Source organism: Urocitellus parryii, chromosome 9 (assembly GCF_045843805.1).
Source record: "Urocitellus parryii isolate mUroPar1 chromosome 9, mUroPar1.hap1, whole genome shotgun sequence".
NCBI classification, from domain to species: domain Eukaryota; kingdom Metazoa; phylum Chordata; class Mammalia; order Rodentia; family Sciuridae; genus Urocitellus; species Urocitellus parryii.
In genome coordinates, this window is record NC_135539.1 from 105,766,667 (window position 1) to 106,049,451 (window position 282,785).

Consider the following 282,785-nt stretch of genomic DNA (forward strand, 5'->3'; position numbering starts at 1 on the left):
CGTTTCCTATCTGTGTCTTCTCAATGGTCATATTCCTAGTCCAATCTTCCCTAGTTATTCAGCATAAGCAACCCACAAACCCCTCCTGAGACACACACCACACTTGCTGCATGCCCTATCTGCCTTATTTTATTTTTCTCCATAGCCATTCACAGTACCAGACTGACTACTTGCTTATTGATTTATCTGCCTCTCCCTAAAACCTAAGCTTCCCAAGGGCCAGAATTTCTTTCTTCTATCTTATATCCCCAACAATTTCAGTAGTGCCTGGGACATAACAGACACTCAATAAGTATTTCTTCAGTGAATGAAAAATGTGAGTGATTATAAGGTAACAATAATAGCAACATTTGTTCAGTAATAGACTAAGCATCTTACATGCATTATTTATGTGTATGCTGGGCATTAATCTAAGCCCCTCACACACTAGGAATATAACTTTAAATATATTATCTCACAATAACCACTTGAAGTAGGATCTATTACTCCCATTTCACAGGTAAGAAGATAGAGGCTCTTTGAGAAAGTCATCTGCACAAGCCCAAAGGAATAGCAAGTGAAGTTGGTCAGGATCTGAACGCAGGTTGACCTGATTTCAAAGCCCATGTTCAGGCTATAGAAATAGCTCAGTGGTAGAGCATGTGCCTAGCATGCTCAAAGCCCTGGGTTACATCTCCAGCACCACAAAATACAAAATGAAATCCATTAAGAGCCCATGTTCTTAACCATTCTGTATGTATGCTGATACAGATTTCAAAATTGGTATGGAAACTATATGTAAATTAAACTTTAACTGAAATATACCAAGAGTATTTACTATTCAAAGGGAACTTGCAATGAATTCTGGTTGTATATATTTGTTAAGAAACAAATAATAATGCATTTTATTGAAACAGCCCTCTAATGTATCTATTTGTAAACAATACATTAGCTTTATTTAAAACCATAAACCACCATGATTCAAAAACTATTTTTATGTAGCTTGATTATAAAATGTATGACATTTTTAAAGGAAATTGACCCTAAATTAGGTCTTGCTCAAGCTAATATATAAATGGATTTGTCCCCCCAAATCATTACTGCACAGAGAAGGAAGGGAAGCAGACATTACAAGTTTGTGCAAAAACCCATCTGGGATTACATTTCTGCAAAAAAGACACATAAAGACCTCACATGATGTTGGAAAGGTCAAAATGAAGATTTTTGTTATTGTCAAAAAATCATCATCATTATGTTCCTTTAAATATAAGCAGAAAAATCACATTTTCCCCAGGCAGCTCACCATTTTATCACATCATTTAAAATCATTGTGATTGAAAGCACAGAATAGTACAGGGCTTACTGACTTCACTGATGCTCCTGGTTGAATCACTGGACTCAAAGAGTAATCATGCACTATATATTTTTAAGATATATGCTTTTCTTATTTTCAAATGAGGAAACACACCATAAAGGGGTCGAGAGTTGGCTGAACATGGGGACTTGAAGCCATTCTATACGACTCTTGGAATTTGAGTAACACTCAGAATTGATTCTTTTAAAAATCCCTCCTATTCTTCAGCACCCATTTCATGCTATACAAAAAAGAAAAAAATAAAGAATGAAAAATTACTCAACTGAATCCTGTATTATTTTACTTACCTCATTTGGGGTAATTCATACAGCAGAAACAGCATTCAATTGACTTATGCCCCAAAAGTATTTTCATTTTCATTAATAAAGGAAAACTACCATAAAATAAATAAATAAAAGTTCCTATGGTCAATAAAAAAAAAAAAACTATAAACCAAGAAGTTTCAATTTACTAAGTGTCTTTGTAGGAAGATTTCTCAGGGCCTTTAATATGCCAACAGTGGGTTGAAATGGATGGGGAAAAGATGATCAAGAAGTTATAACTGAATAGAAACAATAAGTTCTGGTGTGCTATTACACAGTAGGGTGACTATCAATAATTGTTAGTCAGCTGTCAATCACTGTAACAAAATACCTTAGATAAACAACTTTAAAAGAGGAAATATTTATTTTTAGCTCACAGTTTTGGAGATTTCAATCCATGACTGGTTGGCTCTGTTGTTTGGGGGCAAAGTAGAACATCATTGCAGGAAATGTGTTATGAAACAACGCTGTTCATTTCAGAGCAGTTAGGAAACAGAAAAAGAGGAGAAAGGGCTGGAGTCCCCATAGCCCTTCAAGGACCCTCTCCTAATGACCTAACTTCCTCTCGCTAAGCCCCACCTCCTAAAGGTTCCACCACCTCCCAATAGTGCCACAGGCTGGGGACAAGCCTTTAACCTCTGGGCCTTTAGGGGACATTTCAGATTCAAATTACAGTAATAATGAGAATGTACCTTACATTTCAAAAACCTAGAAGAAATTATTTTGAAAGTTTCCATCATAAAGAAATGCTGAACATTTGAGGAGATAGATACGTTTAACCTGATTTAAACTTTACACCATGTATACCTATATGGAAGCATCATATGCTAACTCCTTATTGTGCATGATTTTTGTTGTTCTTATGTACCTTAAACGGAAATTTAAATTTTAAACAAACAAAGAGAAGATACAAAAAAAAAATGCAAGTAGGCAACTCAAGTCCCCAGGTCAAGGGCACTGACACTTTTTCTCAAATGCATTTGACCACAGGGCGTTTGTTTCAGTCAACTTTTTCAGTGCTATGACCCAGTCAGAATAACTGTAGAGGAGGAAAAGTGTATTTGAGGGCTCACTGTTTCATAAGGCCCAATCCATAGAAGGCCGGCTCCATTCCTCGGGCCTCAAGGTGAGACTGAACATCATGGTGGGAGAGTGTAGCAGAGGGAAGCAGCTCACAGAATGATCAGAAAGCAGAGGGAGACTCCACTCTCCGGATGCAAAATATATACCCATAGCCACGCACCCAGTGAACCACTTCCTCCAGCCACACCCTACCTGCCTCGAGTTAATCCAATAAAGGATTAATTTACTGATTGTGTTAAAACTATAACCCAATTATCTCTTCTCCAAACCTCTTGCCTTGTCTCATACGTGAGCTTTTGGGGAACACCACATCTAAACCAGAGCAATGCTTTCTCTTGGAGCCTAAAGGTTTTCCCATTCTGAGCTGATTCAAGAAAATTTCAATTTGTTCTGAGGGAAAGGGGTTAATTTGTGACCTCAAAAAGATATGTTGAATCTTAACCTCTGGTGCCCATAAATGTGAACCTGATTTGGAAACAGGGTCTTTGCAAATGTGATCAAGTGAAGATGAGCCATTAGGGTAGACCCTTAATCCAACATGTCTCGTGTCCCTTATAAGAGGAAGAGCTGCATGAAGACAAAGACTCCAAGAAAGTGCCATGGGACAACAGAGGCACAGATCACAGTGATAGCACAGCAAGCCAAGGATCAACAGCCACCACCAGAACCCTCCCCAGAGTCTCAGAGGGAGCATGACCCTGCCAACACCTTGATTTTGAACTTCTGGCCTCTGGAAGTTCAGAATAAATTTCTGCTATTCTGAGTCACCTACTTTGCAGAGCTTTCTTATGACAGCACTTGCAAATCAACACAAATGAATGACTAATTCAGGAATAGACACAGCACGACACAGTTGTGCACCAGGCAACACCAGCAACAAGTGAGGAGGGAAGGAGGTGGGACATAAGGAAGTGTCAAAAAAGGCTGCAGGGCTTAAGAGAGGAGCTCTGGCCCTTGGGGTGGTCAGAGATGGCTTCAAAGAGGAAGTGAAAGAGGAGGAGGGGCTCGGGGGGGGGCAGTAATTATGCAACTCTTCTGGATTATTTGGAGCAGTTAAAAACACACATGTAACTCAACAGAGCAGAATAGACTGACACTCCCTTCTGAGAGTTTTCTTTTCCAGGCAGCTCAGTGATTATCCATCTGCCTTAAAGGCATCAGTAAAACTCAGCAATCTCTCATAGACACCCAGAATGAGCTTTGGGGAATACGTGTATTTTCTCATTTTTGTGAGCTTTGGTTTTCTGGGTCAGCTTGCATGTCATTAAAGGGACATCTCAATAAGAACAGCTAAGCAATTAATCATTCTACATAAACTCCATTTTGCAATCCTCCTGTTTCAATAGGAAGACTCAGAATAAGAAAAATATCTCTGAAACTTTGAAGTGAAAAAAAAAAAAAAACCTCCATTGAATAAAATAGCAGTTAAGGGTTTATGTGGGGGAAGGGAAAGGAATCCGGAGCACCTTAACTTTTAGCATGAAATGCATCTGTTAAATAGACCTACTAATGGTGTTATTGCAGCTAAAAACACCGACTTGAAAATGTTGTGTACATTATTACTGTCATTATCCACCAACTGTAAGAATGCTATGTTAAAACTAACTCAAAACACCTCGGGAAAGGTAATTGCTACTAATGGATCTGAAGTGTGCAAAATTGGACATCATTACCCTGTCCTCACATTGCGGGGCTGGGGAAGCAGCTCGAGATGCAGCTAGTAGGCTCATTCGTCTTTCAATCAGGGCTGAGGTTTGAGGAAAGGGCCAGACTCACTTTCATTCTACAGCTCAGGGAAATTCCACTCTGCAGAATATTACAGGCAAGTGTTTACAGGCAAAGCCAAGGGCAGGAGATAGAGTTTCAGTACCACTCCATCAACTTTCCCAAGTCCATTGTGCTGTGGAGGAGGGGACTGGAGCTGGGATAGAATCTCCCAACCCTGCACATCTCCTTCCAGGAGCCAATTTCTCAGATCAATTGCCACCAAATGAGTTACGTCTTGCTGACCCTGAAAATAAAAAAAAAGTAACCCAGAATCAAAGGGTTATAAAAAGGCAAACAGGTCATCTTGAGGCATTCTCCTGCACACAGAAGAGAGCAGCTGAGCCCATTACCTGGGCTGCAGTAGCTTCCCTACAAGGGGCCATACCTCCCATCCTCTGGGGATACAAAATCAGCTCTCCTGAGGCTTGACCTAACTGCCCTGTTATGGTTTAGATATGAGTTATCTCCCAAAAGCTCATGTATAAGACAACGCGAAAAAGTTCTGAGGCAAAATGATTGAGTTAGGAGAACTTTGACCTAATCAGTGCCTTAATGCTCTGATAGGGATTAGACTGGGTGGTAACTGTAAGCAGGTGGGTGTGACTGGAGGAGGTGGGTCACTGGGGACACACCTTTGAGTTTATATTTTGAGCTGGTGAGCAGAGCTGTCCCTCTTCCTGACTGCCACGTGCTGAGCTGCTTTTCTCCTCCATGCCCCTCCACCATGATGTCCTGCCGCACCTGGGGCACAGAGCAATGGAGTCTGCCATCTATGGACTGAGTCCTCTGAAATCATGAGGGCCAAATAAACTTTTCCTCTTCTAAAATTGTTCTTGTCAGGTCATTTGGTCACAGTGGTGAAAAAACTGAGTAAAAGATTCTCTCAGCTGTGCTATGGTTTGATCTGGGATACCTGCGAGAGGCTCATGCGTTGAGGGCTTGGTCTCCAATGCAATAACGTCTAGTGGTGGGGCTTTTAGGAAATGATTGAACTATGAGGGCTCTAATGATTGAATGGACTACTGGGAGGTGGTAAGGATGTAGGAGATAGGACCTTGTTGAAGGAGGTATGCCCTCATCCTTGGGGGCCTAGCCTTGGGGACTACAACATATCCCTAGCCATTATCTATCTATCTATCTATCTATCTATCTATCTATCTATCTATCTATCTATGTATCTATCTCTATTTCTCTATTTCTGGCCACCATGAGGTGAGCAGCTCTGCTCTGCCATGCACTTCTGCCATGAAGTTCTGCCTCAGCACAGGCCCAGAAAAATGGAAGCAGCCAACCACAGACTGAAACCTCTAAAATCATGAGCCAAAACAAATCTTTTTTCCTTTAAGTTATTTTCCTCAGATATTTTGTTGCCATGATGGAAAGGTGACTAACCCAAGCTGTAATCCATGTTCCTGCTCAGGGAGACTCCCCCATCTCCTTACCTCACACATCCCCCAAACTTCCCTTCTCCAAAGCTTACTGAAAAGCATTTTAAAAAACTTCTGTCCTTAGATGTCTTCCAAACTTTCAAAACAAATGTCCCCAAACCACACACACACCTTAACATCAAAGTGTCTCTCCCCTGCCCAATTCTCCATTGTAGCTCCAAATACACACTCTCCCATTGCACAACCACTCACACATGCATATATACTTGCACACACACACAAAAAAAATCCAAGAAAACTCATTCTGACCACTATAAGTATGACAACTTGGGCAGAATTTTCCTTCTCCCTTCTGGCCACAGTACAGTCATAAAAAAAAAGAAGGGCCAATAGCCCAGCAATTGCATGAATACACTCTGACCAAAAGAGTGCTGCTTAAATTCTAAACTTAGAATTAAACAAACAAACAAAAATCCTCCACCCATGAAAGATATTTCTTCCCCACTGATGGTTCCAGGAGAGTGAAACACCCAGCACCCTTGGAAACCTGGGATCCTGTGGTTCTAGATGAGTGACTTTACATCATCAAGTCCCTCTTACGTCACCAAGGGACTGAGAAGTAGGGTCCTGAGTGGTACCCTGGTTCTCAGGTGAGGTTTCACCCTGGCAAAGGGCAGCAGGGGAAGGAGGCAGGCCCCTGCCCAGCTGGGAGAAATGCTACTGGGAAGCACCAGAGACCCAGCCATTGGGCCACCTGTGAAATACTCTGGTTTTTAAAACAAATTCTCACAGGAAATTTCAATATAGATTCTTTCATTTATTCCTTTCTTTATTAATGATATTTATTTCTTTGTTTATTGAAAAATTACTTATTTAGGCCAGGAACAGTGGTACATACTTGTAATCCCAGCATCTTGGAGGCTGAGGCAGGAGAATTCCAAGTTCAAGACCAACCTGGACAATTTAGCTAAACCCTCAACAATTTAGCAAGATGCTATCTCAAGACAAACAAACAAAAAAAAAATTAAAAACAAAAAAGAAAAGAAAGAAAGAACTGGGGATGTAGTTCTATGGTAAAAGCACCTGTTAGTTCAATTCCCCAGTACAAAGAGAGAGAGAGAGAGAGAGAGAGAGAGAGAGAGAGAGAGAGAGAATGATTTATTTAGCTTCCATTCACATTTAGCATTTGAACAGAAACTGCAACAAAAGGTACAGACCCTGATGAACACACTAAAATGTGCAATGAAGGAATAATTTACAATCTGACATAGGAAAGCAGATAAACTCTAAATGTATACAAGGTCAGGTCTTGATCATTTTTCTTATGAAGAAAAATCAAGTATGCAAGGCTAATAGGATAATAGCTAATAGGGTGCTCTTTTAACTGGTGCTTGGGAATGTATGGAAAGGCCCAGATGCATGTGCGGAACCTGGGGAAGAGCCTTCCAGGCAGAGGGAAGAGAAGTTCCAAGGCCATAATCAGGTAACACACTCAGGGCCTGAGGAACAGAAGAGGCCAATGCCTGGAGCACAGTGAGGGAGGCGAAGGGTGACTGGACAACACCAAAGAGCTAACAGGAGCAAGCTTGGTTGGACCTTGTAACCTCAGTAAGGACTTAGGATGTTACCCTGAGGGATATGAGAAGCCACTGGAAATTCTGAGCAGATCTCCTTTAAAGGGACCTCAATGACTGCCACATGGAGCATAGACAATAGAGGGACATGGAAGGAAGTGGAGAGGCCAGTCAGAAAGCACTGCCACAGTCCAGGGCTGAGCACAGGAGGATGGGCTGGGGAGAAGCTGGGGGTGAGAAGCATCAGATGCCCAGGGTGCTGTGAAAGAGGGGGTCACCAGGATTTGCTGGTAGGATGTGGGATGCGAGAAGAGAGGAGTCAAGCGTGACTTTGGCTGGAATGACTACAAGAATTGGCAAAGACACATCTGAGGTCTGGTCCTGCCCATCACCAGCCCCACGACCTTGGGCATCATTGTCATCCTCTCTGGGTCTTCCTCATCTCAAAAGTGAAATCGTTTGGACTGGAAGATTTCTAAAGTTCCTATGAACTCTAACATCTTTCCCTTCATTTTTGACATAAAGTAAGATTCTAAAGCAGATTGCTTTTTAAATTCCCAGCAATTAACCTCAGCATTTTTAGAATTCAAATAGTACCCAGGGGATCATTATCCACTTCCATTTTATCTTCTTTGATTTTTGATTAACCCTGTTCTGCCAGATCTCCAGTTGTCAAAGTCTTTGCCAATGATGGGAGCAGTTATCCAACCACTATGAACAGATTTATGAAAACCTGGGTCTTCTGTAGGATTTGAGGTTTTATTTGGCAATCCATTTATATTTTATTTGATTTAATGTTGTCAAATGTTTCACAGGCCCTAAAATTAGCTAAGAGGTGGACTGAGAGTTAAAGATGTTAAAGATATTGACCCAGTGGGCAGGGTTATAACTCTAGTGTGAAGCAGGTTGGTATGTTTGTGTAGAGGCTGATTTTATAAATGGTCATGTTATTATTGAGAATTTTGTTAGAATGACTTTTCCTTCAAAATGCAACTAGAGACTTGGATAATGAATACTTAGAGAACAAAAGGATCCTTAAACCAATGAAACAGCTTCAAAAGTTTCTCATAATGGATCTGAAATGTCTTTTAGCAGACAGGCATAATGCTTTAACGTCCACTGCTGAATCTGAACATATTTATTATGGTAATTATGAATACTAGATGTTCAGTGGATCGCCATAGAGAAGATATTTTGTAAAACATGCTCCTTGACTTGTTGTATATATTCTTCAGATAACAGAGAAAATAAGAAAGAAAAAAATGTTTAAAAATATATTTTTTATTTTCCTTTAGAAATAAATCCAATTTTTTCTTCCTTTTTAATTTCGACAATAGCCCAATATCATTATACATCCCTGCTAATGGATTGGGCTGGCACAACCTATTGCAGACTATGAGAAGCTTCCAAGCAAGTCCTGTACTCTCTGGAATTAAGATTGGGAAAGCCAAGAGAAACACAAGAACAGGAGAAGACAAGAGAGCAGGGAGTTGAATATGTTGGTCTTGCAGAAGCTCTATTTGTGCTATTTATCATTACAGTGGAGTTGCCCAGTACCGATTCTTCTATGAGACGCCAACCTAGGGCCCAGACTGAGAATGACCCCCTCTGGTGATCCTACTGGTCTTTAAATCACTTCTTCCACAAGAAAGGGAAGGAAATATGGTAGAATAAGGGGTAGGAAAGATGATGGAATGAGACAGACATCATTACCCTAGGTACATGTATGACTACAAGAATGGTGTGACCCTATTTCATGCACAACCTGAGAAGTAAAAAAATTCTGCTCCATTTGTATACAATTAATTGAAGAGCTTTCAACTGTTGTGTATAACTGAGTAGAATTAATAAGGGAAAGAAGGAAGGAAGAAAAGGATTAAAGAAGAAAGGTAGTATTCTTCCTATTCCTGTCCTGATGAGTTTATTTTTTTTTTTAATTTTAACCATACTTTGAGGAATGAAGGAGTGGGACTGATATCATTCCTATTTGTTATCTTAAGACTTTCAAGAAAACAAAATTCTCTGTGAGAAAATGCAACCTGGGGCCTAATGAGTAAGAACATGCAAAGTTTGACATAGAAAGCAGAGGAATTATCCATCTGAGGTAGGGAAGGAGAAACATAAAAGGAGATAGTACTCATTATGCCTTCCATTTCCTTTAAAACACATGTCTCAGGAAAGAAGCATATGGCTAGTTCTGCAGGATCCCTCATGACAAGAGGAAAATATTTCAAAACCCACGTCTTCCTTGGGGGAGTACATGTGAGAGACAGCAGATTAGCAATTGCCTCTGAGGCTTAGATCTGGCACTAACTGGTCACCACACAGTCACATTAGCTCAGGGATAGAAATATGAAGTAAATAATGCTCTTTACTCCCCTCACTCACACACACACATGCACACATCCCATAGCGAACACAGCTAACAACACTGATATTGTCAGTTCCGTGTGAACTGGTGGTATGGTGTCTACTATATAGTCTCTGTTTGCAAATATTTGTTGAATGAATGAATTAATCACTGCACTCTTTCCCCACTGAACCCAAGTGCTGCTTAGAGTCCTGAGTACCACAGTGGAGTTCCAAGCAGACCACCATCAGTTAAGTAGAGGGGACACACAGATTGAAGACTACTTGCCATCCCTAGACAATTAGCTAAATCATAACATTCTCCCTTTAAGTGATGCAATTTGTATCTGAAAACATATGTGGATCCCTTCATCCCCTTGAGCTCCATGAGGGCATCCATATTCACTTGATGCACCCCCAGTGTTCTCACCACGAGGTGCACAGCTTCATATATTTGTGAACAACAAATTCTGTCTGAAACATGAAGTCTAAGCCTACATAATGGATATTCTCATAATTCACTATTTATCAATGCTGCTTGCATATATTTAATAATGATGTTTTTCTCTCTAATTACTGTGTTTGAAATATATTTTGTGCTTTTGTTTTGTAATTCAGGTAGGCAAAATGCTCACCAACACATCCATCTAATTTGCCTTCCTAGACACATAGAGGATCACATTTTCCTGACTGCTGGCAATTAGGTGGGGCCACAGACCTCGTCTTGACAAAAAGGCTGTGAATGTATGTTATTTCCAAGTTGAATTGCTTAAAAGAAAATCCTCGATTTTCTGTATGCCACCACCTACCATGGTGCTATGTAGTTTGGATCTGACATATCCCCAAAAGGACCACGTGTTCAAGGCTTGGTTCCAGCCCATGGCACTATTAAAAAGTGGAGGACACTTTAGTAGATGAATCCTAGTGGTAGGAAGTTAAATCATTGGGGGTTGACCTTGAAGGGGATATTGGGGCCCCAGCTCCTTCCTTTCCCTCTCTTTCTCTTCCCAGCAGCCATGAGGTAAACAAACCTCCTAGCCCTGTACTCCCACCATGATTTACTATTACTGCCATAGGCTCAAAGCAGGGCCAAGCAACCATGGACCAAAGTTTCTGAAACCATCAGCCAAAAGAAACTTTTCTGCCTTAAAAGTTGATTTATCTCAGATCACAATGTCACAGTGATACAAAACTAACACAAATGATAATGCTGAATACCTAAGGCAATCACCAACATCCGGTCAATCAACAAGTACTTACTGGAGCAACCAGCATATGCCAAGAGCTACTGTCATGGCACCAACAAAGTTTTGGGGTAAACAAAGTGCTTCTCAAATCTTATAGTGTACATGCATGTCACCTTGGGATCTTGTTAAAAGTGTAAATCCTGTTTCAGGAGATTTGGGTAGAGTCTGAGATTCTAATAAGCTTCCAATTGATATTGATGCTTCTGGTACATAGACAAAAATTTAAGTGTCAAAGTTTCAATGGATGAAATATATGCAAAAGTAAACTACTATTATTGAGTATTTACAATGTGTCAAGCATATGACATGAGTTCTATCCCTGGATTACTCCCCACCTTGATCTTAGCAGCAGGTGTCTAGAAGGACTCTGAAGCCACTTGGATACATAGCTGATGCTTATGGTCAAACCTGAGCCTAAGTGTAGATGGATCACCGTTGGACCAGCAGGCACATTCATCTCCCACTACATGCCAAGTGCAGGGGCAGTGGTGCTTATCCCACAGGAACACAAGAAGCACAAGTGGGGCTTTGGACGACATAACTTCTTTGGTCCTTCTTGATTCTAAGATCTCACCCTGAAGCAGACAGTCTGGGAAGGCTCAGCTTAGAGCAGCAGGATAGTGCTCACAGGAGGTCATCAGAGGATAATGCAAAGCCAGAAAGAAAAGCAGCTTCTGAGCCAGGGGGTGAATGAGGAAGGATAGGCAGTTAACCACAAAAATCAAACCACATACAGTTATTCCAAGGTATGTATATTTATGTTTAAATCATCTGTTTATTAGATGAGATGCAATTCATACTATAATATGGGCTCAGGTATTCTTAGCTAATCCTTCATGTTGACTCTGAGTCCTGTGAAAGGTAAAGAGGTTTTTGTTTTTGTTTTTTTTTGTTGTTGTTGGTTTTTTCAGGTGTTGTAAGCAAAGGAATCCAGATTGGACAGGCATGGTGGACACAGGGGTTCAGATTCTTGTACTGAGGACAGGGGAGCAGGCAGTAAACTACCCTATCACACACAGGCTCCTGAACAAGGTCCATTGCTTTCTGGATGCTCCCCACATTACACAGGCAAATTCCAGCAGGGGCAACCAATGGGGACTCATTTTCAGTAATGATTTAAGTGAAGCAATATTATCCATCTGTGGGAGTTCAGTGAAGTGGCTGCAAAAGCCAGGGCTCTTTTTCTTCATTACTCTGACATTCTGGAAACTTAAGAAAGTGTGATCCTCTGAAACTTTGCATGATACCGCGGTCTGTTGCTGCTTTCTTATAATTCATTTCTCCCTGATATTTTAGAAGGTTCATGGAACAAGCAGGATAGAGATGGGCTATATCATGCAGTGTGGAGGAAGAATTAACACATCCCCTGCTTTTATAACCAAAACAACCTCTCAGACTAGAGGTACTTCTTTTGTCATTGTAGTAAATACCTGTGTATAAAAGACTCTATCAAACTGGAAAATGTTCACTCTCACCCCCACTTGAGCTTAGCCCATTACTGTTTCCCTCTTCCTTTGGACATCAGTTGCCCACCTGATAAAAGGTAAACCATAAGAATGATATCTCCCACTTCTAGGAACTATTTGTCACCAACTGTTCCTCAAACTAGCTGAGCTTCAGCTCATCCTACTCAAACTCTAGAAATACCATCCTTCTTCCCCAAGGCAGAACATCCTGCAGTGTTCTCAGACCACAGTGTTCCCAACAAAGGCTTATGCTAATGGGGCTCCGGTTGATTACCTTCCACAGTTTTGGATGCCAAGACTCTAATCAGTGCCTGGACCCTGTGTGGCTCATCAGAACATGTTGATGAGGACAGAGAACACAGGGGACTCCTGAGTCTCTTCTGAAAAAGTCCCAAGAACTGGACAGTCAATTCTGCTCCTGACTAGTGCTTGGCTCTCTTTGCATTGAAGTGCCACCTAAGCCTTTGCTCTTCCCTCTTAACTATCCTTGGTACAAACCTTTCATTCCATTCCTTTTACAGCTCCAACCTCTCGACAAGGTGTACATGTATGCTGAGATTCCAAGGGTGACTTCTAGCCATTCAAAGAAACTTCCAAGTCTTTGACTGGCTTCTTACATGTACAAACTTGGTGCCTGTAGTGCCAACTATTTTATGCTTTGATGGAATTTTACCAAGAACAATTTAGAACTTCAGTTGGCCATTCTGGCTAACTTGGGACATCAGTAAGATAATTAATTTGCATAGATTTAGAATCAAATGAGTCCAAGTTTCCAAATATCCAGTGTTAAGTATTTCTTACTGGTATAAAGAAACCTTAGAAAGAAAGAAAATTCTTAAGGTGTTTCCTTTAAAGACTCCTTAGGGGAGTCTAATAAAAACCTGGGTGATCTAAAATCCAAACTTAGCTCCTAACAGTTCATTGCACACTGGCCCCATTCTGATCCCCTGAGCCTGCACTTCCTACCTCCTCCTGCTCTTCTCCTCCTGCACATTTTCTGTGTCTTCCTTCCCTTTCTCCACAGCCTCTTCCTAAATTATTTCTTCTCACTGACAATATATCTTCACAATGTCTTTCAAATATATGTGGAGATAAAGACCAACCCCAAGGTCAATGGATTTATAACTTCAATTTTTTTTCAAAATCAGATCTGCATGATCTAGCTAAAGGCCTCCCAACCCCTAATAAGTAAAGACAAAAATTTTCTAAAGAATTAAGGATTATTCTTGGAATACATATTCTGGGATTCCTTAGTCTCTATCGATTGATTGGATTATCAAAATGATATCAAATATAATGGATAAAAATTTGACTATAGACAGACATGGAAAGAGTATAAACATAATAAAAGATGTCCTGCCAAGAGTGGTGGTGCCCACCTGTAATTCCAGCAGCTGAGGAGGCTGAGGCAGGAGGATTGCAAATTCAAAGCCAGTCTCAGCAGATGAGCGAAAATGGGGATGTGACTCCATGGTTAAGCACCCCCTGGGTTCAATCCCAGGTACCAAAAAATAAAAGATGTCTTAACTGCTTTCTCCAAAATCTTCCATGTCAGAATTAATTGGTCAAAAATCTAGTCTTATATAAGTGGGGAAAAAGGAAGCCATCCCAATCTCATAGACATTACCTATCTTATCATCTATTATTGCTGTGATCACCATATGACAATATTGCTATTGCTTTATCAACTTTCCATGGGTGGTGATCTTATACCTAAGGTTATGGAATTTTACCAAGAACAATTTAGAACCATTAATCTTGGAAGGACTTGGAAGGACATAATCAGGTCCCATTAAATACTAACACTGCGGTGAAATCCCAATGTATTTCATTGGATTCATGATTTCTGGGATATTATCCACTCACATCCAGAACTTCCACATTGACAGGAGATCTGTAACTGAGACTCCCTCAGGGCATCACAAAGGAGATGGCTTTCCCAAAGAGGTCAAATCAAGCAGCAGACAGTTAAGACTTGGAGAGCTTTTGCCCATGACCTTCAGATCAAGCCCCCCAAATCACAGGGAGCTACAATTGCCACACCCTCATGGTCTCTTTCTCATTTATCTCTTCACAACTGTCTTTTCTCTTCTGTGTTGGTTGGGTTGAAGCTTTGTCAGAATGAGATTCTTAAAATTCCTTCCTCTAATCATGTTATTCCGGATGCCATAGTTAAACCTTGGTAAATCAAGAGGATGAACAAAGTGTTTGGCAAATTTACAGATATCAAACTTTTCTTCGCCCTCGTTTGAACCATTCTGGCTGATCTAGGTGGGGTAGGATCTTGACTAAGAAGCATAAAGTCCTCTGATAATTCCTTTAACATGTGTTGTCTCCCCAGCCTCTCTCTGCCTCCACAGAGCTCTTTCCAGAGTCTTAAATGTTTCTGGACAGCCAGTTGCTCAAAAATGATTGAAATTTAGCTACAAAGGCAAAAATCCCAAGAAACTCTGCAAGCCGATGAGATTAAGACTGCAATTAACATGAGTTATGTAATTTGGAGGAGTGAACAAACCAAGATCTGATCATACAATGAGACTTGGTCTCCCTGTTGACTGAGAGGCAAGAGGCAATAAATGACAAAAAATGTTCCAGGATGGTCCTTGTGTGATTGGGCATCTGCTTGGGTTTCTCCCACACCTCTATAAAATCCAGAATTCCCGTCCAATGGATGGGAAGCCACAAGAACAATTCCTCCTCTTCACAGGACCATCTTTGGCCAATTATTAGATAAATTAGCTGAGCTTTGGCTGACTTTTCTTGTTAAAGTATATGAAAACTTTGCCCTTCCTGAAGGCAGAACACTGTATCAGAGTCTCCTGCTTTAACATTTTGAAGAAAGTGCTCTGGTGTTTAATGGTGTTCTGGTTGATTTCCTTCTACACCTGCTGTGGTTTCACTGTTCAGCAATTCTGTGCCCAAAATAGACAAAGAATGCAAGGAAATTATGAAAAATTAAAAACTATCATTGTGTTATGGTAATAAAATTATTATGAATTGCCTCATATTTTCCAAAGTTTTTCTAGGGTAATTATATTATCTGGGTTTGTTGTCATTGTTGTTTGTTTGTTTTGGTGCTGGGGACTGAACCCATGGGTGCTCTTACCACTGAGTTACATTGTTACATTCCCAGACTTTTTTTCTTTTTTTAATTTCAAGACAGGATCCTGCTAAATTGCTATGGTTAGGCTCTAACTTGCAATCCTTCTGCCTCAGCCTCCAGAGTTGCTGGGATTACTGGTGCATGCTACTATGCCTGGCTGATTTTCTTAATAGTAATTATATCTCCTAATAAAAAAGTAGGGGGATGCATTATTCAGTTTCTATACAATTATAACCAATTTAAAAAAAAAAGATTTCTAAGAGTATCTCTAAAATCTGAAATTTTCCAAGAAGATACTTAAAATAAATTTAGAGTCACCCTAGGTATTAGTTTCTTTTAACTTTTTCTTTACTTAAAAAAAGTATTTGCCCTGCAGATATGCTGGTATTTGGTTTAGAAATGACCAACAACTCAAAAAGCTTTGATTTCCTGCCACCTTCTCTTCTCCAAAATGCCAAATTAATGGCATCTGATCCTAACAAAGTGAAACACCATAGCTAAAAATGTCTTTATAATGGGGGTGGGGAGAGGGGGGGAAGCAGGGGTAATTTTTTTCCCAATATGTTTGTCATTATTATAGGTTATATATACAGAAGGAAAGTTAATTAAGCTTTAAAAAAATCCATCACACATCAATGGCTGCATTTTAATGAGTACAAAAAGTTGAGGTGTTTACTACCAATTAAAGTGGTTTTTAAATAAGCATTAATTAACACAGAAATTCAGAAGAAAGTTATACCTTGTCAAAGAAAGGCCAGTGCAGGCTATGCCCACTTCTGCTCCCATTCATATTCAGATAGTAATTACCACCAACCCTATATTTTCCATAATAATGAGGAGATGCTGTCATGTCTATCAAACAACAACACACACACAAAAGTGGTGGAATTAGAAATTCTCAACCTGAAGTAAACTTTTCAGATTTTTTTCCTTCTGGGTTTTTCCCTCATCCATGTTAGAGTTATTGAAAGAGGAGGTGAGCTTGATTCTAATGGTGAGTTTCTTTCTTTTTTCCCTTTGTAGGGAATGTTGTGGGGGAGCCCTCTATGGTCAGAGAGGTGTTATTCAAGTCTACATCAGCAAATCAGAACAATTACCCAGTCAGGATTTAAGAGGGCCTGCAGTTCTTCCTTTGTCTTTTAATAATTATGTTAATTTACATAATCCAATGCCCTATAGTCCACTTCCTTTTAGAAAATTCTTGTCTATCATAAGGTGGTAAGGAGGAGAGCATAAAATCCTAAAGCCCAGTAACTAGCACACAGTGATGGATGCGGTCTTCCTTGAGTGATAAGGGATGGGGAATGTGTTGGAATTTGGGGAGGTACCCATGAAGATGCCTTGGTGGCGGACACAGAAAAGGGTTTGTCAAGCATCTCAAAGCAACAAGTTCCAGAGACTGAGCCTCAACCCTACAAATAGGACACTGGATTTTCTTAATGATGACCTTTTTTCAGGCACTGTGGCACACACCTGCAATCCCAGCAACTGTGCAGGCTGAGACAGGGGGATTGCGGAGTTCAAAGCCAGCCTCAGCAAGTTATGAAGGCCCTAAGCAGCTCAGCAAGACCCTGTGTCTAAATAAAGTACAAAAAAAAAGGCTGGAATATGGCTCAGTGGTTAGGTGCTTCTGGGTTAAATCCCTGATAACAAACAAACAAACAAAAAAACTAACTTTACAAACCTAAAAATTTAGTTGTGGACATACAAGAGAAGGACAGGCTAGTGATCCTGTGCAAGTGTCAGAGACCCAGGCCTTACTGAGGACAAACAACCTGCCATTCCAGTTGCAGGCACTCTGTCCCATCCCCTCACTATACTCCCCACCCAGGGTGTGTGGGGGGGGCGGTGGTGCTAGGGATTAGAACCCATGGCCTTGTGCATGCAAAGCAAACACTCTACCAACTGAGCTCTATCCCCAGCCCTCCACCCCCTTTTAAAAAATATAGCTGTTCATTGTTAGCACTCAACTCAATCGTATCTGACTCATTTGTACAGAAATAAACAGTCTTCCAAGAACAGTATAGTATCAATCTGCATCTTTGGAGAGATCAGTAAGAGGATGGCAACCCTCAAATCCCAGAGGCCTAAAAATCTATTGCCTAACCTGGGCTGTCACCTAGGCCTCTGCTTTTCACTCCTTTCATTGCTGTTGTCTTTGCAGGAAAATGTTCATTTGGACACGATTTAAATATGCAGTTGATTATACTTCTTTCTGAAAAAGTGCATTTTCCCCATGGAGTAGCTACGAGTAAACATGCCTCCTTGGTCAAGTCTGGCAAAATGAAATGTCCCTTTTTCTGAAATCCCTCAGTTATGTTACACCCATTGTCTTGCTTTATTAAAATGGAAAGAACTCTCCCCTACGTGCATCCCATTCTGCCATTTATCAGAATTGGGATAGATTGTGCCTTTCCACTCAATTTGGACAATGAAATGCGTTTCATTTTTATTTATGGGCTTCATAAATCCGTCTCACTTGCTGCTTTTCATGCCCTAGTTCCATGCTGTTGTGTTGGGATTTCCCACCCTGCCAGGCGATTAAAACCAAAAACTCGTGGAAAAAAAATTTTTCTTGACAAAACTCTTTTAAATTCAAAATATACATAAATCATCCCCATTTCTGGTCCAATCTATTTAAGGGATGGGGATTTAAGCCTTCTTTTAGAGCATCCAGCTCTCCAGATGTATTCTTTTGCTGTCATCATCAAATTTCAGTTTGCATTCTAAAAGGTGAATTCAAAATTCCAGCATGGAAATAATTTTTTAATTTTAGACAATCTGTTTCCAGACCTGGTGCATGTGAGAAGATAATACAGTGGCCCGGGTGGCTGAAGGGCTTGGGGCACAGCAGGGTGTTCACAAACCATGTTCACCTGAGCTCAGAGCCTATCCTGGGAAACCTCGGAGCAGCAGCAGTACGGGTTCCATGTTCTTCACCAGATTAAAAAACAGAAACACACACCCAGACCAGCCAGACCCAATCACACAGACCTACACCACCAGGAAGGGTGGAGAGAAGTAGTCCTGTCTCTCAGTAGTTGACTACTTTCACAGGAAGTTTCTGTTGTTTCTCTAAATACAGAAGAGAACAGCAGGCTCCTACTTGATAAGGCTGTATTCACTCAGAGTCCAGAGACCCAATCCAATCTAATAATATTTATGAACTGGGTTCAGCTCTAGTTCAGTCATGTTATACAACAATCCAAGGAAATAAACTTAATAAAACTTTATTTAGACAGAAACCTACTAACGTGAAATTTGTGAAGGCCCAGACTATAGGCCAGGCAGAAATTTATTCTGATGCTTTCTCTGATTATTTCTGTCTGTCTATCTATCTATCAGTCATCTATCATCATAATAATAGAAATGGGCAAGGAATGCTTAAATCTATCCCACTAGGCTATCTGCTACTTAAGATCAGAAACCTAGTGGAAATGGGGAATAAATGTTTAAGTCCCTCCCTCCTAGGCTGTGAACTGCTGAAGATTAGGAACCACTGTTGGTTCCTCCTTGTGTCTTAATTCATAGAAGGTGCTCCATGCTTGTTAGACTCAGTTCCCTGTATGCAAGGTGGCCGGCTGCTTTGACTGTCATGTCGCTAATTACCAGAGTTGACCCAGATGCCCAGGCTGACTCAGGAGGTGTTCCTCTCCTCCTTCTATGTGGAGCCTGGGGAGGATGAGCAAGTAAGCACGAATTTGTAAGTGTGTGTATTGCACAATATTGACACGGTTGACACAAGTGTTTTGGTCCAGCTGGCAGGTATCTCCCTGGAGTAGAGATGGGAGGATCAGAGTGTGATGGGAACGTCACCAATTATTAGGATCATCTGCCTCCCTTCTGACTTCTAAGGTATTTGCCGAGTAGGGAGAGAATAAAGCTCACATGGGTACTACTCTGGTTCATTCAGCAGTTACTATTACTCTGAAAAATTAATAAGCTGACATCCTGATTTATATCGCAATCCTTTAAACTTTTGTTAATGCAGGTCTATCTTCCCGAATCTGATGAGATTATGGTGAGTCAAGTTCTGGACATGGCCAAGATGAAGTCCGGAGCTCATATTGTGCTAGCCTCATCAGGGGTACAATACCATGGAACTTCGTGCCTCAGCTTCCAGCCAGGCCTCTTAAACATTTCTAATCCTACATAACATCTCAGGAAGCACTTAATTCTACCTTGGGGAAATAGCATGCTAAGAGTGAGCAAGAGAAAAATTAGCAAGAAGAGTACTTTTACTTTCTCTATCCCACTGGATTGCAAAACTGCATTGAAATAAAAATCCTCAAAGAACAAAATGGTGTTTGAAAAAAAGAAAGAAATCCCTCTCCTGAATAATACCGAGTAGAATTGAACTTGAACCAACATGGAAACATAGAAACCCAAGACCATTTCATAAAGTTGTGCAGGCTGTACCCTGTATAAAGGCATATCAAAGAGGCACCTTTCATATCCCAGGCATTGTAGATTTTTCTGTTTACTGGCCAAGAGCAGTAAACACCTTGGGGAAAGTCTGCCTTTTTCTAAATTGCACACATATATCAATAAAAACAAGCAGTAGAGTTATAGGAAAAAGTTACTTGGTAAAAGGACAAGGTAGCCAGTATCTGCTTAAAAAAAAAAAAATGTGAGCTGTCCATGGTGGTGCACACTTGTATGTAATCGCAGCGACTTGGAAAGTGAGACAGGAGGATCATAAGTTCAAAGCCAGCCTCAGCAACTTAGCAAGGCCCTAAGCAACTTAATGAAACCTCTGTCTCTAAATTAAAAAATAAAAATAACAAAGGGCTGGGGGTGTGGCTCAGTGGTTAAGAGCCCTTGGGTTCAATCCCTAATACAAAAAGAGAAGTGTATGTACACATAAAAAAAATATTTACATGAACACATGCATATATACAGGAACCTCAGAAGTTCCTCTATATGCCCACCCAGTCATAAACTTCCTTTTCCAAAAGCAGCAATCATCCTGTTATAGGAAAGTTTGCATTTTAAAAATCAATTTTCACCTTAATGTAGAACTCTAGATATTACTCTTGCCTTTCTTAAAAATGTTATCTTTTAATTTTATGGGGTTAGCCTAAGTTTTCTTCTATACAATTTTTATTTCTTTACAAATTATATGCCGAAGAACCCAGGCTTTGTGTCCTGCAGCTGCCCACTGCAGTATCAGATGGAGTTCAGCACATTCCAATGTGCTCTGGATTCCTTGCAAATCGACAGCTCAGCCACTTCAGGTTCAGACCCAGATTGGAGCCCTTCAGCAAGACTATAGGTGGTGCCGGGAAACACTGTAGGAAGAGTGTGCCTGGTTGGCCTTCCTTTATGGCTTTTCTTTTCCCTAGCAGCCATTGATACTTAATGCCTGAGTCCTAATGCTGGTGGTTGCAAAAATGGCAATATTCTATTATTACTTTTTTTTTCATTCTGTAGCTGAAAGAGTTTATTATAAAGACACTCTTACTATTTGGAACCCCGTGGTACAGTTCACTTAAAAAAAAAAAAAAAGTAAATGCTTGATTTCTATTTTCCAGTTTTCAAGGAGATGAATTGGTCCCTTATAATTCTCCAAAAGTGATCAGTTTGCTTTAATATCATTATGAGTCCTGGATTTAAACACAGATGATAGGTTTTGATTTTTATCATGATCAAACCATCCCATCTTTGGCTAGTAGGAGGCTCTGAAGTCTTTGACAGGAACCCTAGAAGTCTTTAAAGACAGAAGACCGTGGAAATCTCCGTATTATCTGTTGTAAGACGTTCTAGCTTGTTTTGGTAAATTTTCAGCACCAGATTTATTTCTGAAAAAGCCCTATTCCTATTAGAGGGAAATTGTATTTATTTATTTATTTTTCTTTGTATACAGACTTTATTTCATAACATGGATATAATAATATTTTCTATTGCATGTTCATTTTTGAGGAGTAATTTACATATCAAGGGAAATGGAATTTAAAAAAAACCCAATCTGGGAGCTGAAGATGCACTCTGCTAAGCTGGACATTTTTTCTAAGGGTTTTCAGTGGAACAACCAGGAAATGTTATTGATTCAAAGACTGAATCAATTAATTGTTATGTCTCTGTGTATCAGTTAGAAATAAATTTAAATTAAAAAAGATAAAAATGCCTCACAAATTTATATCAAGACTTTCAATTAAAACTCAATACTACAGTTTTTACTTAACGGCTTCTCTACATTGGTGCAACCTCCTTTCTTCCGTTCTGAAAATCCTGATTCTTAAAAGCAGAGGGAATGATATAATTACAACTTTCCAGTATTACTTACTCATGTTGTCCCACTTCTTAGTCTGTCCTTCCTGCTATAACAAAATAACTTATACTGGTTAATTTATAATCCATAAAAGTTTATTGCTTACAGTTTCAGAGGCTGGGAAGACCCAGACCAAGACACCAGCAGATGTGGTGTCAAAAGGCTTGCTCTCCACTCTCAAAATGGCCCCTCTTTCAGCTTCTTCACACAGTGGGATGGGCTAGGCAACTCCCATCAACCTCTTATATGAGGACACTAATCCCATTCCTCATTTTTATCACTTCCCCAAGGCCCTACTTCTTAGTACTGTCACATCAGGTGTTAAGTTCCAACACTGGAATTTTGTGGGAATACCAACATTCATATCATAATACGGCATTACACAGCTATAGTCTCAAAATGACAATACTGACATCACCAAGAATGATCACTACTCAAAAACTTGCATGTGCTCTCCCTACTTTGTCCATTGGCTCTACATCTATACTCTCAGAGCAGGTAACCATTACACACTATCTACTCTCTTTTCTTAGTCCTCCTTTACTCATAGTTCTATAGGCAACTATTTAATTCTTTAATTTTTTATGCTGATTCCTTTCTCTTCATGTGAGTTGCCTACAATACATTCTCTACTAGATTCACTTCCCTTGCTTTGGTTATCTTTGTGATCTTCTACTAACTATATATTCCATGTTGTCTACCTCAATATTTAGCACTTTCTCTTGAATTCTGAATTCTTTTATTTAAAAATTTTGTCAGGCTAGACACGGTGGTACATGCCTGTTATAGGATTTTCCCAACAACTCAGGATGCTGAGGCAGGAGGATCACAAGTCCGATACCAGACTCAGAAACTTAGTGAGACACTGTCTCAAAATAAAAATAAATAAATAAATAAAGGGCTGGGAGTGTAGTTCAGTGGTAGTGCCCCTCTATTTAATCCCCAGAGCTGCAGTCAGTCAGTTAATCAATTTCCTTGTCAGTTTATCTATTAGGGCATTATCTGTTTCACCCTTTTGGCCCCTCTAATTTTAAAAAAAAAATCTTTTATTTCTAATTTTTGACCGAGTTGTCATCCCATTTCTGAGTATTCTAATTATGTTTTAAAGTCTTATGTAATTTTAAAAAAAGTCTTTCAGGTCATTTGGAAATAGTAAATTAGTTTCGATCTGTTCTGTGGGCACATTTTCCTGGAATGTTTTCATTGCATGGATATTATTCTGTTCCTAATTCTCTTTTGCCTTTTAATATTTTTCCACAGGACTTGATGTTGACTTTTTTCTGTTATGCGTTTTTATGTGAAGTTAGTTTTCCTAAACTATGAGAATGATGTGGGTTAAATTTCTAATTTCACAGAGCTCCCTCTTCTGTTGTTTTTGTGAAGTGTTTAAAAAAAAAAAAAAAAAAAAAAAGTCTGACCTCTTGCTCTCTGAGATTTCCTGACTACTCTTCCCTTCCTTTGATCTGGACCTTTCTCTTGTCCTCATCCTGTTCACTTTCAATTCCATTCTCAGCAGGTGCTCCTCCGTGTAGGGCCCGGTGCTAGAAGGCAGTTCTGGCAGGTCAATTTCAAGAGTTCAAAGGCCAGCCCCTTTAATCTCTCTTATCCCTAGCTCTTTGCACTCGCCAGGTGTTAACAGACCAGGCAACACACCTTTCACCTCCAGCTGCTGTTCTCAGATTCACCCACTGAACTTCCCAGTGAAGACCAATTGCTATTTGGGGTTCTCCTATTCTCAGGTCAAGTCTAAAGCTACACTGCTCCTTCCTTTTGTCCCTCACATACTGTGCAAGTATTTCATCCCCAGCTGCTTGTATTTTAGGATCCATGGTACCTTGTTACCTAGTGTTGTTGCAAATGTTGTCTATGAATTTTTGATTTTGTTATCTAGTTGCTCCGCGTTTTTACATAGGACAAAGTGGGCAATATATTGCTACCATCATCACCATCTTCCCAAGATCATGATCTTTTAATTCAGGCTAATTTTTGCTTCCTCTTGACTCCCTCTGTAGCCAATCACAGGTCTCATTTTTGCAAAGAGCCCTGGCATTACAGCGTGTTTGCAGGGGGAGATGTGTTAAGAGGGAACCATGGTAGCAGAGGTTGCTTATTGGGGCAAAGTTGCAAAAAGCCGAAGACACAGCCCCTGTGCCCTTAAGAGTTGATAACCAAGAATCCAATACAGCTCCACTCTGGGAGAACTGCAACCACCTAGTCCCCAACACCAGCTCCTTTCAGCTTGCAGCGCCAACTGGGATGAATCCACTTCTCAGGATCTTGGTCTCCCCATCTGCAAAATACAGATCATTTGTTCTGTCCAATTGTATAGACTGTGAGGAAGAAATCAAATAATGGAAACATATGTAATCTGATCACCAATGACCTGTATCCTTGAAGGCAGGAACCGTGTGTTCTTCATATCCTCCTCTCTGCCCCTTCCATGCCTTGGACAGTGAGTGTTAACACACTCTGAGCATTCAGTGTTTGCACCTTGAGAAAAATATTTAAAGCCCTGCTATGTGATAATTAATTTAAAAGGCTCCTCTGTCTCATCAATGATGACAAGAGTTAATGTGCCCGTGGTTGAGGGCTAGCCTCAAAAAAGACCCTTCACATCGAAGAAATGGCCTTCACTTCAAAAGTCAACCATCAGAAGACACGGAAGAGCTGAGTTTTTAAAATGCATTTTTTATTATTCAGCCTTCAGCAGAAATGTCACCTTTCTAAAGCAAGCTGTTATCATGCGCTCCCCGTGCCAAACAGGCGCCTCTGAGGAGCAGGATTTTATCTCAACATTTTTAGTGATTTGTGTTTCTCTTTCAAGGAGCTCCATGCCTTAAGGCACCTGAAACACTAACAGCACAAGAAGGTAAGGTTACACAAGGAGCCGGCTCCAAAACATGAAACAGGGATTTTTTGCAAAACAGGTCGAGGATCAGCATCAAAGCCACAGTCCGCAGTCACCCTGCCCAATAATTCATGTCCTCTCCGCACGGCCCATTGTTTTGTGGTGGGCTCCTTGGTTGAAACCATATTCTCAAAGAAACTCTGTTTTGTGACAGGGCCCCCATCAGCAGGCTGGGCCACATGACAGGCCTTGAAGCAGCCAGCACAACTGCCGGCAGCGCTTGCCAATAAGCCAGATGCTGCCACATATTGGCATCTGGGTCCTGGAATAGCAACCATGTTCTCAGTCTGGCTAGGGATTCTGACCCTAGCTACAGAAGGAGACAAAGGAGGGAAAGAAAGAGACGGAGCAAGGGGAGGGAGGGCAGACTGTGGAAGAGTCTCTTGGTAATTTCCCTACCATGGATTTAGAGCTTCCACAACAAAAGACTTATTGGAAAGCTGCTACCAAGGCTGCAATGGGCGGGAGAGGTAGAGATGGGGAGCATTCTAAACCCGGCGAGTTGTTCTGGCACCTGGGGAATGGGGGTGGTTGATTCAAAAGGAGACAGCTGCAGCAAGCAGCAACTGCTCTCCCTCCTCTCTCCCTCAAATCATGATAGCCCACAGTGGAGATAAGCTACGGGATACAGCTTAAATCTGCAGCAGAGGGACAGAGTGGCAACATCAGGATGGCTGTCGCTCCCTGCTTTTTGGGTGCCAAGATTTACCAGCGCCAACAAGGCCAACTGAACAGCCAACAGTGAGGCAAAGATTCCGACCACAGCCTCAATGGGACCCGACAACCAGGGAAGGTGTGATCAGAGGTGTTCACCTCACAGCAATGGGGTACACTCAAAAGGCAGCCTCATGCCTTGTGTGTCTTCTGATGCAAAGTGATACCAGCCTGGCAGGCTTCGGGTCCTGCTCTAGTCGTATCCAATGCGGCAAGGCCCAGAAGGAGGGACATGAATGTAAATTTGGGGTTTGAAGTAAGAGATGAGAGAATAAAAAGCAAATACCAGTCTTTCTTTCTCAAAATATCTATCTATTCAGTGTCCCCTTTGCTTCATATCACATGTGTGGCAAGAATTGCTCAGGGCCTTACACTTGCATGACAGGTCACGTGAGCTAGTAAGAATAAGAGGCCAACTTACAGGGTTGAAAGACTCTGTGATCACATTGGGGAAAGAGCCCCAAAGGTCATTCACTCTTGGAGTGTTGATTCCCTTTGGGTCAAACTTTGTTTACCGGAGACCATATCCTCTAACCGGACATAACTGGTGTTCCTCTGTTTATAAACAGGGTGTGGTTGGGGGAGCACTTACAGAGAAGCTCTGCCCATCACTGGATAAAAAAAAGCATATCCTATCTAAGGTGGATTAGGTTATACTGGCATTTTTTTTTTTAAAGAAAGGACACATTACCACTGAGGCTGAGTCCAGACCCAGCACAGAATCAAAGCAACTGCAGACAATAAAATCCTACCTATTGAAAACAGAATTATCCGAACATTATGCAGGTGCTTATTGAGAAGTCAAATATATACTTGATCAAAATACACTTTATTGACAATGTCAGCTAATTTTCTTGGCACTTATAAACAAAAGATTCTTAAAATGAAATAATGAATCAGCCATATTCCCCTCACCCTGCCCCCCACACTTAACCTTCAGGGAACATCTAATTTCACTTGACTACTGTGAAGCTTGATGTCATTTGCAAAAGGTAAAAACCAAGCTTCTCCAAAAAGCATCACCAGCTGGGTCCTCTAATTCTAAAGAAAACACAGTAGTCAATGCTACACTGTCAGAATCCAATGAGAACATTCTGGTATCTTTCCCAAACTTGGTTTTGAGTTTTTGCATTCTGATTTTGAACAATGCAGGAACTTAAACACTGAATTTTAACTGCAACTTTGCTTGAGAAAAACCAAAAACAGCACAATATACAAGTAAGCAAGAGAATTATCATTTTAATTTGATATTTATGCCACCTATCACCAAAGGGGGTAGGGTGGGGAGAAAGGACCAGAGACAATAGAATCTGTCTCTGAAGGTGACTATGATTGTCATGGCTGGGTCTCTTTAGGAAATGGATCCACCCCACTCCACCAATTTTCTCTTTATACAATTGCCTGCTCCTTTTGCCTTTTCCCTTCTTCCTTGTCTTTATTCCTAATCTTCTATCAATTGACCTTTCCCATTGAAACAAGGACTCCCAGGGCCAGTCTCCCAGGAACTACATTAAGTGTTGGGAATGTCTTCAAATTCAAAACACAAGCCACAGAGAGGGAAATTAATCCATGCAGAGGCAATATGCTCAAGTTAAACTAAACCAGTGGTTCTCAAATTTGAACATGTATCAGAATCACCTGGAGGGCTTATAAAATAGATTACCATGACAGCCCTCAGAGATCTAATTCAGTAGGATTGGTATGGAGACAGAAGCTTGCATTTCTAATTCATTTCCATATAATGGGGATGATGGTGGGACTCTAGGGATTTTTTTTCATTTTTGTAAAACTTAAAGTTCCCTGGGTTTGACCCCTGATTCCAAAAAAGATTAAAACACACACACACACACACACACACACACACACACACCAAAAAGTTCCAAGAGGGTTAAAAATCATTTCCTTGATCCAGATTGGAAATCTCTTTTTGAGAAACACTAATTATGTGCAAGGTCTGATACCAAAAGAGAAGTCAGACAGCAAGACTTAATGTCTTCTAAGAGCAAAGCTCAGAGCATTATCCAAATAGAAAGCAAACCAATGATTTAAAAGCAAAATGTGAGATCTGGGAATGTGACTCAATGGTAGAGCACTTGCCGAGCATACAGAAGGCCCTGGGTCAATGCCCAGCAATGCCCAAAACTTAAAAGTAAAATGTGAGAAGTACCATAATATGATGAAAGGGAGTGAGCTGGGCCCCAGGAGTCTGAATCCGTGCACAGTAAATATCATTAGCAATCAGGGGGGAAGGACATAAACTCTCCTGGATTTTGTCCCTGGTGATTCTTTGGGAGTGAGTCTACAAACAACAACCCATAATCTCCTGGTATAAACTGGTTTCAAGAAAAAAGGAAAGCAATTATTTGATAGGGAAACTCGACTCTGCACACTTGAGAGAAACAGACAAGAGGGTGATTATGGACCCCCTCTTTTATATTCCAACACCTCACTCAGGCTTTATCTCTTGCCTGAATTTCAGCAATAACTCCTAACCGCTCTGTCTCTAATCTCTTTCCTTCCAATTTATTCTTCATTCTAACCCTAAAATTATCTTTTCAACAGCAGGCTGTAATAATGCCAGCTAAAAACCTTCACTAGTTCCCCACAACCTAGAGAATGAGGTCCAAATGTCTCAGCATGGCATTTAACCTGGCCCCAACCTACCTTTCAAATTCATACACCTACAACCTAGCCAAAACAGAATCCCCACAGCTTTCCCTTTTCCTATCTCCCTGTCTTTGTATGCAATTGTTTTTGTTGTTGTGTTCCCCTGGAAACTTTCCTCTTCCCAAACAAAACACAGGGGGGAAAAAACACAAAAAAACACCTTATATTTAAAAATCCTATTTACACTTCAAGGTCCTGCTCCACTACAGGAATGCTTCCTGCAGCTCCTCAGATCTCTCTTTTCTAATGCTCCTTATAACCCTACTACATTCTGCCCTACTTGTTATTTATGCTTCTCTCTTCCCCCTGTGTTTTACAAGGTCCTTGAAGGCAGGTACCATGTCTTTTGTTCAGTGACCAGATAAGCTCATAATGGGGCGAGAGGGACAGATGAAGCGGAGATGAAGGGAGGAAGAAGAAATGAGAGCAGAAGGAGCTCATCATAAGGGGAAGAGTTCAGTTTTAAAGTTTTCTTAGTCATTCAGAATCTTTATACTAAAAACAGATCCTTCAAATATCTAAAGCATTTTCTTTCTAGAACGATCCTGAGAAACCAAAGTGTTGTATAACTTTTTTAATGTTTTGCCAACACCAAACCTCCTTTTTTTTATATACATCCCCTATGTGACCAGGACAATATCACATTTTGGTCATTACAGGTCTAAAAGGAGCTCAAATCCCTTCACTGTCCCTGTTGATACTCTTTGGGTGGGGTGATCAAACTTCTGCCTTCTGAATTCTTAATACTACTAAATACCTAAGCTTTAGAAGAATTTGATCAATATTCCTACAAGAGTTAACTTTTTTCCCCCCAGTACTAGAAATTAAACTCAGAGGTGCTCTACCTCTGACCCAATCCTTTTTATTTTTTATTTTGAGAAAGGGTTTCACTAACTTGTTGAGGCTGACCTTGAACTTGTGATGCTCTTGCCTCAGCCTCCTGAGTCTCTCAGATTATAGGCATGTGCCTCCAGGCCAGGCTGAGTTAACTTTGTGATATGCAAAAATTTTGAGATTTAGAAGAACAGGACACCAGCAATTCTAAGTGTTCCCCAAAGCTGGTTCATTTGTCGTTCTTATTTGCCACATTCAGTAACATTCCCGCCCCAAAGAAACTACAGTACCCTCCTTCAGACACTCTCTGGCCTCTCCTTTCACGACCAGTCTCGACAGCTGCCCTCAGCAAGGAGACAGAACTGACTATAGACCAGCATCCTTTCCAAAGGCAGGCCGTCCATCTCTTCCTGGGCTCCTGGAAATAGTTTCAGTCTCTGCCTACCTCTTCCTGAAAAAGGAGCAACTTTAAACCAGCTGAACAAAGAAGGCATTTTCTTGATCCAGACACTTAGGCCAAAGCATGGGACACATGTTCCGCTCCATTTCCCTGAACCGCCTCACTCAAGTGACTTTCTCTCTTATACCTCTGCAAATTTTCTCTGCCTCTACTTCTCCTTTAGATGAGATTCCTCCATTAAGGGAAGAAGTCATATGACAGGAACCCAAAGGTAAGGTCATACCATTTGACTACATATCACCCAATTGGAAATCTTACCAAAAAGGAAGCTTGTTCTCTGGTTTCCTATTTACTGTTTTTGAGAGAATAAGTGATGCCAAATCACAAAAACCTGAAGGACTCTGCTTCCCACTTCCTTCCTGCTGTTATGTTTACAACTTTATTTATAAAGAGCTGACTTGACGGCTTTTGCCATTCAGTAACCCTTTAATATGAGGGCTTAAGATGAAATCCTTCAAATGAGCTGAGTAGACATCAAATACTCAAAACTCCAAATTACCTAGACTGGTAGAGGTTAATGTCCTGCATTAAATAGCAACAGAAAGTATCAATTTTGTACTCTGAATATGCCTGCCAAAGGACTGAGTCAAATAAACACATAAAATATGATAGATGAGGGCAACGGGGGTAGAAATACCACCACAGTTATTGAGAAAGGTCCAAGAAGTGAGCAAATGTAGGTGTGCCCTGGCCTCCTTTCACCCTCATGTACTCCTATCTGGACCTTCAACTCTCCTTTCCCAGTGTAGAGCTGACGGAGAAATAACCTCCTAAAATGCCACCCTATTTATAATTTTTATAGCCACATAACCCCCAAGGGCTATGCTACTGAGCAGATTTATGGCAATAGCCCAAGCCTCTGATATTACTAGAAAAATAATTATAAGAAAACTGTTAAGTACCAATTTAAGATTTTCATTAACCTTGTCTTTCTACAATGTTGGTTTATAGTATTAGTTCACTCTGAAAAATAGAAATTCCATCAGATACTTGTAGAGCTCAGAACTCACCTACCCTTTTATTCTACAGGTGAGAGAACAGGTCCAGAATATAGTGTGATTTGAATAAGGTTATAAGGCTAATTAGTCACAGAGACATGACCAGGCCACCACTAGAGAACTCTCTATTTCCATAATCCTATAACTCTCTATATTCCATAATCCTCCAAGAAAGAGCTTGAAATACCAGGCTCCATTACCCATCACATTTAGATATACCAAAGGTTAAATCAACTCCTCTAAGGAAAAAACATGATCAGTCTTAGTCTTTGGCCTCACTATGAAGTAATTCCCAAGTAAGTCTAATGAAGATGCCATAAGGGCCCCTTGGGAGGCAAAAAGCCTTTCGGTCAGACTTCTCTCTGTATTCCTAACATCTGAGCAAGTGAACTGAACCAAGGCATACTACGTATGGGGACTAACACAGTGTTACTTTACTTGCCAGACGTGAGTGTTATCTATAAATTTTATATTCTTTATTACCTGCACTGCATGAAAGCAAAACTCAATCTTGGTTCCCACTGACTCTGAAACAGGATAGGAAAAGTCTGAGAGTAAAAACACAACAGGAATCATAGCTGTTTAAAACAAAGGTTTGAATATATTATCAAGGGTTCAATTAATTCATAGAAGTAGAAAGCAGAGTGTTGGTTACCAGAAGGAGAGGCTGGACAGGCCAAGGGGAGACACTGGACAAAGGCACAAAGTTTCAGCTAAACAGAAGGAATATGTTCATCTATAGCACAGCATGGTGAATATAGTTAATAACAATGAATATTTCAAAACCACTAAGAATATATTTAAAATGTGCTCACCACAAAGAAATAATTGTGAGGTGATGGATGTTCATTAATAATCTGATCATTCCACAATACATCACATCGTACCCCATCAGTATATATAATGATTAGATATCAAAAATAAAATGAAACTTTCAAAAAGAATTGTTACTGCAAAAAAATAAGTTAAAGAGACTGTTGTCTTCAATAATATTAACTCCTGTCACAGTTAAAGCAAACTGCTAACATAATGGTGTTTTTACTCTTAGGAAGCTTAACTTACCCACCTGTGAAATAGAAATGGTAGATTTTCACATCACATCTTAAAATAAGTGTCACTGTACCATAATGGTAATTGCCTACCTGTCTGGGAAAGCTCTTCTATGAAGAATATAGTGAAATAACAGTCAGTGACACTGGTAATTTCATGTAAAAATATAAAATCAAATGAGAGAGCAGAGACTCAAACAAACATTTGCAAATCCATGTTCATAGCAGCATTATTCACAAGAGCCCAAAGGTGAAAACAACCCAAAGATCCACTAACAGACAAATGGCTAAACAAAACATGGTATATACATACAACAGAGTATGATTCAAGCTTAAAAAGGAAGAAAATTCTGTTACAGGTTACAGAATGAATAAACTTTGAAAATTGTATACAAAGAATAAGTGTTATGATTCCACTTACAGGAAGGACCTAGAATAGTCAAATTCAAAGAAACAGAAGAAGGGTGGTTACTAGGAGCTGGAGAGAAGGAGAATGGGAAGTTATGGTGTAGTGGACACAGAGTTTCAGTTTGGGATGATTAAAAAAAGTTCTGTAAATATAGTTGTGATGTTTGCATAAAAATGTGAAAGTAGCCAGGTGCCCAGGTGTAGTGAGAAACCAGCCTTAGCAACTTAGCAAGGCTCTAAGAACTCAACACGACCCTGTCTCTAAACAAAATATAAAAAAGGACTGGGGATACTACTCAGTGGTTAAGTGGTTTGGGAACTGGGTTCAACCAGTAACAAAAGAAAAAAAATGTGAATGTGTTTAATGCTACTACTGAATCATACAATTAAAAACATAAATAGATGTTATTACATCCATTATTTTAATAAAAAATCAGATGAGAAATACTAAATAGTAATTTCTGTCATGATTTTGACCCATATTCCACTCCCCTGCACAAGCAAATAAAACACATAAACAACAACAACAAAAAAACAGAAGCCATTACAGCTTAAAATATGTATATATCATCAAATTTTTAAAAAAGCTTGGCTTTCATTCCATAGTCATTCATCCTGTGCTCACTACTAAAATGATTCGTGTCCAGTATGATGAAGCTCCAATCAAACATACAGAGAGAAAAGAGGGGGAGAAATTGTAGCAATGGATGTATCAGCAGATTGACACAGCAACCATCTGTGGACATAACTGTACTTTGAATTCAGGGTCCCAGATCCTATGGTAGGGCAGGGATCTTCACCTCAATGTGAAGTCCTACTTTCATGTCATAGGGCACTTCTGGAAGGAAGTTCTGTAATAGCCAGCTCTAAGTACATGCACATTTCCTACTAGTCTTACACAGGAAGTCACTCTTGGGTCTCACCTGCATGAGTTCCTGTTATGAGGCCAGGGGACTGGTGAGTTGAAATCCAGTTCCAGGGAGTGATGTCATCTTGAGTGAGCTATGATCCTGGTGACCTGCTCCCCAACCTGGTATTGTTGCAGCCCTTCAGCTGGGATTCAGGTTATAAGGGGACCAAAAAGGAAAAAGAGGAGTAGGATAATAGAAAAAGAAAAAGTGCTTGCTCATTTCCTTTGTTTCATTAAAGCATTTTCTGCTTCCATTTAATTTGATGGGAGGACCTGGTTGATGGCAGATGGATGCTGTGCAGATGCTCTTGGAGGAGTACTGGGCTCTCACACAGATCTCAAAATTATAAAGATTAAAACAAAACAGAATTTCAGGGGCTGGGGATATAGCTCAATGGTAAAATGCCTTCCTAGCATGTGTGAGATCCTGGTTTTGATTCCCAGCATTGCAAAAAAAGAAAAAGAAAAAAAGAAGAAGAAGAAGAAAATTTTAATTATTTCTGGTGGCTTCTATCTTAGAAATAGTGCCTTATTCTTTCTTCTTTTGATAAAGTTTAAAAAACACATTAATATGTATGAATTTTTGTAAACAGTGCATGACTACAGGAGCTATCTTAGCAACATAAAGAAATTACAAATACAAAAATAAAAATGATTGGAGATGTGTTAATGCTAATATTCTTTCTACATTATGTCAAGCAGATCAGGAATTCAAATATAAAAATCTTATCACTTTAAGTAATAAAACAGGATTGACGTTAATTCCATTTAGACAAGACCCTTTGGTTCATAGTATACCAACCTAAAAAGTAAAACGGAGTCAAGCAGCAGAAACTGATAACATTCCAAAAGGAAAGGAACAGGGAAAAAATTGTTGTTGTTTTTTCTTTAAATCTTAAGTTATTAAATAAAGGACACATCTACATTTTTATCACATTTATTTTATATCATGATTTCTTAGTTCTTATTATGTTGACACAATTTGAGGAATAAATACTCCCTTCCCTTTTTTGTTGCACATGTGTTAAAAAGAGTAGGAAGAACAGAATATGAGAGAATAAGCAAAAGGTGCAGGAATGGGAAGACAGGGGAAGATGAGGTTGAGAGAGAAGTGAGTGTTTATCTGAACCCTCTCTAATGAGCAGTATTAACCAACAAAGTTCAAAGCTCACAACATGAAGTGTCTTCTCCTCACAGAAATAATCTGGGACCACAGTCAAATGCATTAACTATATAGCATTATGGTACAGGCTCCCTTTCAGACATTCCACATATATAATTTTTTTCCTATTTTAAGCCCACAGATGACACTGTTCATGAAGCACTTTTAGTGTATTATTCAGTAAATATTAATTGGGTCTTAGAAACCAATCTGGTTAGCAGAAGGCATTCTTAGCTGCCATGTAAAGGTACTTCTTTCAAGTAAAATCCTACATGTAGAGCTTTGAATCAGAGGAACTTCTTGAAGGACATTCCTATTTCAGTTGGGTTTGCAATGCACTGCAATCCTAAATGTAGATTAAATTAATTCATACCTTGGTTAAAGGCATGTATATAATACCCACTGACAAAATTAGCTAATATCTTGTCCAGGTGGTAACTGTAAATGAATCACTTTTACCCCGGCTCTTCCCCTGATTTCCTAATAAAGGTCTTTATCCAATGCTCTGGTGCTCCATAAATGAGCGAGACTGCTTTTGTGCTGGAGATGCCTAGTACAGAGAAGATCACAATGTGTGAAAAACATCCTGCATGTGTTCATCTCATCACTTCTGCCCAATCCACAGGGGTAAAAAATGGATGCGATTTGATATCTTCAACACCAGCAACACCAGCACCCAGACGTTCCAGAGGGTTGAACTGCAAGAGCTAAAAGAGAAGGATTTAGTGAGTAATAGGAATCCAACTAGTAGAGCAGAGGAAAATAAAATATATGAAAGGAGAGAACTTCTAAATTCAACCTCAGTGACAAATAGACTTGATGTAGCTAACTGCCTATGTTTTCTTGAAAGGGAGCTATGTCCTACACCACCTCAGCTGAAGGGCTGTGGGATATCTGAACTGAGCTTATAGCTTTTCAACTGTTTTGAAACATGACCCTGAGTAATGTTCCCCTCATCTTCAAATAGTATGATGGGATCAATTTCCTACTCCCAAAGTAATGACACTAATTAAATATTGCACTCCACTCTCAGACAGTGACTTCCTTCATGATTCAGAAGTTTGGGAGACACAATAAGTCTTTTCAATTCCTAACTATAATGCACTGGGAATAAACTGTAACTAAAGTCTCAATAAGGTAATTTGTATCCCTAAATAACTTTTTTTTTTAAAAAAATTACCCTGGCTCAAATGAAATAATTCAATGCAATAAATGAATGGCTTTAATTTTCTCAGAAATAAGAATCAGATATAAAATAGGTTAATAATGTCATACACAACAGTACTGTTAATATTAGAGAATAAAAGTAATCATATACAATTATATAAGGACCCTGGGCATGCTGGAAGAATATGTCTTGAAACATTCATGTATCCTCAAATGTTTGTTTTAATAACTTCACTGAGGGACAATCTATATAATACAAAATTCATCTGTTGAGAGTATATAATTCAACTATTTTTAGTAAATTCAGAATTGATCAACCATGATTATGATCCAGTTTAGGACACTTTATAACCCAAAAAATTTCCTCATGCCATCTACAGTTAATTCCGACTCCCATCCCCAGCACTAGGCTACCAGTGGTATATTTTCAGCCTCTATCATGTCTTCTCTGAACATTTCACATAAATGGAATCATAGAATATGTACCTTTTGTAGTTAGATTCCTTCCCTTAGCAAATTTTTATTTCTGAAGAGTATTCCACTGTTTGGATATAAATAGTGTTAATCTATTCACCATTTAAAGGACCTCTGGACTTTCCAGTTTGGGGTTTTAATGGATAATTAAATTAGATTACTTTGTGTAGATACATGTTTTCATTTCTTTTGAGTACATTCCTGAGAATAGAATTGCTGGGTCACATAGAAAGTTTGTGCAAAATTTTAAAGAAAATTGTCAGATTTTTCCAAAGTGGCTATACCATTTACATTTCCATCAGTAATGTATAAGGGTTCCAGTTTCTCTACACCTCAGTAACACTTGATCTGTCTTTTTGATAACAGCCCTTTGAGTGGGTATTAGTGATCTCTTATTAGGGCTTTAATTTGCATTCCCTAATGACTAATAATATTGGGCATCTTTTCATGCCCTTATTGGGCATTCACATAGTTTCCCTGGTGAAATATCATATCTCTCTCTCTCTCTCTCTCTCTCTCTCTCTCTCTCTCTCTCTCTCTCTCTCTCTCCTAGTTAGTTATACATGACAGTATAATGCATTTGTACACAAATGGAGCACAACTTCTCATTCCTCTGGTTGTACATAATGATAAGTCACACCTGCAAATGCCATAGTCTTATTGGGTTTCAACAGTTCTTTATATTTTCTAAGAATGAAATTATGACATTTGCAGGGAAATGGATGGAGCTGGAGAATATCAGGCTAAGCAAAATATAAGCCAATCCCCAAAAACCAAAGACTGAGTGTTTTTCCTGATATATATGTGGGTGCTGATCCATAATGGCTGGGGGCGCTCATGAAGAATGAAGGAACTTTGAAATTTGGATTGGGCAGAAGGGAGTGAGGGGAGGGAAAGAGGGGTTGGAGGGGAAAGATTGTGAAATGAATCAGGCATTATTCTCTATGTACATGTATGATTGCGCAATTGGTGTGATTTTGCATCATATAACTAATTAGAACAAATTTTAAAAAAGAGTTCTTTATATATTCTGAATACAAGTACATGATTTGCAAATATTTTCTCCCTGTGACTTTTCACTTTCTTAATGGTCTTTTGAAGTGTGCAAGTTTTTAATTTTAATAAAGTCTATTTTATAAAATTTTCCTTTTATGGATCATGCTTTTGGTATCATATATAATTAACTTTTGTTTAACCCAAGGAAGGTCATAAGATTTTTTATTTTCTTCTATAATTTTTATAGTTTTAGCTCTTATAAATAGGTCTATGAACTACTTTGTGTCAATTTTTGCATATGGTATGAAGTAAAGGTGCGAATTCATTTTGGTTTTAGCATGTGAATATTTAATTTTCCAGCATCATTTCTTAAAAACATGTATTTGTCTTAATTACTGTTGGTGTGGAAATCAGCTAGTTTAAGTCCTCCAACTTTGTTCTTCTCTTTATTGTTCTGAGTGCTCTAGGTTCTTTGCTTTTCATGTATAGTCTAGTCAACTGAAGTTTCCCAATTTTGCTGATCTTTTCAAAGAACCAACTTGTGGGAACAGCAGAGGTACATGTCAACAGATCAACAGATAAAGAAAATGTGGTATGTATACACGATGGAGTTTTATTCAGCCATGAAGAAAAATTAAATTGTCATTTGCTGGATAGAAGTGAAGAACATAATGCTAAGCAAAATAAGCCAGACTCAAAAAAAAAAAAAAAAAAAAGTCAAAGGTCAAATGTGTTCTCTCCTATGTGGAAACCAGAGAGGGGGAGGTACGGGGAAGGAAACAATTTTTAAAAAGTGATCTAATGAAAACAGAAGGAAGACTCAATAGAGTAGAGGAAGGGGATTGAGAGGGGGGTACTGGGAAGTACTGGGGTCCATGTATGAACATATCATTATGAGTCCTGCCTGTTTAAATAATTATCAAGCACTAACTAAAAAATAAAAATAGAAGGAAGATCAGTATAGTACAGCAAGCAAATTGGGGAAGAGGAGGGAAATGAAAGGCAAGTACTGAGGTATGAGATTGTCCAATTATGCATGTATGAATATGGTGTAATGAATTCCAATGTATAGTGTATAATTACACTGCATCAATAAAAATATTATTTTAAAAATTTCTAATTTATAAATAGCTATCTATCTATATCATAGCTAGGAAGATTAAATGTCTAAATAGTTGTACTTAGACTCATAGTATTTAATAAATATTGGCTAGTGTATAATCATTAATTCATTAAAAAAAGAACCAACTTTTTTTTCTTTTTAAGAGAGAGAGAGAGAGAGAATATTTTTTTAATATTTATTTTTTAGTTTTTGGCGGACACAACATCTTTGTTGGTATGTGGTGCTGAGGATCAAACCCGGGCCGCACGCATGCCAGACTAGCGCGCTACCGCTTGAGCCACATCCCCAGCCCCAAGAACCAACTTTTAATTTCCTTGATTTTTTCTCTCATTTTTCAGTTTTACTGATTTCTGCTTCCTTTGTTCTCTTTAGATTTACTTTGCTTTTTTTTTTTTTTTGAAAGAGAAAGAGAGAGAGAGAGAGAGAGAGAGAAGAGAGAGATTTTTAAAAAATATTTATTTTTCAGTTTTTGGTGGACACAACATCTTTGTTTTATTTTTATGTGGTGCTGAGGATCGAACCCAGCGCCCCATGCATGCCAGGCAAGCGCGTTACCGCTTGAGCCACATCCCCATCCCAAGATTTACTTTGCTTTTTATAGTTGCTTTTTACTGTTTCTTAAGATTTAAGCTTAAATTTTGATTTCTTTTTTTCTGAGGTAGGTATTTAAAGCCATAAACTTTCCTCATTAACTGATTTAGCTGCACTCCAAAAATTCTGACATACTGTATTTTAAGTTTCATTCAGCTATTCCCATCTTATAGCTTTTCCTGGAATTTTTTCTTTGACTCATAAGATATTAAAAGTACACTATTTAATTTCCAATTATCTGTGAATTTAGCAGATCTCTTTCTGTTGTTGATTTCTAACTTAACTCTGCTGTGTTCAGAGTACAATGTATGATTTCAATCCATTTAAAAATATTGAAACTGCTGGGCCCAGTGGCTCATGCATGTAATCCCAGTGGCTCAGGAGGCTGAAGCAGGAAGATTACAAATTCAAGGCTAGCCTCTGCAATTTAGCAAGGACCTAAGCAACTTAGCAAGACCTTGTCTTAAAATAAAAATGGCTGAGGATGTGACTCAGTGGTAAATGTCCCTGGGTTCAATCCCTGGTGAGAAAGAAAATAAAGAAACAAAATGAAACAAAACAAAACAAAACGAAACCTGTTCTATAACCTATATGATCCATCTTGGAGACTATTTTATATGCACTTAATAAGAACATATATTCTGCAGGTGCTGGGGATAATGTTTTTATATATGGCAGTTATAACTGTTTAATAACATTATTTGAATCTTCTATATCCTTGATAATTTTTTATCAATTATCAAGAATGAGGTCTGAAGCCTTCATGTATTAATACTGAATTTTCTATCTTTCCTTCTAATTAATTCATATTTTGTTGTTATTTTGAGGCTATTAGTAGTGCATATGCATTTGTAATGGCTCCAGTTCCCTATGTGTTGACCCTGTTATTATTATGAAACATCTGTCAATCTCTAGTAATTCTCTTGCTTTAATGCCAGTTCTATTGATATTTAAGACAGTTACTCCAGTTCTTATGGTTACTGTTTGCATGGGTTATCTTTTCCTGTCCTTTTTCTTTAGCCCTACTTGTGTGTCTTTGGATTTAAAATGTATCTTGTACATAGAAGACAGCTGAATCTTACTTTATATCCCTGTTAATACTGCCTTTTGTGAGCATGTTCACACATTCACTTTGAGTGTAATTATTGATGTAGCAGATCATGTTTGACATTTTGTTACTCATTCTCTCTATATACACCATTTTTGTTCCTCCTTTAGTGCCTTCTTTTAAATATTTTTTACTGTATCAATTTATCTCCTCTCCTAATTTTCTTTGACTATTTTGTTTCTGAGGGTGGGGGGTTACCATCTACTCTGAAAAATACTAACTTAATTCCAGTGAAAGGCAGAAATTTTTTTCACACTCTAGCCCAATTCCCCCCCCCCTTATTTTGTCTATTATTATCATCTACAGGGGTTCCAGGACCCAAAGTGAATATCACAACCCAGAGATGTGCATTTCATTTTGAACAGCACAGTTTTTGCATATGACCTGTGTACATACTCCCACATACTTTCAATCACCTCTAGATTATTTATAATATAGGTAATTACTAGGACACAATGTAAATACTATGAAAATAGTTGTTACACCATATTGTTTAGAGAACATTCAAAAATTCTGAAAAATTTTTGATCTGTAGTTGGTTGAATCCATGGATGCAGAACTCACAGATACAGAGGGAAAACCGTATGTTCAACATTGCATCTATATGTTATAAATCCAACAGCATGGATTTATTGGTACATATAATTTATGTCTTCTAAAAGATGTGGAGAAATAAGAAAAAAGGTATAGGATTTTCTATTAACTCATATCCACCATTTCCAGTGTCTTCGTTTCCTTTTTAGATTTGCGTTCCTACCTGGTGTCACTCCCTTTCATGCTAAAAGAATCCTTGTAGTAGTTCTAATAAGGTAAATCTCCAGGACTTACCTGACTCTTTCTGAAACTGGGAATGTCTTTATTTCATCTTCATTTCTAAAAAATAAATTTGCTGAGTTCTTGTTGATTATTAATGCCTTCCAGCACTTTCAACATGTCATTCTGCTGTCTTCCGACCTCTACTGTTTTTGACAAAAAGTCTGACATGAATACTTCCTTCTATATGATAAGTTGCTTTTTTTTTTTTTTGGTACTTTAAAATTCTTCCCCTTTGTTTTTTCTTTCAACAGTTGACTAGTGTGGCTTTCTAGTTCTCTACGTAAGGTCTTCTGAGTTTTACTGATGCAAATTAATGTTTTCCATCAAACGTGGACATTTTGGACACATTTGTTGAAATATTTTTGCTGCTCCTTTCCCAATTTCCTCTCCTACTGGAATCCCATTTTATGTATATTGGTGAATTTTTCAGTTGAATAATAACTATAAAGTTATCTTCAAGTTCCTTGATTCTTCTCAAATTCTCAGTTCTTGATTCTCTATTGAGTTGCTCCAGTGAATTTTTCATTTCACTTACTATACTTTTCACTTTAAGACTTCTATTTAGTTCTCCTTTAAATACAATTTCTTACCTTCTTATTGAGAATCTCTGTTAATTCGTTGTTGTCATACTTTTAATTCTTGAACGTGATTTATTGTAATTTCATGAAAATATTAACAATAGCTGCTTTTATGTCTTTATCTGTTAAATCCAAAATCAGGGAACACTCAGAGACAATTTCTATTGGTTGCTTTTTTCCTGTGTTATATTACATTTTTCTGAAAACAGGATATTTTAGATAATATATTTCAGCAACTCTGGAATCTGATATTCTCCCATGAAAATTACTATTGCTGTTGGTCTGTTTCTTTGGTAGCTTTCTTCAGCTTGATCTGTAAATCTTTTAAGCCACCTACCCCTGTACTGGATTGTGTAGTTGCTGACATCTCTGCTGCTTTAATTTTTTCTTTTCTAGTTTTTATTTTTATGCTCACCTTCCTCAGGGTCCCCCCATGACTGCACAGCTAACTGGTCATTCAATGACTGAGTGGAGGTTATATTCAAATGCTTCAGCCATTCAAGCTTCTGTCCTCTGCCGGTGAGCAAGAAAATGCTTTCAAAGTTCAGGTCACTAAACCAAGTCTATCCTGGCTAACACTTTCCTCTGGGCCCTTTCCCTGTTTCTATGCACATTCAGGCAGCCCTGGGTTTGGTCCCCATGGCTTGCCCCCACCCTGGCAGAAATCTGCACCTGACCAAAGAAGGAGGGGAGACTGGAACAGATTGAGTCAAGAATGCCAGAGTTCCACTCCTCTTTCCTAAAATTCAACTATTTTTCAAACATAAATACTTTTCAGATTACTGTATCCTTTGATCAATTTCCAGATCACTGAGTGACTGTTTTTACCAATTCTTTTCAACTTTTATATTTATTTTAGGGGGGGAGAATTTGCCAACTTTCATGTAGCCATAGCCATAAAAAACTCACTGCCCTGACAAAAATTTATTTTTCCACAGAATGTAGTCAAAGTTTAACTGAAATATTTAAATTATTTCTTTACAATATTACTGGTGCTATACATACAGGAAATTCCTTCAAAACACAGTTAGACAAAGCTTTTATTTTTTTTCTTTTGTTTCTACTTTTTATTCATTCATTAATTCCATTATTTGTATAATAAATATAAATTGATTCCCTATTCTGTGCCAGTCTACTACATTTTAAAATCTTTTCACCTATATCATCAGCAATTGCTTCACTCTTACATTAGCGGCTCTGTAATTCAAATATGTGGTTCATCAATTACAAATTATGTCATGAATCTTCAACTCTCTCCTATCAACAATAAAAACATTCACATAACACTTGTCACATGCCAGATATTGTTCTAAGTGCTTAACAGGTGAATTCATTTAACACACTGTAACTCTACAAATAGCTACTATTATTATTTCTTTTATAGATGAGAAAACAGAGGCTCAGGGAAATTAAGTAACTTGCTTAAGATATGGGCAGCCAGTAGCAAACAAAGGATTTGAATTCAGGCACTCTGACTCCAAAATTTATGCCTTAATCACATTACACTGCCTCATGAATGTGTTATCAGCAAATGCCAATAATCTATTACTCACTTTGTATTACCAAATCCACCAGGGGAGAGAAGCATATACTTCAAAAGACTATACTGACAGTCTTTTCACTTGACATTATTATGTCTACCACCCCAAATGACCCTACTACTGTTTATTAAAGCTAACTGCTCAAAGAACTTTTGAATTCGAAGTTGCTGTGTTAGAAAGCTGATATTAAAAAAAAAAACTATAGGAATAACCTAAGTGTATTAAATTAAATTTTTACAGACAATTCTTGTCTACTGATTTAAATGTGAAAGGCATCATACTTTTTAACATAAAATTAACATATCAAATATTGGTAAGAATTAACAATAGCTATACTATTATATTTCAAGAATACATATAATATTTCGGGAAACAAATACACATAATATTTGCTTCAACTGGCCTTTCCACTTGACTCTTTCCAAAATGTAACTACAAATGTAAAATTCCAAAGCTTCACATTTGACTTTTGCTAGACTGAATTTACTCATATGGACTTCTCCACCTATTTGAAAGTATAAATCTACCGACAAAAGTATAATTGCTTACCCGATGACAATCTTGCTTATTTTGCCATTTAAAATGCTATAAAAGCCTCAAGAGAGATCACACAAATTTCTATTCCTTAATAGAACATATGTGCCTGTGGAGAATTCAAATAATGAAACCAGGATAGCCACTACCAACCTCCTTTCCCCCAAACATTAAGCAAGAAGGCTGAGCAGTAAGGGCATAGAAATTTGTTGTGAAGGTCTTTTTCTTACATAATCGTTCAACTGACAAAGCAACTGTGTCAGAAAGAACTAAATGTGCTCTGTAAAGCACAAACATACATGCTCTGAGGATTTTTTAAGCTTGCATCTAAAAAAGTAACTGTTTGCTTTAGCAGCATTCACTTGACCTGGACAGATGTGAACCATAAGTACAGGAGATTATGAAATCTAAGAACAAAGCAAGGAGCTGAAAGACCAAAGAGGAGAAAATTTCCCCCAAACAGAATAATTATTTCCATATAAATCATTTTTGTGTTTTTTTTAAATGACCTTTATGACCCATGAGGTAGTGGAAGAGGAAAGTCAAAATGACAAATTGCTAATCATGCCAAGAGACCCCTTTTCCTTTTCCTGATGATGTTTCCTCAACATGAGTGGTAGTTTCCTCAGGCAAGCCAATGACAGAATGATGATTTACTATATATGCATATCCGAGGACTTAACATACCTTAAGTCTAAACTCCTTTACAATGTAATTTCTAATAAAGAATACAATAGGACTTGATATATCGCTGTAAGGAACTTTATTTCCAATATTACATAATAATGACTACTACTTTAAGGAAAAGAAACATAAAGTAGTAGTTGCTAGTATTCCCTAAAATATTTACCCCCCAAATACTCTGTATTTATCTTGTGCCACAAAAAATAAGACAAAATCTAAAGAACAGCTATTTTTCCCCAAAAACAATGAAATGTTTTATATTATTTCTTCACTGCTTCTTAATCCTTAACCCAAAGTGCTCTGGGTATTCTCATCTCTGTATTTCTAACCTGATTGTTTCTTTTTAATTCTCATAGTCTGGGCAAATTAATTTTCCTAAGTCCAACTCCAATCCTTTCATTTTCTGTACAAGAGCTCAAAATTTTGATGCGGCTGGGGTTGTAGCTCAGTGGTATAGCTTTTGCCTTGCACGTGTGAGGCATGGATTCAATTCTCAGCACCACGTAAAAATAAACAAATAAAATAAAGGTCTTGTGCCCATGTATAACTGTAAATTTTTTTTTCTTAAATCTTGAACTTTCTTTTAAAAAAATTCATATTGGTACATTATCATTATTTAAAATAATGGGATTCACTGGGATATATTTATATATACACACGATGTGGTCAACTTCATTCCCTAGAACTTCTCTTTTCCCTCCTCTCCTCCCTACTTTTGATTCTCTTCTTCTACTATACTGGTTTCCCTTCTATTTTCATTAGATTCCCTCACTTTCTTCCCACTTCTTCTCTCCAGCTTCTACATATAAGAAAAAAGGAAGACCCTTGCTTTCTGAGTCTGTTTGCACTTAACAGAATGCTTCATAGTCCATTCATTTTCTGCAAGTGACATAATTTTGCTCTTCTGAATAACAATCCATGTTTTCCCTATCCATTCATCTGTTGACAGGCACCTAGGCTGGCTCCATAGCTTGGATACTGTGATGTGCTTGTATTGCTATGGTACGTTGACTTTCATTCTTTTGGATAAAAACCAAGGAGTGGTATACCATAAGATGGTTCCATTCCTCGTCTTTTCAGGAACTGTCATACTGATTTCCATAGTGGTTGTAGTTGTACTAATTTACAATTCCAACAGCAGTATATAAATGTTTCTTTTCCCCATGTCCTCGCCAGCATTTACTATTATTTGTATTCTTGATGACTGCCATTCTACCTGGGGTGAGACGACATCTCAGTGTAGTTTTGACTTGCATTTCCCTTATTGCTAAAGATGCTGAATACTTGTTCATATATTTGCTGGCCATCTAATCTCAAATTTTCAGTGAATAATATTATTCTATACTTGTATTGATGATAATAGAACCTCATAAGAAAACCCCAACTTATCTTCCTACATTCACCTACTATTATTCTACATTCATTTCTCCACTCCAGATAAACCAAACTTTTGATTTCCTGAACTGAGTCTTTTGTTCAAACTGTTCATTCCACCTACACTATTCCCCCCACACCTAACTTTGCCCTGCTAAATTTCTGTCTAGGGCCCAGCAAAAATAAAATCCATCCCACAAAAACTTTCATAATACTAGCACTACATTGACTATAACCCCTTCTCCTCCTGACTTGCCAAAGTATTTTCTAAACCTCTCTGAGATTATTAAATTCCATTGTGTGGTACTGTTATTCATGATTTTACCTTTGTAGCTTACAACACTGGGCCTGCATATAATATTTGTTCAATGACACCAAAATCCCTCTTTAAAAGAATACATGATAATTCTCTTAATATATCCTTCCCTTTTAAATTTTCTTTTTGTTTTCCCTGACTTTAAAAAAAGACCATCCTGATCTTTTTTTCAAGTAATCTTTTTCTTTATGTTTAAAAATATAGGACCCAGGCCTGACAATTCCTGCTGAATGCTGTGAGCCTATCAAACCACAATTACAGCAACTCTCAGTGTATTCAGCAAAATTCACTATTAAAGACTACAGAAATATACAGGTTGAGTATCCCTAATCCAAAAATTTGAAATGCTCCAAATCTGAAATTTGTTGAATATTGTGTTGTCATTCAACAAATTTCAGATTTGGAGCATTTCAAATTTTGGACATTTAAATTAGGGATGCTTAATCAGTAAAGCCTATGCAAACATTCCAAAATCAAAAAGTCTGAAATCTTAAAAACACTTTTGGTCAAGCATTTTGGACAAGGGATACTCAACTTGTATTTTAAATATAGGGAATTAATTTAAAAAACTTCCTAGAGTTCCAAGCCCACCTCTGGGATAATGAACTTTAATTATTAATAGGCTCTTTTTTCAAGCCACCAGAATTGTACTAATTGACATCAATGCCCAACTTCCCCTAATTGATGAAGTTAGTAGAGTGATTTAACTTGTTGAGATTTTTAAAACACTTCTAAGAAATTTCAATAGTCCATTACTGCTTATAAATAAGAATTAAAAAATGAAAATAGCCATTTATATGTCATTATAAAATATGATCGCAAAACCAGAATAGCCCTAGATAAACTAAAGTCAATATTCAAATCTCACACTTATATAAAACTGACTGAATATTAACCTTGATTTTTGAAAAAAATACCAACAAGTTTCAACTATCTTTTCTGACTCTATGAATACTTTGATAGTAGCAGAAGCCTAAATAAAAATCTACAGTGTTAATTCTAAATGTATATAATTCTAAATGAGTCTTTCTTGCCTAAAACTAATTTCTTTAAGGCTTTGTTTTGGTGGATTCTGCTAATCTGCATGCTTGATAGACTTAACCAAGAGGTCAATTAAATTACCTGTTGAATGAGTGAGCGAGCCTCTTCAGAGACACATTCTGGCATGTTTAAAGTAGTGTGGGTATTTATTCCTGCTGGATGGCACTCAACCAAAGTCTGAAACAATCAATCAGGTACATTTCTTATCCTAGATAACATCATACTCTGTTCTACCACAGTATTTACAGACAGCAAGGACACAGAGCTCAACAACCATCTTAACTGGAGGCACAGTAATCAACACAATGCCACCTAAGCAGTTCATGCTGAGGGCTGTGAGACTATACAACTTCTAACGGAAACAAAGGCAGAGTCATCATGACCACATTATAAGCTTATGCACCTGTCCCTTTTCCCTTAGTTATAAAATTAATGACTCATAATAGAAAAATTTATATTACATACAAAACATTAAAAAAGGGACCGGATATCTCCAAAATATTTTAATGTTCTTAAAAACTAAGTTTAGGGGTGGGATTGTGGCTCAGTGGTACAGTACTTGCCTAGAATGTGTGAGGCGCTGGGTTTGATCCCAGTACCAATTAAAAATAAATAAAATAAAGGTCCAACTACAACTAAAAAAAAATTTAAAAAAACATTTAAAGTTTAGAAATTGCTAGTAGTAATATTTTACATCTATATAGCACTTTGGAGCTTAAATATATGTAGAGGTGATTTGTAAACTTTATAACAAACTTAGTTTGATGTTCATATATTTAAGGCAGCTACTTACAAAAGCATAATTGTTCATCTATTTTCTTCCCAGGAGGCAATCTGCACAATATTCTAAAATCTATTAACCTCAAGCATCAGACTTAAAAGTTACTTATCAGAGAATATAAATTCTTTCTGTCCTAATATGAAAACATATAGGAAAAATTTATAATATTGAGAAAGATAATGTTACCTTTATATCTGCATTAATTTTCTAAAAATGAGAATTCCCTCCCAGGTCCAGATAAGATGTTTACCTCTAGAGAATTCTAATACATTGTATAAACATTACAAATCTTACTCTGTTAAAGTTGAATCATAGAAAAAGAAGGAAAGGAATGTTTAGTCTTAAATCTTATTATGTAACATTAGACATAATAACAATTTGCCATCAGTTTATTCAATGTAATAAGATTTTATTTTTAAAAAATCTGGAATCTTGATAAATTTGTACTTCACTGCTTGCTTTTGGCATCAAAGCTTTTCTTACTTAGTCCCTGACCTGAAAAGTAAAGGCACAGGCTAACGTTCTCAATTTGAAATCAAGGTGGCATCTGGATAAATTTATTAAATGTCCAGGTCACTGCTTACCTTGCCAGTGAGAAGTTCAAAGAGGACAGCACCCAAACTCCACCAATCACAGGCTTCAGTTTCTTCTGTGATTGCTCCAACCTCTAAACACACCAAAAAAGGTTGATATTAAAATTCCAAAGGTCAATTAAACTTTCAAAATTAACATGTATTAGCAAGGTGACCTTTTTAATGCTGAGAGAGCATTAAATACTACTGGGCTTTCAAAATTCCTGAAAGTTACTTATCCCTTTGGTCACCTACTGTGGTTGCATTTTTTTTTCTGATGCAGTCATATATTAAAGTGAGACATTTGTTCTTTAGTTGATAGAGGGACACCTTCAAGATGCTATACTTGAAAGTTACAGGAACCAACAGATCAGCATTTTGCTTAATCTTCAAATTTGAGAAAGTATAGCCAATTCTACCTCACAAATCACTTTTTGTTTTAAAAGAAACAAAGACTCTTTATGTTCGGAAGGAACTTCAAAAATTATCTAAGCAATATTAATTATTCTTTTACTTATAGGTTAGCAACCAGAAGGTGAAATGCCCTATCCAATGTCACACCACAATAGAATGAAGATGTAGTTTTCATCTTCACTCTCCCAACTGTTTCCAACTAAAGAAGGAGCACATGAAATACCAATTCGCCCATTTTGTAACTCAAAAGTACAGATATAACTGAAAATATTGGCTAAGGTAAAAACTTTCAGAATATTTATAAATCACGATTTTATCTGTGTTCTGCCATCACTCACTAGCACAAGTTCCTGAAATGTAATGAGTGTCATCTTTCAAGGTTCTACACAAATCAGCAACAACTCCTCATTTTAACACTTTTGAAGCTTGTGGCCCTTGAGTTATGTTTGATGTCCCGTCCTTTGCTAATAACATTCTATTAGTGACTAAATTTGCCAATATCTGCCCTTTCATTTCAACTGAAAAATAAATCTTATCTAATCTTATTTGACTATGGGTTGCCCACTGCTCATAACAATAATGTTCGATTATAAGCAGTTAGATTGGAACTTGGAAAGTGTTAAGTGGAAGTGCTATTTAGGTGTCCAGCCTTTCAACCAATGCTTAAGCACATCAACTGTGTGAGAGAACCACACAACTATTAAAATACCTTGGGCTTTAGGTCTTGAAGCGAAGGTCACTTAGACCAGGAAAAGGATGGGGGAAAGCTTCCTATGCAAAGTACTGAAATTACTCCATTTCACAGGCTCCTTCCTCGTCCCTCCTCCTGGGCTGCAAACAGTTCATGAAGTACACACTTCACAACCAGCTCTACCTGGCCTCCTCCTTCCTACAGTCCTTGTGCCAAATCACATCCTCCATTCTTTCACTAGTTGCTCTCAGCATTAATAATAACTAGCTATGCTTAGCTAGTTAGTAAAAAGAAAACAGATATTAACCAATTCAAACTATTGTAAGAATAACTGAAAGACTCCAATCTTTTTAGAGCCAATTTAATTAATAAAACAGGTACTTGTTTGAAAAAGTTGAGTACTACCTATCTAGCAATAGAGGTTTCATCATAAATATTATGGCACATCTATAACATAGAATGCTACTATGTAACCATTTCAAATGATATCTTCACAGGCGAATTTAGGTATATAAGCAAATGGATATATTGTTTTTTTAAAAAGCTATACAAAAATAGAATTCTAATTTTAAAAGTGTGTACTTTTTAAAAGACTAGTGAGAAAAAAGGGAAATATTTTAGTCTTTGGGCTGGTATATTTAGTCTTTGGCCTGGTTGATTATTATACTTATTAAGCTACATAAATATCTAAGAAGTGGGGGGCTGGGGCTGGGGCTCAAGGGTAGAGCACTCGCCTAGTACGTGGGAGGCCCTGGGTTCGATCCTCAGCACCACATAAAAATAAATAAGTAAAATAAAGATATTGTGTCCAACTACAATTAACTAAATAAATAAATATCTAAGTGGTACAGCTTTTAAAAGTATAATAAAATAATATGAAAACTTTCAGGCTTATTAGAAAAGTGACTTTGGAGAAGGGAAAACTAAACTATGTAGGTTCTTCCTAACATTTGGTTCACCTATATAATTTTCACTACAAATTTAATATATTATACTTTAGAAAGAATAATGAACTAGGAATCAGGAGTCCTGGACTGAGTCTTAATGAATTCATGTGAACACATCCATAACTCGAGGGTTAGATCTGAGGGCCTCTAGGTTACATTTAATTCTAAATTCTATGTTTTTAATACTTGAGAATGCCCTAACGTGGTGTTTCCCAAGAAGGACAACTTCTTTCGGGCTCTCTTTCAAAGTACACATGCTGCCCCTCCCAGATTCAGAGTAGCTGCCCCTACTCCCACTTTGCACCTCCCCACATAGAACCATTATCACCTTCAGAAGTGTGCTCTTAAAAACTTTAGAAAGGTGTGTTCTCAGAAACTTTAGAAAAGTAAACATGAATTTACCATAGTCTTGTTATCAAATATAACCTTAGCACATTTCCTTCCAGGCTAAAGCAGACCACCAATTACATTATTTCCCCATTCAAAGTCTATATGGCTTCTCACTGACCATTATATAACAATTCAAATGTATTGCTTCATCAGGCACATGTGTATATATAATCAACCTGTTTAATAAGGTCTCGACCCACCAAACTCATTCAACCAACACACAGAAAGTAGCACAAAGCAGGCTCTATACTAGGCACTACTCCCACAGACTATACTTTGGCCACACTGTTAAATAATATGAAACTAAAATCAGTGTTACAGTTCATGTTGTTAATCTTTTGCACCCAAATTTTAGTTTTTCCACTTCCTTTTATCAGTATGGCAACTAGTATCTATTTCTTAGTTTGATAGAGGCTTTACCTGTTCACAACCCAAAATCCAAAGTTACTGATCAGCCATCTGTTTTCAAAGTGCCACCAGCAAATCTTACTTTCCATGTGTGGATGTTTCTGTCCTCACAGTGGGCATGCATAATGATAATGATAATTTCAACAACAAAACAGCAGCTAACATTCGTTGTCTGATTATCATATATAAGGAACTGTGTTTAATCTTTAGATGAATTATTTGCAATTTCTGAAAAAACTTACGAAGAAGTCATTTGGGCAGGGTGACTTCTGGGAGAGAAACAATATTGTATTTATGTGTTTGGGGAGAACAGGGACATCTGACTCAGTTAGCTCAGAGAAATTAATAAGATGGCTTTTTGGATCAAACCACACATCCTAAGGACTCCAGATTAGAACCATACCCTCAATTTCTGCTCATAAATTTCCTTATTAGAACTCAGTGAAGGATTGCTGAGATGGGGCTATGTAATTAATAGCTCACACAATTTATAAAGGCACCTTGAAAATCCAGCAGAAGTCTAAAGTACCACCAACAATGTAGCCTTAACCATCAAAAGCTATGTGCTATACCTGTTCTTCTGCATCACTACTGGAATGTGCAACCCAGGAGCATAGGGTGGGGGATGCTCTTAAGTCACTAGATAAACACAGTGCATCTTCCCCAGCCTAAAAGACTGTATGCACAGGAGTGGGTGGGATACTGTTCTATTATCTAAACACAAGGTAAAAGTTGCATGGATTCATAATATAAAAAGACTTCAAAGACATCTCAAAATCGCATTTCATTAGTTTCCTGAGATACACATTTATACCACCTCTACAGTGAGAAGTACTTAGGTAGAAAAATTTGAGGGGTACTTGATGAGACAGATGCAGTGCACTCCTTTATTGTTTTCTGTGGGCTTGCTAGCTAGTCTAGAATGTACCATGTGGCACCTGAGGTAAATTAGCACTGACAACCACAGCAGCTTCTTTTACTCTCCATTTCCTTTCTATCCTTCCTTGGTCTTCACCTCTTCTTCCACTAACAGTCTGTCCTTTCCTCTCCCCTAATTTCCTCATTCTTCCTTCCTATTGGATGCAATTAGTTCTGCTGTCTAATGCCACTCAGGCCACAGACTGCTGGTCCCATCCAAGAAAAACTGCTCTCAAAAGTATTAAGACAGCTAGGCTGAATGACATCTTTGATCTGACTGGGCTGTAAAAGAAGGACAACAACTGTACAGAGGTACATTTATTTTTCATAAGAATATGGGGTAAAAAACAAGACATTGAGTAACTTTTGAATCTAACTCCTTAACAATGCAGCTTGAAACTTTTCAAAATGACTTCACATTAAGCAGGGATTCATTAATTAATGTGAAATTGACATCATGACCTCCTGTCCTTGATTTTCATAGCTAAGTTACAACAAAGAGTTCTGTGTTAATATATAAAGAGAAACTTCCAATCAGTTTGGAAGCTTAAATATTAGAACAAGTTAAAGTACTTGTAGAATTTCTTCCATATAGGTTTTAAGACAAAACAATTTTTCTTCTGATTTCAGAGTGAATTTTACACCCTTAAAGACCAATAACTGCTAGATTAAAAACTTTGAGATGTACACTGAAACTTCCCAAGAAGTCTGGTGTGGTGCTGTTGGAAAACCAATGTAGTGGCTCCCATATAAATGCTCCTTAAACAGGTCTACTCTCCTACACTGAACACCACAAAACCATCCTCCTTAGGAAACAAAAACGGTATTTTAAATACACTTTAGACTTATATTGCCAAAATACCTTTATGTTATATAAAATAATCTCAGTGTGGTAGCACACGCCGGTAATCCCAGCTACTCATTAGGCTGAGGCAGGAAGATCAAAAATTCAAGGACAGCCCGAGCAACTTAACAAGATCCTGTCTCAAAATAAAATTTTAGAAGGCTAGGAGGTGCTGGGGATATAGCTCAATTGGTAAAGTGCTTGCCTCGAAAGCCCAAGGCCCTGGTTTCAATTCCCAGCACCACCAAAAAAAAAAAAAAAAAAAAAAGGCTGGGGCTGTAGCTTAGTGGTCAAGCACCCTTGAGGTTGATCCCCAATATTGTAAAAAAAAAAAAAAAAAAAATTAAATAAAAAAAAAAGGAAGACTGAGATTATGTGGCTATCAAAATCACAGCTCTAAAATTGCTTTATTTGAAAAATCCATATAAAAATTTAAACACAAAGAGCACTGATTTATATATAAAGCTACAAGACAGTTATCACATACATCCAGGTCTACATGCCTAACATCAAAAATAGAGAATGTGAAGAAATGCTAAAAGTGAGGCTCTTTTAAAAGTATAACATAGTAAAGCTGGGAAATCCCTTTAAACTCTTACCTCAAATTTGAGAAATCTTTGAAAAAGGAGAAAAGCATTCTAAAGGACATATCCTACCACTGTTTTGTCACTTTTCAGAATATTTTTCCTATGCAACCCTTAGTGCTGTTTCTGGGCATGTTCCTTCCCTCACGAGTACATTCTATGTCCACAATTTCCAGGCAGGGTAAATAGTAAGTATCCTTATTCTCCACAAGTGCAGCAGTCATATAGGCATTAGGCAAAAAATAAAACTATTCTCTCAGGAATCAATTCCTTAGGTTCCTCCTGCAAAAATTCAAAAAGGGATGTTGATATTCAAGGATCTTGGATTGTGCCATTGTTTCAGAGACGTATTGCCAGTGCTCCAGCTACGCCGCTGCTGGAGCTTGGCTGAGGATATCAACATGTTCCTCTGAAAACGAGGACAGATGGACTTTTAAAATTCTTTCTACCTCTTACAATCTTGCAGCCTTACTTTTATCCTCCTGAAAAGTACTTTCAAAAGCACTCATGGGCCCTTCTCATAACTCTCTTTAAGATGCCCAAAGAGTGGGATTATGCCAAGACAAGTGAGTCCTGCTCAGTTTCCCAGATGCTTCCCAGAGGCAGCCACTACTCCCTTTCCTAAGAACTAATCACTTGGTGGCAAAAGAAATGCCTGTGTCACTAGAGCTAAATTTTCCATCTTCTCATGTACTAGAGGCACAGAAACAGCTCCAGATCAGATTTCAACTCATCCAAAAAACTAGGGCATCAAATATGTACAAACAGTAAAATTCTAAAATCTCATTTTTCTGCAATTCACTTGGACATTCTAACTTATTGATTCATACTAATGATTCAAACTATCATATTTAGCAAGTGAATAAACAGTTTAAATAAAATAATAAAGATATCACAATATAAAATGTGCTTTTGCCCACCTTTGTTTTACTCTTGTTTAACACCTCATAGAACACTCTTTAACAAGCCTGGTATTTTTCAGAAAAGTAGTATGGGCTTGTTAATCCATATTGCCAGAGGGCTTGGTAAAACACAGAATGAGAGTTTTATAGGCTTTGTCACATATCAAATTCAGAATTTACTTTTAAAAAAGTTACTATTAAAATGCTTTTTAGAGAAAATTCTATAACCTCTCCAACCCCTTTCTGCTGTTGCTATTCTAACCTCCAAGATAGGGTAAGAAACAGTAAATTCAGAATATTCTTAAGAGGAGAATTTTACTTATAGAAAATTCTGTTTTCACTCAAAATAATTATTTGATTTCTCCTGAATTATTTTTACCAACTACACTTTTTAAAATAAATAGAATCTTAGCAGCCTCACTTCTTTTCACTGTCAAAATTACGATAAAACACAATGCAAATGCAACAACTGCTGCAAATAAAGTGTTCAAGTAATAATGCAATTAAATCAATGTTAGATGTTGAAACAATTTGTCAAATAAATAATATAACATCTTTTCCAAATATCAGAATGACAGAACAACAGACCAATTTTAAAGCCACAGACCTGTCTGACACCTTAACATGATAATCAGGAGTCAGCATACTTTGTGAAAATAGGATAATTATTGTTTCTAATACCACAGGATTTTCTTTTGCAAACTAATGACCAAATTTTTTGGTCTGACTTTAAGGATTCTAAATTGCACTTTTAGAAAGGAATTAAAGAACAAATATATATTATCTTTTAGAATCAAAAAGAGATCTTCAGTGAATAAGGCAAGAATAAAAGAGAATTGTTATATAAGTACCATTTACACTTTTATAGTTCCCAAAAAAAAGCTGAAGTGCCTAAATTCTCAACAAATTCCTTAAGTGTTCAATAAACTTAAAATGCTGTTATAATTGGTCAAAAATTTGTTAACTTTCTCCCAAGGAAGTCAGTATTCTTTAATGGACTTAGGATTAGAGAAAGGTAAATTAAAAAAAAAAAAAAAGCCTAACCTGTCATTAGTGACATATTTGGACCAAGGAAAGGAACATCTTTCTTCTGCAATGAGCATTCCGTGTCGGCAAGAGCTCTGAAACATAAGTACTGTGTTCCTACACAGACCATCTTTCCCTGCAGCATCTGTTGCTAATTGAAAGGGACTAGAATTACAAAATCCTAGTCAATTTCTCTCACCAGCTCTTGCTGTGTATAAAGATTTTCTATGCAGGGGCTGAGCATTAGTCTTCTACTACAGCTGATGACTAAAGAGCAAAGAGAAAGAAACACAGAAGAAAGCATTTTTTTTTTTTTTGGCATCCAACAATATATGGAACTAAACTGTGGGAAGAGGGACAGCTAAGTATGTCTCTTATTAGCTCAGTAAATTACCATTCTATACATAAAACTACTCACTTACAAAGGTCTATTAACATCCTAGTTAACCAACTGTACGTCTTCTGTTTGTGTAGTCTCCTTTTGACATAAAACTTGAAAAGTAACTGTTAATATTATCAATTATGTCTTTTATTTCTGGCTTCTAGGCACAGTTCCTGGGACACAGGAGGCATTTAATACATGTTTGTTGAATAAATATACCAATCTTGTATTTCATAGCACTGTTCATTCAGGAAGTTCAAAGCATCTACAAAGGCATCATGTTTGTTTTCTTTATAAAGTCCTAGTGAGCATCCAGATCTATATCAAGTCCTCGGCCCCTTTACATGTTTCAGGCTACAAGGCTTAAAACATTATCCACAGCATCTTCCAAACAGGACAAAACATAGAGGATTAGATGTGAATGGTGGTCAGTCATTTGCTGACTGAAATATTCCAGGCAAGAGATGCTGGAGCCCTAAGTTCAGGGAGCAGATTGGATACTTTCCAGTGCTCCCTCTGCACAGTACAACTGCTGCCTCTGGGACTATAGTTTTCTCTGGTACTAGTGGCATGTGCTACACATCAAGGAAAAATGAGGGGGGGCAGAAAGAAGATTAGAAGGTAATACAAGGTATCCCCTGTCCCTGCTCAGTGTAAGGAACCTTAGCACCTAATTCCATGAATTGTGCTACCAGTTTATACACTAGCCATAAAATCTGGCTGGTGTTCTGGTGAGATCATTAATATCAATAAGAAATACTTTTTAAATGTTAATTTAAGTTCCCTGCAGGACAACCACCTTACCTAGCTTTCCCCAGGATATTATTTTTGATACAGAGATGATTTTTTTAAAGTTCCATAAACAAGACAAAGTGTTAAAACTAAAAACAAAATTAAAAGCCATACCAACTATGAGAATAATTTCCTTTCTTTTTAAGTTGAATTGCAGGGGATCGAACCCAGGTCTCAAATTTGGTATGGTAAACATTCTACCACTGAGCTAGATCCCAGTCTTAAAATTCCACATTTGGATTGTTCCTCTACTATCTACTAACTAAATTATCAAAGTTTTACAGTTTAAAGTTTCAAAGTCTGAAAACAACCACTATTCACATGGACCCTGTATTTGTAATGAGTTAATATGGATACATAAAATTCACCTGGTGTAAGGTCTCACAACATCTCTAAGGCAAAACAACTTAACACTCGGGGTGACAGATAATCAGAAACTGGAATTTCCATTTCCTAGCCCATCCTTCCAAATGGGCATTTTGCTTCTTTTTCCTTATTTTATAATATTTTAGAAAATGTTGACTGCCCAGTTATCCATTCTATATTCCCTGAAATCCTCCAACAGGAACTCAATTGCTTTTCTCAAATGCCATGTTTGTCAAGAAGGGTATATGAACTGTTAGAAAATTCCCTGAACAACATTACTCTAATTAGGTAGTATATTATCCAGAAAAGACCAGTGACAAGGACTGGCACTTTCCAGGAGAGAAGTCTAGAGTGGCTGGACCTGCTCTCCTCCTAGGCCCGGAGGTGAGGGGAGAGACCAGGAGCTGCTCCACCTTGCTACATTCACTCTCTCGGCTCAGCTCAGTCTCCAGCCTTGCTGTCTGCCACCACCTCATTATTAATTCAGTTGGTTTTCAGGTAATCCAATTACCTGCACCCTGGGCCTGTTGTATTATGGGGAACCAAACGTAAGCACAGATTACACTTAGCTAGTTCAGACTAGGCTTGGCAAAACACCCAGCTCTGCTTTTCTCCCACTACCCAGCTCTGAATTTCTTGTTGTTGTGGTGACCTGGCAACCATGTTCTGAGCTTTCCTGCAATTATCTGCACAACTTGGGTCAAAACTCCTTGATTTCACTTGATTCAGCACTTCAGGGCCAAGAATTACTTGTTCAAGGGAGTTTATAGGTATCATTACTATACCGTTTTCTTGTGAGATAAAGAAAGAAACGGGTAACTACCATATGACTTCTGGTTGACCGATTATAATTATAATTCTGAGCTCTCCACAATCTTGCTCAGACTCTCACCCTGCATTTCTAGGAGGGGAAAAAAACCAACAGCATGCTCCATTTTCCATTGATCATATCACAACAACTCCATTCTGAATAGCCATCGGGTGTCACACTGTTACCCAACCAAAGCCATTAAAGTTGATTGATGAGAAAAAGGCTAACTGAAAATTGTGAGAATGACAGGCACAGTTTTCTCTCTGCTGCTCCGCTGCTGTGCCAGGCAGGGAGACAGCGACATGCACTGCTGTTAAAGGGGTTTCAGGAATCCTATTTGCCTTATCATCATTAATTTTTTAAAGCCTTAGCATCTGTAAACATTGATTTGAAGAAAATATTTGTGAAGAATTGCTTAGAAGGAGTAAGCCCCAGTTGCATCATGGAGATTCAAACTAGCACAATTTTACAGGGCAGAAAACCGGTGATTTGATCAAAATAGCTACCCAATCGCTCTAGCACATAATGTTTAAGATTCAGCATTACATCCTCTTTGCTCAATATCAGAGGCCAAAGACAGTTCGCTTTCTTCCTTAAAATAATGCAGGCCAATTAAATGAAGAGTTGCCAAAAATCAATTTAGACTTCAAAAATAAGATGCATGATTCTGCAGCTATGACTTAAAATTCTCTAGTCTCATTTTTCTCTTCTGAAAATAAAATTTGTATCAGATCATAAAGAAAACAGTTTGGAGTAAACAGAAGGTTAAAATCAACATCCCTCTAATGATCTAAATCTTGAGGTAAAACACTGCTATAATTTGGATCCTAAATGTCTCCCTAAAGGCCCAGGGGTTAAAAGGCTGGGTCCTGAGCTTAGCAACATCAGAAGGTGGTAGAATCCTTAAGAAGTGGAGCCTAGTGGGAGGTCTTTAGGTCACAGGGGTGTGCCACTGAAGGGGAGCGTGGGACCCTCACCCTTCCTCTTCCTCTCTTTTGCTTTCAAGCCATGAGGTGAGTGGTTTTGCTCCAGCATATGTTCCCACTGTCATGTCCTGCCTTGCCACGGGCCCAAAGCAACAAGCAACCATGAACTGGAACCTCCAAAACTGTGAACCAAAATATACCTTTCCCTTTATGATTATCTCGGTATTATAATAACAGAAAGCTAACACATCCTTCTCCCACCAAATATCAGATAGTACTGGGATATGTATAGAAATACTGTATTTCACCCCATCTATATGTAGAATTTATCAATTAATCATCCTTACAAACTTTTCTAGTTCTAACAGAACTTCTCTTGGGAGAGGCTAATATGGCATTTTCTGAGATGCCAAATAACAGGGACTGAACTTTTTGCTCTTACCCTGTCTCAGTTTCACCACTAGAGACAAATCACATTCTGGCCTGATAGGAGAAGTATGATTTCAGAATGGGTCTGTTTATGAGGTGCTCTTAATCCAGATAGGAAGGTGACCAACCAACAGTGGGGTTTTGTGAGGGCTCATTATGTATCCTACCTAGGGATGGATCACAGGGTTCCACACCCTCAAATCCTTCTAAAGACACTTGTTCTTCTTCTTTACATCAGAAGGCTCTTGCCTGGACAAAGTCAGACCTCTGTAGACTTGAAGCCCACACTCTGTACTCATCACAAGTTTCATTGCTAGAGAGAAAGGCAAAGTACACAGGGGAATTTCCCTCAGTATAAAATTGCCCTTGTTTCATAACAAACCTGACAATTTACTGGTTCTCCTCAAGGAGAAATAGATATATTTTGTTAATGGCAATAAGAACTAAAGGCAAAGGATCAAATATATTTGTTAACTTAAGGAAGTATTAAAACCTCCACTATGTATAAGAAAGCTGCTGCTGAAATTTTCCTGACGGGTCATTCAAAGAGTTACTATTTGAAAAATAATATTTGAATAGTAAACACAAACATTTTACTCTTTTTTAATTATTTGCACAACTCACCCTTAGTTTTTTGTTCTTTCTCCTTTAAGGAGAAAAAAAAACGTGATTATGTCATTGTTATTTCAAAATATACATCTATATTTGCTTTCTCTATTAACATCACATTCCTAAAATTAAATCACTCAAGGTTAGTGAAATTACCCAGGACTCATAAATTCTCATATCTAAATAATTCTTTTTTCTTTAAACAATTTCATTTGGTGAGAATCTTGGCATTCAATTTTTGCTGCTTCAAAAGTTGGCATCTTCCTCTGAATGAAAATACTTTCCATAAATCCTTTATCTCCATATTATATATATATATATATATATTATGTACAAACTTCATAAATGAATAAAATATTTGCTTAAAAAGTCCTCCAAATGAAATAACTCTTTTAACTCTACTAATGTTGGATGAGAAATCAATATTTACTGATGGAGGAAAAAATTCTTGCCTTACTAAGATGAACTTGAATTTTGACTAAATTTGGTATAAGAAGGTTGTCAGATGATTTGACATCAGTGATTTTTACTTATACGTGACAAATCTATTTTACTACTGTTAAACTGTGGGCTAGAAAGTCTTAAATAACTGCCTAAGGCAATGCAATGAGCTAATGTTTGACCTGGGATTGTTACTCGGGTTTGGTAATTCTCAACACCACCTAAATATTCTGTCTTAACCTTCTGATGGCTTCAAGACACTTTAAACCATCCATGGTCTGAGTCCTAGTTCTAATTATATAATACCTAACTATCACACACAGCACCATGCTTAAAAAGAAATAAATCGAGTGGAAAGCATGTTTATGGAGAAAAGCAGGGTAGACTACCCCCAAAAAATATATTCATGGATTATTTGATAAAGTCAGGCCAGAAGAGCAAAGGATGGTAAAAATAAACGTCATGCTCTAAAACTGAATTTTGCAGATACTTTTCAGCATGATTTTTCTATGTTTCACTTTTCACCGTCAGCTGTGAGCTGTTTCCAAGTGTGAAATCGCCTAACAGAGGAAGCAAAGCTGTCATTTGACATCTGGGAGCGTGGAGATTGGGCTGCAGTGAAAAGCACTTTGGACTTCTTCAATTTACACACATATTCACCTATAAATTCTTGAATCTGAAAAGTATTCAATGAGAAATATCAATGTAAATTTACAGCATTTAAAATTAAAGGCTCCTAATGGGGTGGAAAATAAAAGTGAAGGGCATGCTGACAGGATATCACATCAACATGTTTAAGACTGGAATGGGAAACTTAAATGGCTATGTTAGCATAATAACTAATGTATAAATAATCTTACTCACTTGAGTTAGACTGCATATTAAACTTTCAAATAGTCTTTTGTATCTTATACAGTTAATAGTATAAGTTCTATTTTCCAGCTGCTTATTTATGATGAGAGTCAAAACTGTTAAGAAAAAATACTGGTAGGAAAAGAAAAAAATTACACTCTTGACATCTTATTTTTCATTTATACTTAAAATGCTATAACAAAAATTTATTCTACATTATCAAGTGATAAAACATATAAAATTCTTTGTCTAAAACTGTATGTTTTATGTACAAATAGAAGTAAAAACAGAGTAACTAAAAGGAAGTCCTTTGGAGAAGAATAACCAGTCTACCCCCATTTTTGTTCTATAATCTCTCTCAGTGAAAAGCAGAACCTATCTAAAAATCTCCTCATAAGGTATCTTTATGGAAACTTGACAGTGTTATATTTATATTGTCATGCCAAACAATCTATTCCTACTTTGTGGACCATTTCTTTTGCTTTTTTCTTTCTGAACTCCATTCTGTGTGTCTATGGTATAAAAAGAGCCCATTTACCTTGAATAATGTTTATTTAAAATAAAACCTTGCTAGAGAATCACCCTGGATAATCTAAGGATACAAAGTGAACCTAAAAGGAATGGTTTCTACTTTGAAAACAGGGCTGGGTTTGATCAGTGCATTCGTATTCTCAAGACCCTCGTGATGGGTCTGCAGCTGCAGCCATTTATGTGCTGGCTTTTTCACAGATGTAGACAAGAGAAAGAGCCATGGTTTTTGTCTTTTTGTTGCTGGATTTGTTTTCTTTAATATTAAAAAAAAGGCAACTTAAAAAAAGTTCTTAGGTTGTAGAGACATATGAATATTGAACTTCCTTGGAAGTATGCATTGTTGAAATGACTAGGACTTTTAAAAATCTAAGATCATAAAGTTGGCAGAAACTATTCTTAAATAACAGAAGGTGATCATTTGCATTTCAAAATTTATCTATCTTGCCTTCCCCTCAATTAGACCAAAACATGTTGATTCACAGGTTTCTGTGTGTGTTTTTTCTGTTTTAAACTTATTTATAGAGCAGAATAATGGCCCCCCTGCTAGTTTGGCATTTGCTCAAGTTTCTGTCCATGTAAATCGAATCTGTTACTGGAAATTTTTCTCAAAATATAGAAGCACATCATCCACAAGATAAAAAAGACACACTGCTGATATTATAAAGTACAGGGCAGGTGGGTGATGTTTTTAGGACAAAAATATGATAAGGATTTCCAGGGGGGAAGAATGGTAAGGGCCCCATGCTGTTCAAACAAAGGTGAATCGTCCTCATCAGAATCTTGTGACAACTTCACTTTCAAACCAAACATGAGTGCTTAGCAGGCTTTAGAGTTACTTGCATAAAAACACCAAGGTTCGAGCTGGGGTAGGGAAAAGGGATTTGGGAGGGAACCATTTCAACCCTGGTGTTTGTAAGGGTAGATCAAGAAGTCTAACAACTACTGATTAGTGAGTTTTAAACACTAATGCACTAACATACTATCATTGTTTCCACCACCCTTTGAGAACAAGGAGGAATAACTATTTGTAGTTTTTATTAGTAGCTCTGCTATTCAGTTTCAAGAAAAACAGTAATTTATAAATTTTTGCTTCAATTCCCCCAGTATTGTAAGCAAACGGTTAGTAACGTGTAGACTTAACTGAGTTCTTTAACTAAGTTTGAGATCTTCTAAATTAGAACATTAACATGACCTTTCTATTAAGACTATGACTGGTTTTGTTTCACCTTACTGCTTAGGTTAATAGGCCCAAGTACTGGAGAAACTTTCCATACTATTCATGCACACAGTAATACTAGAACACTGCTAACACAACTAACAAAGCTTGAAGGCAAATCCCTTTATGTAAATAATTACAACAAAGCCTCTTTTTATACTAAAGGTTTGTTGTTGTTGTTGTTGTTTTTCCCCAAATGCTAGTGAAGGACAACCTGAAAAAGGACAGCGAAGGGAAAAAAGAAAAAAAAAAAAAATCCATTAATGGTACACTGCCACCTGCTGATGAACTATGAGAATGGTGATTTCTGAAAAAAGGCTTAAAAATTAGAATTCAGAAACTAATCTGTATTAAACAGAACACAAAATTGAAAGTATGTATCTGTTGATGAACGTATTATGGTTTTGTCCCACATATATTAATGCTCTCAGGATCCCAAGAAGTTATGGACATTAAAAAAACAGACTGTGCTTGAGACTAAAGAAAAATAATTTGCTTGAATGCTAAAATACCACCTTACTGATAAGGAAATAAGGAGCCAGATATAAATATTATAAGTATTAACAAATATACTTATGTACACTGAAACCTAACATGTAATTTCTTATCAAATTAGAAAGTTGGGTGGTGTCTATAAAACTAACAATCAAGACAAACAACTGGTTTTTTGTCCTATTTTGTATTTTATCTAAATACAAGATCTCACTGAATTGCTTAGCACCTCACTTTTGCTGAGGCTGGTTTTGAACTTGAAATCCTAGGATCTCAGTCTTCCAAGACCTGTGCCACCCCACCCAACCAGACAGGTAATTGTAATGAATCGATTTCTCTATGAAATTTTTGTTATTCCTTTTACTATATCACACCAATATGTTTTCAAAAATCAGAATCATGTCATCTATTTGAGGGACAAAAATTATAGTTTTGTTCTATTATCTAGGAAAAAATAAAATCAGTCCTAATTTGGAAAAGAATGTGACAGTATTAGTTCCCAATAGTTATTTAAGGAAAGTTTAAGCATATTTTCCTTATAGAATGAAAAACTTTGCTCTTCCTCTTCACTGTAATTCTTAACAATGAAGGTTGTAACTAAAAAATAGTAAATCTCTTTCAATTCAAATTATAATGATTTCCTGTGCAGCAGTTAAACAAGATAAGCATCAATACACTGGTAGGCTAGTAAGCACTAAATACTGTAATGACCAACAATCAAATAGATGATGTCAGCATAATCAGTTGAAACTCCTTTGGAAGTAGATGGAGGCTTCTTGGGGGCATCGGAGGTTGGGGGGTAGGGGCACCAGGAGTGAAGAAACTGTAGTCATCCAAAGATAGTAAGTGCTAGGCAAAGCAAACAAACTCTGCATTCAAATATAGCCCCATCCGCAATGATGAGAGAGGAAAAAGTAACTCAAACGTAATTCATATGCTTAACTTACCTAAAATTATCAATCAAGGACTTCAAACCCACAGAAATAAATCTCTTATTTTTAAAAATAAAGACAATACAATAAGGGCAGGAGAAACCTGTTGTGTCAATGTTTGGCTAAATGGGCTATTTTAAAAGAAGAACATGCTTCTTAAATTTTGTTAAATATAGAAAGAATCTTAAAACTGCATTCTAAAATGCCAGGTCTACTCATCACTGAAATCACAATGCATTTTTTTAATCTTTATCTATTTATAGCCTTAGGAATTTGATCCTTTAGTCAGCTACCTCTAACATCTTAATAAAAATCATCCATGTAAAGAGGGTCAAGATATCTAAAGTTAAGTCACTAGTTAAGTCATTTTAAGGAATTTATTTCAAGTTCTAAGGGATGCATAACCACTTTTTACAAGAAACACACACACACACACACACACACACATAAAACATACACCTATATACGATGGTTTTATTCCCCAAATTTTCCTTTTTAGAGGGTTAAAGAGATAACCAACCAATATGTATGTGAACTGCTAGTGAAAAATAGAACTTTTATAAAGAAAGGAGAGCTGCCGGACCACTTTTTCAAGTGAGACATTTTAGGAGATGGTTCTAACCTGGGGCACAGTACATTCTCTCTATGGCATCGCTGTCACAGGAATCTTCAACCTCACTCCACCTGCTAAAATACGTTAGCTGAATGTGTCCTAAAAACAAAACGACAGGAGAAATCAAAACATTTTTCTCTTCCATTTTCTGCAGAAGTGAACTGTAATTACTCCTTTTGTAGCTAAAAACAGTATCATTAAGAATAATGGCATCATTAAGTACTAGAAGCTATTACTGGGGGTGAATTTGCTGCACTGATAATGAAGCTCTAGACAGGAAATGAAGATACTAATTACAAGATAAAACGCCTACTCAGTTAATTGGAAGCAACAGCGAATAAAAAGAAATGCATTTGCAAAAGTTCCTGACCTCTATCATTCAATAAGATGTTGTTTGGGTTCAAATCGCGGCACACAATTCCCTCTCTATGTAAAGCATCAAGGGCTACCACCATTTCAGCTGCCCATCTTTGAATGCAGCCCTCTGGGATGTAAAACCTGGAGTTTAGTGCTAATTTTTTATCAAGGTCCTCAAAAATCTGATGGATTTCCTTCTCTCCTTCTAGTGCTAACATACTTTCTCCCTTCCTCTCAGAGTCTCTCTGGAATAAACAAGTAGATTCCTCTTTAGCCAAATCATCAGCTTGATCTGTAAACAGCAATACTTCCTCTGTTTTTAAAGTGTCTGTGTTTGCATTATATTCATTAGCACCTGAGAGGGGATTAGAGATATAGAATAAGCTTTCTTCTGTGGTGTTTGCAGTTACTGCCAACTCCGCCACTCGAAGTCCTTGCAACTCAGCATCTGAGCTGGGTAACAAAGGCAGGTCCCCTGAACTACTATGATCAACAGCTGCTACAAATAACACCCCAAGATCCTCCTGCGCATAGTGTGTCTCAGTTATACTACAGGGCTTGGGCCTAGAGTGATCACTCAGTTCCTCTGTGCCTTTTTCTTCAGGGGTCTGGCACTGTTCAGTACTAAGCCTGAGGCACAACACATCTGGGGCTTCCAACAGTTTGCTTTCTACCATGCCCACATTAGTCTGAGTAAACTTAGTAGGTCCCGTTCCAGCAGCTTCTTTTGTTGGCTCCGGTTCACCAGGGAGATTTACAAGAAGATCGGGTCTTCCTTCATCAGTACCACTGACATCATCAAAAGCAGCATCCTTAAAGGAAATAACTGGGACTGAGTCATCTGAGCCCCTGCTAATGGTGTCCTGAGCTTTGAACTCTACCTTGTTCTCAATGGAATTAAAACTCTTAGAAGTGCTGTCCCCATCTGGAAGAGTAAAGAATGGTTTCAAAGGTTCTGATTTTAGACTACACAGTTTTTCTCCAAAATCAAGTCCCAGGAGTTCACTTGTGCTATCCTTACTGTCTATCCTAAAGAACTCCATGGGGCTATTTTTTGATCTACTGAGGGAATCAGAGGTTCTTGGAGAACAAACTGCTTCTGGGTCCTCATCTCCAGGGAAGAACTTCAGGTCGTGGGCTCTCAGCTGAGTGCTAGGGCTGTCACTGTCAGCAGCAAGATGTGCTGGAAAGCTCCTACTGGCTTTGGTATCAATGTCATTCCCTTCAGTCTTCATGAGAGGCTCCTCGTTCAAAGACCCTGGTTCAATCTTTTCCTGCCCATATTCATTGCATAATGTTAAATAACTAGTAGTGCATTCTTCTTCTGAACTCGAACCGGAATCTGGCCATTTTGGAGAGCTGTCTTGGCCTTCATCTTCCTGGTTGCTATCATCTTGAGAACTTGGAGTAAGACTAGTCTTCAGAGGCAGAACTTTAAGTGTGCTTCCCCCATCACTTCCTCTGGATTCAAAGCTGCCACTGTCCTGAGAACTACAAGTTGGCTGCTGCCGGTGAACTTCAGTAAGTGTGGACTTTTTCACTTCCTTAATGTCAAAGCTTTCTTCAGGACTTCTGTTTAGAAATTTACTAATATATGACCAGAGTTTGCCACCTGTGAACAAGTACAAGCAAAAAAAACAATAAGATCCTTAAACAGATATTTAAGCAACTAGAAAAAAAAAAGTATTCTAATAATCATCAAAACCAAGTCAACAATACTCAATTAATGTCAAATGTGCTATAAAACAGGCATATTTAATAAAATTTGAAGCTACATTTCAATTTTATTATTGCTAACTGATAAGTATGGTTTCAAGTATTTTTCCCAATATCAATTACTTTAAAAAAATGACAACCTAGTTCTTTCTTTTGAAGGGAAATTAGTTATAGCAAACACTAATATGAAATCTCACAGCTAAAATCTTGCTTTAAGTTAACTCTTATTTAGTCTTAGAAACATCTGATTATGTCCTGGTCTGATTATGTAATAATTGGTCAAGCAGAAATACATAAATACCATTTGAACTTGTATACTACAATGAAGGAAAAAAATCAACAATATTGAATTGTTCCATTTTGAAAATGCCCAATCCAAGTCAGGCACAGTGGCGCACACTAGTAATCCCAGCAGCTTGGGAGACTGAAGCAGGAAGATTGTGGGTTAAAAGCCAGCCTCAGCAACTTAATGAGACCTAAGCAACTTAGAGAGACTGTCTCTAAATAAAATATTTTTTAAAAGCCTGGGGATGTGGCTCAGTGGTTAAGCACTCCTAGGTTAAAACCCTTGTACCAAAAAAAAAAAAAAAAAAAAGCCAAAAATTGAAGGAGAAATTTGGCATCTGGTAATATAATTTGTCTTTAAATGACATTATTTTTCCATCTTATGCTCCCTGATACATGTTCATATGTTATGTAAGCTCAACTAAAGCCATTGAGAAAGATTAATTGAGTAGCAATTAATGAGGTAAGTTATTATAATTCTGATTCTGTATTCTGATTTTTATCTATAAAACTAAACTAAAATCACTTAAAACACTTTTGCAGAAATCAAATAAACATAAAATAATTCAGCTTTTTACCAATAATATTTGTTATGTAGTTACTTTACTATTTGTTATGTAGTTACTTTACCATTTTTTTTGTTTTATTTTAACCATTAAAAATTCAAAATTAGAGGTTTTCTGCTAATTAGAATCTTTATATAAAAACTAGAGTATCAAAACCCCACAAATGCACTGATTAAAAATAATAGTAAAAGAAAGATAATTAATTAAATTTGATCCAGAAATCTTAAAAGCAGTATATAGGGAGGCATACTTTATAAAGATAGATATAACTGGCTCAGAACATTTTTAATGTCACTATTAAGCAACATATATCAAATGTAGCTAAATCTTAAAGAAAAGTAACCATTGACAATGAATGGCATGAATAAATCAGCAGTTGCATCCAAGAATTTTGCATTTTACATTTCATTTCTAGAAATTCCATAAATACCCAAAGCACTGTGCCTACCACCGAATAAATGATCAGTAAAGGGTAAGTGTCATAATTATCAATCCTAGGATCATCATGCATCTCTTTCTACCAATGATCCAGTTAAGAGACTTCCCCATTTTGATAACAGTGATGTAACTTTTATGTCTCATTTTTTCTTACCGGAAGCTTTCTGTCCTCTTTGGAGTATACTCAATGTTTCCATATGGTTTTCAAATTCACACTCACAAAGGAGCTATGCATCAATTCCAGTCTAAAGTCTTCTGACAACAATAACCACATTCTTCTGAGCACACTTACCTAAACTTGGCACCCAAACAATAATGCCTAACCCTGAAGCTGAGATCCTTATGCAATCCAAATAAAATGACACTGTGGTTTTTGATTCTCCAGGATGATGACTCCTTTGAGGGAAGGATCAAGTCTTTTTCACCTTTCTATGCCTACTGTCTACATAGTACGCAGGACATGGAAGGCACTAAGCCAATGTTCAGTCAGTCGATAACACATCATGAGATGTGCCATCACCACATACAAGTTTCAGTATCAGCAAGAAACACGACCTGATAAAATTCTAGGAAGTTTCCTTCACTCTTAGGCCAATGAATCTAAAATTCAATGTACTTAAATTCTTTATTTTTGTCCTCCAAATCACATCTTTCTGTCTTCCAAATCACTCTAGCATAAAAGTTTCAGACCAACCTTGAATTTTTTTTTTCTTTTCTTTGCTCCTCCTACATTTGACAAGTCTCCAAGTCCTATGAGTTCTAACTACAGTGTTTCTCCCAGGCATCTCCTTCTTTTCATTCCTTTAGTTATTCTGTGCTTCTGGGTATAATGCTATAGCCACAACTAGACTATAAAGTCCCTACTATGTCACTCTATCATACTAATTGTTGTCCAGTTAAACTTCCATTTTAGCCCAGATCTTATCATGCCATTTCTCCATTTAAGAACTCAAATCCCTCTACATATTGAACCATCTAACAACTCCCCATAGGCATTTGAACCCCTGGGTAATACAGTACCAATTCATAATTGGGTCCTCTTCCCCTACTCATTACAGAATTCACTTGAATTAGACATACCCACATAAACCCAGGCTGGGCTTTTTCTCATTCTACACCTACCACTTAAAATTTTTTCCTATTAGTTTCCTTGAATATCTGCTTGTCAAAATCCTACCCATTCTTGAAAGTGTTTCAGAATCTGTTCTTTTTACCAATTTCTTTGTATCCCTTTACAGGATATATAATTCATATATTTTACGAATCCTCTACATTATTTGGTCCCTCATATGACATTTACAACATTCTACTTCATATTAATGTTACTTTTATGCTTTTATTATTTCCTTTACCAGATTGCAAGATCTTAATAACTGCAGAGGATTCTACCTAGCACTAGTGAGTTAATAAATATTTATTAAACTGAGTAATAACAAGTGGTATCTTCACAATTTTTTAAAATCCTTTCAAAGAAAAAGGTGTACAAGTACTAATAATGTCATTTTAGAAGAGGTCACATTTTCTTCCTAGTTTAAAACTAATATAGAGCTTTACTGTAAAACTTTTCAAAAAATACAGAAAAGAACAGGAAAATAGAAAAGACAAAAATTTAAATTATCTGTAATCCCACCACCTAATGATAAACACTATTAAGTCATTACTATACTTTCACATTTTTTAGTCACAAATAACATCATAAACATTTCCTAATTTTTATGAGAAAATGAGCTTGAATGGATATATAGCATATCCATGCAACAGATGTTGTGATACAGTTAAATGTTCTTCTGTTGTACATTTAAGTTGTTTTCAGTTTTTTTACTATAAGAATTACAATAATAAATATTATTACATACAAATATTTGCATTCTTTGATTATTTCATCAGGACAGAATCCCAAAATTGAAAATACTGAATCAAGAAGCATGTTAATGTTTTTGGTACGTGTTGCCAAATCACTCTACCTTCTGGTAAGTAATGTGCACAGCGCCATCCTGATGGCCAAACTTGCCCATTTCAGATAGTAGCAAGTTTGGGTTGAGAATTTGGCTCACTAGTAGAGCACCTGCCTGGTATGTATGAGGCTGTAGGTTTGATCCACAGACTTAAAGAAAAAAAATTAGAAAGTTTATCCATTTGATAAATCAAGTATGGTATTCTATTTAATTTCCATTGTTCTCATTATTAGATAAATTTTTAAATATGATTGTCAGTGTTTTATTTATGGAATCTGTTTCCAGACTAAACAAGCACTTTAACATCAACTACAAAAACTGTTATTTTTAAAGGGACAAAACTCTTTTAGTTCTTTCCCATTCTCTGATGGGTGCTCACTTAAATTTATTGTTCCTAATGCTCAATACTGAACTACAAAAACAATATTTTGATCAAATCACATCCTTTTTTCAATTATAAAAATATAAAATCACATCACCTACAAGAGCACATGATTCTAACTAAAGTCTCTCACCCACAAAATCTGCTTGGGTTTTCACTTTCTGCAGAGTTGAGATCAGGCCCAACATAAAAACTTATACAAATATCACTATTATTATTATTATTATTATTATTATTATTATAACATTAAACAACTTTTAAAAACTCTGTTATTGCTAAATCATAAAATATAAATAGAAAACACCTAAAATATTAATAATTTTAACACTTTAAGAATATGTAAATGATATTTTTCTTTTTATTTCTTTTTTTTTGTTGTTGTTGTTTAACAAGAGCACAAATTCATCTTATTTATTTTCCATTAGTTTAAATCCTTGAGGGGTACAGCATCACACGGATTCTGTGTCCAGTGACCTTAGCAGGAAGGTTGCTTCAGAATGTGGCCTGAACCATGCCACTGTTTCCATGGCACAAGTTACCTTTCCCCATATTACTCTGGTTTTGTTTGGCTTGCCACCAGGAGTCACTATGTTGTTTTTTGCTTTGTACACATAAGCACATCTTTTGCCCAAGTAGAACTTGGTTTCATTTCTGGCATAAACACCTTCAATTTTTAGAAGAGCTATGTGCTATGTGCTCCCTTTGGTTCCAAAGACCCTGCTTATAGCCAGCAAAAATGGCTTTGCACCATAGCCTTCCAGACATATATGGCTTTTAGAAATCCTGTTGGCCAGCAGGCCTCCACAGGCATTTTTCTAGGCCCTTTTGAAACAAAGTTGCAATTACTGAAGCATCTTAAGCTATAAAGATAATAATTCATAAGGGTTAAATAAAATTATCTCCTTGCCTCTCATCACATTTTAATTTACTGTCTTTCTACAAGATTGCACAATAATGTATTAATCTGCTTGACCAGAATTAGGACTTAAAGTTAATATGGATGATCAAATATTGTTATAGCAATGATAAAAATCATCTTTTGACTCAGAAATTCCATTTCAGAACATCGTCCTACAAATAATTTTTAAGAACAAGACAAAATAAGAATGCACAAGGATATACATGTACAAGTACTGGGAACAGTTTTTAAAAAATAATTAGTAAGGGAATAGATAAATTATGGTAAATCTGCACAATCATTTTATATCTACTCAAAAATATCACAGCAATATTTGCAAATACAAGATGTTTACCAAGTACCAAGTACAAGTCTACGTATTTTGCATTTATCAACCATTTAATTTTCACATCAACCCTATAAAATGGTAGCTAACTATTATTATTCCTGTTTTGCAGATGAAGAAATTGAGACACAGAAAGGTTAGGACCCAAGGTTGCACAACTAGTAATAACAAATCAACATTTCTGCTCATATAGCCTGGCAATGAAATCCTTTTTAAACACTACACAACACTGGCTTTCTTAATATAAATCTACTTGAACTCACAGGGAAAGGGTCCAAGGTACATTGCAAAGATGGGGTGGGGAAAAGCAAGATAAAGACACAAAATAATCATCTGTATTTTTAAAAATCAAATAAGTGAGGAGTGTATGTTTATACATAGAAAATTTTTTGGAAGATGCATAATAAACTGTCAATAGTGTCTATTTCTGGGGAAAAGGTAATTTTTACTTTTATATGCTTCTTTATAGTTTTAATTTATTTGCTTATAGATTAGTTTTATACATTTTTTTTTTAAAAAACCTAGCTAAAAAGGGAGAATCATCTTACTACTTTGGTCCCTTGGGGAGAAATTCTTTCCCACTACTATTTAGTATGTCAACAATCCAGGACTTTTACAATCTTTGTTTTTCAGCCTGGCCTTTTTTCCAACAGGCTCAGTACTCTATGATTACACAGAGCATTGACTACACACCAAGCATTCTGCTATAAGGATATGTGAGGAATATTATATAATCCTGATTTTAGGAACTTACACACCTTTCTTCTTCAAATAGAGTTAAGAGGTTAATTTAAAAGAATAAACATTTTAAACCTCTCCCCAAAAATCTTGTCTGTTATATCCCACTTCCTTCTCAACACCACCTGAATAATAAGTACCTACAGAACTGAATCCTGCATTTTTTCCTTCTAAATCTATTCCTTCCACAGCTTAGTAAATGGAAAGTCCATTCTTTCAATTATTTAAGCAAAAAACCTTAAGAGTTATGTAAGGCAGAATCATGCCAGTTCTACCTTCAAATATAGTCAGACTCCAGTAACAATCCCACCACCACCACTACTAACTATGAATATGGTTATAAGTATGCCTCCCAAAGATTAAGGTGTTGGAAGTGTGGTCCCCAGGGTGGCAATGTTAACAAGTGGTAAGACCTTGAAGAGTAGAACCTAGTGGGAGGTCCTGAAGTCACTAAGACCAAAGTCCCCCACTGGATTCCTGTCTCACCACATTATCTCTTGTTTGCATACACACTCCTACTACTGTAATACCATGCACCATGAGGACCTTACCAGAACCAAACAGATTTTCGCACCATGGCCTTGAACCTCCAGAACTACAAGATAAATAAACCTCGCTTATTTATATAATACTCAGCCCAGGATATTTTGTTATAATAACAGAAAATGAACTAATACAAAAACCTGTCCAATCTGCCATGATTTTCATTTGAATTGCTGTAACAACCTCCAAGTTGTTCTCCCTGATTTTGCCTTTGCCCTCCTATGTTCTGTTTTCCACAAAACAGTGAGAATGATTTCTACATTGTCACTCCTTTGCTCAGTATCCCCCAATGACTTCCTATCTCATTTAGAGTAAGTCAAGTTCTTAAAGTTGCCTATGAGACCATACGGAATCTGCCTGTCCTCCTACTCACTCCTCTAAACTCAGCCCCATCTCTTCCCATTCTCTCTAGCCACACTCGTCCTGCTACTTCTTACACACCAAGCACTCTTCTGAGCTTATGCACTCTTTTCTCTCTTGCCAAGACATTTTCCCTCACATATTCCCTCACATTGCTCCTCCTAATTTCCTTCAGGTCTCAGGTCAAATGTGCCTTTCTCAATCAAGTGACCTCCCTATATAAAACAGCACCGCTCTGACAAGTCCCTTCCCTCCTTTTCTTGATTTTCTCCTTAGTATTTATCTCCAGCTGACACACATTCATTTATATACTTGTTGTCTGTTCCACCTCTACACAATGGAAGCTCCACACAGGCAGAGTCTTTGTTTTAGTCATTGTTGCACTAGAACTTCACCTGGGCTCCAGTAAGCACTCAATACATTTCCAACTGAATGAATTAAAAACAGAAAAGAAAATGAATCCAAGAGACTCAAATAAATTACAGACAGTTCTGTAAGTAGTAGGAGGTTAAAGCTACAAATCATAAATATTCAAGCATTGGTAACATGGAGAAAACTGTTCAAGATTAACTTTTTCAGTAATAACTATTTATACATATGAGAGTGACTTTTTTTTATCATCTTCACACAAAATACCTCAGAAAATAACCACTGAGACATCATCCAGTTCACTCCCTTGCTCGAACCAAATCTGAGAAATTACTACAGACTCTTCTCTCCCTACTCCCAAATCCATAACAGCTCCCTCTGACACTACCCTTAGGACATCACCACTGGCACGCCAGCAGGCCATGCCCTCAGCCTCTTTCACCCAGACTCCTACATTAACCTTTCACATCTCAATTCTTGGCTTTCTAAGACTCATTTCCCAAACAACAACCAGAGTGGCCTTTTTAAAATGCAGACCAGATCCTATCACTGCTCAACATGTCTAGTGATTCCCAATGCACTTGAAGAAAAAACGAAGTCCTTACCCTCTGCACAAGCTCCTGCCACCTTCTCCAGTGTCCTCCTGTACCAGTGCTGTGTTCACCTACTGATTCAAACCAGATGGCCTCCTTTTTTGGTTATCAAACATCCTGAGTTTGTTTTTATACTGGTCCCTGTACCAGGACCTAATGTTCAAAGGATGGTTTCTCTTGCCATTCAGAATTCCTCTTAAATGTCACCTTCTTAGAGAATTTCCTTGATTTCTTAATAGAAAGAAACCTCAGTTGTTCTCAGTTAGATCTCCCTGTGTTAAAGATCAGGGTCATGCCATTAATCTACTGCTTTTTGTTTTTCTGCTTGTCCTCCACAATGAGAATTTAAGTTTCACAAGGGCAGGTTCTTTTTCTATCTTTTTCACCTAAAATGAGCCAACTACATAGTACATGCTCAGTGAATTGGTTGAGTAGCAAATGAATTGAGAATTCCTAGTAGCACTACAATTTACTATTTTTTGTATTCTAAACCCTTCTTAAAATTAAACAATAGATATCTAAAAGAAACAATCAAAAGATATGCTGCTTCCAAGTTTAAATAATTCAGGCCAAATTATATAGTTATATGTCCATCCAAAGTCAGGTATGGTCAACAGTAAGGAGAAAGAGACTTAGTAAAGATTATTTATAACAGCAGAAAACTTGAAGGTCCTATGTCTATGACTTTAAGACATTATAAAATTATAAAGTAAAATCAGTTTTAGCTCCAAGCGGTATAAGGGAAGGTAGAAGATGACAGAAAAACTAACATATGATTTGGAGAAGGAAGAAGAAGAAGAAGAGGAGGAAGATACAGCTACAAATAACAGAGGTAAGCTAGGATTGAAAATGTACCACAGATAATCTCCAACATGAATAATCCACACTGGGTAATAGAATATTGACTATAATTACATTCATCCTACTGACCTTGTTCTAAATTATTATGGATTATTACTACGCAAGTTATTTTGTTCCACACCAGAGGTGGCTGTATTTCGCTATCAGATGACATGACCTCTAATTCAATAATGTCTGTAATGCACTGGTATCCTCAGATAAAAGCTGTCTATAATGTCTGAACAAAGGTGAATTAGTTATCCAATTCACACACGCAATTAACTCTCTTAATACCTGTGAGACCATGGAGCCCCTTCTGAATTTCCTATTAAATACTGCATATGGAGGTCTTCCCTCCATCTGTAGTTATCTTGTGCTGTACTTCATAATAAACAATATTAATAGTTTATTGCCCCCATCAAAAATCTTGCATTAGTTATCATAAGAGACCTCATTCCAGAAGCAATGACTCCTTTTCCTCAGAAAATTATTAAATTTGGATGTTATGCCAATTAGTAAAGCACAATAGTTCTTTACTCTCAGTAATATAAAAATAATAATGTCTCTATGAAATATAAAAAATAATTAATTTTTTATTGTTTTTAAAAATATCTCTTAAAAACACCAAAAGATCATTTATATGAAAGGCATTTATATTTATATGCTGTATTAAGTCATTCTTAGTAAAAGACTATTTAAATTCAGGTGTTCACAGGCAAAACCAAATCAAAACATAATATTTTTTGCCACCTGTTCCCTCCACTAATAGCTAAAATTTCATAAACAGTTTGAAGGCAGAGCCCCATGCTTCTGCTTTGTACACATATGTGATGCCAATGGCTGTATTCATAAAAACTCAGATCAGAATAACAAGGTAATGTCAAATGTTAAGCAAATACCCTGGCCTTCTATAAAAAGGAGGTAATTAATTAATTCTTCAGGGGATGCTTTTCATTTTCGTCGTCTAACATAAATGTATCTTTTTAGCAGAGAAAAGAGAACCAAATAAAATCCCTAAAATAATGTCTAGCTCTCTTAACGTGCATTCACATTAAAGTTCTAATTATATTAGATAAATTCTATGAGAAACTAGGAAAGAAAGTATGCCTAAGAATGAATGGTACTGTATATAGTTCAAAAGAAATCTGCTGTGCACCCAAGTTTTCGTTTTCCTTCCCATCTCTAAGTGGGAAGGCAGAGCAGAGGAATGAGCAAACAGCTTCTTGTATGTGTTTCACATAAGAAAGATGTTATGGAAACTAGAAAGCTAAACAGGTGACGTTCTTCACTACATAAACAATCTAACTGCAAACCAACCTTCTGCATGCTGCAGCACAAGAAATACGGACTCCTCAGAGATGATGTACTTGTGCAGACACACCATGTTGGGCACACAGCGGGGGATGATGGTCTTTCTGTTCCTGCTGTATTCACTGCTTTTCCTTAGACCCTGACAGAGAACAAAAAGGTCAGTTGTACCCTCAGTTGCCTTTGGAGCCTGCTGTGCTCTGTGTTTATCAACCAAACTAATCTATCCGAGTTACTCTGGGCTTCAGAGAAACCACTCATCTGCTGCTCTATGCCCCTCAGTCCCTGGAGGCTGTGCTGATGGCATCTGGCGTGAATCCAGAGAACAGAAGATGCCACAAAGCTGCCATTAAAATCAATTACGTGGGTCAGTGTTTTTATTAGAGATGCTCTCAAACTAAGTCATCAGGATGACACACAGTTATTTCTCTATGACCTTTTAAGTTTGATTTTACTTATGTACATCTTTAAAACAGGAGACGTTGTGAGATCAATTCAAATTCCTGGGACACAAAAGATATTCCTACTAGATTAAACCAACAACTTGAAAATTCTATTCCAAAATAGTACAAAGATTATTATAATACCTCCAAGAGAACAAGTGTGTGTGTGAGTGTGTGAGAGTGTGTGTGTGTGTGTGTGTGTGTGTGTGTGTGTGTGTTCTAGTATCAGACTCTGGTTTCAAAGACTGAGGAAATGTCAATGATAAAGTATATTCATAAAAAGCAATGTGTTTCAGTATGTGTCAATGTGACCTACTGCCATGCCTTATCAGCAAAAAAGAAGTATCAGAAAAGGAAATATAAAACTAATCAAAGCATCTTCTGGATGCTATGGAAGTGCTTAAATTAAAATAGTTTCAATATATACCATCACAATTAATTCCAAAAACAATTATGAAATTGAGGAATTTTATCATCTTATTCGTTTCGTTATAAATTGAGTTAGATCAAAATGAGAGCCAGGGATGTAGATAACACTTTCCCAAATACCTGGAACAAAATTTCAGTTCTGAAGAAGTCTTAATAAAAAATGAGACTGTGTATGATATTCACAAATTACACAAAATTTATTAGAGATGTATTTAAACTACACACTACACATTTAAACAACACAAAGATTATTCTTCAATTGATCTAATTTATTTCCTCCCTATTTCAGAACATAAAACTTTTTTTTAAATCTATGCTGCAGGACATTTATCAACTTGATGAAAGGAAAGGAAAATAAATACAGATCACTACAAACACAAAAACATTAAGACATCCATACACACAAAAATTAAATCTTGTCTTTCAAAAGCACAATGTGAAAGTAAATTTGAAAATTCAAATTCTACTTACTTTTAAAATGAATGTCTGTTCTGTCCTTGTGTCCATTACAAGTAAAACCTATATAAAAATATGAGTAATAATTTAATCATAACACCATAAAACATTAACTCTACTTCTGGAAACTAAGAATTTATTAATTTCAGAATAGCTTGCTTTTAAATCCCCAAATCACAGGATATAAATAGTCTTATCCAAAATAGATGCTATTATGATTTCCTTTCCAAAAATACCATATTTTAGAAACATCTCTATGTGTCCTAAATGTATTTTTTAATGAATTTCTTAAAAGTAAAGGAAATATTTTAGACAAAGAGTTTTTCCTCATGGAACACAAATGGTGAGAAAGAAATATTTTTAAAAAACTTAAATTAAAAAGAAAGAAATTGTTCAAATCTCAGCTTTCTTCCCCAAACTTCTCATGCAGCAACTTGGTATAATTTGATCTTGATAACCCGGGCCTGGCTACCACCTCAGGTATCTGTTTGGTACTGCTTCTCTACTCTGGACCCATCCTCAAATCATTTTTACCATCAGCAAATTCTGTCAGCTCTATCCTTAAAATAAATCCAGAATTCAAACTCCCCTCACTACGTCTAGCTTTACCTGATACAAGCAAAGATCAACTCCTTTCTCACTAGTAACACTGGCCTCCTGCTTCTATCTTTGCTGCCCTGTGATCTATTCTCCAAATGGCAGCAAAGGTTTCCTGTTTAAGACAACTTAGATCATGTCGCTCCTCTCGTCTTACTGAGAGAAAAAGTCTAACTCCATAAAATGATGTCAAGATCCTTCATGATCTCACACAGTGCCACCTTGAACTGTCACCCACTTCCATCTTGATGACTAGAGGAATGAACAAAGAAATTATCCCGCCATGTTAATTTTTATTATTATTATTTCTACATACTATGGCAATGGTTGGCAAACTTTTTCTGCAAAGAGCCAGGTATTTTAGGCTTTACAGGCACATGTGGTCTCTGTTGCTGCTTTCCCAATCCGCCACTGTGGCACAAAACAGCCCAATCCTGGAAATGGCCAAGGGAGGGAGGAATATTTACACCACCAAAATCAGCAAATGCTGCAAATGGGGTCTTTTTTCCCTTTCAAAAGAGCTGGCTGTCAAACATTTACTAATCCCAACTGAAAGAGGAGGGAGAGAAATCAATGATGAAAGAAAAAGTTAAGCAGGGGAAAATAAAAGAATGGTGAGAAAAAACAGGCAAGTTAAGACAGGAAACCAGTTTGAAAAGATGGAAAATCCCATTTCAGACGTGATGAACTTGAAGAAAGTGACAACTTCATCTTTGACCTCTCTTATGAGTATCTGACCTATACCATTTCAATATCCATTTAGTTGCAATAGAAAATTAACACAAGTACCTGATGACTATATCCCTTCCTTTTCCCCAAACCCTGCCCTCACCAAAAATAAAACAAAGTTACTGTTCTTCCCCCATAACAGCACCCTCCATGAAAACTCCCAAATCCAAGACTTCCCTAAGTCACTGTGAATTCCCATGTCTCCTACCTTCAGAACCAGTGACCAATTCTACTTCGCAAGTACTACTCATAACTAGCCTCTGTCTCTTTACCTACGATATTTTAATTATTTACTATGTTCTATGTTAATCCTTTCAACAACCCAATGAGATAATTTTACATTCCCATTCTACATACTAAAGACATTATAGCTTCACAGGTAGAGCCTGTGATGGTAGCTAACAATAGTATTTACCATCTGTGAAGATTTCAGGGAGACAGTCTTACAAAAGTACAGCCAGTGGTTAATATTGCTATCACTATTATTGCTATTTCTCTGGGAAATGTTCCCACAGCCACTTATCAAACAAGTACTCATCTTTCCATATTCAGCTCAAATATCACACTCTCTCTCTCTCTCTCAATAACACTGATGACTTTCTTCCTTTGTTCTCCCATTTTATACAGTACTGACTTCTACTACAGCATCCCTAACCCTTCAATTTGGTTTTATTTGTTCACCTGTTTTTCTCCCAACCCAACTTCAAGCTCTTTATGGGATTGTCATAGGCCGAATAATGACCTCAAAGATGTTCATGCCCTAAACTCCAAAATCTGTGAATAGGTTATGTTATGGCAAAAACAATTTTCAAGATGTAATGAAGAGGCAGGCCTTAAAATACAGAGATTGCCCTGGATTATATCTTAGTGGATTTCATCAAATCACTCGAACTTTTAAAAACAGAGAACTGTCTCCTGCCAAAAGAAATGGAAAGCACAGAAGTGATGTGGCAGAAGAAACAGAGATCAGAGACTAAGAGGGAAGTATGGTTGCTGGCTTTGGAGACCACAGGTCATAACCAAAGGGAGGAAGCAAGGAGCTTGCAGAGAGCCTGAGAAGGAATCCACAGGCAACTTCTAGGAGCAAAGAGTAGCTATCAGCTGCCAGCCACCAAGGAAACAGAGTTCAATCCTACAACTGTGAAGAGCAGAATTCAACTACCTTAAATGAGCTTGGAAGCAGATTCTTCTCCAGAGAGTCCAGTAAGAAATACAACACTGTTGGCACCTGTGTCGCATCACTGATCTACAGAACCCTGAGATAATAAATTGCATGGCTTTAGGCTGCCAAATTTGTGCTAATAGCAGTAGAGAAGAAACTATTTCTTCTATTACAGAACATACTGTAAATGTTCAATAAACTTATAATTAGTGAATTCTGGTCTAAAAGTCTGGAAAATACAAGACAAAATCGGAGTGGGGGGGCTGGGGATGTGGCTCAAGCGGTAGCGCACTCGCCTGGCATGCGTGCGTCAGCACCACATACAAACAAAGATGTTGTGTCCGCCGAAAACTAAAAAAAAATTTTAAAAATTTAAAAAAATGGGAGTGGGGTTTAGAAAATAAGTCAGGACTTATTTTCTATTATTAATAAGGACTATACATTTATATTTAAGCACTCTCCATAAAGATAAAAGCTAAACACATGAGAATGGACCCTACTAGACTAATGCCTCCCTTATACTACCAAAGTTCTGGGTTTTAAGAAATTTAATTGTATAAACCAAACAGGTTTTTTTTTTTTTTTTAATTTGTTGGGGGTGGTGGTGGTACCAAGGATTGAACTCAGGGGCACTCAACCCCTGAGCCACATCCCCACCTGTATTTTATATTTTATTTAGAGACAGGGTCTCACTGAGTTGCTTAATATCTCGCTGTTGTTGAGGCTGGCTTTGAACTTGTGATTCTCCTGCCTCAGCCTCCAAAGCTGCTGGGATTACAGGCATGGGCCACCATGCCCAACTCCAAACAGGTTTTTATTAATCAATTTTGTGGATGAGGAAACAATGACAAAACTGTTAATCTACCTTGTGCACAAAGATAAGAAGTCGTAGAGGCAAAATTTAAATCTAGGCAGCTGACTCCAGAGTTCTTCCTCTTTAACTAGTAAGTTATAACATATGTAAACAATATATTGTCGTATTTATGTCTGAATTTTGAAAGTTATACACAGTTGGAATATTGTGGGTAGATAACACAACAACCAAAAGTTTAGTGAGAAAAGTACAAAGAAAACTAGGAAAAGAGAGTGGTTCAGATGCCATAGAAAGAGAACACTTAACGTGAGAGTAATTATCCCAGCAACTGAGAGACAACTTGAAGAACAAGGACTGAAAAATAACCATGGTCCAAGGCAGTGAGAAATGGAGTAAACTGCGAAAGACAGAGGCCACACTGCCCTGATGAAAAGAAAATGGGGTTGACACATGTAAATCTTTCAGTAGAAGTAAGTCAGAATAAGGAAAAACACTAAAATAAAAGTGTTGGTGGGGACATCAGTTCAAACAAAGGTTTAGACTTTGATTGTTTTCAGATAGAACAGACCTATTCTGTCCTCAATTGCCCTTTGAGCTATATTCACCAAAAATCTGAACCACCAAGGCATAGAAATGCTTCCATAAAACCTGAACATTAAAAGAACATACCATGAGTGCAAATGGAGGCACTGTGAACCTCTCTACAACAGAAGGCTCAATAAACAGCTATGTCTATGAAGACATTTAGTGTTCCTTTTTACATCAAGTTGTGGCCCTTTCAAGTCACTCGCAGGAAAGCCAGTCAAGTTTGAATAAGGCACATCTACATGAATAGAAAACGTCTTACTAGGTAAAAGGTATGGAAGCCACACAATCAAATAAAAGAGCTTCTTTTTCCTACCATACGCCTCATGGAGTAAACAGAATATACCTGCATAAATCAGGAGTGATATTCCTTTGCTGGTCTCACTTAGCCATGAAGCATGAAGCGCATCAGATAAAAAGGCCAAATTAAGATGGATAAGCATGGCTGGGAAGTGCTATGTTGTTTACATTTACTTTCTTTTCCTACCAAGTTTGTTTGCAACTAGACAACGTTCACATTGAGGCAATAAACACAAGAACATATGTGATTTTTTTAAAATGTGCCCTTTGACTGTCAATTTCTCCCAAACAGGTGTTGGCTAAATGATTATAAATTGGCCTCTGGATACACCTCTTCAACTGAGCCGTACAGGGCTGGTGATAATATAATTAGACCTAAAAACATCAGGCTAGTGAATGCTTTCCATCTGTTTGGCAATAATGTTTAGTTAACAATAGTCTTTAAAAGAAGCACCTTCAGCTTCAGTTCTTAAAGTTATTTATAGAGCCATTCTTAACACACCAGCACTCTTGCTAACAAGAGCTTTAGCCACTTAGAAATTATTAGCCATACAGCTGTACACAAAGAGAAACGGCTGTATACAGAGAGAAACGACTGCATTTAACATCTGTATCTTTCCAAATTTACACGCTTCAACCTCATTTAGAGCCATTTCTTAATGAACAGAGCTATGGCGCTGCATTAATATTATAGTTGCATGCACAAAGATCATAAGGAGCCAAACATTTTTTTTAATGCCAACAGTAGGCCAATCTGTAATGAAGCTGTCAGCATAAAGGACAAAATAATAGCTTCTTTAACCCTCAAACAGAATTTGTTCATTTGTGGACTAGAACACATCAATTTAAAAACTGCTCATGGGTTTGTTCACCTTTATAAAGACAAAAATCTAATTTGTACTAATTTGATACAATTGTCTTTCTAATAAAAGGCTCCTAAAACCATCTTTTATTTCATGATAAAACAAGTACTAAAGCTAAAACTGTCATGAAATAATTACCTTGGATAGCATACCTTATTGAAAGAATACAATTAATGTATTTCTCCCTTTCATTTTTCACACTTACTTATCAGCACTGTATTAGCATATGGTCTCACAGAAGAGATTACTCCATCTTTACCCATACCAACATAGGGAATTACTGCTCCTAACGGGGTGGGGGTGGGGGTGGGGGGGACAGCAACTTATCCCTTAAGAACCAGCCTCATCTGTTCTTCAATTCCACCAGAACAATGAAAGTTGTTCATTCTTCTCTCAAAATGTAGTAGGAAAAGTTCCAACTGATTATAGGTCTGAGTTTTTTCATTTCTACCATAAGGAAGGCCTCATTTTTAACTAAACACCACCTTTGCAAAGACAAGACAGAGGGACAGAAAGTACACCAGAAGCACCAAATTTTTAAGCATGTAATGAAAAATATATTTGGAGAAAAGAAAAAAGATACGCTACTATTTAAAGACTGTGGTGAAGAAATATGGAAGATTGCCTACAGTGGGGATTATGTGTTATATATCTAAAAGATTATGAATCTTTTTAGATATTTTACTGTTGACATTGGAAGTCTGGAAGTCTCTGAAAATAACTCTCATCTCCAATTTCTTTGAAAAGAAAGATTACCTAGGTAATTTGAGGGAATGAACATTGGTCTCTATTTTGGTAGCAGTTCACAGGATTGCAAAACAAGTAATAAAATCTTAAAGAATATTTAAGCCTACATGGACGGTAATAATGGACAAATGCAGCCTGTACCTTAGCTACAGTATCACAGTACAATTCATGTTTGCTGGGTTAATATGAATGAAACTTCCACTGTAAAAGTTAACTGCTTATTTATTCACATAGAAATAAGCATCCCCCAAAAGATGGGATTGACACAATAAATAAGCCATAGAAAATTCACAAGCCTAATTTTGCAAATAACAGTTTTTTCTCAACTTAAATTCAGATGAAAAAGATTGTATTTACTGTACTCTCTTTTTAAAATGGTCTACACTCAATTAGGATTAGATGAGTTTTTAACTAATCTCAAGGTGGCAACAATAGAATAGCTGGTAAAGATGTCCTTCTATAGGAATGCTTTTGAACAATAAACCTAGAGCACTAAAACTTTGCTTCTATCCCCTAATACCACACAATGATAATTAAATACTATTCCTATTTTCTGCTAGAAATCCATCTCATTTGATATCCTTACGATAGTCAAAATGTGTCTCTACTGTTAATTGTTAATTCTCCACCTTATTGTCATAAGGCATCTCTTATAAAAATTCAACTACCAGAAAACAAGGAAGGGTATTAGGTGACCTTAATACTAATAATTCTCCCCCCACTGAGCTCTAATGTTCTTTCTGTCTTTGGCGTCAGAACTCTAGTGATGTTCCCTGTATCACTGCCCAATAACTCTAAAAGCAAAAGATGCTGCACCCACAGCTTTCGTCCATCACAAGTTGTGGCATCAAGAGCATCAGCATGAACAGACTGTGTAGAGACACTTCTCTTGTGTTATGCCATGAAACCAATCTGTTCTTGGTTTCACAAAAGTTTCATTGGTGCGAAGTAAAGTTTGAAGGGTAAAATCTGACATGGACACTTAATAACTCTAAAGGATGGGTCAACCTACTGTTCCCAAGTATCTATTTTCAGTAGTGAAAAGCATAAAGTGTACCTCTAAGATTTAAGGGGAACAACAACAACAAAAACAACAAAAGGTCCTTTGGAGCCTTCCCAGCAATTTATTTGTGCCAGAACGTCCAACACAGCACATTATCACACTACAAAAAAGGGATTGTGGATGGCAAAGTCAAGACTCACTAACTAATTTAGAACAAAGTGGAATATCTCTTTGAGGCAGGATGAGTTCTTTAGGCTTCTATCTAATCCAGATATATCTCCAAATGTAGAAGACAACGGACCACGTTTACAAGTACTGTATGGAGGTAATCCTCAAAAATCTACATTTCCTTTTAGTAAATAAAATCCCAAATACCACAATTTAAAGTATACTTTAAATGTTTATCCAAACAACTGTGACTCCTAAAAACATCCCTTATTGCAGTTTATCTACTTACCTTAGCTGTCTCAACTACTGCCAAAGAAGGGTAGAGACAGAGGAAAAAGAACCAAGTTAGGAAGAGCAAGTAACATAAAACCAAGCTGGTAAATAACTACTTTATCTATAAGAAAACAACTAAGTTTAATTTTCTTTAAATGCCTAGACATTTGCAAATGTTTTAGTATGCTAATTTTTTAATTAATAGATATTTCAGCAGTCAAAGCTCTTTCATATGCACTACTGATTCTTCATCAAACGTTAACTTTCCAACTTACCACCAGTATAGCCGGTGGCAGCCTGAAGGTTTACCATCTGCTGCTACCCAAAGTCACTGTGGCCACCTTCAGAACATATGCATCAAAGCCCCAAGATAAGAGACTGAGGAAATACTGCCTAAGTCAGCATAAGGGGAATGATGAACCCAGAGGCAGGCAACAGGCAAGCTACCAGAAAATGCAGAGCATCAGGAACCATCAGTCACCCCACAGAAAAAGCACCCAAGGTCATGGGGGACTCCAAGTTGAACAAAAACACAAGAGAAATACTACTATATAATGGGATATACTTAAGTCATTATGTGATGATTTTTCTTTACAAAAAAGAAACTATATTTAAAAGTATATAATTTTTTTAAATAAGCAAAAGCTGAATAAAATGAAATATAAAATTTTAAGGTGTTTATTCAGTCTATAAGTAATAATAAAGGCATACATTGTTTATGCAGTCACAAAAAATAGGGCACTTTGTTTTGAAATGCTTGTTTTTCTTGCTACTATTAGACCCCCCTGCCCAACAATTCAAACATTACCCAAGGAAAATACACTTTGAGACAAGTTTAACAAAACCCACAAAATAATAATTAAAAAACCTGATGCCTGGCTACTCAAAAAATGTCATCTATTTATGGTGACATTTTTAACACAATACCTATTTGAAAACAAAACACTATGGTGGCTTATAAAAACAGAGAATCTCAAAAACCTAGATTTATTCAGTGATAATAATACTGAAATAAATTCAACATAAAAGAAATTCACTAATTTTCTTGTACTTAATCTTTTAAAATATGAAGAAAACCAATATATAAAATCTTTTTTTTTTTGGAAAATTATACAAAAAACAACTTTTAATTCCTGGTTTTAAAATGGCAACAGACACATTTGGTTTGTATTCATTCTAATCTTAATCGAGGGAATTAGTTATAGTTTAAATCTACAGCATTATTAAAACATTCATGTGCTATCAGAACTGTCATAATAAAGCCATTTGTCTTACCCTCTACTTAAACTTAATACAACCATAACCTGCTGAATGCAACTATGTATAGTTTCTATAATCTAACATAATATTGTATTATGTGTGATGCTCCATGTGAACTCAATTTATACCTGTGAATACTTAGTAACTTGAATAATAATCATGATGTTTTTTTTTAAGGATCACAGTCTGGCATTGTGATAATGGCTAAAAATATAACAAATGCTACCTGAATAACTTATCTTCCAAGAAATGTTACAAATATATTAGGAGTCATAATATTAGAAAAAGAAAAACAAACATTTTGGTACTGCTAAAACAGATTCATAAATATAGTTTACTCAAAATTCAAAGGTTAATCATTCCTACATTGTTTCAATCCTTTGAAGAGCAATAAAATATGGTTTGCAAAGCTCTTCTTTGACAGACTAATATTAGGACCAGAAAAGAAATTTTTAAATGCTTTTGCTATAAATATCAACAAACTGATTCAAAAGTTTATACAGAGATTCAAAGGGACAGAGTAGCCAACACAATTTAAAGAAGAAGAATAAAATGGAGCACTAACATTACCCAACTCCATGACCTACTACAAAATTATAATAAGCAAGACATTGTGATATTGGCTAGAAAATAAACAATTTGGGGGGCTGTGGGGACACAGCTCAGTAGTTAAGCACCTGCCTAACATACACAAGGCTCTGGTTTCATTCCAGCATCACATACACGTATACACACATGCACTCAAAGAACAGATAAACAGATGGAATAGATTAATACAACAGGATGAAGAGACCCATATAAATATACCCAACTGATCTTTGACAAAGAAGCAAAGGCAAAATGATGGATTAATGGCAGTCTTCAACAAATGCTGAAACAACCAAAATTCTACATGTAAAAAGGTGAATCTATACTCAAACCCTACATCCTTAACAAATTTAACCCAAAATGGATGATAGATCTAAATGTAAAACATGAAACTACTGACTTCCTAGAAGATGGCAGATGGAGAAAACCTAGAGGACCTCGCACATGGTGATGACTTTTTGGATACAACATCAAAACCACAACCTGCCCATCAGTTAAAATGGACTTGTAGAAATTTATTTGATTATAAATGCTTTATTACAAAACACCAATCAAAACAAAAAGCTTGATTAACAGAAATAAATCTAACAAAATACAACTGTATATAATCTACAGGCAACTCTAAATCTATGGACACAAGTAGGCTAAAAGCAAAAGGACATAAGAATGTTACATACAAAAGTCAGCAAAAGAAAGCGGGGGTGGCAAAATTATGGTATGCAAAACATTTTTAAACAAAAAGTTGTATGAGATAAAACATATTATAAAATTTTAAAAAATTTTGAAAAGAGGAAAGGTAGAATATTCCATAAAGGTTAAGGGGACCTTTATATAGGAGACTACAACAAGAGTAGATACACTTGCAACTCACATCATACAGGTGGAAAAGTTTCCCAAAATTCTATAGCACAATAGGGTCAATACCATTTTCAACAAATTATTATACATTTCAAAATAGCCAGTAGGGAGTATTTTGAATATTATCAAACAAAGTAATGATCAATGTTAAAGATAACAGTTACAATAATTACCCTGATCGGATCAGACATTGTATACTTATATTTAAATATCACATTGTAACCTATAAATATTTTAAATTATTATATGTCAATTTTTATTTTTCTTTAGAACTGGGAATATGGCTCAGGATAGAATACTTGTCTAGTGCACATGAGACTGTGGGTTCAATCTCCAAAACTTAAAAAAAAAGTGGGGGATGGGGAGAGGAAGAAGAAGAGAAACAATTTTTTAAATTTCCTTTTTAAATTGTGCCAAAGACTAATAGATACCTCACCAAAGAAGATAAACAGGTGGCAAATAAGTGCATGAAAAGATGTTCAACATTATGTCACCAGGGAAGTTATAATTAAAACAATGAGATACCACTACACATTGATCAGAATGGCTAAAGTGCAGAACATAGACAACAGCAAATGTTAATGAGCATATAGAGCTACAGGAACTCTCATTCATTGCTAGTGGGAGACAGTTTGGTGGTTTATCACAAAACTAAACACACTCTCATCATATATGATCCAGCAATTATGTTTCCTGGTATCTACTCAAAGGAACTGAAAACAAGTCCACACAAAATTCTACACATTCTACAAATTCTACAGCAGCTTTATTATCAACACCCAAACCTGGAAGCAACCAAGATGACTTTTAGTAGATGAAAAGATTAATTAACTGTGGTACATTTAAACAATAGGATATCATGAAGCACTAGAAAGAAATAGGCTATCAAGATATGAAAAGACATAGAGAAACCTTAAATACTATTAGTAAGTGAAGAAAGCCAATCTGAAAAGTTTATCTGTAAGATTACTATATGACATTCTGAAGAAAGCAAAACTATGGTTGAGAAAATATAAAGATCAGCAGTTACCAGATATTGCAGGAGGAGAAGCAGAGGGATTAAATTGGCAGAGTACAGAGATTTTTAGGATAGTGAAAATACTCTGAATGATAATGTATTGGTGAACACAATTCATTATAAACTTATCCAAATATAAAGAATTTGGACAACACCAAGAATGAACCCTAACATAAACTAAGGACTGTCAAAATTTTAGACAAATTAAATTTACCGGAATTTAACTGCAGAAGGAATGCTTCACCAATTAGTTAGCCCTCAGAACCAGAAGAGGTTCAGAGAACTCCACCCAGCAACATTGTTAAGCAACACGTATGCCAGAAAAAGGAAGTAAGGTACAGAAACAACTCAGCATTTGTCTTATTTGAATATGGTATGATCAGTTAGCCACCTGTGACTGCTGTGTGACTAGCTGAGACTCAGGTGTTTGTTATAAAAACAGATGTTATAGTTTGGATCTTGACTGTTCCCCAAAGGCCCATGTGTTGAAGACCTATTCTCCAGCTCACGGTGCTTCTTGGTAGAACTTTTAATAGGTGGGGCCTACTGGAAGGAAGTTAGGTCATTGGGAGAGTGCCCTTGAAGGGGATACTGGGACCTTGCACCCTTATGGTAGAGTAGGTAGTTAGCTAGAGATCAGCAGATACAGAAGGGGACAAGAGAGAGGAAGACTTCTGTAAAAGGCCACAATACTCTCCATTTGATGCCATAAGGCCATAAATTCCCATCTTTCCTTGCATAGGTGAGCCTATGGAAGAAATTCATCTCAGGAATGTAGGAAGACTCCTACTGAGAGCCACTCAAAGGCACCACTAGTCTCCCTCCCCCAAACTCCACCAAAGGGAGCCAATCCACTCTGTAGAGTTACAAAGGCACACATGTTCCCAAGGTCACACATGTGCCCACAAGCTGCTCCAGGGGTCAGCTGACCGTTTGCTAGTGGCAGTAGGCCAGAAAGAGCAAAGTAACCCAGTATTCACACAGGGCAGGTGTGGAACTTCCCCCAAAATGGGTAGATTGTGCAGCAGCATAAACCCTGGGCCTGAAGAGGTGTAGCAACCTGCCACACCAAGGTCTCATGCTACTGTAAATTCTCACACCTTATCCTAATAAAAGCCTAAGCCTAATCATTTTAGTTCTAACCAATCTGTCCACCCCTCTCCCTGGGTATACCTCACTTTCTCTTGCCTTTCCCCTAGTACAATAAACCTGCTCTAATTACCATCCCTGCCTTGCTACACTCCTGTTTCTGCACTGGGGTAATTACCATAATCATCAGGGCATTACACCCAAGGACTAAAGATCACTCCACAGTCACCCTCCAGTTAACACTGTCTCTTTTTGTTTCCTGGCTGCCTACACACTTTGACCACAATGTATTATGCTGCCACAGGCCCAAGGCAACTGGGTCAAATGACCATGGATTGAAAGCTCTGAAACCATGAGCTACAAATAAACCTTTCCTTATTTTAAGTTGATTATCTCAGGTATTCTGTCACAGTGGAAAAAAGCTGACTGACACAATATACTCCTAAATTTGTTTTTCCATTAGTTGCAGTTCCTCACATAAGTTCAGAAGCATTCTCAGGTTAAACTTAATTTAACAGGACTTTGGGAGATAATGATATGCCAAATATCAATATAGATTTATCAACTGTAACAAATGTATCACTCTGATGAGGAATTTTGATAAGGGGAAAAGCAATGCATGTATGAGCACTGTGGAAATATGGAGAATTGCTATATCTTCCTCTTAATTTTTCTGTACACCTAAAACTGTTCTAAATAAAACTCTATGAGAAAGAAAAAACTGATCTACTTCAGTTTTTTGTTATTTGTTCCATAATCCAGTGGTTTTAAGTAACTGGTCAAACCACTGGATTATGGAACAAATAACTAAATCTAGTCCTGCCCTAAAGCAATGCAAAATATAGGTTATTCTTCAATAAATAATCCAATGTTATTATTTCAACAAACACGAATTTAAAATATCTTACATTCTTATGAGACAAATGTCAATGAATGTTAGCCATTCCTCAATGATGTCTCTTACTAGGGTGTGAGGTTAATGATTTAGTGAACAATAAATCTATCACAGAAATGTCTTTTATATATATGAAAAAGAGTTTTACTTTGTGTAATTTTTCAAATCCTAGTCCTATACATCTATTACTTCACAAAACCTGCTTCCAAAGGACGTGGTGTGTCTTTGTAAGGAGTCTGGATATAAATATAGCAAAAGCCAGAATATAAAAGACAGAAATATTGGGTTTAAAACTGAATTACTAAAGAGCTAGGAAAAACAGCCACTTAGGAGGCTCTTCTCAGATCCAAATGCTTTAAAAGCTAGATCTCTACACCTTTGTAATTCTCATTTTGATTGTCTGTTTTCTGTTTTTATGAAGAACTTGCCCAAGGCCATGAAGAGATTATGCTAAAGACAGGTTAAAACTCTAAAGTTCTGGATTTATAGGCCCAAGTTCAGCTCATGCCATTCAATTTCATAATGAATTCATTTATTTGATTTCTCTAGTTTGAATTCTGACATTCACTGGAGATGACTTGACGCTGTTAAATTTAGATGAAAATTAATTCAATTAAAAGTACAATCTAATGTATTCACAGTCTAATGTATTTAGCTTTAGATCTCTGTTTTCATTTGCTAGAAAAAACTAATATTCTAAGGCTGCTATAAACTATTTCACTGTCCATTCATAGCCAGGTTTAATATTATCATTCTTGTCCTAAAGGTGCTCTATAAATATGCTTGAATCAGGTTATAGTGCCTGAAAACTGAAATGAGTCCCTAAAAAGCAGCAAATATATATATCCACCTAGTTCTCTTTTATATAGTGTTCAGAACTGGTGCAAGATATAGCCAGGTAATAGAGACTCACCACTCATAATGATTATGGCAATGGGAACAACATGCTCAAATCAATCAATACACATCCAACTAAGCTGCCAATGTCAAAAGTAGCCTGATCCCAAGTAAAAAGAAAATGTCTCGAGGACAAGGAAAATAAACACTATTATTTTAAAAATGTTTTTAATGAGTTTGTGCTTTTGTAGCAGATGGAGCCTAACTTCTGGTATTGATTAAAATTTAACAGTATTTTAATGTGACCTAGAGATTTTATTTAGTATACGAACACAATGTGTTCATGTTCTGAAAAATTCCCAAATATTTCAAAGCTCGTATGAAACACAAAGGCATAACATTTATTCTCAAATTGACAATTTCAGTGACTGCAACAAAGTACCTGCCAACAATCTACAGGTGTGCTCTATGAGAGATGGTGAACATGGGAGCAAGAGGGAAGTTTTGACAGTTTTCAGTTCATAATACTCTCTTGCTCTGACGCTGCAGGTGTAGTACAGACTCACAGATTGTTTGAAATTTCCAAACACATATATTGTCTCTTCCTGTTCCCTTCACAATTACTCAAAAAGCATGCTTAGTCATTTGAGCAATTTGAAGGCTCACTGGAAAAGCCACATAAATAAGATCAAAAACTACTGTACAATATGAATCAATGCTATGAGAGATAAGTTCAAGGCACTAAAAGAACACAAGCCAAAAATATTTAGATGGATAGTAGAGGAAAACAAGGGCAGTTTATAAGAGAAGACAACAATAAGTGAGGAAGGAAAGGAAAAGAAGGCACTCCAGGAAGAGAAGTAAAACATGATGCCTTCGCATAACTACATGTTCAATGCATTTCTGTATCTACAGTTTGGGTTCATTTGTATGCCTCTGCATTCAAAATGTGATAGGCAAAAGAGTATGTGGGGGTGGTCTTGGTTCATCCAGAAGGGGAAGAACCCAGCAGAAAATCAATAGAGAAAGGAGGGGCTAGATCAGAATTGTTTTTGTAGGTTTAGCTAGGAAGTTTGAAGCTGATCCTAAAACCTATGTAAAGGCATTAAATTTTAAGCAAGAGAGTTATTAGATTTATTTATTTATACTGGGGATTAAACCCAGGGATACTTTACCATTGGGCTACATTCCCAGCCCTTTTTATTTTCTTAATTTACTTTTATTTTTGAGATAAGATCTTGCTAAATTGCTTAGGGCCTCACTAAATTGCCAAAGCTGGCCTTGAATTTGCAATCCTCCTGCTTCAGCCTCCCAGGTAGCTGGGATTACAGGCATGTGCCACCATACACAATTAGTTTCAGAAGCTCATTTTTCTAAAGCATCACTTTTATAAATGATTGTCACAGCAATGTGAACAATAAACTAGAGGAAGATCACATTAGAGAAAAACAATGGTACATTTTTAAAAAGGGATTAAGAAAACGGCTATAAATTTTAAACTTGCAAATGATTTTGGATGCCTGAGTTTTAATTTGAAGCATGGAATAAAAATGGGTTAAATATACCTATTGGTACCTAAAGGGTACTAGGTCAATCTAAAATAATAATTTCAGTTATATGTCACCAACAGGACTTGATCATATTATGTTCAATAAACAAATTTATTAACGACTTATAAAAGGTCAAAAAGACATGTTGATCAAAACTATGACTGTCAGAAAGCTGGGAAAGCTATATAATGTGTTAACTTTAATATTCTCTTAAGTATAAATCACTAGTCTCTCTCAAAATTCCATTAACTAACAATAAAGGAATTTTTAAAGATATGAAATAATGACTACAAAAAAATCAGAGGAGTAAGGATGAAAAAATCTGGACATTTTAGAAGACAAAAAATAAATGCTAAGTGTCCATAGAGAGAAAAAAAAACAACAAAAAGCAAGCCAATTCTTGCTGTAGAATCCCAGGGGGAAAAAAAAAAAAAGATGTAAAAGGTATCTCCTGAAAACAGATAGATATAAAAGGAGTCTATGCACTACATACCACGCATAGCCAGGCAGCTGCCCTTTCTCACCATGGCAAATGACTAAAGGTCCATCCTCTGAATATGTGGACTGAGACAGGTACTTCAAACAGCAAAGGTAGGACTGGAGAGAGGTGCTGAAAATAGGTATATGTGAAAACCTATCGCCAAGTGGAGAGAATATCAGTGCTCCTTCCACCACTCCACTCCCAGAATGCTGCTGTTTTCATACTAACTTCCGGGGCAGAAGATTGGAAGCTTCTTTTCTAAGAAAACCAATTGGTCCAAAAGATAAGACATATAGAGAGTCACATGTATTATGTGCCCTAACAAAATATGTAGATTGTTACTCAAACTGAAGAAGGTCCATAATGCCCAACTCAACAAATGAAAGAGAGTCACACACCAACATATTGAAATTTTATAACATAGTGAAAATTTTAGAACACTAGAGAGAAAGAAATCCTATAAACCTCTAGAGAAAAAAGAAGGGGGGGGTAAAAAAATCCCTTAACAAAAATCAGGAAGGGGTGGATTTGGCTCAGTGGTAGAGCACTAGCCTAGAACGTGTGAGACACTGGGTTCGATTCTCAGCACTGCATTTAAATAAATGAATAAAATAAAGGTCCACCAACATCTAAAAATATATTTAAAAAAAAATCAGGAGTAGAAAGCAACCTAGAAGACTGGTGATGAGAATTCCCAAAACAACAAGAATTGAAACCTCTCTGTAGGAAGTCAACCAAGAAAGCATAGCCATCTGGACAAATGAACAGAACAATGAAGGAGATATCCAGAAGAGGCTCTGAGGAAAGAATGGATCCGATGGATTATCTGCTGTGTTTGTATTTCAGAGATTTTTGAAACTCTACCAGAGGGTATGGGTATAAATAGGGTTTGGAAATAATAAGTAGATAGAAAAATAAAGTAAACAAGGAGAAACTTAGATAATTTATTAACCTCCAGGGAAAAATACAAAAGGAAAATCCAAAGATATTTTAACAGATGGAAACTTAGGCCAATTTTACACAAGATTAAAAAAAAAACTTAAATAAACATAAAAACAATACTAACCAGAAAGACATCAACCCAGCAGCTCGGGAGGCAGGATCACAAGTTCAAAGTCAGCCTTAGCAACTTAGTGAGGCCCTAAGTAACTGATCAAGACCCTGTCTCAAAATAAAAACAAAAAAGACTGGAAAGGTGGTCCAGTAGTTAAGCACCCCTAAAAAAAAAAAAAAAAAGACATAGATCTTAAAATAACTGAAAGATAGTCGGCCACTGGAGAAGGGCAGTATGTAGAAGAAGGAAGCAGTATTTGACTCAAGAGAAAAAAAGGGCTTCAAAAGAGTTTCAACTGTGTAAAATGGAACAATGGCAACATTAAGTAGCTCTGCCTTCATTTATGCCTCTTTATAAACTCTTTCATGCTGCTTTAGAATTTATGTATGCACTACCTGTATCTTTCCAAATAGACCAAAGAGAAAAACCAAAGAGAAAATATTCCCAGAACCTAACACAATGCCTTCCACATGGCAGCATTAAAATGATGTTGTTGTTGTTTTAAGGTATTAGGGATCGAATCCAGGGACACTCTACTTCTGTACTCCACTGAGTTACTACTGCCCTCCACTGACCTTCATCTTCAAAATTAAAAATAATAATTTTTATTTTGAAGCAGGCTCTCACAAAGTTGCTGAAGTTGACCTCAACTGCTGTCCTCCTGCCTCAGCATCCTAAGTAGCTGGAATTACCAGCATGCACCACCATACCTGGAAGAAAAGCCATCTAATGATGCACTGTGAATGGACCACCGGATCTGTAATATCCTGGGTCAGATGACCTTAAAATCTTTTCTAACCTGGAGATTACATAATCCAAGTCATAGTAAGTAAAAGGAAACTAGTTTCTTTATTCACAATTACTTTGGTTATCCGAGTATAAAATTTCCTTTATAGCCCTGGACCTAAAAATATGTTAGAGAAGATAATATAATTATCTTATTTATTAATTTTTATTAATTATACTCTCAAAGATTACTTTGATCTATATATAAAACCTACAAATATGCTACATTCCTTTCAATGGTATTTATGAATTAGTTTATTATTACTAACATTATCTGCACTAACTGACACTATGAGAAACTATCGCTTGAGGTCATTCTTAAAGCTTTGATCAAAATGATTCTCTCCCCTCATCCTACCATAGCATTTCAAGCTTCTTCATGCATCTTCCCTATTACTTTCCCCACATTCACAATGTCTGATGCTCCATGGGAATTTATAAATAGAACTTCTACCTAGGTGCAGTGGCATACATCTGTAATCCCAGTGGCTTGGAAGGCTGAGACAGGAGGATCACAATTTCAAGGATAGCCTCAGTTACATGGCAAGGTCCTGAGCAACTTAGTGAGATCCTGTCTCAAGACAAAACAAACAAAAAAAAACCTAAAACGGGATGCAAATGTAGCTCAGCAGTAAAGCACTCCTGGGTAAAAAAAAAAAAGGATTTCTATCTATCCAATTAGATGCCTGTTATGTACTGGATATGAGGTATCCCCCAAAAGCTCCTGTGTCAATGAAGGAATATTCAGAGGTAAAATGAGAGTTGTAACCTAATCAGTCCATCCTACTTTGAATGGTCTGACTGGGTGGTAACTATGGACAGGTGGGGCATAGCTGGAGAGACAGGTCACTGGGTCTGTATCCTGGAAGGGTACATCTTCCCTATGGCCCCTTCCTGGCTCCCCCTTGCTTCTCTATTGTCATAAGGAGAGCAGTATCCCTCTGCCACAGCCTCCCTCCCATGTCCCCTCCTCCACCATGATGTGCTGCCTCACCTTGGGCCTAGAGCAATGGAGTCAGTCATCTATGAACCAAGACCTCTGATACCATGAGCCAAAATAAACTTCTCCTCCCCTAAAGTTGTTCTTTTCAGGGATTTTGATCACAGTGATGCAAAAGCTGACTAAAATACTCTCAAGTGTCTTATTGTGGATGTGTACTAATGAATCAGTGCAGAATGTACTAAAAAGTAGAAAGTACATCCTGATACCAACTTACTTTGTGTTGTCCTCAGAGACACATAAACTTAATGGATGAAGCAAGGCATACAACACAATTCTGCATAGGGAATGGATCCAAAATTATGTATTTGATACCGTAACTCATACCACAAGCAGTCTCGGGTTGGTAAAAGGCTTACTCTGACCAAAATATTCTGGACACTATGAAAAAAACATATTTTTGTGCCAAATGCCAGTATACTAAAAAAATAACTAGAGTCATACAGAATATTATTTTAAAAAATTAAAATTTGTTAAGTAGCAAAGGCTGAAAAGCTGTTTTCTTTATAACATTTGAAGATTTAAATTCAGAAGAAACAATTCAGCAGTATTTGTGCAATCTATTCTTACATACTTTAACAATGCTAAAGTGGGATTCCCTAGAAATACTAACAGGGAAAACAAAACTTTGATGTGTTTCGAAAACACAAAGGATATAAAACATTCTCTGTCTGGTTATTAAAAAGAGCTAATCAAACAGCACTAAAAGCAAATTACAAAGAGAAATAATGAAAAGATAACAGAAAAAAAAATGAACATCACACATAAAAAGAAACTGATGTGGAGACATCTAAGTCCCCAATCAGATATTAGAATTCAACAAACCAATTCAATATATTTACTGAATGCCTGTGATATGCAGACACAGTACTAGACATATGGGAGGAGGAAGCAATGAACATACTATTTATGGTCTCTGCCCTATGGAAACTTAGAAGTTTACCATGGGAGAGGGGCAATAAAAACAGTTTAACAGGTGTGTTCTATAGAACTACCAGTACAACTAGAACAAAGAAGAGGAACAAAAAAAGAAAGAAAAAAACAGCTGGGAAAGGAGGGGGAATGGGAATGAGAAAGACAGTAGAATGAATAAATTTCCTATGCTCACATATCAATACACAACCATTGCAACTCCACATCACGTACAACCACAAGAATGGGAAGTTATACTCCATGTATGTATGACATGTCAAAATGCATTCTACTGTCATGTATAATTAAAAAAAACCAAATTATAAAAATTTTTAAAAGCATGGCTAATAAACATTTGAAAACCTATATTCTCATTAGCAGTTAAAAATCCATATTAATAGTGAAATCCAAATTTTCACTTAGTAAATGATGGATGGTATTGGAAAGGATATGAGGAAATATCCTTTCATACACTACTACTAGAAGAATGAACCACTACAATATTTCTGGAGAGGTTACAACACATATATGTACTATTTGACCCATAATTTCCAACTCTGGGTAAGTATTCACAATAAATCATCATAGCAGATTTATCTCTAGGAATATTAATCACAGGCAGAGAAACATAGAAAAACAATCTAAGAATCAAACAATAGGGAACTAATTAAGCAAATTACAGTATATGTAGAGTAGTTTGAATAACTAAACAGAATAATTTAGAACAGTATTTTTCAACTAGATGACACAGAATTTCAGAGGTTCATATATTAAAATGGTAATTGTGTGTATTTAAATTTCTAATTTTTAATCAATAAATATAATCATAATTTTAATATTTTTATATTTAAAATGGTACAGTTTGAAAGCATCAAGGTGTTTATAAAAATAGTAATGAACAGTGATTAGTAAGGATCAAATGAGAGCTTAGCCATTCAATCAATTACAGCTAAACCAAATTAGCCACTGTGGGGGTCTTTACTACTGTATCATTACAAATGTTATTATTCATATTTAATTTATGTTAATAAATAAGGGCACAAAGATTATTTATTTGTTTGTTTGTTTATTTATTTATATATTAGTGATTAATCCCAGGGGCTTGTGCATGCCAGGTAAGTATTCTACCATTGAGCTACATCCCAATCCCTTTTTATTTTATTCTGAGACAGAGTCTCACAAAGTTGCCCAGGCTGACCTCAAATTTGTGATCTTTCTGTCTCAGTTTCTAGAGTATCTGGGATTGCAGGTGTGTACCACCTGATTTTATTTTTGAAGGATGCTTAATCAATAATGATACTGAAATGAAAAAAATTGATGAAGAACACAAATGTAATAATCATAAAAATTCAGTTCTGATAATGATGAAGAGCTATGGTTTTGGGCAGGGACAAATCTGGATTCTACTCTGTGCTCTATAACTTAATAGTGCCCTTGTGACTCTAGGTAAAATACTTAACATCTCTGAGTTCAGGTTCTTTATCTATAAAAAGTTTGAGAATATTAAATAACGAATGTAGAGAGGTCAGAATACTGCACGGTATAGAGTATGTATCCCGAGACAGACACTAAGCAAACCAAAAACCACCTAGAAAGTTATTGTGGTCAGTTCCACATGTGAAATAGCTAGCTAGCCAGCTGCCTGGGCCACTTGGCTCACAAGTTTCACCTGTATTTTTTAAATTTTGACCTCAACTAGGGTATTACAGTTTTAGATGAAGGCAACAATATATTTTCACCAAACATGGTAGTTACTACATTGACTTTTTTCATTTTAAGTATGCTTTATTTTTAGAACAGTTTTAGACTCACACCAAAACTAACCAAGAAGGACAAAGTTTTCATACACACCTTCCAACCTCAAATATATACAACCTCTACTCCCAAGAACATCCTGTACAGAAAGGTACATTTGTTGCAACAGACAAACCTACATTGGCACATCATTTTCACCTGCATCAATAGCTCCATCAATTAAATCTTGTACATTTTATAGATTGAGACAAATGTGTAATGACATTTATCTATTATAGTATCATACAGAATAGTTACATTGCTCTAAAAAACCCTTGTATTCTACCCTTCATCCCTCCCTCTCACCCAACATCTAGTAATCACTGTCTTTTTTTATTATCCCCATAGTTTATCATTTGCTGAAAGTCATGAAGTCAAAATTATATTGTACACAGCCTTTTCAGATTGTCATCTTTCACTGAGCAATATACATTTAAGGCTCCACCATGTCTCAGAGCTTGATAATTCATTTCCTTTTACTACCAAATTATAGTCCATTCTCTAGTTGTACTACAGTTTATTTACCCATTTACCTAAATAGGAACATCTTGGCTACTTCAAGTTTTGGCAAAATAATGAATAGGGCTGTAATAACACTTGTGTGCAGGTTTTTGTGTGGACTTAAGTTCATTTGGATATATATAAAGGAGTGACTACTGGGTCACATGGGAAGAGCGTGCTTATTAGTTTTATATATTAAAGTCTTCCAAAATGGCTATACAGTTTTTCATTGCCACTGGTAATGAAAAGAGTTCCTGTTGCTCCACATTCTTGTTAGCATTTGGCATTGTCAGTATTTTGGGTCTAAGAGATATGTAGCATTATCTCATTGTTTTTTATTTAACTGTCTTATCCCTACTGAGCTATAATATTGGGCATGTTTTCATATGCTTATTTGCCATCTGTATATCTATTATGGCAACCTATAGGTTCAGAATTTTTGTCCATTTCTATCAGTTTGTCCATTTTGTTATCATTGAGTTTTAAGAGCTCTTTGTGTATTTTGGATAACAGTCCTTTATCAGATTTTTTAAAAATGTTTTCTCCCAGTCTATTATGTTTATCTTCTCATTCCCTTGTTAGTGTATTTGACAGGCATGAATAGTTAATGTTAATGAAGCCTAGCTTACCAATTATTTTTTAATGTTTTTTATTTTATTTTAATTGTAGGTGGATACAATGCCTTTATTTTATTTTTATGTGGTGCTGAGGATCAAACCCAGTGCCTCATGCATGGCAGGCGAGCACTCTACTACTGAGCCACGGTCCCAGCCCCAATTATTTCTTTAAAATGGACTTGATGTTGTATCTAAAAAGTAACTGCAATACTCAAGGTCATCTAGATTTTCTCCCTTGTCATATTATAGGAATTTTGTAGTTTTGCATTTTAATTTATTTATATGATCCATTTTGGGTTATAGTGAACAATATAAGACCTGTGTTGAGGTCTTATACTGCACATGGACATTTTTGCACATGGATATCCAGTTGTTCCAGCACCATTTGTTGAAAAGATAATCTTTGTTCCATTGCTTTGCCTTTGCTCCTTTGTGAAAGATCTGTAGAATATATTTATGTAAGTCTATTTCTGAGCTCTCTATTCTGTTCCATTGATCTACTTGTCTATTCTTTAGCCAATACCACACTGTCTTGATTACTGTACTTTTATAGTAAGTCTTGAAGTCAGGAAGTGCCAGTCCACTGACTTTGTTCTTCTTCAACATTGTGTAAGCTATTCTGGGTCTTTTGCCTGTACATAAAAACGTTAGAATCAGTTTGTTAATGTCTACAAAATTGAAATTTTCAATCAGATTGTGGTGAATCTACAGATCAAGCCAGGAAGAGCTAACACCTTGACAATAATGAGTCTTCCTATCCATAACCATGGATCTCAATTTATTTGTTCCTTTGATCATTTCCTAAGAGTTTTGTAGATTTCCTTATATAGATACTGTACATATTTGCTTAGATTTATATGTAAGCATTTAGTCTGGGCACTGGGTTTTTAATTTCTAATTCCACTTGTTCACTCCTAGTACACAGGAAAGCAACTAACTTTTGTATATTAATCTTATATCCAGTGACCTTGCAATAAACATTAATTAGTTCCAGATTTTTTGTTGATTCTCCAAGAGTTTCTACACAGGCAATCATGTCATCAGCAAACAAAGACAAAAACCTTCCTTTCCAACTCATATTCCAATTAACTAGCCTAACCATATTAATTTGCTAGCCTAACCATATTAGCTAGTACTTGCAGAACCGTATTGAGAACGAATTGTGAGAGGGGACATCCCTGCCTTCTTCTTGCTCTTAGCAAGAATGCTTCTAGTTTTTCACTATGACAGTAATTCCAAGATTTTTATAGATGTTCTTTTATCCAGTTGAAGAAGATCCCCTTTATTCCTAGTTTGCTGAGAGCTTTTATCATGAATGGGTCTTAGATTATGACATATGCGTTTTCTACATTTGTGATACCGTTATGATGTCACTTGTCCTCTCAGCCTGTTGATATGCTAAGTGAAATTTACTAATTTCCAAAAGTTGAACTTTACATACCTGTGGCAAACCCTACTTGGTCATGAATAGGGCTGTAATAATACTTGTGTGCAGGTTTTTGTGTGGATATATAATTCTTTTTGGTCAGGATATATAATTCTTTTTTGCACATTGCTTGACAATTTCTATTATTTTAATGAGAATGATTACATTTATGAGTGTGAGAGATACTACTCTTTTTGTTTCTTGCAATGTCTTTATCTGGTTGTGATATTAGGATAATGCTTGTGTCACAGAATGAGTTACAAAGTATTCCTCTATTTCTATCTTTTGGAAGACATTATAGAGGTTTGGCACGAACTATTCCATAAAAATTTGGCTGAATTCAACAGTGAACACATTTGGGCCTGGTGCATTCTGTTTTGGAAGGTTATTAATTATTGATTCAACTTAATAGATATGTACTTATTCAGATTGCCAGCTTCCTGTGTGACTTTTAACAGACTGTGTTTTTTAAGAAACTAGTCCATTTCCTATAGGTACAAATTTGTGATTATCAACTTTTAGTTATTCACTGTGTTTATTACCCATTTAATGTATATGGGAATTAGAGGGAAATCTCCTCTTTCCTTTCTGATATAAATTTGTGGCATCATTTTTTTCTTAATTATCCTGGCTAGAGGTTTATTGATCTTTTTAGATAACTAGCTTTTAGTTTTGTTAATTTCTCTATTAATCTCTTGTTTTCAATTCCATTGACTTCCAATTTTTAATATTTCTTTTCTTCTGCTTACTTTAGATCTAATCTTCTCTTCTTTTAGATTCCTATGGTAGAAGCTCAAATTACTGATGTTAGATGGCTTTTCTTTCACTTCCTTCCAAACTGGTTTTACTGCATCTCTCTCACAAATTTTGATAACATATTTTCATCATTATTTAGCACACTATTTTTTTTTAATTTTTTTTTATTATTGATTGTTCCAAAGATTACAGAGCTCTTGATAAATCATCTTTCATACATTTGACTCTATTGGGTTTTGAACTCCCATTTCTACCCCAAATACAGATAGCAGAATCACATCTGTTACATACTCACATTTTTACATAATGGCATATTAGTGACTGTCTTGATCTGCACCTTTCCTAACCGCTACTATCCCCCCTCCCCTCCCCTCCCACCTTCCCTCTCTGCCTCCTCTGCTGTTGTTCAATTCTCTCCCTTTTTTCCCCCTCCCCCTTGCCCATCATAACCTCTTATACTTTTGTGTATCATTGAAGGTCTCCTACCATTTGCATATCCTTTCCCTTCTCTCTCCCTTTCTCTCCCCCCATTTGTCTTTGTTTACAGTTAGTCTTTTCCTCATGCTCTTCCTTCCTGTTTTGTTCTTAGTTGCTCTCTTTATATCAAAGGAGACATTTGGCATTTGTTTTTCAGGGCTTGGCTAGCTTCACTTAGCATAATCTGCTCTAATGCCACCCATTTCCCTCCAAATTCTATGATTTTGTCATTTCTTAGTGCTGCATAATACTCCATTGTATATAGATGCCACATTTTTTTTATCCATTCATCTATTGAAGGGCATCTAGGTTGGTTCCACAGTCTAGCTATTGTGAATTGTGCCGCTATAATCATTGATGTGGCCGTATCCCTATAGTGCGCTCTTTTAAGGTCCTCAGGGAATAGTCCGAGAAGGGCAATAGCAGGGTCAAATGGTGGTTCCATTCCCAGCTTTCCCAGGAATCTCCATACTGCTTTCCAAATTGGCCTCACCATTTTGCAGTCCCACCAGCAGTGTACAAGTGTACCCTTTTCCCCATATCCTCGCCAACACTTACTGTTGTTTGACTTCATAATGGCTGCCATTCTTACTGGAGTGAGATGGTATCTTAGGGTGGTTTTGATTTGCATTTCTCTGATTGCTAATGATGGTGAGCATTTTTTCATGTACTTGTTGATTGATTGTATATCCTCCTCTGAGAAGTGTCTGTTCAGGTCCTTGGCCCATTTGTTGATTGGATTATTTGTTATCTTATTATTTAATTTTTTGAGTTCTTTGTACATTCTGGATATTAGGGCTCTATCTGATGTGTGGGGGGTAAAAATTTGTTCCCAGGATGTAGGCTCTCTATTTACCTCTTTTATTGTTTCTCTTGCTGAGAAAAAACTTTTTAGTTTAAGTAAGTCCCATTTGTTTATTCTTGTTGTTAACTCTTGGGCTATGGGAGTCCTATTAAGGAATTTGGAGCCTGACCCCACAATATGTAGATCGTAGCCAACTTTTTCTTCTATCAGACGCAGTGTCTCTGGTTTGATATCTAGCTCCTTGATCCATTTTGAGTTAACTTTTGTGGCTGGTGAGAGAAAGGGATTCAATTTCATTTTGTTGCATATGGATTTCCAATTTTCCCAGCACCATTTGTTGAAGATGCTATCCTTCCTCCATTGCATGTTTTTAGCCCCTTTATCAAATATAAGATAGTTGTAACTTTGTGGATTAGTCTCTGTGTCCTCTATTCTGTACCATTGGTCCACCCACCTCAGGGGTGCCCTCTATCACCACTTCTATTCAATTTAGTTCTCGAAGTACTAGCCAGAGCAATTAGACAGACAAAAGAAATTAAAGGCATAAAAATAGGAAAAGAAGAAGTTAAATTATTGCTATTTGCGGATGACATGATAATATACTTAACAGACCCAAAAGGGTCTACAAAGAAGCTGCTAGAGTTAATAAATGAATTCAGCAAAGTGGCAGGTTATAAAATCAACACGCATAAATCACAGGCATTCCTGTATATCAGCAACAAAACCTCTGAAATGGAAATAAGGAAAACCACTCCATTCACAATATCCCCAAAGAAAATAAGATACCTGGGAATCAACCTAACAAAAGAGTTTGTGAAAGATTTATTCAATGAAAACTACAGAACCCTAAATAGAGAGATAGAAGAAGATCTCAGAAGATGGAAAAATGTACCCTGTTCATGGATAGGCAGAACTAACATCATCAAAATGGCGATATTACCCAAAGTTCTCTACAGGTTTAATGCAATGCCAATCAAAATCCCAACGGCATTTCTTGAAGAAATACATAAAGCAATCATGAAATTCATATGGAAAAACAAAAGACCCAGAATAGCAAAAGCAATTCTAAGCAGGAAGTGTGAATCTGGAGGTATAGCGATACCAGAGTTCAAACTGTACTACAAAGCAATAGTAACAAAAACAGCATGGTACTGGTACCAAAACAGGTAGCACACTATTTTTAAACTTGAGATATCTTCTTTGATATATGTGTTACATTAGTGTGTTATTTAATCTCCAAGTATTTGGGAAACTTTCAGCTATTTTTTGTTATTATTTCTACTTTAATTCCATTGTGATCTGAGAGTAGACATTGTATGATTTTATAAAATTTGTTCAGGTATGTGTTATAGCCAATAACGGTGTCTACCTTAATGAGTGTTCTCTGTGAGCTTGTAAGAAGCAATATTAAAAGTCAATTATATCCATTTGGTTAATAGTGCTATTGAATTCTACCATATTCTTACTTATTTTCTGCCTGCTGGGTCTATTTTTGATAGAGAGGTATAAAAGTCTCAAACTATATTAGTGGATTGTTATGGTTGGGATATTTAATTAATATCCCCTAAAAAATTCACATACTAGGCAATACAAGAATATCCAAAGGTTAAACAATTTGGATTATAAGAGCTATAACCTCATGAGTGGATTGATCCATTTGATGGATTAATAATATTAATTGAAGTAGGTCACTGGGGGCTTAAAAATCATGGTAGAACAATGGAGTCAGCCAATCATGGACTGAACTTCTGAAATTATGAGCCCAAAATAACTTTTCTTCCTCTAAGTTGTTCTTGTCAGGTATTGTAATATAATACCTGTAATGAAGAACTGACTAACAGTAATGAAGAACTGACTAACACATGGATTCATACAAATTTTCCTTGTTGTTTTATACATTTTCCTTCACAAAAACACTGATTCTTTATTAAGCATATGCACACTAAGAGTGGCATGTCTCATTAAAGAATTAGCCCCTGATCCCCAGCACAACAAAAATAATAATAATAATAATAATAATAATAATAATAATAAAGAATTGCCCCAGCATTGGCACCAAGACAGGCACGAAGACCAATGGAATAGAATAGAAAACATGGAGACAAACCCACATAATACAGCTATTTCATACTAAACAAAGCTGTCATAAACATACATTGGAGAAAAGATAGCCTCTTCAACAAAAGGTGCTAGGAAAACTGGAAATCTATATGTAGTACAATGAAATTTAACCCCAATCTTTCATCCTATACAAAACTCAACTCAAAGTGTATCAAAGGCTTAGATATTAGACTAGAAACCCTGTACTTACTAGGAAAAAATGTAGGCCCAACACTCCAACATGTCGGCTTAGGAATTGACTTCCTCAACAAGACTTTCAAAGCACAAGAAGTAAAATCAAGAATTAGTAAATGGGATGGAAATCAAACTAAAAAGTTTCTTCACCATAAAAGAAATAATCAGTAACATGAAGAGAGAGCCTACAGAATGAGAGAAAATCTTTGCCACTCACATCTAAAAGTGTTAATTTCTAGTGTATATAAAGAACTCAAAAAGCTTAACACTAAAAAAAAAACAAATGACCCAACCAATAAATGGGCAAAGGAACTTAAAAAACACCTCTAAAAAAAAAAAATAACAACAGTCAACAAATAAATGAAAGAATCTTCAAGATCTCTAGCAATTAGAGATGCAAATTAAAACTATACTGAGATTTTACCTTATTCCAACCAGAATGGCAATTATCAAGAAGGCAGTAATAATAAATGTTGGTAAAGATGTGGGGAAAAGGGTACACTCAAGACATTGTTGGTGGGACTGCAAATTAATACAACCACTCTGCAAAGTAGTATGGAGATTCCTCAAAAAAATAGGAATGGAACCACTATTTGACCCAGTTATCCCACTCCTTAGTATATATCCAAAGGAGTTACAATCAGCATATTATAGTGACACAGTCACATAAATGTTTATAGTAACACAATTCACAATAGCTAGGTTATGGAACCAACCTGGGTGCTCATCAACAGATGAATGGATAAAGAAACTGTGATACACATACACACACACAGATACACACACAATGGAATATTACTCCACTACAAAGAAAAATGACTTTATGACATTCATCAGTAAATAGTTGGATCTGGAGACTATCATGCTAAATGAAAACAAGTTAATGCCAAAAACCAAAGATTGAATGTTTTGTCTGATATGTGGATGCTAACGCACAATGGGGGGGGGGGAGCCAGTGAATTAGACAAAGGGGAATGAAGGGAAGGGAAAGAGGGCAGGAATAGGAAAGATGCTGGAATGAATCTTGACATAAATTTCCCGGTACATATATGAATACACCACAGTAAATCTCACATTGTGTATATCCATAAGACTGGGATCCTAATTAGAATAAAATATATTCCATGTTTATATAAATATATCAAAATAGATTCTACTGTCATGTGTAACTAAAAAGAAAAACTTTTTAAAATTCACTAAATTCTGCAATTTTTCCAAAGGATGGCTCTGAATAGTTATCAAATCTGGGGGGTGGGGGGGACACAGAATTAGCTCCTTTCATTATATAATGCATCTCTTTATCACTCATAATATACCTTACTGTGAAGTTTGCTCTGCCTGAAATGATTATAGCTACTCCCATTTCTATTAGTATTAAGATGGTATAACTTTGTCTCCTTATTTTTTAAAAATATTTTTTAGTTGTCAATGGATCTTTATTTTATTTATTTATATGTGGTGCTGAGAATCGAACCCAGTGCTTCACACATGCTAGGCAAGCGTTCTACTACTGAGCCACAATCCCATCCCCTCTATCTCCTTATTTTTAGCCTGTATGTTTCTTTATATTTAAGGTGGTTTCTTATAAACAAAAAATATAATTAGGTCTTATTTTTTGATTCACTATGGCAAGCTCTTGTCTTTTAATTGGTGTATTTAGATCATTAATACTTAAATTATTATCTATGTACCTAAATCAATATTTTTCACTACTTTCTATTTGTTGCCCTTACACTTTTATTTTTCTTTTACTTGTCTCTCAACATTTGTGGTTTCAAATGAGCATTTTTATATGATTCCATTTTTTTCTTCTTTTTATGTCTTTTTTTTTTCTTTTATAGTACTGGAGACTGAATCCAGTGCTGCTCTGCTACTGAATTACATCCACAGCCCTTTAATTAATTAATTAATTAACTTGCTTATTTATTTTGCAGTTCTAGAAATCAAGCTCAGGGTCTCGCACATGTCAGGCAAATGCTCTACTACTAAGGCACATCCCTAGCCTTTTATTTTTTTATTTTGAAACAGAGTCTTGCTAAGCTGCTGAGGCTAGCCTCAAACTTGTAATTCTTCTGCCTCAGCCTCTGAAGTTACTGGCATTATAGGACCACCCCACCATGTCCAGCATGTTTTCTCTTTTCTCAACACACCATTAACACTTTTTTACCTTTTTTTTTTTTTTTAGTAGTTGTCCTCAGGTTTGCAATGTGCATTTAGAACACATCCCAGCCCAATTTCAAATGACATATTATTTTACAAATAGTATAATCTAAAATTAAAAAATCCTACTTCCTCCCTCCTATCACTTGTATCATTGCTATCATGCATTTCACTTATACATAAAAGTATATATAAATATATAAATTCATAAGCATACATAACTGAATACTCTTGCTATTATATTGAACAAACTATAACATGTTAGATCAATTAAGAAAAATAAAAGTTCTTATTTTATCTTCACTTAATTCTTTCTCCTGTGCTCTTCTTTTCTTTATGTAGACCCGAGTTCTTGACCTAAACAATTTCCCTTCTCTCTAAAGAACTTCTTTTAACATTTTTTGGAAGACAGATCTACTGGCTACAAAATCCCTCAATTACTGCTTGTCTGATAAAGTCTTTATTTCATCTTCATTCTTTTTAATTTTTTATTTGTTCTAATTAGTTATACATGACAAAAGAATGAATTCATTTTGACATGTCATACATAAATGGGAGTATAATTTCTCATTCTTCTGGTTGTACATGATGTAGAGATACACTGGTCGTGTAATCACATACACACATAGGGTAATAATGTCCAATTCATTCTACTATCCTTCCTACCTCACCTCAGCACCCCCTTTCACTCACCTCTGTCTAATCCAAAGTACCTCTATTCTTCCCTAGCCACCCGCTTTATTGTGATTAGCATCCACATATCAGAGAAAACATTCGGGCTTTGGTTCTTTGGGATTTGCTTATTTCACTTAGCATGATATTCTCCAGTTCCTCCATTTACTGGGAAATGTCATAATTTCATTCTTCTTTAAGGCTGAGTAATATTCCATTGTGTACATATACCACACTTTCTTTATCCATTCGTCTGTTGAAGGGCACCTAGGTTGGTTCTACAGTTTAGCTGCTGTGAGTTAAACTGCTATAAACCTTGATGTGGCTGCATCACTGTAGTATACTGATTTTGAGTCTTTTGGGTATAAACTGAAGAGTGGGACAGCGGAATCAAATGGTGGTTGAGGAATCTCCACATTGCTTTCCAGAGTGGCTGTAGCAATCTGCAGTCTCACCAACACTGTATGTGTGTACCCTTTTCCCCACCTCCTCATCAACATTTATTGTTGCTTGTATTCTTGGTAATTCTTGTCATTCTGACTGGAATAAGATGAAATCTTAGTGTAGCTTTGATTTGCATTTCTCTAACTGCTGGAGATGTTGAACATTTTTTATATATTTGTTTATCAATTTTATTTCTTCTTCTGTGAAGTAACTACTCAGTTCCTTAGCACATTTATTGATTTGGGTGGTTTTGTTGTTGTTGTTGTTTTGTTTTGTTTTTGGGTGTTAAGTTTTTTTGAGTTCTTTAATATCCTGTAGATTAATACTCTATCTGAAGTCAATGTGGTAAAGGTTTTCTCCCATGTTGTAGGCTCTCTCTTTATGTTATTGATTTTTTCCTTTGCTGTAAAGATGCTTTTTAGTTTGATTCCATTCCATTTATTGATTCTTGATTTTACTTCTTGAACTTTAGGAGTCTTATTAAGGAAGTCAGTTCCTAAGTCGTCACAGTAGAGATTTGGGCTGTGTCTTTAGGCACAGGTTGAAGGGCTGAACCTTTAGGCACAGGTTCTCTGTTCTAGCGCCTAAGTCTGGTCCACTTTGAGTAGAGTTTTGTACAGTTACCCTTCATTCTTGAAGGATAGTTTCAGAGTGTACAGAATTCTAAACTGGTAGGGGATACTTTTCTCAATAATTTGAACGTATCATTTCAGTCTTTTCTTGCTTTGCATGATTTCTATGAAGTCAGATGAAATTCTTGTTACTACTCTAGAGTTCCTCCTCTTGCTTCTTTCCAGATTCTTTTTCTTTTCATTTTCTAGTTTAAAGATGATGTACACAGGTGTTTTTTTTTTATCTTTGTGGCATTTATACTGCTTGAAACTGACACTAGGACTTCAGTATTGCTTCTATTCTCTTTTTCTTCCTCTTTGATATGCCTGTTACGTAGATGTTCCACCTTTTGTACTTGTCCCTCAGTTCTTGGTTTGTTCCATTTTTTTTCAGTGTTTCTTTTCTTTCTGCTTTTCAGTTTTAGAAGTTTCTACTGACATATCCTCAAACTCAAAGAGTCTTACTCCCTGCCATATCTAGTCTATTTATAAGCCAACCAAGAGTATTCTTAATTTCTGCTACAGTGTTGCTGATCTCTAGCATTTTATTTTGATTGTTTCTTATAATTTCCACCTCTTGTATTGCTCATCTGTCTTGCATGCTGTCTATGGTACCCCCACTAGAGACCTTAGCATATTAATCATGGTTATTTTAAATACCCAGTCTGATAATTCCAATATCCTTGCCATATCTGGGTCTACTTCTGTTGTGGGTTCTCTCTTCAATTTTTTATTTAATTAATTAATTTATTTATTTTGCCTTTTAATATGCCTTGTAACTTTTGGTTGAAAGCTGGACATGATGTACTGGGTATAAGAATCTCTAGTAAAAAAGGTCTTTAGTAAGAGGTCAGGGAGGGGAAGCATTCTGTAGTCCTGATTATGTCTTAAGTCTTTTAGTGAGACTGTGGCCCTGGACTGTGAACTTCACATATGCTTCTGTTCTTTTCCTAACCTTTGATGGGACTGGATAGCTCAAGGAAGCTGAAATGGGGATTTCCCTTTCACCAGATCGGTTAGGCTTTGATAAAGCCCAGTAGGTTAGGCTCTCATAAAACCATTTTTCTTGAGGACAGACATTGTTAAAAAGAAGAGGGTGCTCTGCTGTGTTATAAAATAGCTACCTGTCTCCACTTTCATCATCTGCCTTCCCCAGGATCCCTAGCAGATTCTTCTCCAATATTCACTTTGAGACCCTGGTGAAGATCCAAAAGGTAAAACTCATAAAAATCTGGTGGGGTCAGGGGACACCTTGGAGTTTTTAACTATAAGACTTGCCCATAATGAGCCACTGGCAATTTGCCAACTACATTTCAGGTTTTGCCACATCAGCACTAGTTCCCATGGAGTTTGCTCATGTTTTCACTCTTTGGTGCATTATGATTCTCTATGTATGCCTATCTGTCTCTTCAATTATGAGGACAGCACTTCCTTAATGAATTAAAGAAGAATTATTGATATTTCAGTTTGTTTAGCTTATTGTTAGGATAAAGTGGCAACTTCCACACTTCTTCTATTTTGCACTGAACAACCAAAGCTACCATATTGATTTTTAAATGTATTTTTAAATATCAACAAAAATAAATTTTTAGTATCAACACTATTAGAAGAATGCTATGCACAAATCCACAGTAATGGATTATTTCACTTTATATGTATTGACATGCACAGTACTACTAACACTACAGTATACTGAAACTATGATTATACTGCATTTACTACTACTTTTATAATACATAGTTAAACTGTATACTAACAATATCATAGTAGAATATACTGTTTCCACATATATTTGACATTATATAGTAAATACAACATTTATTATATGATTCATAGTGGTAATTTCTTAATGGCTTCTTCAACAGAATAATATTAAATTTACCAGAAAAAAAAATGGGACAATAGTGGATTAGTTCGATTTTATTGTAGTACATAATGAATAAATTATAGCAATAATTACTAATTTTATCTACTTTATTATTAGTTCCTTTTTAATGCCTTTGTCCCATACTAATGAATTTTTTTTTGGAGAGTTAACTATGGAAGAGAAATATAAATAGATAAAACAGAATGAAGATAATCATACAAATAAGACACCAATAAACAAACATGATATAACTTTTTAAACATTGTATTTTAAAATAATTGTAGGTTTAAAGAAAGTTGTGAAGTCTATAGAGAGTACCCTTGTACTCTGTTCAGCTGGCTCCAATGGTTACAATCTTCTATCTACAATATACCATTAAAACCAGAAAATTGGCATCAGTATACACACGTACACAGCTCTATGTCATCTTAATATATATGTACATTCCTGTACCCATCAGCACAATCCAGGTACAGAATTGTGTCCCATCCCCACAAAGTTCTCCATGGTACATCCTTTATAGTCACGCCCACTCTCCCCTCCCCCACCATCCCTAAACACTGACATCCATTAATATGTTCTCTGTTCCATATTCTGCCATTGTGAGAATGTTACATAAATGGAATCATATAGATTTGACCATTTGATATTTGCTTTTCACTTAGACCAATGTCCTTAAAATCTATTCCAGTTGATATACATATCAATAGTTTACTCATTTTTATTGCTGAATAATAACCCATGGTATTGATAAATCTCAGTTTATTCACCTAATGTAAGATAATTTGGTTGTTTTCAGTTTGGGATTATTACAAATAAAGTTTTTGAAAAATGTGTGGTAATATGTCATTGTGGTTTTATTTTGCAATTTTCCAATCACTAGAGATGTTGAATACATTTTCATGTATTCGTTTGTCCTATTTTATTTGGTGAAATGTCACATCTTTAGTCATTTTCTTTTCACTATTGGGTTCCACAGTTCTTTACAATATTCTAGATGACACCTTTGTCACATATGTGGCTTACAAAATAATTTCTTAGAGTTGTAGCTTGTCCTTTTTAACCCTTTAATGGGTCTTAGCAAAGAAATGGGTTTTGAGCCTTGATAAAGCCCAACTAAGCAATTTCTCCTTTAATTGATCATGCTTCCAGTGTCATGTCTAGAACTATTATAAACCAAAGCCTAGGTCCTGAAGATTTCTTTCCCATTTACTTCTTAAAGTTTTATAGTTAAAATTTTCATCCTTTTTTCTTTTCTTTTTTAAGTGTGTGTGTGTGTGTGTGTGTGTGTGTGTGTGTGTAAAAAAGACATTAAGGTGACAGTTCATTTTTGTGTCAAAAGATACCCATTTGTCCCAGCCATATTAGTTAAAAAGGCTATCCTTCCTTCATTAAATTGATTTGCACCTTTGTAAAAATTAAGCTGGCCATACTAGTGGGGTTATTTCTGTATTCTCCATTCTGTTTCATCAGTCAGTCTCTCTCTCTACACCAACACCACCGTTTTGGTTACTGTGGCCCTATTACAAGACATAAAATCAAGCAGAGAGACTGAGTCCACCTTTTTTTAATCTTCAAAGCTATTTTAACTCTTCTAGTTCCTATACCTTCCCATGTTCATTTTAGAATAATCTGGTCTATATTTATTCTTGTTTTCTTTTTAAAAAGAAAAAAAACCTTACTGAGAACTTGATAAGAATTATGTTAAATCTGAATCAGTTTGGAGAGAATTTTTATATTTACTACATTGAGTCTTCTAATCATGAACATGTCTCCAGTTACTTTTTTATTACAGCATTTATAGCATAAGTCCTATGCATATCTTGTTAGATTTACACATAGTAATTCCAATTATAAATAGAACTATATGGGGCTAGGGTTGTGGCTCAGTGGTAGAGCACTTGCCTAGCACATGTGAGGCCCTGGATTCAAACCTCACCACCACATATAAATAAATTAAATAAAGGTATTGTATCAAATAAAAAAGGTACAGGTAAAAAAATACAAAAAAAGTACTATATGTTTAATTCCAGTTTTGTGGGTTCATTTTTGCATACAGAAATATAGCAGATTTTTGAAGGTCATTTTGTATCTTGAAACCTTGCTGAATTTGTTTACTTCAGTTATTTAGTAGATTTCATGGTTTTGTATGTGTAGATTATTACGTTATCCTTAAATAGAAACAATTTAATATATTTCTTTTTTTCTAATCCCCAATGCCTTATATTTTCTTTTCTTTCTTTACAGAATAGTCTGAAACTTTTGGCACTACGTTGCATAAAACCAATAAGAGATAATCTGCTTTCTTCCCTATCTTAGGGATAAAACATTCATTCATACACCATTAAGTAAGACGTTAGCTGTTTTTTGTAAATATCCTTTACCAGGTTAAGAAAGCTTCCTTCTATTGTTAGATTTTAGAGAAGTTTTTTTGCAAATTTCTTTTGAATTTTCAAATGTTTATTCTGTATCAACTGATGTGAGCTTGTGACTTTTCCTCTTTTGGCGCTGGAGCCTTGTGCATGTGAGGCAAGCACTCTACCAACTGAGCTGTATCCCCAGTCCGTGACTTTTCTTCTTTACCCTGTTAGTGGTTGGACTGTACTGACTGACTTTCAAATACTGAACCAGCCCTGTGACCCAGGAAACAACTCCACTGGATCATCATATATAATTCTTCTTGGACATTACTGATTTCTGTTTTCTAATATTTTGTTGAAAAAGTTTGTATCTACATTTATGAGGAATATTGGTCTGTAATTTTCAATTTTGTGCTATTTTTTATTTTGGTATCAGGGTAACATTGGTTAAATGAACTAGGAATTGTTCCTACTTCTTCCATTTTCAGGGGAAAAAAGGAATAACATTAATATTAATTCTCCTTTAAAGGTTTGGCAAAACTCTGGTGAAAGTATTCGAGCCTTAAGATTTCATTTTAGGAGTGCTTTAATTATAAATTTAATAGTTAATGAGCTATTCAAATTATCTATTTCATACTGGGTGGTAGTTTATGTTTTTCTAAGAATTAGTTCATTTCATCTAAATTATCAAATTGACATGTGTACGGGTGTTTGTAGTATTCCCTTGTTATATTTTTTGATGTCTGCAGGATCTGTCCCTTTTTCATTCTCAATGATGGTAATATGTGCGTCCTCGTTCTCTCCCTCCCTCCCCTTCTCCCTCCCTCCTCCTCCCCCACTTTCTCTCTCTTTCTGTCAGTTTTGCCAGAGGTTTGACAATTTTATTGCTCTTTGCAGAGAACCAGCTTTGTGTTTCACTGATTTATTTTCTATGGTTTTTATTTACAATTTCATTGATTTCTGTTCTCACCTTTATTTCGTTCCTTCTACTTGTTGTGGGCCCACCTGAGTTAAGATCTTAGATTATTGATTGAGACTTTTACTCTTTTCTGATATAAGCATTTAGTGCTATAAATTTCTCTCATCATTGATACAACTGTCCCCTAAATTTTCAGATGTTCTGCCTTTGTTTCATTCTACTGTGTGCATTTAAATTGACTTTGAGACTTCTTCTTTGACCCATTGATTATTTAGAAGTATACTGTTTAGTTTCTAAGTATTTGGAAAATTTCTGTTGTCTTTCTGTTACTAATAATTTAATTCAGAGAATATGCTCTGTACAATTTCAGTTCTTTCAGATTTGTTGAGGTTTATTTTTTGGCCTTGGGAAGGAAATGGCCTATTGTTTTTGTTTTGTTTTACTGTTGTTGTTATTTTTAGAAATACATGACAGTAGGGTATATTTTGACATATTATACTTACAGGGTACAACCCATTATGATTTTGATTCCATCCTTTTAGTTGAACATGATGTGGACTTACACTGGTCATGTGTTCATGTATGAGTACAGGAAGGTTATGTCCGATTCTTCTACTGGCTTTCCTATTCCCATCCCTTCTCCCTTCCCTTCAGTCTCCTTTATCTAATCCAATGAACTGCCTACATGTTCCATAGGCACTTGAAGAGAATGTGTATTCTGCTATTGATGGATAGAGTATTCTATAAAAGCCAGTTAAATCTTGTTGTTCCATGTTATTGTTGAGTTCTTACATAACTTGGTTTTCTGTTCTATCGATTGTTGAGAAAGTGTTGAAGTATCCAGTTATAATTGGAGATTTGCCCATTTCTCCTTTCAGTTCTATCAGTTTTTGTTTTACATTGTTTATGACTCTGATGTTTGGCATATATGTATTTAGCACTGTTATGTCTTCTCAGAGGGTTGATCCTTTTATCATTATATAATGTTCCTCTCCATCTCTGTTAATTTCCTTTGCTCTAAAGCATTCTTTCTCCAATATTAAAATAGCTATTCATGTTTTATTTTGATTTTTGTTTCCATGATATGCCATTTTCCTCCTTTTTTGCTTTCAATCTAGTATAATTTATTTTTAAAGCCAGTTTCTTGTAGAAACCATAGAGTTGAACCGTATTTTTAATCCACTCTGCCAATGTCTTCAATAGGTATGTTTAGATCATTTATATTTAGTATAATCAATGATGTGTTAAGGCTTAAGTTTCCATTTTACTTTTTTGTTTGGATTTTTATTTCCCCCTGTTGTTTCTCCTATCTTCCTATGAGTCACTTGAATATTTTTTTAGAATTCCATTTTTTTTTAGAATTCCCATATATTTTATCTATACCATTAGTATCTTCTTGTAAAGCTTTTTTTAGTGGTTTCTCAAGTTATTATAAAAACACACATAAGTAACTAGTTTACTGGTATCATTATTTCATCATTTCAAGTGAAACATGAAAAACTTAACCTCTCTTTATGTGTCTTTACTTACCCTCACTTATAGTTATCTTAAATATTTTGTCTACACACATTTAGAATTGTACCAGATAGTAGTATAATTTTTGTTTCAACTATAAAATATTATTTACAAGGTGAAGGAAGGGAAGTCTACTAGTGTATTTACTCATAGTGTACCCTTTCCATTGTTCTTTTTTTTCTTCCTAATGTTCCAAAATTACAGCTTTTATCATTTCCTTTTTATTTAGAAAACTTACTTCATTACTCTTTTATAACAAGTTTAACAGTAACATATTCTCTTTCTGCATCTGAGTATGCCCTGATTTCCCTTGCATTCCTGAAAAAATATTTTCACAGTATATAAACTTCTGGGTGAAGAGTTCTTTCAGCACTTAAAAAATGTTGTACAGAAGGGCACGATGGTGCACACCTATAATCCCAGCAGCTCGGGAGGCTAAGGCAGGAGGACCACAAGTTCAAAGCCAGCATCAGCAAAAGGGAGACACTAAGCAACTCAGTGAGATCCTGTGTCTAAATAAAAAATACAAAATTAGGCTGGGGATGTAGTTCAGTGGTCAAGTATCCCCGAGTTCAATCTCCAGTACCAAAAAAAAAAAAAAAAAAAAAAAATCGTTGTGCCATTTACAGCCCTCCATAGTGGTTAATGAAAAATTCACTGCCATTTTTACTTATTCCCTACAACTCAGGTGTTTTTTCCTCTCAATTTTTTTTTTTTTTTTTGGTCATTCGTTTTTAAAAGTATGGCTATGGGGCTGGGGTTGTGGCTCAGTGGCAGAGCACTTGCCTAGCAAATGTGAGGCACTGGGTTCGATTCTCAGCACTTCATATAAAATAATAAATAATAAAGATCCATCAACAACTAAAAAAAAATATTTAAAAAGGGGGAGGGCTGGAGTTGTGGCTCAGTGGTACAGTGCTTGCCTAGCACATTTGAGGCCCTGGGTTTGATCCTCAGCACCACATAAAAATTAAAAAAATAAAATAAATGTATTGTGTCCATCTACAACTAAAAACTAAATATTAAAAAAAAAAGTATGGCTATGATGGGCCTTGCCATGAATTTCTTTGGGGTTTGCTCAACTTCCTAAATCTGTAGTATTGTTCCCCAAACACTTTTCAGTCCCTCCACTCTTTGTCTTCTTTATTTGTAAGCCCAATGGCACAATTATTAGCTCTTTTGATTTAGTCTCACATATTTCTCAGTTTCTATTGATTTTTCCCCCAGTCTATTTTCTCTCTAGTCACACTGAACAACTTTTTACTATTCTATCTTTAACATCACTGACACTTTCTCCTCTGTCCTATTCATTCTGCTATTAAGCCCACTGAGATATTTTTATTTTTTCTTTCTTATTGTATTTTTCAGTTCTAAAATTTACATTTTGCTTTTCTTATATCTTCTATTTCTTTTCTGAGACTTTCTATTTTTTGTTTTTTTGTATATTTGTAATCATTCAGAGAAGCACTTTTATGTTGACATATAACATAATAATTCTAAAATCTGTCATTTCAATGTTTATATCTGTTGATTACCTTTCTCATTCAAGTTAAGATAGTCCTAGTTCTTGTATGACAAGGGGCTTTTAATGGAATCCTGGACATTTTTGCATTATGGTATTAGACTCAAGATCTTATTTAAGCTAGGAGTGGTAGCACACCCTGAGCATCTTATCAAGACTCTTTCATGCTGATGAAAGAAAGGGTTAAAAAAAACTCATTACTTCCAGGCAGGAATGGAAGTTCAGGTTCCCCATTCAGCCTTCACGGATATGGGAAAGAGGAAAGTGAGACTCCTGATTACTGCTAGGTAAGGATAAAACCCTGTCTGGAAAGGACAGAGTTGTCTTGTTACAGTAGCTCCTCATATGGCCTCCAATGAAACTAAGTGCAAGTGGCTTCATTGCCACTGGGCAACGGTGAGAGTCCTGAATCTCCACTAGGCTCCCTCTAACACTGCCAAAGCAAAGGGGTTGGGGCAACTTGTTATATCCTGGCAGAGAGTGAAGTCTAGCAGTTCCACTTGGCCTTTGTTAGGAGTGGAAATGCAGCCACAGTTTTTATGTGGTACTGGTCTAGAATAGGGCAGTTATTGTTTATTGTTTCAGTAAAAGATTTCTGTCTTGCTAAGCTTTGGCTAGAAAGAACAGACTTTTGTTAGGGTATTTTGTTTTGTTATGTTTTGTCTGCACCTGTTGGCTTTTCCAAGTTGACCATTTCTCCAAATCCAATCTGGAATGTATGAAGAAAAAATTTAAAAAAAAACAAAAACAGAAAACTCCTCACCATGTAGTTTGGGTTACTAGCCAATCTTCCTTCCTCTCTCCACTTTTCAGTTTTCTTATGGTTGTTTTTCTATACCATATCCAAAGCTTGTAGCTGTACTTAGCAGGGGGAATATGGAAAAGGATCTCTACTGTGTTTCTCCAGAAGCTAAAGTCCAACATATGTGACATGATTAAAGATAGTAGGTAATATTTTAACCACAATGTTTAGATGAAATACAAATAGGAACCCTTTAGGGTTAATCCAGTTCAACCCAATGTTCCTTCAATAAGCAACTATCCAAATATTGATGCAACTGAGTTCCCAGTGAGGACATATATTATCAAAGAGGGTATTACTTAGGAACCTTAAAAAAGTAAGTATCAATATTTCAACATCTATTCAGTTTGAACAATCTCCACAAATTTTCTCAGTCATATTTTATGATTTCTCAATCATATTTTCCAGTGGCACATCAATCTAAAAATTCTGCCTAACAGATGAAGTTGAAAAGCCATTCTGATTACAAAATGCCAAGGCACTTCACCTAATAAATACTGATGAGTTTACAAAGTGACATCTCTTTTTAAAATGATTTGCAAAGCATCCTGTTTAAATTGTTTTCGCAGAGTAGCAATGAATTTGGACAATCCAGTCACACACTCTTCATGGTCTTCCATGTGAACACTATACACACACTCATACTCTGGCAACCCCTAAACCAGAAGCATTAACAAGCCATAAGGGGACAAATCTTGGTACTACTACCCTGATGTTCAAGTCAAGAGTTTCCCTTAGCCTTTGTTTTTTTTTTTTTTAAACATCTTTTAACTTACAGGAAATTGCAACAATAGGACAAAGAGTCCCATTTACCCCTTGCCCAGCTTTTCCCAATGGGGACATCTTCTATAGCTATAATACAATATAAAAACCAGGAGAGTGACACTGATACATTACTGTTAACTGGACTATGGGCTCCTTTATCTTTTTTATAGACAGGTTATATAATAACGAACTTTGTCAGAAACACTCTCAGCTTTTGAGCATTATACTACCAGTCAAATTACCAAACCAGACTTTTAACTCAAGTGCAAATTATCTATATTCACACAATTCTTATACGATACAAACATACACACGTCCCATATATTCACCTCTTTCCTCACATGTTTGAATGCATGTGCTCACATGCTCACTCCCTCCCCCACCCCGTTTCACACACACCCAACAAAGGACTACATCTAAACATGCCAAAACTTACACGAAAATAAAAGTAATCCCTCTTCTTCATCCTACCATAGTCCTTCTATTTTCCCTGGGTATTGTTACAATGAAGAGCATTTATAAATGAATCTAAGGGCTAAAGAAAATCTTTAAAAGTTATTTAGGGTAAAAATCCATCCAATGCTTAAATATCCTCTACAACATCCCCACCAGATTCTTTGGTCCTTACTTGAATCTAGTGAAAGGAACCCCATAAAACCTAAAGGAATCCAGTCTGCCTTCAGTCAAGATACTAATTCTTGAAAGGTATTTCTAATCATGAGCCAAATTTGTTTTTCTGGTGCTCGTAACTCCTTGACTCTCGTCTTGTGGAAGATTTTAACAAGCAAGCTTCTCCCCTGTTGGCCTGAGACACTCCTCGCTTGCACCTGTTGCTCCCACACAATTAATATTCCCTTTCACCCTCTCAAAGCTTAAACAAAGCATGACGGAGTTCCCCTCTCCAGGAAAGCCTTCAAATTTTTAAATATCATACATGTTTTTATCTGGTTAAATCTCCTCTGGTTCTTCAGCTGTTGTTCCTGTGATATGATTTGAAGGCTTTCACTAGCCCAATCATTCTTACAACTGAATGCACAGGAGCTTATTTACATTCCAAGACCCACAATGCTTAACTTCCTTGTTATAACTATGTTAATGAGGTGTTTTATGACCCTAATTATGGAACAGAAAACCACCGACTTCTCTTTGAATACTAAACCAACATGCAGCTATGGAACTCTGTCCCCCTGGGTAAGACACCTACTGAGCAGTCAGTTTGTAGACTGGTACTAGGTAGCATTCTCACATTATACCAGTAGGTGTCACTCTACATATATTTTAAATTGTTTCAATTTTGATGCACTCATTCAACAGATATTTATGGAGTGCCCATTATGTGCCATGTATGATTCCAGGTACTGAGGATATAGAAGAGAACAGGAAAACACAATCTTTTTCTAATGGAACTTATAGTCTAGATATTAATGAATAAGTCTGCTTATTTACTTTCTTGATGAAAGTCTGTAAAATCCTATTCCTAATAGAGTTCAATGGAAAACTGTACTTTCCTAAGTCAAAATAACTCATAAAAAGCAAGTACTATATGAAACAGAATGAGAGAAATTATGCTCTGTGGGAGCTAGATTTATGTATCCTGTGCATTTTCTAGACTTCTAAATTTATTCAACACTTCTCTTATAAACTTCAAGTTTCTAAAACCACAATCTAACATATTCCTCAGTATAATAGGGAGAAATTTACCTTGAGTAATAACTCAATTTAAAAAAAAAAATCTATCTACTCATATTTTTATAAGTAAACACTGTGTTGTAAATTTTAAGATTATTTGCAAAGACACAAATTTCCTTATCTCCCCTTAGAAAATGTCACCTGCCAAAAAAAACAATGCCCAGGTGAACAAGGTAAAGATAGTAACAAATTATGCTACTGCATAGAATTTAGGAATTCCTCCACTGTCGAGTCCTTGGGCAAACCTGTGAGACTCATTGCTGTTAGCAGAACTTCAGGAGGACTTGAAGCTTTCAGCAAAGCAATGAAAGGTCACTGTGTCAAAAGGAACAAATCCAATTGAGGGGGAAGACACTGCACAGCAAGAAAGTAGACTGGTCTGCACAGACATCCAAGAACCTAGCAACTAGTCAATTACTATTTTTTCTATCTACTCTCAAACAGAATATCCTCCGCACTAAAAAGGCTAGAGAAAACACAGTTAAAGGAATATTTCAGACACTTAAACAAAAAAGAAAGGAAAGGAAAAGTCCTGCTACTTAGAATTCTCTAAATTCAAACTTTAGGCATATAAACTTCTTTGAGTAAAATGATCCTTATAAGAATAAAACACTCAGTTTTATTAAATATCTGACTTAATGTTTCCTTTGGAATTATAAAACTATTAATTATTATCTAAGGTGCTTAAGATATATTGTATGTATATCATTCAACTTTAACATGGCATCACATGTACACTTTAGAACACAGAAGTACTTGAACATTAAGTTATAAATGAACAAAAAGATACTTCAGAAAAGATGCTCAGCAGTGAAAAAGATCTAGATTAATTTATACCTTAATGTTAAATAAGGCATTTTCTTTTACTTTGATGGTCAAATATATTTTAAAGACTGCTTATTGTCTATAGTCTTTAAATTATACTTAAAAACTATTTGACAGACCCATTATTAATACTTGACATATGTGTTGTCACAAAACTTGCATGTGTTAGTTCAGTATTTTTATTCTAAATATAAAAATGTATGTGAATGTGTAGCTGCACATGTGGGTGTGTATAAGGGATTTAGTATACTGGGAAAGCAGTTTTGGAAATCAACAGAATATAGAGGTTAGGATCCTAGCATTCCCCTAAATTAGCTATGTAACCTCCGAGCAAGTTACTTATTATGTTCTAATGTCTATTTCCACCAAAACACAAATAATAGGATTTTAAGAAGGATTAAGTATATCATCTTATGTAAAAATGCATATGGTCTGACGCATAGTAGGTGCTCAATAAATGATGGTTATTCAGGAATGTCACTTTCCTTTTTGTCCATTTGAAAGAGTATACTGATTCATGTTGAAAAACTACTGACTTGCAAGTTTAACTAACACAAAGTACATCTTCCTGCTATAATAGTTTGAGAAAATAAAAACCCTTACTCAAGTGAATGCAACAAATATGCACCTTCTCCTTTTGCTCAAATATATTTTGCATGACCTTACATGAATTGCTTAGATAAAAGCTTTTTCTCTTCTGCTTTTGTTATTTTAAAGTGCAGATGCATTTGAGTCATTTTCTCCTTTTGTTTCATATCCTTAAGATCCAAAGCTTCAAAGACAGAATGTCAGCATGCAGTCGATTTATGACTGAACTCTTGAAGAGACACTGAAGAATTACCTTGTCAATCACCCCAAGGACTCTGAAGGCCTTCAGCTCCTCGGCAGGGCTCCTTAGGTTCCAAGGGGGCCTTGAACTTAGTGATCCTGGAGGCTAATGGAAGATATCAAAGATTATACATCAATCAGGGAGGTACTTGAAGGAAGACTGCCTGCTGAAGCAAATGCCAGGCCAAAGGAAACTAAATTTATCATAAATCAGAAGGGAAAGATAAAAGGAGGAAGTTTCTGTTTGTCTGTAATGTAAAATAAAAAAATAAAAAATAAAGAAAATCAAAAAGAAAAAGGAAGAAAAAAGTTGCAAGTAAATAAGTCATAACACTGAAAACAAAATTTTAAAAAGAAAATTAATGAGCTGATATAGTTTCTAGAGCAGTAACTCAATTTAAGACTGCATAGTAAAAACAAAAAAAGACTATATAGTTATCATAAACCTTTTTAACAACCGGAGAACTGGGTTAACAATCAATTGCAACCTTATATTTACCACAGGTTGATCCAGGTTGATCAACAATAATTTAGAAGAGTAGAACTAAAAAGCAACAAATTAACAAATAAACTTGGAAAAGGAGGAATACAAGCATTCTTTCCCAGCATGAAAATATACTCCTTTAATAGTACTTGATAAATATATATCATATGTTGTAAGAGGAACTGGCAGATTCAAGTTCAACCAGAAAAATTACCAACAATGATGAAACATTAAGAATATCTATCATATAAGCAATAATTATTAGATCTGAGGTTAAATGATGATTGACAGGAGAAAGAAAAATTTCTTAAATATTTTAGTATCTGTGATGTGGAAAACAGCCTGTTAGCTATAAAAAAAAGATCAGTTAATACAGAAAGGGGATACTTCAGTACAGCACACAATAACCCTAACCCTAATTTTCACCTATTATTTTCAGTTTTTCTCTGTGAGTAAAACAAGCCATTCAGGTTAGAAAAACTCTAAGCAAACCTCCGTTTAGAGTTTACAACCACAAAGTACTGCTTGCTATATTCATCCTTACATTAAAATGGTGATGCTGCAAAGGATGACAGGAGACACTTAGAGTGAGTGTCCTTAGAGTGAACCTGATTATTACCAAAAATCTATTAGAATACAGAGGAGATGTTTTGACCAGTGAGTGAGCAGAAGATAAAATCCCCTGATTCATGCGCATCATGATTAATGAATTGCTGATACCATCTTGAATACTTCAAGCTGCTGTCTACATAACTACAGAGAGCTCCCTGTGAACAGGAAATGTCATCTGCATCTTCATTTTCACAGTGCCTAGCACACTGCTAGTTCTTGGTTAGTTGAAATGAGTAAGGAACAGCACAAATTAGGAGGAGGAAAAGAGGAAAGAAGCTAGGGAAGAAGACAGCCGGATAAACTGTCATTTACAACTGGGAAAACTACCACCTGTGACATTTTCTGAAAGCAGCAATTCTAGTTGCTTTCAATGTGTTTGTTTTTATTTTGTTGTTTGGCTTAGCAATTACATGCTAATTTCAGGGTATCTGACATGGTAACGTTTAGGGAAAAAAATAGAGACTTCTTATTTTTTAAATACACTTGAGAAAGCTGATGATAGTGGCAACTGGAGTGGATAATAATAATCTTTAAACTGATTTAATTTAGACTTCTTAGATATGTTTCAAAAATATTTATTTGATAAGGTATTGAGCTAAATGTCATTTAAAAACAAAACTCTCTCTAAAAGCTAAAAATCTACGGGGAATTTTTTAAGAACATAAAAATGCTGACCAAGATATTTTAATGTTGTATATGTATACAGACATATAGCAGAAATTGTCTCTTCTAATTTAACTATATTCTATTATTTCATCTTTATCCCTCCTCCCACCCTGAATATGGTACTTTCCGGAAGTTAGTATCATAATCCCCACTTTATAGATTAAAAAAAGGGAATGGTATAATGTTTGTTCATGGTCAGAAAGAGATAGTGGAAGATCCTAGAAACTCAAACCCTTACTCTATTGCTTACAGTCTTTCTACTACACAAAAATACAACTTCCTCTGCTACATTAACAAAAAAGAGTAAGTACTGCTTATAATTCTGGCAAAATGAGTAAAAGGGAAAAGTTATGGGGAAAAAAGAATTCTTTAAAAGATAGTCCATCCATTTATTGTCTGAAAATATAGCCAAATGCCTTCATGGCCAGACTCGGCAATTAGCAAGACCCTCAGCAAGTTAGCAAGAGACCCTGTCTGCAAATAAAAAATAAAAGAACTGGGGATGTAACTGAGTGATAAAATACCCTGAGTTCAATCCCCAGTACCAAAAAAAAAAAAAAAAAAAAAAAACCCTATCTTCTATGTATACTTTCTTATTCACTGATATTATTGGATTTTCCAGTTTCCATAGAAGTACTTGGTTTACTTTCAGCAATATCAATAGCAAAGAAAGCAGACTACAAAAATCTCAACTACATCTTTCAACAAATAATTACTCTACACCCACTATGTGCAACATAACTACAAAGGATATAAATCACCAAAAAACATGAATGGCCCCTAACTCAAGAAGTTCATAATTTATTTAACAAGATAAGACAAAAACATTAAAAGTAAATAAAACATTCTCCTAAAACACAGGACCACAAAGATAAATCATTAGTTAGTAGATAATAACCTGTGTTCTCAGAAAGAAGTCAGACTAAAGATATTTTTAAGTGCTGTGTGGAAATTAAGTTAGGAAACGAACAGTATATATAAAATTGAAAGGCCACTGGCCTGTTAGGGGAGGAAAAATCTGCTCAAACTAGAGAACAGAAAAAAAAAATTCCATACTTAGGGTCAATTTTTACAAGTCTTGAATGCCAAGAAGAGTCTAGACCATATTTTCCAGAGTCTAGATAAGTCTTTGTATGAGAAACAACCCAATGAAAACAGTGATTTAGGAGGTTACTTTTGCAAAGATGAGAATATAACAGAAAAAGACCAAAGGCAAAGAAGTGATCATTAAATCTCTCTTTCTACTTTAAACCTCTATAAAAGTTACATCAGAGAAATGAACAGAGAACACCATGAAATAAAATCATCAATAAAAAAATCTCATATTTCTTATATGTAACATTTAAATTGGGTAAAATCCCACAGATCTATGGCAAAAGGAAACAAATCCACAGAATTTTAAGAACAGAAAGAGACTTTAGAGATCAAGTTAAACATTCTCAGTTTCTTTTTTTTTTTCCCCCAGATGAGAAAACTGAGAAGTAGCAAAGTAAAACCATCTAAAATGATAAAACTAGGCAATAGATAAGAGGGGATTAAAAGATCATCATTAGGGGTAACTTCAGCTCCTTTTTTAAAAAGGAGATAGTGAAATTCTAGGCAACGTGGCTGATTTCCTTGATGACAAAGGTAAAAATTTTCACTTATATTTATTAGCCACTATAGCAGATGATGTCCAGAGAAGAAAGCTTGGCTGCATCCATCTACACCAGGACTAAAGATGGGCACAAAAAGGAGAGAGACAAGAAGGGACAATGATCCAACAACCTTCAAAACCAGAGATGCTAAGATACACCACTCAACTGGCCAAGCCCGGGGCCAAGACCCAGTCAATCCAGGCTCTGTCTCACAACTCTTCTCACTACAGTGCTCTTTACAGCCTCTACCTGTGGACTGCAGTCCCCACACTAATTAAACCTACTTAGTATTCCAGTTGTACATTCTCTAACCTTTTTCACTTGTCATTCCTTATCATCAGTAAGCACTGCTCTACTCCTACCTCTTCCTTGGTGCAATACCTTCCCAAACTTTAATGTGTAAAGGACTGAATTCAAATGAAGATTCTGATTCAGTAGGTCTGGGGTGGGAAATTGAAATTCTGCATTTCCCAGAAGTTTCCCAGTGATGTTGATGCTTCTGGCTCACCAACCCCATTTGAAATAGGGCTAAGTACTCCTCCGCAAATAATCAGAGGGAATAGCCATTATTGTGGGAGAGGAGTACAAAAATAAGTAAGAGCAAAAGGAAAGCACTATCAAAAAAAAAAAAAAAAAAGTATCAGGAACCAAATTCTAAGCCCTGGGAACTAAATACACCAGAATTCCTGAACTTGGATTCTTCCATAGATTTTGGGGTTTGCAAAGACTTTCTTGGGCAGCCTACTAAACCTAATATCCAACCTCCCAAGCCTGACTTGGACCACATTCCACGCCTGACCCTTAACTGCAGCTCTATTACTGATTTACATCCCAACTGCCATTCTGCTTAGCCAGTGTCTCACTGAGGATGAAACAATAACTGAAATGGAAAAATACCTTTGAGATATTATGATAGCAGCTGTGTTCAAAATCTACAAAATATTAAGAAAGTCATGTGGCTGAGGTTGTGGCTCAGCAGTAGAACACTGGCCTAGCACAAACAAGGCCCTGAGTTCCATCCTTAGAACCACATTAAATAAGTAAGTAAATAAATAAATAAACAAACAAACAAACGAATGAATAAAGGTATTGTGTCCAGCTATAACTAAAAATAAATAAATAAATATAAAAAAGGAAAGTCATATATCCTATGTATTAAGGTTCATTCACATTTTGTAACTGCATGATAAAAATGTATGTGCACTTTAGAAGCTACACAATCTTTATGTCCTAAATTTAAATCATTTACTGTCTTTTTCTAAACTTCATTGATCTTGAGTATAGAATTCCTACAACTAAAAATAGCAAAAATTCTATTTTGAACCTTTTCAAAGGAAATCCCCTTTCAATATTAATTCTTAACTCATTCGAAGTCATTTACAATTTTTAAAAAAGAAAGTGAAAAAAATCTGTCTCCTTCAGTTAGGATTTCACCTTAACTTCAAACAAAGCTCATTTCCTTTTTATCTGAAACCTACTCCTTAAATTTTCTTGAAGTCTATCAGTAACAAAGTAATGAAGCAAAGAAAAAGGTAAAACAGTGCTTCTATTTCCTTTCTGTCCTTTGAGAAGGATATTAGCACAGAATTTTAGAACTTTAATATTTACCACACAAGTGTCTCTGAAGTTCAAAAAAGCAAAAGCTTAAGCCATCACAGAAAACTTGGGCAGAGGGGGGTCATTATTTAGACTACACCAAAGGGGAAAATTGTAATTAACAAAAATTATAAATGCCAAAAAGGATTCTTTTATTTTCCTAATCCACCAGGCTAGAAAGAAATGTTTGCCTATTGATTCAACAGAGAAATTATATCAACAGATAAATTATGAGCAGGTTAAATCATTTACATCAATCCTCTCATTGTACTGGCTGAAATTCAGATCCAAAGATGGTTAATGAAGAAGAAATCAGGAACCAGGGTGTGGCTCAGTGGTAGAGCGCTTGCCTTGCATGTGTGAGGCCCTGAGTTAGATCCTCAGCACCACATAAAAAACAAAATAAAGGTATTGTGTCCATCTACAACTAAAAAAGAAAAGTAAAAGAAGAAGAAATCATGAATTCACCAAGCTAATCATGAACCTCTGGAATTCACATAACTTAAATCACAGATAAGAAAATAATCAAGCATGTTTCTGACCAATAGGGCCAGGCTTAACAGAATAATATATAAAAGAGAGAATAAAAGCAAAAGCTTACCATAAAAGAAAAAATACACACTTACTCTCCAGTAGCATCCTTGCCTAAGAAATTTAAAAAAAAAAAAAATCCTACACACCAGATCACATTGAGTAGGTGCCCCCTTTTATCTTTTCTGAAACAATTTCCCATGATTCTACATGGCTCTTGCCATCTCTCTAACTTTTGTTTCAACTAGACATATTTATGTCTTCAATTATGCTATAAGGTTTGCAAGAGCAAACACTATGTATAGTTCCAAAGTATATCTAGATTGATGTGCACAGAAAGTCTAACAGGTGCTTAATGAATTAATATACAACCTCGTATAATCAGCTATCCTATATTAGATCTCCTTAACTTTATTTCCTTAGAAGTTATTATGCTTACAGAAAAACTTTTTTATTTTATTTTATTTTTTTTTAGTTGTCAATGGACCTTTATTTTATTTATTTATATGTAGTGCTGAAAATTGAACTCAGGGTCTCACACATGCATTCTACAACTAAGCCACAATGCCTGCCCCCTTACGGGAAATTCTGACTAATATACTTGATGGTCCTGTTCTCTAAGTCAAAACTGTAAGAAGACTTTATATATTTATTTGCCCAGGAAATAAATATATTTATCTTGCTCCATAGAAGTGACAATGGGAAACTCTAACAAGGATGCATAGGCAAAGATATTGAATGAATAAGTATACGTAGAAAATTCACAGTTAATGTTAAGGGAGTTTGTACAATGTTTAAGAATATTTATATACAAGATGGGGTTAGTATAACAAATAAGTTTATAGACTCATGTTATTTAATGTTTTTATCAATGCCCTACAAAATAAATTCAAGAATGTATATAGCAGGACTGCAAACAAGGAGGGCCACCAACCCCATGGAAAAAAGGGAATTAAATTCAATTAATGTATCAATGAATATTTAATTTAAAAAATAAAATTCAATAGTGAAAAGTTAAAGGATATAAAATGAATAATATAATTAAGACTACAATAGAGAACATGAAAAAATTAACAAGTAGAACATAGAAGAGTCACAATAGTTCAAAAGCTGAAAATGAATCAGCAAAATAGATAACAATATTTAATATGCAAATATTATGTTAGGGTAACAAATATATTACTTTAGCTTAGATGTAATCTTTTTGTTTTATAATGAATAGTCAAACACCATAAAAAATTCTCAATATAATATCTTACACTAATAAGTACAATTTTAGAAACTGTACTTTTTCCAACTATAGTGATAATGGCACTTTAAAAAAATCATACAGGAAATAAAAATGGCTCAAAAAATCAGCAACAAAAAACAACAATGGTCAAATGAATCAAGGTTAAATATTGGGCTATTCTTAAACTAAAAAAATAGACATTTTTCTATCCCCAGCACCACCAAAGAAAAATGTTTTTGAGACATTTCATAATTTTTAAAAACTATATAAAGCTAAAGTGTGTGGAAAACAGTATACAAAAGTAGTGTATGAAGCAGATATTAAGAATGGGGCTAAAATTTATTAGGCTAATCTGGATTATATCTGGTCTTTATGCTAGGTAGGCACAAAGCTTATCTAAGTTGTAGGTGGGTGGGTTGGGGAGGTACATCCATGTACAGAAGTATTTTTTTTAAACTTCATTTAATCCTAATAACAACCCAGCAAGGAATAATTACTACCCTCATTATTCAGATACAGAAATTGACGCCATCTTGCATTGACTCAAGTGGTAGAACTGTACATGAACAAGGTTACCTGCCTCTTGGATCGATTAAAATATTATAATAAACTAAACACTTTTCTCTTCTCCAGAATTTTCTTTCTTTCGTTCTTTTTTTTTTTTTTTTTTTGGATGATATTAGGAATTGAACCCAGAGGTGCTCCACCACTGAACAACATTCCCAGCCCCTTTCTTACTTTTTTTGAGACAGGCTATCACGAAGTTACACAGACTGAATCAAATTTATGATGCTTCTGGCTCAATCTCCCTAGCTGCTACGATTATAAATGTTCACTACAGCATCCCACCAGAAAATATAATCCTTAATTTGCATTAGAAAAATTTAGTTTGATATAAAGAAAAAACATACAGAAAAGTTTCTTCCAGAAATTTTTCAAGTCCAGGTAGATAAGAGATAAAAATCAATAATAAACCACATTTCTAATGTTTTAAGCATTTATCTGCCTTACAGACAAGACTACTAGTAGTCCCAAATAATCTAAATATTGCTTCTAGAATGATTATATCTGTGAACTATTGCAGATTCTCATAGGACTTGTGAATAAAGTAACAGTTTTACCATGAATCAATAAAATTGTACAGGAACTGTACAAAAATCATAATTAAACTTTAAGAAGTTTAAATATAGTATAAATTGCTGTCATTTTACAGCTGGGGAGATTTAGGGTACCATTAAGGACTAAGGAAGGGCTGAGAAAAGGAGAAAACAAGTCCTGTTTGGTTCTACTTTTGGTGATTTGCTATAATGCTTTTCCTTTCAACATTAACTTAAGAAAATTATTAATAAAATTCCAGAAACCAAAGTTCTCAAATATTCTAATTAAAAATAAAGCTGAGGGGCTAGGGTTGTGGTTCAATGGTAGAGCACTTACTAGCACATATGAGACATTGGGTTCGATCCTCAGCACCACAAATAAATAAATAAGATTGACAACTAAAAAATATTTTTTAAAAAATGAAGCTGAAAGAAAAGACATCAAAAAATAATAGTTAAAGAAAATGCAAAATAAAACATAAGATATACCTGAGATGCATCATCCAGCTGCGGCTTCCCATAAAGACTGGAGATACTTTCTGCCCTCATGAGATACTCCGCTGTTCTTCTCTTCACAGCTTCTCGGCGAGTAGGGCTTGACTCTCCTAAGGGAGACATCAAAAGTCTGGTCTTGTGAAAAATAAACTTTTTTCATCCCAATGTGAAAATTAACTTCTTTCCACCCAATTCATTTTACATTTCATCCAAGCCTGTTTACATTTCTAACTGTGAAGAAGAGATACTCAAAATTCAAAAACACATGAAAGTCATTCATTTCAATAAGATTTAAGTATTACCCCCATGAGTTTCATGTATGCAAAATTTGACACCCTCCTATTTAAGAACGAATTGAGAACTTAATGTATTTTAGAAGTCAAACATATAAAAAAAATGTAGCCAAGACTAGCCCTAATCCAAATCCAGACAATATATAGCTCAACTCAAAAATAAGACCAAAAGAAATGGATATTTAATAAGAGTGTGACATAGAATTGCTATGCCATGAGCTACATAAAAGTACCACAAAACTGGAAAATAAAATCATTGAGAGCATTTCTAAATTCTAACTAATCAATTTGTAAGCTTCATGGTTTTTTCAACCAGTAAAAAATTTTCGTGCATCTTTATAACTGAAAACAGGAATGTGACTGAAATTCCTATAATATAAAATTATGTGAAACTGAGTACATCATTGACCCTATTTGGGTCTCAGCTTCCCTAAATAAAGGGTATTCAAAATAACCTCCAAAGAACTCTCAAGACTTCAAAAGAAGTGGTTAAAACTTTGAAGTGCTGGGCTCTCTCCAGAATGGGATGATTTTACCCATTTCATGATTGACTAAGATATAGCATTTCATTTGAAGAAGGGATTCTGCTGTAGTTTGGACCTTAACTCTCCCCGCAAAGGTCCTGTTTTGTTAAACATGGTCACTAGCATAGTGCTACTAGGAAGAAGTGGTGGGATCTATAAGAGGTAGAGTTTAGTCAGGGGTCTACAACTCATTGAAGGTGTGCTCCCACGGTGAGTGCGGGACCCTTGATCTGTTGCTCTTTCATCTCTTTTGCTTCCTGGCCATGAGATGAGCAGTTCTGCACTGCCACATTCTCCCACCTCGATAAGTTGCCTCACCACAGGCCCAAAATAATGAGGCCATTCAATCAAAGCTAAAACCTTCAAAACTGAAACAAATATTTTCTCTTTACAAGTTGATTGTTATGATGATATAAAATTTACTAACATGGATCCCATGGCTGAAAGTCAAAAAGTTTGAAAACCAGTGTATCATACGATCTTTAAGGGTTCCTTTCATAAATATTATTCTGTAGTATTCTAAGTGATTCATGACTCATTTTGATCAAAGCACTTAACAGATGGTACTATTATCATAATTCATCCTATGCATCTTCTTAATGAAGTTAACCAAAAAGAAAGTACCCTGTAGAGGAAAATGCCTTACATTACATTCTAGAAACTCTGATGAGTTATCTAAATTCTGGTTCTGCCTCTCATGGGTCATATGGCAAGTCATCTCAACTCTCTGACCCCCTTCCTCATGCCCTAAAATGGAAGTATATACTTCTAATGATCATGGAAAGTGAAAGAGAAAACATATATACATGGAATTACAACTGAGCCAGTCATATAGGAAGCACTAATTGTAAAGTTTTTAAATGCTGGCTTTTTCCTCAAAACTAAATCCTACAAAATGGTATTTCCTGAATTACTAAATTGAAGATAAATGGATTATAGTAAAGCAAATATTTTTTCCTTAGACCACCACGAGTGGAAAACCTCTATTTATTTCTGCCTGGAATGGTATCTTCTGCTTTTCTAGGAAATGCCCCTTTCTCTCTTCAGACTTTCCCAGTCTTTCCCTATCTCCAAGTGGTTTGAAGGAAAACTGTTCTATGTCAGATCTCAGTTCCTCTAGCTACAAAGCTCTGTCTACTTAGATCGGGGTGGGCTTCCCTGTACCAAGCTGCATAGAGCCTTACTCAACTGGCCACAGCTGGGGAAGAAAAAAATGGCCCAATACAAACTGGACCTTCTCTGTTTTTGAAGCTATAGGTAAAAGGACTGGGAAGCACCAGCAGCCACAATTCCTGCCAAAGTAAAAGATCTGAAAGGAAGAACTTGATACAGAGAAAAGATGATATGGAAAACCAAAAATCAAAAAGAAACCCTAGTGTGACTAGGGTCCCTGATTCCAGGTGAATCTATATTCCTGTCTTTCTTTGCATAAAGTAGTCCAAATGGGGATGCTGGCACATGCTAACCAAAGAATTCTCATGGAATACAGACCTCAAAGAAAAACTGTAATGAAGTTGAGATTGCAATTTTGCTAAATAACTTTCCTTTTATATCTTTTACATTATCATTCTACCTCTTCTCTCCTTCATGAGTAATTCATAAATACAACTGGTCTTGCCAGAGAGAGGGACCTCTATTTCTTTTTTAAATGTGGAACAATCTATATTTGTTAACTTTCCAACTCCTCAAACAGCAATTAAAATGTCAGTATGCTTCTGTCCTTAAAATGTCCTTACTTCCTACGCCCAAGGTTTCCCACTCAAGTTGAAAACATGGGTACAAACCATGGACATCAACCTAAATAAATGTGACACACTTTGAAGATACAACGTCCCTCATAAATAACAGCTAGTCATTATTTCTACACGCTGCTAGTCCTTTTTTATGGTTTATTGTTTTGGACTCTGTTATTGCCAGTATCCTTAGCTCTTCACATTTCAGGTTACACATTTTAAGCCCTAATAAACCCTAATTTGAAATCTGGGGCTCCCCTTAGGCTCAATTCCAATAGAAACTGTGACACTTTCGTTTTTTTAATTCAGCGTGTCCACAGCCTCAAAATTTGGCTCTATTCAAATTAATAAACTCATCTCACAAAATAACTTGAAATTTTAAAATGATAAGAAACAGAATATGGTTTTAATCATATTTTGTAATCAAATGCTGTTTTTTAAACTTCTGACTCTTCTGCCACTTTCTAGATAATATCCATGGTAACAAAGAAACAAGAACCAGAAGCCAGCAGCTGAAATGGACTCCTGCTGATGATGGTGAGCCCACTTCCATGGAAACTTATGGCCAAGTAACGGAAATACTGGAAGGTTTTTTCAATGCAGCCTTTTATATAGATACTATGATTTCTTCCTTATCAGCCCTTACAAAGAGGTCACATCTACTGCTGATAAATAGTGGCAGCCAAGAAAGAAAATCACCTCTTGCAGATATCTGCTGATGAAGACTCAAAGAGGTTTTCTGAGTAGATTTCCAGAATAACTCTTACTGATAAAATTATTGATAAGTGTGATTTTAAACAGATTTTAATTGATTAAAAATGTTTAATTCACTCTAACTTCCTTGGTTTTCTGTAGTTTGCTCTTCCCTTTCAAACACACATGGGCTTACATGTGTGCACATTGACAGTTCTTAATGACTATTATTCAAGGAAATCGTATCTAAATTCAACTTTCAATCCCATATTAGGTCATGTAGCTATTATTTCTTCAATAACATAGCCACACAGAATACTTTTCAAAGGGAATACATGATTTATATTCTACCTAAAGACAAATTAATACCTTCAATGAGTTTCTCTACATTTCTGCTAATCATTCACATAGAGCACAAATTTCCACTGGGTTTTGGCATTCAAAAGAAAAAAAATTGCTTCCATTATTCAATAACTGTGGTGGTTAATCTTGGTTGTCAACTTGCTGAATTGAGAGACCACCTAGAAAATTGGCAAAACATCTTCTGGGTGCATCTGTAATAGTGTTTTCCAGAGATGATTAGCATATGGGTCAGCAAACTGGGGCTGTGTTTAGCGGGGAGACCTGCCCTACATGTGGGTAGCACCACCCAATAGGCTGGGGGCCCAGATGGAACAAAGAGCACAAGTGGTGATGGGATTTGCTGGTGCATGCAAACTCAATTCTTCTTAAACATCTGTAATTTTTGCTTCTGCCATCATCTTCAGACATCAGACTGCAGATTGTTCAGCCTTTTAAGACATACTAGATCCAGTGACTCTCCAGGGAGCTTCCAGGACTTCAGTCTTGCACTGAGGCTGCATCATTGGTCCCCTTATTCTGATACTTCCAGTTTCTTGAACTGAGCAGCTACCAGTTTTCCCAGCTCTCCAGTCTGCAGGTAGCCATTATGGGATTATCTAGCCTAAGGCAGTATAAGCCAACAATTAAATTGCCTCTTATGTATAAGTTCTGTTCCTCTAGAGAACCCTGGCTAACTCAATAATAATCTCTCTGTCAAAAAAATTTGGTGTACCATAAAAGTTTTCTTATGTGCACTTATGTGATAAACCTACTGGGAAGATGAATATAGGATGACTACAGAATGTGATCTGTGAAACAAAAGAGTATAGCTGAGTAAATAGGAGAAGAAATTCCAAAGTTATTACCAAAATATCTAGAAACACTGGACAACCTATTTTGCATTTCTCTGGACACCAACTCTGACTTCATTCACTAAAAGTTGTTTTATAGAAGATATGGTCTATAGATAATAGATATGGAAATTCTGATTTTTCCAAGAACACATCACTATTTGGTACCCCTTCATGGTATCATATCCTATTTACAAGAAATAAATTTTCTCTCTTTTATAATTAAGAAGATTAAACTCAAGTATGTGAAATTTCTTTCTCAATTACACAGTTAAAGTAAGAAGAGCCCGAACCTAAATCAGCTCTTTTAGGGTACTTTCAGGGTACTTGCCATCAAACCAAGTTACCTTTCAATATAAATAAAGTAACTGAATTTGAATGTGATTATTCTACTATTTGAGTAGAACAAGAAAACTACAAAGCCCAAGTATAGGTGAGTATGGCAACAAAGATGGAGAGAAAATAAATATAAGAATTTGAGAAAGGTACCCATCGAACAATACACAGAATAGAGTTAGAGAAGAGAGATACCTAAGATGATAAACATGGACATAGGAAAATCAGAGCTATAAAAAATATACATAACTCTATGTAAAAGGAATATGGAAAAACACAATCTAAAGCTGGCATGATTGGACTAAAAAGAGAATATACATTCTGATGTAATTCTACAAAAAAAATCATCATAGCAGTGTCAGTGAGGTGAAGATAGGTCTTTTGGGGGACTGATCTCTCTAATACCTTTGTTACCCAAATATTATATCTGGAAAACAAAGGTCTTTTCTTGTTACCCACAAAAGAAAAAAGAGGCATTTTCATTATGAAACTAATAAAAACTGATTTTACAAAAGTAAAAATTGTTTTAATTCTGCTCTTCTGCCCTTAGTCACTACTACATGTATTTTGCTATGAATATAGCAAACAATCTCACTATTTATTCAACAAAAGAAAAGGAATACTGAAAGAACTTGCTTATTTAGACTTCTTGAAAGACAGTTGTCTATATCTGTATTTCATGGGAAATTTTAAGGGAATTTTAAGGGTATTTTTCACTAGAATTTTTACCACATGCACAGAAATTAATCTCTACATAAGACTGTGCTGATCACATCTTATATTCTTATTTCTTATTCCTACTCCATAGATACTTTCCAATAGGCCTTATGCTGCTGGACTTGGTTAAAACATGCCTGGTTTCACTGAGATTTATCCCATTAGAAAGAACATCCAAATCAACCTGATTTGCTGGAATGAGTTTTTGTTTGTGGGTTTTTTTTTTTTTTAAACAACTTTAGTCACATACAAGAATACTTCTGTTTCAGATGGCCTTGGATAACTACAGTTTTTTTTTCCTTAAGTGCTGATTTATTATATTTAATGGTGCTTTGTTCTTTTCAGGTATAGCCTACCATTTCTGCTTTATGCTAAGTGTTTTAACTACAAAAGGCAACCTTGGGAAAAACAATAATTTATGGTTCTACGTGTCTACTCCAACACTGAAGCCATCAGCTTTTCCGTGTATGACATGAACCGGTCAGTTAGGGAATCTGCTTTCTGCAGTTAGTGAGTCCCCTATTAATGTTTTAACAAAACCAATTGTTATGTGACCACTAGAAGTTCAAAAAGTCACCAGAAGAGAGTAAAAGCAAAAGTCACAATCATATTCATGCTCAAGCATTGCCTGAATTGATTGCTTTCGATGTTACTTAGTGGTTTTTCTATTATCAGTAATACTGAATGAAAACTAGCATCAGATTATACACAGTGTTAAATGCCTACAGAAACAGCCTTCTTTTAGATTCAATATTTTCTTTCTGCTCCATAACTTTTCTTTGTTTTGCAATTTTAAGAGTACCCAAAAGACTGTGACTGACGCCTTTCAAAATTATAATGCTAAGCCAGTCTACTCATGATAATAAATCTAGTCCAAAGAATAACAATAATCCCCCACATTTCCCTTATGTTTTAAAGCCAAATGGCATCTAAAAGATAAAAAGATTTAAAATAGCTAATGGAAGAAACTGAAGGAAAAAGAAAAAAAGAATCAAGACTAAGGAAGAATGGCCTAAAAAAAAGGTAAAGAAATATAGAGAAGTAAAACTCTACATAAATCAAAAAATTTTTACTTGCCATATTAGTAAATATGAATGTTTCCCAATCCCCAAAAGGCCTTTGTTCACTCTTTCACAGGTCATACAGGACATCTTAACATAAGTGGCAAATCTATGAAAGAACCCAGAGTCCAACAACTGTTTTCTGGATGTCATGATATTGATTTATATTTTTTTCTTTGAGATAATGTAAACTAATCAACAGATTACAAGTTTATTATTTGTAATCCTATAAGTTTCACAGGTTCCAGGATGACACCACAAATCATCATGCTACTCAGAATGGTGAGCAATTTAAAACTTATGAATTATGAATTTCAAGAATTTTTCATTTAATATTTTCAAACCAGAATTGACCACAGGAACCTGGAACCACATAAAGTGAAACCAAGGTAAAGGAGGATTACCCAGCTTCCTGCCTACAGATGCATTACTGCTTTCTATAACTTAGTGCCTTTCTCTAACAAACAACAGTTACACAAAATACATATCAGGGAAGGTCTGTATAATTACTGTCTTCATCATCTATGTTGCTGAAATGTATATAAAATTACATTTTAACATAAATTTATGAAAAATTGTGTAACAGTAAAAAGGGAAATAAAACAGATATCTAAGTAATTACAAGCCACTATGTAAACAGAATAAAGCCAACAAAGTTAGGCTGTTATTGTTTGACAGTTACAATTTTAAAAGATGTTTCTTAACAATTTATAAAGAAGTAAAGTATTTCTGTACAAAGACCTGGTCAGTTTTCAAATGATACCCACTTTTTTTTAATGTTGTCTTTTGGAAGTTTATTTATTTAACAATAACATGAAATAAAATAGGCTGATGCAAATTTTGTTAATAAATATACTAACTACTTTATTTTTTGGCTAAGTAAAGGTTATTGGGTGAGTCAAATTCTGGTGAGTTTGTGGAGACAATATCACACATGTGTCAAGATCAATGTTTTAAAATAGTAAACACGCTATGAAAAAGAGTTATAAATATAGAAGTTTAGATTTCAAGTCAGCCTTTTGAAACATTTTTGTGGGAAAGAAAAGGGAAAGTAGTGATACTCCTGCAAGCCTCTTTTATATGGTTATAACAACTATGTGAATTTAAAGGGGCAATATCAACTCATTTCAATTACTACCTAAGCTCTAGAACTTTGTGTACAACATCTGTAGACATAAGAGCTAGTAATAAGAATATGTAAGAAAATGTTTTATACTTTCCAGACAGTTTTCCTGCAATAATGCATCATGGTTGAGCCTTACTAATCCAAAAACTGAATCTAAAATGCTCTATAATGTTTTGAGCACTGCCACAGGACCAAAAGCGGGCAGTTCCACATCTGGCCTCATGTGACAGGTTATAGTTAAAATAAGGTGCACTAACACACACACACACATAAATTACCTCTGGTTTATGTGTATAGGGTGTGTATAAAACAAATCAATTTTGTGCTTAGATTTGGGTCCTATCCCAAACATATTTCATTATGTATATGATATATTATATACAAACATTCCAAAATCTAGAAAAATCCAAAATTCAAAACACTTTAGGTCTTAAGCATTTTAGATTCTTCTGGGACTTTAAAATTCTTTTACATTTGCTATAGGTAGTTCAAACTGCATAAGTAGTTGTATGTTAACTATAATGGTTATCTTAGGCCTTTCACCGTGTTTTCCGTATTCTCTAGTTCTTACTGAAACCTGAGTTTCTCTACTTCTGCTGGTAGGTGGGGTCTGCGTAAGCCTGAGGCCTCTGTAGCGGAGAAACACTGTTATAGTGTTAGCAACCAACCAAGGCAGGGGATGTCTGCCATCCTTAGCCCTGAGGGTAACAGGTGTAAAGTTGGAGGGTGTTGTGTTGCAGCTCTTTTGGTTTTTAACATTTTTTCAAATTTATTTTTAATTCTAATTTGTTATATATGACAGCACAATGCATTACAATTAATATTACACATAAAGAGCATAATTTTTCATCTTTGTTCCCAAAAAAACAAATACCAAATGTTTGATATAAAGAGGCTGATTCATAGAGAGATTAGGAGGGGGAGCATGGGAGGATTAGACAAACTCTAGACAGGGCAGAGTGGTGGGAGGGGAAGATGGGGGCATGGGAGTAGCAAAGATGGTGGAATGAGACAGACATTGTTACCTTAGGGTAAGTACATGTATGATACATGTACTAAGTACATGTATGATACCCACTTTTGAGACCAGTAATTTAACACAGTAAGCTACTGAGAAAAAGCAGATTTACACTGTCACTACGTCACAAGAGAAAACAGATAAGCTGAAACTTCTGTGCAATTTATACACAACAAATTCAATTATAAAGATATAACTACCTGCAACCTTAATTATTATAAAGATACAACAAGCTATGGTTATACATTATTGTATAACTCAAGAAATTACAAAATAATATTTAACTTTTTCTCAAACTGCCTAATAACCACCCAGTAATTAAAAAAAAAAAAAAAAAAAGCAGGGGCTGGGATTGTGGCTCAGTGGCAGAGTGCTCGCCTAGCATGCACAGGGCCCTGTGTTCGATCCTCAGCACCACATAAAAATAAATGAATGGAATAAAGGTATTGTGTCCAACTACAACTAAAAAAATAAATATTAAAAAAAGCAGTTCTACATTTAGGAGTTTGGGAGGTTTTTGTTGTTATTGTTTTGTTTTCTTCAATTTAGTTTACTTTACTCACAGATATCTACATTTGTCCTGATCAGAAACAAACATTTTTCAGTAATCACAGGGATCAAACCAGCCCTCTCAATTTAATGTTTTTAAACTGTGTTGCTAAAGATATAAAAATGTGCTGATACTGATGACAGAGATTGTCTAATAAAAACCCTTCGAGAATCCTCATCTATCTCTCCGCTTTTGCTGCAGAACAGCTGTGGCTCACACAGATTCACATGAATGAAAATATTTAGATGAGAAACCACCCACTTAGTTTATTTTCCATATGACTTTCCTGTAATTATTTTGTAAACTGTTCACACAACAATACATAAAAACATCTGCAAAAACAGGTAATTAATGTGTCAAGCCAAACTAATGCATTTTTTATGGTGTCCATGCTTCGTCAACTGTAATTATAACTCTTTTTTAAGCAAATGATGATGTGTTTGTTGCAATGTGCAAGTGGTTATTTTAGATGCTCTGTTTACTGTTCATACAATCTGAATATAAAACTCCACAGCTACTTTACCCCACATCAATGCTTTACCTAGCTTTTTGCTGAAGCAGGAAAGTGGTTCTCTTTTCCAAGCTATAATTTCCAGTAAACATTTTTGTCATTAAAAGATGCAACTCTCAATGTAAAAGTTGACACCAAAATAACCAACAATTCAAGAAGCATATGCCAGCAAACTACTCATCCAGACTTTACTCCTTCATGTGTAACTATAGGAAATACAGCACTTTACCCAAATAGGCTGTAGAACCCTCAACCCCCTAAGAACAAAGAGAAGTTTAAACATTCATTGTGGTTTTAATTATACTATATCCACTGCACCTGGTTCCCCAAATACATGTATTCGGGAAAGATCCAAATGAAGAACCAAATCTTTCCCAAAATATACTGTTTTGTATTCAGCTTATCCTGCCTGAGTTCTAACTACATGAGAAATCACTGTCATTACCACTACTACTATTACACATTAACTGTGTGCCAGTAATCATCCCCTGATGGCCCAAAGTATGTGATCTCTAAAGTTCTCTGTTTCCAGAGCTAACAAAATCTAAGATTAAAGAAAAAGCACAATGCTATACTATTTTGCTAGAGTTCCTTTTCTTTTTTTTTCTTTTTAAGGGGTAGGGGGTGCTATTTTTTAAAATATCAGTAACTAATTATAGTACAGAAATACCCAGGCAATTAAAAGACTCTCAATAAACAATATTTTCTGTTTGCTTGCTTTCCTAGTGGAATTTTTAAAGATAGTGGAGAATTAAATATTACAAATCCAAGCTTATTCAACTATTTTGAGACAAATTTTTTCTAAATTGGGCTGTTCCATCCTTAATTAGAATATATTAAAATTAATGTAACTTGCTTTCCCTAAGTATTAGCTACTGTGATATGCTTCAGATATCTATCCCCAACCTGTTCCCACAAAGATCAGAAAAGTATTTAACAAATCAAATGACAGTTTGCCAGTTACCAAGCCTGGGCTTTAGATCAGATTCTTACTTAGGAGAATGTAATGATGAAATCTGATCAAAATATAACAGAGCTCTAGCTCCAAGGATACTAGAATGGGAAACACATGACCAAGATAAACAGAGGAAATACTTAGAAAGGGCTCATTATAAAAGACAGAAATCAAACTCAGCATCAGATTATCAAGATGCTTCAATACTGAGTTCCATTGCTTTTACAGCTATAAATATAAATGCAATAATGCATATAATTAATGATAATCCAAATAGCTGAATTCTACACATTGTCAAATCTTGGGGATGTATTCATGTCTGTGTAGATTACTGATATACCAGACCAGAGACATTTATTCAAAAATATTTATAGAGTATTTCCTATGTACTAGGCACTATGCTAGAAGACACAGTGATGAATAACCTTGCCTTCAAGGACACTATAGGTAAGTGAGATTATATTCCTTCAATAAATGATGGCATAAATAATCATTTCATTGTAAATATGATAAGAACTTGAAGACAACAGTGTGCAGTGACAACAAAGGTCAGGAAACCTATTCTGGTCTGAGCAGAAGTAAGGGAAAGCTTCCCTGAGAAAACTGGAATTGAGGTGTGAGGAGCAAAAAGGAGTTAGTCCACTGAAGAAGCATGGTAAAGCACTCCAAACAGCACTGTGCATAGGAAATTTCTAATAAGGAAAAAAACAACTATGGTGCTTTCCAGGAGGTAAAAGGTCACTGTGATCTAAGAAGAGTAAGTGAAGACAAGTGATTCAGGATGAGCCTAAGGAGGAAGGCAGAAGCCAAATCATATGCAAAACTTGCAGGCCACAATAACTATGAATTTTATATTAAAATAAATGGGTATTTTTATGCAAGGAAAGAACATGTTAGGTTCCATTTTTAAAACATCACTCGGGTTTCTGGAGGAGAAAGAATGGATCAAAATCAAGTACGAATACAAATAGTAAAACAATCATAAAGTCATTATAAAAAAAGAGATTGACAGAGAGACTGAGGAGTTCAGTAAATCCTCTCCCTAGATAAATCCAAACAAAATTATCAAAAATATCAACTCTCCAAATCAATGATTCAAAAAAAAAATTGAAAAAATTTATACAAGAAAATGTGCTGAACTGTAATAAGAGAAACAGAGGTATTAGTGTTTCAACACAAGGCTACTGATGTCTGCTCTCAACCCAATAACACACTGGGATGTTGTAAGTGAGGATCAGCAGCCTTCCTGATGCTTGAAGGGGGACATCCAATCTGGATCACCACTGAAAAGCTTCATGGGGGTGTATGTTATGGCTTAGATGTAAGGTACCCCCCAAAAGCTCATGTGTGAGGAGACAATGCAAGAAAGTTTAGAGGTGAAATGAATGGGTCATAAGAGCCTTAACCAAATCAGTACATTTACCCACTTGAATGGATTAACTCCGTGGTGACTGTAGTGGGTAACGTATGAGTAGAGAAAACCACCACTGGAGGTATGTCTATGTGGTATATATTTTGTCCCTGGCAAGCATAGGTCTCTCTGTTTCCTTGTTGCCATGTCCTGAATTGCTTTCCTCTACTTCTACTTTCCACCATGTTCCATCTCATCTTAAGCCCAGAGCAATGAATTGAGACCTCTGAAACAGTGAACCTCAAATAAATCTTTCCTCCTCTAAAATTGTGTCTAGTCTTTTGGGGAGTGGTAAATTATCAGACTAAAACAGGGGAAGAAGATACTGAAATCAACAGCAATCAATGGCAAAGAGACATTAACAACGAAATCTGGGAAACAAGACAGCTATGGTATGTTCTGATACACTCCCAGGTATTCCTGGGGATCTTAAAAGTTACACACATGCACAGAGAACCCCAGCTATTTACGCCTTCCTGGTGAATGGGAGGTCTTGCACAAGTAGAAGCAAAAACCAGGGAAGACTTATAAACTGCCTGATCTTTGAACATAGGTCCTAACCCACACACAGATATCTCAAGGGCTCACACTGTTTATGCACAGATTCTGAACAATTCTGGGCTAACCAAAAAAAACAAAACAACAATAATAACCACCCCTGGGAAATGAGGAGGAAACAAGATCTAGAGTTACTATAATATATTTTATCTAAAATGTCAAGTTTTGAACAAAAAAGTATGAAACATGCAAAGAAAAAGGAAAAATGTGGCCCATCCAAAGGGATAGGGGGGAAACAGTCAATAAAACTGCTTCTTGAGTGGACCCAGATGTAAATCTTAGTAGACAAAGACTTAAAACAACTACTACAAATATACTTAAAGAACTAAGAGAAACCACGTTAAAGGAGTTAAATAAAGTACAAAGACAATGAGTCTTCCAATCAGATTAACAATAAAGAGACAGAATTTACATTTTTAAAAAAGAACCAAATAGAACTTCTGGAGTTAAAAACTATACCATAGTAGATTAAGCTGCCAGAAAAAAAGAATTAGCAAACTTAATGTTAGATGAGTAGCCATTATCTAGTCCAAATAAAAGTTAACAGTTAAAAAAAAAAAACAGGAAATAAAACACCAATGAAGGCCAAAATACCTGTGAAAATCATCAAACATGCTAATACACAAAATACAGTTCAAGAAATTGAGAGTGAAAAATATAGGCAGAAAAAAACATATATTTGAGGGGCTGGGGATGTGGCTCAAGCGGTAGCGCGCTCGCCTGGCATGCGTGCGGCCCGGGTTCGATCCTCAACACCACATACCAACAAAGATGTTGTGTCCGCCGAGAACTAAAAAATGAATATTAAAAAAAATTCTCTCTCTCTCTCTCTCTCTCTCCCCTCTGTCACTCTCTCTTTAAAAAAAAAAAAAAAAAAAACATATATTTGAAGAAATAATGGGTGAAACTTCCCGGATCTGATAAACATTGATCTACACATGTAGATATAACAAATACAAAAGATAAAACAATATCAAAAGGATAAACTCACCGGGTGTGTTGGCATACACCTCTAATCCCAAAAATGCAGGAGGATCTCGAGTTCAAAGCCAGCCTCAACAATTTAACAAGGCCCTAAGCAACTCAATGAGAACCTGTCTCTAAATAAAAGATAAAAAGGGGCTAGGGATGTGGCTCAGTGGTTAAGTAGTGCCCCCAAGTTCAATCCCTAGTATCAAAAAAAAGGATAAACCCTAAAGCATCCACATATAGCCTAACTATCAAAAACCAAAAGAAAGAAAATCCAAAGGAAAACATTTGTCACATATTAAGGAACCTTAACAAGAGTGACTGGCTTTATCAGGAAAATGGAAGCCAGAAAGCAGTAGGATGGCATATGTAAAATACTAAATGGGGGAGGGAGTTATCCAAAAAGAATCTGATATCCAGCAAAACCATCTTTCAAAATGGAGGCAAAAAAAACATTCCCAGACAAAGATGGAGAGAATCTGTTGCTAGCACAGCACCATACAAGAAATAATTTAAGAAAGAAAAAGCAATTTCAGAGAATAATCCAAATCCAAACCAAAAACACAATACAAGGAAAGAAATAAGAAATTACTTAGGTAAAAATGAAAGTATCAGTTTCCTCATTTTATCCAAACTGGTTTAAAAGGCAAATGCATGTGAACAGTCATTATAAAAGTACATTGTAAGGCTTATACAAAGATATAATTTACATGGAAGTAACAGCAAAACCTAGTGGGTATGGAAGGAAGCTACATGAAATAATGTTTCCATATATTAATGAAATTAGAACTATCTTATTTTAAAATATAATGTTAAATTAAAATGCTTATTGCTGTAATCTGTAGAGAAACTTATGAAAGAGAAGACTCAAAATGATAAAGTTCTTTTTTAAAACACAAAGAAAGTAAATGGTATGTAAGAAAATATCTACTTACCACAAAAGATGGGAGTAAAAAACAAAAAAGAGACATAGACATACTATGTAAAAAATAATAATCAAAATACATACTTTTTAATATTTATTTTTTAGTTGTAGTTGGACACAATGTCTTTATTTGTTTATTTTTATGTGGTGCTGAGGATCAAACCCAGGGCCTCACACATGCAAGGTGAGTGCTCTACCAGTGAGCCACAACCCCAGCCCTAATCAAAATATATATTTAAGAAAAAAAATTTACTAGAGACAAAAATATACATTACAGTGTGAAAAGATTAATCAGGAATATGTAACAATTATCAACATAACAAAAATCTAATAACAGAGCCCCAGAATAGATAAAGAAAAATCACAGAAAGAAATAGAAAATTCAATAATATTTGTCAGAGAAGTCTCAATAATTGCTAGAAAAGAGAGACAGAAAACTGGCAATGATGTAAATGAATTAAGCAATATAATCAATCAAACAAGAGTTGATGAACATCTACAGAATTCTTTATCCAACAAAAGAAAAACATGTATTCCTTTTTTTAATATTTATTTTTTAGTTATAGTTGAACACAATACATTTATTTTATTTATTTATTTTTTTGTGGTGCTGAGGACCAAACCCAGGGCCTTGCACATGCTAGGCAAGTGCTTTACCACTGAGCCACAATCCTAGCCCGGCCCCCCAGCATATATTCTTTATAAGCCCCATGGAACATTCTCCAGGACAGACCATGTACTAAGCCACTAAACAAGTCCCAATAAATTTAGAGGAATTAAAAGCATGCAAAGTATGTTCATTAACCATAATAAACTAAAACTCAGCAACAAACAAAAACTTGGAAAATACATGAATATTTTAAAATTAAAGAACATTTCCAAATAATACATGGATCAAACAAAAAACTACAAAAGAAATGGAAATTTTTTTAAGCTTAATGAAAATGAAAACAACATCTCAAAATTTAGGGGATGCAAAGAAGTGTTTAGAGGAATAATTTATAGCTGTAAGCATCTATATTGAAATGAAGATCTCAAATAACCTAAGCTTCCACCTCTTAAGATGCAATCTAAAAAATCAAGAGCAAATTACACAAAAAGAAAATGGGGGAATAAATGAAACCAATGGAACAAAAAATGGAAAAAATATGGAGAAAACAAATTAAATTAAAAATCAATTCAAAATCAACTAAATTATGTTACACCCATGTAAGAATATACATAGTGAATCCCCTTTTAATATATAATTATGATGCACTAATTAAAAATAAAAGAAGGAAGACCAAGAGAATAAAGCAAGGGGATCAGAGGGTGGACAAGGAGAGGGAAAGGGGAGACACTAGAGGATTATATTATATGCATGCTCAAACATATGTCACAATGAATCCCACTATTATGTATAATTATAATGCATCAAAAAAAACATTTTTAAAAATCAGTGCTTTGAAAAGATCAACAAAACCTACAAAATTCTATCTAAATCAACCACAAATGGCTAGGGATATAGCTCAGTTGGTAGAGTGCTTGCCTTGCATGATGAGGTTGTGGCTTAGTGGTAGAGCACTTGCCTAGCACATGTGAGGCACTGGATTTGATCCTTAGCACCACATAAAAATAAATAAATAAAATAAAGGGATTGTGATCATCTGCAACTAAAAAAATTTTTTTTTAAATATATATGCTCATTAGCCAGGAACAGTGGCATACACCTGTAATTCCAGCGGCTAGAGAGTCAGAGACAGGAGGATTTCAAATTCAAAGCCAGCCTCAGTAATTTATCAAAGTCCTAAGCAACTCAGTGAGACCCTGTCTCTAAATAAAATACAAAAAATGGCTGGGGCTGGGGCTCAGTGGTTGCATGCCCCAGGGTTCCATTCCTGGTACCCCAATAATAAATAAATATGTTCATCTTCTCAATAACAATTTGCCTTCTTTTTCGTTTTGTTGTTTGTTTGGTTGGTTTTTTTGTTGCTGTTGTTGTTTGTTTGCTTATTTGGAGACAAGGCCTTACCATATTGCTCAGGTTGACCTTAAACTCATGGGCTCCACTGAGCCTCCTGCTTCCACCTCCAGTTTAGCTGGAATTACAGGCAAGTGACTGCATCCAGTATTTTATCTTCACTTGTGAAAGTGATTTCAGCAGGATACAGAATTCTCAAAAGTCACACAAGTTTTATTGTTGCTTTTTTTTCTTTCCCTAAATTAAAGATTTTTCTTGGCTTCAGAAAGTAAGATTAGAAGGAATAAATAATGAGAAGAGGCAAAGATGTGGACAAGTGAGTTAGCAAAAGAATGCTAAGAATAAGTAATGAAAGAATGTAAAATAAGTATTGAGGGTCCACTTAAGATCAGGAACAACAAATTCTTAATGATTCAATCTGTATATAAAGTATGATTTCTTCCCACATATCTGCTTGGGTATCTGCCACAGCATGGAACTAATCTGACCTAGCTTCTAGATTACACTACACAAATTCTATATTCTATTTCCTATATCACTAGATCATTTCATTTAAAAGGACTATTACAATGTCCTGTCACAGCTTTGCCTCTTCTCATTATTTATTTCTTCTAATCTTACTTTCTGTAGCCTAGGTAAAGGCAGGCCCTTTATCAACAATGTAGGTCAGGGTATTGTTCTCCCTCCAACTATCAAACCAATAAACTACAATAAAAATCTAATTTAGAGTTCTTTGTCTCTAATCTCTGCTTCTATTCCTTCTGGGTACTCAGTTTGTGTTCTTCATTGCCTTGCAAAGCCCATTTCTCTTATGAGAAAAGGCTATCACTGGTCTGAATTCATTCAAAATAACTATTTCATAATAAGATTTTACTGTATTTATAGGCTTTTCACCCACGAGCCAAAAAAAAAAGTGTGCTATAATTAATCAGAGAATGATTTAATCACACCCTGTACAATTCAAAATTGATTTAATTGTGTATACCTCTGGCTATTCTGTAATCAAGACCTTTCTGGTTAACTAACTATCAAGAATAATGCAGAAACTACTAAAAAGTAAGAAAATTTCCTATAAAAATCAAGACAATAGTGATGTTATAGATCACCATATCATAAAACTTTCAGGTTTTTTTTTTAACATCATGCACACCATTTCAAACTACTGAAATAAAATGATCAAAAAGGTAGGGTAGTTTAACCAAAAAGAAAGCCTCAACAAACTTCAAAAAACTGGAATAATTCAGACTAAGTTAATTAATAATTTAGACCATGGAGTTAAGCAGTAACAAAAAGATAATCAGAAAAACTCCAAATCCCAGAAAATTAAATAATACACTTATGATATACTTCTAAGTAATTCAGGGGTACAACAGGCAGAATAATGAAGGATCCCTAAAGATGTCCATGTCCTAATTGCATAATCTATAAATATGCTGTGTTACTTAAAGAAACCTTTCAAACATGATTAAGGTTAAACACTGTGAGATATGGCAATTATCCCGGATTACCAGAGTAGCCCCAAGAAAATCATATGAATTCCTAAAATCAGATAATCTTTCCTGGATAAGAGTCAGAGTAAGATATAACGGTCAGAGGGATGGAAGACTGCTGACTCTGAAGAAGGAGGAAGACCAAAAACCAAGTGTCTAGAAGCTAGAAAAAGCAAGGCAACAGATCTCCCTAAGAGTCTCCAGAAAAGGATGCAGTCCTGTTCGTACCTTGACATTAGCCCAGTGAGACTCACTTCAGATTTCTAACCCCCAAACCATAAAATAAAAATTTGTGTTGTACATCATTAAGTTTATAGCAATTTGTTAAAGTAGCAACAGAAGTGAATAATATGGGATAAAGAAAAAAGTCAAAACAAAAAGCAGAAAATATTTGAACTGAAAATAGTAAGTATTGTGGCTAAAGGAGTATTTAGTAGAAAGTATATAATCCTACATGTGTGTTGAAAAAAACAAAGGTTAAAACTCAAATATCTAAGCCTCTAACTCAAAAATAAACAGGTCAAAATAAATGGGGGAAAGGAAATAAAGAAAGAAAGTCTTAAATTAAAAACAAACATATAATCTTTTTTAAAAAAAGTTAAAAGTTAAGTGCACACCTGTAATCCCTGCTTAACTAGGGAGGCTGAGATAGGAAAATCACCAGTTTGAGGCCAGCCAGCCTGGGCAATTCAACAAGACCCTCATCTCAAAAAAAAGTTAAGAGTTGTTTCTTTTTAACATTAATTAAACTGATAAATCCCTAATATAACTGATTCAAAACAAAAGAAAAATGACAAATTACCAATATCAAGAAAGATCCAACAGACATCAAAGATGTGAGGCTACTAAAACAATTTCTACAATTAATAAACCTGACCATTTGTGTGAAATAGACAAATTTCTTGAAAAATACAATTCACAGAAGTTGACAAGAAAAGAAAGGATATCTTCCTTCATGGATATCCTATTTCAACAGTTAAAGATATGAATCCACTATTAAAATCCTTTTCATCGCCAGGTGTGGTAGCACACACCTATAATCCCAGCAACCCTAGAAGCTGAGGCAGAACGATCTCAAGTTCGAGGCCAGCCTAGGCAAATTAGCAAAACCCTGTCTCAAACTTTTTTTGAGATGAGGGTCTTGTTGAACTGTTCTCACATTTGTTAAGTATACTAAATGCCTTGTAAATATGTAGAAGAACAACCCTATTTTCTGGTTATGTAAACTATGGGGTGAAAGCCATGATGTCTACAACTATCTCTTAATTCATCGTACATATATATGAAAAAAAAATATGCATAAGTCATGAATAAATCTCAGCAATCAAATAGATACTATTTTAAAAGGATAATATATAATGTATAATACATACACAACTGAGTAAAGTTGTTCAACACTCCAAAACCCATCTATGTCAACTCTTAGGTCTGGAGGACATTGGCAGCTACACAATTCAAATTTTCCCACATAACATCTCAAAAAATAAACAAAAAAAAATCAAGAGAGCAAATAAACCCACATTCGACCCATATTTTTAGCAGTATTAGAAAACAAAAAAATACCATGACTGTGAAGATTATCTGTAAACAGAGAAATAAACCAAATTACAACAGAGCTCCCAGGGCTCCACTGTCACAGGTCAGTGATGTGGAGAACAGGAAGAAAAAGTTTAAGGGATTCCCTGAAGTGGGGACGGGGACATAGAGGGGCACAGAAGACCTAAACCAAAACACATGAAAAAACTACCCCTAGAGAATTACACGGAAGATGGTAGGAGACCCTCATCGTTATGCAAAATTACATATAAGATGGTGTGAGGGGGAAGAAAAAAGAGAGAGAAACATGTCACAGTAGATTGGGTAGAAAAAGTGGGGAAGGGGAGGGGGGATAGGAAGGGCAGCACAATACAATAGACACTAGTATGGCCCTATGTATAAACGTGGCTGTATAACCAATGTGATCCTGCAATCTGTACACATGGAAAAATAAGATTAAGATTACGTACCTCATTTGAATCAAATGTATGATATGTCAAGATCATTGTAATGTTTTGAGCAACTAATAAAAAAATTAAAAAAAAAATACCCCTAGAAAGAAAGTCCAACTAAATGCCAAAATATTAGTATTTTGCAACACGGGCTGCAACTGATCAGTTGGAAGCATAGTTTACAAAGAAGGGCCTGGACTTGAGTGGAACTACAAGTAAGAGGCTTGGTAAAGCTTTCTTCCTGGGAAAGAATCAGTCACATGAAAAGGAGCCATACCCCTGAAGATGTGGCAGTGAAAGACTGAAGCAAAAAGAAGGAAATGAGAACCCAGCCATGCAAAGAACAACAAAGAGAAGAAATCAGATCTCATCCACTCAATGCTATTAAGAGATCAGGATAACAACTACCTTCAGAGAAGGAGAAACTGGAAGGGGAGATGAGGACGCATCTATAGTACTGATCAAGTTCTGCTTCTTGATCCAGTTGCCAGTTGCATGGGAGCTTTCTTGTGGGAAAATACATTACACCACATATGATATGTACTTTTCTGTTTATATAATTATATTTCACTTAAAAGTTTTAAGAAAAAGCTATGATGCCTGTTCTCTAGAGAATTATAGTTCAGGAAACATATAAGAGAAAACACATAAATAACAAAGCAATATTTTTTAAAGGCAAGGAGAGAAAAATAATAAATGGCATTGTTGAGTTAGTAACAATAAGTAAAAGATGACATTTTAATTTGTTTGTCTCTTATACCGGTCTATTCCTCCCACATTCTATGTTATGTTCAGTTCATGTGGTTCATCACAGATAGTTCTGTCCACCTTCCCAGAGATGACCAAATAACCTATGCCTAACTAGGTTAAAAAGGCAAAGGTGGAAACACAAGACTCATGCCTGGCCAATCCTCCCAGAGGCCTTTGTTACAGAAAGCTCCCTTTCTCCTAAGATGCTGAGGAGCAAATGAGAGAAAGGGAATACCAAGTACATGGTATGAACAGAGACAGCAAACAGAAAGGCAGAGCACAGGTAACATTTCTTGAACACCTGAATCAAGCTGTATGTAACCACTGAAACACTAATTTCTGTGAGCTAAAACACTCTTTTCTATGTTGAGCTTCTTTGAGTTGCTTAGGTTTTTGTTACACATAACTGAAAGAGTCCAGCCTAACATAAAACCTAAAAGAAGGACTGATCTGAGTACAGGGTAATTTAAAAGGCGACTCTTTTCATTCGTGAACATCAAGAATAGAGACTCTAATGTTCTCTCTGAACCTATGAAACAGTTTCTTCTGAGTTCACTGCACTGCTTTCTTCTGTTGGGTCAACTAAAGAAAGGAAAAATCAGAATGCTGATGGGAGGGAAAGACAGAAGGGTAAGTGGCAAATTTAACTTATTTCAAATCTATTTTTTTAAACTCAATTTTAGTTCTTTAAAATGCTTTTTTCTAGCCAATTTCAAAACTGTCAAGATCTGAAAAATTCCCAACTAAGGCAATTAACTGAATTACAGTGAAGAATATAACTTGTTTTTTAAAAGGCAGTGGGAATTTTCAGACAGAAACATTCTGAATTTGTCTTATAGTGCTTCTTTGACAAAATCTCAACAATCTCAAGCTCCAGATGAAGACGGACAGAAAAATTCAGATTCCAAGAGCAGTCCTTCTTTTCCAACTATATGACAATGATAAAAAATACCAAAAGATACCAAAACATACAATAGGACTCAAATTTAGGATATAAATCTCTATGGCAAATGTGATTTATCCTAGAAATGTATGAGTGGTTTAATAAGAAAATCAATATAAATATACATATTAATAAAGCAAAAGGGGGAAAAGATAATCACCTCAATTGATGCAGAAAAAGCGACTAACAGAATCCAATACCCTTTCATGATGGAATATTCAAAACCTAAGAATAAATGGAACTTCCTTAACATTATAAAGGACATCTACGAAAGACCAATAGCTAACTTCATACTCAATGGTAAAAGATTAAAAGTTTACCCCTAAGTTCAGGAACAAGACAAGGATACCTGCTTTTTGAATATTCTTCACTGTACTGGAAGTTCTAGCCAGAGCATTAGACAAGAAAAAGAGAGAAACAATATTCAAATTAAAAAGGAAGAAGCAAAACTATCTATATTCACAGATACCTTACCCTATATATAGGAAACCAAAAATCCACAATAAAAAACAACTAAGGCTAATAACAAATTCCACAAGTTGCTGCGTAGAAGATCAACATACAAACCCCAGCTAAACTAATACACGCTAGAAACAAACAAAATTTTTATTTATTTTATTACTTTGTGTGTGTGTGTGTGTGTGTGTGTGTGTGTGTGTGTGTATGTGTGTGTGTGGTGTCCTGGGGATCAAACCCAGAGTTTTATGCATGCTAGACAAGCACTCTATCACTATATCCATTATATCCCCAGCCCCAAAAAGAAAAATGGAATTTTTAAAATTCCTTTTGCAATAGCATTCAAAAAATAAAATGCCTAGGAATAAATTTAATCCAGGAGGTAAAACTTAAATACATTGAAAACCACAAAAATTGCTGAAGAAAATTATAAAGAAGATATAAACAAGTTAAAAGACATCTTGTGTTCATAGATAAGACTTAACATTGTTGAGAGAGAGCAATACTCCCAAAACTTATAGATTTAATATAATTTCTATGAAAATTCCAACTGCCTTTTTTTATACAAACAAAAAAAGTAATTCTCAAATTTATATGAAATGTCAAGGAGACCTAAATAGTTAGAATAATACTGAAAAAAAACTCAAAGGGGTTCATAAATTTAAAAATGCTAGAAGTCAATGCATTTGAAGGCAAGATGATCACACCACGATCATCCACTAAAAATGTAGCTCTTACTTTTGCTGGACTTATGCCAAATTGGGCAATAACTTAAAGTCAACTAGAAAATACTTTCACAATACCTTCTGAGTTAACAAACACTGTAAATAATCCAAATAAACCTCAAAGTTGTGATTTTTCATTTCTGAAATTCAACAATACAATATCATATGACTTTCTTCCCTTTATCAAACCAAGACTGATAACCTTTCTCAGGTCCATCCATTCTAAAGCAAACAAGACTATTCTGTTCATTTCCAAATATTTGAGTAATTCTTTTTCAAAAGAATAAATCAAAGGTCTCAGCTATGTTATACAGCACTTAACTATATATTATTATGAGTACACAGAGACTAGCCACATTTAAAGGGACTAAACATGTTCTAGAAACAACCCTGCAAAGTATAGCTCAATTTGGAACTAGTTTAAGTGACTCAAAAGAAATATGGAAGTAGACATGAGTTTGTGGTTTCACCCAGGAAGACTAAGCAAGACCCAATAAGAAACACAGAATGATACAGTGTTCCTGAACACACAAGGTCAGTTTTTGAAAAATGTATGGATAGCCCTAAGAACCTAGCACACATCTATCTAGGAATAGGGCAATTATGAAAAATGGCTTGGTGTTGCTTATTAAACCATTTAACAGAATAAGAATGGCAGAAAAATAGTTTGCACCTGTAAGCTGAGTATTCAAAAATATCAATAAAATTTTCAAAGAAAAATTAAGCATCAATGATATCTAGGAGGTCTTTTCATTATAAATTTCATCACAACATATGTAAGAGATTTCAATGTAAACAAAGAGAAGAGGACAGGAGGATAAAGAACAAATAAGGAGGACAATGAAGATGAAGAAAAGGATTAGAAGATCTTGGCATTTTTACCAAATTTTAAAAAAGTAACACAGATAGCTAAAGCAGCACATCTACCAAATATTTTCAATGAGATAAATACTACACAATCATGGATCTTACTAACATACTATTGAACTGACAAAAAATCTCATTTTGAAGATTCACCACTCAGTAATATTTTATATTTTCACAAGAAAAAACATTTTATATTCCCTATCACAGAGTCTGATACATGTGAGTAATAAATGCTTACTAAATGATCAACCTGGTGGTAGCTGGGTGAATAAACAATGGATGATGGGAAAGAATGAATATTAGGCTTTCATTTCTATGGCAAATTACCTAACGTGAACAACTTAAAAGGAGGAAAAGTTTATTTAGGCCCACAGTTTCAGAGGTTCAGCCTAAGGTCAAATAACTCCACTACTCTGGGCTCAAGGTGAGACATAACACCATGACAGAGAAGTACTCAAGGCAACCAGGAAGCAGAGACGGAAAGGGGAAGGGTCTGCAGGGAAGGTGAGCCCTTCCAGGAATGCCTCCAGTGACCTACTCCCTCCATCATGCCCAGCCTTCCTACAGTTACCACCAGTTTAGTCCACTCAAACTAGGAAGGACTGATTAGGTTATAGCTCTCATATTCTAATTGTTTTTCCTCTAAATATGACTGCATTAACACAGGAAGTTTTGGGGGACACCTCCTACCTAAACCATAACTATATTCAAAACAGAGCATATTTGATACTGGAGAATTGCTGCTTCTCCATTTGAAAAAACTTATCTAATTAGGGGGTAATGTGTGAGAAGTAGCACAATATAGTGGAAAGAAGACATTTAGATTTAGAAAACCTAGATTAAAGCTCTGGCTCAACTCTAACTGGCTGTGTCCCTGAGCAAATTGCTTCATTTATACAAGTCTTAGTTCCTTCACCTGTAAAATGGGGATTACAATAACTACCTTACAAACAAGCAATTTTGGCATCTGGAACAAACTATACCAAACCAGCTCTCAAATCAATTCTGTAATTCATAATGTAGCCCACAGATGGGTATTACTAACAATGCTCACCATCTGGTAGCTTCCTGTTTTAAATAATTATTCTTGCTAAATAGGTGCCAAGCTTTTAGAATCATTATATTAAATGTCTGCACCCTCTAAATTTTGGTACCTTTAGAAAAGCACAAGTATGACCAGACATGGTTCAGCTTAGGGAGTTGACCTGAAGATTAAAAATAACATAAGAAAAACACCTTTTTACTGTGACAGGCATGTAATAGATGAGTTGTTACTTAAACATTCATTAACACCTTTATGCAGTTCATTTGCCACTGTACATTATCACAACTATTCCAGGAAGCCCACCATGAGAATACAGATTAACCATATCAGCATCTTGTAGTAATGTATAACAAGATGGATATGAAAGGATGGTATGTACTTTAGTATTCTCTCCAAAGATTCAATTGACTCCTTCTACCTTGACTTTTAGATTTTCTCTCTTAAGTCCATAAAGACCTGCGAGTCCATGGTGCCATTTCTAGATTAAGGAATAAGAGAAGTGTCAGGTTCAAAAAGAGAATCTGAAGTTACCACTATGCAGGCGTGCTTCTTTGCTGGATGGGCAAAGAGAACCACTGCTATTGGGCTTTGCATCTAGTCTCAGCTGCACAAACTCCAATTAAAGAAGAAAAACATCAAGCCACCTTTATCAGATCTACTAACAATCCAGATAAACTCCTTTAGGATGAATGGTTTAGTAGTGAAGTAACAAAATTTTCCAGCTCCCAAAATCTCTGTGTAAAGTGTTTTTAAATAGCTCTGAAAGATTATTTTCTCTGGATTATCAGATATCCAGATAACTTTTGCGTTCTATCTGCTTTTATTATAAACATGCTAATCCAAACCAAGATCAAAGGAATAACTGTTATAAAAAGAGTTAAATTAAAATTATCTATTGGTTTTACTGATTCTAATGATGTTTCAGTAACCCTGGAACAAACTTTCCCCGAGGAAACATCTTTTCTGAGCATAAATGTCAAATCAAGTTCACAAGCTAGAGCCCCCAATTTTCCCACAAATTAAAGGATAATGTCCATGTCTGTTAGGTGGTAGACTTTTAAACAGAATACACAGACTGGAGTTAAATGTACAGCCATCAGGATTGAAACAGAGGTTCTTTTATATATGGGTTAAAATATTAGAATTCTTAAGATGGCAGCTTAGTAAAAACATAGAAAGTAAGTAAATAAGAAATGAATAATACTATCATATTATAAATAAACAAAAAAAAGGACTAAAAGCAGTTAGTCAATTATTTAAACTTTTGGGATTCAACAGCACATTAACAATAAAACCCAATCCAGAACAGGACTGGATACTATGGTTTCAGACAGACATGTTAAACAGGAGAAATACATTTAAATAGTTAAAATTCCTTAAGACAAAGGTCTAGTAGGATTAGTGTCAAGTCCCAATGGAGAAATAATTAACCACCATAACCAGCAAAGTAACTAAGTGAAATATTTTTTGTTATTGGTTGATATGTATTTAAAATTCTCATTTTGAAGCAACGATTTTTATTTTTCTGGTGCCATCAAGTGGTAACATTATGAAGTGTTCAAGATTAAATGCAGATAACTTTTAGACAAAAAGATGGCACTCTGATGTGTTCTATCTATGTCAATTAAATACCAAGGATGTTTTAGCACATAGCACCGGAACATCAGAGCAGATTTTTTGTAATTAATTCCCTCTTTAAACTCCCAAAGAACAGCAGGGTAGACAAATCCAAGAACCTTTTACGCTCTTGGTTTAAAAGCCTATTTTATTTTATCTTTTCATTGAGAGTAAAAGCACTAGAGAATCTCTGTGAATACTTCTGAGGAACAATGCAGTCAAGTAAGAAAAAAAAATTCTTATTCGTACAAGAGACTTGGAGATGTGTTGACTTCATAAAAAAAAAAAAAAAAAAAAAGATCCCATTTTGGGGGCTAGCGATATAGCTCAATTGGTAGAGTGCTTGCCTCGAATACACAAAGCCCTGGGTTCAATCCCCAGCACCACAAAAAAAAAAAAAAAAAAAAAAAAAAAAAAAAAAAAAAACCTCATTTTTGTAGATTAACTGATCAAAGTATAGAGTTAAGTACCTCTGATAATCTCACTTGAAGTTCAGTAATTTCTCATTTTCATTCTTGTTCCTATATAAGATTATACAGAAGATATAGTTATATGTACATTTTCCCCCACATACCAACATAAGAACATGCCAAAACATATTAATGTAGATAAAATTGTACCTTGAACACCTTCTAGGAGTAAATCAACTCCCTTCCTATAAAAATCAGAAGCAGCTTCATAGTCGTCTTCCTCTTCCTTTTTTAAAGCCAGCTTTATTAATTCTCCTGCTTTCTCCAAATAATCTCTCTTGCCAAGCTTAGATTTTAAACTGCCAGGAAAGAGGCTACGACTTTCCCGTTCTTCTTCTGTTTTGTTCTGTTCACTGTCAGAAGCAACAGCCCCTAATGCTGAAGAATCCGAAGAAAGATTGAGACCAAAAGTTCTACTGGGAGAATTTTGATTGGAAGCCATTCCATCATCTAACTCGGCAAGAGAATCCACATCAACAGTAAGAGATATCAGATCACTGTCACTGGAGAAGCCTAGAAATATGATCACAATAGTAAACATATTAAATTGAGCATCAGCCAAAAGAATACAAATCACTCTAGCTGTTCATTTTTTCATACAATCCAAATCAATTAGGAAGGCTGTAATTTACCGATGGAAGTCAGTGTCTAGCAATTTATTTGAGCGTAGTTCATTCACTTTTATACCATCTCTTTATAACCCTGGAAAACAATTTGCTTACCTTAATCACCAAACTAAAACTGAAGACAAGCCTTGATCTAGCCTTGTTATCAAAACCAAGATCTTGAAAACTGTTGTTTGCACACATAGCTGCTGTAAACAACAGCATTATCATAAGGCACAAAGGGTAAGAGTTTTGGAGTCATACCAAAAAAGTACTTCAATACCAGTTCTTAAAATGTACTGTGTGACTAAGAGGAAGTTCCTTAAATTTTACTTATTGGGCAAATTTCTAAATGAGAAACTGTTAATGCATATGAGCCATAATAGACTATCATGAAATTATAACCACCATGACAATTAAATAAAAATTATATAATGATTAAATAATGCATCTTTAGGTATGCCTTCAGGTACCATGCACATCTGGAAAATGTACGCTATTAAGATTTTTAAAAGAATTGAAATTTGGGCTGGGGTTGTGCCTTAGCAGTAGAGCGCTTGCCTAGCACGTGTGAGGCCCTGGGTTCAATCCTCAGCACCACATAAAAATAAATAAATAAAACAAAGGTATTGTGTTCAACTACAACTAAAAAAAATATAATTTTTTATATTTATTTAATTGTAAATTAACAGTATCTTTATTTATTTTGATGTGGTGCTGAGGATTGAACCCAGTAACTCACACATGCGAGGCAAGCACTTTACCACTGAGCTACAGCCTCAGCCCCCTAAAAAATAAATATTAAAAAAAAAAAGAATTAAAATTTTAGACAATTTTGTTTTGGTCTGTTTTAGAAACAAAGCTGGACTATATTTGTACCTTAGTTTTCAGACCAAAAAATAAAAAATGAATAATAAATTCTACTGAACTATTTAATATTTAAAAGCAAAAATTTCTTCTCCCATTTAATTAATTTCATAGTAAATTAAGCATGTTCTACAAGAACAGTCAGCAAACCTTCTGGCTTTGGAACTTCCTTTCACATTCTTAAAAATGGTGATTCCAAAAAGCTTTTGGGTAATGTGAATTATATCTCTAAATACTTACTAACATTGTATTGATACTAAGAAAGACTGAGAAATACTTTTAAATAAAACATTAAAGACCACTGATAAATTCTATGAAAAATAACCTCTATGTGACAAAACAAAAATATCTATTGAGAGAAGATTTTGGAAAATCTTATTAATGTCCAGCTTAAGAGAAGATGAATAGATTCTCATATCTGATTCTACATACCATCTATTGTCATATTTTTTTTTTGGTCAAAAGATATGAAGAAAATGTCACATAGATATACCATTGAAAAAGAAACAAGTGTTTTCATACTCTTTTCAGATTACTGTGTATATTGTACTTTAATAAGACATCAAAACTCCACAAGCAATAGTTTCTTAAATCTAGCTGTACTGTGAAATATAAGATTCTATGAATGAAATGTCCATTTTTATTACATTCAAATCCATTCGACTATCTTGTATACTGAATGAATCTTTTACCCATGCTTAAGTTTGTGACAACAAATTGAAAATACTGGTTTACTGCGTTACACAGATCTTCCAAATGTTTTCCCCACCTTTCATTATTACAACATCCAAAATAATCATAATTGTTAATACCATCACCAATCTCATCAGAAAATCCTTTAAGTATATGGAAGTTGTCAAACTCAAAAGCAGCAAACAGAAATGATCCAAAACTCTTACTTTGGGGTTGAAAATTCTAATTTTATCACTGGCAGTAAACACTATCAATTGTTTTCCTTGAAGTGTCAGCTTACTTCAATCACTTTCAAGAAAAACTTTGCCAAGTATACAAGTTTGAATAACAATAGTTTATCAATTGTTGTTTCAAGCAAAATGGTGTCCCATTAAAAAATAAATAAATAAACAAGTGGTTTGGCTCATAACTTCAAAAACTACACAAATGATTTTCCTCACTACATACTGATAGTTCAGTATGCAAAGGGCTTTATATGTATCTTTTTTTTATTTTGTCACGCAGAATATTCAAGAAGACATGTACCCAAAGGCTGATATTTAATAAAATTAACAGTTTTCACTGCTTTATCAAAAACATTCTTAAGAAAAATCAGCATTGGTTTTACTACAAGTATATCCAATGTTTACTGCTGAGTCAGGCATCACTGTCCTGATTCATGCCTAGACATAGCAGTTTCACCCCCACTGCTTTTGCATAATCAGTTCAAATGTCAACACAGTGGAAAGGCAAAGAATGTCCTAATACTATTATCTCTTCTATATTTTTGCCTGTGGAGCCCCTGAAAAGACCTTAAGAATACCCAGAGGTCTGAAGACCACATTTTGAGAGCCTCAGATCTACAGCATTATATAGGAGTCACAATTGTGTTTTATAAAAAAAAAAAAAAAAAAAAAAAGAATTTAGGAACGCCTATGAGACCTGCATCACAATTGAATATTAACTGCTAAGTTTCTCTGAAAAGAAAATATATTTTAAAAAATTATTTCCTTAGGGTTAAATGCTAAATCAAAACTAAAGATGGAAATCCAAAATTGAAGTCTCTGCACTTTTCCTCCTAATATTCCAAATAAACCACTCTGTAAATTGGGAATTCTCTATATCCAGAGACTAGGATAGGTATTCTCATGTAAGCAATATATTAAGGATCTTCCATAAAAAAAAAACTATAAATGCATAAAAAAAACTGAAGGTGGATTAGACTTTACAAATGTAAGATCAGAGATCAGTAAACTTTTTTTCTATAAAGGGTCTAAGAGAAAATATTTTAGGCTTTTCCAACCGTATGATCTCTGTTGTAGCTATTCAACTTTGCTGTTGAAGCACAAAAGCAGCCATCATCTACATATAAATGAATAAGCATGGCTTTATTCCAATAAAACTTTATTTATGGATACTGAAATTTAATTCCATATAATTTTACATCACAAAATAATATGTTCAGGTGTTTATTCAACCAAAAATGTAAAAAAAACATTCATAGCTCATAGGCCATAGGAAAATATGGACCATTGTTTGCCAACCTCTATTATAAACTCAAATTGCTTACTTAACATCAAATAAAGTAAGTTAGAATAAAAACATATAACTGGCAGCTAAGCTAAATTTTCAAATCAGTTTTAGACACTACTTTGGCACCCTGACAATATATCCTTGTTTTCTTTTTTTTTTCCAAAAAACCTTAGAATTCGCACTAAGTATTAATTCTGTTCCCCAAAAGCAACAGATTCCATTAAGCCCACAATCTCAACTGGAATTCATTGGACCTAGTGAAAATCATTTCAGTTCCCTGACATTTCAGTTATACAGGCAGTACTCCATAACCAAAATCTTTTATAGCAATCTTAAAAGTTATTCATATTACTAGGCTTTTTAATGTTTTATGTATTTCAATGCAAATTTATTTCCTTTAATGATACCAAGTGGACTAGATAATCTACTAATACAAATTTAGTTGAAAACAAATGTTCTGGTTTATACAACTAATCACAAAAGGAAGGAAATGCTGTGTTACAGATCTTTTGTCTGTTCTCTGATGTCTTGTCACTATAACCTTCATACCATCTATCACATTGTTTTATTTCATGCTTTGCTGCATTTTCCTTTCTAACAAGAACAATAATACCAAAGGGCAAGGGGGTAAAGTTATGTGTACTCAGTTTCTCGGCTTTTGACCACAAAAATCTAAGAACATAGAAATACTTCCTGTTATCTTTGCAACCTTATTTTATTAGCAAAGGGAATCATAATTAAATGAAATTAGATCAGAAAAGTAAAACATTTAGGGAGAAAGTCAGATAGCAAAACTAAGTAAATAAATATTATACATAAAATATTTACTTCTCAAATTCTTCCTAGTTTTAAATGAAGAATCTTTAAAAGCAAGCAAACATCAACAAAAATACTAACAGGTTATGAAAAGGTGTTTTGTTTTGTTTTTCCTTTTCCTTTTCTTTTTTTTTTTTAAGCCAAATTGGGGAAAACAAAGAGAAACAAAAATTTTGATTTCTGGTTTAACCTTTCTGGGAGACAATTTAACAAAGCATATCAAAGACACAAGAACTGCTTATATTTTTCATCAAAGAAATTTGGCAATTTATGCCAAAATCAATCAGAGATATGCAAAAAGATCCATGTATAAAAATGTTCCTCATAAAAAGTAGTGAAAAATTGGAGATAACAAATTCCTAACAATATATTATGACACCTCCCTATGATTAACTATTATACAGCTTTAAAATCATGTTGTAGAAGACTTTCAATGTTAATGCTTTCATGATATATAAAAACAAATGGCAAAATAGTATGGATACTATAATTCTAACTGGAAAACAAAGACTAAAAAACAGTCTAGGAAGATACACTAAGTATTAATAGTAATTTTTCTCTGTATGGTAAGATTACAGGGGATTCTATAATACAGAATTTCACACAATTCTTTGTGTGCAAAGTCCATAAGCTTGGTATCTGAAAAATATCAAAAAAAGATTCTGCAAGAGTTAAAAAGTGGGAATTTGGTAATAAAGCTATATGAACATTATTTATAAAATATGGGTCCTCCAACAACCAGTGGTAAGGAATTCCAAACTTTAAAAAGAAGGCAGATGTGATTACAAAGACAGGTGGGTTTACTCCTGACATTGCTCCTCCTTGCCTACCTTATTCCTTTACTTCTCCTGTTAAGCGGCACCTGACCAAGTTTGAAAAGCATAACCCTACCACATCTCCTTGATCACTCACTGCCACTATTCATCTTGCACTACTTGTGGACATCTCTCTTTTCCATATTTGAGCAATTCCTAAATTCCATTCTTACCAATGAAATATTCCCCAACCTGCTCACAGAGATGATTTGTTTGTTTGTTTGTTTGTTTGTTTGTTTTCAGTGCTGAGGATGAAACACAAGGCCTTAAACATGCTAGGCAAAAACTCTACCACTAAGGAAGTTAGATCACTGAGGGTGTATCTTTGGAAAGGATACTGGGATCCTAGCCCCTTCCCATCTCTTTGCTTCCTGGCCTCTATGAGGTAAACAGTTTCCTCCACCATGTGCTCTTACCATGTTAAATTGCCTTGACATAGGCCCAAAAGCAACAGAGTTGACTGACCATTGACTAAAGCCTCTGAAACCATGAGCCAAAATAAACCTTTCTTCCTAATAAATTGTTTGCATTAGGTATTTTGTCATATTGATAAAAAAGTTTATTAAAACACATTTTAAAACTCCCTTTGCTTTTATAGCTATGTCATGTATATGTGTGTGTATACATATATATATATATATGTGTATACACACACATATATGAATATACACATATATGTATTCAGTACCTAGTTTATTCACCTTATATCCTAAATACATAAGCTTAATACAGTGTTTGTTCAATTCTTAGAACTGTGGTCCTATAGCTTAACTTGTTTTACATAAAGCTATACATAAATTTCACACAGAGACTAAAACCCACAAAGAAAGTTAACAAGTAAGATGTGGGGAGCAACAAGCAAATAATAAGGTCTCTATTTAGATAAATAAAAGAAACATGCAAGATTAGGCAGGGCAACCACTGATACTTGATATAATACAGAGAATATATGTCAAAGTTAAACCAACCTGAAGTCAATCCATCCTTACAGGGGCCCTCTAGGCCACCACAAGAGTAAAAGGTGCCTCCTTCACCAACATCATCAAGTCAGAAACCTAGGCCTTTGGGGGAAGTGATGCAAGTGGGGGAAGTCAAAGGTTCTATGAAAGCGTTCTGCCTCCAGGTTCATATCACAGAGATTCCTGTCACAGGGCTATTAGAGGGCCCCAGGTGACTTGTTAAAAAGCAGCTACAGACAACGAGGCATTTATTTAGCATCCCAGTTCACCTACCTACCCTCACCTCTGTGCTTTGAACTGCTTAGAGTAGGGCAGTATAGCGAAATCTGTCTAGGACACCAACTCTGAAAGACAGGCCCCAGGGGGAAAGGTTGAGCTGTCACAGGAAAAAAATCTTTATACTATAAGCTATCAGAAATCCGCATTTGAAGACCATCTGTAAAAAGAGATCAGTCTCCTTTAGTACAACAGGTGGGCTCTCATGGGTGACTATATATAAAATACATGGCCTCATTACTATTAGCTGATAACCTTCACTAAACTCTGAGGTTCAAATATTGCCATAGTCAACCAAAGGGAATTTCTACTTGTCCTAGTAGCAATCACTCATGCTTCACACACAAAGCAAGACATCTAACCAGCAGAACAGAAGTTACCTGGAGGTAGAAAACACAGAGATCAGTTTCCATTAAGAAGCCCTAACAAATATGATTTTAAGTGATAACCTACATGTAAAGCTTAATCTAGTTGAGATTCTTGCATTTGTTGCCACATTCGTCACTTAGTAATAGCTACTATTACTAACAAGAACCATTTCCTTAATGTTTCACATGTTTAAAAACATCCTTGGGATATGTCTATGCCTCACTCTTGAAAATTTATGAAAAGAGCATCAATATCTGATGTGCATTTGGTGAAAAACTAAGTTCACAACACAATGTATGAATCATAATTACAACCTAATACTGTTATCATAAACAATAAAACTCTATCACTTGGCTTCACTTTCTACCCAAAGAACTTTCATTCTGCTACTCTTTATAACCTTCTCTGGACTCTAGCATTTCAAAACTGCTCCCAGTGGTCATGGAGGTCACACTGCACTTTCTATACCACATATGTATCCTCCCTGCCATAAAATTAAATCTGAATTGCAAAATTTAGTTCTGGGAGTGTTATCAAATACCTGTAATGCTTTAGATACATGGTTTAAACCCTTTGAAACTCCAAATTTTTAGTTGTAAAGCAAGGGATTTATATCATCTCTAATGTTTCTTGTACTCTAAAACTCTGATTCCTTCAACATTTTATGAACTTTTTATTATTTAATCCATATGACCTCTAACCATCTAATATCCAATAGTATTCTCAACAGCCTTGGGTTTTTAAAAGTCAATACTTATGATTTGCATCATCTGTTTGTTCTTATATACTTACACATACTGACATATTCTCTCTCATTTGTGCTTACCATTAGAAAAAGGAACTATTCTTTTTCCCTATTTAAGCTTTCCCACTAAAGAAAATTCAGTTAATAAGGGGCAATGAATAAAATAAAGATGGGTAAAGAAGCACTTAAGAGGAAAAAGAATGTCTTTAAGCTGAGTAAACCAATATTAACAATATAACCAATGTAACACAGAAGGGTCTAGAATGATGTTAGCTGTAAGACAGAGTTCTCATGGTGCCACCTTGTGGACATTTGTTGAATAAAACTCTAACTTTTCATTCGACTTTCTATATTTTGTCATATTGTATTAACACCCTGTACTGCACAGACTTTAAGTTAAACTATTTTTCTTTTCTTTTTCTCCATGTACTGAGGGACTGAACCCATTAGGCACTTTAACCCTTTAAACTACATCCCTTTTTATTTATTTTTTAAACAGCTGGAACAGGGTCTAGCTAAATTGCAGAGGCTGGCCTTGAATTTGGTATCCTCCTGACTCACCTTGGTCTTCTAAGTCACTAGGATTACAGATGGGCACCACCACACCTGGCTTAAAATTTATCTTAAAAGCAGCCTTAATCGATCTATTTAAGAATACCCCTCTTTAAAAATGATTCTGCCTCAAAACATAAGCTTTTAAATCCATTAAATAAAAACAGTACATGTAATCAAAATATAAAATAAATAAGATTTCTATAAAGAAAGTTTTGATCAAATTAAATAATTATATGCTTTCTGTTATGGTTTGGATGATAGGTGTCCCCTGAAAGCTCATGTGTGAGATAGTTCAAGAAAGCTTAGAGGTGAAATGACTAGGCTATGAGAATCTTACCTAATCAGTGTGTTAGTCCACTGGTAGGGATTAACTGAGTGATGACTATGGGCTGGTGGGATATGGCTGGAGGGATTGGGTCATTGGGGGTGTGCATCTATAGTACATACTTTGTCTGTGATGAAGAGAGTCTCTCTCTGCTTCCTAGCCAGGTCCTGACCTGCTTTCTTTTGCCACACTCTTCCACAGTGATATTCTTACTCACCTTGAGCCCCAAGAAATGGAGCCAGCTGTCAATGGATTGAGACCTCTGAAACCGTGAGCCCCCAAATAAACTTTTCCTCTTTAAAATTGTTCTTGTCAGGTCTTTTGATCACAACAGCAACAAAGCTAACAAAATAGAAAACGGTACTGGAAGTGGGGCTCTTGCTGTGACTAACCTGACTATGTTGTTCAGAAGCTTTTGGAGTTTTTTGAAACTTGTGGGAAGAATTTTGGAAAGGTTAGTGATAAAAACTGGGAAAGCTTTAGATTGTAAGTGGACATAAGGATGGCCTTAGGCCTTAGGCCTTAGCCCAAGCTTCTCCATTTTAAAAACTCCACTTTGAAAACTGTAGTCTCACACCTATGGAGCCCTCCAATATGATCATCAGGCATAGCCCTGACATAAACAAGTCAATTCTCCCTACCCTGGCAAGCTCAGGTGAAGTCTCTCATATGCTCCTTGCCCAATAAGAGGGAGAGGCAAGAAAATCAGGGTGGGTACCACAAGACCAAATGCTTTAACCCCAGGGCAAATGACATCACTGAGAAATCCGGTGGCAGCAGATAGGGATGAAAAGGTGGTCAGAAGCCCCAAGATTTAGTGTAAATGATGGAGCAAATAAACAGACATCCAGCCGGCCAACACGGAGCCTTCATGCTGGAGGGCCTAATGAAGACCTGGACTGACATCCTAACTCTTCTCATAATTTGCCTGATCCTCTGCATCTTCCTCACCGCTCTCAAACTCTACAACCACATCTTGGCCCTGGTGAGAACTGCAACTTCTCCTTATGACCCTCTCCTCAACCGGCCACCAGCTCCTCCCCAGGAGAAGCCTGTCTTGGTTCCTGATCTGATCACCATAGTCTGAGTAAGTGTGCATCTGATGGACTTAAAGCCTAAGGCTTGAGACTTTTGATCTGACACTTTAACTTAGCATGTAGAGGGAAATGTCTGTCATGAGCCTATCAGATTAAGTGTGTTTGCAGTGCTCAGAATTAATCTAGAATTGTTTTCTGTGAATTGATTATGCCTAGCATTAAGGATTGTCATTTCCTTGATTAAGAACCTATAGAAGGGGGAGCATGAGAGAAACAGATGAACTCTAGATGGGGCAGAGGGGTGGGAGGGGGCATGGGGTTGGAAATGATAATAGAATGTGATGGACATCATTATCCAGAGTACATGTATGAAGACACGAATTGGTGTGAACATACTTTGTATACAACCAGAGATATAAAAAATTTGTACTCTATATGTATAAAGTGTAATGCATTCTGTGTCATTTATAAATAAAAAATTAATACAAAAAATAGCCTATAGAGTGAAATTGTATTTAGTGATTTGAGTGATTAAGCATTGAAAAGGGCAGAAGCGCATGGACATTCTTTATTTCTCCCCCTGACAACATAAGTCACACCTTTTGCCCATCCCAACAGTGGAATATAATGGGCCATTCTACTGTGAGTTCAAAAGACCAGAATGCCAGTATCACAATGGACTGTAAAAATTGTTCTGATGAGAACTGAGAAAGAAAGGAGTCAAGGAAATTTGACCAGAGGCTATTCGTATTACATTCTGGCTAAGAAGTTGTATTTTGCCCATGTTCTGAGGCTTTCTTTGAAGCTGATTTTAAATGCCATGGACTTCTTAATTTGGTGGGGAAAATGTGTAGGCATCATAGCATTCAGTTGGTGGTATGATTATTGCTGTTCGCATTTAGCCAAATTTACTGTGATAACTGGGAGCATGAAGATTTGAAAAAGCTTCACTTTGGTCAGAAAACTGCCAGTAAAACTAGTGCTAAGGAATATGTGGTAGTTACAGACATTATAGCCACTAAAGAAAAGATAAATACTTTGACCAAAACAATAGGAGACATGGCTTGAGGGCATCTCAGGAACTGGCAAGACCATACCCATCTCGGGATGAAGGGTATAAAAGTAAAAATTCCTTTGAGAAAAGACCATGGGGGCACCCTACTTGCACAGGAGGGCCTAAGAAGATGTTTCACCATGCTCAGCCAGGCAGGCAATCAGAGGCTGCGGCAGCCAAGATCCTAAGAGGTTTGGCTACTGCTGAGGTGGCAGAAGACCTGGCATCAACCAGGTAGTACTGGTTCTACAGGAGAGCGGGATGCTAGAGTTAGGGGGTCATGGAGGCTTCCACTGAGATTTCAAAGGCAGGCCTGGGAAGCCAGGCAAAGTGCAGCAGGGCGGGAGTTCCTGTGGGCAGCTCCTGATAGGGTGATACATGAGTTGTGAGAAGGAAGGCAAGTTTGCAGGGGAGACCCCCAAGATTAAGAAATGACAATACTGGGGAATATCTGCCAATGAAAGCTGCAGGAATTGAGCACAGACAAACCAACAGAGAAGCCATGTAGGCTGCAACCAGCAAAGCCACAGGGGCAGAGCTACACAAGCCCTTTGGAGAGAACACACAATGCCAGCAGATACCAGCAGATGCCAGCAGATGCCAGACATGGAACTACAGGACTTGTTCGCCAGCTGGATTTCAGTCTTGTTTTGATCCCATCCCTTCTTTCTATGTCCCTATTTCTCCCTGGTAGAATGGAAATGTTTATTTTGTACCTTTATATACTGGATACATGTAATCTGCTTTTGATTTTTACAGGAGCTCACAATGAGAGTTTGCTTTAAGTCTCCAAGGAGACTCCAAGTTGGACTTTGGGGCAACGCTAATGGGATGGATACTCTTGTAAATGGATTAAATACACTTTGCAAATGTGAAATAAGCAAAAGCTTTTGGGAGCCTGGGGTGGAAATGTTACAGGTTAGATGAGAAGTGTCCCCCAAAAGCTTACATATGAGACAATACAAGAAGGATTAGAGGTGAAATGATTGGGTTATGAGAGCTTTAACCCAAAAAGTTAACTAATTCCCAGACAGGGATTAACTGAATGGTAAATGAAGGCAGATAGGGTGAGGCTAGAGGAGGTAGGTCCCTGGGGGCATGCCTTACCCATCCTCTCCCTCTCTTCTCCTCTCCTCTCTTCTTCTCTCTCCCCACTCCCCTTCCAGGTACCCTGTTCCTAGCTGTTTTCCTCTGCCACACTCTTCCACCATGATGCCTGCCTTACCTCAGCCCTAAGGAATGGAGTCAGCTGTCTGTGAACTAAAAGGTCTGGAATCATGAGCCCCAAAATAAACTTTTCCTTTTAAAACTATTCTTGTCAGGTCTTTTGGTCACAACAGCAAAAAAGCTAACTAAAACACTTTCCCCAATTAGTCCTCCAATATTTTAATTATAATCAACACTTCAGTGTAACAGTTTAACCACAATCTTTGTGCTTGTCTACATATAGAAAAGAATTGCCTTTTCATCAAATAAACACATAAATCTTGAGCTAAATGTCATTTTATGGAAACCCTTATAAAAATCAGCAATATATGCTATCCTCCAAAAATATCTACATTATATATAATATATGTGTGTGTATATATATAATACATTCTATACCTCATTTAATCTAAAATGGCTAGTTAGCTGGGTACCATGATGTATGCCTATAATCATGATTCAAGAGATTAAGACAGGAAGATTGCAAGTTCAAGGCCAGCCTTAGCAAATTTAGTAACCCTAAGCAATTTAGCCAAGACCCTGTCTGAAAAAAGAAAGCAAAAAGGGTTAGGAATATAGCTCAATGGTACAGTGCTCCTGAGCTCAATCCTCAGCACCAAATAACAAATAAATAAATGGACGGTTTAAGACTGCTTAATAGATCATTTCTTATCTCCATCAATGTTACAATGAGTACTTGTGAGTTCTTAATTCATAATTCACAGACATCCTATCCACTGAACTCCCTCCTAAAAAACTGGTAGATTTTGCTATTCCAAGGCACATCTAAAAATCATAAGATTTGGGCTGGGGGATATAGCTCAGTTGATAGAGTGCATGCATGCACAAGGCCCCAGGTTCGATCCCCAGCACCATCTTAAGATCTGCTACATATAATAAGCCAATCTGTCATATTCTGCTTGTGGTTATGATCACCTAATTATTTTCCCTTATTTGCTGCATGAAGCTGGATAACATCCCTCTAAAACTGCAAAGGAAGTCAAGTAGCGTATTAGGAAGAGGAAATGACACAGGTTACCAGATGAGACTAAACCAACATCAAAGGCACCAATATCAAGGGCAGCATGGCAGTAAAGCCACCTGCATCCTTCAAACGGGCCAACAGATGAGAGAAACATGTCAAGATGCTCAGTTCCCATGCACCATCTGGGCAGGTTTCCACAAATGTCATAGTAACTTCATAGCTAAGTTTAATTCAAATAAAACACAGAAGCCTAAAATGGAAATAAAATGTTAACTATCAATTATATCTCCTCTCATCTTTGAGAAAATATAGTTTAATTGCTTTGGACAAAGGAGATAAATAATAACCAACATTTTTTTTAAAAAAATGCAAAACAATGTCAACCTTTTGTCTAAAAATCTACAGAATAATTTCATAATGTTCAGCCTCATGCTAAATAAAATACAGTTGCCAACTTATCACAAAGTTATTGATTTCATGACATCTCAAAGGGGTTTCTCTATTCTACTGTACTATAAAACAACCGTAATTTTAACACAAAAGGATATATCCCAGATTTTCATGTTTCCATCACTACTTTGATTCCATAGTAAATTAGGATTTGTTGATTGCATTGTTAATGTGATAAACTTACTATGTGGCATGATTTATATATGGTTTGTCCCAAAAAGGCGTGTGTGCTGGAAGCTTGGTCCTCAGTGTGACAATGTTAGGTGATATAACAGTTAAAAGGACTTAATGAGAGGTAATGAAGTCAATGGGGACATCATCCTCAGAATAAATTAATGTAGGTCTCATGGGACCCCAATTAGTTACCAAGTGGGTTGTTGTAAAAAGAACTAGACTGACCCTTCCCCAGTCTCTAGGTTCCTGTCTCACCATATGATTGCCTCTGCATGAAGCTGTTTCCCCTCCTTTAGGCTTTTCCACCATGTTATGACATAGCCATGAGGGCATTTACCAGAGGCTGAACAAATGTGCTGCCCAACCTTGGACTTTCAGCCTCCAAAACCATAAACAAAATAAGCCTCACTTCTTTATAAAGTACCTAGTCTCTGGTATATTGTTACAGCAACAGAAAACAAACCGCTATGTCTTGTCTTTCTAACTGCAATTAAACAATCTTGAAAAGAGCAGGCTGTATTAAGATTTACCCCTCTGGCTTATTCCACCAAGAAACAAATTCTTAAGTATGTAAAATGACAATCCATTTTTAAGACATCATTTGAAATACTACACTCGAAGAAACTGTTATGGAGTAAATCATCTCACATTTCGGCTCTAAATCCAAACTACAAGCATTTGTCAATACGATCTCTTTACGATCCTCCGTTTCACTGCATACCTATAGGGCTTGGTTGGATGTCACCTTTCTTGCTCTATTGCTACAGAATGCCCTTTCCTGTGGTTGTCTCTGTATTTTCCAGACTTTTTACAAAGCAAATCTTCTACTTTCCTATTATATCAGACAATCTCATGATATTTACTACTCATTTTCCCTCTGAAATAATGAATTTATAAGCTTTTTGACAATGCTATCTATCTATATTTGTCAACTTAGGTGTCTTGTTCATCAGGATTAATTAGCCAGACAAAAAGGCTTTTAAAAGGAATGGGGAAGGAGACATAAGCATTAACAGCATTTCCAGTTTCATACTCTTCGGTCTCATGAACCACAGATGTTTTAGAGATAGTACTGCAGCTGAAACACTAAACTTTAGTGACAGGATAAAATGTCAATATTAGTTTTAGGTGCATAAGTCTTTTTCTGTGTTTTTAACAAAAATGTTGTCCCCATTTCTCTCATAAAAGGAATTACACATTCCTAAGAAATAAATCCTTCCAAAGAAAATACATCTTTTTTGAAAATTTAGAGGTAAACTCTAAAACAAGTGCTTTGGGAGGGTTATGGGGTAGTCCTGTGTTATGCCTGTGATCTTGGTGTAATTACTAATACAGCACTGGCTTTAATTCTCAGAAGTATCTCAATTTGAACAATAAATTGTAGGTTCACCCTAGCTTTAGTTTGTCTCTCCTTTAGCATTAATACAACCACCTGTTCACTTGAACAGCCTCAATATTTAGCACACCATTCCAAGAAAAATTATTCCTAATAATAATGCTCCTCCTTCTCCTTCTCTCCCAGACTACAAAAATGAACAAAAAGATTGTTGCACTGCTCCCATTATGACTACCTTAAACTAAAAGAGACTCCTAATACCCTTTCCTCATCACGGTAGACTCCCTTCTAGTTAACAAAGGCTATCAAAAGAACATAATCACTCCCATATCACACAACCTTTGATTCTTGTATAAAAAAATTAAAAGAGAGGAAAGAAACAGTCTACATGTTCAAGAACAACACTCCTCATTAATAAATATGTAATTACAAATCTTTCTAACTTTCCTACTAGTTTGATATTGGACATCATAAAGAATCAGTATATTTTGCAGGTGAAAAAATCTACTCCTCTTCCTGATGAGTGAGGAATCTGAGGCAACAGAATGATAAGTTTATTTCCAGAGAAGTCACCTTTCAAGGAAACCAGTTCTAGAATTAGGATCACACTAGCATCCCAAGCAAGGGCTAGACTTTTTTTCAAATCTTTGCAAAGGGACTATGTCTACCAGGTCATGGAGAATAGATTATTTTTTTTTTCCTAAAAAGCATGACAGGTTGTGGAGAAAAATTACTGTCAACAATGTTTGTCTATAACTCTGGCAAACCCTAGGTTTGATCCTCAGCACCACATAAAAATAAATTAATTAATGATATGGTATGCAACTACAACTAAAAAATAAATATTTAAAAAATATATTTATTCTTAAGTTTTCGTGGACACAATATTTTTTTTTTAGAAAGAGTGAGAAAGAGAGAGAGAGAGAGAGAGAGAGAGAGAATTCTTCAATATTTACTTTTCAGTTTTCGGCGGACACAACATCTTAGTTTGTATGTGGTACTGAGGATCGAACCTGGGCCGCATGCATGCCAGGTAAGCACGCTACCGCTTGAGCCACATCCCCAGCCCCACAATATCTTTATTTAACATTTACGTGGTGCTGAGGATCAAACCCAGTGCCTCGTGCATGCTAGGCAAGTACTCTACCACTGAGCCACAACCCCAGTGCCCCCCATCTTTCTTTTTAATTCCATTATCTTCCTTGAAGAAACACTAGTTACAGAAATCCAAAAGCTAAAACATATGTATTAAATTTTTCATATAAATTCAAGTATGGCTTAATAAAGGAATCAAACTAAAGAGTAAACATTCTTGAATTAAAGTGATTAAAAGTACAAATATTGCTTTGGTTTAGACTCATGTTATTAGAAAACATATCAAAAAGATTGAAATTACCTTAGTTTTATTCTTTTTAGGCAATTAAAATAAGTAAATTTTTAAAGCCAGCCTTGAAACTGTCTAAAAGTAAGATACTGCTAAATAAACTTAATAAAGCATTCTTATACCACAAATTATACTGTCTAGTATATAAGAATGCCTTACTAAACACTAAACTACACAATATATCATTTCATCAAATTTAAGATGCCATTAATTTGAGGATGAATCACTATTTTATAAACCACTAAGAAAAAAACTTCTAATTAAATGTGAGATACTATCAACCCAATACCAATGCACCCAATATCAGAGATAATTAAATCTAAAAAAAAAAAAATCTTACATAAAAAAATCAGTAAAATCCCCTCAAATTCCTAAATACATCTATTTTTTACTATATAGATATGATTTACAGTCTTCTACAAGAAAAACCTCTAAATGCAAAAAAAAAAAAAATAAAGTCTCTTACCTTCTGTACTATACTCAGGAAAGGTATCAATGAAGGACTCTGAGTGAGCTTCAGCAGGACCAATTAATTCAGAACCATCATTAATTATTCCACCCTAAAAAGATCAGAGTAATTGTTTTCTTGTCATTAAGAATATTTTAAAATGGTAGTATATATTAGTTATCTTGACTGATTATATATAAGAAATATAGGAGCTATTAATCTATTAAACTAGTTCACAATTACATTCCAAAAATCACTACGTATATCAATATTGGTTCATCAGTTATATAAATGTACCACACCAATGCAAGATGTTAATAATAGAAAAACCTGAGGTGTGAAAATGCACAAGAAGAAAAAACTCACCAGCTTAAGAATATTTTTTCTTAAGGACTGGTAATTTTAATTAGTGATAAATGATAAAATGCATAAGGAAGTCATTGAATTTTATCAAATTATAAACTACAACATATTACACAACATCTCAAGTGATCTGAGAAGCCATTCAGGTTTGAGACTCACATGTAACTTAGGTAAAAGTAAAAAAAAAAATTAAGATATTTCTAGTGAAGAGAGAGTTTTTTAAAGACATAAAAACAAATATAAGATTGACTTCTCAAGTGTGACCATCATTTTAATCAAATATCTAGATTTGCAAATCAGACCTCAAAAGATATTTTCACTTCCTCGATATGCAACCAGAGAATGTTATGATCAGACAAGCAGTGGTGGCGCGATTCTGTGCTGTGACTTTATGAACCAAAAGCTCCAATCACAAATAAAAGGACTTATGATCTTTAAGACATTATAAATAATTAAAACAGTAACCCTTCTGCTCCTCAACATCCTTCTTTCTGCCTCCCACCAGCAAGTTCTATGCCCAAACACTACTACTAAGAGAGTAAATACCCAGAGAAATACAGACCCCATTAGCTCTCTAGCACAGCAAAAAGAACTGTCTTTATCTAGTTAGAAAAATTTCACCTGACAACAAAATATGTATCCCTTTTAAGTACCCCTAGAATATTCTCAAGGACATGGCATATGCTAGTGAATAAACCAAGTCGCCTAAATTTGAAAGAACTGAAATTACACAAAATACATTCTCTAATCACAATTAAACAAAATTAGAAACCAACAATAAAAGAAACTTCAGAAAATCCACAAATATTTAGAAATTAAAGAATCAATTTCTAAATGACCAATGGGTCAACAGAGAAATTACAAAACAGGATATACAATGAGCTGAATAAAAAATTTTAAAAAAAAGAGAAATTTATGGGTTGAGGCTCAAACAGTGCTCAGGGACATTTACTGCTGTAAATCCTAAATTAGACAAGAACATTCTCAAACCAATAACTTAATTTTTCACTTTAAGGAATTAGATAAACAGCAAAATAATTCCAAAGCAAGTAAAAAGAAGGAAAGTTTAGAGCAAAATTTAACAAAATGAAATAGAAAACAAAATCAATAAACAAAAACTGAATTAAAAGTTGTTCCTCTGAAAAGATCAACAAAAACTGTGAATTTTTAGCTAAGATGACCCAGAAAAAAAAACAGACAAGATACAAAATTACCAAAAGGATAATGAAAGAGGAGACATCACTAACACCTATAAAAATCAGAAACACTGCTCTTTTTTTGTGGCAGTGATCAGCTGCTTCAGGATGAAGCTCCATTATTGCCTTCCCAGCCACTGGCCGCCAGAAACACATTAACATGGATGATGAGCTCAAACTTTGTGCTTTTTATAAGGAAAATATGCCACAGAGGTTGCTGCTCACTCTCTGGGATAATAGAAGGATTATGTGGTCTGTCTCAGTAGTAGAAATGACAAACAAGGTCTTCCCACGAAATAGGGTGTCTTGATCCCCAACCATGTCCATCTGCTATTGAGTAGGGGACATTTCTGCTATCGACCACAGAGAACTGGAGAAAGCAAGCATAAATCCGGGCATTGTGGATGTCAATGTATTCATTTTCAACTTGGTTAACGATACTGCCAAAGGCTGACAGATACTACAGTGCCTCATCACCTGAGGCACAAAATGAGGAGAATCCCCAAACTATATGATCTCTCTAGAAAAGACAATGTCTGCCAATTATTACCAAGTAGCTGGGCTGACAACCTGGTTCACAAGAGCTGGCTGCACCAATAACCTAGAAGACGACAAAAGAAACATTCAGAAATACCTTTTGCTTTCAGGAATCAGAGACTGCTCTCAACCTTAAAGGTCTATTGGAAAGAAAAAGACAGAGCACGCCTGAGACCCTCTTTATTGAGGGGAAGACACTTAAGAAAGTTCTTCCCAAATGAGGCAAAGGGATTGAGTTTCAGGGGGTGCAGCCCAGTCTCACTGGGTGACACCCACTCCCAGAGCTTCTTTCTCCTACTGAGCAGAGGTGAGATCCACCTGTTTCCTGGAGCAGCTGAAACCATTCTCACACCTGTCACTCAAGACTAAGGGTCCATGCTCACTTCTGTGTTGCAGCTTCTGACAGCCAATAGTTTTAAGAAAGTCCTTTAATAAAGAAGACAAGCCCCCTAAAATTAAGTATCTTATTCCTCCACATGTCCTGCAGGACAAACACTAGTACATTGCTCTGAAAAACTGGCCCACTAAAGAAAACAAGAAGCTGCACAATATGCTAAACTTTTAGCCAAGAAAATGAAGGCCAAAGAAAAATGCCAGCAACAGACTGAAAAGAAACACAGGTTGTCCTCTCTGAGAGCTCCTACTTCTAAATTTGAGTTAAGTAAAAAAAATAATAATAATACTAATAAGGCTTTTTAAGAGCAATAAATAAGATCAGACTTTAAAAATTAAAAATGTTTTATGAGAATTCTGTGAACAACTTTATACCAACAAATTATACAATTTTGGTGAAAATTCCTAGAAAGACATGTTACCAATGCTGACACAAAAAGAAGAAAAAAAAATCAGAACAAAGAATAAGTAAATAAATTAAATTAAAATTAAAAATCTTCCCACAACAATTCTGTTCCTCCCAGGCCTAAGAGAAACAAAATTTTCACAATCCATATAAAAACTATACACTGATATTCATAATAACATTATTCATAAATAGCCAAAATGTACAGAATCTAAATTTTAACTAGTAAACAAAAACAAACCTAAAGTGGCATATCCATAACCATATGAATGAATATCATACAGGCATAAAAAAAATAAAGTACTATGCTACAACACAGATGAATCTTTAAAGCATCATACTAAGTGAATTCCATTCACTACTAGATTCCAAGAATAAGAAGCTGAGTAATAAAAGTAACACAAGAAATACCAGACTTATACCTTGAAAATTAAAAAATGCTACTGAGAGACATTAAAAACATCTGAATAAATGGAGAGTCATTTCATGTTCATGGATTAGCATAGTAAGATGACAATTCTCCCCAAATTGAACTACAAAGTTAATGTACTTTCAAATTAAATTTTATGAAAATTTTTGTTCATATGAACAAGCTGATGCCAAACTTTTTTATGTAAACTCAACAGGCTCAAAATTTCCATAACAATTTGGGCAAAAAGTAGGCAAATTTATACTATCTGACTTCAAAACCTATAAAGCTATAGTAATCTAAGCAGTATGGTCCTAGCATAAGAATAAGCACAAATTAATAGGACATATCAACAGTCCAAAAATAAGCCATCACATTTACAGTCAATTTATTTTCAATAATAGTGTCAATTCACTGGAGAAAGGAATCTTTTCAATAAATGGTGCCAAGACTATTAGATCTCATGTCACAAAAGATGAATTTACACTGTTGCTTTAATCCATAAAAATTAACTGAAAACAGATCACAGACCTAAACGTAAAACTAAACCATCTAGGGAGGAAATCTTCATAGCCTTGGGTAAATCAAAAAGCTCTAGAAATGCCAAAAATAGCATAATCCATGAAAAATGGAAAACCTGATAAATTGTACTTTATTAAAAACTGGAAGTTTTTATTCTTCAAATAGCACCCATTAAGAAAATGAAAAGACAAAGCCACAGATTCAGAGAAAATATTTACAAGTCCCATATCGGACAGGGATAATAATATCGTACTGTTCTGAGGATTGTATCCTATATCTAATAGAAGACTTTTATCCAGAATATATTCAGAGCCACTCAATCAAAAAACAAGCATATTTTTAACAGACATTTCACCAAAGAATTTATATGAATAAGCACATTAAACATCGTTACACCATTAGGAAAGCAAAATCAGACAATACCAAGTGTTGGTGAGGTTGTAAGAGAACTGGGACTTCCACACATTGTTGGGGAATATAAATGGTAAGTTAATTCAGGAAACAGTTTGGCTGTTTCTTTAATACATAAACTTAAGATTCAGAAATTCCAGTCCTCACAATCTACCCAAGTAAAATGAAAACATATATCCACACAAAGATATGTACATAAATGTTCACAGTAGCCTAAGTTGTAAGAGCCAAATGCTAGAATAACTCAATGTCCATCAACTTGTCAACAAACAAGATATGGTATAATCCATATACAGAAGTCCCTCCTTATCTACAACTTTGCTTTGCATTTACCATCAAGTGCAGATTGAAAATATTTTATGAAAAAATCCAGAAATAAACAATTTATAAGTTTTAACAACTTTTATCATAGGATATTGCTATAATTTTTGTATTTTACTATTATTGTTGCTAATCATTTATTGCCTAACTCATAAATTGAACTTTATAGGGTATAAACAAGAAAAAACATAGCTTATATAGGGCTTGGTACTCCCACAGTTTCAAGCATCCATAAAGCATCTTGGAACTAATAAGAGGGAAACTACTAACAGAAAACTATCCTGCAATATACAGTGAATAATATACAGAATGACATAGTGATACAAGATATAACATGGATGAAGCTCAAAAACATGCTAAGTGAAAGGAACTAGAACAAAAGACTACTTATCATATGATTCAATGTATCTGAAACACTGAAAAAAGGCAAATCTATAGACAGAAACAGTGGCTGTGCAGGGCTGGGAATGGGAAAGGGGAACACTGGCAAGAAGACATGGGGAAACTTTTTGATGTAATGGAAATGATCTAAAACTGATTGGTGGCAATAACTCCACAAGTCTGTAAACGAAAGTCAGTGCATTCATTGCATACTTATTATAACTAGTAAATTTTAAGTTATGTCAATAAAGCTATAATAAATAACCATTAAATAATATGTGATGGAAAAACATAAGTCAAACAAGATTGGCGATATACTGTTAAATTTTTTTAATGTCTGATAACATTTTTAAATTATAAATTATATAATTTATAATTTATGTAGTTGTAGATGGACAGCATACATTTATTTAATTTGTTTATTTTTATGTGGTGCTGAGGATCGAACCCAGTGACTCACATGCACTAGGCAATTGCTCTGCCACTGAGCTACAGCCTTAGCCCCTATACTATTAATTTTTGAAGGTAAATGAGGAGTAATACACAGATCCATTATTTTATTCCTTCAACTCTTAAGAATGTTTTAAAGAAAAGTCAGGCTGGGCACAGTGGCACACACCTATAATCCCAGCAGCTCAGGAGGCTGAGGCAGGAGGATCATGAGTTCAAAGCTAGCCTCAGCAAAAGCAAGGCACTAACCAATTCAGTAAAGTGAGACCCTGTCTCTAAATAAAATAAAAAATAGGGGTAGAGATGTGGCTCAGTGGTGGAGAGCCCTGAGTTCAACCCCAGGTACCCAAAAAACAAAAAATTCAGCCTAAACAAGTGGCTATATGGTCATTTGTGTGTGATATCATCAGTGTTCCTACAAACAGAAAAAAAATGTTATTGAGGCACATACCCTACAGACTGGCTAACCCAAAACCTCCCCTCACTACCCCATCTTCAACCATGATCAGAATCAGAAAGCTAAAAATCATCTTCCGGTGATCTCCTTCAAATTAAGGATAGTCATGTGACCCAGTTCTGGTCAAAGAGATGTAAGAACTACCTCTAGACATTCTTTCTGTAAAAGCTAGCATGTTTGTTTTGACACTTTGCTTTTCATACTCAAACCCAGAAATCTATAAATACTTGATAACATTCCTAAACTCTATACCAGCCTGTAACTACCTTCCTCACTCAGACCTCTTGGATGAGACAAGAGGCAAGCTTTTTTTTTTTTCTTTGCTTGTAGCTAAATAACCTTAAAGACCATATTTTCTCTATTTCAAAAGACTAAAACTACTGTCATATCCTGCTCCTGTCCAGCACTGCTTAAAATAGTTCCAAGATATTTTCCAAAATTACTATGACTCCTCTTAAAACTGTCAATTTTTTCATGAACCCTAAAAATAAGGTCTCATTTCCTAAAGTGTAAAAATTCTTCCAGAAGCAATTATAATCAGGCATTCCAAATCCAAAAGAAATGGAACAAACAGGAAACTTTTATTTAAACTGTTTAGAACCTATAATTTGACTTCTATTAATTCCCAAACTGATTTTTTTAATTCTATACCTTTCACCACCTCTATAAAGAAAAAATCTTCTTGCTTAATAGTAATAGCCTTTTTCCTAAGTACTGATTCTCTGTCAGATAGTGGGGGGAAAAAAACTATAACAGAGAATAGCAAAGAGTCAAATACTGTATCAATTTGACTTGGCCTTTTATTTCAAAGATCTGCACTGGGGAATTAGCAGAAACCAAATTTATGATCTCAGTCTAGTTTGCAGAGTAATGAAAAAGTAAACAACAAGGTCAATCATAAGGAATTTAGTTAATACAAACCTACCTATCTCTCTCTCTCTCTCAGATACTGGTGAATGAACCCAGGGGCACTCTACCACTGAGTCATATCCCCACCCCCTTTCATTTTTTGAGACAGAGTTTCACTAAATTGCCCAAGCTGGCCTCAAACTTGTGATCCTCCTGCCTCAGCAAATTGCTGGGATTACAGGTCTGCACCACTACACCTAGTCATTACAAAATTTTCTATTACTATTTCTATTACTCTAAGTCATAAGTCTGCAATGTCTTTCAAAAGATCATATTTCTTCAGTAAACTAAATTAGGTCATAAAAAAATGAATTCCCTGTGTAGAGATTCACTAGCACCAGTAAAATTAAATACCCCACTACTGATATATCATGATAGTTATGTATTCTAAGAAATTTAATTTATACAAACCAGTGTATTTTCAGCTAAAATTAAAAAAGGAAAAAAAAAAAACAATGATAAAACCATCACCTAGCTTTTTTTCTAAAAGGCTAACTAAATGCAATAGGAAAACTATGGGGGTAAAAACAGTGAAAGAAACTGACAACCTGCACAGGTTAAGTTGAAAATATATTAGAAAATAATTATTAAAAATGATAAATAACTCAGAATTAAAGCATTATGTCAAAAAACTCAAAACATTAATATTCAATGATCTCAGATAATACTACGTGTAATGGCCTACCTCTCTAAAACTGTGCAAAGACTAATTTTTTATATCTTTACACAAACCAACATAATTACAACAAATGTAATATGGACTTGTAGGATTTTATATCTCAAAGAGAAGTCTGCCACTGAAATATACCTCAAAAAGAAAAAGAGTTTCATGATACCAAATTTTAATGTATTCCAATTGTGATTGAATTCGAAAATCCCTAAGCCCTTTGCATCAATTTTTTAAGATTTTTCAATCAAAAACTCTATAGCTCTTTATGCTAAAAGCAAGATATGCCACAGACATGGTTATTTAGAAATTAACTTCTACATTTTTAGTGAACAATGAAATTCAAAAGGTAATGAATTTTCTACTTCAATTTACTATAAATTAGAAAATAAAAATATTCAATATGATATAAAATATTCCAGAAGACTATCAAACCTTAAAAAAATCCTCAAGCTGTTTACTGTTGTAAAGAGCTGGAATATTGGCAGAGAACTGTAGCAGGTCTTCAGCACACTGTCTTCTCTCTTCAATAACAGTTTCATCAAATCGCCCTAGAATTAAATAAGAATCAACACTTACAGAAAGAACAACCAAATGCTGCTTCATGACAGTTTGTGTCCAGAGATTAGAAAGCAGCAGCTGGCATACTACTGCCTATTTGCTTATTATGAAAACTTCTGGAGTCACATCTAGCCTCTATAGTGAAAATAAGCAAGAAAAGAATGTTTTTGATAAAACAAGAGGCAGAGGTATCAGTTGATAAATAAAGGCGTGCTCATAATCTAGAACCTGTCAATGTAAGAATTTTAAGAAGCTGGTGATTTGAAAAGAGAATTTTAAAGTACTCAAATGGTTTTCCATAGTAATTTAATACTATAATTACTCATAATTTTCCCTTTTCTATTCTTTTTAGTTCATAAAGGGGCTGAAGAGAGAAAATTATGAGAATGTCTGTATTATCAATGGGGTCAAAAACCTCAGCTTAAAGCAAAAAGCTTTTATGTTCAAGTACATGTGTGATGCCGTCTGCGTCCATGACAGCACGCTTGGGAGAAAAAAGAATCCACAGCAACAGCGAGTTCCACTTTACAAGGTGATGAAATGTTGGTTTTCACAGAATGTTTTAATGATATATACAATGAATGCTGAGAAGACATTTTCAAATATGATCATTTTGTATGGCTCTTAGTTTAGATAGCTGGTTGGCATTTGTCACTTGCCTTGTTTCTTACTGATTGCAATATAGGTTTAAAAAATACAAAATCAGAAGAGTAGCATTATCATATACTTCAACAATTTAAGTGGTTTTGCAAAAGAGTAATAAAAAACTAAGACACAAAGAGACTCCTAATTATATAAATCAAGGCAAGAATTTGAAACTGAACCGTTAAAAATCCTTCTCCTCAATGTATCTAATGCTTACAGTAAAGTGTCTATTTTATGATAACTAAAAAAGGATATTGATGTTAGACCTGGGTTCAAATATAAGCTCCAGCATTCACTAGCTATAAATCCTAAGGTTGATTATTTTCACATTATAAAACGGAGAAAAGTAATAATGTACTTAAGGCTTACAGTTCCATGTCAGGCACATGGTAAGCACTTAATAGATTATCATGGTGTCCTTTAATCTTTAAAAGCTGTTGTATTTACTGGATAACAGAGCACACTAGGAACTTGTGAGTGAATAAACAGAGAAATTTTCTCAAAAAAAAAAAACTCTTACAGTGGAATACTCTAATAGAAAATCTTAACAGTGGGATCATTAAAAAAAAAAAAAAAAAAAAAAAAAACCAGGCCACAGTTCATGGATAGATTTCAGAGATAACAATCCTAATAAAATCCATGCATGTACACACAGCTACAATTTTATAAAAAAGGGGGTATAATGTTCTTTAGTGTCCTCTAAGAGCCCAGGGATTGGTAAAGGTTAGCAGGAAAGTAGCAGTCAATTAGAGAATTTCTAATATCTAGGGTCGCTTTATTTACTATGAAACAAGATGCCAATTGCTATTCAAATATTCACTTTCCTACTTAGCAAAATAATCCTTAATTTTTAACTAGATATATGAAGCACAGGGGGAAAAAGGCTATAATTGTCATATTGTCTTGTAGTTAGGAGTGGACATGGACTATATATGTTCTGGCCTAAAGCAGGTAAACAAAAGTTATATTGTAGCTTTCCAGAAAGTCTTTTAAAAAACAGAGCTGATATAAACCCTCTCCCAGATTTTCTTCATTGTTCCTTTCTACAAATGCCGAAGTCTGGCTGGGCACAAAATAACCCAGCCGCCACGAGGCACTTGTAGGTTCAAACAGGAACTACTTTATTGCCCGAACTCCACCAGCACTCCACGCGCACTTCCCAGGAACCCTCTGGAGAACTCAAAGGGAACTCCAAAGTAGCAGGCACCTGAGGCAGCAGGAGCAGCAAAGGTCTATATACAACTGAATACACAGCTTAACTTAACCATCATCATCTTAATGGCTTGCTGGTGTCACCTCTCAACCACTTCCTCTGGCAAAATGCCAGGTGCCACCCGGACTGGCTGTGGCCCTCAACACCAGGAAATACTGTGAAATGGAAAGCTAAAAAAATGACATGACACTATGCATGGTAGCACACGCCTGTAATCCCAGCAACTCAGGAGGCTGAAGCAAGAGACTTGCAAATTCAAGGGCAGCCTGGGCCATTTGGTGAGACTCTTAGAGTGACCCTGAGTTCAATCCTTAGTACACACACACAAAAAAAAAAAAAAAAAAAAAGACACAAGAGCAAGAAAACAGGAGCTGGATTCCTAATCACTGAGCTGGAGGATATCTCCAAATCTTTGACCATAAGAAAGAAACTGGCTCCTATTTCATTGTAAATTTTGTCACAAGTAACCAAACCTAATATAATCCACTGTGCTAAATCTATGTTTCTCTTAGTTCTCAGTTCATATGCAACAATTAGATTACACTCAATTCTCTCATGACAATAGCACACATAAAGTGTCACTACTAGCTTACCTATCAACAATATTATCCAGAAACAACCTTCCAAAATCTTCAATAAATAAATTCTCCAGCCTGAGAACAATCTTGGAGAAAATGTAGTAGCTAAATAAAAATATTATTATTAATATTTATTTTTTGTTGCCTACAAAGTATAAAACTGTGCATGATTATAATTCAACATATTTATCCTTTAAAATTGCTAATTCTAGTCCTTGTGAATTAATATTAGTAATTTTGTAAGCATCTATCATCTTGAAACAGAAACCTAGAAAATACAAACTTTTTATGCTTCAACCCCTAAGGCCACCTGATATTATTTTTAAAAATATTAATTACTTGTTGAGAAATTTCAATGAAAGACTTCTTAATAGTTTATGAAACCCTAAAAAGATCTTATTTCTATCTGAAACAATAAAAATATGAAAATCTGAAACATAAAAATTTGAGGGCCCTAATCTTAGTATAACTCACTTCACCTCCCTACTAATCTAAGCTACAACACTTCAGAATTGGAATACATATGTAGAAAGCTCATCTTTGATCTATGCATTTCTATTCCACTAAACTTGGGTAAGCAGGAATGAATTAAAACATTTTTATAAAGTAGAGTACAACAAAAAAAATAGCTTATAATTCAATCCTATCACCAGAATACAATGACAGAACAAACTCATTTCTTTGTTCCTAAGATATTTCAGAATAAAAAAAAAAAATAGTAAGCATAACAAAAACACAAAACAATAGTAAGGACTGGGGTTGTAGCTCAGCAATAGAGCACTTGCCTAGCTTGTGTGAGGCACTGGATTTGATCCTCAGCACCACTTATAAATAAATAAAATAAAGGCCCATCAACAACTAAAAAAAAAAAAAATTTTTAAATACTAAGCAGGACTGGGGATATAGCTTAGTTGGTAGAGTGCTTGCCTTGGATGCATAACGCTCTGGTTTAATAGTAAAATAAAAATAGTAAGCATAAATTAAGAACACAGATGAATTTTAATGAAATAACTTTTAGTCCCAATATATACAACAAAGTTGCTTAATTTTTAAATACTTTTTAAAGTAGCAATATTCAGATCTTGGGACACTGCAGCCACTACCATAGCCCCCTCAATGTGGTAGCCTCCACCTTGGGACACAAGACAGAGCCTGGAGGAAGCCACCTGCCACAGCACCACCTGGCACAGTGCTATATCTCTGAATGGGCCAGACAATGCCACCACAGGGCCCACATTCGCTACCCCATCTCTGAAAGCAGTCACCTCCATCTTGGGACACCTCTGCCGCCATCTTGGGTTCTCCACTGTCGCCATTGCCATCACCATCTTTACTTGGGACAGCTTTCATCTTGGGACACTGGCCAGGATCTGGAAGCCCAACATCAAGGTATCTCCAACCACTAACCCAGCCCAGTGCTTGCAGCAGACAATAGCTCTCAATGCCTGGTCCTGATCTGCCTGATACAGAACAGGTCTCCATGACAGGCACGCAGATCCTGGCACTCAGCCCTCAGGACCTCTAGAGAGAAAGATTCCTGATTGGGAAGTCTAAAGTATGGCGGTAGGAGAGATACAGTTTAGACACTAAATTTGAGACTAAGAATTGTAGGGTTCACAGATGAAGTAAGGGGCTAAGACCAGGATACCATGTCACACAACTGGACTCCAAAGGAGCTATCCCAAAGGAGAGTCCTGGAGTGCAATCTTCCAATGGGGACTGGCAATTGCTATACTCTGCCTCTAGGAATTCCACCTCCAACACTGACCCTCCCACTCTAGTAACCTTCACCATCTTGAGGGTGGAGATACCAGCAAACTCCAGAAAACCCCATCTATCAAATAAGGAAAGCAGGGAAGATACTGAACTCCAACAGAAACAATTGTTCAATTTTCCTTACTGATTTTTTCCTTTTCCTGTCCTCACAGCCCCAATATTTGTAAAACCAAGTACTTTTCATACATCAGGCTACTGAGAACTGGGATATCTAAATAGTATATTACAATTTATTGTATATTCTTTTATTTTTACATTTTTCCCTTTTCTTTTTATTTTTTAACTCACTCTTTATGTTTGCCTCATTTATGTGTTTCCCCAGAGTCTCTTCCTCTCTCTTCTCCTGTTAAGAACCACCTTCTTTAGATTCCTCTTTCACGTTTCCTATGATTTAATGCCTCTATATTATCACTCCCTCATTAACATCTCATCCTACACCCACCATTCTCTCTTTGTCCAACATTAGAATCTATAGATTCTTATGCAAACATACTGTTTATATTCTAGATAATGATAGAATACATCATTTCTGTTTATTGCAACAAAACTGTAAACGTCTTAATACAGATATTGTTTTTAACACTGCATAGTATTTGCACTGGATGCTGTTAATATTGTTCTCCCCTTTAAGGGTAAGGTATTGGAAAACTGCAGGGACACCATAAGTCTATGGGGTCGAAATTATAACACCTTGGATCCATACTGTTAGAGAGGAACACACACAAACAACATGAAAAAACAAGGAAAGAAAATGCCCTCAAATAAACCAAGATGCTACAGCACAGTAGAAGAAATGTTAGAGAAGGAGTTCATAACGTACATGATTAAAATGATCTGCAAAGTAAAGAATGATATAATAGAGCAAATGCAGGCAGCAAATGATCAATTCAATAAAGAGATAAGAAAGCAAATGTGGGTAGCAAAAGATTACTTCAAAAAAGAGACAGAAATTCTGGGGGAAAAAAAACAAACAGAAATCCTTGAAATGAAGGAAATAATAAACCAAATAAAAACTCAAAAGAAAGCATCACCAATAGACTAGACCCCTTGAAGACAGAACCTCAGACAATGAAGACAAAATATATATAATCTTAAAAATGAAGTTAACCACACAATGAAGATGGTAAGAAAACATGAACAGAACTTCCAAGAATTATGGGATAATTTGAAAAGATAATTTAAGAATTACTGGGGAGGAGGAATACGCGCCAGGCACCCAGCCAAACTGGAGGAGGAAGACGCCAGGCGCCCAGCCAGACAGGAGGAGGAAGTCCAGCCCCACCCAGAGTGCTAGTCCGGAGGAAGCCCATCAACCCTTAAAACCCATCAAAGGGGGTGTGGCTACCAGCAGGGTTCTGCAGCTGATCCAGGTACCCGGTTTCCAACTCCCCCACCCTTAGCTGCGATAACTCAAAATATTTCCCACAAGCTTTTGGGAGTTGTAGCTATCAACGCAAAACAACAACTGTACAGGCACCTGGTTTCTACCTCAGAGAGTAGGGAAGATACACGTGGAAGCTCATTTCCTTTCACACTGGCTATACCCACCACCCTGAATACAGAGGCTCAAGCTAGGAATAGACAACGCCACCTACTGGAAGCAAGGAAAACAGTGTTCTGAGAGACTTTTTTTTCTCTTTCTTTCTCTTTTCTTCTCTCTCTTGCACAACTTCAGCATATGTGAAACCAAGAACTGTGCATGAACAACTGAATTACCAAAGTAATATAATATAGAGGAATTGCATATACCCCACCTCCCCCTCATTTTTTTTCTTTATTTCTATCTTACTTCCCTTTTCCTTCTCTTATTTCTTTTTTCTTCCTTGTTATTTTTTTCTTTTTTTTAATTCGAATTCTCTCTATCCCACTTTCAATCTCCTAACTTTTGCTATCTATACATAGGGTAACTTTCTAAATAGATAGGAGGCTGAGTCTATACATTCTTCCATAAATTACCAGTCTAGTGGTTAGAGTTCTCCAAAGGTGCTAAGTTAGTTTAACCTCATACCCTCACTCCTTTCCCTCTAAGTATAACATCCTTCGTCTGAAATTAAGTTTTCTATATGCCACCAGATATGGTACGCCTTTTATGAAACTAATGAAACTATTCATAAGTAATAATTAAAACCAATATCTATAGTCTTAGAATCTAACTATAAATGTATTAATAATGAAAACTTGTGCTTAGATAATGTACTGTTGATATTGGGATCTGTTAACATCGTCTTTCTCCGCAAAAGAGGGATTTTGTAGCTATACAAGAACAATACAAATATATAAGGGGAAAAACATTAGCACAATAGTTTCACAAAGCTAGAAAGAATCATGAGCAGTATGAAAAGACAAGGAAAGAAAGGACCACAAACAATACAGGTCAATTCAACATTAGATGAGGTAACATCTGCAGCTGAGGGAATGTCAGACAAAGAGTTCAGGATATACATGCTTCAGATGATCTGGAGTCTCAAGGAAGACATTATACATCAAATTCAGACAATGGAAAATCACTTTGACAATGAATTACATAAACAAATCCAAGAAGCAAAAGATCAACTCTATAGGGAGATAGAGGATATAAAAAACAAACAGAAATCCTGGAAATGCAGGAAACAATAAACCAAATTAAAAACTCAAATGAGAGTATTACCAGCAGAGTAGAACACTTAGAAGATAGAACTTCAGACAACGAAGACAAAGTTTTTCAACTTGAAAAGAACATAGACAGCTCAGCAAGAATGTTAAGAAATCATGAGCAGAACATCCAAGATTTATGGGATAACATCAAGAAACCAAACCTAAGAGTTATTGGGATACAAGAGGGTACAGAGGTCCAAACAAAGGGAATGAGCAATCTATTCAATAAAATAATACGAGAAAACTTCCCAGACTTAAAGAATGAAAAAGAAATCCAAATACTAGAAGCCTACAGGACACCAAATGTACAAAATCATAAGAGATCCACACCAAGACACATAATAATGAAGATGCCCAACATACAGAATAAGGAGAGAATCTTAAAAGCCACAAGAGAGAGGAAACAGATTACATTTAAGGGTAAACCAATCAGGATAACTGCTGATCTTTCAACACAGACTCTGAAAGCTAGAAGATCCTGGAACAACATATTTCAAACGCTGAAAGAAAAAGGGTTCCAACCAAGAATCATGTATCCAGTGAAATTAAGCTTCAGGATTGAAGATGAAATAAAAATCTTCCACGATAAACAAAAGTGAAAAGAATTTGCAGCTAGAAAACCAGCTCTTCAAAACATCCTTGGCAAAACATTACAGGAAGAGGAAATGAAAAATAACAATGAAAACCAACAGCGGGAGGTAGTATAGTAAAGGAAAAACTAAGCATAGAGGAAAAACAAATCATGTTAAGTATCATACATAACCAAATATGGCTGGAAATACAAACCATATCTCAATAGTAACCCTAAATTTACTATTAATGTTAATGGCTTAAATGCACCAATCAAAAGACAAAGGCTAGTAGAATGGATTTTAAAAAAGATCCAACAATATGCTGCCTACAGGAGACTCATCTGATAGGAAAAGACATACACAGACTGAAGGGGAAAGGTTGGGAAAAATCATATCACTCATACGGAAGCAGGGGTGTCCATACTTCTATCAAATAAAATAAACTTCAAGCCAAAGTTAATCAAAAGGGATAAACAAGGACACTACATACTGCTCAAGGGAACCATACACCAACAAGACTTGACGATCATTAATATATATGCCCCAAACAATGGTGCAGCTACATTCATCAAACAAACTCTTCTCAAGTTCAAGAATCTAATAGACCACAACACAATAATCATGGGAGATTTTAACACACCTCTCTCACCAATGGACAGATCTTCCAAACAAAAGTTGAATAAAGAAACCATAGAGCTCAATAATACAATTAATAACTTAGACTTAATTGATATATACAGAATATACCACCCAACATCAAGCGGATACACTTTCTTCTCAGCAGCACATGGATCCTTCTCAAAAATAGACCATATATTATGTCACAGGGCAAATCTTAGCAATTACAAAGGAGTTGAGATACTACCATGCATTTTATCTGATCATAATGGAATGAAATTGGAAATCAATAATAAAATGAGAAAGGAAAAATCCTACATCACATGGAGATTAAACAATATGCTACTGAATGAACAAAGGGTTACAGATGACATCAAAGAGGAAATTTAAAAATTCTTAGAGGTAAACGTAAACTCAGACACAATATATCGAAATCTCTGGGACACTATGAAAGCAGTACTAAGAGGAAAATTCATTTCATGCAGTTCATTCCTTAAAAGAAAGAAAAGCCAACAAATAAATGACCTCACACTGCACCTCGAAGCCTTAGAAAAAGAAGAAAAAAATCAGCAGCAAATACAGTAGAAGGCAAGAAATAATTAAAATTAGAGCTGAAATCAATGAAATTGAAACAAAAGAAACAATCGAAGAAATTGACAAAACTAAAAGTTGCTTCTTTGAAAAAATAAGTAAGATTGAAAGACCATTAGCCACGCTAACAAAGAGAAGAAGAGAGAGAACCCAAATTACTAGCTTACAGGATGACAAAGGCAACATCACAACAGACAATTCAGAAATACAGAAGATAATTAGAAATTATTTTGAAACCCTATACTCTAATAAAATAGAAGATAGTGAAGGCATCGATAAATTCCTTAAGACATATGAACTATCCAGATTGAATCAGGAAGATATAAACAACCTAAACAGACCAATATCAAGTGAGGAAATAGAAGAAGCCATCAAAAGACTACCAACCAAGAAAATCCCAGGACTGGATGGATATACAGCAGAGTTTTACAAGAACTTTAAAGAAGAACTAATACCAATACTCCACAATCTATTTCAGGAGATAGAAAAAGACGGAGAACTTCCAAATTCATTCTATAAGGCCAATATCACCCTGATTCCCAAACCAGATAAAGACACCTCAAAGAAAGAAAACTACAGACCAATATCCCTAATGAATTTAGATGCAAAAATCCTCAATAAAATTCTGGCAAATTGTATACAAAAACATATCAAAAATATCGTGCACCATGATCAAGTAGGATTCATCCCTGGGATGCAAGGCTGGTTCAATATACGGAAATCAATAAACATTATTCACCACATCAATAGACTTAAAGATAAGAACCATATGATCATCTCGATAGACGCAGAAAAAGCATTCGACAAAGTACAGCATCCCTTTATGTTCAAAACATTAGAAAAACTAGGGATAACAGGAACTTACCTCAACATTGTAAAAGCTATATATGCTAAGCCTCAGGCTAGCATCATTCTAAATGGAAAAAAACTGAAGGCATTCCCTCTAAAATCTGGAACAAGACAGGGATGCCCTCTCTCACCACTTCTATTCAATATAGTTCTCGAAATACTGGCCAGAGCAATTAGACAGACAAAAGAAATTAAAGGCATTAAGATAGGAAAAGAAGAACTTAAATTATCACTATTTGAGGATGATATGATTTTATACCTAGAAGACCCAAAAGGGTCTACAAAGAAACTACTAGAGCTAATAAATGAATTCAGCAAAGTGGCAGGATATAAAATCAACACGCATAAATAAAAGGCATTCCTGTATATCAGCGACAAATATTCTGAACTGGAAATGAGGAAAACCACCCCATTCACAATATCCTCAAAAAAAATAAAATACTTGGGAATCAACCTAACAAAAGAGGTGAAAGATCTATACAATGAAAACTACAGAACCCTAAAGAGAGAAATAGAAGAAGATCTTAGAAGATGGAAAAATATACCCTGTTCATGGATAGGCAGAACTAACATCATCAAAATGGCGATATTACCAAAAGTTCTCTATAGGTTCAATGCAATGCCAATCAAAATCCCAACGGCATTTCTTGTAGAAATAGATAAAGCAATCATGAAATTCATATGGAAAAATAAAAGACCCAGAATAGCAAAAGCAATTCTAAGCAGGAAGTGTGAATCAGGAGGTGTAGTGATACCAGATTTCAAACTGTACTACAGAGCAATAGTAACAAAAACAGCATGGTACTGGTACCAAAACAGGCGGGTGGACCAATGGTATAGAATAGAGGACACAGAGACCAATCCACAAAATTACAACTATCTTATATTCGATAAAGGGGATAAAAGCATGCAATGGAGGAAGGATAGCATCTTCAACAAATGGTGCTGGGAAAACTGGAAATCCATATGCAACAAAATGAAACTGAATCCCCTTCTCTCGCCATGCACAAAAGTTAACTCAAAATGGATCAAGGACCTTGATATCAAATCAGAGACTCTGCGTCTGATAGAAGAAAAGGTTGGCTCCGATCTACATATTGTGGGGTCAGGTTCCAAATTCCTTAATAGGACACCCATAGCACAAGAGTTAATAACTAGAATCAACAAATGGGACTTACTTAAACTAAAAAGTTTTTTCTCAGCAAGAGAAACAATAAGAGAGGTAAACAGGGAGCCTACATCATGGGAACAAATGTTTACTCCTCACACTTCAGATAGAGCCCTAATATCCAGAGTATACAAAGAACTCAAAAAATTAAACAATAAGAAAACAAATAACCCAATCAACAAATGGGCCAAAGACCTGAACAGACACTTCTCAGAGGAGGACATATAATCAATCAACAAGTACATGAAAAAATGTTCACCATCTCTAGCAGTCAGAGAAATGCAAATCAAAACCACCCTAAGATACCATCTCACTCCAGTAAGATTGGCAGCCATAATGAAGTCAAACAACAAGAAGTGCTGGCGAGGATGTGGGGAAAAGGGTACTCTTGTACATAGCTGGTGGGACTGCCTATTGGTGCGGCCAATATGGAAAGCAGTATGCAGATTCCTGGGAAAGCTGGGAATGGAACCACCATTTGACCCAGCTATTGCCCTTCTCAGACTATTCCCTGAAGACCTTAAAAGAGTGTACTACAAGGATACTGCCACATCGATGTTCATAGCAGCACAATTCACAATAGCTAGACTGTGGAACCAACCCCGATGCCCCTCAATAGATGAATGGATTAAAAAATGTGGCATTTACACAATAGAGTACTACGCAGCACTAAAAAATGACAAAATCATGGAATTTGCAGGGAAATGGATGGCATTAGAGCAGATTATGCTAAGTGAAGCTAGCCAATCCCTAAAAAACAAATGTCAAATGTCTTCTATGATATAATGAGAGCAACCAAGAACAGAGCAGGGAGGAAGAGCAGGAGGAAAAGATTAACATTAAATAGAGTCATGACATGGGAGGGAAAGGGAGAGAAAAGGGAAATTGCATGGAAATGGAAGGAGACCCTCATTGTTATACAAAATTACATATAAGAGGTTGTGAGGGGAATGGGAAAAAAAAAAAGTAAGGAGAGAAATGAATTACAGTAGATGGGGTAGAGAGAGAAGATGGGAGGGGAGGGGAGGGGAGGGGAGGGGGGATAGTCTAGGATAGGAAAGGTAGCAGAATACAACAGTTACTATTATGGCATTATGTAAAAATGTGGATGTGTAACCGATGTGATTCTGCAATCTTTGTAATGTTTTGAATAACCAATAAAAAAAAATAATAAAAAAAGAAAGAAAAAAATAGCAATATTGTTATATGGCAGCAATATCATTAAACACATACTGAAAAAGCATTTTATCATATTGTATTACTGTCATGCTATTCATGTTACTCTTAGTTAAAGTAGCATATCAAGCGCTAAATAATTTTATTGCTGTGCACCTCCCAATTTTGAAAAGAATGTGTGAAGATTCAGTATTCTTTGAATAAAAATTTTCCTGCATATTCCCCCACAAAATTTAAAAAGTACATATCCATTATATGTCTACCTTTTTCAAAGAGATTAAAATCCACCTAAAATCTTACTTCTCCCAGAGGAACACTACTAAGACTTTAATGTATTTTCCTTCTTTGAATATTGTTATAGAAATACAGATCATATTTCATATTCAATTTGTATCTTGTTTTTATATCCTTATTACTATAGGATAAGCATCTCTCCAAGTCATCCAAATGGTTTGAAAACATTTTTATGATTGTTTGATATGTGGATATACAGTATTTCCCCTTTTATTTACAAAGGTTTTTTTCTGATTTTTGTGATGTAGATAAGACTGAGACAAAAGTATTCATGCCAAACCTTTATCAGCATTTCCAAGTTAGATCTAGGAGTGAGAAGAAATGAATATTTTAAAGACTTCTGAGCATACTAATAGATTATTTTTCTGAAAAGTTGGCCATCCTAATTAACATTTACTAGTTTAAAAAGAGGAAATACTTAACATTTTAATTAAGAAACTTGAAGTTTTTCAAATGTGAATTTGTCATTTGTAATTGTTATTTTGTGAAAATTTTCATTTCCCTGTTCCATTTATTAATAAATCCTATGTCTTGTTGAAAAAAAAAAGAATTATTGGGATAGAGGAAGGCATAGAGATACAAACAAAAGAAATGCGCAATCTTCTAAATGAAATAATATCAGAAAATTTCCTAAACCTAAAGAGTGAAATGGAAAATCAAATACAAGAGGTTTACAGGACACCAAATGTACAAAATTACAACAGATCCATACCAACGCATATTCTAATGAAATTGTTTAGCATACGAATAAAGACAGAATTTTAAAGACCGCAAGAGAAAAGTATCAGTTATACATATAGGGGAAAACCAATTCAGATCTAAGATTTCTTAATCCATACCCTCAAAGGTAGGAAATCTAGGAACAACACATACCAATATCTGAAAGAAAATGGATGCCAACCAAGAATCTTATATCCAGCAAAATTAAGCTTCAGATCTGATGACAAAATAAAAACCTTCCATGATAAAGAAAAGTTAAATGAATTTATAACTAGAAAGCCTGCACTACAGAATATGCTCAGATAAATATTCTATGAGGAGGAAATGAAAAACAACAATGAAAATCTGCAAAGGGTGGAATTACACTAAAGGAAAAGCCAGTCAAAGGAGAAATCAAGTCAAGTTAAAAACCAAAAATAAACCAAAGTGACCAGTAATATATCATATCTCAATAATGTTAATGGCCTAAATTCATCAATCAAAAGACACAGACTGGCAGATTGGTTTTAAAAAAAGACCCAACAATATACTGCCTTCAAGAGTCTGATCTCATAGGAAAAGACATCCATAGAATGAAGGTGAAAGGATGGGAAAAAACATCAATCACACGGACTTTGTAAATAAGCAAGGGATTCTATCCTCATATCAGATAGAGTGTGATATAAGCCAAAGTTAGTCAGAAGGGATAAAGAAGGACATTTCATACTGCTTAAGGAAACCATAAATCAACAAGACATAACAATTGTGAAGATTTATGCCCCCAAAAATGGAGCATCTACATACATCAAACAGACCCTCTCAATTTCACGAATCAAATAGACCACAACACAATAATACTGGGTGACTTTAACACACCTCTGTTACCACTGGATAGATCTTCCAAACAAAAACTAAACAAAGAAACTATAAAATTCAATAATACATCAATAATTTAGACTTAACAGTCATAGACAGGATATTTCATCCATCATCAAGTGAATACACTTTCTTTTCAGCAGCATATGGATCCTTCTCTAAAATAAACCATATGTTGTATCACAAAGAACTTCCTAGCAAAAAAAAAAAAAAAAAAAAAAGATGCTATCCTGGATCTTATCAGACAATAATGAAATGAAATTAGAAACCAATGACAAAATAAAAAAATAGAAGTTACTCCAACACCTGGAGACTAAATAACATGCTACTGAATGAAAATGGATAGTAGAAGATATCACGGAAGACAGAAATAAATTCTTAGAGTTAAATGAGAACACTGATACAATATATCAAAATCTCTGGGAAACTATGAAGGCAGTACTAAGAGAAAAGTTCACTGCGTTCAGCTCATTGATTAAAAGAAAAAATTCAACAAATAAATGACCTAACATTACATCTCAAGCCCTAGAAAAAGAAAAACAAACCAACACCAAAAGTAGTAGAAGACAGGAAATAATTAAAATCAGAATTGAAATTAATGAAATTGAAACAAAAGAAACAATTGAAAAATTTGACAAAATTAAAAGTTGGTTCTTTGAAAAAATAAATAAAATTGATAAATCCTCAGCCACAGTAATGAAGAGAAAGAGAGAAAACTCAAATTACTAAAATTTAAGATAAAGAAGGAAATGTCACAACAGACACTGTTGAATTACAGAAGATAATTAGACACTATTTTTGAAAACTTACACTCAATAAATTAGAAAATCTCAAAGACATCGACAAATTTCTATAGACACATGATCTACTCAAACTGAATCAGGAGGATATACCCAATTTAAACAGATCAATTTAAAGCAATGAAATAGAAGATGCCATCAAAAGCCTACCAACCAAGAAAAGGCCAGGACCAGACAGATTCTCAGCTGAGGTCTATAAGACCTTCAAAGAAGAACTAATACCAATACTCCTCAAATTATCACATGAAATAGAAAAGGAGGGAACCCTTCCAAACTCAACTATGAGGCTAATATCACCCTGATACCAAAACCAGACAAAGACACATCAAGGAATGAAAATTTCAGACCAATATCCCTGATGAACATAGATACAAAAATTCTCAATAAAATTCTGGAAAATCGCATGCAAAAACATATTAAAAAGATAGTGCACCATGATCAACTGGGGGTCATCTCAGAGATACAAGGTTGGTTTAACATATGGAAATCAATAAACATAATTCATCACATCAATAGACTTAAAGATAAAAACCACATGATCATCTCAATAGGTGCAGGAAAAGCATTTGACAAAATACAGCATACCTTCCTGTTTAAAACACTTGAAAAAGTAGAGATAATAGGAACATACCTCAACATTGTAAAAGCTATCTATGCTAAGCCCAAAGCCAACATCATTCTAAATGGAAAAACAATTGAATGCATTCCCTCTAAAAACTGGAACAAGACAGAGAGGCCCTCTTTCACCATTTTTATATAACATACCTTGAAACTCTAGCCAGAGCAATCAGACAGACAAAAGAAAGGGATACACACAGGAAAAGAAGAACTCAAACTCTATTGGCCGATGACATGATTCTATACTTAGAGGATCCAAAGAGTTCCACTAGAAAACTTCTAGAATTAATAAATGAATTCAGCAAAGTAGCAGGATATAAAGTCAACATCCACTTTCTCTGGGCATGGCCACTGCTACCTCTGATACTACCTCCGAGGTTGCTGCCACTGACTCCTGGAGGTGTCTTCTCCCATTCGCTGCTGCCTACACCACTACTGCCAATGCTGCTGCCTCTGATATTGCTGCTGCCACCTGGAGTCACCTGAAGGTCTTCTTTCTGGGTGCTGCTGCCCATGCAGCTGCAGCCATCTGCTACTACCTCTGATACAGCTGTCGCTGACAACACTGCTGCCCCATGGAGATCATCTGGGTGACACTGCCCCCACAGCCACACTTGCAGCCACCGCTGCTGCAGCCACTGCTGATCCACAGCCTGCTGCCACCAACCACTGCTACTACCACTGCTACTGACCTGCGGCCTGCTGTCAACAACCACCTGCCATCACCATTACTGCTACTACCACCACCTAGAGGTCTACTATGGGGCAAACTCCAGGTTTGGTTGCCTGTGACCACATCCACCTTGGGACGCCAGCCAGGGCCTGGGGCCCAAGTACCATCAGGTTTACTACCACAAGAGTCTCTGTCTGGGGACCCTGGCCAGGACCTGCAGGTCCACTGTTGGGGTACCTGCAGGTTTGGAGGCATCAGGGGTCTTCCTGATGGGAATGCTGGTGGCCCCTCTCTTGCTGCTACATCTCAGGGTCGCTCCTTTAGATGAGCATATATCTGGTAGTCTCTCTGCAAGTAGGAAAACATGGCTGAGCCTGAGATATATGAAGCCCAGATGGGTGGGATAGTGACTGTGTCTGCAAGAGTTGATCTGGGCCTGGTGATCCCAGGAGACTAAGAGACAGGGCTGAGAAACTATTGAATGCTAACAGAGATAGTTCAACTTTCCATTGAGATTTATTTCATTTGTATTTTTCAATTCACTAATGCCTCTACCATATTTGGAACAGGGTGTTTTGTATGCATCAGTGTGTAGAGGACAATGATATATGAATGGTGTTTTGCATTTTTGTTGTATTCTTATGTCTTTTAATTTTTTCTCTTTATTCGTATTCATCCCCTCACTTGTCTTTTTCTTGGATTTTCTTTCCAACTTTTCTCTAACCAACAACCAATCTCTGTCAGTTCCTCAACCACTCTTTCTGTGAATTTTTGCTTCTAGCTTCTCTCTTCCTCCCTCTCAAACATCACATACTACGCTACTTCAATTCTCTCGTCCACCATCTTGAAACTGTAAATCATTTTAGCAAAGTTTCTGTTAATACTATAGATAGTTATTGAACTCATCATTTTGGTTTAATGCGAGAAAGCAGTAGATGCCTTACTGGGAGCTGATGGGTTTAAGGATATCTATTGTTTATACTGGATGTTGTTGATACTAATCTCACTATTAAAGGTGAGGTGCTGTAAACCTTCAGGGACACTACAGATCTATAGGGTAGATTGTGTGCTGCCTTAGATCCATACTGCTAGATGGAAAAAACATACAAACAACATGAAAAAACAAGGGAGTAAAGCACCCCAAACAAACCAAGATGCTCCAACAACAGAATCCACTGATAACACAGTAGAAGAAATGTCCAAGAAAAGTTCAGAATGTACACAAATTGATCTGTGAAGCAAAGGATAGTATAAGGAGTGAAATCAAAGAAAAAATACAGGAAGTGAAAGATCACTTTAATAAAGAGAGATTGTGAGAAAAAAAAAGCAGAAATCCTTGAAATGAAGGAATCAATAAAGCAAATTATAAATTCATGGAAAGCATCACCAACAGACTAGACCACTTGGAAGACAGAACCTCAGACAATAAAGACAAAATATATATTTTTGAAATTAGAGTTAACCATGCAGAAAAGATGGTAAAAAACCATGAACAGAACATCTAAGAATTATAGGATAACATGAAAAGACCAAATTTAAGAGTTATCAGAATAGATGAAGAAGTAGAGATACAATCCAAAGGAATGCACAACATTTTCAATGATATGATAGCAGAAAATTTCCCAAACCTAAAGAATGGAATGGAAAATCAAATACAAGAGGCTTACAGGAACCCAAATGAGCAGACCCACACCAAGACACATTATAATGAGAATGACTATCACAGAAAATAAAGATAAAATCTTAAAGGCCATGAGAGAAAAAAATCAAATAATGTATTGGGGGAAACCATTTCGGATTTCAACTGATTTTCAACCCAGATCCTCAAAGCTAGGAGGTCCTGGAATAATATATTTCAAGTTCTGAAGGAAAATGGATGCCAACCAAGAATTTTTTATCCAGCAAAATTAAGTTTCAGATTTAAAGATGAAGTAAAACTTTCCATGATAAACAAAAATTAAAAGAATCCACAACTAGAAAGCCTACCCTATAGAACATCCTCAACAAAATATTCCATGAAGATGAAATGAAAACCAGTAAACGGAGGACCTACACTTAAGAAATATTCAACCAACGGAGAAGCTAAGTCAAATTAAAAACCAGAAATAAGTCAAAAAGACAGGGAATACAAATCATATCTCAATCATAACTTTGAATGATAATGGTCTAAACTCATTAATCAAAAGACACAGGCTGGCAGATGGGATTAAAAACCAAGACCCAGCAATATGCTGTCATCAAGAGACTCACCTCATGGGCAAAGACATCCACAGGCTGAAGGTGAAAGGATGGGAAAAAACATATCAATCATATGGACTATGTAAACAAGCAGGGGTTTCCATCCTCATCTCAGATAAAGTAGACTTCAAGTCAAAGTTAACAGGAAGTGACAAAGACGGACATTTCATACTTCTTAAGGTAAGAACATATGAGCAGGACATAACAATTATATATATTTATGCCCCCAACCATAGAGCATCTATGGCATCAAACAAACCCTTCTCAATTTCAAGAATCAAATAGGCCACAACACAATAATACTGGGTGACTTTAACACACCTCTCTCACTACTGGACAGATCTTCCAAACAAAAACTATAATAAACTATAGAACTAAATAATACAATCAATAATTTAGACTTAACAGACATATCTACAGAATACTTCATCTATCATCAGGCGAATATACATTCTTCTTAGCAGCACAAGACTCCTTCTCTAAAACAGACCGTATCTTATGCCACAAAACAACTAAGTAAATATTTAAAAACAGAGATAATACCCTGCATTCCGTCAGATCACAATGGAATGAAACTAGAAATCAAGGATTAAATAAAAAATAGAAGCTACTCTAAAGAGACTAAATAATACACTACTGAATGATGAATGGATAGTAGAATAAATAAAGGATGAAATAAATTCTTGGAGCTAAGTGAGAACACTGACACAACATATCAAAATCTCTGGGACACTATGAGGCAGTACTAAGGAAAGTTTATTGCATTGAGTGCATTCATAAAAAAAAAAATAAAATGTCGACAAATAAATGACTTAACACTGTATCTCAAAGCCCTAGAAAAAGAAGAACAAATCAACCCAAAAGTAGAAGACAGGAAATAATTAAAATCAGAACTTAAATCCAGGAAATCAAGACAAAACAAACAAATTTAAAAATTGACAAAACAAAAAGTTGATTCTTTGAAAAAATAAAAAAAAATAGATAAACCCCTAGCCATGCTAACAAAGAGAAAAAGAGAGAAAACTCAAATTACTAAAATACAAGATAAATAAGGAAATATCACAACGGACACTATTGAATTACAGAAGATAATTAGACAGTATTTTGAAAATTTACACTCCAATAAAATAGAAAATATCAAAGACATCAACAAACTTCTAGAGACATATGACCTACCCAAACTGAATGAGGAGATCATATAAATTTTAAACAGATCAATTTCAAGTAATGAAATAGAAAACGTCATCAAAAGCCTACCAAACAAAAAAAGCCCAGGACCAGATGAATTCTCTGCCAAGTTCTACAAGACTTTCAAAGATGAATTAACACCAATACTCCTCAAAGTATTCCATGAAACAAAAAAGGAGGGAACCCTTCCAAACTCATTCTATCAAGCTAATATCACCCTGATACCAAAACTAAACAAAGACACATCAGGGAATGAAAATTTTAGACCAATAACCCTGATGAAAATAGATGTAAAAAATTCTCAATAAAATTCTGGTAAATCACATGCAAAACATATTAAAAAGATAGTGCACCGTGATCAAGTGGAATTCATCCCAAGGATGCAGAATTTCTTCACATATGGAAATTAATAAACATAATCCATCATATTAACAGACTTAAAAACAAGAATCATATGGCCATATCAACAGGTGCAGAAAAAGCATTTGACAAAATACAGCATACCTTCATGTTCAAAACACTAGAAAAATTAGAGAAAATAGGTACATACCTCAACATTGTAAAAGCTATCTATGCTAAGACGCAAGCCAACATCATTCTAAACAGAGAAAAATTGAAACTATTTCCTCTAAAAACTGGCACAAGACAAAGATGTCCTCTCTCACCACTTCTATTCAACATCATCCTTGAAATTCTAGCCAGAGAAATTAGAAGAAATTAAAGGAATGCAAATAGGTAAAGAAGAACTCAAACTATCACTATTAGCTGATGAGATGATTCTATATATAGAAGATCCAAAATAGTCCACCAGAAAACTCTTAGAACTAATCAATGAATTTTGCAAGATATAAAAATCAACACCTATAAATCAAACACAATCCTATACATCAGTGATGAATCCACTGAAAGAGAAATTAGGAAAACTAGTCCATTCACAATAGCCTCAAAAATAATAAAATACTTGGGAATCAACCTAACAAAAGAAGACTTCTACAATGAAAACTTCAGAACACTAAAGAAAGAAATTGAAGAAGATCTTAGAAGATAGAAAGACCCTCACATGCTCCTCAATAGGCAGAATTAATATTGTCAAAATAACTAGACTACCAAAAGTGTTATACAGTCCTAATGCAATTCCTATTAAAATCTCAATGACATTCCTCATAGAAATAGAAAAGGCAATCATGAAATTCATTTGGAAAAATAAGAGACCTAGAAGAGCCAATGCAATGCTTAACAAGAAGAGTGAAATAGGAGATATATCACAATATCAGACCTTAAACTATACAACAGAGCTATAGTAACAAAAATGGCATGGTATTGGCACCAAAGTAGACATGTACACCAATGATACAGAATAGAAGATACAGAAACAGACCAGTTATCTAATAGCAGACAAAAGTACCAAAAACACACATTGGAGAGAGACAGCCTCTTCAACAAATGGTGCTAGGAAAACTGGAAATCCTTATGCAGCAAAATAAAATTCAATCCCTCTCTCTCACCTTGCACAAAATTCAACTCAGGGGATGGAGTTGTGGCTCAGTAGTAGAGTGCTTGCCTAGCATGTGTGAGGCACTGGGTTCGATTCTCAGCACTGCATATAAATAAATTAATAAAGGTCCATCAACAACAACAACAACAAAAATTCAACTCAAAGTGTATCAGGGACCTGGGAATTAGACCAGGGACTCTGCACATAACAGAAGAAAAAGTAGGCTCAAATCTTCATCATTTCGGCTTAGAACCTGACTTCCTGAACAAGACTCCTAAAGCGCAAGAAATAAAATCAAGAATCAACAAATGGGATGGATTAAAACTAAAAGCTTCTCAGCAAAAGAAACAATCAATAACATGATGAGAGAGCCTACAGGATGGGAGAAAATCTTTACCACATGCACTTCAGAGCACTAATCTCCAATACATATAAAGAACTCAAAAAACTTAACACCAAAAATAAATAAATAAACCAATCAACAAATGGGCTAAGAAACTGAACAGACACTTCACAGAAGAATATAAACAATCAATCAACAAACATATGAAAAAATGTTCATCGTATAGCAATTAGAGAAATGCAAATCAAAACAACTCTAACATTTCATCTCACTCCAGTCAGAATGGCAATTATCAATAATACAGGCAACGATAAGTGTTGGCGAGGGCGTGGGGGGAAAGATACACTCATTCATTGCTGGTGGGACTGCAAATTGGTACAACCACTATGGAAAGTATGGAGATTCCTCAGAAAACTTGGAATGGAACCACCATTTGACCCAGCTATCCCACTCCTCTGTCTACCCAAAGGACTTAAAATTAGCATACTACAGAGACACAACCACATCAATGCTTATAGCAGCTCAATTCACAACAGCTAAACAGTGGACCCAACCTAGATGGCCTTCAATAGATGAATGGATAAATAAACTGTGGTATATCTCACAATAGACCATTACTCAGGCTTAAAGAAGAATGAAATTATGGCATTTGCCAGTAAATAAATGGAACTGGAGAATATCATGCTAAGTGAAATAAGCCAATCCCCCCAAAACCAAAGGCCAAATGTTTTCTCTGATAAGTTAATGCTGATCCATAATGGGGGCAGGGAGGTGGCGTGGGGGTGGGGACCATAAGAGGAGAACAGAGAACTTGGGTATGGGCAGATGGGAGTGAGGGGAAGGGAGGGGAGTAGGTATGGGGGTGGGAAAGACAGTGGAATGAGATGGACATTGTTGCCCTATGTACCTGTATGATTGCATGAATGGTGTGACTATTGTGTACAACCAGAGGAAAAAAAAAAGCTGTGTTCCATTTGTGTATAATTAGTCAAAATGCATTCTGTTGTCATGTATAACTAATTAGAACAAATCTTTTTTTAAAGCAGCAATATTCAATCCTAATGGTAAACAATATCCTTGTGGCTATTCTCTGGTTGTTTATCCTTTTGATATAATCAAAATTTCACTTAAAAGGCAGTAACAATATGAGAAATCATTAATTGGCACCTTTCTCGTTGCTCTTCAAAATTTGCATTGACAGTGCCAATGTTTATTTTTCTATGAACAGAGTAGAAAAATTATAGATAATGATAAAAAATGTAAAACCAATTATCCTTAGGAAGATTTACTGTGTAATATTATATATCATGTTTATTATATGTATGTACAATATATATAAGCTACTGCCCCACTTCAAATTATCCAACAATGGTTTGTTTATTAAAAGCTGTGGGAGAAAAATTGAGTTCAAACAATCTAACTAAGCTGGTTAGTTAAAATAAAGCCTTTGTCTTGATTTATAAACTGACTTTGGGATTTTTTTTTTTGTACTTTTATTGTGATTATTTAGGACAACTCCTAGATAGTAGAGTTTACAGACTTTTTAAGAAAGCAAATGTCAATGATCAGAAATTAGTTAAATGGAATGAAAACTTACCCTTAACCAGTACAATACTAGCCAGAAATGCCTGGTTCTAATGCTTCTTAACTCTATCAAAAATTCATTCACAGAGGATAAAGAAAACAAGAGAGTCCAAGATTTTCAAGTGTGAATTATCTCTAGCCAAACATCAACAGGAACAAATCTCTAGCCAACAAGTTGGATTCATTACTCCCTACAAATAGGAAGAACATACATCACTGAGAACGCTGAGGCCTTGCACCATGAGGGTGTGAGGAAGTACTCACAGGTTCTGAGCTTGTTTAAGAAGCTTTCAGGAAAGGTTCAAGAATGTAGTTCTGCCCTGGACTGGAGGCTGCCAGAAAAGTGGGAGAATTCTATGAATCTATAAATTCTATCTAATCCTATAAGTCCATAATTCTTAATAAATGCTACTATCCAGTAGGAAGAATAAAGCAAAGCTAAAGTTGTAATTTTTAAAGAGGCAGTAGTCACTCATTGGAGCCAGGATAAGAATAGGTTTATCATTTTTGTGGCTTGAACAACGTTCTTGTATATGTCTATATTCAAGCCTGATTACAAGGTGGGCTTGTTTTTTACTTGATTTCCAAGGACATGGAGTGAGTTTATCTAATGCTTAGCTTCTGTGAAACAGTTCATGTTCAATGGAAGAATAACATAGCATAGCAGTGAATGCCAGGCCAACTCCAAAAAATGTAGGAGACTGAACTAATAATTTCAGGCCACTTCTTAACTGTCCAGAGCTGCTCGTCTCTTTTTCACAGAAAATCATAGTCTGATAAAAGGTACAATAAACAAACAAAACAAAACAAAAAATATCTAATCATAAGAAAAAAAAATCCTTCTACAAAATGTAACCTAGCGTCATGGGGCTGGGTAGAGCTCAGTGGTAGAGCACTTGCCTATCTAGTACAAAGCCCTGGATTCAATCACCAGCACTACAAAAAATGATTTAAAAAAAAAAAACTGTGAAAACAATGGTCCTACATACTTTAAAAATGTGTCAGAAAAGGAAAAAAATACATAAGGACTATTGTAGATAAGAGAAACCAAAAGAGGCAAGATTGTGGATCTTTAAAAAAAAAAAAATGCAAAACGACATTTACAAAACAAATGGGAAACTTGAATATTGGCTGCCCATTTCAGAATATTACTGCATCGTTGTCAAATTTCATGGGTATGATATGGCACTGTGGTCATAGGGGAAAAATCGGAAGTAGGAGTGAAATGTCATAATATCTGCAACTTATTCTAAAATAATTCAGGGGAGGGAAATGAGAGATACACAGGAAGAAATACAGAAAACAATCTCAGGGAAATTAACAAGCTTAGGGAAAAGGCATACAGTTGTTCATTACACTATTCTTTTGGGTTCTTCTCTATGATTTGAAAACTCTAAAAATTAAAGAAGTTGATAAAAAAAATAAGTGAAGTGCTATATTGATAAGCTGTAGAACTGGGAGTGGAGAACAACTAACTCAGCATAAAGGAAACATAAATAACTTGCTAAACGAGGATATATCTTAAATCTAAAGGCTAACAAGAAACTTCACAGTGGAAGTTTTCTACTTTTAGTACAAAACTAAAAGGAGAGAAGAGAGGACGGAATGGTAGGGGAATGGTAAAACTAACCAAGCCACTGACAATAGCTAACGCTAGCTGATACATGTTGAGCATGAGCTAGACGCTCTACAGACATAATCATCAGAGCAATATGGTATTATCCCTATCTTACCAATAAGGAAACCAGGCTTGGATGTTAATTTGTATAAAATCATTGAAAAGTGGACAGAAGATTTGAGTCTATCTGATTTCAAAACGTAGACTCTTTTCACTATACCCTAGAATCAGAACTACATCTCTGAAGATCCTGCAGATTAAAGTAAGTCCCCTCTGCTGTTGATTTTATTTCCTAAAAATGTAAGAGGAGCTAAAAAGATAGAGGATTAATCATTATAATCCTCCACACAACCACAGCTGTTGCCTACAGGGTTCACTACAGTTGTCAAGTATTACAAATGAACTGTACCATTTATTGAAAGAGATAAGAAACTTCTAACTTATAACATGGAAACATGTGGAGATATGTTGAAGATAATCCATTAGGAAGAGTAAGAACTAAGAACCTCAACCAATTTAGAAAACGTTCCTTTTCACCCAGAGACTAGCTTATTGTTTAAAAAGCCAAGTTGTATATCTTCCAACACTGAAAATAAAGATGTATGTGTTTTAAATTCCACATTATAGCAAGGATAAGATAAAAACTAAAAATATCCCTCCTCCCACTGACTCAGAAGTGACATACACTATACAAATGAGTATGGGTATGTCTTCATATAAACATGTATGTCTATTTACACACAAATTAGATCTTACTAAACACCTTGCTATGTAATATTTGCTCGTTTTCTTTAACTTAAAAATAGATCTTGGACATCTTTGCATGCCAGTATATCTCAAATAGTTTTAGAATTCTATTAATGGCTAAATCATGGCTCTATACACTATATATCACAAAATATTCTGTTTATATTCCATTTCATTATACTAATGAAATACCCATGCATATGTGTACATGTAAATGTACATACAAGGAGTGTCTGTCTGTACATACATATATGTATGTGGGCATTCTCAAAATATGGTCCACAAAATAGGTTGTCCCTGAAGGCCTTTCAGAAAATCTAAACTCAGGGCCCTGTGTTTGCTAAACACATGCTCTACCACTGAGCTATACCTCAGGCCCTACTGTCAAGTTTTTAGGAGTTTGGTACCCTTTTAAAAAAATTATTTTTTTTTTTAGTTTTAAGTGGACACAATATCTTTATTTTTTTTTTTTTAATGTGGTGCTGAGAATCAAACCCAATGCCTCACGCATACCACATCCTGAAGCATTCCCCCCACCCCAATTCTGGATCATGGTGCTCACATATTCAAGGAGGAACTCTAAGTTCCTTAAAGGACGGAGGCTGTTTGAATCATCATGTCTCTAGGGACAATTTTTTAAATGTTTATTGAATTAAATGTGTCATACAATTTTCAGATAATTAGTAGTTGGGATAAAATTTATCAAAGAAAACACTATTAGTAACATATTTTTGGCATGCAGCCATGCTTGCTGGGCACAGTAGCAGCACAACAATAGTAGAACAGATAGTAGTTGTGATGGAAAAGTGTAACTATAATTTTAAATAGTGTCAAGAAAAAAGTAAAGCATAGTTAACTTCATGAACAGAAGGCAATAAAAATACGAAACACTATGAAGTCTTAGCTCAAAGGCCAAAAGCAAGCAATCAAAGGTTAACAACATACAACAGAATCATAAACCCCTAATGCCTAAAAGAGGAAGAGAATGAATTAAAGGCTCCATCAAAACTAACTTTCCAGGGCTGGGGATGTGGCTCAAGCGGTAACGCGCTCACCTGGCATGCATGCGGCCCAGGTTCGATCCTCAGCACCACATATAAACAAAAATGTTGTGTCCGCCAATAACTAAAAAAAAAATTTTTTTTTAAATTCTCTCTCTCTCACTCTCTCTTTAAAAAAAAAAAAAACTAACTTTCCTAAGTACACATCTCAATAAATACACCACAGTGAATCTCCACATCATGTACAACTCCAAAACTGGGATCCTAATTAGAGTAAGATGTACTCCATGTTTATATAAATACTTCAAAATATACTCTACTGTCTTGTATAACTAAAAACAACAAATAAAAATCTAAAAATTTAAAAATGGTACTAGTGTTTTCTTTGATAAATTTTATCCCAACTACTAGTTATCTGAAAATTGTATGACACATTTAATTCAATAAACATTTAAAAAACTGTCCCTAGAGACATGATGATTCAAATAGCCTCCATCCTTTAAGGGCTAAAGTTGATGGGCAAGGAATCACAAGTTGGGTCTGGCAAGCAGAAAATCGCTGTAGTACCAGAAGGCCCAAGCTGGGAGTCAGGAAGCAACTGTCAGCAATCAACAAGAAAATTTGGTATATGAGTGCCACTAAGTATTCCACACTCATCACTGGAAGCACATAGCAAATGGGACAGAAGTACATCAGAACCCCACTTCCCATAGTGTCCCACCAACACCCTCTACTAACTAAGCTCACCTATGACAAATGGAAAAGCAGGTCCCAGAAGGCAGTGAAGGACAGATTTGGAGCTAAAATGCAATAAATTAATAAGTAACACAGTCTCTGATACCAATCCCCACAAAGAGCAATCCGGCTCCTTAAAGAAATGGCAGATTCTAAGAGTAGAGCAGAATAAATTCAAGATGAACATTAAACATCTTGTTATGCCTAAAAACAGAAAGTACTAAAATAAAAAAGGAAAGAAAAACATGATAGGAGCAAGTTACAAGGACATATAAGCCAGATTTAAAAGGCGTTGAAAGAGGACAATTTGAACATCAAAATAATTAAGCATATTAATGAATTCTAAACTTCTAGGGGAAAAAGGCGCATATACATTCAAATCAATAAGGGAGAGGTGGACAGATACAAAGATAAAATACATAAACATTCAGATACAGATACACAGATGCAGAGATGTAGAAATATAAAGATTCAAGCTACCTAGATAAAAGCTACCAGATAAAAGGAGAAAGAAAGATAATGACAAATTTGAAGGAGATGTGGCAATTGGAGAATCATTAGTTTGTAACCTGCAAATTTTCAGGGGTAATTTTGCAGAAGAGTAAGTTATTTTCCTGACTTTAAAAGCTTCTCCCCAAAAGTTACTCATTAGCAGCTGCAAGAAAGGAAAAGAAACGTACACACATATATACACACACAATGTGGGAAAGCCTGAAAAATGCCTCCCCACAAGTATCAGGTCCAAATCCTTGGAAACTATAAATATTATCTTATTTGGAAAAAGGAAGGGTCTTTGCAGATGTGATTAAGGATCTTGAAATGGGGAGATCATCCTGGATTACAGAACAGGTATTAAATATCAACACAAGTGTCCAAATGAGAGGCAGAAAGAGAATCCTTAGAAAAGACAATATGAAGATAGCAGAGCAAGGTTTGAAGATGAGGTCTTGAAAATTAATATGCTGTAACCATAAGCCAAGGAAAGTGGGCAGCCACCAAAATTTGAAAGCAAAGAACAGATTATTCCTTTCAGCTTCTGAAAGGAACATGGCCCTATTGACAACTTCATTTCAGCCTAATGAAACCCATTTCTAACTTCTGGCCTCCAGAATAGTATATGAAAACAAATTTCTGATGTTTTAAGCCTATATTAACCTGTTTTTCATGGTTGTTTGCTGTGATCAAATGACTTAACATAACTTAAAGGAGGGAAGATTTGGCTTACAGTTTCAGGGGTGTCAGCCCATGGTTGGCTAGTTCCATTGTTCTAGGCCTGGAGTGAAGCCAAACATGGCAGAAAGGTGTAGCAGAGGACAGCTGCTCAGTTCATGGCAGTTAGAAAGCAGAGAAAGAAAGGGGCCAGGAACAAGATATAGTCCCCAGCAGGCATGGTTCCAGTGATCTACTTCTTCCAATCACTTCCAATCATCTGCCTATAGTTTCTGCTTCCTCCAGACAATCCATTCAAATTATTAATCCATTAAATGGATTAATCCACCAATGATGTTAAAATCCTCATGATCCAATTACTTCCCAATGCTGCACTGGGGACCATGTCTTTTACATAGGTGCTTTGGGGCAACTTTCTAGATCTAAACCACAGCAGTCAAGTTTGTAATAATCTGGTTTCTGGCAGTGACAGAAACTAATACACAGTGGAACAGTCAGGCAATAATTTGACCCAGTGATACAAATTCACATCACTAATGAGGGGCAGACAGACATCATTCACCTTCAGATGTGATAGTCTACAAAGGAACCTAAGTAGTATACAGACAGCAATAATTCAAAACCTACAACTGGACATGAGGAAACTCAGAGAACGTAAAATGAAGACCACTCTCTTAAAAAATGGTGAAGAAGAGGGTAGGGGGAGATTGTACTCTCCAAATATGCCAATGTAATAAAAAACAAACAAAAAGGCTATACAAATGTTCCAGATTAAAGGAAACTAAAGAGAAACAACTAAATGAAAACCAATCCTATAATGAATCCTATTTAAAAAAAAGACATTTTTAGTCAATGAACAAAATTGGGAGACAGATGGTAGATTAGATCAAAATATTGTTATCAATGTTAAATTTGTTCAAATCAGTCACTAAAGTCTCATGTTATTAAAGAATATTCTGCTTAAGAAATTCACACTGAAGTGCTTAGGAATAAAGGGCCATGAAATTTGAAGTTTATTCTCAGATGGCTCAGGAAAAATCTGTTTCGTATATGTATATAGACAGAGAAAGAGAATACTCAGCAAATGGAATGAAATCTCAATAGATGAACCTGGTTCTAAAGGAATACAGGTTTTCTTGTACTATTTTTATTCTTCCAATTTTCTGTAAGTCTGAAACATTCTCACCTCCACAGGCTGCCTGAGTGGTCTCACAACATGGCATCTGGCCTCTCCCAAAACACTTGATGACAGAGAAAGGTGGGCAAGGGAGAAAGGTTGTACCCAAGACAGAAGCTACAGTCTTTTTCTGTAACCAAGAGCCTTGAAAGTGCCATACCATCTCTTCTGGCATATGCTAGTCATATAGACTAATCCTAGTTCAATGTGGGATGGAAAAAGGTAAGGACATGAACATCAGGAGACAGGGACCACTGGGAACCATCTTAGAAGCTAGACACCAAAGACCACATTTTAGCACCCAATGATTCACATCCCTCCCACATACAAGATGCACTCAGCTCCTCCTAAGGTCTCCAAAAGCCTCATCCCATTACAGCAGCAGTTCAAAGTCCAGAATCTCATCATTTCAATCAGATCCAGATATGAATAAGGTTCATCAAATAAAGATCCTAAAGCAAGCTCTCTAAGTACAATTCTTCCCAACCTGTGAGACAAACGACCTGCCCTCTCTACACACTCAATGCACAATAGTGGGATGGGCACAAGATAACTGATATAGACATTTCTATACAAAAAAGGGAGAAGCAGGAGACACAAAGGAGTCAACTGTTCCACAGTAATTCTACAATCCATTAGGGCAAATGTTAGAAGTTCTATGATTAAGTCTCACAGCCTGGGAATAATTCCCCAAGGGCTTGGCTCTGCTCCTGAACTACTGATTACCCCCTTCTGAGTAAGACCTCCTTTTCAATGAAAGATAGTAGGGTCTGTAGCTCTGTAGTTGTTGCTTTGGGGAGGGGGGAGGGTGTTGTTGTGGTGGTGATGGTTGTTTTAAACCTACTTTTAGATAGTAGATTTTTTGTGATAAATCTCTTATCATTCTGCACTACTTCTTATCAGTCCATGCTAGCAATGTTTCTACTATATAGTTTAAGAATTTTGTGGGTCAGGGTTGGGGTTGTAGCTCAGTTGGTAAAGTGTTTGCCTTGCATGTATAAGGGCATTGAGTTTGATCCTCAGCACCACATAAAAACAAATAAATAAAATAAAGATATTGTGTCTGTCTACAACTAAAAAAAAAGCTTAAATAAAAAGAATATTGTGGGTCTAATGTGACTCTTTTGGGAGTCCACTCAATTTGACAAAGTCACACCCACAAATCTCCTCAAGTTAAGCCTTCTCCTTCTCTAACTTTGGCTTCTGCTGAGCTTGCCTCAGTAGAACTTTTCTGTAACTGTGGCTTCCAGTCGAGGCTTACCTTTCACGACACCCTATTATTTGAAAGGCTCTATAAGGCACATCTTAATTTCTTTAGAGAGCATGCTGTTTGACTCAAACTTTCTGAAGTCTTAAAAAAGACTTTAATTCACACTAGGGATTTTTCTTTAGACAATGTTTGCCTGGCAGTGTCCTAGATTTGATCTTTGCTCAAGTCATTTCTTCTTTTAAGTACTGTTTGTTATCTGGAAAAAAACATTTTCAAAACAAGTCCCACATTAAAGCACAGAGGCACACACCTACTTTAAGGGCTGAAGCAAGAGGATCTCAAGTTCAAGGTCAGCCTGGACAACTTATTAAGATATTGTCTCATAAAAAATATTGAAAAGGCTGGGGATGCAGCTCAGTAGTAAAGTACCCCTGGGTTCAATCCCCTATACCATAAAAGAAGAAGAAGAAGAAGAAAGAAGAAAGAAGAAGAAGAAGAAGAAGAAGAAGAAGAAGAAGAAGAAGAAGAAAAGTCCTGGATGTTTTTTTGTTTAATAACATTCTTTTAATCACTTTCTATTCTTTCACGTTTTACTATTAGCAGCAGCAAGAAGCAATCACTGGGCCGGGGTTGTGGATCAGTGGTAGAGCGCTTGCCTAGCATGCATGAGGCACTGGGTTCCATCCCCGGCACCACATACAAATAAAATAAAGATATTGTGTCCAACTAGAACTAAAAAAATTATGTAAAAAAAAAAACGAAGCAATCACATCATACTTTCAAAACTGGCTGAAAATCTCCTGAGCTAGATTACTAGTTCAATTGGTATATTTTCTACTTTCCACAAAACTGTGGTAACAGTGTTGCTAAACTTTCTGCAACTATATAAGAAAGATCCTCCCTTCCTCTAGTTTCTAGTAATATTTACCTAACTTTACTGCAAATCCTCACCTGCAGTTTTACCAAGGACCATGTGGCTACTATCAATCCCTTCTTCCAGGCCCTCCAGGCACTCGCTAACACTGTCCTCAAGCTCCTTCCAAAACCACTCTCCACTTCTGTGGTTTTCATTAAGACAGCACCCCACTTCCAGAAAATAAAATCTATTAAGTAGTTATTGCTATATAACAAATTACCCCAAAATGTAGTAGCCAGCAATCACAAACATGTACTATCTCACATAGCCTTTAAGATGTTAGGAATACAAAAGCTCAGGGACACGCATGAGTTTGCTATTATCTGTCACCCAAGACTATAGTCAGCTCAAAGCTCCACCAGAACTGGAGAACAAGCTCCTAAATTCATTCACAATGTTGCAGCAGGTTTCATGCTTTCTGGCTGTTGGCTCAAGGTCCCTATTTCTCATCATGCTGACCTCTTCATAGGTTGCCAGTGTCCTTACAATCAGTTCAAATTAGAAAGAGATGGGAGAGAGGTACAGAGAGAAACATCCCCAAGAGAGAAGCCAGGATCTTTTGGAATCAAATCTCAGAAATGACATACCTTCATTTTTGCTATTGGTCACACTGACCAACCGCAATACAATCTGGGACAGGAGTACACAAAGATGTTTATACCAGGAAAAAGAATCATGTGTGATCATCTTGGATGGCGGCTACCACAAAAGGCATAACCCAAATATTTAAGAAAACTAAAATGTAACATGATATGACAAATGATGTGTATAAGGAAAAAAAATACTTCACTTAAACATTTTTCTCACATTGGCACAGTAGCTATCATAACTAAACCTTGGGAAACAATATGTAAGTGTAATACACTACTTGACACTATAGTGAATAATACATAATCCTAATAATATAAATGTTATAAATGATGCCTATTAAATTACAGCTTTGAGAATCATCCTATATATTAAGCTTAATTATAATTACTGAACAAATTGACAAATGTTAGAATATGTGTACAGATTTCAAAAGTTAAGTGGTTAAAAGGGGCTGAACAAATTAAAGGAAGGAGAAAAATGCTATTAGAGACTTCTTACAAAAATAAATGATGTTAATCTTACTTACGCAATAATAAATAGAAAAGTAGTCAACAGAGAAACTAATAATATTATGTTATGTACTAATACAAGAAAACAAGATTAGTAAGCTAAATATCCATCAGAATAGCAGGTCAAGTGTATGTCCAAACTTGTTAAAGCAAGAAAACATGGCATAAACTTATCAAAATAGATAAGGAAATAAGCATTTCAAAAACAAAACACAGGAAGGAATAAAATTCAGTTATTCCTAGAAATAAAAGTGAGAAACCATTGTCATTTTTATTGTACATTCTTCTATACTAGCTTTGTTTTGTCTTAGTTTTCATTTTTCTTAGCTATATGTCTGTATTACTTTAATTTTTAAAGAAATTCCAATATAAAAGGATGTTGATATTATAATTATTTGAAAACAATAAGACAATATGCCTCAAAAATATACATACTCCTTAACTGTGCAATTCTACTCCCAAGAATTTATAACTGTAGCATTGTTTCTTACAGCAAAGAAACTAAAAATAATATATCAGTAAAAGATTGGTTCAAAATTACAGTACATATAAAAACTGGAATTCTATATATCTAATATAGAGAGAATTATAATATAGGTCATTCTATGGCCATAAAAGACAATTGTAATATACCATTATATAAAGAGAAGTTACAAAATCAAACATTGCAAAATTTCTGTTCTAAGGTTTACATGTATAAAGGAAGGAAGCATATACACATTCACATGTACAAAAATACACTTTGCACAGAGTCTAAAATGAAATGCCAAAATATCATACTATCAAAGAAATCATATTAAGTTTGAAATTGTATTCACTTTTTAAGTGTTTTACTTATTTTTTTCAGAGCTATTTGCATATACCACTTTTATAATCTGAAAAATTATTCAGTTTAAAAAATAATGAAATTCACTATGCAGAAATTGATTGTGAAAAAAATAATATGATGAAATGTTTATCCACATGAGAACATTTATGATAGTGTTATAAAAAAAATTAAGAAATAATATTTAATACCTACTGGTCAAGTCCAGTCAGGGACAGAAACTGCACCAGTTATTTTAACAGAGAGAATTTAATATAAAAAATTGTGAATTCAGTGTTTGAAAATTGATGAGGGAAAAGAGAACACTAAGGTATCAAAAGGTAGTAGCAAAAAACACCTGTAGATTGAGCATTTCTAATCAGAAAGTATGAAATCCAAAACCTCCAAAATCTAAATTTGGGAGGCATTGTTAGCATGTCAGGATTTTAGAGCACTGCAAATTTCAGATTTTCAGAGCAGGGACACTCAATTGGTAAAGTCTATGTAAAAACTCCAAAATCTGAAAAACTCTGAAATCTGAAACACTTCTAGTCCCAGGCACTTCAGATGAGGAACAGCCAAGATATACCAGAAAGTAATGAGTGTTGCCAAGAACGTGGAGAACTGGAACCCTGTGCATAGCTGGTAAATGTAAAATGGTACAGCCACTATGCAAAACAGTACAGCAACTCCTCAAACAATTAAAAATAAAATTACCATATAATCCAACACTTTGATTTCTGAATGCATATACCCAAAAGAACTCAAAGTACAGTCTTGAACAAATATCTCTGTATACCCACATTCATGACAGTTTATTCACAACAGCCAAAAGGGAAAAGCAATCCAAGTGTCCATCAACAGATGAGGGAATGAACAAAATGTAACTAACACACACACACACACACACACACACACACACACAATGGAATGTTATTCAGCCTTAAAAGGGAAAGAAATTCTGACACCTGAATCAACATGAATAAACCTAAAGGACATTACACTAAGGATAAGGCAGTCACAAAAGGTCAGATATTTTATGATTCCACTTACATAAAGTACCTAGAGTAGTCAAATTCAGGGATAGAAAACAGAAGAGTATTTGCCAGGGGCTAGGGCTGAGGGAAATGGGGAGTTATTATTTGATTGGTATAGAGATTCAATTTTGCAAGAAGAAAAGACTTTTGAAGATGAACATTAGTAATGACACTGTTCATAGTAAATAACAATGTAAAAGTACTTACTGGGGGTGGGGGGGGGGGTGCCTGGGGATATAGCCGAGTTGGTAGAGTGCTTGCCTCACATGCACAAGTCCCTGTGTTCAATCCCCAGCACCACCACCAAAAAAAAAAAAAAAAACAAAAGTACTTATTGCCAATGAGCTATATCCTTACTAATTATTAAAATGGTAAATTTTATGTTATATGTGTTTTACTTCAACTTAATTTTTTAATTACATAAAGCTTTAAATTATAAAAGTTTTAATAGCAAACAACCCTGTTAAACTACTAATTCTAATCTTTTTCAATTAAATATCAAGTTATAGGGATTTAATCTGAACTATCGTCAGGTCATCAGGCTATATTTGTGTAACTGATTTCCTAATCTAAATATAGTACTTCAGATTTTTTCCTATTAAATTTCATTTTGCTTGTTTCCTAAAAAAATGAAAAGCTGCCACAACTACTATCACTGATTCTGGTAAAACAAAGGGAAGAAGACAGAATTCAAGTTAGAAGCTTAGAGGCAGGGTCCTACCTTGGAGCTGACACTAAGGCCCCGGAGAAGGGTATGGGGTAGTGGGACGGTGCCACTCAGGGAAGCAGTGGGATGATGCAAGGACACTATAAGGAGCAATCAACTACTGCTATTGAAACAACAGCATCTGTCAGGGTGAAGAAGTTTCCTGGGTTCATACAAACAGGACCAGGAAGTTAAAAAAAAAAAAAAAAAGGCACGTTTCTTCTTCCAACCTTCCAGCCTCTCTCTAGTGCCCCCTATTACCAGAGACTAACAAAAAGCCAGATGCCAAAAAAAGAGACTGAGGGGCTTGGGATGTGGCTCAAGCGGTAGCGTGCTCGCCTGGCATGCGTGCAGCCTGGGTTCGATCCTCAGCACCACATACCAACAAAGATGTTGTGTCCGCCAAAAACTAAAAAATAAATATTAAAAAAATATTCTCTCTCTCTCTCTCTCTCTCTCTCTCTCTCTCTCTCTCCTCTCTCTCTCTCCTCTCTCTCTCTTAAAAAAAAAAAGAGACTGAGATCAAAAAAAAGTATAACCATGAATTTAAATCAAGGAGAGAAAATATTTATTAATCAGTAAAAATATTAAAATGACAAATAAAGTAACCACCAGTTACTGGATCCTTAGTAGGTACCAGCCACCATTAAATACTTCATACACATTACTTATTTAATCCATACATTATAAAGTCCATTTTAATGATCAGAAAGCAGAGGCTCAAAAAGGATCAGTCCCTTGACTACAGATGTAGTAAGTAGCAAAGATAGAATTCAATTTTAGATCCAACTAACCCTAAAATCCATACTCTTAACTAATTAAAACCAACCCAAAGGTCTACCCAAAAGGAACTATGATAAATCCATATATACATTAAAACCATGTTCTAGAAAAAAAAAAAAAAAACATGTTCTAGAAGACTTTTTTCACATAGGAACATATTCCCAATAAATTGATGTTTTTTTAAAAAAGGCAACTTTAAAAATGATAAGTGTAATGTAATCTTTTTTAAAATTAATACATAAAAACCACATGGAAAAATTATTGATAAGACATGATCCGAATTATTATTCATGTAATCAGAGACTGTTTTTTGGTGGCTTTTACTGTTGTCATTCTGTGTGGGGTAACGTGTTTTCCATACTTTCTACCTTTTCTATATCAAATATATAAATAAATCCTATCAAATATATTTTTTTGCTTAACTGATCTCAGCAATTTTGACAATAACATACCCAGAGCACCATCCCAAATTATTCAACTATTAATTCATATTATGAGAAGAGAAAACTATTCAGGGAAACATAGAGGCTTTATTTTTAAATCAAAGAATTTCAGAACTATAAAAATAATATCTTTTCTTGGGGTCATAAATGTTTTTTACTCATTTGGTTAAAACTGGAGTTATTATTTCATGCAAGTGAAGAGTAAATGTATTCTGCATAAACAAAACTATACCAAGAATACATCAAGAATATGAAGGAGCCAGGCGCAATGGCGCACACCTGTAATCCCAACAGCTCAGGAGGCTGAGGCAGGAGGATGTGAGTCCAGCCTCAACAAAAGTAAGGTGCTAAGCAACTCAGCAAGACCCTGTCTCTAAATAAAATACAAAAAAGGGCTAGGGATGTGACTCAATGGCTGAGTGCCCCTGAGTTCATTCCCCAGTACCAAAAGAAAAAAAAAAAAAAGGAAAAAGAAAGAACATAAAGGAGCAACTTCAAGTGCTTGATAAACAAAATGAATTATCTTAATAAATAAAAGGGTTTGTGACTTCAAAGTGTTATATGTCAGGGGCATCCACACACAAAACTTAGCTAACCCTCACTCCTAAGCTGTTGCTTTTTTTGTTGTTTTGTTTTGGTTTTTTGTTCAATAGTGGAGGTTGAATCCAGGGGTGCTCTACAACTGAGCTACATCCCCCAGAACCCAGATCCTTATTTTTAATTTCTGATTTTAAGAGAGGGCCTAAATTGCCCAGGCTGGGCTCTAACTTGCCATCCTCCTGCCTCAACCTACTAAGTATCTAGAATTGCAGGCACTCACCACAACACAAGACCATTTTTTCAAATTACAGTTTCAAAATAATCACTTACCAAACACTTTTCCTTTAGCAAACGGAGGGAACAATTCTGAATGTCGGAACAAGTTTTTGTGAATTTGCCATAGTTCTTTGTGCAGTTTCTTAAAATCACTATATCTCTTCCATACGATTATCTAAAGAAAAAAAAATTAAGTGTGTTTTTCATAGCATTTGTACTCCTGTACCTGAACAATGAATAATCTTGAAAGTTTTCAAACTCATAATACAAAGCAAACATTTATTCTAATCAACACAGTTAACTGTCTGAAATTAACTAAAAATATAAAGCAACAATTTCTCCTCATTGGTCTCTTTGGGTCTTTAAATTTATTTTAAACAAGTACTATTTTATTCAAACTGAAAATATATTCAACCTGAATATTGATATAGCATAAACTTTCTTTGTTGAATCAAATGGCATTTAATCTCTGGAATGGCCTGGAAATGAGTTAAATGTCAAAAATGTTTTCTATCTCAAAAATAATTTGTTTATTAAATACAACATAACTAAGTAAATTTTTAAACACAAACTCAACCTTGCCTAAAAATATTAATAAACTGAGTAATTCTGCAAAAGAAATGCCTGGGTAGCAAGTAGTTAACATAAACTGTTTTATTGCATAATTGTTTTCATAAATCTCAATTTGAGCTAGTAAAAAGGGGGCAAGGTAAATACTGATCAGAATAGCATTAAAACTACTGTATTTCAAAAGATAAAACAATAATCATTAAGATTGGATAACATAAAAATGAGTCTACTTTCATTCATTTGAATTATTTAGCATCACTCTCATTAAATTAGGAAAAAAAAAGAGAAAACTTTGCAAAAAGAAAGTATCTGACATATAACCTTGAAACCACTAAGGCACCCCTCAGTCTCCACAAATAGGACAAAACTGAGTTTTAAATTCTGTTACACAGTTGAGTTTTAAATTCTGTTACACAGTTGACTGGGGTCTGCATTTCTGAAAAGTCTAATCACTTTTCTTCTAACAAATTCTAAGTGTCTTCATTCACAACAGTGTGTGATGCTAGTGACTAAACAGCAGTTTAGGCAGGCAACCAACATGATTTAAGAGATTCTTGCCAAAAAACCTACTTTATGTTCGAACAAAATTCTTTACCCAACTTTGTCTTACTAGCAAAAATTCTACCTTTATTATTATATTCCTTATTTAATATAGCTATAATCCTACGAGGGTAGGCAGCTTTACTATGAATTAATGTAAACAAAGTGCTTCCTCCTGATGCTTCACCTTTATATCTACTCAACAAAAGCAGTCACCAAACAAACATTTTCATGGCCCTATTTAGCACTAGGCACCATATTCCCAAAAAATAGATGAGAAACACAGTCCCTGCCTTCAAAGAGTTTACAGTTTAGTTGGGAAGAATAAACCACACCATAAATACAAGGCAAGATGTCTTCATAAATGCTAAAAGCATGTGAAGAGAGACTCCTAAACCAGCTTGGGTATTTGAGAAGGCTCCTTTGAGAGAGTTGCCTAAAGGGAAGTAGACATCAGATTTTAAAAAAAAAAAAAAAAGGAGGAGAGGGAAGGCGGAGGGTGAAGTTCTTAGAAGGAAAGAAGGATGCCAAAGATGACCTAGATTTTTGGCTTTTGTGTGTGGGTAAGTGGAGGCGTCCTTCCCTAAGGTGACAAGCAAGGAAGAAGCAGGACTGAGGCAAGAAAGGACAACAGTTCTAGATGTCTGGATTAGGGGCATGGGAGTCATCTCATTGGAGGTGTTCTACAGGATACAGGGGTTTGGGCTTAAGAACAAAATCTATTAATTCAGAAGCCGTGAGCATATTGGAGGTAATCACTCAGGAGATGTTCTCAGTGTTCCTAACAAGATGAACAGTCTAACAGAATAGTAGGACACACTAACAGCAAAGGGCCAGGCAGAAAAAAGGAAGAGGAAACTAATACAAAGTGTTTGAGAAACCTGGCTGTGCTTTGAGAGGGTTACTAGGATAGAAAAAGATTGTATTTTACAATGGAAGTGAACAAGACAAATGCTCATAGCAAAGAACCAGTTGTTCTAGTAACAGGCAGAACAAGAGAAATAAACTGGCAATCAAGCCAACATTCAAAAAGTAAAAAAGTCTCAGGATAATGAAACTACAGGTGATTTTAGCTATCATAGTTTTGCTTCTCTGTGGTTTCTAATCTGATAAGTGAACATAATTCTGTCACCAGGAAAAAAAGAGTTAATTTTATATTTTAAAAATGTTTTAGCTTATAGTAGTACTACACTGCCAAGGTATTAGAAGGAACTGGGTGATGGCTTATGAAAGGAATGTCTTATGTGAGGTAAACACCATCATGAACTGGGTATTAAATAAGATTAAGGGTATTATAAGTCTTTCCCCCCCCCCCTTTTCTTTTTTTTGGTACCAAGGATTGAACCCAGGGGTACTTAACCACTGAGCTACATTCCCAGCCCTGTTCAATTTTTATTTTGAGACAAGGTCCCACTAAGTTGCTGGGGGCTCACTAAATTGTTGAAGGTGGCCTCAAATTTGCAATCCTCCTGCCTCAGCCTCCCAAGTCCCTGGGATTATAGGCAAGCACCTATTACAAGTCTTAAGGGGGAAAATTTAACAATTTAATCACAATAATGATTACAGTATCAGGGTATATAAGCCAATATATAATATTTTAGAGCAATAGTAAGAACTTCCAACATGAGGCAACATGAAGATCTGTGTTTCTTCACCAGGCCTTTATTATTCACTTACGCATTCCTTATTCTCAATACTGGGAATGCAAAACCAAAATACCTAAGAGCATTATAAAACATCACATCCACTGCCTCCTTTTCTTCTTATCCCTTTTAAACTTAGAATGTGTCCATAAATTTTCAAAATGGATAATTGAACAAAAGTACACTTGTAATACATCAGCAAGTACTGATACTTATATGTGGACTACAAAAAGTCCCCAAAGACATATGTGAAAATTATTTTCTCTAACAAACATCTGATACTTTCCCACTGGAAAATATAATCATATAACATCTATTGCTTTGTTGAATCACACATGCACGGATTGCTTATTCATTAATAATAATTGCTTATTATTATTTATTCACCAAAGATGGCTTTCTTTCATAAGTCATCACTTTGAAGAAAATTTATCAATGAAGTATTAATTCAGTGACAACCACACATAGACTACAAATTTAATAAAAGTTTGATCTTTATCATTAAAAATATTTCCTTAGCTATTTTTAACATACAATAAATGTTTCCTTTCCAGGTAATTATATTTAATGACACCAAAAATTTTTAGATCCCTATATTTTACAAAAATCATCTAATTCAATAAATGTTATCATTTTTACTCTCATATAGTACTTAAAACTGGCTGGATTATCATTTCTTGCAACCAACATCACTTTCATATTATTTGCATATGGATTTTCTTACTCCTCTTTTCAAGAACCTTTTCTATCAAGATACAATTCTAAGTGAACCTATTTTCTAAAACCTTTTTATTTATGAAAAGACATAAGATGTACAAATTTTTGATGGCATATACAATGTTCTATTTTAGTTCTTTTCACCAATAACATGTGCTACCTGTACAGAAACTACTACAGGTTGCTATTTTAAAAGGGAAAGGATGGCTCCTTCTTTACCCTTTTGGAGGATGCTCATGTTCAAGACAATCTAGTGAATGACAGGCCACAGATTAAACATTCCTGTAGTGCTGCAATTTCATTCATGTTTTTCTTTCTTTTTTTTTTTTTTTTTTTATAAACTGAGAATTGAACCTAAGACCTCACTTATGCAAGCCAAGTGCTCTACCACTGAGTAACAATTCCAGTCCTTTCTTAAGTTTTATTTTGAGATGGGGTCTCATTAAGTTGCACAGACTGGCCTTAAACTTGTGATCCTTCTGCCTCCTGAGTAGCTGGGATTATCTCCCCCCCCCCTACTGTGATTGAACCCAGGGGTACTTAACCATTGAGCAACATCCCAATTCCTTTTTATTTTTTATTTTGCAATAAGATCTCCCTGAGTTGCTGAAGCTGGCTTTGAATGTGTAATCCTCCTGCCTCAGCCTCCCAAATCACTGGGATTACCGATAGACATGTGCCACCACACCTGGCTCATATTATACTTCTTAATAAATAAAAATTGAGAGGAAATTTTTAAAACAGTTTTTAAAAAGCTATCCTAGATCATTTAATCTAATACCTGTGAATATTCTTTATCATTCTTAAGAAGAAAATACTCAGATCTGGTGGCATGTGCCAAGATACAAAGGAAAAAAAAACAGCAACTTTCTCCAGTTTTATAAGGATAAAATATTATTGCCTCATATTTGTTGAACCAATAGTATGTCTACTAGTCCTCAAAAGTCTTTAGGAAGGCTGACTATACTCTAAAGCAGTAGCTAAATAAATTAAGTATCCAAGACAGAAAGTAAAAGAAAGAAAATGGAAACAAAGTCTATGTGGTGAATTCCTACCTAAATGAGAATTCCTGTATTTAAATGAAATAAATAAGAAACCAAAAAAAAAACCTACTATTATAATTTCAAGGTTATTCTCTATTTTAAGAAGTCAATTAGATAGAAGAATTTTTTAAAAAATTATACCATTTCTAACAAAGGATCATGCAATTGTCTCACTAAAGGACACTTACAAGAGTTTTCTGATGAATGGTTCACCAACAGTTGTTATTATAAAAGAGTTTCCCCCAAAAAGGATTAAGGAAATAGCAGAGAGTATGTTCATGGATAGGTTGGTTCAGGATTCTCCCTGGAAAAGGGGAACATCAAGCTACAAACTACAGCATAGCAATCAGCGAATTCAAAGGAATCACAACTCATTTTCAATTTTAACAGAGCTGTAAATTTTCAAAAGCAGAACAAACTGGTATTGGCTATTAATTCAACATAATTAATAGAATTCCAAAAAAATTAGTTTATACTAATCAATTGCTATGTAAGTAGAGAGTACTTTAAGTAATTGATGAATGCAAATTATTTTCATTGGCATGTATATCCTTTTCTTCCAAAATAACAATATTATAATACTCTTCCTATTGGGAAACAGAAGATATCTCAAAACACATGAGGAAATAGTATGAAATCTTTTTAACACATAAACAGATGGTAATGTATAAAATTTAAATATTTTCTAAATTTGGGGGTCATACCCTCAAACCAACCAGTACCAAACAATCAACTTAAATGTATGAATCAAGGCAGGTATGTGCACTGAGTAGTGGGGCCTGTGGCTAAATAGAAAGTTTATACTCCACCTAAACACTGGGAAAGACAGTAATGTGCAGAATCAGTCCTGTAAATTCACAGCTTCTGTTTTAGACACTTCAGGGGAAAAAAAAAAATCCCCAAAATATATCCTTCTAGAGTTAGTTAAAATGAGCAGAAATTAAAATGAAAGTAAATCAAAAAATTTTCAAAGAAGCAAGCTCCTCACAGGGGCTGGGAATATAGCTCAGTTGGTAAAGTGCTTGCCTCACATGCATAAGGCCCTGGGTTTAATTGCCAGTACCACAGGAAAAAAAAAAAAAAGAAGAAGAAGAAGAAGAAGCAAGCTCCTCAGTTAGGATATCCTAAAGATATGCAGCAAGCACAAAGTAATTACAAATGGAGAAGTCCACAGTTTTAAGCAAAACAACAGGCAGGTCATCTTCCTAAAGAGAGAAAAGGGGGAGGGGATAAAAATGCAAAGAGTTTGCAAAAGAACTATTAACTTTAAGAAGTTAAAAAGAAACATCATATTTAAAGTCATCTTCCAAGAATGTGAACATGCCAATTCAACATAAAAGTAGGTGAACTTCTACTTTTATTTTTATCATTATAATATTTAAATATATAAGACTTATTTTTTATTAAACAAGCACAATTTTGAAATGAGTAAAGAGATACTCTTAACTATAATGACATCTTATGAGTATTAGTTACCAGAATAACAATTTTTAAAATTCTGATTTATATAACTTAACACCTAATAAAGCTGAACACCTACTTAGTATGTTCTAAAATAGGATACTTCAGCTGCAGTTTTGAAAGCTAAAAATAATCTCCATATAAAGACTAACATACAAATAATTCAGATAGTTTTCTCAATAAAACATTTAATTAAATTTTTATCAAATACATATAATGGAATTTTCATATGGATAAACATGTTACCTCCTGGACATCCTCTGGATTTCTTCGTGAAACAACCTAAAATAAAGCATATGCAGAAATATCTAATCATTATCAGAACTTGACTGCACATTTGTACAATTACTTTCAACAGAATTTGTATACAAAACTTGATTTGCTTAAAAGAAAATAAATATCACCTCTAAAAACTCAGCCATATAATAATTTCATTACCTATTTCATTAAATTCAATAAAATTTAAGGAAAAAAAGTAACTAAAATTAAGCCCAAGTATATTACAATTCATAAGAGAATGACTCCAGCCTTCATTCTTTTTTTTTTTTTTTTTTTTTTGTGTGTGTGTGTGTGTGTGTGGTGCTAGGGATTGAACCCAGGGCCTTCTCATTCTTAATATAATTCTCAGAAGCTTGTCCACCCCACTTCCCAGCCTACTCGTTATAAGCAGCAGCAAACGTAGTTAAAGTGTACAAAGGATCTTTGTATAATTTCTTACAACTGTACAAGAATCTTTGATTCCAGCTCAGGAGGCTAAGGCAGGAAAATCACAAGCTCAAAGCCAGCCTCAGCAAAAGCGGGGCACGAAGCAATTCGGTGAGACCCTGTCTCTACATTAACTACATAAAAGGGCTGGGGATGTGGCTCAGGGATCCAGTGCCCCAAGTTCAATCCCTGGTACCAAAAAAAAAAAAAAGAAAGAAAGAAAAAGAAAAAGAAAATTAACGAACTTGAAGCACAATGATATATTCTACAAAGTCAAACCAAAAAATACATCAAACACATTAAAAGAGTCATCTATGGGTGGGAGGAAGAAAATAGTCCCTGATGACCAATAACAATATACCAATAATGGGATTAATTCAGCATTACTCCTAACATTCAAAACCAAAACAAAATATGGGACTTGACAGCAGATAAAGCTTGATTCAAAATTACAGTTCTTCTTAAGACTTGATCTCAGCTATAAAATTAGGACAAAACCACCTGCCTGGCCTGACTACTACAAACATCAAATACCAGCAAGAACATCATAATTTAAAATTAGTTCCCTCTCTCTCCCCTACCAGAGAGTTTAACTATCTTCGCAGGTCCCACCTAAGAATCCCAGAGAGCACTAGTTTCCAATTTCTAGCCATTCTAGTCTCCAACTTTCAGCATATATAAATTTGGTGAAATCTCTCAGCAGTTTTCATTAACTTAGAACAGGGCTATCCAATAAAACTTTCTGTGATGATACAAAGGAATGTTTCCTATCTGTATTGTTCAACACAGTAGCCACAGCAATGTGTATGAAACTATTGAGCCCTTGAAATATGGCTATTTTAATAAACCAACTTAACTTTTAACTTTACTTTATTTAAAATAATTTAAATTTAAACAAAAATAGTCATGTGTCTAATGACTACCGTATTATACAACATAAATTTATTAGAGACTAAAATAGGTTAACAACTACACATTACTCAAACATTTCATTTTAACTATTACTTTCAAACAGTAGCCTATCCTCCAACACATCCACACTCTTCCACACAATTAAATGTGGACATATTTTAGTTAATTAGTATTTCACATAATTAAATTACTTAATATTCCCTGATACAAGCTTTTCTTATATTTTTATAAATTGTACTAATGCAGAGAAAAGTCACAGGTAATCTTTCCACTAATACACAAACTACCAAAAACAGTCAATACACAGAAGGCTTACTCTGATATATCTTACATTTTATAATTTATTCATATAAAAAATCAATAATCTCCTGAATTTATAAATATACTAAAGTATCTTTGTATTTTAGATAATTTTTCCTTAACATACACAAAATGATCTTTTTGTGACAGAAAAAATTCTTTCCTAGCTTGGTATACATATTACTATTATCACATTTTGGATTTTCTTTAAGTACACCACTCATGAAAACAAATACATGTGTTCTACATATGCAAAATACACTAGCCATCCCCTAACAATATCTACTTATTAGAAATTGCTGATTTGATTGGGCTGTCTCAGCTATCTTCTTAATAGCTCAAATACTTCTGCCATGCAGCAGGGCTACAATGGCCAGCACTGCCTCATGGAGCTCACAGTCTAGTAAAACACAAGTGACTAGGGGAAGAGGTTGCAGGGTAGAGGGGGTATGTATTTCCCAAACATTTTCTTATCTCTGAGAAGAGTACTATGTTAAACAACAGACTAGGAAGCATTTTATCCTAGACCCTTATTCTGATGTTGAAACTTCACTGTCTAGAACAGAGCACGGTGACATCCTGAAAGTCAAGAGTTTAAGCTGGGCAAGGTAGTGCATGCCTATAATTCCAGCTACTCGAGAGACTGAGGTAGGAGAATCACAAGTACAAGACCAGCTTGGACATCTTAGCAAGATCCTGTGTCAAAAAGAAAAGCAGAGCTAGGGATTTAGTTCAGTAATGGAATATTTGCCTAGCAATTGCAAAGCCCTGGATCCCACCCCCAGCACCACCAAGAAAAAATGGTTTAGTGATTTAAGAATGTTAAAAGTTTTCATGATAATAAGAGTAACTCATAATCACTACCAAAAATAGAGTCAAAGTTAAAATTATTCCCAACATTCTTAAGAAAAGATTTTCCTTCACTCTAATTTTAGATTTATAAGAGTAACTATCCTTCATCCTCCAAATAGTTCCCAAATGAAGGAGAAATTTTACTTAGGGTTCAGAAAATTAAATCAAAAGCTATTTGTTGGGGCTGGGGATGTGGCTCAAGCGGTAGCATGCTCGCCTGGCATGCGTGCGGCCCAGGTTCGATCCTCAGCACCACATACCAACAAAGATGTTGTGTCCGCCGAGAACTAAAAAATAAATATTAAAAATTCTCTCTGTCTCTCTCTCCTCTCTCTCCTCTCTCACTTTCTCTTAAAAAAAAAAAAAAAAAAAAAAAGCTATTTGTTGGGTGGAAATGTACCTCAAGTAGAGCACTTACTTAGCATGCAAGAGGCCCTGGGTTTGATCCCTAGCACCTCAAGCAAGCAAACAAAACCAGGCTACTTTCGTTAAGTATTAAGGATTCCTTTCCCCAACAGCATTTTTTTTCCTTTTTCTATCCATCCACCCCAATACTCTGTAAACAAAAGAAGCAAAAATACCAAAGAGAAAAGAGTAGAATTCTGAAAGTACATCCCTATACTTTCCAGACATGATTGTCTCCATTTTAAATATAATTTACAATAATAAAAAAGATAAAATACTAAGGGATAAATCTAATAAAACACATATAGAATCTGTATAATGAAAACTACAAAATGCTAATGGGAGAAATCAAAGAACCCTTAAATAAATGGCAAAAAAAAAAATACTCTGTTAATAAATTTGAAAATTCAACCCATTGAAGACATCAATTCTCCCCCAAATTAGTCTAGACTTACTGCACTCCTAATCAAAATCCAATCAGGAAATTTTTTTATAAACATAGACAAACTGATTTTAAAATTCATGGAAAAAGTTCCTTTTTTTAAATTAAGAGTTAAGTTGCAGAAATCATACTACCTAATTTTGAGACAGTATAAAGCTACAACAATCAAGACAGTGTGATATGGAATAAACAAGAGAACAGAGAAACAGAACCACATACATATGGACAATTTTTTTTTCTTTTTTTCTTTTGTAGTACTGAGGATTGTAAACCCTGGGCATCTGGCATGCAAGGCAAGTACTCTGCCACTGAGCTACCTTCCTAGCCCTTTATTATTTTATTTTCATACAGAGTCTAGCTAAGTTGCCCAGACTGGCCTTGAACTTGAGAACACTCTGCCTCAGCCTCTCAAGGTTACCTGGGATTGCAAGTGTGTACCACCACACCTGCTGGACAGATGGTTTTTGACAAAGATGAAAAGGCAATTCAATGAAATCTAGTCTCTTAAACAAACGGTGTTTGGTTACAATTGGACATTCACATGTTAAAAAAAAAAAAAAAAAGAAAGAAAAGGAACCTTCTTCTAAAACTCACACCTTATACAAAAATAAATTCAAACAAAAGGCATCATAGACCTAAATGTAACATGCAAAAAAATAAGATTTCTAGTAAATATTGGGGGAAATATTTGCATCCTGGTGTTAGGCAAAGACACTAAAAATGTGCTCCATAAAAGAAAAAGCTGATAATTGGTCTTTACCAAACTCAAAACTGTTTGCTTTTCAAAAGACACAGTTAAGGTGATGAAAAAAATATGACTACACAATGGGAAATGATATTTGCAAAGGACCTATCAAAAAAATATATCCAGAATATAAAGAATTCTCAAAACTTTAGAGCAAGAAAATAACCCAAACAAAAAATGGGCAAGATTGTCTCAAAAAGGTTAAATAATGATTATTTTATGATATATTTATATCATATATTATATGATTCTATTTATATGGCATTCTCAAAAAAAAAAAGTACAGTGATGGAGAGTACATCAGTGCTTGCCAGGGGCTAAAGAGTGAAGGAAAGAGTGTGGAAAAGGGACAACCTGAAGAAACTTTTTTAGGAAATGGAATTATTCTGTTTCCTGATTATGGTGATGGATACAATCTATCTATACATGTGTTAAGATTCATAGAATTATATAATAAAGTTAATTTTAATATGTTACTTTTTAAAATGATACTTAAGAAGGAAAGTGCTACCTCCTTCCAGTCTTCTCTCAAAGAAACACAGTCCAGGCTCTGCACAATGCACTAAGAATATACCATTAAAAAAGCATCTCCTCTCAAAAAAGAAATCCAAGTACATTATCATAAAGGCTTTGATGAAAGAGTTTATACTACACTGAGAGCCATGCTTTGAGAGGCATCAAGGAGAACATAGGGCATAGTTGACAATAGAAATAAGCAGGGATTGCAAAGACAGAAAGAAAAACTTCTTAGAGAAGAAAGCATATAAGACAAAGAAGCACATAGTGTCCTAACATAACCTGGAAAACTACAAATATTTCCTTCTCAAACAAGGGCTACTTAAGAATATGATCAAAAATTGAGGGCTGGAGATAGGGCTCACTTGGTAGAGTGCTTGCCTCACATGCATAAAAAAAAAAGAATTGAAAGCAGGTTGCCTCTAAGCAATACAGTGTTTCAATGGGAAGTTTTGCTAATGACAGTTTTCAAAGTATTTCAAGTCTTTGTTCCCCTTTGTTCATATCACACAGTCATTGTGTTATCTATGTATCCATTTTGGTCAAATGACAATAAGACTCTTGTGGGGACACATAGGTATTCCCATATGTATATGTATACCTACAGCACCTAACAAAATGTGTTTTGAACAGGTAACACAGGTATTCCACAGAATAGCACTGGGATTAAAAGTACTGCTCAAACTAGGGAGATTTACATATTCATTTACATATTCATTCACAAACCAGAAGAGTCAATACTGAAAAGACATTAATTCTTCTGAAACTGATCTCCAATCTCAAAGTAATCCCAATCAAAATCTGGGCAGGCCAATCCCTAAAAATCAAATACCAAATGTCTTCTTTGATATAATGAGAACAACTATGAACAGAGCAGGGAGGAAGAACAGGAAGAAAAGATTAACATTAAACAGAGACATGAGATGGGAGGGAAAGGGAGAGAAAAGGGAAAGTGCATGGAAATGAAGGGAGACCCTCATTGCTTTACAAAATTACATATAAGAGGTTGTGAGGGGAATGGGAAAATAAACAAGGAGAGAAATGAATTACAGTAGATGGGGTAGAGAGAGAAGATGTGAGGGAAGGGGAGGGGGGATAGTAAGGGATAGGAAAGGTAGCAGAATACAACAATTATTAATAGGGCATTATGTAAAATTGTGGATGTGTAACCAACGTGATTCTGCAATCTGCATTTGGGGTAAAATTGGGAGTTCATAACCCACTTCAGTCTAATGTATGAAATATGATATGTCAAGAGCTTTGTAATGTTGTGAACAACCAATAAAAAAAAATCTGGGCAGGTATTTTTGTAGAACTTGACAAAATGATTCTTAATCATATGAAAATGTTAACAATACAGAATAGCCAAAATACAAATATTGAAAAGCAAGAGTACTCAGACCACCTGATTTTAAGGGTTAGTAAAATGTCATAGTAAATGAGGCTGTGTGGTAGTAAGAGAAATGAAACCAAATGTACATACAATGACTTGTATATGAATGTTCATATTTCAAATAATTGGAAGAAGCCAGATCAAAAGAAAGCATATATTATATGATCCCTTTTATATTAAATTCTAGAAAAATGCAACCTAATCTATAATGATAGAAAGCAAACCAGTGGTTGCTTAGATACAGGGTTGGGGAGGAAACTGACTGCAAAAGTGCATGAAGGAATCTGTACAGACCTGACTATGGTGGTGATTACACAACTATATACATGTGTCAAATTCATCAAACTGTGCACTTGAAATTGGCAAATTTAATTGTATATAAACTGTGCCTGGATGTAAACAAAATTAAATCATAAGGCAGCACTGTCTTTTAATAATGAAAGCATACACTTTGCATTCCACACTGATGAAAAGAATACAGACAAGAATTACCATTCATTTCATGTTACTGAGAAATCTATATTACAATATGAAAATTTTGCAAACTTAATATGCTAAAACAAGCAAAAACCACTGTTGATGATTCTTTTATATGTTCCTCCTTCAACTAAAAAGAAAACTTACACAAGAATTTTCCAACTCTGAATAAGAATATCTATTAGAGATAAAAATTAAGAAGCAATAGAGAGTTTAACTAGGGAATTTGGTTTTGTTTTTTTGTTTTTGTTTGTTTTGTGGTGTTGGGGATTGAACCTAGAGCATTGTATATGTAAGGCAAGAACTCTACCAACTAAGCTACATGCCCAGCTTAACTAGGGAATTTGTTAGCATGTTTGTAACTAGCCACAAAATTATCTAAACCTGCCAGGTGCCAGAGAATTGCAAACAAAGTACAAAGGAATTTTAAGAAGATGAAATCTCTCTTTTGCTATCCAAAATTTAACAAAGAGTTATTTCAACAATTCTAGTTCTACTCCTATAGAAATAACCCTGCAAAGATCATGAATACAGAAACTGTTTAAGCTAGGATTAAATCAATAATAGGAAATATACAGAGAACATTCCTAATTTTTATCTCAAGAAGTCCTCAGGGGAACACTACTTACCTAATTAATTCTTCTGAGCAAAGATGTTTTTCTCCTTAAGTATCAAAAAATAATATTTTGTTTTATAATAGTAAGTACAGTTATATTTAAGTATATTTCCATGTTAACTCTCAAATCTTAAATTTAAAAGATAAATCTGTAATATAAATAATAAATGAGATAGGATAAAAGAAGGCAATGTAAGCAATTTTCAGATTCAAATAACTATAGCAATATGCAGCATGCATATTTTACCCATTTGTTAAGACAATGTGCTATGTCATCTTCTAATTTATATTATCAAAAAAGTTCATTCAGGCTGGGCACAGTGGGCACAGTAATCCTGGTGGCTCAGGAAGCTAAAACAGGGGGATTACAAAATCAAAGCCAGCCTCAGCAATTTAGCCCTAAGTAACTCAGTGAGACCCTGTCTCTTAATAAAATAGAAAAAAGTGCTGGGGAGACTGAAGATAAAGCTCAGTTGGTAGAGTGCTTGCCTTGCATGTACTGAGGCCCTGGGTCAATTCTCAGCACCATAAAAAAAATAAATAAATAAGTAAATAAATGTGCTGGGGATGTGGTACAGTGGTTAAGTGCCCCTGAGTTCAATCCCCAATAACCCCGCCCCCCAAAAAAAGTTCATTCAGTAAGTAGTTCACAGCATATGATACTTATAATCTGAATTTAGTTAAGCTTTCCTTCATTAAAGAAGGAATAACTATCAGCAATAACTATCAGCAATAACTATCAAACTCAGTGCTTCCAATTCAAGTTCTTCACACATTCACCACCTCCAGGACTTATGTGCATAGAGTTATCCCTTTCTTCTACCTTCTATGCCCTCTTCTTTTCTGGATTCTTCCCATCTTTCACCACCTATCTTAATTGGTACATATTCCCCTGAGCCACAGGCATCTCTTTGTCTTCCAAATTCCCACAGCTCCTCTCTGTAGAGTCTTATGGCCCTTGACACTATCCTACTATACTTCTTTAAGTACAGTAAACTCTGTTTTAAGTATCTTTGAAAGGAAGGTCCATGCTATATTCAGCCTTGTACTCTCCACAGGGCCTGGTGCCTAGAACTAAACATTCGCTGGGTGTGCTGCTTAGAATGGAGAGGAAAACATTCAACAATGTGTTTTAAGAACTGTGCACCATGAACTTAGTTGACACAAGAAGAAAATACCAATGATAGAGACCTACTCTAAATCTACCAAGAGACACTGTCATGTCAGCAAATTAATACAATATAATTTTGGTAAGTGTAATGGGGACACCATGCCAGTTGAACATTGCTCTGATTCTATAAACTACACGTTAGAAAACTTAAGTCTAGATTTTTGAAGGTCCCAATGACCAAAAATGTTTTTGGTTTTTATCTTTATTTTGTTTATTTATATTTATGTGGTGCTGAGGATCAAACCCAGTGCCTCACATGTGGGAGGCAAGGACTCTGGCACTGAGCCACAACTTCAGTCCTGAAAAAAATGTTTTAAAGTGAGATAACAGGGGCTTTTTGATGTTATAAAAATTTCTTAAAGACAACCTAAAATCAACACTCCACCAATATAACAACCTTATTTAAAAACACAGAGCATCAAATTTCTCCCTATTCTCAGCAATCAGCAATAAACCAGACCCCATCGTCTCTTCTCTTTAAAGAAATTTGCTCATCCCACCATTTCACATTTGTCTGTACACCATTTCCGTTTACCATGTGCCACTCACATGTCCCAAAATCTGCTTATATAGATATACTTCAGGTTCTTCTCAAGGTCTACTTCCTAAGCTCTCTATCACATATGAGTACTGTATTTTGCAAATACATATTGTACTATGATGACTATCTGTACTTCTCTTCTTTAAGAATTAATAAGGGGCTGGGGATGTGGCTCAAGCGGTAGCGCGCTCGCCTGGCATGCGTGCAGCCCGGGTTCGATCCTCAGCACCACATACAAACAAAGATGTTGTGTCCGCCGAAAACTAAATAAATAAATATTTTTTAAAAAGAATTAATAATAATAATAAGTCATAACATTTTATGGATTTTGGAGTTAAGGAAAACTGGTTCCATACTCCAGATCTGCTACTGTCTTGCAATGTAAAGCTGGGCAAGGTACTAAACTTTCTTGGGCCTGGCATGGTGGCATTGGCCTGTAATCCCAGCAACTTAGAAGGCTGAGGCAGTGGGATTCAAAGTATCAGACCAACCTCAGTAACTCAGTGAGGCCCTAAACAACTTAGTAATACTGATTCTTTCTCAAAATAAAAAATAAAAAGGTTCAGGGATGTAAGCTCAATGGTAAAGCCTCCCTAGGTTCAATCCCCAGTACTTCCTCAACGCCCCCCCCCAAAAAAAAATCCTTAAATTTTAGTTTCCTCATCATTCAAATGAAAGTTAAATTACAAAATGCCCAATATACACACATCCCTTACATAGATAAAGGTCTATTCAATGTTGTTATTTTCGCTTTCCTAGAAGGGAGATGCAGACTCTCTTTAAAATTTACTCATGATGCAAAAGGAAATATAAACAAAATGGGTACTAAATTTTGGGTCAGTTAATTTTAATGCAAAGTAGCCTCACAACTTTTAAATCTACCCTCACATAAGATAACTTCAGTTACATTTTCTCACATGTCTCCTATGGAAAATCTCAGAGGCAAAGACAGCCCAGACACAGAGGTCCAAAACTAGCCTTACACTGACATCTTTCCTGCCTCAGAGCAAACCTCACTCTGAATAAAAGGTTAAAAGAAGAAATATCTTCCATTACATAAGCCAGACAATACGTAAATTAACATTTTTTAAGTGTACATTATTCCTCTGGAGCAAGCAAAGACAATTCTGCATAACTGGTTCTAAGAGAAAGTCCAAATGGGACGGAGGCTGAGTCATCAATGTAAAACCATCCCCTGCTCCACCCCAGAATGGGGACTCTCCGGAGACCTGCTTCAGTGGAGCCCCTAACATCCCCATTCAGCCACTACCTCAGTGTCGCTGAAGTACCCATCTCCGACGACGCTTGTCTTGCGACTAGGCGCACCCAGTCCCCCTGCTGGCTCTGACCCAGAGTTAGCTACTCCCACACCAGCGTCTCCAGTCCAGACCCTCAGGTCCCAGTCCAGGCTCCCTCCCCTGCCCAACACCAGCACTCACCCGGGCGGTGACCTTATACACCGTATAGCCCCTCGGGTGTCGCTGGGGTTCGGTGACAGTGTAGAAACGAGCCAGGTCGGCACTCCGCTCCCGGGGAGCGGTCATCCTCCCTCCGCTTCGGCCGCCGCCGCCAGCCCGGGATCATCAGGGTAACCCGGAGCCGCCGCGGTCCGGGTCCCCACGCAGCGGCCGAGCGGCGAGGGGGCGGTGGCTCCAGGGCGGCGCGTCCGCCTCAAGGCTCGGCTTCCGGGTCGGCGGAGACGATTCCGGGTCAGGCTGTGCCGCCCGCACGCTCGAGGCGGGGCGAGTCCGCTTTGGATTTGGGGCCCCTTGGGGATCTGGTGCCAACCTGAGACGTCTCTGCTAAGTCTCCTTGGGCGCTAGTGCCACCTTCTTGATTTCGTGAGGTGTGTGGTAGCGACGGGTGAGAGCTTTGGTCCTCCGCACCCTCGCTCTGCCCTTTACAGACTTGTGTCCAGTGGGGAAAGGATGGAGGGAGATCTCAGGCAGGCTGCTTTCCTTCCCTACTCGGTCTGTAAGTTTAAACGCCCACAGCGACATCTCAGTACTTTTGCAGCAGTGTTCCTTTCTTCTAACACGAATTCGCTTCGCCTGCGCACCTGTCTTTTCATCCCACCCCTGCACAGCAAGCCCCTAGCCCTGTGTCAGGCTTTTTAAAAATCCCCTCCCTTTCTGGAATCTGGAGCCTGGCATCTGTCAAGGAGGCGTGGTGTCTTACTTTTAAAAGCCACTACACAGAGTTTCTAGTTCCCTCTGGTTGAATATCTGCTACTTGCCCATTCCTTTATCTTTTCCTGATCAGAGTTCTTTCTCATTCTTCAAAATAATCATTCCAAGTCTTGGCCATTCTCCTCAATTCTCTGGTCTTATTTGTCTTACCTCCTTGCTCTCTGTGCCCTCCCACTTAGAGGAAAAAGAAGAAAGGAGGAGGGGAGCCCTTGTACCAATTCCTTTATCTGACAGTTCCATTCCAATAAGACGATCTTCCACGTTTTGAAAAGTAACCACTTGTGTACTGAGTCTCATCCTCTGACAGATGTAAAGCATTGCTTCGTCGATGACATTTCAGCTCTCCTTTCTGTATATTTCACCATCAGCCTCTTTTTCTCAGCCACATATCCTTAAATCTGTCCATCGTTCACTCATTAAGCCTAAATTCACAACCTAGTGCCAGACATCATGCTAATTAGGCACTGGAATTACAAAAATAGACCTTCCTCTCAAGTACCATCTAGTAGGAAAAATAAATAATTAAAATATATTGTGATTAAATACCATGAAAGATTTATATGTGGAGTGCTATTAAACATATTTAAGTTAGAATGGAAAGTTACCTGGACATTCTGATAGAGGAGAACTGTGGCTGGATCATGAAAGAGAGAAGGGGGTTAGCCAGACAAAGAAGGGGCAAAAGGACATCATGTTATCTTCTTTTCCTGAGTCTCCTTCCTTCATTGTCACAGTAATCTTCAGTTTTTCCCAACTTCACTTCAATCTGGCTTGATAGCTATATTGTTATTCTGACACTGCTCTGAAAAAAAAAAAAAGGTTTCTAATAACATCATCTTATTCAATATTTTCAGCTTTGAAAGCATCTGACCATTTCCATCTTTTCAGAACCCTTCAGTGTCCTTAGTATATGAGTCAACATTATCTCTCTTTTTTTCTTTTACACTCAGATCACTCATTTTTTTCAATCTCTTTGGCTGGTTTCTCCTCCTTCCTAGAATCTTCAATGTTCTCATTTCTCAGAATTTTACCATTAGATCCTTTGTACATTATTTCCTATTGACTCACAAATCTGTATCTCCATGCATCTCTCTCTTTATGGACTTGGCCTATATTTATCTATAGACCAATTAACACAGAAAACATAAGAGATCAAAATCCAGACTTTTTCCTAATAAGTTTGTTCCTATTTTTATGGCTGGGTTTACTCTCTTTAATTGTGTTTGGAAGTTATCTTTACCAACTGTCTCTTCCACTTTCTCCAAGTTTCTTTGATTTCCCATATGCCATTATTTAAAAAATAAAAGAATGGGAAAAGATATACCTTGAAAACACCTCTGAGAAGAGTTTAAATAATATTTTTTCTTAAGGTCTGGGGATTACATTTCCTAGGCAAATGCTCTATCCCTGAGCTACTTCTCCAGCCCAAGAAGAAATATTATTAGGAATGAAGTAGAGCAAAATTTAATGATGAAGAAGAGTTCGATTCAGGCCCCAAAGAAAAAGTGATTCTAGAAAGGAGAGGAAAGGGTGAACAGCCTCTGTAAGTGACAGTGCTGACAAGAAGACTCAGAGTCCCAAAGGTGGTGGCATTGTAATAAAGGTCAGACATTCTCTGTGAAAAACATGGCAAATCATGGAAGCCATGGAAAAGTTAAAGTCTAGAATGAGATTCAATGACATGGCCACAATATAAATATAATTTATTTATATATACATATGCATGTATATATAAATAAAAATAAAGCCTGACAAAGTGGCAATTTGGATTGGATTACCAGAGAGTCCACTGTGTAACTATTTTAAAAGCAGCATTTGCTTTACCTCTAAGTGGGATGAAATAAGCCTATGTTTACAGACCCCCACTTAAGACAAAATCTGGATATCATATTGTCATGATTGAAAATTGAAGAGAAAATATAAAATCATATGAAAGACTGAAAAAAAAAAAAGTTCATTAAGCCAGGCATGGTGGCACACACCTGTAAACCCAGCGGCTCAGGAGGCTTAGACAGGAGGATGGAGAATTCAAAGCCAGTCTCTGCAAAATCAAGATGCTAAGCAACTCAATGTGACCCTATCTCTAAATAAAATACAAAGTAGGGCTAGGGATGTGGCTCAGTGGTTCAGTGCCACTAAGTTCAATCCCTGGTATCCCCCACACACAAAAAAAGAGTTCATTAAGAAGACATAACAGGGCCGGGGTTGTGGCTCAGTGGTAGAGCGCTTGCCTAGCATGTGTGAGGCACTGGGTTCGAACCCCAGCACCACATAAAAATAAACAAAATAAAGGCATTGTGTCCATCTACAACTAAAAAAATTATATTTTAAAAAAAGACATAACAATCTAAATGTGTTTATACCTAATAAAACTCTAAAATGTATAAAGCAAAAGCCACTGGAATTAAAGGAAAAAATATTCAAATCCACAATTATAGTTAAGATTTCAACACTCCTTTCCCAATAATGGATTTTTTTAAAAGTTAAATAAGCTAATAAGGATATAGAATATGAAAATGCTGTTTCTGTAAAGGTGCTTCCCGCTTGAAACCATGTATCATTAAACTAGAAAATCTATGACACTAAATAGCATATAAATGTGAAAAACTGGTGCTGGGCACTCAGAATTTGGAGTCTGATCTCCTCTGGGCTCACCAGCAGAAAATAAAGTTTGAGTTCTCCTGCTCTTTGAGTGCCTTTGCCACTTGTTGCTTGATTCCTACAACAAATAAACCTATCACAAGTATTAAACTAAAACTCTTGAGACCGAAAAATCTCTGAAATTAAAAGGGTGTATTCAGCTATTACATGTGCTAACCAAAAAATGGACCAGGTGCTAAATAGACGTTCTCTCAACCAGCAGCAGGGATACACAGCAAGTAGCAACATGCCTTCTGGATCAGTACTGAAAGTAAGTTTTTATTTTGTTTCGTTTTCTGATACCTGGGATTGAACCAAGGGGTGCTTAGCCACTGAGCCATATCCTCAGCCTTTTTTATTTTTTTATTTTGCGACAGAGTCTTACTAAATTGCTTAGGGGCTGCTAAGTTGCTGAGGCTAGCTTTGAACTTGGCAATCCTCCTGCCTCAGCCTCCCAAGTCAGTGAGATTGCAGTCATGTACCACCACGCCTACCTGGCTAAAAAATATTGTTTAGTAACAAAAATTCAGGAAAGGAAAGCTAAATTGCAGGATTATACAAAGTGGGCACATCTTTGAGATACTAGTGCAGTCCTTAAGGAGAATTAATTGTTGCTTCTGGACTGGTTGGGGCTTGACATTCCAGAAATTTATACACAAATGGGACACAGTAGCACTGGTGGTCAAATATCATGGAATTTAAGTTAAAATGTGAAACAATCTATTTGTTGGTTTTGTCGACAGTTATTAACTGGTTAATTCACCTTATCTCTTTCTACCTCCATCTTTTGACCCTTGTAATTAAATTTAAAACACCTTGGAACCTTTTTTATCAGAAGTAAAATATTCAATAATTTTAAAATTTCATACAAACTCCTCCAAAAAATAGAATATAAGGAAACACTTCCTAACTCATTTTACAAGACCAGTATTACCTGAATACCAAAGGAAGAAGGATACATCATGAGAAAAAAAACTTTGGACCAGTATCCCTTATGAATGTATATAAAAATCCCCAATTGAAAATTAACAAACTGCGGGGTGTGATGGCACGTGCCTGTAATATCACTGGCTCAGGAGGCTGAGGCAGGTGGGTCACAAGTTCAAAGCTAGCAAGGCCCTAAGCAACTCATGGAGATTCTGTCTCAAAATAAAAAAGGGCTGCAGATGCAGTTCAGTGGTTAAGCACCCTTGGGTTGAATCCCTTGGACAAAAAAAAAAAAAAAAACTAGCAAACTAAATCCAGCAGCATATTAAAATAAGTATATGCTATAACCAAATGGGATTTATGCCCAAAATGCAAAGTTGGTTCAACATATGAAAATAAATCAATGTAACACACCAAATTAATAATATAAAGGAGAAATATGTGATCATCTCAATAAATGAAGAAAGGGCACTTAACAAAATTCAACAGTGTTTCATGATAAAGTCACATAGCAAACTAGGAATACAAGAGAATCTTTTCAACCTAATAAAGAGCATTGATGAAAAACCTACAACCAACATCATAATAGTAAAAGATAAATCTTTCTCCCCAAGAGCAGGAACAAACAAGAGTGTCCACTCTTTCCGAATCTACTCAACTTTGCATTAGAAGTTCTAGCCAGAGCAATGAGACAAGAAAAGAAAAAGTACTGGGAAGCCAAAAAGATTGGAAAGGCAGAAGTAAAACTATCTTCATTTGAAGGTGACCATATAGAAAAGAATTCTTTTAACCCCCCAAAAAAATTAGTACAGCTAATAAATTCAGCAATGTTATAGAATATAAGATCTGTATATAAAAATTATTTATATTTCTATACACTAGTAATGAATAATCCAAAAGTGAAATTAAGAAAATAATTCCATTTATAATATCATTAAAATAATAAAATATTTAGGAATAAATTTAATTAAGGAAATGCCATGCTTTTACATTAAAAACTACAAACTATTGAGATAAATTAAAGAAAATTAAATTAAATAGAAAGTCATCACATGTTTGTGGATTGGAATATTGTTAAGATGCAATACTCTGCGAATTCATCTACAAAATTCCAATTAAATTTTCAGCCACTTTTTTTTCGGAAATGGACAAGTCAATTCTAAAATTCATATGGAAATGCAAACATCTCTAAATAGAAAAAAAAAATTTGAAAAATATTGAAGGATTTGTACTTTCTGATTTTTAAATGTACTACAAAGCTATAGTAATTAAGGAAGTGTGTTACTGGCATAAAGATAAATGCATAAATAAATGACATATGGTTGAGAGATCAGAAATACACCCAAACATTAATAGTTGAGTGATTTCCAATAAGGATGCCAAAACCATTTGAAAGAAGAGAGGTGGGGAGAAATAGTCTTTTTAACAATGCTGAGAAAACTGGATACCCACATGCCAAAGAATGACCTTGGACTCCTATGTAGTACCACATGCTAAAATTAACTCAAAATAGATCAAAGACTTGAAGGGAAGATCTAAAAGTATAATGCTTTTAGAAGGAAAAGTCTTCATGACCTTGTATTAGAAAATGGGTTTGCCAAGACATCAAAAGTACAAGCAATGTATATCTAAAAACAGCAAAAAAATAAATAAATAAATAAACAACAAAAAACACAAGCAACCAAAGTAAAAGGAGTTCACCAAAATAGAAGCTTTTGTGTGTCAAAACATACTAACAAAGTGAAAATTGTACCCATGAAAAGAGAGAGAATAGATACAGATCATGTGCCTGATAAAGGTCTGGTATCCAGCACATAAAAGAACGCTCCTAACTCAACAATAAAGGGACAACCCAATTTTAAATGGGCAAATGATCTAAATATACTTTTTCCCAACGAAGTTATACAAATGATCAATAAGCACATGAAAAGATGCATCATTAATTATCAAAGAAAATGTACATCAAAACCACAATAAAATCAGGTACAGTGGTATGAACCTGTTTTCCCCACTACTTGGGAGGCTGGTGAAAGAGGGTCATTTGAGCTCAGGAATTTGTGGACAGCCTGGGCAGCATAGCAGTACCTCATCTCAAGAAAGACACACACACATACACTTAAATAAAATTTCATATTCACCTTGACGGACTAAATGGATATTCACCTTGACGGTGTTATTGACTAAATGGTGCCTCCCTGAATACATATGCTTAAGTTCTTACCTCCAGTAATGTGACTACATTTGGAGATGGGGACTTTAAAGAGGTAATTAAGATAAAATGAGGTAAAATGGATGAGCCTTAACAGAATACAACTAATGTCCTTATCAGAAGAGATCAGGATACAGGTACACACAGAGGAAAGATCGTATGAAGATACAGACAAGATGGGCATCTACAAGTGAAGGAGAAATCAATCCTACTAATACAGATTGTTATTATTTTTTAAAGGCAATATCAATTATGGACAAAAATGTGACGAAATTGTAATTTCATTGCCGAAGTCTGGCTGGGCACAAAATCATGAGCCACTCAAGCAAAAACAAACTTTACTTCTGAAACTCCAGCCAATGCCATGCACGCTCCCAAGAAATATGCCAAACCACACACGCGGCATTCTCCTGGGCCACACTACTCCAACAGGAAATCCCTCCTCCAGAATTCCCTCCTACCACACTTCCCCAACCAATGGGAACTCTCCGGGAGTCCCGTTAGAGCTCCAAAGTCGCAGGCCGAGGCGGACAGCAGGGGTCTAATATCCATTTGAATGCAGATCATAACATAATCATATCATCTCAATGGCTTGCTGGCGTCACCTTTCAACCAAAAATGCCATGCATCTTTCCTACTTGGCTGTGGCTCTCAGCATCTCCCCCTTTCTGTTTAATTAAGCAACAAGCAATGTGGCTTAGGGACCATGCCTGTTAGGTTGTCCAATACAACATATGGACCTTACCCATCATCAGATGAGCTGACCTCTAGGCGTCAGCCTCCTGTCTTAGGTTGGTACCACTGCAATTGGATCATACCCGTCACTGACTACTGGTCCAGCATACAGCCATACTTGTGGATAGGCCTATGTACCAGTGGGGGGGGGGGGGTGAGGTTCTTTGCCTCACCTCTTTTGGCCCCCAAATTTAGACCATCACTAGTAGAAGGGAGGAGGATACAGAAATGCCACAACACCAAGCCAATTGACGGCTCCTTTGGAAAAATTACATCACTGGTGACACATCAGCAAAGGTACGCCAGCACTACCACAATTCGCTGCATCAACAGATAGTTCACAATGCATACAAGTGATACATAGTCCAGGCAAGTTCTGCAAGCAGTTCAAAGCGGAGGAATCTATCAATATGTCCATTTCCTCCCAAAATAAATCGACTCCTTGATTGAGCATTACTTGTTGAGTTATTATTCATTGATGCATCAGTTTATACAGTTTACTATGATAGATATCAAAGAAGCTGTAGTTTGGTTTTATCTTTGTCTTCACCAGCACTGGGATAAAGGTAGGAATTCTGACAATGATGGCTAAAAAAAAAAAATTATGTAACATTCCAACAGGCACTAAGAAAACAATTTTCTGAACAAGTTACATTATTCTGAACAGAATTATTAAATATAATGAGAAGGAAAGGTGAAAGTAAACAAACAGATCTGTTAATTTCCTTATTTGTTCACATATTAAAACAATGATCAACAGCTGTTTACCCAATTTAAATTAAACCATTAAAATCACGAGAATAAAAAAAAATTGGATCCATTTATTCATGAGCGCTCCTCATATATGATATATGGACATACACACAAACAGACATACAACACAAAACAGAAGTGTGCACACATAACATACAACACATAAGACAATAGTAAAGGCCTTGTAGCTTTACATAGGTGAAATCTCCATTGCAAGGTTTAAAAACTCCACAGTCAAAAAATAAAACTTATCAAAAAAACATTAACCTAGGTCTGTATGAGCCAAAAAAATAAAATAGAATATTATGATGTGGGAAAAGGCAATAATAAAATAGATAATGAAAAAAGCATCCTGGTTAATCACTGTCGCAGATTTAAGAATAGCCAAGCTGGAGCTCTGGATATCAGTTGTTATGGATTTGAGTCAAATCATCTTTTTGGTCTGTAGAAATCACTTTGGTTAGTCTCTCTGGAATCCAAATCGGTTGCTATTCTCCCTGTGGAAACACACAAACAGAACCCTAACTCCAGACAATCACTGGGTCAGGACCTTTCCATTGTCCTGTTAGAATATCCTTCCAAAGTACCTTAGGCTTATGTACATTTTTTGGATACATGTGTCTTTCCGCAGCACTAAGTCCTGATGAATCCAAATTTAAAAAGTTTAGAGTAAAAAGTGTTATTTTAAGTTTATCTTTGGGGGATATATATCCCTTTCCAATTCCCTCTTTTTGCTTTAATAAGTACGTTTTAATAGTTTGATGAGCTCTTTCAACTATGCCTTGTCCCTGTGGATTGTATGGAATTACTGTTATGTGAGTAATGCCAAATGATGAGCAAAATTGTTTAAAAGAGGTAGAAGTATAACCAGGACCATTATCTGTTTTTAGCTGTTTTGGAATGCCCACAGTGGCAAAATTTTGTAAGCAATGAGCTATAATATCTTTAGTTTTCTCTCCAGCATGAAGGAAGCCCATCAAAAATCCAGAAGAAGTATCAACTGTAACATGCAAATATTTTAATTTTCAAAATTCTGGCAAGTGTGTGATGTCCATCTGCCAAATATGGTTAGGTATCAATCCTCTAGGATTGACTCCAAGATTAACTTGTGGTAAAAAGGTCACACAATTTTGACATTGTTTTATTATATGTCTGGCTTGTTCCTTAGTTATTTTAAAATGCTTTTGTAAAGTATTAGCATTGACATGGAACCTTTTATGAAAATTTATAGCTTCTTCTATTGTGGAGAAAATATGTATGTCATGTGTAGATTTATCTGCTAAATCATTGCCCAAACTAAGGGCTCCAGGCAATCCTGTATGTGCCCTGATATGTCCTATAAAGAATGGATCTTTTCTGTCCCAGATTAGACTTTGTATAGTGGAAAACAAAGAGAAAACAGTAGAGGAAGGGGAAATCCTACCAGCATCTTCAAGGGATACTATAGCATTAACTACATACTAACTATCAGAAAATAAATTAAATACATAATCTTTAAACATCACAAAAGCTTGTAATACTGCATTAAGCTCTACCTTTTGAGCTGATTGTTTGGGTACTAAAAATGTAAAAGTTTGATCAGGGCTAACTACTGCTGCTGTACCATTATTTGACCCATCAGTGAATATATTTGGAACATTCATGATAGGGGTTTTTCTTGTCATTTTTGGAAAAACTACAGGATGTGAAGACCAAAAAGACAACAAAGGATTAGATGGTGATTATCAAATGAAACATTAGATTTACACATAATTATTGCCCAAGTATTTAACTCATTAGCTAACTCATCAATTTGATCCATAGTATATGGAGTAATAATTTTATTGGGAGAAATTCCAAACACTCCCTTTGCTGCTTTTATTCCTTTGAGTATTAATTGTCCTACAGCCTCAGGATACCTAGTAAGAATAGTGTTAGGAGAATAAGATAAATGTATCCACAATATTGGACCTTCTTGCCAAAATACCCCTGTAGGAATATTTTTTGTTGGTAGTACAATAAATAATAAAGGCAAACTTATATCAATTCTATCCAAATGCATATTTTCCATACATGTTTCAATGATTTTTAATGCCTTTCTTACTTCAGGCGTTAACATGCCGGGTGAATTTGGATCTGATGGACCTTTTAGGATATCAAATAAAGGTCCCAACTCTCCTGTTGGTATGCTTAGATAAGGCTTTATTCAATTTATGTCTCCCAATAACTTTTGAAAGTAGATAAGTGATTTGAGTTGATCTACTCGTATTTGAATTTTTGGTGGACAGACCATGGTTGAGGATAATAGAACTCCTAAATAATTAATTGAAAGATTTAATTGTACTTTATCTATTGCTACCTCTAGATTATAATTTTTTAATAAATTTGTAAGTGTGGCATAACATTCTAGCAATGAGTTTTTATCTTTATGTGCCAATAATACATCATCCATATAGTGAAATATTTGTAGTTCAGGATTTTGATTTCTAAGTAGCTGGATTGCTTTGTTAACATAAATTTGACACATAGTTGGGCTGTTAGCAATCCCTTGAGGGAGTACTTTCCATTCATATCTCTGATCAGGACCTTCATGATTCAGTGCAGGGATAGTAAATGCAAAATGTGGACTATCCTCAGGATGAATTGGAATTGAAAAAAAAAAAACAACCTTTAATATCTATAGCTAAAACATACCAGGTTTTTGGCAAAGCAGACAATTGGGGAATCCCCGATTGAGCAGGTCCCATAATAACCATCTCATTATTAATGGCTCTTAAATCTTGCAATAATCTCCATTTACCAGATTTCTTTTTAATGACAAAAATGGGAGTATTATGGGGAGATACAGAAGGTTGTATATGTCCCTCCGCTAATTGTTGTTTGACCAGGTCATGGGCTACTTGTATCTTTTTTTAGTCAGGGGCCACTGAGGAACCCATATTGGTCTTTCTGATTTCCAAGTAATTTTGATTCTCTCAGTGGCCCCTTCTAAAAACCCAATCCATGTCTATTTATTCCTTGATCTATTTGAATTGGTGCTGCTATACCTTGTTCTTGTTTTCCTAATTTTTTTTCTTTCCTGAAACCTTGTCTAACTGTAGTAGTGGGCACATTAGGATTGATGTTTTTTGTTAATGTCAAACCTAATTGATCTAGGACATCTCGTCCCCATAAATTTATAGGAAGATGATCCAATACATATGGCTGTATAGTTCCTTCACATCCTTCAGGATCCTTCCAATCTAATACCATTGCACTTCTGTGGGGATTAGTTGCCACTCCTAGGACTCGAAGCGTTTGAGTGGCTTGTTGTAAAGGTCAATGTTTTGGCCATTCTTGACGAGATATGATGCTAAGGTCAGCTCCTGTGTCCAGTAGCCCATTAAAATCATGTCCTTGAATATTTAGTTTTAGCATTGGGCGAGAATCTAAATTTAAAGACAGCCTAGCCCAATCCACACCTGTGGAGCCTAATCCCTGGAACCTCTTTCTACAGTACGGCTGGAAAATTTATCATGCAGGCTGGATATTATTAATAACTGTGCTATTCTATCTCCTGGTGAAATTACTGATATACCTCTTGGAGAACTAGCTATAATTTTTATTTCACCTTCATAATCGGGATCAATTACCCCAGGACTTATCGTAAGTCCTTGTAGTGTAGAAGAACTGCGTCCCAATAATAAGCCTACTGTTCCTTGGGGAAGAGGTCTTTTTACTCCTGTGGGAATAATTTGAACTCCCATCTCTGGAGTTAGTACTGTTCTGGTGGAGGCGCAAATGAACCCTGCACTCCCTCTGGTTTGTCTGATGAGGGATTTAGTGGATAGTGTGTCCTGGGCACTACCCTGATGGTGTTGTTGGGTTCCTCCATTGCCCCGTATATTTGTGGTTGTGGGCCCCAGAGCATTGGGCCCCCAGTCCGTTTTTTGGCAATGGAGCCTGATGCCTTTCTCCACGATATCATGGGTAAACACTTGGTCCTTGTCCGTTTTTTGGTAACGGAGTACCCTCTATGGTAGTTTGAGAATGGCATTCATTAGCCCCATGTCTCCCTTTATGGCATCGTGGGCAAATACCCGGTATTCTATTTCTTTGATACCTAGTTTTGTTTAATCCTCCTCCTTTGGGGCAATTCTTTTTAAAATGTCCTGTTTGTTCACAATTGTAGCATGTTTTTGGCCTGGCATCTAAAGCCTGTTGTACTGCAGCTGCCAAGACTTGCCCTTGTTCATTAATGTCTCTACATAACTTAATATATGTGTTTAAATCTTCATGTCTCCATCGTCTAATGACCTCTCTGTAGTAACGATTTGCTTGGTCATAAGCCAGTTGTTTTATGAATGGCATTGCTTGTTCTGTATCTCTAAAATTCTGGAAGCTGTTTGAATAAGCCTATCTACAAATTCAGCGTAAGGTTCATTAGCTCTCCGTATTACCTTAGATAATTGACCTTGTAAATCTCCATGTCCTTGTAAAGTCTTCCATGCCCTAACTGCGTCTGCAGCAATTTGTGCATATATAGCAGGATCATATTCAATTTGTTGCCGTTGACCCTCATAAGGTCCTTTTCCTAACAACATATCTAGATTTCTTTGAGGGTAACCAGCTGCTGCATTTCGCCTAGCTGTCTCCATACAAAATTCCTCATTGGCAACCTTCCATAACAAATACTGTCCTCCATTTAGCACAGATTTACACATGTTAGCACAATCTGCTGGCATCATGTGCAAGTTAGTAATGGATTCGACCATGCTTACAGTGAAGGGTGCTTGTGGACCATAGATTGTTACAGCCTCCTTTAATTGCTTCACTGTTTTGAAATCTAAAGCACGGTGAATTCGTTGCCCTCCTGCCTGCTCAAGTACAGGGCATGCTAATTTTGAGGTCCTGCCTCAGGATTCCATCTATCAACTACAGGGGTTGAGGGCCACTCAGCTGTCTCTATAGATGGAGCTGTTGTTGAATTACGCCCTCTGGTGATAGAACGGAGTTAGTAGCAGCCTCCTGTTGTAGCTTCCCTCCTGATAGCTGTTTGTCCTCTAAGCTTTCTTCCTTTAAATTTTCTTCCTCTATCTGACTAGCCCAAGAGACCTTCTCTTTTGCTTGATCTAACATGTTTTCTACCATAGTCTGGACCTCTAACAATTTACTTAACACTCTTTCGGTTTGTTTTTTACTAATTTCTAATCTACTATAAAGATAATGCAACCCAATAAGATAGCATAAAAAAAAAAAAACGAAACAGAATGAAACAAAAATGGAACAAAAAATCGTTGTATCAATTTTCTCTTTCTCAGGGCGGAACAACTTCAAACCTTGAGCCAACCATTTTTTCCAGTTTGCCTGAGAAAGTTCTAGGGATAGGCAGCTTGAAACAAAAACAAAATAAATCAAAACAAGAAAACATTGTTTTTTGAAATGTTCACCCATTCTTTCGCCTTCCCTCAGGGGCGAGCAATTTTGCTTACCTCCAAGCTTCAGGCGTCCCCTCACGGGCCACCAATTGCCGCAGTCTGGCTGGGCACAAAATCACAAGCCACTCAAGCAGGAACAAACTTTATTTCTGAAACTCCAGCCAATGCCATGCACACTCCCAAGAAATATGCCAAACCACACACGCGGCATTCTCCTGGGCCACACTACTCCAACAGGAAATCCCTCCTCTGGAATTCCCTCCTACCACACTTCCCCAACCAATGGGAACTCTTCGGGAGTCCCGCTAGAGCTCCAAAGTAGTAGGCTGAGGTGGACAGCAGGGGTCTAATATCCATTTGAATGCAGATCTTAACATAATCATATCATCTCAATGGCTTGCTGGCGTCACCTTTCAACCAAAAATGCCATGCATCATTCCTACTTGGCTATGGCTCTCAGCATTTCATACCTAGCTTGTGGGAAGTTGGTGAGCTCCTGTGGAAAATAATTTGGCAATTCTTCAAACATTTAGAGTTATCATATGACCCAATAATTCTGCACCTAAATATATACCCAAAGAATTGAAAACACCTCCACACAGAAATGTGTTCACGGCAACATTATACATAATAGAAAAATTATACTAATGTCTTTCTGAATCTCTCTTTCACACTCTTCATCTTCCCTTCAAGGAGAAAGGAGGACTTCTTCCTCTAGGGCACCACATTTCTGCTGTGGCACTCATTACAGGATAGTGGTATGTTGAGAGGCCCTAAGTTCAATCCCCAGTACTGTGAACCCTAAAGGCTAAATTGTGAGCCCTTTAAAGGCAGAGGCCAGTGTTCCTTTACCCTTGTATCACCATTATTTGTTGCAGTGGCTACTGAAGTCAATTAAATATATTAAGTTATCATTATTTGTTTTTTTCTACAATCAATGTTATCAACATAGAATTATTGATCTGAGTTTCTGACCAGAATCAGACAACAAATGTAACCCTATTAAATTCACATAATATCAATAAAAAACAAAGACACTTGAGGTTTTAGTGAATCTCTACTTTCTTGTGGACTTTAATTCCTAATATATTTCTCAAACTTATAAAAACTCAGTTTTCCTTAAATGTTTTTTTTATCTCCAGTATCCCAGACATCCCAGATTTAGATATCAAGAAACAAAAATTCCTTAAATAGAGAAAAAATATGCCCATCTATTATAGTTTGCATTTTGAATGTCCCTCAGTGTCCTGTGTATTAAAAACTTAGTCCCCAGCCTATGGCATTGTTGGGAGTGGTAAAGTCTTTAGTAAGTGGAGACTAGTGGGAGGTTTTAGATCTTTGGGAGTGTGACCTTGAAGGTGATTGTGACATCAGTATCTTCCTCTGTGCTTCCCCACTGCCATTAGGTGAGCAGCTTGTTCTACTATGTGCTCCCCATCATGATGTGCTGCCTCACTACAAGCCCAAAAGCAATGGGATCAACCAACTACAGACTGAGACCTCCAAAGCTATGAATCAAAATAAAACTTTTGTCTTTATAAACTGATTATCTTGGGTATTCTTTTTTTACAGTTAATGCATAGCTGCATAACAAAATACTCTGTGCCTGCTATTAGCCACCATGAGGGATGTATACTGTTTTCAAATGTCTAGTTTGGGCATGAGCCAGACTATATGGGAAAGTTACCACTAAATATCTACTTACTTAGTCACTATTTTACAAACAATAGATGATTTCTGTTTTTAAAAAAGTTATTGGAAAACTACAGAAAGCATTTTTGCTCTTCCTTACATGCAGCTTTCTCATCTTTTCTTCTGACATTCCAATAATATTTTCCCAGAAAGATAACTGTAAGAGCCCCAAGACAGACCAGGCAGGCAACATGGCCATCTGTCACAGGCAAGCTTAATTCCATAGCATCCACAAGTCTCTGCAATCTAGGTTCCCAAATGTACAAACCCATTTGGGGACTGAGAGATGCAAATAAAAAAAGGGTTTAGGGTTGGGATTGTGGCTCAGTGGTAGACCTCTTGCCTAGCATGTGTGAGCCACTGGAAATTCAATTCTCAGCACCACATATAAATAAATGGATAAATAAAGGTCCATCAACACCTAAAAATTTTTTTAAGGGTTTAAGGGTGGAAGGAAGAGAGAGCTAACCTGAATTTTATATCTTAACTACCAAGTTCCTATACTTGTGCTTCTGTTTCAAAAGTCTGAACACCAAGAAGATTATTGTTCTGTTTTTGCAGTGCTGGGAATTGAACTCAGGGCCTTGCTACACTAAGGAAGTACTTCACCAGTGGGCTACAATCCTAGCCCAAGAATTCTTAATTTAACTAGTCCATACAGGTTAGAGAAATAATTGGAAATTCTAGTAAGGGCTGAGTGCTGTGAAATTTTAATCAAGGACTACTGCGGAACATATATTCATAGAGGTCTCCATCAGCTTTATAGACTGATTTACTAACTATTCTAAGACCATTAATTAAGTCCACCCTGTCTTGATTTAAATTTTTAATTTGATAGCATACCAGTATGCACACATACAACATTAGGATGGGGAAAATTTTTAAATAACAGTGCCAAAAAAAGTAAGGAAGTATTCTACAACCATGAAGAATCAGGAAACTACTGTACTTGATTTCAAGGTTCCAAAGGGGAAAGAACTGTGTCACCATGACAACCAGAATATTTTTATTGAGAGGGTTGGTAGGCTCTACAGAAACATTTTCCAGAATTTGGAGGTGGAAAATGAAGTATAAGAACATGTGTGGGAGTTGAGAGACACTTCAAATTGCATTTCATCCTTTTTTTTTTTTAGCTTTTCCTTGCAATCTGTATATCTTCAAATCCTATTTTATAAGCAAAAGGGCAAAAATAATTTTATATCCCATAATTTTATATACATATATGTATGTATATAACTTTGCTAATATGGAAGTGTTTCATTTAACATTTAATTTAATGCTTGGTTTCTTAAAGAACAGGAGAGATTTACATCAATCAATAGTTCAAAATACATTATTGGACAATAACATACTCATCCTTGTCCAGAAACCCTGAAAATATCAGATGGATACTTCCTTTATGTATTGAAACTGTACTACATTACTTTTCATTTGATTTTATAAAATTCATATCTTCTACTTTTATTTGTTCTATACTGTTTCTAAAAGTTCTACAGAAAGTTCTATTACATGTGGGTTATCTAGTCAGTATCTGCTAGTTCATTAACCAACTTTATGTGTTCAAAAATTTGCATACAAAGTTGGTGAAAAAACAAAACATTTTAGCCTCTTCATATCTATAATTTATTTATTCTCAGAGTATTTTATTAAATAAGTATCATTATCCAGTTTTACAGATAACTGTGATCAAAGAGGTGATGTATTTACCCAGTGCCACACCTGGGAAGTAGCAGAATCTGTATTGAAACCCAGATCTATTTGACCCTTAGGAGTCTTTTCATTTCACTGTTGTAATATTGTGATCTACAATAAGAAATATATTTTTAGTCTTTAAATCTGTTTCTTGGCAGACATTGCGATTTATAATAGAAAGCATTCATTGATCTCTGTACCATCTCCTGGCACACAGCTGATAAAACCACTGGACTCTCTTAAGTGATGTGTCTTTGTTTGTTGGTGAGATGGAACACGCAGCTGGGGGCTCCTGTGTCGCCAACCTCTTAGGGGGAGCCTGGTTGCCAGGAGAATCAACCATGTGAGCAGAGGACTAGCACTCTCAGTCCCATCCCCAAAGAGGGTGGTGGGAAACATGCTGAAGGTTGAGCTGATAACCAATGACCAATGATATAATCAATCATATCTATATAACAAAGCTGTAGTAGAGCCCCTTTGAGTTAAAACCCCCAGATTATTATTGTTGTTGTTGTTGTTTTTCTTTCATTTTTGGTAATGTGTATTTCTCCACTCAAGCTTCCTCATGCTAAGAATGGAACTGAGAAGCTGTGGCTCCCCTAGCCTGGGTGGGTGCCAGTGAAACAGGAATTGTAACATATCTCTGGCTAACAGAGCCTCACTAAAACTATGTAGGTATAGTTCCTGATTTTGTTCCTATAAATTATAACTGTTCTGTAAGACTAACACAGGCAGATTAGCTGCCTTCCCAGTTTCAGACAAACTGAATTCATTTTCCTTTTATGTCATTTTCTCTCGCTTCTGATCTGATGGGACACCAAATCCATCTGCCTCTGGCCTGGCCTCTGTGCTGTGTAATAAAGCCTCCATAAAAAAAACAAAGGACAGGGACTGTAGCTCAGTGGCAGAACGTTTGCCTAGCATGTATGAGGCACTGGGTTCAGTCCTTAGCACCACATAAAAATGAAACAAATAAAATAAAGACATGCTGTCCATCTACAACTACAAAAAAAAAATTAAAAAACAAAAAACAAAACCAAAGGACAGCTTGATGTGGTGGTGCATATCTGTAATCCCAGGCGGCTAAGGCAGAAGGATCACAAGTTCAAAGCCAGCCTCAGCACCTTAGTGAGACTCTGCCTCAAAATGAAAAATAAAAATGCCTCAGTGGTTAAGAACCCCTGGGTTCACCACTTTAATGTACCCCCCCCCCAAAAATGTAAAGTACAAGATTCAGAGAGCTACTGGATTGCTGAAGAGGTATCTGTTGGGTGGTAGACAGGGGTTATGGAAGCTTCATGCCCTTTCCTACATACCTTGCTTATGTATCTCTTATAAGGTCCTTGCTTAGCATCTAGACAGCCATTTTAAGAAAAATTTTTCGGGGCTGGGGATGTGGCTCAAGCGGTAGTGCGCTCGCCTGGCATGCGTGCGGCCCGGGTTCGATCCTCAGCACCACATACCAACAAAGATGTTGTGTCTGCCGAGAACTAAAAAATAAATATTAAAAATTCTCTCTCTCTCTCCACCCCCCTCACTCTCTCTCTCTTAAAAAAAAAAAAAAATTTTCTTTCCCGCCCAAGGGCCTTTCTGAGAAAGGCTCACTACTCCCTCATACCAACCCCACCCTTAACCACCAGCATTAGGACCTGCCTAGCCCTAATACCTGAGCCTGCCCCATAAGTCCCGAACCCCAAGCCTGTTTTGCTCTCTCCAACTATGGAGAGATGTGCCTTTATTTGTCAGCTCTGACAAATAAACTCTTGTGTGTATCTCTGCCTGGTCTCTGTCTTTCATTTTTTGCTCACTTGTCTCCCGGTTCCTCATTTTCCTATCATCTCTTCATGTGGTTATTTATCTAAATCCTTTGTAATATTGAGATCTACTAAGGCCTAGACACAAATTCCTTAAATAACAAAGGACCCAAGTTGTTTCTCCAGGAGTGCCTCCAGAATCCACTCAGGAGTGATTTAAACCCCTCTTTTAGAATGGACATGCAGCTGGGCTGGTCAGTGCCCTTTTGGCATCACAAGCTCAGAATCCCCTGTGCAGAATACAACTCCCCTGAAAAGAAGCATCCAACTTGTCAAGAGGAGTAATTGATATGGAGATGGGAACATCTGACTCGCTGATGGTAAAAATGAATTCAAGCCAAGAGACAGGGTCACACAGGCAAGGCTTAGATTGGAGCTTCAGATGAAGACAGCACCAAGGGGAAACCATGCTGGTCCCACAAACAAAGGGAGAGATAAGCTCTTATTGATTTTCTTTTTTAGGGTAGGCTAAATCTGGTAATTTTTTTCCAGTAGTGGGAATTGAACCCAGGGTCACTTGACCACTGAGCTATACCCCAGTCTTTTTTTATTTTGGGACTGGGTCCCACTAAATTGCCCAGGCTGGTCTTAAATATTTCAATCCTTCTGCTTCAGCTTCCTGAGCAGCTGGGATTCCAAGGATATGCCACTGGGCCTGATAATTTTTCATTGGCCAGGGGCATGGTTTGAAAAGCAGTTTGGGGCAGTGTTTTTGTGTTTTTTGTTTTGTGCAAGCATCCCATCCTTGAGGAATGAACAGTTAGTTTATCCTAGGAAATGATACTACATTTCTTCTGTCAGTGCCACCATTCTGCACAAACATCCCGGCCTCCCAAAAGGTTGCTATAGCTTCAGAGAGAGCACCATGTGAGAGTAGAAGAAAACACATATCATGCTTTTATTGAGTAAGAGGTAAGGGCCCCAGTAGTTTGTTTGCCTTTTCTCCTTTTGTGGTAATCCCCAATAGGCTTGTTTTCTCATTTGGTTTATTTTTGGAGCAAAGGCATTCTGGCTCTTCAAAGGCAGCTGGATTCTGTGATTGATATGATCGTTTGGAGAGTGAAGGGGTGGGAAGAACACACACCATACTTTTAATGGTAAGGTCCTGAGCTAAAGCCTAGAGAGTTCATCTGTCCTTTGTCCTCATGGTGCTCCCTGACTGTCTCATGATATCCTACTATGTACCCACATAAAAGAACATTAAAACTGTCCCTTTTCACCAATCAACATGTAGCTTCTCCCCACTCTCTTCCTAGAAATACCATAATACCAACTGATAGAGGAATAGGATTGTGCTTTTTTATTTTGTTCCTGGCCTCTTATTGATTATCCTTTCAGTGAAGTTCTTTCTTCTTGCAAAATCTGGTGTCACAGTATACGCTTCTATGTGTCTTGGGCAGCGGAGCCTTGTTCTGTATCAATATCTTTTATAGTCAGTGGGTAAATGTAAATAGGGCCTTTCCTAGATTCTGTGAGCTGCTCTAGCAAATTAACTGAACCCAGGGAAGGGGTCATGCGATATTCCAATTTGTAGCCAGTTGGTTAGAAGTAAAGGTCATTTTGACTAGCATCTAAAGTGGAAAGCAGTCCTGTAGGACTGAACATTTAGCCTGTGGGATATGATGTGATTTTCAGGGAGACAGTGTCAGAATTGAATTGATTGTTTGACACTCAGTTTTTGTTCACTGGAGAACTGCTAGATCTGTGTGGAATCCCCACACCACACATTTTGGTGACCAGAGGTGTTGTGCAAAATGGTGTGGGAAAGTAAGAAAAAAATGCATGTTCCTCACACTCCCATCTCTTACAACTATGCTAACCTGAATCTCAATGTGCTCACAATTATTGAGGCATAGACTTAGCTTATAAAGAAACTGTTTCTGGACATTATATGATATAGTATATTTGTACTTCTAGCTAAGGTATCTTATAAGTTCTTGCTTTAAAGACATCTGTACCAAATACATAATGAGATATATATATCTGTGAGCTGCTCTAGCAAATTAACTGAACCCAGGGAAGAGGTCATGCGATATTCCAATTTGTAGCCAGTTGGTTAGAAGTAAAGGTCATTTTGACTAGCATCTAAAGTGGAAAGCAGTCCTGTAGGACTGAACATTTAGCCTGTGGGATATGATGTGATTTTCAGGGAGACAGTGTCAGAATTGAATTGATATATATATATAAATGGAGAAATTATGACACAAAACAAGCAAATAAATAAAAACACCACCATGCTCAGAATCAGTATAAACATCTCTTGAGGTCCAGAAACACCAAAACTTAGATTGCTATGCTCTTCATCTAGGAATTACACTCCTGCAGGGAACCAGGAACCAAAAGTTCTCTGAAGAAGGGGAAGGAATAGATTCAGGTTCACTACTGCAGAAACTAAGGGAAAACAAGGCTAAAAAATAAAGCAGTAGTGACTGCTTCTATGAAATTGCCTAGGAAGGCTGAGGAAGTTGACACAGCCTCACAGCCAGGCCCTGGGACAGGCCACCACTAGCTCAGTGACTGAATCTACAATATCTCTGCAACATATGTAGTTGGAGCCAAAAAACTAACACAAGAACTAATTTTGGTCTGGAAATCCCTGGTGGGGGAAACGGAGGCCACTAACATAGAAAGGTTAACCGAAAAAAAGATAGAGGAGGGAAGAAATCTAATAAGGATATTTGCACATCAAAATTCCAAAACATGAGGAGCTTCACATTCAGAACAGTGACCGACAGAAAAAAAAAGAGGGGAGAAATCTATTTCAGACAAGATAACAGAATAATCTGAAAATGAAATTTAAATTTAGTATGTTAAGTATTATCTGAGAGGTTTTTTTTTTTTCCTAGGTGTAATTGGACACAACTTATTTATTTATTTTTATGTGAAGCTGAGGATCAAACCCAGAGCCTTGCATGTGCTAGGCAAGCGCTCTACCACTGAGCCACAACCCAAGCCCCTCCCCTTTTTTAAATACTTATTTTTTAGTTGTAGTTGGACATATACCTTTACTTATTTATTTTTTTAATGTGGTGCTGAGGATCGAACCCAGAGCCTCACACGTGCAGAAATTAATGTTCAGAATAAAAATACACAGAGTACCAATCAGGATAAATAAAAACAATTCCACATATACAGTATGGATCTTAAAAACCAGAAGGAGCCAGGTGCTGTGGTGCACACCTGTAATCCCAACAGTTTGGAAAGCTGAGATAGGAGGATCACAAATTCAAAGCCAGCTTTAGCAACTTAGGGAGGTACTAAGCAACTTAGCCAGACCTTGTTTCTAAATAAAATATAAAAAGGGCTGGGGATGAGCTCAGTGGTTAAGCACCCCTAGATTCAATTCCTGATACCAAAAACAACAACAAAAAAAAAAAAAAAAAAAAAAAAACGAAGGAGAACTAGACTTGGTGGTATATGTCTGAAATCCCAGTAATTTGGAAGGCTGAGGCAGGACTGCAAGTTTGAGGCCAGTCTGGGCAATTTAATGAGACACGGTCTCAAAAACAAAACAAACAAACAAAAAAAAAATGTTGGGGGCATAGCTTTGTGATAAAGCACTTGCTTAGCATGCCCAAGGCCCAAGGTTCAACCCCTAGAATCACAACACACACACAAAACACACACACACACACACACCATACACACACCAAAACAAACAAAAAATAAAAGATAGTTTGTCTGCCAAGAAATGACATTTAGGCTCATAGCAGACTTTTAATCAGTAATAATAGATGACAGAACATGATAAACAATATTTCAAAAACTGTACTGAAAATAACTATAGGTTACAAAACTAAAGACTAAATTATCACTCAAAAGAGAAACCAACATAAAGATATTAGCAGTGACACCACATGAAGAGAGATTATGCCCTTGGATTCAATCTCTAGTTTATGGTTTGCATTTGAAATACTATAGAATACTGAAAAATGTACAAACCAGAATAACAAGTATAAAATGGGTACATTTTAAAATACAATGTTGAGAATACAAAGCATGTTGATAAAAGATACAGAATATGATAGTTTTAAAATGTTACACAAAAACATTATACATATTTGGAATACTTATCTACATAAGAACATATAATGTAATGTGTGAAAATAAAAAGTGCCAAATTTAGTAAAGTAAGTACACCTGGAGAAATGGGGGGATGGAGAAAAGGTGGACAGTAAAACACCATGTTCCTGAAATGCCCCTCTCTGTTCCCAAGAACCTCATCAAGTACATGAGTCTGGGCTAGAATGTCCAGACACTTTTCTCTTAAAGGACACTAACTTTCTCTTGTGTACACTGGGAATTAGGGCATGTTCTCGCTACCTGTAGAAACCTACTACCTTGCATGCATGCCAAGTTCCCTTGGATGCTGTTCATACAATGTGACAAAGCAAACTAAGTCAGTAATGTCACTGTTTCTATAGAGTGAATAAATGAATGAGTAAATTAATCTTTCTTGTTTTTCAATGCTGGAGATTGAACATAAGGCCTATAAGTAAGGTTGAGTGAATGAATCTTTTTTATTATAACTTTATTTTACTTATTTTTTATGTAGTGCTGAGGATTGAACCCAGTAATGCTAGCGAATATGTGACTCTTGACTACTTATTGGAGGCCACCTGATATAGAAATGGAACTGTAATATCTAGATTATTTAAATTGGGACTGCAAATGCTATGCTCTGATATGGCATTACCTTATGATTATTTCCTTCTAGAAACTAATGAAGACATTATGCAAGTACGTCAAAGTAAAATATTTCTGTTTGCAGATGCTCTGATTTTTTTTTCTTTTTCTGTCATAATCCTGCCTCTGCCTTGTTTGCTGATCCATTCTGGATGTCCCAAACCAAACAACTGAGATGATCACTTTCCTGCTTAGGGATTTGAAAAGCAATTTTCAGATAAATTGTAAGTCTCTTTGGATTTGCTCAAATTCATATTTTGAGCATTATTTTCTCTTCTGCCACATTCTGATAGCTCCTTAATGAGGTTCTTTATATTTTTGTCACACTCTGAAAATTGCTTCCCCTAATGGCTTATCCCTCAAGAAGGGAGACACTGAATTCATTCCACTGCATTTCTCAGCCTCCTCTCTGTTCCATAATCAGCTCTGGAAGTTCCAGGTAAGAGAGGACAGTTTTACCTACTTTAGTTTTTGCCAAGAACAACTCCCACAGGCTATCCAGGATGTCTGTGTTTCATAGAAATCTGAGCTCTGGAATACTTCCATTTCCTTTCAATCGTCAGCCCTTCTGTATGAAAGACACGATGAAGTGTGTTTAACTCATAAGTAGACATATTGGCTACTTATACCCCAGTCCAGTGGACTCAAGTTCATAAACTCTTAAGCAATCTCTTCAGTACAAGATGAATCTCTATTTGCTTGTCCAAAACACACAGTTTCCATTTAGTAGAGCTCTGAGGTTTAATTGATGACCCTTCTTCACTGCCTCATTTCCTGGCTGAGTGTGCAATTATGGAGGGATGGTATTCTGAAGTATCAATCTTTCTTCCTAACCCATTTCTTAGTAACATTAAACTATATCAAAAAAGAAATTGCCTGTTTATCAGAGATTGACCTTAGTTATGTGAACTTGGGGTCATAAAACATTTCTGAGCCATTTCTATAAGAATAATATGGTTTTCTTTAAAGTGCATCACACTTAAGCCTGGATACAGCAGCTCATGTTTATAATTCTAGCTACTTGGGAGGCTGAGGCAGGAAGATCACAAGTTCAAGGCCAGTCTGGACAACTTAGTCAGACCCTGTCTCAATAAAATAAAATAAAAATAGCTGAGTGGTAGAACGCTTGCTTACCATGCATGAGGCCCTGGATTCAATCCCCAGCATCACCCCCCAAAAAAATTACATTTAAATTTTACTCCCTTATTTTCAGGTAAGTTTAGGCATTAAATTTATATAAATCCTTATTTATTTCTACAAGTCAATCAGAACAAACAGAGCTCTTTTAGTAAAATACAGTGTGTAACTTTTTCCAGAGGTATAACAACATCCCACACTCATATAATGAGGGGAAAGTTCTTTATGAATTATAGGCACACACAGATATATGGAGAGTTTATGGCTTCAAGTGTACAATTTCAGCCATGAATCAAGTGTAAAGACAATACACAAAAACTCACCAGTCTAGATATCAAAGACGTGTTCTCTTTCCCAGAAAGCATTAAATTCTTGAGTTGACAAATAAACAAAAACAAAAACAAACAACCAACCTAATAAGCCAGAGGCTTTAGGATGTACTAAAGGAAAAAAATTCTGGTTATTCACAGGTCTTTTCTAACTCTCGCTCAGTGTTCACCATTCATTCAAGAATATTTTGTCTACCATCTTGAGCACTTAGCACAGCACTAAGTCAGATAAATTTTGAAAATAGCAGGTCATGGCCCTTGCTTAAAAGTGATGTTAGCTGGATATGGTGGCATATCCCTGTAATTCCACAACACGGGAGGCTAAGGCAGGAGGATCGTGAGTTCAAAGCCAGCCTGAGCAACTTAGTGAGGCTCTAAGCAACTCAGCAAGACTCTGTCTCTAAGTAAAATACGAAAAAAAAAAAAAAAAAAAGGGCTGGGGATGTGGCTATACTGAACCGCTACTCAAACGTAATGAACAGCAAAATTGTGGGTATAATTAGAAAATAGGACACTATGAAACAGAAGTACACTTGATCCTCATTATTTGTGGATTCTGTATTTGCAAATGTATACTACCCTAAAATTTATTTGTAATTCCAAAATCAACACTCAAAGTGCTTTTGCACTTATTCTCAGGCATATACAGATCAGTGAAAAGTGCCTGTTCCTAGACGCGGCTGAAGAAGGCCCACTCTGCCTTCTTGTTTCAGTTCTCATACATAAACAAGTGTCCTATCACAGTCTATCTAGTGCCATTTTTTCACATCCTTTTTTTAATATTTATTTTTTAGGTATAGATGGACACAACACAATGCCTTTATTTTTATGTGGTGCTGAGGATCGAACCGGATCCCGCCAGTGCTAGGCGAGCGCTCTACTGCTGAGCCACAATCCCGTCCTTTCCACATCTTTATTGATTAAAATATGCTGTTAAAAAATGGCCCCCAAAGCTAGTGCTATTGTTACTGGGCATGGGCTTGCTACCCTACATGCATAGAAGCCAATGCTGTGGCACCAGGTTTTTGCAAAAAGAAGACACTTTATTGTGCAGCCAACTGGCAAGGAGGTTAGGAGCTGAGAGCTCAAATCTGCCTTCCCTCTATTGGTAATGAGAGGATTTATAGAAAGTTAAAGGGGTAAATCTGCTTGTGGGTTGGATGAAAAGAAGGGGCCAGTTCAGTTTCAGTGGAAGTCATGGTCTGTGCTAGGGATATCACTGATGGTGGAGTTGGCTTTCAGCTCATGTCATTCTTGAAAAGCTGCTTCCAAACAATAATCATTAATGAATGGCCTGAAGGCTTTTCCATGAAGACAAGTTAAGGAACTCATGGCCTTGTGTGTGTAGGCCTTAGCAGATTTCACTGTCAAATTTTCCTAAGTGCAAGAAGCCTGTGATATAATTTACAGAGAAAATATTTCTGTTAGATAAACTTTGTTTAGGGGTGAGTTATAATGCTGTTGGCCTTGAGTTAATTCAGTGTTAATGAATTAACAGTATTAAATAAGGATCTTTAAATAGAAACACAAATACAACAAGATTAGGTATTGATTAGTTGATGAAAATGTAATTGAAGTCACACAGAAACCTAACCCTGTATTTCCCTAAATAGTAATGGCATAGTATACATTAATTCAGTGTTTGTGCAAATTGATGATAGAATCTAACTACTATTAATGATGAGAATCAATTATATACTGAGGGAAAATTATTCTTCCAAAGTAACACAAGAAGAAAAAAAAAAGGTTTCCCAAGAAACAACTTCAACAGCCTATGAAACACCACTGATCTTACCTTCTAGTATGCCTTTCTCCTCCTTTCTCCCACTTTATTCTCAATCTCTCTTTTCACGTTTTCCAAGAATCTAGAGCCCTACTATATTTGATACAGATGAGCACTCAAGACACACATACACATTTAAAAATGAGTTCTATAGTTATGTGGGTGTTTCCACAAAATTAGTTGCCAAAAATCTGTGGTACCCTCGTTCCATGGGAACTAAGAGGGTATTTCCTCAACTTGGGCATTCACCTTTTGAATATCTACATTTTAAAAATACGATAAAATAACTTTTATTTTCCTTCTTAGCTCTCATACAGTAACAACGGTGCACCTGCCCACGGGTCTTAATAAAGCGATCCAGTCATTTCTTTCCTTGTGTTTCTTTAAGACGGAGGTCGGGAATTTTGCCCTGTTCGGATATGGCTGGCAAAGCTTCCATCCTCTGCGCATGCTCCTTGAGCACAATTCGCGTGTAAGGATTTAAGGGATTCACTGGGCAGGATGGAGACCTGGCCGGCGGCGAGACTGCAGTTCCCAGCATGCATTGCAGCCGGGCCGGGAACCCGGACTTCGAGTGATGGGGGCCCCGTGGTGCCTTAAGCCGCCAAGTGGGTCGTAAAGGTTCAGGTGGAGCCCTGGGCCTGGGAATCGGACGACGGCTGAGAAAAGAAGATGGAAGCTTGGCGTTGTATGAGGAGGGGCTACGGCCGCTGTGTGGTGGGGAGAGGCCGGTCAGTAAGGCTGGGTGACCCGAGGGAGGAGGAAGGGGCGGGCGGCCCAGGTTAGCCCGGGGCGGGGCGGGCTTGGGGAGGCGGAGGAGGAAGAGGGTCTGGGAGATGGTGCGGCCGGGACGGTTCCTCCGGAGACCCAAAGGGATAGGTAAACCCGGCGCCAGGCCGGCGGGACGCTTGGCCGCCGGGTCCGGGTGCCGAGCGCGTCGGCCGCCTTCTGGGAAGGCGCGGGCCTTCCGGACCCGGCTTGGCCTCGGCGCCCTGGCCCTCTCCCCGGCTCAGCCTCCAGGCCGGGCTCAGCCTCCAGGCCGGTCTCGGCCTCCCTGGACGCCGCGGCCCGACCCGGGACTGGCAGCCTGTCGGCAGCAGGTCCTGGTGGGCCTGACCTCCAGGGAGGCGGTGCAAAGCACACGCCTGGGGGGTGGTTGGTTATTGGTAGGTTAGCATCTTTCAAACTTGGGTCGCTTTCATACCAACCTTTACGGTTATAGCCAAGTTCTCGTTCCAGCCGTGCTGTTGACTGGATGTTTTCTTTCAATTGACGTACTTAAAAGAAAAAAATTTAAAAAGCACTGAAGTAGGCGCTACCTCCATTAGCGACGCCCTTACTCGTGCCCGCGAAATCCTGGGATTACTTTTATTCCTAATAAACTAAAATAATATGTTGCAAATCAGAAGGTTTAATTGTGTACTCTATTAAACCGGCTGGTGTACCATGCGTGGGATGCACATCACTATTAATTATCACAAAAGTCATGAGGGTCTGGTGTTAACTCCTGTGGGCCTGGGACTTGATGGCAATTCGGTTCAACAATGTTTCCTGAGTACCGGCTGTATGCCAGGCACTGTGCTAGGCACTTGTGAAGATACCGGCTTAAAAATGAGTAAGAAGATTCTGGCTCTGAAGGAGCTCAATATCTTAAGAGAAAAAGGCGTTAAATAATTAAAAATACAGAGAATACATGTTGTAGTCCAAGTTTTAAGTTTTATTATAGTAGCTTAGAGAGGTAGGAAATGCAGAGACCAAGTGCCCAAATACCTATGGCTTTCAAGAGTTATCACAAGGCTGGGGTTGTGGCTCAGCAGTAGAGCGCTGCCTCGCAAGTGCGAGACCCTGGGTTCGATCCTCAGCACCAAATAAAAATAAATAAGTGAAATAAAGGTATTGTGTCCAGTTACAACTAAAAAATAAGTATAAAAAATTACCACAAAACAGGACAGAGTGCACGTGTGTCAAGTCTTTAAAGATGTATAATTAAGTTGATTGTTAGAGAACAGTTTGCGACCACATAAACAGCATTTATGCTCTTAAAATGAAAAATAACATAAAAGTCAACATTATTGACAGTATTTTGAGAAATGTACTTATAATGAATTCCAGAGGCAAGGATAGAAATCCTCTGAATCCTAACATTTTTTTTTTCAACCTACTAGAGTAAGAAGATGGTACTTAGGCTCCAGTGTTTTTTTTTTTTTTTTTTGAGAGCTTGAGAGCAACATATCAAAGATAATCTTAGCACTACTTTGGAAATACTTTGGATGATAGGTTAAATTGATGCTGTTGGGCTTGAAGTGCTGTTGAGTGAATTCCTAGTACGTGATCTTTACCCTCTTTAATTTCCCCCAAGGAGAAGAATGCTTATAAAAGAAAAAAGAATGTAAAAATAAATTGTCCACCCACTGATGCACAAGGCAAGTAGTTTTGTAAGGTTGTGATAGGCTTGTTTTCTTAGCTTTACAAGTGTTTGGGAAAAATCTACTTTAGTATAAAAACCTGTTCAGAAACATGTTTTTTTCTCCAAATCCAAGTTGGAGGAGAGATTTGCTTCAATTGCAGTCTAATATGTGTTCCATATTTGATTAAGTATTATGTTTGCTGTGGATTTTATTTTTCTATGGAGTTTGGTGCCAGAGAGCTACTCTGAATTCTAGTTTGATGGTTGATTACTCTCTTAGTTGGACTGTGGACATTTTGGGAGCGTTTGTGGCGTTTTGGGGGCTGAGGTTGCATTTTCTTGTTAAGTATTTAGAATACCATTCATGGTTGTTTAGGGGGAAAGTATTGAGGTATTGATGCTCATAGCTAAACCATGCGTGCTTTTCCTTTCATCCTTCACAGATATAGAAGTCAGATTTTAAATAGTAGATGTTATCTTCCCTTGAGGAATTAAGTTTAGATTTTGTGTACTATAGCTGAACAAAAAGTGATGCCTCAAGGAGTGTATTTATTTCTTTTAGATACCCCATGTTTTCCCATCACCCGAAGAGTCTGGGCAGAGACTGGACTACACCGTGGGAGAATCTGCAAAGATGTTGCTGGAACAGACATATTTCTAGTTGTATGAGGTGGCCTGGACATTATTCTCGTGCTCCTTACCCATACTTCAGTAGTAGGCATTTTTCACTAAATTGGAGACCACCTTGTTTATTTGAGTCTAGAACTCAGTTTCAGTACAGTAACTGGAGACCTGACAACCTGAGCCAGACCTCTTTGATTCATCTCTCTAGTTACATCATGAACTCTGAGGGAGATGAGCCTTCATCAAAACGAAGAAAACACCAAGGTAAAGGTGACATTTATCTTGGTGAAGGAATAGATATAAATTATTATAGACTAAGTTGACACTTTCATTTGTAATATTTAAAACTCCTACAGATTTTAGAGATGTTTGGTGTTTATTTTTAGCCAGTAGTTTTCTATTAGGAAAAAAATAAATCTTTTTACAATGAAGTTTTTTTTTTTTTTTCAATTACTTGTGTATTTCTGGCTGAAAAAAAATAGAAGAAATTTCAGACAAAATACAGTTGGAAAAGAGTAGAGAAATAGATTAAAACACTAAGTTTAATTTAAGAATAATTTTCACATCCAGTGTTTTTGCAACAGAAGGCCTTTCAGGAATTAGAAATTGGTGGGTGTATTCTTGGAAGTCACAGATATAAAAAAAAAAATTAGTTTTCATTTTTAACACTAGCGTTTAAATATAAAAAGATTATATTTAAGAAGAAATAATTGAAAGTGAAGTTGGCCTGGTGGTATATACTGTAATATCTGCTACTCTGGAAACTGAGGCAAGTGGATTACAACTTTGAGACCAGCCTGGTCGATTTAGCAAGACCCTATCTCCAGTTGAAAAATCAAAAGGTCTGGGGGTGTAGCTCAGTAGTAGAACTTCCCTGGGTTCAGTCCCTAGTATGGGGGGAAGGGGGGAAGGAAACAATTGTAAGTGAAAGACAGTTTCTTACAGAGTGAGGTTTTAGTTTATTAAATCTGTACTTCTCAAACAGATCTATAAAATTGAGTCAGTCAGAAATATCTTTTAGAAAGGGATTTTATCTTATGCAACTCTGAGGAAACATTTTTTTCAAATACGTTGATTAGGTCTATTTTTCTCATGTATTTTTTTCTTCTGAACAATTCACTAGGCTCCCTCTTTGTCACCAGCCCTACACATACCCTAACCCTACTCCAACCTCCTGAAAATATAAAGGAAGTGTCAAGTAGAATTTGGAATTGTCTTTCCATTGAACCATAGTTTTCAGTGAAGATAATTCCTTTGAAGATATTTGAACATGGCCTGTGTGGGTGTTAACATGGAAGGAGATGACATACAAGTTTTTCAGAGGAAGACATTGAGTGAGTCTTGCCCAGAAATCGGGGTTAGAAGAATTGATTAGTTAGTACTCTTTGAGTTCTCTCTGCCCTTATTACACAAAAGCAGTATACAGGCTTAAGCTGGATTCTAGGTCCAGCTAATATCCAAGCAAATGTATAATTTGTTATCATAGAGTTGCAAAGAACCTACTTGGGGGGGGGCAAGAAACAGAAATTGTAATCCCTCAAAAGCGAAAATCTGTACTGCTTAATTATTACATGTGAAGATAAAGAGATATTTATTTGAATGAATGAAGGCATATTTAAAGGCATTAGAATCAGGTTCCTAAGAATGGATCATTATCTAAGTCCAGGTCTGTATGATGACCTTGAATTGCTTTTCATTTATTTATTTGTTGTTTATCAGGTTAGCATACACTTCTCTGCTGTTTATCCTCTTATAAATTTGGTGAGCTCTCAGAGCAGTGGCATATTGACATCTGACATTAGCATGGTCTTAGAAACCACTCCCTGCCCTCATTTCTACTCTACCACTGATTGTGTGAACGTGGAGAGATTACTGAAACTCCTTGCTCCTTAGATTCCTAGTGTAAGGTAATGCTTACCTTGCAAGTCTGTTGTGGAAGAAATGAGGCATGTCAAAGTGCCTACCACACTGTTGGCTACATTGTAGGTACTCAGAAAACTGTGGTGGTGTTTTCCCTTTAATGGATGGGGAATTACATTTACATACTGATAATCTTTGATTGCAACCTGACTCTCTATATGTCCATTCTTCCTAGGTATTGTGAATAAGGAAAAGGCTCTTCGTTAAGCCATATTTGTGACTTCCGATATTTCACTAATACTTTTCAATCAAGAGAACAGCATTGCTAACTTGCCTATCACTTTAAAGTGGTATTTGAAGGATTTGTGTGATACAATTATGATATTTTAATTAGGCAGCTCAAAAACCTGATCAGGCCTATTGCTTACTTTCTTTGATTCATCTATCTTCTCTGCTGTGATCATCTTGTTCCTCCTGACATGGAAGGTATATAAGCTTTTGCAGTGTGAATTTATGTTGTGAAGTATATAAAGGTCGAAGACTATCCACTCTGTCAGTGGTTTTCAAATTGTCTTCCATGGAACCCTAGCACTTGAAACACATTTATGTATTTTTATTAAAAGCAAATAAAATGTGTGTTTACTCTATCATCACATTCCCAGTCCCATTATGCCAGAGATTGATGTTCCATGACAAAAAATAATGACAGAAGGTTCTACAAGCTATCAAAGTTTGAAAGCCACTGTATTAATCAGATAATTGAATGGTCCTGGTTATTTAAAAGTAAAATCGCAAAAACGTTGATTTACAAACTGATTACCAGGACTATAAAAATCTTAAAGCATTTATATGCCATTTTGTGCATATATTTTATAAGGAACTGCAAACACATTTTTTAGACCCTCATTTTTCATTTTCATATGGCAGTGACCAAGATAGTGCTTTATTTATGACGATAGCTTACATTTTGTTTGCATGACTAGAGCCCTTTCCATCTCATATACATTTGTATACATTTGAAGACTGATTGGTGGCTAAAACCATCATAGACTAACCCCAGTTTATGAATAGTGTTCTATAAATCTCTAAGTAGCTCTATGGAGGTAGTATAATTAGCCCTAGTACTGAGCCCTTTTGGGGTAGGTTTCTGCATGTTTGGTGAAGGATAGAGAAAGGAATAATTTTCTTCCCTTTTCTGTGCATAGGACAAGCTCCATGTAAAATTATGGAATACTTCAGGACTTTCATTTAGTTTGGTTTTGTTTCTTTCCTCTTTTTTTTTTTTTCCTTTACCCTTCTCCTAATATGTTCATGAAACCATAAGTCTCCGATTCCTTTGTTCCCTCCAGACTGCACTAGTCATACTAGTTATCTTCTTGTGTCCTCCAGTCAACATTTCTATCCCCTCAGTGCATCAGATACTTAGATATTGAGGAAAGCAGTCTGATTAAAGTAATTTACCAGAAGGTATTATTATTTTATATTAATTTACCAGAAGGTATTTATTGGTATATTGGTATTTTGAGGTAAATAGATAATTATTGTAGATTTGGAAAATTCTGTCACAATCCTACTACTCAAAGATAACTATTTATAAAAATACTAGTGTATTTCCTTTTAATTTTATTTTCACTTCATGTATAAATTTATAGGATATTTTAACCTCAATTTAATTTTTAATTGGTAGGATTTTAGGCATTATAATCCAGCAAAGTGAAAACGTTCATGTAGAGTAGAAGAAGATATTCTAGGGCTGATTTTTCATATAATCTAATCATGTTTGGAAGTCCATCTCCTACTATATTTTCTTCCCATTATTTATTTCTTCTTCCTTTTGAGCTCATAGTTAGATCTCTAAAAGTTCCAAATTTTTCTTCTTAGCTTCCATGGCAGTAAGAGTATCCCGTTTAATGGTGTGGTGAGGGACACTACATAAATGGTGGTCATTTTTAAGTCAAGGACTATCTATAATGCAGAATCTCATACTTTTCTATTCTCTCATTGCTTTTTCAGAGTATGTTATGTCTTTGCGGAATAAAAACTATGACACATTCCTGGTTTTTGCATGCTATGTTTGTCAACCAGCCATTATCTACTAGCCTTCCATAAATCACATTTAGCTTTTGCTTTGGTATTTTGTTCATTTTGTTTTCATTGTTCCCCTACAATGTTTTAGATACTAAGTACTACTTCCATGTATTGTCATTATGTAACCTTCATTCATGTATATACCAGAATTCTGAACTAAAGAGTTATTCTGGAACTTAATCATTTGTTGATTTTATTTTACTAATAGGGAATAAAATATAATGTGAAATCATCTCATTGAAAAGCCAACTGTGACATACAAATACACCATTATAGTTGTCTGTGGCAAACTATTCTTAACCATAGAGAAGTAAGAAACCACAACCCCTGTATAGTATTAACTTTATTAGCACATACTCTTAGCCTTCAGAATGTCTTGTAGATCCTTTTAAATTTGTATATGTGTTAGTATAGCATTTTGCTGCCTTTGCAATCAATTTTATGACAGCTGCTAGTTATTTAGTGCTATATGGCCATTTTTTAGGGAAAAAACATTTGACTCATTATGGGAATTTTTAAATAGCATTTTAAATGAAGTTTTTACTAATTCTTATCTTGTCCAATGTATTTTAACAGGCATGATCAAAAGGAATTGGGAATATATATGTAACTATAAAAAAGAAAAAACGAAGATCCTAGGAGATGAAAATGTTGACCCCCAATGTGAAGACAGTGAGAACAAGTTTGACTTTTCAGTGATGTCCTATAATATACTTTCACAAGATTTATTGGAAGATAATTCACACCTTTATAGACACTGCCGACGGCCAGTATTACACTGGAGTTTTAGGTTTCCCAATATTCTGAAAGAAATTAAACACTTTGATGCAGATGTAAGTGTAAAATATTACCAAAATTCTTCACACAAGGAAGAGTTGAGTTCAATGTTTCATTTGTGCATTTGTGAATGAAGTGATTTTTATCCTTTTTTGTGTTGGGGGGGATAAAAAGGAGAGATGTTTAAAAACATCTTAAATATGGTGGAACAGTTCTCAACATGTTATCATGACTTCCAGAGAATCATTTGTTTGTATAAATAATTATCTAACTTTTCAAAAATTATCTGAAAAGTTGTAAGTATGGTCAGTTTTGAAACATGAGCTGGCATATTAAGAAAATATTTTCTTTGGTTCAAAATTTCAATAGTTCATGCAAAAATTTCATCTAAATGATAGTATTAAAAAAATCAACTTCTCTTAGAAAGGATTCCAAAGATTAGTACAAAAGAACATGGGAATTCAGGATAAAGAGCCTGACATGTAAATTTAAAACATTTCTTTTGGGAAATATCAATCTTGGATAAAAAGAAAGCTCCAAGATTAAAGGCCAGAGTTTTGAGATTGGTCAAATTGGGAAACATTAATTTGTTAAATCTAAAAATAACAGGAAAAAAGGATTTTAAGTCATTTTTTTCAATTCTCACCAGGTTTAGAATTTATGAAACCTCCTTTTAAAGGTGAAAGCACCAGAAAATTCATATTTGCATTTCTGTGTTTTAATTCAAGCTATTTTTTTCTTCCAAGGTACTTTGTTTGCAAGAAGTTCAAGAAGATCATTATGGAACAGAAATCAGGCCAAGTTTGGAATCACTGGGTACAATGTAACTTTTACTTTAGCCAAATTTACTTTTACTTTTGAAGATTTGTGTATTATTAAGCATAACTTGCCAAGAAAGATGTAAGATGTAAGCTAAAAATTTTAATTTTGAAAATGTAAATACCTATTTCAGAAGGTCAAAAAAACATTTGAGGTGTTTCAGTGGGAACCTTTTTAATGTTGATATGTACTTTTAATTCAAAGGGATAGGTATATCAGAATATGTTTAATAGTTCCTATTCCCAGCAGTTGCTGTGCTTACCACCAGAACACAAAGATTCTGATCTCCATGAGATCAGGGATGATTCTGCCTAGTTCATGACAATAGTAGAGCCTCTAGTACTTCATAGATAAAAGCTAAAAACCTGTTTAATGAATAAACACTTCTAGAAACAGGTCATCTTTGGTCATATAGATTGAAAAATGTACCTGCTTTATATTTATTTAATCAGCAAATAATTTTGAGTGCTTACTATATACTATGCACTGTTCTAGACAGTGGAGTTGGGTAAAACAGGTAAAATGTCTCCTCCCTTGGGTGGCACACACTTAGAATTATAATATATATCAGGAGATACTTATCTAGAGAAAAGTAGGAAAGTAGAATGAGATTTCAATTTTAATCAAAATGATCAAAGTGACATTTTAACAAAGACTTGAAAAAGAGGAACAAGCCATGCCTAGAGCATTCCAGGCAGCAGGAAGGCAGGTAATTGGAGATAGGAACAGAGCAAGGGGGAAAGAGCTATGGGCCGAAAGATTAGAGTTGAGGTGAAGAGAGAGGAGATGATTATAGAGCCTTACTGTCATTGTCATGACTTGGAACTGAGAGAGTGATGATGCACATTAGCATAGTAAGGACTTAACTCAGCCAGTAAAGAGATCTATTAAACCCAGTGCTAATCTTTTTGGATTCCAGCACTTACTTACATCCCATATTACTAATGTTCTGCAGAATACACTTTGTTAAACATTGTTGAGAAATATTATAAGAGCTATGTTTTGACATATATAAACAATTCCTTGTTTTACATTTCTTTCTTTCTTGTAGGTTATCACTGTGAATATAAGATGCGGACAGGAAGGAAACCTGATGGCTGTGCCATTTGCTTCAAGCATTCCAAATTTTCGCTCTTATCAGTGAATCCAGTGGAATTCTTCCGCCCTGATATTCCTCTCTTGGACAGAGACAATATTGGATTAGTTTTACTCTTGCAGCCCAAAATTCCATGTGCTACCTCTCCTGCGATCTGTGTAGCTAATACACATCTATTGTATAATCCAAGGAGAGGAGATATTAAGCTGACTCAATTGGCAATGCTGCTGGCAGAGATTTCCAGTGTTGCACATCAGAAAGATGGCAGCTTCTGTCCTATTGTTATGTGTGGTGACTTTAATTCTGTACCTGGTTCTCCGCTCTATAGTTTCATAAAGGAAGGAAAATTGAATTATGAAGGACTTGCCATAGGAAAGGTAAGTGCTCACTTTTCCATTGTAAAGAGGTGGGTAGTTGCTCCATTCATTGTAATGTGAGGATAGTCATCTTGTGGCTCTTAGAAAACCTTGGATGATCCAGTATCTCACTTTACCAATCCGTGATGATTTTCCACAACTCCTAATCAGTCTTTATTCACTTGGTTAATTTTATCTTTTCTGTGCATCTGTGGCAACATTCTGCTTAGAGGAATTAGCAAGCAAGCAAGAAAGAAAGAAAGAAAAATAGGGGGAAAAAAACTGCCAGACATGAATACCTCACAAATAAAGAACTGTTCAAAAGGTGGCAGGATAGAATTTTGAATGCTGGATACAGGCAACACTCTTAGCAAAACTAGTCTTCATTATATTTTCCTCTACATAATGAGTAATATTTTAATGCTTTAGTTTATAATAATTTATCTGGTGCTATTATTTTTATTGTACTTTCCTCTGCTTTAATCATGTGATCTTCGGTATATTTAACCAAAGTAAACTATACTCCTGGAGTTTTGAGTAATCATAAATTTAAAGAGTTGATCCTCTTAGTATTTGATATAATAGGAATTATATTGCAGGTAGCAAAAAGGGAGAGGCAGTATTAGTCAAAGCTTTAAATAGTTTGGATGTTTAAATTAGAGAAAAATGTGTATATAGAAAAAGACTTGTTTTCATATAAATAAGTACTTTCTGAACTGTATTTGAACATGATTTTTATAAGCACAGATAATTAACATAATGAATAATGGGTAATGTTTACTATTTTTGGATTACCTTTTATTTAAGACATAAATTTTTCAATACATAAATTATTTAAAATCTATTCACCTAAGATACCTGTTGAAATTTTGTTTAGGTATCTGGCCAGGAACAGTCTTCACGGGGACAAAGAATTTTATCTATTCCAATTTGGCCCCCAAACCTAGGTATCTCACAGAACTGTGTGTATGAGGTACAGCAGGTACCAAAAGTAGAAAAGACAGGTAAGCGTTTGCAGTACATTTTGGCAGTCTGCTGGGCAATAGTATTCCTTTTGAAGCTGTAAGATGAAAAATTTAAAGGAATAGCATCTCAGGGATGAATATTCATATATATGATAAGTATTTATCTATTTGCTCATTCCTTTTTTCAAAGAGCTTTAAATTTACTTTGTAAAGTTGAACTTCCAAAATTACATATGCATGATTACTTGCATGTTGCCTTTGAAATGTTTGCATTTTGTTTTATTAAAAAAAAAAGTTGTGGGGCTGGGGATGTGGCTCAAGCGGTAGCGCACTTGCTTGGCATGCACGGGGTGCCGGGTTCAATATTCAGCACCACATAAAAATAAAAAAATAAAGATGTTGTGTCCACCGAAAACTAAAAAATAAATATTAAAAAATTCTCTCTCTTTAAAAAAAAAAAAAGTTGGTTGGTTAAAAAAAAAAGTTGTTTTTTTGTTTTTTAGTTGGACACAGTACCTTTATTTTTATTTATTTATTTGTATGCGGTGCTGAGGATTGAACCCAGAGCCTCACACATCCTAGGCAAGTGCTGTACCACTGAGATACAACCCCAACCCTGCATTTTATTTTTTCCTAATTCTGGAGACTATCAAAACAGACTCCAGGATAAAACACATAAGGTGGCAGGAGGCAGAGTAGAATTTAAACTAGATGTGTTTTTTTAAATATCATTCTGTAGTAAGAGGACTATACTAAGACAAACTAGAACAAAAGAATGTGTAAGTAAGCTTAATACATTTCTCTGTTCTTACAGATAAAGATCCTACACAAACACAGCTGGAGAAAACAGAGGTCCTCGAAACAGCTGAAAAGTGAGTTCTGGAAAGCAGTTGGACACTTCCTGACTTCAGTTGAATAAAAAAATATTTCTCAAAAAAACACTTGGATAAAAAAGGAAGATAGTGTTGATGCTGCTTTTTTAGTGGTGTGATTTTGCACATGATATTTAACATTTCTGAGGTTCAGTTTCCTGATATATAATTTGGGTTGTTGTGAGGATTCACAGAGATAAAATATATAAAGTTTAATGTTTAATGCTTAGTTGGTGTTATGAAAGGACCTAGACCAGCTCAAGTACCCTGAAATTTATTGCCATTTCATATTTAAACAAAGGTCAAGATTGCAGAAAAATATTTTTCGGTTTTCAGGAGGGTCCTTAGTGTTCTTTGACTTACTAGATCTCAAAACAGTCTACAGGAGAATTGATCCAAAAAAAAGAGTATGCCAGTAGAAAAGAGAAATTTTATAATATCTTGAACTATAGGAAAAGAACATCAGCGGATGAAGATGCATGGATTCCTTATTAAAGAAACATTAATGTTTCGGGCTGTGGTTGAGAAATGGATTTATGTTAGCATAACAAGACAGGGGTCTATGTCTTATCTCTTTGGGAAATTTTTGAAATATTTTGATTATTTTATGTTGTGAATAAGTTTTTGTTTTAACATTTAAACTTAGGAACCTAATTAGGAGCATCTCTCCTACATTTTATTTGTTTTCTTTTTTTTAATATTTTTTTAATTGTAGGTGGACACAGTGCCTTTGTTTTTATTTATTTATTTTTATGTGGTGCTGAGGATCAAACCTAGTACCTCACACATGCTAGACGAGTGCGCTACCACTGAACCACAATCCTAGCCCCCTTATCTACTTTCTTAATTTTATTTTGTATACCTTGTTTTGAGAACATATTCTCACATCATAAAAACTCAGTAAGAAAGGAAGCAGTTTTTTGGTTTTCAAAAAGGAATATTTAGCCACCTGTTGTGGTGCATACCTGCAAGCCCAGCAACAGGCCGGAGGATCACAAGTTCCAGGGCAGCCTAAGCAACTTAATAAGACCCACAGCCTGGGCAACTAGTGAGAGAGATTCTGTCTCAATTTTTTTTAAAAAAAAGTGGGTGGTGGGGGAGTGGGGAGGGTGGCTGCTGGGGATATAGCTCAGTGGTAGAGCTTATCTAGCATGTGTGAGACCCTGGATTCAATCCCCAGTATTAAAGGAAAAAAAAAAATAAAGAAGATTAACCTAACAAGTAATAATTTTAAGTAATTCTTAAATTGTTTTAAAATAAGATGGGGTATGAGAAAAGATAGGTTGACTATCTGCACATGAATGCAGTGCATTTATATGTACAGCTTTTATCTGTAAACTGAAAAATTTATGGTAAGATGAAAATTTGCAGAAAACCTATTTACATTTAATAATTCTGTAAATATATGTTCCTGAACATAAGAAGTTCCTAAAAGTTGGAAGTTAAGAGCAATTCCAAGGAATTATCTTTATTTATTGACATACTAGCTCATCAAAAACAAAACCACATTAAAACCTCATTTTTATCTGTAGCCTCAGCACCTAAGATGGTGCCTAGAATTTATTAGATGTTTGATAAATGTTTGTTGAATGAATTTTCAAAATGTTCTGAAGATTTTATTTTTCTTTATGGCATAAATGATCCTTAAAATTTATGATGTATTACTAGAAAATGATCTTTAAACCCTTTGCCCATAACATCACATGTATTTATAGTAAATGTAAGCCATTGTAGAAGCTGACTTCAGATGCAGCCTGAAGTTATCTCATACATCAGAGCAAGAATAACAGAAAAACGTGGTCCCTCTGATGTCAGAAGTCTTTTTCTTTCTTAAAAATAATGTAAGTTGTCTTAGAATACATGTTAATTATCAAGTAAAGGCTTTTGAACATAGTTTCATTAGTATGTTGGTTATTGATATATTGGATTTTGAATATCACTGCATAAGTGAATGCTAAATTATGATATGGTCTGCATATATAAAACTTGTCCTAATGTCTGGTCTTAATGTAGAAATTGAATGAAAAAGTACTTTAAATAGGAGTCTTGAAAAACTTGATGGATGCTGAATGCTTTTTCTTTTCAATTTAGATTATCTTCAAACCTACAACACCATTTCAGCTTGTCATCCGTTTATTCACATTTCTTTCCTGACACTGGAATTCCAGAAGTTACCACCTGTCATTCTCGAAGTGCCATAACTGTGGATTATATTTTCTACTCTGCAGAAAAAGAAGATGTTGCTAGGCACCCAGGTAAAAACCGTATGTATTCCTAACTCTGCTAGAGAGCCCAGTAGCTAAAACTCCAAGGCTGAAGTTAAGAAAGTTAGCTAAACCTCTAGATAAAGTTCCAGATTTAGAAGTTAAAATACTCTGAAAGAAACAGTTGATGGTGTCAATCAGTTACTTGCCTGCATATGATGGAAAGCAGGAAAGTACTCCAAAGAAATTATTTAAAAATTATATCCGTAGTTGATAGTAACTGAATAGATTGTCAATGGTCATCATACAATTTTGTGGTTAAGATTTACTAAGGCATGCTGCCTTTGTTGTAGGACCACACTTATCCTGCCAACAACAGTTTTGTATATTGACTTTGGAATATTGGATCTTTCTGAGGAAGAAAGCGTGACTATGTGTTTCTAAAAAGCAAAAGTGATAACATCTTTCCTTGTATGACTCAGTGAAAATCAGGTTGTATACATTAATCAAAGGATTTTAAATGGAGAATTTAAAATAATCAGAATATAAAGTAGAACTTTTGGCAGTTTTAAATGTGGGCAGCTTTTTTTTTTTCCCGTCTGTCTGTCTGTCTCTCTCTCTATCTCTGTCTCTCTCTCTGTCTGTCTGTCTGTCATCCCTAGCACTTTGTATTTTATGAGATGGAGTCTTACAAGTTGGCAGTTGGCCAGGTTGACCTCAAACTTGTGATCCTTCTGTCTCAGCCTCCCTAGTTGCTGGGATTACAGGTGTGGGCCACCATTCCCAGCTCTCTTCCTTTTTTTGTGTATGTGTGTGTGCTTTTTTTATATTTTCCCTTTTGTTCCTGTTTTATTTTACCTCCCCTTCCTTCTGGGGATTACTTTATTAGTAACACTCAGGAGATAGCTTACTCTTCCTACTAAAATCAATTTTATGAAATAGCTTGTTATAATAGGGTTCTGGAAGATGTCATGCATACAAAAGTTCACTAGGTGGCGGGAGAGTATCATGGATCAGCCTCTCAAATCTCTTCACAGTTGAGAGCCTGTCATGTTTTACTTCTGTGGGGGCAGCCTCTCTGGGAGTAAATTATACTTATTCTCCAGTTACCTGATAAGCTTCCTACATAAGTGTGGTTGGATCTGTTTGGTTTTATTGCAATTGCAAAATGGTTGATGGATGATTTATTGGGTAGTTATCAATCTGAAATTACTCTTAACTTTTTTTTATGTATTACATTAATATTTTCCTCTAAAGATTATTTGCAAAACTTAAAATAGAAAAATGTGTTTGAAGTACAAATAATATTAGAAACTGCTGTGAGTTTGAGAATTACTGTTATAACTCAATAAAACAATTAGTCATTCTAAAAACTTTCATATTAGTGTTCTGTAGGAGTCTCAAGTTCTTTGTCACTGTTTAGAAAAAAAGCCTTGTGTAATTAATTTACAATAACTCATTGACCGTTTCACTAAACATGTATCTGCTTCTTTAATGTAGGAGCTGAAGTTGCTTTGGGTGGTGGCTTGAAACTTCTAGCTAGACTGTCACTTCTTACAGAACAAGACTTATGGACTGTTAATGGACTTCCAAATGAAAATAACTCTTCAGATCATCTGCCTTTATTGGCAAAATTCAGACTTGAGCTCTGACTCTTCTTTGATTATATACATAATTTTATTTCTGGTTATATTCTTTTTCAAAGACTATAAAGTTATTCTTCGGCTTTTGCATGTTTATTTTTGTGCTGTGGAGTTTCTGAAGAGATCAAGTGCTTGAAACAGATATTGGAAGAAACAAGTTTACAACAATTTTCTTTTTTAATGATAAAAAATATTTTCCTGACAATTGAGATGTAAATACTCTTTATTATAAAAGATGTGTAAATTTTTATCCTAAATCTTAGTAAAGTTGACAATGTTTTTAAAATATAGTGCATATTCTTGAGTCTGTTTAGTGAAGAATTTCATTTCATGTTTTTGGAAAGCTTTAAGTGGATCCAGAATATCTGAGTTCTTGCAAACCACAATTTGTTTCTGTCTATAGGCGTGATTTCTTTGGGAAAACTCTATGTGTTTTGAGTCCCAATTGGTTGTCTCAGAAATCATCAGATCATTCACAGGTATCCAGCTTACCATTTTAGTTTTTGAAGGTAATAATGCTTTAAAATTGTACAAAATGCTTAATCCTTCTTATTATTGTCCTGAGCCATGTGATATGCCTGTAGTTTGGAGAAAAGGTTTGGGAAATGGAGGTCACCATTAGAGGATGAGGTCTTATAAGTCTACTCTTTTCACCCCATAACAGATATAGGTGGACCTAAAAGTAGTAGACTTGAGTTATGCCTTTGTTTACCTAGGATTTTCTTTGTGTTTTTCTGTTTTCTGTAAGAAAAGATCTGTGGGGCCAGGTGCTGTGGCACATGCCTGTGACTCAGAGGCTGAGATAAGAGAATTGCAAGTTTGAGGCCTCAGCAACTTAGCAAGGCCCTATGTAACTTAAGAGAGAACTTGCCTCAAAATAAAAATTTAAAAGGGGGGTCTGGGGATACAGGTAGGTGGAATAGCACCCCTGGCTTCAGTCCTCAGTACCTTCCATGATCCCCACAAAAAAAGAAAAGATCCCTGATTTAGGGGAGAGATTCTGTTTTACTGAACTGATTTTGTAGAACTATATTTTATTAGGAAAATCATCAGAACAAAGTAGCAGCTATCAGGGTTCTAAGAAACTTGTAAAACTCTGAGGGGAGATACCAACTTGGATACCTAATTCTCTAGAAGAGCTCTTTAAAAAGCCATCAGTTTCAGTGGTTTTTTTTTTTTTTTTTTTTTTTGGTACCAGGGATTAAACCCAGGGGTGCTTAACCACTGCGCCACATCCCCAGCCCTTTTTAATATTTTATTTAGACAGGGTTTTGCTGAGTTGCTTAAAGTCTTGCTAAGTTGCTGAGGCTGACTTTGAACTCAAGATCCTCCTGCCTCAACCTCCAAAGCCTGCTGGGATTATAGGCGTGTACTACTGAGCCCACCTTTATTTTGTTTTATAGTGGTGCACCAGTGTAAGGTGGTGCTTATTTTGAGTGGATTATGAAAGGTTTTTATGAGGTCTGATAAAATCCTGTAGGTGGTTCTATGTGTTTGAATCAAAAACAAATTTTTTTAAACAATTTTTTTTTGTAGTTGTATATGGACAACTTTGTTTTATTTATTTATTTTTATGTGGTGCTGAGGATCGAATCCAGGGCCTCACACGTGCTAGGCAAGCACTATACCACTTAGCTACAGCCCCAGCCCCTTGAATCAAAAAATTTTAAAACACAAAAAGTTAAAATTTTATTTTGTAAACAGTAGGATCAATGGATTATAAACATTTTTACTAAGTAGTCATTTTGCACTAAATTATAAACATTTTTACAGTGAATTTTATTACTAGAATGTCTTGTCTTCAATTGGAAAACATACTAGTCTTGGACTTAAAATTTTTGTACTAAACCATTTGCTATAATTATTTTTTAAAAATAAACCAGATGAAAGCCTCCAAGAAGATGTGCAGGTGATAAAGATTTATCTATTAAAATCTGTAGTGAGTGAGTACTTTGAAATGTTTAATTGCTTACTTTTTTTTTTGTAGTTGTAGATGGATAGCATGCCTTTATTTTGCTTGTTTATTTTTATGTGGTGCTGAGGATTGAACCCAGTGCTTCACATGTGCTATGCAAGTACTGTGCCACTAAGCTACATCCCAAGCCCTTCTTTTTTAAGTTTTTATTTAGTGTCAACTATAGTTCAAAGATTTTCCTCATTTTTTAGTAGAATAATATAGGTCCTGATTAACAGATATAATCATCATCAAATTATAATGATAATAGAATTATCATTATAAAATTATAATGATAATAGAATCTCTTTACAGTATTGGGGAAATAAAAATGAAAATTCATTGATTAGTGCTTCATGTTGAATGAGTTTATTTTAAAATAACTTTATTATATATAGGTCATTTTTAGCAATCTAATATCCTTGAAAACCTCTGAAAATTTTATATCCTAATAAATACATTGTGAATTTTGGCCCATTTCATGTGCTTCATTTTGAGAAGAGTTAATCCATAAAATTGCTTTCTATTTTAACTTATCAAATGAAGTGTTATTTTGTGGACCAGAAGCCAACAGGTCACTATAACTTTCTCACAAGCTTTTAAAGCTCCACTGAAAAGTAATTATCCACTTGTCTTTCCTTTTTTTAGCCACTAGAGTTGGTAATGCTTCTGGATCCTCATTTTTACTTGCCAAAAACAATCGTTAATTGCAGAAACCAAATCTCACAGTCTAAAGTGTTATATACTATTCAAGCAAAGGGAGATTGTGAAATAATTAAATTTTTATTTTACTCTGTGTTTTAATATCAAGATAATATGCATGATAGAAATCTTGTCTCTCTCTCTTTTTTTTAATTTAACAACTGTCTGCTTTAAACACTTTGCTTTTCTTAAAAAAATAAATAATAATCAAAGTTATTTGGGAGCCAGAGAGTTCAAGGGCTTGGGGGAATGAAGGAGTCAAGTCATTTGCACTTTGTACCTGTAAATTATGTAATAAATTATTAGAATTGTACATCTGGTGCCTGAACGTTTTGTGGTAGATGTACTAAGCTGCACAAGTTGGCCTTTGGCCTCTTCAAAAGTATTTCAGTACTCTGTTCAGCCTTTATTACTACTTGGGGTAATGCTACAAGCTAAGATGCCAAAATAGAGGACCAAGGAATAAAATTGTACCATCTGATATTTTTAGTGGAATAAAAAGAGAACACAATTGTTAAGTTTCCAGGATGGTTTTATTAAATTTCCATGCTATGTATAAACATACAAGTGATGAGAAAAACATTAACTTGAAACATGCACGTATCTGGCATTCTCTAAAATACCAATATACAAGTTTTCGTTTACTTAGAAAAATACCCACTAAAACAATCACAGATTTTCTTAAAAGGTTTAAAAAAAATGTATTGGCCAGAACAAAGTTCAGGAGAATAAACAAGATTCCAATAGTATGTCAAAAAAACTGTACAAGGTTGTACATAAAACTATAGCTTACAAAAGCCTCAGGTATAGTAAGAATACTGAATTAAGATTTCCAAAGTTCTATTTACCAATATCTATTAATAAAATCCTTATGAAATAATTGACTTAGAAAAAGTGAAATGCTCATGATTTCAGTGTGTATAGAAAATACTAAATATCACTTTCTGAAATAAAGTGTACTCAAAACATCACAACATAGTCTCAGATCAAAATTTCTGTCATTCATTTAAACTTTGCATATAATGCCATGTGGCTTAAGCATAAAATTTCTCTTGCATAATAACTTTAAAAACTAGACTCCAAATCATCTTGTAACTTAATTTTTTATCTTTTGAATTACAGCTATTCTTAAAATCAGTTTTGAGAGGTAAAACATGTTGGGCTTGTTTGGTTGCTTATTTGAGGTTTTTGCCATAATATTATTTTTTTTAATTATTACATTAGAATTTAGGATTTGGTGACTTTCCTATATCTTTTCAAAATTAACATATTCTGTAGGCAATAGAAGTAAAATGACAACTGTGAACAGTTTAAATAAGTTTACATGTTGCTGTGAGTAACCCTTACTTAGGAAAAATGAATGTAAAAATCACAGAATGTCAAAGAAATTAGGTTGCTAATTGAATCATCAGGCCAGCTGGCAATTTTAAGGCTTATATATCAACATACTGGGAACAGTTTTATATTCCTGTTCTTTTACCTTTTCTTGGGAGAAACAAGAAGCTCTGCAACTATTTGACATTTTGTGTTTGGGATGGGATAGTCCTTAAGTAGTACTTGGCAAATGCTTTTCTAAGCTCTTCTGACATTACAGTTGGTTGAGCAGTCTGTTTATTGGACATAATAAAGTTTCAGATGGATAACAGAAGATACATGGCGAAATTGGTATTGTTTCAGAGAGAGAATGAAATGATTCACTGGCTACTTGGAACATCAGAACACATGGGCCATGAAGACTGCCAGTGAATATACTGTGAAAAGATAAAAAGGCATCATTTTTTTTCCCCTTGGTGCTTGGGATTGAACCCAGGAAGGACCTTGCACATGCTGAGTGTGCTTCACCACTGAGCTATATCCCTAGTCCAAAAATACTATTCTTAAAAACTGTTACGAATTTTCTCTCACACTGCATTTAGTCTACGTGAAATGTATACTTACTTGGTCATTAAGGGACATTAGACTTCCTTTTCCAGAACAGCAGTACTTTCATTAATAATACTGATTTTTAGGGTAAAGTGAGCTAAAGGATGAATGCCTTGTGCTTTCATGACACCCCCCCCCCCAGAGGTTTTATTGGTATAAGTTATCACAGAACAGATTCTTACCTTTATTTTTTTTTAACTCCCTTCTTTCAACTACCTTTAGACAAAGAAAGCCAAAGGAGAAACACTAAACCTACACTTTTGTTGACAAGCTTAATC

The 282,785-nt window shown here is 35.9% G+C and overlaps 2 protein-coding genes and 2 pseudogenes across 11 annotated transcripts; 2 read left to right on the forward strand and 2 right to left on the reverse strand.

Moving 5' to 3' along the window:
* Window positions 1–33,482: 33,482 nt before the first annotated feature.
* Rps6kc1 (ribosomal protein S6 kinase C1) lies at window positions 33,483–235,910 on the reverse strand. 4 transcript variants are annotated; one of them, XM_026387436.2, is made up of 15 exons: window positions 235,675–235,910; window positions 225,407–225,442; window positions 219,241–219,361; window positions 182,169–182,284; window positions 174,330–174,423; window positions 157,851–158,213; window positions 130,811–130,926; window positions 122,481–122,573; window positions 77,264–77,311; window positions 75,930–76,062; window positions 64,939–66,195; window positions 64,236–64,325; window positions 47,723–47,805; window positions 46,439–46,534; window positions 33,483–34,721 (listed from the first exon to the last, which is right to left on the reverse strand). In XM_026387436.2, exons 1-15 carry the CDS (start codon window positions 235,777–235,779, stop codon window positions 34,611–34,613), a joined length of 2,862 nt encoding a protein of 953 aa, XP_026243221.2. In that variant the 5' UTR covers window positions 235,780–235,910; the 3' UTR covers window positions 33,483–34,610. The 4 variants fall into 4 exon arrangements, with proteins under 4 accessions (XP_026243221.2, XP_026243220.2, XP_026243218.2 ...); XM_026387433.2 differs by having other exon boundaries at window positions 33,486–34,721; window positions 64,597–66,195; XM_026387435.2 differs by lacking the exon at window positions 122,481–122,573 and having other exon boundaries at window positions 33,485–34,721; window positions 64,597–66,195.
* LOC113181782 (large ribosomal subunit protein eL33 pseudogene) lies at window positions 70,352–70,690 on the reverse strand (annotated as a pseudogene).
* Window positions 235,911–238,060: 2,150 nt separating the features above from the next.
* Window positions 238,061–238,334, forward strand: LOC113181762 (peptidyl-prolyl cis-trans isomerase NIMA-interacting 4 pseudogene; annotated as a pseudogene).
* Window positions 238,335–262,726: 24,392 nt separating this feature from the next.
* Angel2 (angel homolog 2) lies at window positions 262,727–280,251 on the forward strand. 7 transcript variants are annotated; one of them, XR_003300636.1, is made up of 10 exons: window positions 262,727–262,948; window positions 265,187–265,512; window positions 269,773–270,029; window positions 270,720–270,789; window positions 271,844–272,265; window positions 273,122–273,248; window positions 274,024–274,081; window positions 276,173–276,336; window positions 276,639–276,777; window positions 277,786–277,828. XR_003300636.1 is itself a non-coding variant. In XM_026387523.2 (10 exons), exons 3-10 carry the CDS (start codon window positions 265,194–265,196, stop codon window positions 277,935–277,937), a joined length of 1,569 nt encoding a protein of 522 aa, XP_026243308.1. In that variant the 5' UTR covers window positions 263,047–263,096; window positions 264,577–264,640; window positions 265,187–265,193; the 3' UTR covers window positions 277,938–280,251. The 7 variants fall into 7 exon arrangements, 6 of the variants coding, with proteins under 6 accessions (XP_026243307.1, XP_026243311.1, XP_026243308.1 ...); XM_026387523.2 differs by lacking the exons at window positions 262,727–262,948; window positions 276,639–276,777 and adding exons at window positions 263,047–263,096; window positions 264,577–264,640 and having other exon boundaries at window positions 277,786–280,251; XM_026387522.2 differs by lacking the exon at window positions 276,639–276,777 and having other exon boundaries at window positions 277,786–280,244.
* The last annotated feature ends 2,534 nt before the right edge of the window (window positions 280,252–282,785 follow it).

What these genes read in the sequence shown, in the direction of transcription:
- Angel2 (XM_026387522.2), top strand. Translation starts at nt 262,890, where the DNA reads ATGGAAGCTTGGCGTTGTATGAGGAGGGGCTACGGCCGCTGTGTGGTG. An exon ending in TGTGTGGTGGGGAGAGGCCG is followed by an intron (nt 262,949 to 265,186) that starts GTCAGTAAGGCT and finishes TATTTCTTTTAG; the next exon opens with ATACCCCATGTTTTCCCATC. An exon ending in GTCCTCGAAACAGCTGAAAA is followed by an intron (nt 274,082 to 276,172) that starts GTGAGTTCTGGA and finishes TTTTCAATTTAG; the next exon opens with ATTATCTTCAAACCTACAAC.
- Rps6kc1 (XM_026387433.2), bottom strand. Translation starts at nt 235,779, where the DNA reads ATGACCGCTCCCCGGGAGCGGAGTGCCGACCTGGCTCGTTTCTACACT. An exon ending in ACTCCTAGAAGGTGTTCAAG is followed by an intron (nt 130,927 to 157,850) that starts GTACAATTTTAT and finishes TGTCTCCCTTAG; the next exon opens with GAGAGTCAAGCCCTACTCGC. An exon ending in CATCTTATTGAATGATAGAG is followed by an intron (nt 64,326 to 64,596) that starts GTCAGGAACTTT and finishes TTTTGTTTTTAG; the next exon opens with GACACATTCAGCTAACGTAT.